The 288,358-nt window shown below is 40.8% G+C and overlaps 1 protein-coding gene and 1 long non-coding RNA gene across 5 annotated transcripts; one reads left to right on the top strand and one right to left on the bottom strand.

Moving 5' to 3' along the window:
* Positions 1 to 45,768: 45,768 nt before the first annotated feature.
* Positions 45,769 to 276,122, bottom strand: KCTD16 (potassium channel tetramerization domain containing 16). Of its 4 annotated transcripts, none has more exons than XM_045183998.2 (4): positions 276,037 to 276,122; positions 274,652 to 274,729; positions 273,140 to 274,273; positions 45,769 to 57,642 (listed from the first exon to the last, which is right to left on the bottom strand). In XM_045183998.2, the coding sequence occupies exons 3-4, from the start codon at positions 273,969 to 273,971 to the stop codon at positions 57,188 to 57,190; spliced, it is 1,287 nt and encodes a 428-aa protein (XP_045039933.1). In that variant the 5' UTR covers positions 273,972 to 274,273; positions 274,652 to 274,729; positions 276,037 to 276,122; the 3' UTR covers positions 45,769 to 57,187. The 4 variants fall into 4 exon arrangements, with proteins under 4 accessions (XP_045039933.1, XP_045039934.1, XP_045039932.1 ...); XM_045183999.3 differs by lacking the exon at positions 276,037 to 276,122 and adding an exon at positions 275,070 to 275,563; XM_045183997.3 differs by lacking the exon at positions 276,037 to 276,122 and having other exon boundaries at positions 274,652 to 275,563.
* Positions 209,616 to 211,027, top strand: LOC123478157 (uncharacterized). Its single transcript, XR_006653291.2, has 2 exons — positions 209,616 to 209,721; positions 210,746 to 211,027. It is a non-coding gene; the product is annotated as an uncharacterized lncRNA (long non-coding RNA).
* Positions 276,123 to 288,358: the final 12,236 nt, after the last annotated feature.

Here is a 288,358-nt window from a genome sequence, read left to right as displayed (position 1 = left end):
GTGTCACAGCTGCCAAGCTAACAGATGGTGTGGGCTGGGTCACTAGTACTTTCCAAATGTAAAAATGTAGTTATTTAGATGTTTTCTGTGTACACCCATTACCTCATTAATCTCCTAAGTGCAGCTGCAAATGGATAATTTCCATGTGAAATATAGTGGCCTTCTGACCACCTTCATTCACACACTTCGGATGACCTGCTGTGTCCCCAGTACAATGCTGCAGCTGGGGGTGTGCAAAGAACATAGGACAAAGTCCCTCTTGTATTTTTCTCTTATTAGTGAATCTATGTTTTATCTCACCAGCTATATTTAAAGATCTTTGAAGAGAACTTTATTTTTTTTAATCCAAGGGAACACAGTGCAACACTTATTCTATGAAGAAGAGTTCATGGGTATTTCTAAGGGGGTGGGGAAAACAAGACAGGTTAGGAAAAGGGTACAAGCTTTCAATTTTAAGATGAGTGATATCTGAGGATCTAAGGCAGGACTTGGTGACTGTGGTTGACTACACTGTATTTTAAAATGGAAATTTGTTAAGAGAGTAGGAAAATGTTCTCATAAAAAATTACATATGTAGATATACATATATATAGTGATTAATGTATTAATTAACTAGCTGGGAGGAATCCTTTCACAATGTATGTGTATATCAAATCATCACAATGTACACTTTAAATATCTTACAATTGCCCTGGCTAGTGTAGCTCAGTGGATTGAGCACCAGCCTGTGAAATTAACACTCACCATTTCTATTCCTGGTCAGGGCACATGCATTGGTTGCAGATGGGGTCCCCAGGTGGGGGTGTGCAAGAGGCAACCAACATCGCACATGGATGTTTCTCTCCCTCCTTTCCCCTCCCTCTAAAAGTAAATAAAATCTTAAAAATATATATCTTAAAGTTTTTATTTGTCAATTATACCTCAGTAAAGCTGAAAAAGAGTTGATAATTCTGAAATTGATTTTAAATCAAAATAATTTGTAAGAACTGCCCATATCCCCTCCACAAGAAGGGCACACATACAAACAAAACAAGGACAAAAATGAAAGCTGAAAGAATGACTCTACAGATGGTAAAGCCAAATATGAATGGTTATTGAATTGTTCACTACATTTTCTTCGTGATCACTATGAAGAACAAGTCAACGTTATAAATCTGTCCATTATTTCCTCCCTTGAGGCTGCAAGAGTCTCAAATCAGAATGTATGTCACTGATGCCTCCTTTCCCCAAGTTATCTTAAAAGTTCTGACCAAATTAATCTGTCAAGTACATAACCAGTTTCTCCTAAAACTATAAAAGATTTCTATCACCTACACCAACAAGCAAGCAAACATTTCAAAAATCATTGATCTCACAGTTTTTCATTATTTAGTCCAGTATTGCCATTCCAACATGGGAGAGAGAAACCCCTCTCATAACTCGGCTGGTTGATCCCTGAGCACTGTCCTGTAGGCAGATGCCATTTCTTTCTGTGCACATACCCTCTGAACACACTATTCCTTCTGCCTAAGCCAGATCCCACCATCTCCACCTGGAGGTCCACCTGACTCCATCAGCCCCATGAGTAACAAATGACCCAGGCCTGGCCAATCATGGAGCTTCCTCCTTCCATAAACATTGGTTCAGTGACCCAGAAAGGACCATCCCCAGAGACTTTTGTTGGAACTATTGAGAAAAAGACATGCATCACCGGAATTATATCTGTGAGGTACATGACACCCTGAGGCTATCAGTGGCCATATTTATCCCACAAACACACCCCAAAGTTAAGGATTTTTTTTTCTTAAATATTCTTTAGCAGCCTGAGAATGAAGTATGTGAAAGTGGGGATAAATGAGGAAGCAAAGTTGGAAGAATGATAAACCAACTTTGAAAAACAAAGGTACCAATTTTTTGAATCCTAAAGTGGTTTTTGGTGTATATTCCAAGTGCTCCACAAAAATGCTTCCCCACTGAGAAAAGACATCCCTATATACAAACACACACACTGCCTGGCACCAATCATCCACCTCGACTTCTGAGTTACCTTATTTTAGGACCTTGGGTCTATTTCTTATTACAAATCAAAACTTTAAGTTCAGGTTTTACATTTTGTCAAATATTATGGTCTATATAACCCTCAGAGCTAATTTACCTGTCAATGAGTTGCTTAGTAAAGAATTCTATACAAAAATGAGGACTATATGCCCTGGCAAAATGTTTTTTCTTAATTTTTTATTGTATTTTTCCTATTACCCTATACTCCCCTCCTGCAATCATCACACTGTTATCCATGTCCATGAGTCCTTTTTCCTTTTTGCTTAATCCCTCCACCTCCCAACCTCCCCTCCCCCGACCACTGGCTGTTATACAGGCACAACGTTTATGCCTCTTTTCAACCTTCTCTCCTTTCACTTACTTCTGGCACCCCAGGCTTCCACTGTGGCGTCCACCCAAACTCCTTGTTTTCCTCTTGCTACATTCATAGATCTAAATCCCTAAGATTTCCAGATCACCAAACTCAAACTTCAGCTTCATCTGGAACAGTTTACTGGATTCATCTGGATTCAGTGTAGGTTAAATCTCCCCCTTCCTCCCACTCCTGCCTCTCTGATCCACCAAGAATCTACATGACATGGACCCATCTGCCAATTCACCAAGAAAAATCAGCCCAATTCTTTTTTTTTTCTTGGCTTAATCCAGATAATAAACCAACCATTGACTGACTCTTTCCTTACACTCAGCCATTTTCTCCCTGAGTAGGTAGACCCAGCCTTTGATAGTTCACTTGCTATGCAGTGATTTTGAAAAGAGTCTTGCTAAATAATTCTGTCCTGCCATGTTCCTCTCAGGCGTGCCGAGAAAAGGGCCGTGCTGGGACTGGGACAGAGATGTTTTGGCAGGAGAAGGAAAATGTGGACAGGTGGTTGGCAGACAGGGATGCTATCCACCTGGCCATGTTGGAATCGACAGGTGGGTAGGTCTCGCTGTCATTACCAGAGCTTGTTGGCTGTTAGTCAAAAAACTGGGTGGAATTTTAATACCAGAATATGCCAATCAAGGAGGTGAGCTAATGGCATAGATACTTGGATTGGAGCCAAAGTCGGTGAGATGAGAAGGAACAGCACTAGGAAGTCTGAGGGGTAATGAAGGTGGACAGAGCTCTGCCCATGAAGAGCAGTTACAGAGGCATAATCCTAATGCATGGGGAATGGGGAAATGAGAAAACTGCACAATGGAAAACATAAAGGATTTCAAACTAACACACCTGTGTTAAACCATCAGCTTCACCAGCTTCAAAGTGGTCAGGGTACTGTATCTCTTTTAATAGCATTTTCTTCAGCTATTAAATGACAGGGTAAAGAACAGTACTTCTTAAGGTTGTCAGGAAAGTTCAACGACAAACTGTGTACAATGCTTCATGAATGATGTGTTTCCAAACAAATATTAGCTGTATATTTGTCATAGGCAAAATCAAGTGCATTTTATAATAGAGGTTGTAGAACAAGTAGACAATTGAACACTAATAGCTGAAGATGTCAATACCCTATTTTCAACAATGAACTACTAGACAGAAGATCAGCAAGGAAATAGAAGACTTAGAATCACTACTAACTGGACACCTATGGAGCATTCCACCTAACAAGAACAAAACAGAACATTCTTCTCAAGAACACATGGAACAGTCTACATGAAAGACCAAAGGTTAAGGTACAAAACCAGGAAACAGTCTCAATAAGTTTGAAATTATACAAAATTTGTTCTCTAACCACAATGAAATGAAATTACTATTGGTAACTGAAGGAAGTTTGGAAAATTCACAGCTATGGAAAACAACACATTCCTAAACTAACAGTGGGCCAAAGAAGAAACCAAAAGAAATTAGAAAATACTGTGAGTGGCAATGAAAATGCAATGTATGAAAACTTAAATGATTCACTGAACGCAATGATCAAAGAGAAATTTATAGCTGTAAAAATTCATATGACAAAGAAAGTGATATCTTGCCTATCGCATATAATGTTGCAACATATATGGTAGTGCAGATATCTCTTCAAGATAGTTGAGACATGGAAGCAAACTAAAAGTGTATTGACTGGTGAATGGATAAAGAAAATGTGGCGTATACATCCGGTGGAATATTATTCAGCCTTAAAAAGGAAATCCTGCAATATACAACAATATGAATGAACTTTGAGAACATTATGCTAAGTGAAATAAGCCAGTCACAGAAGGCTAAATCTTGCAAAATTCCACTTATGAGTTATCTAACATAGTCAAATGCATAAAGTCAGAAGGTAGGATGGTGTCTTATTCTTTAAATGAGATAATTATTCTTTAAATAATGTCACATTTATGAAATAAGAAAGGATATTATTCTACTTGTAAATCAAGTGTAAGATACTCCTATTTAATATCTATGACATGTTGATCTTTAGACATTATCCTAAGGGAGCAGGTTCTGTGTGATTAAAACCCTGGCTCAAAATTTCAGTGAATTAAGTTTAATACTATAAAACTGAATTGTCCAAGGAGTCTCAACAACAGCTAAGTAAATGTTCCCCTGTTTTATTTAAGCAAACCATTACAAATATTATAAAATTTTTACATACTTCTAAATTACCCATTGGGCAAAGAAGAAATCACAATAAAAATTAAAAATACTTTGAACTAAACAAAAATGAAATCACATCTTAAAATTTGTGGATGCAGGTAAAATAATGCTTAAAGGGAAATTCATAGCATTAAATACCTATATTAAAAAGTAAGGGTCTCAAATCAATAATCTAGGCTTCTACTTTCAGAAACTAGAGAAAAAGAAAACAAAGACAAATGAAACCTGAAGTTAGCAGAAGGAAAGAAATAATAAAGAGCAGAAACCAATGAAGTAGAAGAGACCAAAACCATGGAGAAAATCAGTAATACCAAAAATATCAATAAGACTGATAAAGCTTTTGTTATACAGATCAGGATAAAGCAAGAGGGCTCAGATTGCCAATATCAAAAGTGAGAAAGGAGAACTACAGATATTAAAAAGATAACATGGAACTATTATGAACTATCAAGTTAACAATACCATGTATTGGAAAGGATGTGTAGTAACTGGAACTCTCACACACTGCTCTCAGAAATACAGAACAATAGAGCCTCTTTGGGAAAGTTTTGTAGCTTCTTATAAAAAACAAAATACAATTACCACATGACCCAGCAATCCCAGTCCTAGGAATTTACCTAAAGGGAATAAAAATAGATGTCCTCACAAAGACTTGTAGGCAGATGTTCAGAGAAGCTTGATTAACAATGGCTCGAAATGAGAAACCACCACAATGTTCATCAGCTGGTAGAAGAATAAACAAATGTGCACATAGATACTACAGAATGCCACTCAACAATAAAAAGAATACAACTGACACATACAGTGATGCAGGTGATTCTCAAATCGTTACGCTGAGTGAAATAAGCCAGACACAGAAGACCACGTGCTGCATGGTTCTATTGATAGGAAAATCTAGAAAATGCTGAACTACAGTGACAGAAAGATGAGCTGTTGAGAGAGGCCCTGGTAGGGATAAGGAATAGACTTTCAAAAGGCCCACGAGAACTTACCGAGAATACAGGCTGTTCTACATTTCTGTAGTGGTAATGACTTAACTCTTAAAATTTCAAAATTCATTTAATTGTGTACTGATCATTTTAGTGTTTGCACCTTATACATCCATAAAGCTGATTTTTAGAAACACTATGGAAAATATATTTCTTAAAATGGATTATACATTTAAAAGGAATAAAGCATTCTGAATAAAATGAGGTACAGATTATTTAAGATGTGTAAATAGTGAAAAACTGCTCACTGAGCATCCCAAATTACCAAAGATTTACCAGAGACTAAGAATAGTCATTGTCATATTAAAGAACCTGTTTTCGGCCAAATTAGAATGGGTCCAAATCACCTGCTATTAAAAGAAATATATTAATCTTTTCAAAAATATTGACATGGATTATAAAGGATTTCTTATTTCAAAATTACAAAGGATAAAATGTCTTTGCAACATTAAAGCATTTAGCCAATTCATTAAAATATTTTGTCACTGAGGTTGTTGGATATTACACATAGTTAATAGACAGGTCAGCAAGGGTAACTGTGAACAAAATTCAGGCATGATAGGAATGTTGATTGTACAATATTTTGCTAAAATTTCAGAGTACAGAACTACATCTGGGGGCTTATGCCACCGCTGTTAGTAAAACCAAGTGCTAGTTAATCAGTATTTATGCTGCAATGACTGAGGGCAGTGGTGATTGGAAGCAGAGAGCGAACACATGCATCATTCCCAGGACACAGTCAACACTCATCAAATGTTTATAGAATAAAATTAAATATAGTCAATGTTTTAAAAATGCAGAAATTTGATTTAGGCCAGAAAAGCTTATCCAATCCAAGTAAGATACATGTAGGTCTTTGAAAAACTCACGCCCTTTAAACAGGTAAACAGAAACTCCAGCAAACACCCAAGGGGTAACTGGCACTGTATGATCGTGATACACCCGCATCTTGAAGACTTCGCTGAGACGATGAGAGAAGCCATACTTAGAGGCACATATGAGTCCTCAGGACTCTTTGTTCTTCCTGTTTAAGGTGCAACTACAGAGAGGCTGGGAGGCCACTCTTTGCCCTTTCCCCTTAGCCATCCCCATTTTTCTAGAACCTGGGTCTTATAGTCACCCTCAGAATACTCACTTGGAGAGGAGGAGGTACCCATAATACTGAGCCTTAAAAAATCCAAAGACCCTAGAGCCCTATTAACTGTCCTAAATCCTTTCAGGGGATTACCTAAAATAACCAGATAAAGCATATTTGCAGTAACTTGAGAAATTTCAGTCTCTTAATGAAGTTCAAAGGCTGCTGGAAAAATGCTACATCATTTCAAGTTCCTTATACTAAAGTATGTATTACCCCGAACCACCAACTACTCCATACTCCTACCCACATCCAGAAGTGTGGCTTTTGATGTTAATCTTTTCCAGAGTTCTATATTCTTTATGATAGTCATGAAAACATCTCTAGTCATTTTCTGACACACAGATTTTTTGTGAGAGGATGGTAAACCTCCTGCCTTTGAAGACTTCAAAATGTCTAATTTGTATAGAACATAATGAAGTTTAGAATCCCTTCAGGGCCAGGGAAAGCTTGAGGAAGCAAAGATAAGCCAGAATGTTCTAAAACAATTAGCAGTGCTAATGAAATGAACAAAAGGAAAATTTATATGCATATGTCTGGGTATTCACTTATTAGGTCTTAAGGGAATTTTCAAACCCCTCAAGATAAATGAAAATGGGGGTATAGAATTCTAAAAGGCTTTATCTTACCTGTGTGGCTCACTTTGTCCGTTATCATTAAAGCCTCTATCACCTCTACACAGGTCAATTCATGTACCTTCTAAGAAGCAACTCCTAAGTCCTTCCTAACCAGTAAGAGCCCTCTGGGATTCCAGATACAAAGATTCAAAAGACCAGCATCTGTCCTCAAACAGCCCTCCCAAAGCACCACACACAAATACGTAGGTGCTGGGCTGTGATGTAGAGGTGTGAGTGCCTTTATTTCACCAGGTGACATGACAGTACACATAAGCCAGAAAAGGAGTAAAGGGTAAAACAATGAAGTCTTTGGAAGGAAGTGCCATCTGAGGTCTGTCTTACAGACTGCAGATAAGGTATCTGAAGGAAGACAGGTGGTTAGAAGAGCGGGGAGGAGCTAAATCAGGCAGAAGAAACAGCATGTGAAAATAAGAGTGGCAATCACGAACCTGTTGAGTTTAGGAAGATGAGGGAATTCTGTAAGGCTAGATAGGTCAGAGACAAAATGCCTAGGTGGATAATAAAGCCATTTATGGAGCCCTGGCTGGTGTGGCTCAGTGGACTGAGTGCCAGTCTGCAAACCAAAGGGTTGCCAATTCGATTCCCAGTGAGGGCACATGCCTGGGTTGTGGGCCAGGCGCCCAGTATGGGGTGCAAGAGGCAACCACTCATTGATGTTTCTCTCCCTCTCTTTCTCTCTCCCTTTCCCTTTCTCTAAAAGTAAAATTTTTTTTAAAAACTACAAAGCCATTTATGGAAACAGGGAATATGTGAGGAGGAGCAAGTTAGGAGGAATCTGGGAAACATAGTAAATAAGAAGAGTTCAATATTGATAAATATCATGGTGCTCAATGATTTGAATATAGCTTGACATTCCATTTGTTCTATAGAGAAAGTGTATTTTCTTTGGAGCTATTGCTTTGGACACCTTAAAAATATTAAATTCACTACAGCAGCAACCTGTAATTGTAAATTCCCTGTTCTGCTTATATTGGCAAGGTGTTTTACAATGATATTGACTTTTAAGAAATAATTATGAATTGTTCCCAATGGGGTTTGTTAATTGAATTATTGTCTGGCACTGCAGACAAAGGTCAAGAGCAGGATATCCTACACACAACACACACTACTTCCCTTTGGTTGGGCAAGAGACAATTTTTAGGTGCCTATTTCTGCAACAAAAAACTATCAAGGAACTACAACTTTTAAATAAAAAATAAATTATAATAATTCAGATTGACAGATCTGTAAGGGAATTTGATAATCTTATCTACGTTGCCCAAACAGAGTCAGAAAAGTACAGAGAGGAGAGGAGAGGTAATTCTATTAAACATATGGAACAAGTTGAGGATGTGGGACCAAACCTACATTCTTAGAGTCTGTCATGGAACACTGAATTCGATGAGAAATAAGAAGGCAACACAATCCATGATAAAGCTCTGTTTGGAGTTCAATGAACGTACAACTGCTTCCTAGCTACAGAGACCACATGCCTCTGTGTCAAGAGCAACTACGTGTCATGTATAAAACTGAGGTCAAATGTGCAGCAGACTTCACGCTAATCATTGTCCTGTAAGAGATCATTTTGTATAGTTTTTGAAGGGAATTTATCTCTATTTGTGGGGATTTTAACAAAAATGTTAAGCCACACATGTTTTGAGTTCATCTTAAATTTTTCTGAATAAAGGAATCCCTCCAACATATTTGCAGCATTTTGCCATGTCAGATGTTGCTTCCAGCTGCAAGAAAATATATCCTTTATTCTCCTTTATGCACTAAACTACTTAGAATGTTTACATCTGTAGCTCCATGTGGAGTCCGGCACCCAAGAGGTGGTTGTTTCTATACACCATTGGACTATATCAACGACAGCATTTTCAAGTACATAATGATTGGCTTTTCATGTGGGGCCCAACATTTCAACAGAGCCGTTATTATTCATACCAATCTGGCTTTAGTTCATCTTCCACAGACACTCCAGATTAAATTGTCTTCATTATCATTACAGAACTAGATGAATAAGTGCCACATCTGCTCATGAAGTGGTTTATTATCTGTTCGAATGAGATTTGGGATGAATAGAAGAATAACTACGGAGGAGACAAAAGCACACAGGTTTATGCCCACTGTGAAATGCAGGACCAGCTATGAACTCGCTCAAAATCCATTGGTCTCCCCCTTCCACTGAATGGGGAATTATTATCTAATAAGTTGATACAGGTTTACATGGGAAAGAATACAAAGGCAGGAATCAAACCAAAACAAATGAACAGAAACCTGGCATGTGATGAGGGCTTAATGAAGACCTTATATTGTTCAATTCAATTTCCAGTGCATCCTTACAAAAGAAAATTTGAAGATCTGTAAATATTTTACCAACAATCCCGTATCAGATATTTCTCATGCAAAACAAGACTGTTTAAATAAATCTGTTGATTAGAAAGATATCAACACATTACAGCTGTGCCATTCACATGGGGTTTACAATCGATCTTTTCTATCACTAATAGGCCTGTAGCATCCATTTCAGGACTAGTACCAGACCTACACAGTATGAGAGTCTGTGCCATTCCTGGACTGGCTCCCACCAGCTCTTCGTTCAAGCATTTGCCTACAGTATAACTTGACCGTGTCTCCAATTTTCCACAGGCCAGCCATATAGCTCAGTGTGACTGAGGTAATAGGTATGAATGGTTTGTTTCTGCCAAAGCCAAAATAACAACACAATAAAATATAATAACTACTCAAATTTTAATGTACAAACAAATCACATGGGAATCTTGTTAAATGAAGATTTCGACTCAGTAGGTCTGGAGTGGGGCCTAAGAATTCATTTCAAATAAGCTCCCAAATTAGCTGGTGCTGCTGGCACTTGGAAGGTACCCACGTGGAGGTAGCCCTGTGATGTTTAATAATGCTGGCCACCTGTGGCTACTGAGCTCTCAAACCTAGCTCCCAAGTGGAGATGTGCTACAGGTGTAAAATTCACATCAGACTTCAAAGATTTAGTACAAAAATATTTTGTGAAATAAGTTATTAATTCCATGTGGGGTAAATGTTTAAAACATACTTTAGATACATTGAGTTAAATAAAATATATTATCAAAATTAATTTCCCCTGTTTATTTTCACTTTTTTAAATTGGCAACTATAAATTTTGAAACTAGATATGTGAGATGTATATTTCTACAGCACTAAGATAAACAGTTTATGAGATGGGTTATGTTGTTTTTAACAAAGGTTAAAATGGTATTTAAAATGGTATATGTGTATGCATGTATGTATATATCTTGTAGATAGATTTGATATATTACATGATATGTCATATCACATTGCCTGATAACCTCCAACAGGCCTGCATGGAGGTGAAATAACTCTATTCTTGATTCTCACCATTAAATGCTTTCAAATACAAGAAAATCAACCTTATTTAGCTACAGGTAAAGTACTTGCTTGGGAAAATGAGTAAAATAAGATGCAACACTGTTTAATTTGGGATCTGTTACTCCATTTATTTTCAATTCTCTTAGCTCTGATTCCATGCTCAGGCCCATCGACACTGACAACTGAAAAAAAAAAAAAATCCAGAGAAAAAAGAGACAATCCCCTCTCCCTAAAGTCTCTATTGTAAGAGCAAGGAAACTTTTCCAGAAACCACTAGTGAACTTTATTCCCATCTCCATGTGGCAAACAGACAGATTCCCAATCCTGGGCCAATCCCTGTGGCCTGAAAATTGACAGGTTCTTATTATCTCAGACACCATATCCTGACTCAGTCACTGGTTAAAACACTGGAATTAACAAAAGAGATTTGGACTAACCATGGTCCACTCCCAGGGAAGTGAAGTGGATCCTCTGAAGTTCAAGGCTGTCGTCCAATGGGACAAGAAGTAGGATGGAGGGAAATAAGCCTAATGCCCACAACAGTAAGTAGGACCTCACTCCTGTTTTAATATATACAGGCTTATTATCTTGAGCAAATTATACTTAGCAATAATGAACATTTGTAACCCCCCCAAAATATATAGAAACATGAATATTGAAATAATAGCACCCAGAATTGTATTATCAGTTTAGTAATAAAATATTGGTAATTCTCCCTCCCAGTATTTCTTCAGGTTGTAAGTTGTATGAACTGTAAATATTCAACGTTAACTTTTTTTCTACAATTCAGCCTGCTGTTGATTTATATCATCATCTTTTTCTACCTAGAAATATTCCCTTGTATGTATAGAGTATAATTCAAGACTTTCAGTGTTCTATGAAGGAGCTTCAGGGATGCCTCCAGATGGGGAACCACTGGCTCCTCGGGGCACCCAGGGAGCACTGGGGTGCTTGAATAGGGCTGTGTTAAATGTGGGAAGTATAGCCGTTAACCCCCACTATTTGGAGATATTTATGCTATTGCCAAACTTCCGTTACCAGAAACAAATTCATTATAAACATTGTTAGACATACATATTTCCCTGCTTGAGAGATCTGCTGAGAGAATTTTAGACATCTGTATTGTCAGCAGGTTTTCAGAGGCTTTAAGAAAAACAGAGATGTAAGGAAGTAGTGGTTGTAACCCCACCAGCTACATTGTCATTCTTCCTAGGCCTACAAACCCACCATGCAGCAAGAATCACAAAGAACAATCCTGTTCATCTGATGCCACTTAGTGTAGCAATTAGAACTGAAGTGACCTGTTTCACTAGACTTACAGGTAGTAGAATAGAGCTACTCTCAAAGCAAGACAGAGGAGGCTGGCTTCCCCAATGTTCGGCTCACATATGGTGGCTTTGAGCCAGATATAGAATGCACAGGTGGTTTCACTCAAATGTCCCTGTGTGGAGGTGTGTGTTTATGTTTGCAGTATTTATAAGAGAGGAAGGGAAAAACAGGCAGGTAGGCAGACAAAACACAGACATACAAGCAACATTTTAAAATGAATTTGGCTGAAGTTAAAAAAAATTCAGTGAAAAACCTAAAGCAGCTTTCTTCCAAAAGTAAGCATCATTAGCCCAATCGTACAAAGTAGGTAAAGGCTCAGACAGCAATAAAACTAAGAATTCTTTAGAGTAATCGTTGGCTCAAAAACTCTTCCTCCAGTTTCAAAGCCAGCACTATCTTCCAGAAAGGAATTACTAGCATGGTCTGCTTACATGCCATTTGGGAAATGCATGGTTAAAAAAAAATCATGTTGACTTGAATGAAAGGTGTTGTTGATAAAGCAGAACAATTTGGTAAGTTCTCCCTATTCAATGAGCTGGGTAATGAGGGTACCACATCCACATTAGCATGGCCCAAGCACACTGTAGGACAGCCCTCTGTGAAAATGGCTACATCAGTGATTGCCCACAGACCAATTTAAGTCCCGTAAAGAGATTTGCCAATGATGTCTCCAAGATGCTTGACTAGCTCAGCACTAGGTACTGCACAGCCAGGTTCTTTTGCGGCTCTCCTCAGTGCCTTATACATTTAGACTACAGAAAGGTTGCCAGTAAGCAGACAGAATCAAGTGGACCCATGACATCTTGCTGTTAAATTCTGTAGAAATTGATAAATAAAGTATGAAGTTGTAATGAGTTATTGGGGTGATTAAAAGCAATTTTAATCATTGGTTTGATGATGCTTGTGAAACAAGCCCATCAGATCAGGAACTGGAGTCCCAATGACCAAGGGGAGATAGAGCCCCAATGTAGAAGGTTCAGAAAAATCTTCTACACACACACACACACACACACACACACCCCTACATCTCTGAATCCTATCTCTGGTAGGACTCCAAGCCTAGTGCCTCTCTTTTAGCATTGAATTCCTTCTCTTTTCACTCCCTTTATCTCGCCTCTTTTTTCTTCGTCTTTTGCTCCTCTGTAGTGTTTTCTGCTTCTGAGCCTCAGATGAAAACAAAAGTATTAACACAAAGTAAATTCCATTAGCAGACTCACTACAAAGACAGGAAAATATCACAATTGCCAAAAATCAAAATATTTGCTCATGTAGCACCTGAAATCACCCTGCCCAACACACTTCAGAAACCCCTGCCTCAAAGAATTCTGTCCTAATGTATAAGCAAAAAGACTCCAAGACAAACAAGAAGGGAACAGCTGAAACACCTGTCATCTGACACCGAGAAAGCAACACCTCTCCAAGCAGCCACTGCTGATGACGAAGGACAAAGCTTTCATTTTTCTGTGGCAAGTCTTTTCACATGGAGTGATGATTGATGAGCTTGCAGAATGAACGATGCTCTAATACCTTGCGTACTCATGCCTAGCACCATTTGGCTTTCTGCATTTATTTGCAAGATTTTACAAGTTAAGGCAGCCCTCACAATGATCCTGTTAAAGAAATGTGATTCACACCTGAACTACTGCAGAGAACGTTTAAAATACAAAATCCATTTAGTACCAATTAGTTTCAGAACATTATTTATGTAATCCATCACAATGGCAGATATTAGCAAGAACATGTTTCTCTTTCCTTTGGAACAGTTTATCAATCACCCTTGCTGCTGACAAGTCCTGAGGAGGAGAGCATTTGTCAGGATGTATTCGAAGACCCTAAAAATAAAAGGTGAGACTGATGTTTATAAGAAGAATATGGGCTGATTGCAAAGACTTGAGAAAAGACTCTTTTATTCTCCCAGTCGCTGCAGGCAACCCGGGCAGTGGAGCTTGCTGAAGCGCTTTGGCAGTGCTCTGAAGCAGAGCGAAGGAATCTTCCAGAGCATTCTTAGAACTTGTAATGTGCAGAAATGAGGGAGTGACACAAGAACGTGATTAATACCTGGCTTCCAACAAGCCGTGTGAAACGTGCTGGTAATGTGTGCTTTTCAAATTAGCAAATGTCACAGAATACAGGCTACCCAGTGGAGTCTAAAAAGTAATGAAATCATTGTTTGAGAAATGACAATATTCAGTACTTATACAAGATTGCACTATTTTCATCTTGAACACAGGAAGCCAGCCGCATTTCGTCCGGAGAGCAGCAGTGTAGGAGTCCTTGTTCCACTTTGGGAAAAGAGTTTCCAGGTGTGGCCTCCGGGAGACTAAACGCAGTTTCTCAGTGCTAGCAGTGAGGCCATTTGGGAGGCTTTAAAACAGAGTTTCTGAACACCACCCCAAACCAAAGTAAAGAATACTCTCAGATGGTGGTTCAGAAATAGCCCGTACACCAAGGGCAAGGAGAACGGAAGATGGGCGCAGGCCACTCCAGATGGTAGGTGGCAGGTTGAATCAGCCAGGGAACTTCATTGCCAAGCTTGTCTTGGGCGTCTGCAAGCTGAGTAGATATCCGCAGCCGCCCCACAAATCTTAAAAGTTTGCGTGGAGGCCTAGACAGAGTTCAGTCACCTGCGCCACCCAGATGGTCCCAACAACACATTACCATCTCACAGCGGCTCCTGGGAGATCTCTAGGGCTGGGGCAATGGCGGGCGGACTACTGACTGTGCGCTCCAAGGTCTGGACAGGGAGTGAGGAGCCTCCTACTGCCTGGGTCCAGCTCACGGGTCCACTCTCTCAGTCACGTCCTCTCTGTTAGGTCGGAGTTGCTCAAGAAACCAGTTAGACGCATGGAGCTAAGGAGCAGGGTTTATTATCAGGAAATAAGAGGGAAAAGTGGAGCCAACTTAGGGAGGTTGGGGAGCCAACCAAGGGAGGTTAAGACTCTGGGTTGTTCTTAGGGCAGGGTTTTTAAGTGCAAAAACCCACAAAGGGTAACTGGTTGGGGTGTCAGAGTCTGATTGGCTAGAGCTGGTTGCTGGGTGCCATTTCTGCTGACCATTGTTGATACATTTTGTCAGGCTCAAGTTAAAGCTGCATCCTGTTATGCTGGATAAGCCGACCCCAGACCCTCATGCCAGGCATCTGTTTTTCCTGGGTAGGGTCGACAGGCAGCTTCCCAGGCAGGCATTTTCCCAGGCTACAGTTTCCCACAGTACAGTTTTCCCACCTGGTGATTTTCCATTCCTCCTAGGCCTACCTAGGTCTGTCACTCTCCATGACCACCTCCATCAGTTTTTCCCTGGTGACCCTCTTCCTCTTCTGCAGTAAGACCCCCTGCACACAGCCAGGGCTTCCATTAGCCTGAAGGCAGCTCATTGGGTGGCTGTTTGGCTGCACTGGAGGCAGGGGCAATGGCAACAATGGAGGCTCGTGCAAGAGCAAACACAGATGAAGATAATGATGATCGAGAGCCCCTGATTTGAACCATTCATTTATATAGTCCCTCAGGCTGGGAGCCAGATCACTTAGGGTGTTCCCCTGTGTCCTCATGTGATTTAACAAAGATGATACAACAGCAGACACCTCAGGTATGAACACACAATATTTGGTGTGCATGATGGCACAGGTTCCTCCTGGCAAGGCAGTAATAATGTCCACGGCCATCTGTGATATTGCAATTTATAATTATATGTATATATAATATTTGGTCTTCATGCAGTTTCTGGCAAAGAGCTCCTTAGTTATTTCCTAAGTGATGGGCTTGGAGGGAAGGTGTCTTTTATTATGTTAATGCCTGACTGTTGGACCCCACTTAAGGATCGGGTTTTATTGCCAGAGGAACCAAAGTTCCAATCCCCTGACCTCCAGGGAGGGGAGAGAGGCTGAAGGTTAAATCAATATCCAATGGCCAATATTTAATCAATCATGCTTACATAATGAAGCCTCCATAAGAGAACAAAGGGACAAGGTTTGGGGAGCTTCCGGGTTGGTGACCACGAGGAAATGCTGGCAGAGTGGCACCGTTGGAGAGGCATGGAGGCTCCGCCCCTTTCCCCTTGCCTCACCCCGAGCATCTCTTCCATCTGGCTGTATTTTTTAAAATAATAACCTAGTGATATAGTAACATGTTATTCTGCATTCTGGGAGCCACTCTAGCAAATTAATTGAACCTTGGGGGAGAGTGGTGGGGCAGGTCTTAGAAACCTCTGATTTATAGCCAGTTGGTCAGTTGGTCAAAGTATAGGTAACCTGTACTTGCGACTGGCCTCTGAAATGGGGGAAGGGAAGCCTTATAAGACTTACCCCTTAACCTATAGAATCTGATTCTATCCCTGGTTAGATAGTGTTAGAACTGAGTTGAATTATAGGATACCCACCTGGTGTTGCAAAAATTGCTTGTTGATGTGGAGACCCACCCCCCACCTTGGGCCATCTTATTTTGGAGGACAGCTTTCTCATTAGAGGCATTTAAGCGTTCAGTAAAGACGGGCTTTGTCATCTATCCTTTCAGGTTTGTTGGATGAATTTCGTAAGGGATTCTGTATGTGCTGTACTATCCTCCAAGCCAATGGAGGGAACAAAACCAGTGGCCAAATGATTAAACCAGTATATCACTGATGTTGAGGAGAGGGAGGTTGGCAAGACTTGTTACTATGGGGTACATCATCCTTTGTGCCCAGGGAAAATCCAGGGCTCAGGGCTCCAACCACCCAGGTGGAAGCCTCAGCCAAAGCTTTCTGCCACATACCTATTGGGTCACATTCAGGCTGCTCAAATTAAAACCTGGGTGACACAACTAGTCAGTGCCAAACTAGTTGCTATCTTTCAATGTGACAGAATAACTACCCAATTCCAGTGATATTCATCCTGTATCCCTGGATACAGCTACTGCCTAGAGGGAAATAGCAAGATATCTGCCCTGTGTCACTAAAATGAAGAAGCTGTGAGAAACCCAGTGTTAAGACTTGGGCCTCAAGAGCTACTCTCTTTAGAGTGACTTTTCTGTTCCCACTCTAGGTGTATTCAGGTACTCAAATGTCCATAGCGTGGGGTGAGCCACATGAACCCATCCCAGATCTGAGTGTAACAACCCATGCCTCTGAAGGTGGTATTTTTAGGACCCTTCCAATCAGCGGTTTGATAGGCTGCCTGTGTAGTTTGACTGACTGAAAAAGAATGTCCATGCAAAGTGTTACTGATTGTGTATGCCATCCGCCCTCTTTCTGGGTCAGTATTGGTGATATCAGATGAATTAAGGGTACTAGGCCTAGCTTTTTCTTCCTTTGTGTACTGCTTTATGGCCTTCTAATCCCCTGCTTAGAGTAGAGATACTCACCAAGGCAAACCTGATGAGCTGGAGCAGGGCAGCCGCCCACATACCCAACAGTTGAATTGATTCCTTTGATGAGCTGATGAGGAGGCCCATTGTAGAAAGGTATTTCTGTCGGGTGACCATCCCATGACTGAATACCACAGGAACAGCAGCAGCCCAAGGCTGAATAAATGGATGTTTCCTAGGAATATCCATAGAATATGGGAAAGTAGGTAATCCTCTTCTATAAGAAATACACCGTGGCATGATTCTTAGACGTTAAAGTGGCTGCATCATCAGTTATCTGACCTGATGGTGTGTATTATTCATGTTGGCCAGGAGAGGCATAACTAACTGTCAGGCATGAGGGGATGGGTGGGGAGGGTGTGAGGAACCTTTGATAACCCAGGTCCAGCTTGCAGGTCAACTGGCAGTCACATCCTCTGAATGACCTTCTCCAACAGATGGTAGACCCAAACATTTTTTTAAATATTTAAACACCTCAAGTGATTCCAATGTCCAACCATAATTGAAAACCATTGGTATAGCACTGTAGTTCTGAAATATTTTCTGCCTAGTGAGAGTTTTAAAAGTTCAAATACTCAGGTCACATTCAATAGCAATGACGTCAGAATCTGCAGGCACAAACCCAAGCATCAGTATTTTGTAAAGCTCTGCCAGAGGATTCTCATGTACAGCCAAGTTAGTGGATCAGTGGTCTAGACCATTGTATCTCAAACTTTAACATGCATATGATTGACTTGGGAATCTTATTAAAATACCAATTCTTATTCAGTAGACAGCACCTGATACTCTCTGCACTTCCAGCAAGGTCCCAGGCAATGCTGATGTTCCTGCTCTGTGGACTGCATTTTAGGTAAGAAGAGAGGTCCTGGAGGAGTGAATGCAAACTCCTTACATAGCCATTCAAAGCCCTTCATATCCATCAGAAAAAATATTTTGCACACACTGGACCTAGAGAGCTACAGACTTGTCTCTCATGAAGAGCTACCTAAGTCCTCTAGCTCTTACATGGCTCATTCTCACCCTCACAAAATTATAAATGTTTTATTCTAGTACCTTTCTATACCCTCCCTCTTAGAAGATACCAGAAATAAGCAAATTGAGGATGAATATTACAGGAAAATTTTAAACCATCATTTCGTATCTAGTCATATTTCCTTCCTGGATACAGCCACTGCCTAGAGGGAATGAAAAGATGTCTGCCCTATGTCACTAACATGAAGAAGCTGTGAGCAACCCACTGTTGAGACTTGGGCCTCAAGAGCTATTGGCTACAGTAACCACTCTGAATTTTCCATTCTAAATGTCCTGAGAGTCTGACTGAACTTAGACAGTGTCTTGACTTACATATTGCAGTAATGGCAGAACTAGGTGTCAGAAAATCAAAGTATAGAACCATGGCAAGAAGTAACTGAGAACGCCCAGATCTTCAAGACTTTTAACAGTTTTTTTTTATTTTAATTTTTTATTGTTATTCAATTACAGTTGTGTACCTTTTCTCCCCATCCCTCCACCCCACCCCAGCTGAACCACCCTCCACCTCCACCCTCCCCCTTGATTTTGTCCATGTGTCCTTTATAGTAGTTCCTGTAATCCCCTCTCCTCACTGTCCCCTCCCCATTCCCCCCTGCCCTAAACAGTATGGAATTTCCTCAGAAAACTAAAAATGGAACTGCCCTTTGACCCAGCAATTCCACTGCTAGGATTATACCCTAAGAACCCTGAAACACCAATCCAAAAGAACCTGTGCACCCCAATGTTCATAGCAGCACAATTTACAATAGCCAAGTACTGGAAGCAACCTAAGTGCCCATCAGCAAACGAGTGGATCCAAAAACTAAGGTATATTAACAGTTATTTTTTATGTTAGTCTCCCTTTTTTTGATTTTCACAGTCATCATCCTTGCCCAGACTTCATTTTTTCATAACCCTAAGACTAGTACATTAATATCCTAACCAGCTTCCCTATTGCATTCCCTTGCTACTCCATGTCATCCCTCAAATTGATATGCAGGTAATGTTACTAGAAGATAGCTTTCACTATCCTGTCATATTTAAAATTCAGCAGTGGTCCTCATTGCCAATAAAGTAACCATTGGTGATGACTCCAGCGGAGAGACCTCAGAGGAAACCATACCCCAGAAGAAGAGAGAAGACCCAGTTAACGTTCCAATGCACAGAGGACTCAATGTTAGAATAAACCTACACCAGCCACTGAGAGGCCTAAAGTCAGTGACATCCCATTTGCAATAAGCACACTAAGTGTCCAGGTTCTGGTTTCTAATATTATCCTCCAGTAACAGAAATCAGGGCTACTTGGAGAAATGTTTAATTCTCAGGCCAGGACAGGGAAAATACAAGATGAGCCTAGAGGATCTCTTAGTGTGTAAAAGTGAAAAATGCTAAAAAATCAAAAGGGTAGGGGCTTATCAAAGGGACATAAGAGCCAATCTGAAAAATCTGCCAATGGCCAAAGGTGGAACAATTGAGGAACAAAGTAAATAATGAATGCAATATTATATTACAACATAAAATAAATATATACTTGTTTATGAGTCCATACTGATAGAAATGGATGGAGACATAGTTGGGAAGAGAGACAGAGAGAAGAAACAAGTATTTAGAAAAGAATTCCAAATTATTTATGTATATATCCCAGGAAGTGAAACTTAGCACCTCCCCACCTCTTCAAGTGTGAACTGGATTTGATGACTTACTTAAAAAGAATGGTATGGAATGGGGGGAAAAGCAACTTTACAATGTAGAAACTGGTGTATGCTGTCTTTGCCAGATAATCAAGATCAGCATCACCTAGTAGTAAGCTGTGCTCACAGCACTGACCCTGAGATGATGTAATGAGAAGGGCACTTCATCTCCATGGTCTTCTCAAGAACTCATAACTCCAGGCTAATTACGACAAAAATATCTGACAAAACCAAATTAAGGGAGATTGTACAAAATACCTGGCCAGTACTCCTTCAAACTGTTAAGGTCATGAATAACCTTAGGATATAACCTTAGGATAGACTAAGGTTATTTCACAGAGCAGAGGAGATTAAGGATCTATGATAATTAAATATAAGTATTATCTTGGATGGGAACCTAGAACAGAAAATGAACATTAGTATGAAAACATGCGAAATCTGAATAGAGTATGGAGTTTGGTTAATAACAATGTAACCACAATGATTTCTTAGTTGTGACAAATATACTGTATGGAAATGTAAGGTGTTAACATTAGGGAAAACATTGGGGTGAGGGGTATATGAGAACTCTCTGTGTCATCTTTACAACTTTTCTTTAAATATACAGCTATTTTAAAATTAAAAGTTTATTTCAAAAAATATACCATCCATGGAAGAGACTGCGCTCTTTCCCTTATTAGCCTTCTCCTCACCTTGTGTCCAACCCTGAAGCAGATAATAAATGTGAAAGGAGCTGGAACCAAACAGAGCAAGTTTTCTACCTACACAGGACCTGTGTAGAAGTTACTAAATTTTTATTACAGAAATTAAAAAATAGAATTAAAGGTCATACAAGGGGTTGTACAAAAAAAGGTGTACAGATGGAATAGACACATATTCTTAAACTGCTGTCTCTGTGGTCTGACTGAGGAGATAGGACAGAGGGTTAAAGAGAGCTACACAGTGCCTGGTGCCCTCAGTTCAAGGTGAAAACGTAGAGACACTTATTCAAGCTGGAGGCTTCATTTTCATTATTTTAATACAGCCTCGTAAGACTTCCTGGGCAGATGCAAATATTTCCATTTCATAGTTGAGGAGACTCAGACACCGGAAGGTTAAATGCTTCACTGGAGGTCTCCTTGTGTACTTGAACAAAGATGATGATCATAGACTGCAATGAAGGTGAATTTGTCCTAGGTTTATAACTCTAACAGAATGTAAATGACGGGAATCTCCCATCTCTAACACCTAAGGATGTATTAATTAACAAGTGGAGAAGCCGCCAGATTGTGTTTCTCTCAATGACAATTGGCAGGATCTATGAGTTAGGCCAGCAAGAGCATTAAGCCAATCCAGGCTTTGGAAGTTGGGGAATTCATAAACAACTTGTGTAAATGTGAACAGGATTACCGAGCAAGACAATCTGAACACCCAGACTTATATCCATCCATTGAGCCAAAATTCCTAAGCCTTCCCTAGATCACAGCTCACATGGAAGCATTCATTCCACTGCTGTCTTTCCCATCTAGCATCTCACTACTAGGCTCTCAGGTTCTCCCACAGGTAGGAGTCCATCACCTCCCTGGGGGGAAGAAGAAGGGCAGTGAATGGGTGGGAAACAAGCTCCCTCCTCTAAAGCCAATGTCAATTCCTGATCCCTTCTGCTCCACAAACCAGAGCTGGACCTATACATTATCCCTGTGCCTCTCCAGAAGGTACATCTCTGGCCCAGCTCCAACTGAGAAGATGCCAAGAGGATGCCGTAAAAAGGGACTCATGCAATAGTGGTCACCAGCCTGGAAACTGCTTCAGGTTCACTGGCGATCTATTTTAACCTAGTTTTAAAAACCACTTTTGAGACCAGCTACATTTCCCTTATGAACGAGCCCTGGGTTCTAAAATTAAGTATTGTGTGTTCTGCCTCAAGTCTTCTCCTCTTTCAGTTACAAGGTTGCCCTCTTTATTGTTGAAATCAATGTCTAGACTCTCTCGTTATCATCATCACCACAAGTAATCTTTGATTGAGTTTTTGCTCTGTGTGAGGTGATATATTAAGTAGTCTAGGTGCATTATCTCCTTCAGTCTTAAAAAAAAAGTATCTCTATGGGGCAAGTACTAGTATTATGAATCTCGTTTTACAAAAGGAAAAGCACCACCAGGAAAAATCAGGGCCCAGTTCAAAGCCAGACTCAGAGCCTATGATTGGTAAAGGTGCCTTCAAAGTTTAGCAGAAAATTTGTATGCTCAGTTCCCCACCTGGGTTAGACTAGATTACATTAGACTGCTTCTTAGGGCTTTTCTTACTCGAGGAGAGAATGTAAGCTCCATGAAAACAGAGTTTTCTTTTTCTTTCTTTTTCACTGCTGTGTCCCGGTGCTGGGCATATGGCTGGCACAGAATGGGCGTGCAGTCTCTCTTAACTGAATGAACAATTATAACACTCTGTGGAGACAGTAGAATATATTGGAAAATCTTGAAACTTGGAATCACGGAAACTTTTATACTTAACAAGTGAATTAATTTTAGCCAGATTACACTGTATTTCTGAGCCAGGAATCTAAGCATAGTAATTATCTCCTTATAGGCATTTCTTGAGGACACCTGAGAAAACCTGCATGGAACACCACAGAGCTGGCACATTGTGAGAGTTTACTACTGTTCTATGTCATTGGATGTTTCATTTTATCACCTGCTCTCTGTCTCCTGACTAGTGTTCTTATTGGAAATTATGAGTGCAAATTCAAATTAGCCCCTCGACAAAGTCTGGCTTCCTCATTCATTGGTCAAACCTTATCTGTGACTATTTTAGGATACTGCATCCACAAACAAAAATAGCATTGCCAGAATCATCAGTGGAAGCTGTCTGAATGCAGATGATAAGCCAGTGGGATGACTGATCAGCAGAGGAAAGATGGGCCAGCTTTCATTTTAGGTAAGAGGAGACAGTGCATTCGTGGAAAACAGAAGTTACTGGTTTGGAGAAGAGAGATATTGCAACAAAAGGGGCTACTATGGTTGATGACATGTTTCTACAGTAAAGTGCCTCAGAGAGTAGGCTCCTGTTTTTTATTCCTTGAAAATGAAGCCGCATGTGCTAACTGGAGCTCTCCGTGGAAGTGTGTGTGTATGTTCCAATCCAAGCTTTTGGCAAATGAAAGGAAAAAAGAAGAAAAAAAAAAAAAAAAACAGTCTCAGCACCAATGTTCTCCAAGGAGGGAAAAGAAAGCTAAGTTTTCCATCAATATCTTTTTTTTATGGCCAAGCACATCCAAAACCACTTGCCTTTTTCTGCTCCAAGAATTTTCCATGTTCTTCCAGCTCCAGCCCAGTAGACCTGGAAACCAGCCTCCTGTGGTCTGGAGCTGGCACTGGAGCTGATCAACGAAATCCAGGAGGCACAGCACCAGGCAGCTTGTCCACTTTCAACAGATGTTGCAAAAGGCACTCGGATCTGCCACCCTTCCCTGGCAGCCTTCCTGTTTTCTCTTGTGAGGTCTAATGTTTCCTTGCAGCACACAGAGTCTGTCTGTAAAGCACATGTGTTAGAGAGGGCTGTTTTTCTAAGCTAATTCTTCGCTACTATTTGCTGATTAAATCCCAGATCATTCAATGGCAGAGGTGGGGGGGGGGGAGTTTCTCACAAAGAGGAGAGAACAGGGCTTATTCAAAACTGTCATCTCACAGTTTGAAATTATGCATTTGCTTTCCATGGGAAAAGATATTAATAAAAGCATTTGATTTCACAGTGGAAGTTGTTCTGCTGATAATGCAGTAAGGGGCACAAAATATGATTTATCTATGGCTGAAAATACTTAAATTGGTCTGAACTACCTTTACAAGTAACCTTAGACATTAGATATGCTATGGACAAAAGAAAAAAGAAAACTGGCAGGTGACATTTTTTTGTCCAAACACTAAATTGTCTGTTCTCTTTTTGTTTTGCCTTTTGGTCTCCTTGCTAACATAGTAGCTCTAGAAATGACACTCTGTAATTTCTCAGGAAGACATAGAGTGGAGAATATTTTCCATAAATGTTCTTCCACTTACCACCCAGAAGTGGATGGTAAGTATTTACATGGATACAAGACAAACCTGAGAAGAAATCAAGAAGCAGTGTCTTTACCAATGCACCAACTAATCTGGATAATTTCAGTTGTAGTGAACAGAGACCCCATCAGGTTGTCTCAGGAAAAGGAGGTTACTATAAGGATAGACAAGGAGAAGGAGAGTGGACTCTTCCAAATCCAAGCCCCCTTGAGGGGCTGCCTGCTCTCTCGTCTGCCTCAAGGGCTTCACAGCTTCTATCTCATGATGGAGCTTCTCTCTGCATGATTCCACTTTCTCTCTCTGCTGGATTCCCCCCTGTTCTCTATCCGGGAGCCAAATTATGCATGGGTTTATCTTATGCATATTCATCTCTTAGTGCTTCATATATCGGTACAGAAGTGAGCACTAGATGGGTATCTTGAAACAGCTGTTCTCTCAGTCAGTTTCAGTTTCCAGGTGCCTCCCATACTGTGATCAACTCTCTGCACCAAGTACAATTTTAGTATTTAAAGATGCATATTTTCAGTAAAACACGACTCCTAAACTCAAGCCAACTGCTTCATCTGATGCTCTACTGAAGAAGCAGTAATCTGTTTCAAAGTTCCAAAGCTATAGAAAAATCATGCTGTGTTGAGCTTACCAACAGTATGCTAATTCCCCAAGTGGTACCTTCATAGGGGATTGATTTCCTAGGGTAAATTTCACTGCCTGTGACACCAACTGGCTTTAGGGAGCCTCCAATACTCGACTCCACGGCACGCCTTTTAGGCATTCTTATAACTCTGGGCTCTGACTCACTCCCATGATATTTTTTGCTTTCCAAATACCATCTCAGCCTCACCATTCTCAGTTCCAAATTTGAAGGAGAATCTGTTTGGCTTACCTTATATTTTTATTCTAGATGATAGGCTATAGTTAAATGACCAGCATCAAGATTGCATGTCCAGAGATCAAGGGTTCATCTCCAGGCCAATGTCCTGAGACAGAGGAAGAGAGGGATGGATATGGTTGCCTGAGATGAATTGCAGACAGAGCCATTTTCTATAAAACCTGTGTGAAAGGCACATGTGATATCATCAGTCAAAATATATCATTTTTAGAAGTTTTTAGTAAACCACCAATAAGACCACCTTTAAATGTGGACGGATGTTTATTTCACAGAAAGGCAGCAGCTCAAATGATCATGTTCAGTGGTTCCATCCATGTATAGAAAGAAGCTCAGGGAAACAGGAAAATGCTCTTCATATTTAAATGCAAATTAGTTTATGAAATAGCTACTTAAATTGCAAGCCACCCCTTGATGCCATGAAGAATATAAGAAGTATTAGACATGGAACATGCCTGTGAGGATTTTCTTTTCCCCTCTTTTCTTTCCATTTCTTTTTCAGATTTTCCAGGGAATGTTGAAGCATGTATTAGAGATCGGTGCTAGTACAACATAGGACCTGATAGTGGTGCAAACTGAGATGGGGATCAGATGCTTTGGGGAATCAGAACCACGAGGCTATAATTTCTGGCAGAAGAGAGTTTGGAAGCAAGTGGGAATCATTTTTGAAAAGGTGGAGGGGACAGAGGGGATTCCAGGCTAAGGCAGTACTGGAGGGTCGATACTAGAGCAGTGAGTGGGTAAAGTAGAACTGAGCAAAATGAACTTGGGTTGAAAGTATCTGAAATTTTAAAAGCCAGATGAGGCAAGGTGTTTATACTTTATTCAAAACTCCAGAGGAGCCCAGAGCAAGAAAATGGAAGGATCAAAACCATGCTATGTGGTGATAATTCTGGAAGGCACGAGAAAGATGGACTGAAGGGGGCAGAAAGTAGCAGTGGGCAAATAAGTTAAGAAGTCATTTTGATTTTCCTTCAAAGGAACTTATCCAACAGAAACATATACCCAAGTGTACACAAATACTTATTGCATTTTCTAATTAAAAAAAATTAACTACTGTTGACATACAATATTATATTAGTTCCAGGTGCACAACCCCATTGTCAGACATTCATATAACTTACAGCATGAGCACCCTCATAAACCTAATACCATCTGATCCCAGACATAGTCATTACAGTATTATTGACTGTATTCCCTGTGCTGTTCTTCACATCCCCACGACTATTCTGTGATTTCCGATTTGTGTTTCTTGAGCCCTCTACCTTTTTCATCCATTTCCCCAGCATTTTTTATAATAGACAAAAAAGAGTAAATCACTTAAATGTCTATAAATAATTTAACTGAATAAATATTCTTCCATGCAATAGAATACTACATGGCTATTCAAAAGAATGAAATATTTTGATATATGGGCAGCCATCTCTAATCTGCTCTTAAATTAAAAGGATGTTGCAAAACATGTATAATATCACAAGTTTATTTTAAAACAACAACAACAAAGAATACATTTTATGTAGAGTAAGAGTAAAATTTGAGGCTCTGGACTTACCCAGGCAAATGCAATCACTGATCAGATAGTGCAACAGAGATTACATGAGAAAATTTATATAAAGTATGAAACACTGCTGGCTCATAGTCATTTCTCAACAAATATTACCTAATTTGTGATTATGATGCATATGTTGACATGAATATGTCCTATGGTTTGATAAAGGTATATATAAGTATATGGGCATGATGAAATCAGGAAATCACCTCCAATTTGACTCAAGAGAAAGCACATACTCAGTGATTGGACACCAAAGACAAAGAAGAAGAAGAAATGAGAGAGATCATAGATGCTCAGGGCCTTGATGCCTCAAAGAACAGCACAGCTTCCTAACAGCCAGGGAAGAGGCAGAGTTTGGAAGCAAAGGCATGTCAGTATTGTACTTTGTTAATTGATGGTGATGTAATGACTACACAGCCATTTATTCTCTTTGTGAGAAGTTTCTCTAGCAGCATTTTCATCCCTTAACTGGTGAGGATCCTGGAGTTGAGGAGAAAAAAATTTCTAAGGCTAGTTTTTCTTTTCTTTTTTAGTTTTCCTTTTCTCACCAGTATGTAATATTGTCTGTGTACTAGATTTGGGCCATTCTAAGAGGTACATAGTGGCACCTTGTTTTAATTTGTAATGCTCTTATGACACATAATATCGAAATACGTTTTATAAGTCCATTTGCCATCTGTGTATGGTGAGGTGTCTGCTCAATACTTTTGCCTGTTTTTTCAGCAGGTTCTTTTTCTTCTTATTGATGGATTATAAGAGTTCATCATACATTTTGGACAATAGTCCTTTATCAGATATGCCTTTTGCAAATATTTTCTTCCAGTCCGTGGCTTTTATTCTCATTGTCTTGAGCTTGACTTTCCCAGAGCTGCAGTTGTACATTTAATGAAGTCAACCTATTAATTACTTCTTTCAGCTTATCAATTACTTCCTTCAACTCCCTTGGTGTTGTATCTGAAGTCATTGCCATACCCAAGGTCACCTAGGCTGTCTCCTGTATTGCCTTAGGTTATGCTTTTATAAGATGAATCTTTTTTTTTCCCGGAAATATTTTAAAGAATGTAAAATCTGATTTTGCCTAAAGAACAAATCCTTTCCTAATGCCAAAACTTTTAAGTTTCTATATAGATGATATTGATTCACAGACTTGTTTCTAGATGATCTTCCAAGCCCCAAATCTTGAGAACAGCTTCTGTGTTCATCAAGTCAATGGGATATCAAACATCTAAATGTTCAAAAGAAGATTCTCCAATTAGCCAGATGTTTCCAAATGTTCAGCTACTTGGCATTGTCTGTACAGCTTGTTCCAGAACAATCTAATTGATTGATAGAGGCTTTTTACTTCTCATCCACATGCTGGGTGTCAGGTAAACAAATCTAGCTTTACTTTAACATCTTTACTATTTCTATGCATCTAATCAAACCAATGAAAGCTACAGTTTCAGATTAAACGATGCAGGGCTGGTTGTAAGTAACCACAGATGTTGCTTTAAACCCATTAATGCAAAGATCTAGTGAAAGAACAGATTCTTCTATATACAGGAAAATAAGAAATGTAATCAGTAGCCGCATTGGCTTTCTTTTGTATTGCTGTCCTTATAGTGTTACCTTCTGCAAGTCTGCGCTCAGATTTTGAATATGTCATTTATGACGCTGTCCTTTGGCCAAGGGATAGTAACAATTTCATTGACAATGTTAGGTTCCAGCCTAAATTGTCCTTATAATAGATGTGTAATTATTGTATTAGACTCAACTACAGGACACAGAAGAGGATTTAGGCCTTCCACTACAGTAGATTATGATACAGTTGACCCGTGTAGCTTTAGTCCCTGCACTGAAGTCAATTACAATACAGTTGACCTCTGACGCTGTAGACCTTACAATGAGACAGGTTAGAACATAATTCGCAAGTGGAGCTGTTAATCCGTATAGTAGAGCAGATTACAATACAGTTGACCAATGGAGCTATGGTCTTCACATTCGAGTAGATTTCAGTAAAGGTAAAACAAGTAGACATTATATGAAAAAAAACATAAGCCATACTATAAATATATAGTGTGATTCGTATGTAAGAACTGAGTAATTACAAAGTATTATCAGTCAGGGGTCTCCAGAGGAACAGAACCCACAGGATATACACAGATGTATATGAGAAGATGTCTGATAAGGACTGGCTCATGCCAGCTGGCCTGCGCTGTAATCTGGTCTGCATCCAAAGGCCTGAAACTGCATCCTGTGGGGGCTAAAAATTGAACACTGTCCCTCTCACCTTCTAAATGTTTCTATCTGGGCTAATGATCAAATTAACAGAGACAGAGTAAGAGGAGAAAGTCAAATTGTAATACTGATACATGCACGTGGGGAATTCACATAAGCCTGAAAATTCTAAAGACAATTGAAAACTAAGAATGGAATTAATGTAAAAAAAAAAAAAAGGCCATTTCTAGGCTGCTGTGCCTCATGGTACAACTACACACTGCATCTTTCCTGGTAAATCAAAGACTCTGGGTCTGAGAACTAGCCCCTGATTCCCTCATACCTTTGCTCCACCAGTGCTCTTGGGCCCTTAGATCCCAGTTTCTCAATTTCTACAACTTGAAACTCATTTTGACCAATAACATTTTGTTGCCCCTTTAGATGTTTACTGCGACAGCCTGGCCTGGGTAGGACAACTGAAAGAACTATTGCATTAGGGGGTCCAAAAAATTGAGAGTCACTGCCTGCCCCAGTGTTCTGACCTATGGGCAGGTGAGTGGCAGCATTAGATTTTTCTTTATGGAAGCATTATCTGCAGTGATAGTAAAGCCCACCTACTGAAGCAGGAACATCAGAAATAAACTTAAGTTTAGTCCATCCCTGGTGAGCTGGGCCTCCTGGTCTCACCAAGTCCACAAATTAGGAGCAGCTGCAAAGAGGGTGAGTGGGCCAACACCCTCCTCAGACTGGGCAGTTAGGAAGAGAAGTCATTAGCAGCATGAACGTACTCCAGAAGAGCAAAAGAGCAGTCTTCTTCTGGCGTGGAGTTACCATGACATTGTGACGCACTGAGCAGATTGCACCCTTCCAACAATCACGCTTTTGTGCAAGGCACATATATAGTTCAAAGATATGAGTATGGCTCTTCCCAGGTAACTACAGCTGCTGGTGAGTGAACAAGTCTCACCCTCTAGGAACCACTAGAGTGGAGAGTAGAGTTATCCTTTCAATGTGGGTAATCATCTACTGAACTCAGGGTCAACCCTCTCTGGAGCAGGCATAGAGAACAGAACACCCTATCCCTGAATGATTTTAGTAAAAGCTGACACAACTTGAAAACAACAACAATAACAACAACAACAACAATGCAAGAGCAAAGGTAAACATAGATTGATGGAACAGTCATGGGAGGAATGGGAGGGCCTGACAAAAGAATCTGTATGTGACAATAAAAATAACTAATTGTTTTTTAGTTCTTAGCATGTGCCAGGTACTGTGCAAAATGGTTTACACAAAGCATATTATTTAATTTCAAAATAATGCTGCAAAGTACAATTATATTTGCTGTACAGATAAAAAAACAATGCTCAGACAGTTTAAGGGATTAATCTAAAGTCACACAAAATGTTGGTTTTGTACTGTGTCAACTTAGCTATGCCGAAACTACATTTCCCACAATTTCCTTCCTTGCATGAGTCCAGGTTAGGGTTGTCCACAAGAAACATTAGCTATAATTTCAGCAACAAAGTGACAGCAGCCTTTTTACTACAGAGGTCCCTGTTGGTTAGAGAGAGGTGCAGAAGGTTCCTATTTGTCCTTACTTTTATCCAATCTGAGTCAAAATCTTCCTTCTGACTGGGCTCCAACGGCAACTCTGGGATGACCAGTTGATGCTTCATTGAAATTTGATGGAAGCAACACCCCCAAACAGCCAAAAATCTTTCCTGGACTCCTACCCCAGCCCGTTCTGGGTCCTTCCCAGCAGCTGGGCATGTGGGCTCCAACTCACCCACGTGCCCCACACTGGTTCGCCTGTGCCAGCAACTTTGATTGTTGTTTGTGAATTTTTGTTCGCTGCACCCTCCCACCATTGGGTAAGGTGTAAATCCTATTCTCTAATGATTATGGTGGTGCTATGTCCCTAGTTAAGCAGTAACTGATTTAGCAAGTGGTGGAGCCAGGCTTCTGCTGTGGAGCCATATGGTTGGGCTCCAGAAGCACCACTGTTAGGTACCACACAGCTGTCTAAGGCAGTATTAGGACTTGTTAGAATTCCTCTTTATTTTACTAAGAGAAAAAATAGAAATCAGTTGTAGCAGTTTTCTCCCATGAATATCTAGCTATTATACACAAAGCTCCCTAATGTTTTTTTAATAAACCAAAGGGTAAAAGCAATATACTGATAAATAAAGATATAAAATGTACAAGTGAGATGCCCTGGGTGAGCTGCATCTGAAGATTAAAGCTTCCTGAAGTGATATAAATGGAAATGCTGGGTCCATAGAAGAACAAGCATATATGATTCTATTGGTATAAGTCAAGTTTCTCTTACCTCAAAGCATTCACGAAGGTCTCATGCCTGCAGTTATAATGCCAAATGCTCTTATGCACAGAGAATTCTACTGTGCATTGCTGACGTCCCTGAGAGGACTTGAGCTTGATGGGGCTGGTGGGCAAAAGCAACGCAAGAGTGTGTGCTTGTCATTTGCAGAAGGCCTGCAATCTCTTCCATTCACAACCATTTCTATGACTGTCAAAGTCTACTTTTCTGATGACACTGCATTTCTCATCTCCATTGCCTTCTGCTCTTTCCTGGGTCTGAATCATAAATAGTGATCCTTGAATCAAGTCTTCCTGTGTTCCAGGGACACAGCCTGCCTGGCAATTATGTTTTAAGCACATATTTTGGATGATTTTCTTTATCCCTAAAAATATCATAGCACAAACATTATTTTTTTAAAGACAGAGATAGTAAATTATTAATATATTACTTCCTCAGTCAATCATAGGTCTTATTAGAGGAAATATAAAAAATAAGAGAAAGCATTGGGAATATGGCACAAGATAGAATTCAGTCGTTTATACCTGGAAATATTTTGATTTGAGAAGTGTTGGAACTCATTCGTCTTCCTAGGGACTGACTTCTTTGCTGAGTATGTCTGGCCAGGTATACAAGTATATAGCCAGAACTACCCCGAAAGACAGCTGCTAGAGATAGAATTCCTGCTTCTATAACACAAAGCCTATCTGGGGGACCTGGACAATAGGACTTAATATAAAGCTTGGTGTTCTAGGCTTTAAGAGAGACCTTCACGGTCCATCAGTGAAACTTTTATGTTTTGAATCATAACACCAGCTATCATTTATGAGTTTCCAGTCATTTGCTACGCACTAAGCTAGGTACTAGAAACTGTAGTTGTATACAGTTTGAGTGGCTGATAAGTTTGAAAACTGGAGATGTGTTCAACTTGACAAAATAGCTGTAAGAATATGTATTCACAGCATCCTTCCAACAAGGATATAACCATCTGAGAAAACAGACTTTACTATTGTTCTTCTTTTTACTTTATAGGTGAGGAAACTGAACTGAGTGAAGCTCAGAGACATACACCTAGTATCTGCCGGAGTGTCACCACTCGGCAACAGACATTTGCCTTGGAGCCAACTGTTTAGACTACAAATTACGTACTCTTTCCATACTTCTCCATGTGTATCTAGAAACGCTTTTATTAGTTTGGGTTCTCAACGTCTAGAGCATCAGATAAAACACAGTATTTGAAAACTAAAATTCGTAAGCTGTTGTCAGCTTTAATTAATACTGTGCGTGCCTTGTTGGTGATTCTAACATTCAAAGCTACAGAGGAAAAGATAGCTCTTTCACTTAAGAAATCCCTACAAGAGAATATTTACACACAAGGTTGAACACATGATCGCTATAATAGTGAGCATATTAATGAATTATCTCTGCAAACAATGTCCTGTTTTCTCTGCTTTTCAATGCCCCCTCCCTTAATTGTCTGGTGCAGTCCACTTTCGCTGACTGCTCCGTTTAGGTTAGCTGCTCCAGGGAAAACCGTGACAACCGTTACACTAGATATTAGGTTAATAACTGTGTGAATAATTCCTTAGACAGATAATAAAATTCTCATGAAGATTTAGGATAAAATTTCCATAAAATAAAATGTGGAGAGAATAACTTCAATGTGGTAAAGCAATATATTCTATCATTTAAATATATAATCCTGGGACTAGTAAAGGTATAACATAGAAGTGGCCATTAGTCATATGTCAACAATGACATAAAAAGCACAGAATAAACATTGCAGCATTCTTTTAAAATATAATGGTGAAAAGCTCTGGCATAGAGAATTTGTAACAAGAGACATCAGTGAACTATAGCATTCTTGCCTTGTCTTATTGCTGTATCTTCAGACATACGGTAAATATTTTATAAATATTTGATGAATAAAATGAATGGCATTTTAAATAAAAAGTTTGTAACATGTGGGAGACAAGGAGACAGTTAAGGTTCAAAAACTACATTTCAACCTGGCTGGTGTGGCTAAGTGGATTGAGCACCAGACTGAGAAGCGAAGGGTCACCTGTTTAATTCCCAGTCAGGGCACGTGCCTGGGTTGCCGGCCAGGTCCCCAAGTGGGGGCACATGAGAGGCAACCACACATTGATCTTTCTCTCCCTCTCTTTCTCCCTCCCTAACCCTCTCTCTTAAAAAAACAAAACAAAACTACGTTTCACCATATAAATTAAATACAACATTAGAAATACCTATTTGGGTCACAGGAATTCAGAAAACCATTATGGGGGAGAAAAAGATTTATACTTTGGAGTCTGAAAGACCTGGATTCAAATCCTAGGACCACCACTTACTGCATGTAAGATTTTAGACAAGTTACTATGTCTTTACTTCATCTGAAAAAAGCATTGATTCACAAGACATAGAGCCACACCACCACTAGCATCATACACAAAATAGGCATAAAAACAATAGGCAACTGAACTTCACACTTTTAGACAAGCTTGGGTAAAAAAAAGGATTCCTATAAACTCAGCAAAATGTCTTCCTGCTTCTATTAGATCTGTTGGAGAGAAAGAGTATTCCCTGCAGTATCCCAGAAAATAGTGGCTATAAACAAAGGATAGAGCAGATTGAAATTGGACTCTGTGGAAATTCATTTAATGACACTTCAAGTTATTTTCAGTAAATTGGCAGACGTGTGAGCTCAATCAATCCTTAACAGGGGACCTGATCAAATAAGGAAATACCAGTTTCTTGACTTTTATTAGCAATCCATGAGATAGCGCTTTAACAGAGCGTATTACTTCCAAGTCTTTGCCCTACTGGCAGATCTTCATTCCACCATTTCCTTATTGTAACACTAACAATGAGCACTTGTTGAGCTCAAGATTCTCCCTAGACCTAAGCTACTCCCAGAAGGAGAAAGAGCAGCCTGAGATGCTGCCAGAAAGGCAGCCAGGGGGTCCATCTGATTCCAGGCTAGTGATGATCACAGTAAGCAGCCTGCCCATGGCTCCTGTGGCTTCCTTAAAAATGCATTAAGAACTACAGAATGCCTTAGAAAAGCTCAGCTGGGTTATGCATTGTGTACACAGCTTATGAAGGCAATCTCTAGAGTTAGCTGTCTGGGCTCGGACCCAATTCTACACCTTCATACTTGCTTGAAGCTGAATTAATGTCTTCGTTTAGAACATGCCTCCATCTTATCATCTATAAAATGATCCAGCATATTATCACCTGGGTTGGTTGTAAGAATCAAATGAGACGATATGCTCCGTGGCTTTGCACAGTACCTGGCACATCGTAAGGGTTCAACAAAGGTAAGATGCTTATAGAAGCAGTCGGGGGTGGGGTGGTGGAGGTAATTACAGTGGATGCCAGGCAGAGGAGGTCGGGATGGTGGTAGGATCTGTTCCTGAAGTGTATAGCATAGCATTAAATATAATGAAAAGAGTAAAAATCTGATCAGTTAGATGAGGATCCAAAGCCCCATTCATTCAACCTTTTGAAAACACTCAGCCTTTTAAGTAAGTTGCACTACCCTTGATAGCCTCAGACTTAGCATAGTGGTACTTGGTGCCCATTTCAGATGATTATGAAGATTACTTATGCCACCTATTTTAAGTGTATTATTCCATTTAATCCTTACTTTGAACCAGCAAGCTATTGTCTCCATTTTATGGATGAGAAAACTGAGGCCGAGAGAATTGAAGTGATTTTCCCAGAGCCACAGTAGGAGGATATGGTAGGTTTTAAACTCAATATAATCCAACTTCAAATCCTGACCTCTTCCCATGAAGTTGCTACTCAAAGGCTTAATGGACCTAAGAGTGCCTAGTACAGTGCCTGCTCACAGGAGTTACTGAATAAATAAGCATAAGCTTTCTTCCCTAACCCCACCTTACCTCAGGTGTGTGTGCCCATGAAGAATTTGGGGGAACACCCAGATATGCCCAACACAGCTCACTGTTACCAGTCAGGACTGGTAGCAGAAATCTATTTCAAACTACCTTTGTCTCTGTCTTGTTGCTTCTTACAACTTGAAGTTATTTTCATATTTACTTACTTTATTTTATATTTATAATTTTTTTCTTCCCCCAAAGTAAAATATATGTTTTATGAAGTCAAGGACTTGTCTCTTGCTCTCATCTATACTCCTACCACAGTGCATGGCACGCAGTAGGTGCTCAATAATTCCTGAGTGAATACATATTTTGAAATAGCATTTAGGGACCAATGGGAATCTTTTTTCCAGGTAACTACATGGAACACTCTAGCTTGACACTAGTAGGTGCACCACAATCTAAACATCTTTGTGGATTTCCACCCCCAATAAGAGATGGCAAGGAAAGCCTGTAATGTGCTTGCAAACTACTGGTTTCAGTAAAATCCCTCCACCTTGAGCACAGCTCTTGAAAAACTAAGGGCGCACTCTCACCTCCCTAATGTGTTAGAATATTTCACCATCTAGCGTCGTACACCAGGCAGCTAGCTCCTCACACTCATTTTTTAAGGTCAATAAGCAGCAGAGATTTAACTAAACAAACCTCACTCCCAATTCACTCATTGCTCTTTCCTATTATTAACATAACTGATCTTCAGTCTCTGGCTTTACATAGAGAAAACTATTCCTTTATCATCAATCAGCCTGAGCTGTGTATCTATAGCGAATAGCTAATGTCTCGCGGATACTATCTTCCTGTGGGTCCATTTTGACTCCCAGCAGTCAGTTGACTATATACTTCACTCAGCTTGATAGAGTGCAAGTAGGTGAGTATTTTCAGATGATTTGTCAATATCAACTGATGTTTTCTTGTCACAGATAAGCAGCCCAGGCCATGAATCAATAGTGTGTCAGCAATGCTGTCACGACCTCCCCCAATGTGTGTGCGGTGTACTGACAGCAGATGTATTACCACGAACGTCTGCAAATGTTAAACAGCCGAGCTGTTTGTGAGCCACCAACCCATGCCTCTGAAAAGTAGGGCTTTTGTTTCAGTGGTGGCCAGGGAATGTGACTGAAGCTGGTCTGCATGCACCACAGCAGACGGCTCCACTCCATCCCGTTCCAGCTGCAAGTTTCTGCTGAACAGATTAGCTGAAATCCATCTAGGCCGTGTGGTTTTGATTACACAGCTGTGCCCAAGACAACATGCTGATGTTTTCATTCACATCAAAGTTATACAGTGTCCTGAACCACAGCCCTCGGAACCAGCACTCACTCTATACCCAAACCCAGCTGGCAACATGCAAGTCAGGCCAGGACGTTCCCCACACAAACTTCTGGGTTAGACAGGGTCCCTAAAGCACTCCAGACCCCAGAGCTATGGAGACAATATCATTAATCCCACAGAGAAGTCAGCAGCAGGGGAATCCAACCTGGAAGCTCAGTGACTGACATCTCCAGCAATCTCTGGAGCAGACACCCACTGCGATGGTTTACAACTCGAGCTTTGAAATTAGGCTCACCTTGTTTCCAGGCCTTTCACGCCAATCCTGAGCAAACCGTTTGCTCTGTTTTCTTACTTTAGGATGAGGCAGCATAATAATAGAACCTGGTTATTATGAGGACTTAATGAGATACTATATGTAAAAGTCTAGCCTAGGGCCTGGCACTGAATACATTCTCAAAACCTAGAAAGTATTATTAGAAAAAAGTGAGCAAGAGAAAGAAATGACAAGGCAGGATTCCAGGGAAGGGCCTGTCCCACTGAAAGACGGAGCTGATGGTGTCGCCGCCGTGTGCAGAGGAACAGCCAAACAGTTGCAGGACTTGATGATGTATGGGATCCAGGCCATCTCCATTTTACTTTTTACAGATATAAGGATTCTTGATTGGCTTAGCATATCAGTAAGGCAAAGAATAAAGCCCTCCTAGAATCCTATGAATAAAATCCTGTCTTAATAGAAATTGTTAGCTGATAATCATATGTCTACTTATTTTACTTCGATTCTTTTGTTGATACATATATACCAAAAAAAAAATCTAGGTAAACAATACTCTTTTTTTGTTCCTTCAATGCTAAGCTTTTACCCAAATTATAAAGATATTCTAAAAAAGAGCATGTAGACAGTCTTACTACTCTCAAGAACACTATGAGGCAAGTAGGTCAGGAGGCAATATGCCCATTTCTCAAGGGAGAGGAGCAATGCTCAGAAAAATAACTTGCCCCAAGTCTTGTACATAATGACACACACAAAATAAATTTAAGAATGCATAGGAACGTTGGCACTCAGAATCCAGCTCCCACGCCTGGTACAGTGTGACCCTAAATCCTAAACATCCATTCTCCTAGTTACTACAGTTCAAGCCAAAGAAACATTTCTCCACCCCTCTCACCCTATTTGCTCTAAAAAGGCACCATGTCCCAAAGCTGTGAGCGTTTGTGGTCGTCTGCTGCTGGTGTGGGAGACAGACGCTGCTTCAGAGAGAGTATCGGGTTTGAGCAGCAGAGGAGCTCAGGTAAAAGGAAAAGTAAATTAATTGACTTGTCACATCCTTTCTCTCAGGTAGTAAGAAAGCCATAGACCCTGCACAATGAAGTATTCTTTCCCCAGAGTACGTCCATGTTGTCACTTCTATTTGTTTTCCAACCCATAGTTCCAGAGGTCCTTAGGAATTTCGTAGTTCAGTATGTGCACCTTGGTGGCTGAGAAATATTCTGCAACATTAAACAGCTCACATCACTCTTAAATTCCCACTGCATGCTGCTGATTCTTCTCATGTCGACTAGCTGATTCAATGCTAAAATTGTAAACAGTTTAATTAACACCTACAACCGTTTGATAAGAGGTCATGAAATTTCTAATCAAAATTAAATTACAAGTGTTTAAATTTAAATAACTATATTTTAAGTGCTAATATTTATTAGTAATAATTTGAGATTTTCCTTTTAATTTTTACAATTTTACATAATGTAGAAAAAATGTCTTTGAAAACATATGCAAAATATTTTGCATTCCATGACTTACTGCTTATTGTAATTTACTCTTTTGAGGAAAATGTAGTCAAATTGTTGACATTTTGGATGCATTTTATTTTTAACCTTGAAAGAGTTACTATTATAAAACCAGATTATTTGGGAGTGAACTAAATCAAGGACAAAACTGAGGGCATGAGTATTATTAATTTATTAGTTATGTGTGTCTTTGTCTTATGACTCATTCAAGTATCACTGGCCTATTAAGAAGCACTCCGTTGTATGTGATAACAATTAAATTCAGTCATCTTTGTTATTTTGCAGACTTCAAGTCACATAAAAACCAAAGCGGTACACAGTTTCATTTTGTCATTACGAAGGTGAAGTTAGGGTGATAGAGCACGTTTTACATAGTATTTTTAACCGTGATTTATTGCCTTTAAATGTTTTGACCTGTGATGTGCTGCCCTCCACGTGCACTCCTGCCCCAGGCCTCACAGCTGTTAGGGGCAGGCCTGAGTGAAGTCTCAAAACCACCGTGTTTGCATTGGAGTCCAGGTCACTTCTCCAGCATTCAGCACCAACCACGTATGCCTGCTCTGTGCCAGGCCCCTCCTGATAGGTGTTACCTATTTATTTGTCAACTACAGTTCATAATCAATATTATTTTGTACTGGTTTCAGGTGTAGAGCATGGTGGTTGGACATTTACTTTATGAAGTGTTCTTTCCAATATTTCCACTACCCACCTGGTACCATATATATAGTTATTATAATATTATTGACTATGTATTCCTAGTCAACTATGTAATTATTTTGTAACTACTGATTTGTAGTTCTTAATCCCTTCACCTTTCTTACCCAGTGCCCAAACCCCGCCCCCTCCGCTCTGGCAACCATCAGTCTGTTCTCTGCAGCTTTGAGTCTGTTTCAATTTCATTTGTTAATTTTTTTCTTTCGATTCCCTGTGTAAGTGAAATCATATGGTATTTGTCTTTCTCTGGCTTCCTTAAATTCACCCAATAATTCCACTTCTGGGACTACACCCGAAGAAACCCAAAACAGTAATTTGAAAGAATATATGCACCCCTGTGTCCATTGCAGTGATGTTTACAATAGCCAAGATATGGAAGCAGCCCAACTGCCCATTAATAGGCTAAAAACATTGTGCTACATATGTACAATGGAATATTACCTAGAGGGTATTGTGCTAGTTAGGTGCTTTTTAGATTGTTACACCAAAGAAAGTCACAGTCATTCAGGGTCTAGGCAAGGTTTCAAGAGGTGGCAAATTTCCCCTAAGGCCGGTCTCACCTACTCTTTGCCTGTGAGAGAGAGGATGAGGCCAAGGGCAAGGGGTCCCCCCTTTGTAAAGGACCAAGAGCCCACACCCAAAGCATATTGCTTCTTTTCAAGTGGCAGTAAAGTCACAGCAGGCTCTGGATAAAGGACCACCGCTTGAGTAACCTCACCCCTCCCCACTCACCCTCAAAACTATGTATACATTCCCACCTTATCCCTATCTCCTTTAAAAGAAGACAAAGTAACTTTTTCTCTTAACTCAAACCTCATGAAGCCCAAATCACTGAAGCACCCAAGGCCATGCTTTTCTTGACCATGGCTAGTGCATGCCCTGCCTTCCTCCTAACTAGCCTCTGAGCAGCTGGCATGCAATTGAGATCCAGGACTCCCAGCTTTCAGTGGAGGCCCTGCTCCTTCCCAGTCCTGGGACCTGGGACCAGTTCCCAACCTCTCTGGGTCTGGCTTCTTGCCAAGCCAGGGGCAGGTTTGTAAAAACTGAAGCATGTCCTAGTGCATCTCTTGTAAGCTCCACATGGAAACCCAACCTTGCTGTGTGGTCCTTCTCTACACCAATGTAAATGCAAAGTAGCTCCCAACCCCGGAGAGATCTGGTCTCTGAGGGACAGTTAATGTGATAAAATAACAGAGTATTAATATATGCTAACATATGCATGCATTAATTGCTCCCCAATTCATATTTGCATTCTAACAAGAGCCAAAGAGGCCTTGACAGGTATGATTCTAATGATGGGGCTTGCAGGCAGCCTGACAGGTGCTCGTGGACATGGGTGCTAATGGGAGGGGGTGCTGGTGGGTTGAAGGAGTCTAAAACACATTGCAACAAGGGACTTGCCTCTATGTACCACTTGTGTCCCAGAGTGTCTCCCACACTTACGTTTCACCCACAATTACCACTAACACTGAATTACTCATCCTCCCCAATGGGGATCACTTTCTCTAATAGTTGAGAGTCTCTGAAGAGTCTTCTGAGAGTGAAAATCTCTCTCCTAATAACCAAGGAGAGAGGCAACTCCTGAGTTTTTGGAGGAGGTGCTTAGCTCAATGGAGTTATTAGTGGCTTCATTTACCCCCACCTGCTTGCCAGAGGGCAAGAGAGCCCCTTGCTTGGGAACTGGGGCGCTCAAGTGGGGCAAGCCTTATTTCTGTCTCCAGGTCAGGGTTTCAGGCCCCAAGACTCTCTTGATTCAACCAGAAAAGAGAAACCAGGGGAGTTTTTATTCCAAAGGAACCGTGTACATTCACTTCATAATTGCTATCTAATGAGTGAATTTCTTTCCTAAGCAGCTGTTTCTAATGAATGAAAGGATGTTTTTTGAACATGAGTGTCCAAATAATAATAATGATAGAAAACACTCAGCATTTATTAAAGGTCTTCTCTTCTTCTGAGAGAGTGCACATCAAATCAAGACATCTTCACACAAAAACTCATGAATCATCTCTCTCACAGGCTGAGGAAACAGGAGCTATGGAAAGATGGAAAACAACAGCCACCGGGACACTTAAGTCGAAGCCCTGGCCCTGCTACTTTCTAACTGTGTGACATTGGGCAGGCAAGTTGACCTCTCTGAGCCTCACAGGTAATGTGGAGATGCCAATATCTATGTCATCAAGTTATGGAGAGGGCTAAATGGAAGAAAATGATTGTATAAAGGTATCTGGTAAGTACTAAGTTTGTTTTACAAATAAGGGAGAAAGTTGTAGAGCTATTAACTGACTTGCCCAGAGTTCCCCGGTGAGTCCTGTGTTAACTGAGAGAATCGGGATTCCCTGAACCCTCCCCTTTCCCTCACTTCCCACTGTCTGCTCCTTCTTCAGTGTGATTTCAGCTCAGTGGCTCTTTCTCCTGGGTTCTACCATCTGACCTCACACAGAGCTTAGAGAGTGTCTGCTAACCTGCCTCCTTGGGATAATCAATTTATTTGTTTCCCACAAGACTGCCTTGGTTGACATTTTTTGACTAATTTTGGCCAACTCTAAATACGTGTGTGTTCCCACTCCGCAGCACAGCACCAATCGATTTGAATGATGTGAGGTTTTTTGCCCCAAATTACTGTAGAATGAACCAAACCATTACCTGCCCTCTATCCAGGAAATTTCCTTAGGAGTCAATGAAGAAAACTTGTCAATGGCTGTTTATCTATATGCCCCTTTGCAGGCTTGAGCTGAACCTAATGCCTGCCAAGCACACACACACACACTCTCCTGTCCGCTCCTATCAGCATCTCAGCCTGGGCACTCTTGACATTTCACACTGGGCGGTTCTTTGTTCATGCACTGTAGGGTGTCAAACAACATCCCTGACCCCCACCCACTAGATTCAGGCAGCAAGACCTTCCCCACCCCACCTGTGGCAACAATGACATTCCAAATGTCCCCTGGGGGGCAACATTGGATCCAGCTGAGAATCCCTGGCTTACATGATTTCAAAGGGCCTTACAAGCACTAGTTTTTCTGAGAGGGTCTGCCCCACCCCCACTAGAATCCAGAGCAGAGTGGAACACAGAGTGGGAGAACGATGATACCCCTTGGATGTTTTGTTTGGGTTGGCAATTATTTAATGGTAAGAGGATACTACAGACAATGACAAACTACTACACTGAACACAATTCTTTGCTGTCTTGCTAACTTTTATGCTGTTATATTTCCAGCATTTCCTCAAAATCTCATCAATATCAATGGTAGGTATTCAATCACCATACAGACCCAAGCAAAGGTATGTTCAGGGATGATTCTGTGAGGAAAATAGGTGATCCTTTCCAAATCCTGACCTTCTGCTTCTGGAAACTTCAGGTGAACAAGTACACTCACTGTGAACCTCGAGGAGCCAGCTGACAATGTGGACTTCGTCCCAGCAAGAACATGGGAACTGGGCTTTGCAAAGGGAGCTGCAGATCAAGATAATTACCATGCGATTCATTTACTCCAACAGGAGTAAAGCTCTCTCGCACCTCAGGCACACAGGCCTGGTGTTATTAACATTTCTGTGTCCATCTTCCTGCCCTCTTGCATGTATTAACGTCACGCGGCAGAGAGAGGGGAGCACCCACCTCTCTATGAAAGCAACCTAGCAGTGCCTTATTTCCAGGGACTGAGAGACACTCTTTCCCAGGGGCCAGGGGGAGGAAGAATGTCTTCAACTCCTATTGCTTCACTATTTGTTCACCCTTGCCCATCCCTTCCCATCCACCCACGTGGAAGACAACGTGGACATTCACACCAGGTTCTCTGAAACACAAGCTGTGTCTCTGGTCAGGCAGGAAACAAGTCCCTAAACTTGGGACTCAGGAAATTCACAGGGAAAGAGCTTGGGCATCCACTCCACCCCTGGGGGGAGCCATTGTCAGAAGGAAGAGTGAGGACAGCTGATCCATCCACAGTAACTTTGGAACAACACAATTCGAAAGGATCCGCCAGTGTCCCTCTTACCTTCTGCTTGTCCTTTGTTCTCTCTTAAGTAGACCAGCTATCTTTCTCCAAGACAATCTAAAATGGTCAACCTATGGGAGCTGCCAAAGCCTCCTCTGCCTGCTCCCATCCATGCCCCCAAGTGGGAGACCAGGCAGAGCCAAGGGAAACATTAGCAGAGAAGAAAGATGGCAAAAATGATGCATAGAAGCATCGCCTCCAAATCCTGTTTACAGATCAGGAGAGGAAATGAAGACTTAGAGAGAAGTGTAGGGTGGGGTGGGGTGTCAGATAAGGGGCGCTGTGGTTTATGGAAAATGTTGACTTTGTATATCAGGCACACAAAGGACAAACAGGATAAAAAGAGAGAAACAGAAACACAGAGGCAAACAAAAGTGGAGAGAATGGAGAAAAGAATCGCTTTGTTTGTGTCAGAGGCTGGTGTGGTGGTGTGATTCTATGTCTTGGAGGCAGCAGATTTCATTGTTTCACAAACACCAGGGAGTCCATGGCGTCAGATAGCACATTGGAGCCCAGGTCTACTCACAGAGGAGGAGCAGTCCCACTGAATGCATCATCTACCTTTAAGCTGCATAGTGTTTTCCTTCTTGTAATCCTGACGACAGGACATATCGCGAGCCAGCAGGGGGAAACAAGCCAAAGACTTTCTTTCTAATGCTTTCACGACAAGGTTACTGAGACTAAGCTACAGCTCCCTGGATGTACCTGAAGCTCTCAGGGATTCGGAGCTTTTGGAAAACCTGGGCCTTTGCTGTGGACCCATTGTGATTCTTAAACTTTGTAAGGTGAGTCTGGTCTATTTGAAGCCGAGGGTGTTCTGCCTGGCTAGAGGTTATTACCCACCCCTACCAGGGTAAACACCAATAGTGACGTGTCATGGCAGCAGCCACAGGGTCCAAGACTGACAGGGCTCTGGGTGTTTTGCAGGCATGGGAGGGAAGGCTGCCTTTGGCCTGAAATTAGAGGGGGAAGTATTATCTGAGAAGGTGGTTTTTCCCTGTTTCACTGCCCTCCTTCCAAAAGCTATGATCCTTCTGATCAAGCCCTGTTCAACTTAATTCATCAGACAGGTGAGTTTTTGGATGACGGCTGTGTATAGGTCTTTGGAACTACAGGGCTGAGATGGATGAAGACATATACTACCCAAGTCTATCCAAAGAGCTTGAGGGGAAGTCTTCCTCCTGGTCTTTCAACAGCATATTCCTGGGTAGGCTCCCCCCACAGCGTCCTTTCCATCCAGGCTCCCAGGTCAGTAGAGAGAGCAGCCTTGGGTCCTCACTACACACATGGCAGAAGTTCCAGGAGTGTTCTTGGGACCTTTGATTTGTGGAGCACTTAGCTGCAGAACAATGGGGACAAATCAATTCCTTGCTGTTGCTCACCCTTCAAAGCTGCGGCCTATAAGCCTGTAGCCAACCTTCCCCTTGGTGTGTACCCTTCATGGCCTATATTGTTCTGGAACAGTGGGGACAGAGCCTTTCCCAGTGACCTGCATTTAATGATGTTTTAGCTCTACTTGAGCGATTTCTCAGCACGTGGGTTTTCTGCCTATGTTTTTGGGAGGAAAACCCACAGCTTCCCATGGAAGAATTCATAATAAAATTCTCCTCCAAACCCCTCCCCCACATTGGTCTATCTAAGCTCAGATTTCTCTGGTGGCTGAGGGATAGCATGGTCCAGCATCTGTGTCACTATGGCAACCATCTCTAATAATAGCTAAGGGCAGCCCAAGCAGGCCCTGACCCTGAGCAATCTCAGGGGTGACTGAGTCTAAGGAAGGATTCCTTATACTGGGTCCTCACCTTGGGCCTGCCAGGCTTTCAGTGCCACATGGGACTCTCACCTTGGGTCTGTACAGGACAGATGTGAATTTAGAAGCGCTTTCCAGAACAACATCATTGTCATTGTCAGTCATCGACATGAGAGAGGTTTGGGAGGAAGTGCTGTAGCCTGAGTGGAGGGAGGGGCTTGTGGACCCAGGACCTCCACACCTTCAATGCTTCCCTTCCCCGCTCTGGGCCTCAGCTCCTATGAGGAGGAGATTGGGCTAAATTTCCCAACATGTATACCTCAAAACCAGAAGGATCCTTGGTGAGGGAAGTCTGGGAGATTCTGGGTTAAATAAAGTTTGAAATCGCCTTTACTGCCTAACTCCCAGGGCTTTAAATAAAAGGCACATTTCAACATTTTAAAATGCAGGGTGCAAAAGGTTGTATTTCCCAGCTTGTACATCGTCTGATTCCCTTCCTGTTTTCCGTGCATACTTTAAACAAGTGTTCTGCTGATTATACCTCACAGCAGTGAAAGGCTAAATTACTTCTGAAGCTCCTCCAAGCTGTAGAATTCTCTTTTTTCTCCATATAATTTTCCCTTTTGATTAGAAAATATACTAAATGCTTGACTCTGCAGGCAATGCCCTAAAAGGCTAAAGATAAAAATTATAGAGAGAGATACAGATATATAGTATGTAGATATAGATATATAAATAGATAGAGGTATAAATATAGACAATAGATAGATGTTCTGAGTGTTGAAGCCAACTCCTTTTCTAAAGGTGCATTTTGGATAATAGTAAAAAGGACAGATAGGGATTATCACACATTTATTTAATGTAATAGATGCTGTACTAAATGCTTTATTTGGATTATCTAATATAATTCTCACAGGAACCTTATGAGATATCTATTATTTGTATTTCCTATTTACAGATGAGGAAACCGAGGTTTAATGAGGCTTGACAATGTAAAGCCACCCCTCTGAGAAGAGACAGAGGCAAAGCCTCACCTCCTTGCAGTCTCATTCCTGAACTCTAAATAACCAACTTATTAAGTCTCCTTTTTTATACCCCTATCCAGTAAGCTGCCACTACAAACCAGAAATAAACTAATTGCCATGGTAATTACCTTTCATCTAAAATTCTTGAGTTAGCATGAAATAATGTTGAATCATCAGTGTCTTATGTATATTGAAAACAGATATAGATATATAACAACTAAATGTTACCAAATGATTTATTATGATCAGTGCTAAATTACAATGTATATGAAATGGAGTCATTTATGGAAACACATAAAAATAGTTACCTACATCTGTAATTATATTCACACAAGAAATCTGAAATATATCTTCTTGTATGCCTTTTAAAATATATCCACAGAATAACTTTTGTAGTTTTCACCACATAGTTTTACGATACTGATACTGCACCTGTGTCATTTACCATATTGTAACAACTGAACAGAACAGGAAAGCAGTTAATAGCAAATTAAGGTTTTTATATCCATCAGTGATTCCAGAGAAAATAGTAATTTGTTCCATTGGCAGTGAGAATAGACGGTAGTAATTGGCATTGTAGACGTTGCAAACATAGATATGTATGTATGTATTTATCTGTTGCTCAGGGCCATTGTTCCAGCAATAGGCAGCTGCCTTTTGGGTGGACCAATAGTCGCCAAAACGGTACGCAATTGCATTGGGACAATTAGTAGCACTATCTTTTACCATGTTTCTCTTGCAAAAACAAATAGGTAAGAAAGAAATACAGCAGGCTAAAATCTACAGTGTTACATACCAAGGTAATAACAGTCACTGAGTTCTCAGAGTCACAGTAGTTTATGTATATTTGCTATTCACAGACTGCTGAATAACCAAACTGCTGGGAGTTGGCGACGTGTAGACATGCATTTGTGTGAGTCCAGAATTAATGATGTTTATATCTCAATAAGCACATTCGTTTGAACACCGTTCGGTAAACAGATTCCTTTAGAGTTTGAGCTAAATCTGCTATCACAATTACACACGAAGAGAACCTGTAAACAGTTGACATTACACTTATGTACAAGCGAACTGCATCGAAAAGGAAAAGAGGTAATTCAGTGGGTGTCACTTGGGATACGTCAATGTGCAGCTAACTGACCCAAGTCATCAAGCACTTGAATGAGGTCAGGGAAAAGGAACACGAGCAAAGCCCCAAAAGATCAGCACTCAGAATTGGCCCCAGCAGAACTCAGGCTCCTCTCTCCGTGGTGACATCACCTTCGCAGTGTCAGGAATGGACACAGGAGTCAGATACTCCCTGGAAGATTGTACTGGAGATCTCTACATAACCTAAGCAACAGGGTCTTTTCGAGTGTCCAGGATGGTGCTGATAATATTTAAACATGTCGATTTAATTTGGACCCGTTATTGTGTTTGTTAGGCTTGACCCAGTGCTCAGCTGGTTCTGAATGATGAGGGGAACAGGAATCCAACTAAGATCATTAGTTCAATTCCTTTAGGCAACACGAAGAGTTTTATTTCACAGACTCAGTGCCCCTACGAGAAACAAGCTGAGTGCCATTACTAATCTAAGTGGTGACTCATTCGTAGGCGATCCTAGGAACAGCCTCTGGTGGGACGCTCAGCAGTGCAGCGCCCACGCGCGATGTACTGTGTGTGTTAGGTACGACACCACGCCAGTCGTTCACGCATCCTTCCCTTAGGTCAGAAACAGGGTAATGAGGGGTGGACACCACCACCTCTCAATCCCCCGTGAGTTACAAAAATATATGAATCTGTCCGTTTCCAAACTAAGCAGAATATTTTAAGGAAAATTCTCCTGATTTAACGTTCTCCTTTGGAATTAAAAATAAATAAATGAAAGAAAATGCTAGAGGAACCTAAAGCCAGAGATACGTAAAACCTTCCTCTTTGCCCCAAAATTTTCAGAAAAACAGCCAGTCCTTCTTCACTTGTTCTTAAACCTAATTAGAACATTTGATTGCTAAGAAATTAATTTTCTTTCATGTGCTTTTAAGATCACATCTACAGGGAGCTTATGGGGAAAAAATGAATGACCGTACTGGGTTAAATTGCAAAGACTTCTGATTGTGTGAGTCGACCTGACAGGTCCCTGGAGGAGGGACTCTGTGCTCGGGGTCTGAGCTGAGCCCTGGGCGGAGAGCCAGGCTGAGTGTCTGATGGTCTGGGCTCATGTGCCGACGTGCTGGTTTGTATGGGTTGACCAAAACACTTTGCACATTCTTCAAAATATGCAAAGCACTTTGTTATGAATGAAAACTTAAGTTACTGTCTCCTTAAGAGTACCCAAATTTTAGTCATTTGGTCATTATGTCCACAGGATGCCAAAACAGATCATTAATATTTTCTTTCATTTCACTATTTTGTTCCTTCTTTGAGCAATTATTATGGTATCTGTATAAAAGAGGCTTAAAGTGTTATTTGCAGGAGTCCAGAAAGTGTTTGGTTATTATTACAATGTGCCCTTGAGCTTTCATATATATTTACAATGTACATATTATAAATTATTTACTACAGGTTTAAAATAATTAAACAGATCATTAGCTCCAACTACAAAGTGTGTAGGGCCACAGGGATCCCCATGAATGATGAAGTAAAAACCAGTGAGGAGACAGTAAAGGAACCAACGCGTTGGTGAAGTGCCATCAGCTGGATGGCCATTGGATTTGTGCTGTCACAGACCTAGGTGTTCTTATTTTCTCCCGAAACATCATCACGTTCATTTGGTGAGGATGGATCTTCTTTTGAATGAACACATTTGAAAACACAGTTTGAAATTCCAACAAATGATTCAAATAAGAAAGCCAGTTTTTACAAGCTTGGCTTTTCCTCAAATGCACTTTTGTTTGGTTTCATATCAATAGATGTTAAACCAAAGTATTTTAATCATATTTTCTATACCATAAATAAATGCATACACTCCTAGTTAAAGAGAATTTTGGAAAATATAACTATATTAAACTATCTAGAAAACCAAATATAAATCATCATCATCTGTCAAACTCAAAATTCCAAAGTTTTAAACTATGAGATTCATTTATGTATGTATACATAAGTATAGATATAGATATATACATTTGGATGTACAAATATATATACACAAAATTTTCTACATGAACACATGTAGGCAACACACATGCACACACACGCCTCTGCACACACTCACACATCTCCGTGCCATCTCTTTTCTGTGGCTGTCTCTCATTCTCCCAATCTAGCACAGTAGTGCCGAGATACTGGGAGCAGCCAGCCACACTTGGGTTCCCGACCTGTCTTGAACAAAGCCCATGATTGTTTAAAAAGCCAAGAGATGACAATGGCAGATACATTCTTGTACACACACACACAGGCACATCCACGTATTTTACTTCTCAGGAAATTTGCCCTGGTAACGTGGAAACGGCACAGCAAGCAGTGGCAGGTGCAGTCCTCCTGGAGCGGAAGCTATCTGCCTGCTTTGGGCTTCATAGGGGATCAGTACTCACCAGCTGCTTGGTCTACAATATTGCTGCCTGTCGATCAGGCTTGTGCCATGAAGTGCAGTTGGTGCTAGGCAAAAGTACCCCTCCAAATCTGCCTTTCCTTTATCTCCTGGGGAGACGCCTGTCTATTGGGGTTTGCATCTGAAAACAGCCAATAACTTTCAAGAGGGTGTAGTCTGGATTCTTCCTCACTACCTTTTGCTTGGAGAAGAAGAAATGAGAAACGCAGAGGGAAAAGGTTATGTTGCAATGTGGTTAAGCCATCGGCCTTTGGGTGGCTTAGCCCAGAGGATAAACTGGGCCTGCCACTGTGGAATTATGTGCCGCTCTACCTAACCGAGCCTCCCTGAACTCATCTGCAAAAGAGGACGGGAACAGGGCCTATTTCACTGGGTTACAATAGCATTAAATGTGCTAGGACGTATCAAGCATTTAGTGGAGTTTCCAGTACATAATAGTAATTCCTTAATATACATTATTTATAACCGTATTTAAACTACAAATCTAGAATGCTGATCAGAACTACATAAGGAAATAATGTCAGTCTCGGATTTAGGCAATCTGAATTCAAGTTCTATATCCCAAGTTTGATTCTCTAGCAGAGTCTCACCATGGTGACCTGCAGGATCAAATGCACGCAACAAATACCTGCTGAATCAATGAATGAACAGATGAATAAGTTTATGCTAACCAGCTCCCTGGGTCCTCGGTTTCCCCTGTATGCAATAGCGATAGAATGATCGGGCCTTTATTCTATCACTGGGAGGTTGGTATGATAAATTAAAAGAAAAATGTTAAATTATTTAAGACACAAATATGTTGTGTATCCTAATAAAATCAGTACATACACATGACATAAGGCTAAGTAGCCAGGATCTGTGCTTAGACTGTTCATACCTTTGAAGACGAGGGCATGGGGCCACCTGTGTGAGTCTGAGGATCATGTTTTCCAAGATCTAAGGGTTTTCATTAGTGAGGGGATAAGCTTAAACACAGTCCACAACGAGCAGTTAAAGGCAATGAAACCATTGGCTTTAACTAACCATAGTTGCTCCCTTTTATCCGTTTCATTTCTGAGAGCACCTTCTTATTTGCCATTAATCAGTTGAAAAACATCTCTGATAGGGTCAGGTGAACTGAAAGTGCTCCCGTTATGCTTTGTAACAAACACATTTAGCTGTTACAATGTTTATGTCTTCACTGAAGTTATCATTTTTCAGAAGCAGAAAGAGACTGAAGCAGAACACAGAGACCTAGACCACAAGCCTGCCCATCACCATGGCAGCCTGGGAAGAAAGGGTGCATTTCTCCCTCTAAATCTCAGGGTTCACACCTGTACAAACAGATAGTTGTATTTAGTGTCAGGTAAACCCTGTACAAGCTTAAGGTGGTACCAATTATTAATTATTCTTCTTCTATTTCATCCTATCTCTTGACCCAAAGGTCTTTGTCCACATGGTAAGAATGCCTTGAAAAATTTGAGTCAACTCTTAACTCAGGCTTCCCAACCTCAGTCCTATGGACATTTGGGGCTGAATAATTCTTCCTTTGGGGGTTCTCCTGTGCACTGTAGGGTGTTTAACAGCGTCCCCAGTCTTCCTTCATTCGGTGCCTGTAACACCTCTCAAGTCACAACAATCAAAACTGTCCCCAGGCATTGCCAAATGTCCCATGGGATGCAAAATCACCCCCTGTGACAGTCACCACCTTAAAGGCACATAACCCACTCAAATCAGAGACAGCATCTCCTGAAATTGTCCCTGTCTCTCACGTACAGGCACAAACCACTGACCACTGGTTGCAGCTGAGAGAAACTGCAGATGATCCATGTGAATCTCAATTTGTTTTAGATTTCAAAACATTCTTTTTCTCTTTCTTGTTCCTTTCTTTTCTTTTCTTTTTTGAGGAGGGCACCACTAGTTCACTATACAAATGAAAATAAGTTTGACTTTTACCCAGAAATCTGTTTGAATTTCACATCATAAGGTCAGCTTTACTCAACACTCTCAAGGACCAACACCCTCACTATGAACTACTGTGTTGAATTAAAAACTGTGAAACTTTGTAACTAAAGACTCTCTCCACCGGCCTTAGCCAATGACTCACCACCGACCAAAAAACTGCACATGTGTGTACACACACACTCACATGCTCACACGGTCACACATAAGTGCAATTACAAAGCAACCCTTCTCCACTACTAGTGCATCAGTCCTGCTTCTACATGTGGTGGATGGAGTTCACATCAGCAGGGAGACAGTGGGAGTAACGTTGGTTTTTATTGTCCAAATGCAAGTGAATTACCTTAAAGGTCAATGCTAAGAATAAACTGACTAGATGGAAAAGGCTGAAGGAGAAAGGAGACTTACTAAATCCTCTAATGGGCCTTAAGTGCTGATTAGCAGGAAAATCACCACTGCTGTCCCCAAACCAACCCCTCGATAGTTGCTGGGCCAGGGCACATTTTTCTTCACCTTTTCAAAGGAAATCAAGAAGGACAGTTAAGGAACCAAAAATTCTTTAGCCAATAAACAACATAGTTTGTTCACAAACAAGAGGAACATTTTTAAAAAAGGTTACAAAGCTGGAGCAGAAAAGGGATCCCATTTGGGAAGTAGAAGAGGGAAGGAAGCAGAATCAAATCCAACAGTTTTAGAAATTGTGGCCCAGTAATCTGAACTAGCGGCTCTAGTTTGTTAGTTTCATTAACCATTGTCCACTTTCCTTTGGCAGCAGCCGTACCTAAATATTCACTGACGATCCTGACGAACATGAATTTAAGCTATTCATTCTCTATTTCTTACAGTGGGAGGGAAAATTGTGCCTCTCTGATTATGGTTATTGGGACAGAACCAACCAGACCACTGAAACCCTCCGAAAAGTTTCTATGCAAACAGTCAGGGTATGGCCATCTCCCCCGGCCAGAGCGACTGGAAACTTACAGAATTTCCTGCCATTACACACGGAATATGACCACTAGTTTGAATTCACACTTTATTTCTTTTTTATATTTAGTCTCCCTTTAGGGTTTGCTTGAAGTTTTTAGTTAATGTTGGGGATCAGGGTCTTCAACTCCCTGAGAGCTTCATAGTCCTATGTGAGTCAAATTGGACAAACATAGCAATTTAATGCATTTTATTGGTGAAACACAGCCAAATCCACTGATCACTGTATAGTATTTTTGGTGACATGTGTATATGAAGTTAATGGACCCCCTTGTGGGTCCTTACACATGACAGGATTAGAGATCACTCTCAAGCTCCTGACTCCAACTGCCTAAGGGCCTGGAGATGAACTCTCCTTCTCTCCTCAGGTGAGGTCACTATTTTTATTGCCTGTTGGGCATCATTAGGATACATCTCACTCAGAGATGTACTCCCTTCTACCCAGGGACAAAACTATTTATACAGGCTTTTAGTTTGGTAAAAATAAATAAATAAGCAAAAGGTACAAGCACACACAAAATGGAGAAAAGGTCATGGATGACAGAAAAGGGCAAAAGGATCACGGAAACTCTCTCTGCCCTAGCCCTGGGATGGGCTTCTTTGGGCCTTTTCTCTTAATAGGTAATACATGCTTTGACTTATTTGTAGTGGAAAGGAAGTGCCACTATGAAGTGAGAGAAAAGCTGACCCCTGTGTAGTCTAAAATAGCAGTTTCTCAAAGTAAGGGCCACAGACCATCCCATCCAAATTATTTTGAATACTAGCCCCAAATGCAGATTCCTCAGCCCTACTTGAAGTTCCTGAAGACTCTCGGGTGTTAGGGTGGAGGAATCTTTAATGAGCACTACATGTGACTTTTGGGCACACCGAGGGTTGAAAAACACTGCCAAAAAGTTTGCGGTGGAGGTCACTGAAAAAAGAACCTCCATTCCAATGTGTATGGCAAGATGAGAAAAATAGACATTTAAGACACATAGTCTCTGTGGTCACATCGCAATGCTGTGAGCGTTAAAGTTATTATTATTAAAGTTTAAGACTCTATTCTTTCAGCAGAGGTGGAGAGCAATAACCACTTCATTGAGAACTAGAAAGATGAAAGCAATATAAATCAAACTCATTCCAGCAGGTTTCATCCGGTCTAATTTCTCTGCAGACATTAATCACTGTGCCATCCTACACAAACGACACCTAACTCGATGTTAACTTGGAACATAGGATGCTCAGGCTGATTCTCCCTCTAGTGCGGTATTTTGAGAACATAGAAGAAAATAAATAAATTGAAACATTGGGCCATCGAGATTGCAAGATACCACTAATATCAAGACATTAGAGAGAGAAATGGTCCATGCTACACCTGTAACCCAGCATGCAGATTGGGAAAAAAAAAAAAATTATCTGCCAGAGTGTCACTGGGGGGAAAAATAACTGCCTTCATTTTTCCTTTGAAAATTGCTATGTCAGGTGGAGGTGACAAAGAATTCTACCTGAGAGTTCACAAAGAGTCTTATTAATTCTAGTAAAGATCACCTAGCAGGCCAAGGGTAGTCAGATTTCATGGCTTGACATCTTCCAGGGCATGGCAGAAATACCAGCACTCAAGTGCTCTGGGTTAACTCACTGTGGAAACCACAGAGTGGGAAGGTTGAAACTACAGTGAAGGAAAATGTATGAGAATCAAAGTTTGGCTCCTGTTCATGGGAGCTGGAATCAAGTCATTTTGCAAAACACCATATATGGCTTTGATTTTCTCACTGGAGCATGTTTTGCTTGGCATAGACAAAGGATAATCAGAGAGGAATTGAAAACCCAGAGAAGCAAGAGTATTCCAGAAGCTCAAGCAGTGGCAACTAAGAGGACCTGGAATAAACGACACACATCTGTGCCTACAGGGAATGCCTCGGAATCAAACAAGGCCAACGGAAAAGTGAAAACTCCATGTTGACTCCCCTTTAATAAATATGTGCCCCCCAAATGAATCGGTTTGGGGTAAACATAGCTAGGGAGGAAGAAAGAGCAAAGGGAACACTAAGGGTTTGTGCATTGTTCCCCTTTTATTTTACTTCACCGTGCACCATTTCCAGTAAGATAACGGTGCCTGCAATTACAAAGGGTAACATCACTGTGCACTTTGGAAGCCACTTCATTTTGCCATTTTATGCCCACATCTCAGTGCAGTTTTTTCCTATTGGGGGAGGGGGAGGGAGAGCACACTACCGTATGATCTCACGGTTTGTTCCCTGTCTTCCCCTTTTTCTGATGAACACAGATCACTCCCTTCTTGATGGGGCATAGGAGGACTTTATACATATGTGTCACCTTCAGGAGAGCCACACACATGTAGGGGATGACCTCCTCAAGTTCACTGAATTTTAGACGGCAGGGTTTCCCAGGAGGCAACCCGGGCTGGGGCTCTGTGCAGGTGACTCCTCATTCACTTGACCTACTAGATGCTATTAGTTTCTTCATATCAGCAACTTATGTCCCTTGTCAGAACCAATATTCATGAAGCAAGCCACCTATATTGTCCTGTCCACAACTGAACTAAAAGTTCTCAAAAGAATTTTAAGTTCAAGGAAACAGGCCTGAATCACAGTGACTACCAGGGCCGCTAGAGAATTTAATCTGTAACTCCCTCGCCCAGAACTCATTTTCCACATTTCAGGCTGCATACATATCACTTAATAGCAACTCCACTTAAACTTGGTCTGAAGGTGGCCACTTACTCAGCACCTCCTCAGAGTTTTCTTCCTGACCAGACCTATGTCCGTCTCTAGACCACCAGCCAAGCAAATGAAGATCATGTTGTCGTCTTAGTTATTTGGACTATGTGGGGTGGGTGACTGAGCCAGATGACAATGTTTTGTTTTAAACAGATTTCCTACCCTAGTTGGGTTCACTGTGAGTACAGAGTGCCTATGCAGAAAACAATCATGACAGGTCAAGGAACAGAAATAATGCCATGACAATTTCTTTGAAGCATTTAATTTCCTATTTAAAGTATGTAGTCAAAGCAGTGGGCCAACTATTGTCACATCAGTTCTCCACTTCCTACGAGGGTGTCTTTATCTCGATGCCATTAAAGTTGGGTCCGAAACTGGAGGAGGCTGGGACCTTGGTCATTCTGTGTAAGCCCGACTCTGATAGTAATTCAGAGGGTCACAAGAGTCATTTGACCAAAGTAAATTTGAGGGTATTTTCATCAAATTCAACTTTTTCTTGACCTATTAAGTTCTTTGATTCTTTGCAGGATCCTTTATTATGAGTAGGAGGGTATTTTGATGTGTTGTTAAGAAGCATTGAAAATAATGAAGACATATTGGTAAGCTTTGCAAAGCTATGTTGCAGTTAAGAGCAAATGTCTACTAATATATTAATGCATAAAAGAAAAACCACTTAAATTCATAAGTCATAATTCTCTTGACAACTCAACTCCCCAATACACTTTCTTTTTCACTTAAGTAAAACTTTACGCTCTGTTCAAACAATCACAACAAGGAAACACTGGCTGAGTCTGCTGCACAGGTGTAAAGGCAAGAGTTACAAAAATTCAGAAAGAGAGCCCTATGCTAATGGACACTAATAATAGGAATCAAGACAGAGCCTCTCACATAATAAAAAGGCATCAATAAAAGATTTCCAAAAGGAGCAATTGGTCATTATTTCCCCCCCTACAGACATCATCCAGGTGCCTTTATTACCTGCGATACATACACAGACACACAAACACACCATTTAAAACATTAGGAGTACTTGGCACAAAAATAATGTCAATCAATTATTTTTCAGTTCCCCCGGAAATGCATGAGGAATGCTAAAAATAAAACCTGGTCTCTTAATCTTCATTTACCACAAGTCTACGAAAAAGCTATTGGTGCATTAATAAACTCAGAGTCACATGGCTGGATGGCTATTAATAGTTTATTTTTGGCTGTGTCTATAAAGGTCAAGAATGCAATCATGAAAGATAGTTTAGAAAGTCAAAACCTCAATTGTGGAGCTCCGGTTATCTAGTTGGGTTGTTTAGACATGAGAGCAAGACAGCCAGTCCTAGTATGGACACAGCCAAGCCCCAGAATGCCAACGCAAACACAGCTGTCTACAGGAAAGCAGCAATGTCACACTGCAGGTGTGAGAACTGATGAGTGATTATTTGGAGGAGTGCAGAATACAATTCCCTCTTAAACAAGCAAAAGGCTGGACCCTGATTCAAGTGTGAACTGTGTGGTGTTCTTGTTCCCACAATTACATGGGAGTGCAGAGAATTTAATGTGGACTATGTGGGAAGGCCACACCGGGAAAAACACTGGGTAGGGAAGGCTGAGTGTGTGGCCATTGAGTAGGGGCTTTTGTAGATATGAATGTTTGTTTAATACAAAAAATGTTTGACTAGCTCTTCTCACCCTCTCTGATTGCAGAGAAAGAGCAACTTAGTAAAATGGAGCCTGAGGGTGTTAATTTTGAAATAAAACGATTTCTGGATGATGAGGGTTATTTGATGCTAGAAAGTGTTGCCAAGAGAGGCTGGGAAGTCTTCCCAGAAGGTTTTTAAGAAAAGAGCAGAGGCTCCTCTGTGTGAGGGGCTCTGAGACAGTGCTGCTGGGAGCAGGGGCACCCCGTCAGCTGTCCGGGCCCTGGGGTCATGTGCGCTGTGTGTGTGTGTACACACTTCTTTGTGCTTGTGTTGCACAAACCCTCACGCATACAGAGTCCACAGAAACTGGCACACCATAGATTGGACTGAAAAGCCACAAAAATCTGCCTTCCCCCCTCCCCCCATTAAGAAACGGAGAGGGAAAATGAAACCAATCCAACATATGCTATTAGGCCAGACGTCTTTCTACCATGTTCTCACTCAAAGGAGGGAGGTAGAAGATGAGAGAAAAACCAGTCTGGGATAAATGACTCCCAAGGCCCCTCAGCTACTCTCCTGGAGCTAATTCTCCCTATGTGTAAGATACTCAGCACATGGGACCAAGTTAACAAACAAATAAACAAACAAGCCAGAAAAGGTTTTCTTACATTTCCACGTCTGGAAAGAAATCTACCCTGTGGATTTACGTCTTAAGGTGAATCAGGTAAATAGGCAGTAGTATATCAGTGGGCATTGTGTTCTAACAAATGTGTATTGTCAGTTGTTGTTTTTCTTTGCAAATATGAATTTCATTTAGGACATTGACTTCAAAATGCTTACATGGTTTGTTTCTCCTCCCACCCACCCCCCAGCCCTGCCCTATAGATGGTACTTCCGTAACAGTTCAGATTGCCAAGGATGTTTTCTCTCGGGGAACCGGTCTGGAATTTTGATCTTGAGGAAATCCTGGATGCATCTCTCCAGCTCTTCCTCAATTGAGAGCTTCTCCTTGACAGCTTTTTTTTTGCTGCTCATGTTTGACTCCCTGGAGCCCGAAGTCAGAGTCCGGAGCAGATCACTTTTCCGTCGCATCTCTGACTGTTGGATCAGCTGCACAGGGCCCTTCTTGATGGGGCGGTCCAGAGTCTGGATGTTGGTCTGGCGGGTCACAGGCCCACAGATGACCGTCTCCTGGGGAGAGCTGGCCTCAGACTGGCTGTCACAGCTGGAGGTGGAGAGGTCATTGCAAGACGTGCCACTCTCCCCTTCTTTGTCACCCTTGCCATTCTTGCAGCAGCAGTCACAATGCGAGGATGACCACCTAGAAGGCTCACCTGCAAGGAAGCACAGGGTCCAAGAGATTAATGCCTGGAGTAGTAGTATAGCACCTGAACATACACAAACACTGGAGCACCTCAAACCATGTCTTTAGAAGTGGTGTGGCACTCACAATGGGGGGGCAACAGGGGTACCAAGAAGCAAAGTCCATGGAAGGGAGGGGGTTAATAATGACATGCTAAGTAAGAGGAGATAGAGTTTAAATGCTTTAACCCACAGCACTGGCATAAGATAGCCTGGGGAGAGGATGCTCAGCCACCATTTACTAACCTGGTTACCCTGGCAGACCCCTTCAATTCTCAAAGCTTCAGTTTCCTCATCTATGAGATGAGGATAATGATTTTCCTACTACCTGGGGTTGTAGGGAGGATTTGATAAGTCAAATGAAGCTCTGAATGAAGTATGTGGTACATAGTAAGCACTCAATAAATGCCAGCTGGTTTTACTGTGGCTGATGCTAACCCCTAATTCAAAGTTCCACATGTCAGTAGTCAGGTCCAACAGGGTAGTCTACATGAGTGAGTGACAGCTGTCAGGCAGGGAGGGCTCACGTTGGGCCAGGCCCCGGGTAAGTTCTGTGCACGCACCACTCATCAGGCCCTCATGACAATTCTGTGAACACAGTAGCTCCACACAAGGAAACTAAGACCCTCAGAGCTGGGACCTGAATACAGATCTCTCAAATGCCATATCCAAGGCAATTAACCATTTCTCGTCAATTTGTCTGTCTGAAAAATTCCTGCTTCTCCTTCAAAACAATATTCAAGGTCTAACTTCATAATGAAGTTCTTGTTTACCTCTCCTGAGAAATATTTGCCATCTTTTCCTCTGAATTACGGTTTTTATTTTGTAAGTGTCTCTATTATTACACATATCACATTCCTTAAAATTCTTTTTTACGTTCTGCATCTCAGCTCCTATAGCATGAGCTCTCTGAGGTGGGCACAGAGACGTGTCAATTGTTGTAATCCCAAGGAACACTGTAGAAATTCAATAAAAGACTATCTGCATGACTTTTAAATACCTGGAGCTAGCCATACCTGAAGCTGGTCCTACCAGCTTCACTGGCTTAAATGAAAACATTTAAGCCAATGTAAGACCTTGTTTCCCTATTCCCCCAAGTTTTGACTCCAGCACTGAATTCCATGATTTGGAGGCAGTCATTTTTTCGGATACATAGTTGGTGGCTCCCTGAACTAGAAAATCCATGATTATGGTGCAAAGCAATTTCCTAAATATATCAGTCACTACTCCCAGCCATGCACTCTAAACAGCTGCAGTCTTCTTGGAGTCATGCACATGAAACTATCTGCTAATCATACATTAGGCACTGGGTGTGTCATATATTTCAGTGCACTTGAGCCATAAACATAAAGGGAAACAAAGGCCCTTTACCATGGTAATACTGGGGACAAGGATAATGTAGTAACTTTATGTGTTTTACAGGAGACCCAATTTTAATGTGCACTATATCTTATTCTGATACATAATGAGTTACTTTATAATAAGATTCCACTTCACTGCCATTTTCAAATATGGCCAAAGTAGAGGAAGCCTAGAATGGAAGTTATAAGGAAAGTCACGTCCTGGCTTCTGGTACAACGTCTATCCTCTGCATATCCAAGTGATTTAACTACTTATAGCAACTTATCTTGATCAGCTTTCCAGAGGGAGCAAAACACAAAAGTCTCTGTAAGTCGCAACTCTAAGAGTATCTCTAACGTGAACTCTCTCTTTCAAACCACTTTTTAAAATGTGGTAATCAGTCACGCTCTGGCTTCTCTTCAGATTGTATAAATCTTTCGCCTTTTAAAGTGTGGCAATCATTGTACTATGTGACCATTCAATGAAATGCGGCAATCCAGTTAGGCAAAAGGAATCGCCGTGGCACTAATGTCCTAGTTACCCTGGGTGATTACAAACAAATGTCTACGCCACAGAGACTCTCCCACTGGCACCAGTTGGCGACCATAGTAACACGGTGGAAAATGGCTGCTGTCTGCCAGCCCTGATTTTTTTAAATCTTCACTCGAGGATATTTTTTTTATTGGTTTTACAGAGAAGGGGTGCAGAGAGAGAGACAGACAGAGAGAGAGAGAGAGAGAGAGAGAGAGAGAGAGAGAGAAATGTGAGAAACGTTGTTCAGTTGCCTTTTGTACATACCCCAACCGGGGATCAAACCCACAACCTTGGCATGTGCCCTGACCAGGAATTGAACATGACCTCTTGGTGTATAGGACAGCACTCAAACCAACTGAATCACCTGGCCAGAGAAGCCCAGATGCTGAGGAGGTCATTTTCCTCCTTTGGGAGAATCTGTCTCTCCAAACCGGGCCATCCCTATACTATTACTCAATGGAGAAATGGCTTTAAGGATTTGGGACAAGAAAAAGTAATCACGTTAACCCAGGGTTGCTCTCATTTGATCTTTTATGAGAAAAGTTCAGAAACTGAACTTAACTGTAAAAAAAGAAAGAAAGAAAGGCAAGACAGTAAGGAGGAGAAAAAATATATGCTGTGACATGCGTGCTTACAAGAAGGCAAAACTATGTAGACGTAAACCTGCTGAACCAATAGCAACACAAGCCCTGGGTTTTTCTGCCCAAGAGATACCTTCCTCATGGTACAATCATTCCAGCCATGGACTCTGGAGGGAGACCAGGAGCTTTTCTAAAAGCCATTTGACAATGCAAACACCATCGTGGGAGGGAGCCCCGAGTGTTCATGTGGAAGACTGCACGCAGCCCTCCAGGGTGTGTCCAAGCCGAGAACCTGGCTCAGGTGCAGCTACTCCCTCCCTCAACTGCTGAGATGACCCTGGGTTACATGCCAGCTGGGATCCTCCAGCTTCCAGACAAAAGCAAGTGTTACTTTCCACTTCTTCTAGGTGCTCTCACTATTAAAGGGAAATTGAACAACTTAATTTTAGTGAAGTCTTTTATATTACCACATGCTTCAATATTTTATGAGAACATTTGAATGTTTTACCACTTTGGCAAGATAATTCATAAAATGTCTCCTGAAGTCTATATATTATATTGAAGTCCAGGCAGAGGATGGGGATTAATACAGTCCAGCCGGAGATGCTGTGTGACAAATCAGAGTGAAATTTGGAAACACCCAAGGCGAGAAGCTAACCACTCACTTCTGTTCTGGAAGGACTGCCTGTCTGACCACCGCCTTTCCAGCAGAGTTGTGTGACCAGAGCGCAGAAGGGACGCGCAGGCGGGGCTGGGAGCTTTTGCCCTGACAGTCCCACTGACAGGTGCGCACCAGTCCAGGAAAGGGTGGAAATTGCAACGGACTTTTGCTCCCAGTTTGCTGAGGCTTCAATACTGACTATAATAACTCTCTCCACTTGAGGAGAAAATAGGATACAATTGATTAGCCAGATATGGGGAGAACACCATTTCATTCCAAGACAAGTGTGATTTGTTGATATATGAAAAGCAAATAATTTACTGCCTTTGGGGGTTTATTAATCAGTTGCTCATCAAAGGGACCAATTGCTCAACCTTATTTTAAAATAAACTACTGATGAATTTGTTGGCTATTATATCACTTTTGGTATCTGGTATATAATAGAGATTTGCTGAATGTTTGATGCATGCATGCATGCATGCATGAATGAGCCAAACGCATATGTCGACCTGCATCGAGTGGATAACACAACAGGGCAGATTTCAAGCTCCAGAGTTAGGACTCACAATTTGTCAGCTTGGGTAAATTACTTTATCACTCTGTGCCTCAGTTTCCACATCTGAAAAATAATATTAGTAGTAGCTTCCCCATAGGGGTTTTAGGAATACTAAATGAGACGGTTAATGCAAAGGTGTTTCCTGGTTTGTGGTACCCAGTAAGCATTCCATTCATTCATACCTATTTGTTCTACCATAAGCCAGACACTGATCTACATAAACCAAACAAATCAGGAGCTTGTTAGAGGTGGTTGGTGTATTTCCATAACCAGTTCTTAGGTCTGGTTGGAGCATTACGTGTCAGGAAAATGTGTGCTTGGCATTGAGTGACGTCTGACTTTGGTGTGGCAGTGGGAATAACCACAGCAAGGACAGTGTCCAGCACCCTATGTGAGACCAGCAGACAGTTTCAGAAGGAAGATTCCTTTGCAGGACAGTGCTCACAACTTCAGAAATGGATGAGTCTTCCAAGGTAAAAATTTATTTGAAGACACATCCGTTGAATTTAAACCCAGAGCCAAGAGGAATTTGTAGTTTGGACTAAATGGGGAGGGGCAGGAGACCCAATTGTGCCAAGTCCTTAAAACCCAAATCTTCCAACATTTTACATCTTGGAAAAACTGAGGACCTATCAAGCAAACTGTGTGACTGGACTTGGCCTCTCTCCCCTGTACCCCCAACTGTGGAGGTCCTTGCTGATAAAGAAAAAATAGAAGAAGAACAGCTACAGAATATTTCTCCCCTATGAAAAGCTCAAACCGAGCTGAGCGAAACATGACTTCGCAAATTCACAAAGTGCTTATGCATTTTTAAAAGAGGCAGCTCTGCACTCTACCCACACTTCAAATTCTCCACCTGCTAATGCTGGGGAACACAGTGCACACCACTTACAGTGAAGCTGGGCAATTGCCTTCCCTTGTCCTCGCCTTCTGTGATGTAGGAGTCGGCCCGTCTGGGAGTGTAGTGGCCGGCTTTAATTTATTGGGGCTGCTAAAGGACTTTCTTAGTATCCGGTAAAAAAGTCAATAATGGCCAAATCGATGTTTTTATAATTCTTCTAACCGTGGAAAAGATGTGGCAGAGTGTAGATTGGGAGTAGGCAGGTTGTGCAAGCTTCTGAGAAAAATGCATCTTCAAGCTTGACAATTATCATTTCTTGCTTCTGGTTGACCATTTCTCTTCGTGGACATCTGGCCTTGGATGGGCTCAGTGGGGGGCTCCTCATTAAGAGGGGCAACTGTGGGTGAGTCTGAGACAGGGAAACTACCCAGGCATCAGCCTAGGCCATCCAGGAAACAGATCATCTGACTGGTATCTTAACAGGGAGAAATTACTCTAAGGAATCGGTTACATAGATATTGGAGGAGTGAAAATGTGAAAAGGTGACCCTGAAGAGACAAAAATAGTGACAGCAGGAGACAGCTACCACCCTTAGGGCTGGGGAGACAGAAGCTTGCAAGAGGTATCCTTTGGAGGCTGGACCCAGGCAAGCAAAGTGGGCACGCTGAGTGCTGGAGTCGCTACCTCTGAATGGTCCTGGCTCTCAGGATGACAGAATAAAACAAAATTGGAAACTGGGGCCCACTGCTTCTGGGGCAGATAAACGCTGGTTTGAAGCTGATGAGCAGAGAGCAGACAAGGAGTCCTTCTTGGCCTCATGTTTCACGGTCTTCCTCTAGCACCTCCACAGACAGAAGCTAACAGGAAGCCACCGGGACAGATGACAAGTGTGGTGAGCTGAATCCCACCCCAGCCGCACAGCAGATAGTGCTTGGTTTGGAGCTCAGTGGCAACAGCTTATTCACAGCACACTCATCCTGTCCAAGATGCAAAGAATAAGAAAGATGCAGCTCCCAACCTGCTGGAACTTGTGCTCGAGTGGAGGAGTTAGGAAATAGGAACAGAAGAAAACTGTCGCCTCATTCCTGCCCTGCTGCCCTTTTTTATACCCAAGGGTTTTGCGTTTGTTCTTCCTTCTGCCAACAACACTTCTTATTTTCACCTGATTAGCAACATTTTTTTGTTCTCCAAAGCTCAGCTTCACATCACTTTCTTAGAGGGGCCTTACCTATCTCCAACCCAGTCCCAACCTCTAGCCCATGTCCTTCCCAGCACCCCCATGTGCACTCGTGGTTTATCTGTTTAGTGTCTGTTTCCCATGCTAGGCTGTAAGGCCTGTGCCTGTGCCCTTCTGCATTCTAGTGCACACTCTGGGGCACACACAGGTCGGGGTTCCAGGCACACAGTAGATGCTCAGGAAATATCCGCAGGATAAATGAATGAGAGAGCAAACAGATTATGAGAATAGACAGTGATTTTTTTGTTTAGAGTGTATGTGAAAGATAGTGACCCATCCACTGGGGGAGAAAAGAATTAGAAAATCTGACATGCAGAGGTCATGGGAATGGAAAATATTTCTGCGCAGCACTAGACATTTAACATGCATGCGACAAAAACATGCTGACTGGCAGAGATACTGACAAAAGCCATGGGCCTACCCAATATTGAGAAATGGCACATGTGTGTACGTGTGTGCACATATTCACACACATACAGGGTGGGACAAAAGCAGGTTAACAGTTGTGAGTTGTTAACAGTTGTGAGTTGTTAACAGTTGTAAGTATGCAACAGTTTATTCTTGTATTATTACTTATGAATTACTGTATTATTTTCCATATAAACTGTGAGCCTGCTTTTGCCCCACCATATATATATATATATATATATATATATATATATATATATATATATATATATATGTACATGTATTTTTTCATCAATCCTCATTCATGATTATTTACTAATGTGTGTGAAACAACTTAAGTAAAAATTAACCTCCCTAACCATTCAACCCCTGGTCTCTGTTCCCACAGTTTTCCCAGTGTGGTCGTCCCCAGACACGCTCTTCTAACTCAGGCTTCTCACTCGGAGCTGCTCTCGACATACGGCAATGCAGAAGTTTGCATATAAGGCCAGAAATTGTGAACTCTGACTTCCTGGCTGACTATGTTGTTCTTTTAAGTGTTTCTTGATGACATGTTTATGTCATTTTCCAGGTCCTTTTTGCCCTTTTCTTGCTTTCTTCTACTTTATTGTATTTCCTCCTCTTAGTCTCAACTAAGTTCTTCAGCTAAGATCACACGTGATTGCTCCTGCTCAAAAGCTCTCATTTGCCTATTTTACAGGAAGGTTCTGCGGCCCATCTCTTCTCCTGCCCCGGCCTTTTCATCTTGGCCACACCCTTTTTCACTGTTCTTCACCCATCTCTCACAAATGTGAATGGGTCCCCCAAACAACAACTCCCCCTACAACTTCTCTCCATATGTATCTAAGGGTCTTTTGTCTCTTAGAACAAAAAGCATATGAAATTACTAACACACCCTCCTCTCTCCTTGAGAAAATGGCCCTCTCAATTCCATGTCGTCCTGAAGGGTCGTCTAGCATAGTGCCAGGCTGAGCCACAAGGAGAGAGCATGGGGCCACGTGGGAATGTCTCACCTCCCAACCAAAGTGAATGACTTAAGCATGGGCATGAGACCCAAGCAAGAGGAATCAGAGTCCTCATTGCAACCACAAATTCTGGAACTTATGGGCAACATACGCTCTGTGATGTGAGAGGCTGCCAGGCTAGGACAGCATGCGTCCAGTGGCCCTCTCCCTGCTCACTGGAGAGCAGTGATGCCAAAGGAGGCCGAGGAAAAGAGATGAAGCTGAGAAACAGATCAGCCCCATTCCTAGGCTTACAATTTTATAAGCCAAGACATTCTCTTCTTGCTTACTTTTGTGTTACTTACAGTAAGAGTCTTGAACACCACCTCAAATGTATATGAACACACTTCATATTTGTCCATCTATCTCTGTCATCCTCTGAGTACTTCTTCAATTCTCTCACTAATGTTGGCCAGGGCTTTAGGGGGCTAAGCTAATTTATAGATGACTTTTTCCTTCTCTGAAATGGTGGCGCCTCTGCTACACTGGTCCCAGCAAATTTGACTAACGTTCTCAAGAGACATAATAAAGTTCTCTTGTCACCTGTTGTACACAGTGATTCCAGTGGTAAATAAGGTAACAGCTGTTGGTATTAATGATAGAGATAAATTTTCAGGATGTCCTATGTGTCTGTTGTTTGTGCTCACCACTTTAACTAATATAATCTTCAAAATAATCCTATTAGCTGTCTGTTATTCTTCTTTCCTTTTTCTGGGGAAGGAAACTATAGTTCAAAGTGGTTAATTATCTAATCCAAAGTTGTAAAGTTGACAAGTGGCAAATTATGAATTTAAACCCAGGTCTCTCTCTTTTTAAAGATTTTATTTATTTATTTTTAGAGAGAGGGGAAGGGAAGGAGACAGAGAGGGAGAGAAACACCAGTGTGTGGTTGCCTCTTGCGCACTCCCTACTGGGGACCTGGCCCTCAACCGAGGCATGTGCCATGATTGGGAATCGAACTGGTGACCCTTTGGTTCGCAGACCAACACTCAATCCACTGAGCCACACCACCCAGGGCCCCAGGTATCTTTTGATACAAAGCCTCTGTTCTGTTTGATGGAAACATTATTCAATATCATGAGAATGTTCTACTAGAGATATTTCAAAATATTAATAGGCCTGAAGGGTTCAAGTATTGACTCAGTCCCCCTCCCCCAGTCTACTGGAAATAACTAAAAGGACTAAAATGAAGGATGAGGTGTCACAGGCCGTCTTCCTGATGTCACCCCTCACCCCATCACTCTTCAGTTCTGCCAGGGCTGCCCTGGTAGCATCCACTGTGTCCTATGTGCACACTTGGAGCAGGAGAAAAAGCTCTTTGCCAGCTAAGTTTAATAGTTGCAATACTGCTGAATGAATTTCCAACAACCAACCAATATGTGATGCTACTTCAAAGGAGGGAAAAATCACAACATAATAGTCTATGATTTATTGGTAAATGCAAACCTAAGCTTCTATTGATTGTCCTAATTAAAAAAAAAAAGCCAAATTAACCCTGAGCAATTGTTCAAGAGCTAGGGAACCCTGTGAATCTTATGGTAACTATGGATAAAATAAAAAATCTGTCTTCACTTGGGGTGGTGAACACCAACATACAGATGATGTATTATAGAACTGTGCCCTTGAAACCTATATAATTTTATTAGCCAGTGCTACCCCAATAAATAAAAAAAAATCTTAAAAAAAAAACTTTCTCAAAACACATATAAATCAGAAACCACTTTGAAGGGAGACGAGGTAAACCAGAGAACTTCGGCCAATGAGAAGCTTGGCCACGAGGAGCCCAGCCAGGCTGACTGTGCAGAGCCTCCTGGTTCTGGGGCCTGACAGTATCAGAAATCAACTCTGGGTCTGGAACTCTGTCGGCCAGTATGGGACCATGCCAGGGACACAGATGGGAAGGTGCAGAGCCCTGTGGGCAAAAGGTGGATAAATCAAACTGAACCAGAGAGGATTTCACACATGAACAGTCCAGCAACTGGGACAAAGAAAAGCTGTCAGAAAGAGCCCATTACTGAGAACAGTGAAGAGAAACACAGGACAGAGCAGTCTGGGAAAAGCAGATTCCTCTGATAGGACCACATGGCTAGTGAGGAGAGGGAGGGGTAGAAGGAGAGAGTGAGCGAGCCCCAGTGGCTACAGTGGTGATCACACTGACCTGCATTTGCACTCACCTGATGCCAACACAGGACTAGGCATTTTACCCCCATCATCTCATTGAACTTTCACAACCAGCAAGAATTTACACCTCCTAATTTCTACCTCCTAAGGTGACTAGGAGCTTAGGGAGGACCAAACTTCCCCAGGTGCCAAGGAGACTGACATTCCATCACAGAGATTACTCAGAATCAACATCAGAGAGCCCTTCCTTTAAAGAGCATATACCCAGAATGGAAGACTAAGTCTCAAATCTCATTGCGAACTGGCTGATCAAAATGCTTGGGCCTGACAGAGAAAGCCCTGGAACTCCCATGAGTGGGCAAAGCCTAGCAAATGACATTAATGAACTATGAGCACCTACTGCATGTCACCTGTGACGCTAAGTGCTTCACAAACATTTTTACTTTATTCTAACAGTAACTCTCTAAGGCAGGGCTTCTCAACGCTGGTGTGATTGTCGTGGGGCTGTCCTGCGCATGGTAGGGTGTGTACAAGCAGCCTTGGCCTCTGCCCAAATAGCTGCCAGTAGCACCGCCTCTCCTCAGGAAAGACAACTAAAAATGTCTCTGGATATTGCCAAATGTCCCCTTGGGTGTGGGGACAAAATCGCCTCTGGCTGAGAGCCACTGCTCCAAGGTTAATATTATTCCGATTTTACTGGTGAGGAAACTGAATGCCCTAATTTTTGACTAATTTGCCCACGAGCTACAAAGCTAGTAAAAGGTGGAACTAGGATTTGATTTTTGGTAGCTCTGACCCCAAGATCCACGCCTGTTCCCTCTGGGTGCCGCTCGTTCCAGTGCGGTGATGACTATTTGAAAGGAGCGTACCCAGTGCAGGCCCAGCCACTCCATTCATGATAAGTCCACAAAATGCCAGTGAGAAGAGATGAAGGAAATGAGTTGCCTTTTCACTTTTCATGAAATGCAAAGAATGCCTCACTTTGACCAGGCTCTCTTCAGATGAGAACAGAATAGAAAGATTTACAGAATTTATTTAGCAGCTCTGCCTGAGTATGTATCTCTGCTAATTGGTCACTGGCTAATTACTATTCCAATTAATTAGGATTTCAAAATGAGACAAAGGTGACTCTCACCAAGATTTTTCCCCACATAGCTACAGCCTCTGTGAATATCACATAATCATAGGCAATACTAAATAGGGGGGTTACTCTATGCCAGGTGTAGTTCTGCCCATGCCTTGTGGAATCTCATTTGAGGTTTACAACGTCCCCATGAAGTGACTCCATTGTCACTCACATTTTATCAAAGAGCCAACTGAGGAACAGAGAGGTTAAAGCAACTAACCCGAAGTCTTAAGAGACCAGCCGTGAGAGACCATGCAAACTGGGGCCTCTGACCCCAGAATTTTCACAACGAGTCAGGCAGTCTGCCTGCTGGTTCAGATATGGGGTTTGGAGTCAAAGAAACCGGAACAGCACTCAGATCTACTGGTGATTTTCAGTTTCTCCACCTGAAAATGTTAGAAATAGCAATGCTTCTCTGGCAGGAGGGTGAGAAATAATACTTATCCACAGCATGATCGCAGTGCCTAGAATACATCCAATGCCCATTGAATAATGGTTTTTTAAAACAGAATTGATTACTTCTGTTACCCAAAATGACAACATTAATATTAATCGCAGTATGTGAACTATTTAAAAGGTACTCTCAATACAGGTAACTCCTTGTTTTGTCTGCTTTTCTTTCAATAGACAGTGGACCCAAAGCTCACCTTCATATTACTTAAACAGTATCTCTACTTTCTACTCTCTTCCTGGGCTGTGTACCAAACAATTGATCCATTTTCATAGATTAATAACATTTTGGGTAACATCACTCATGCACAAATCCATTTATATATAAGTCTCCCTCCTCCTGGCTCTGGATTGCCATGCTTGACCTATAGTGACTTTCAGGGCAACCAAAACTGCTCAGAGAGGGATCAGTTACACACTGTGTCAATAGTTCATAGTTATTCCATTATATATGATTTGCCTTTTTCTGTTAAATCCCATTAATTACACACAAATGCACAACTTCATAAGATTTCCCAACTCTCCCTTCTCTTATAGAAAGAAATATCCTTCAACTGTGGAGCCAACTGTTACACCTCCATGGTAATTCACTTAAAATGGCCATTCAGATTGTTGGACTGATGTATCCAGTAAGGAATAAAAGCAAAGGGACACCACCAACAAAAATTGGCACTCATGAGTTCCAGACCAGAGGTGATGGAAAACAGTATGATCCCTGTGGAAGTTAAATTGAGAGATATTTGAGTTCTATATTGCTTGGTCTCTGATGATTAAATATATCCTTCTCCCTGTATTGATGATTAGACCACTAGTAGCACACTCTTAAATTGTTAATATTTGAAATATAGTTGGGAAAGAGCTTTTATAAAAGAAAACCAAAGGAGTGCTGTGAGATAAGGGTCCAATTTCATTCTTTTGCATGTGGTTATCCAGTTTTCCCAGCACCACTTATTGAAGAGACTATCCCCACTGAGCACTCTTGGCTCCCTTGTTAAATATTAACTAACCATGTATGAGAAGGTGTATTTCTGTGCTCTTAATTCTGTTCCATTGGTTTGTGTGTCAATTTTCATGCCAGCACCATACTGTTTTAATTATCACTTTGTAACATAGTTTGAAATCAAAAAGCATGATGCCTTGAGCTTTGTTCTCTCTCAGGACTGCTTTGGCTGTTCAGGGTCTTTTTGTGCTTTCAAACAAATTTTAGGACTTTTTTACATTTCTGTGAAAAATAACAATGGAATTTTGATAGAGATTGTAATCATTCAAAATGTATGAAAGTCCTGGAACTGTAAGACCTGAAACTGTAAAACTCCTAGAAGAAAACACAGGAGAAAACTCCTTGACAATTGGTGTTGGCAACAATTTTTAGATATGATACCAAAAACAAAAATCGATTAAGTGGGACTACAGGAAACTAAAAAACTTTTGTAAAGCAGAAGGCATAAGAAAATGAAAAAAACAACCTACAGAATGAGAGAAAAATATTTTAAAATCATGCATCTGATAAGGGGTTAATATCCAAAACATATAAAGAACTCATATGACTCAATAGCAAAAAAATAGCAATAAACAATCTGACTTTAAAAGGAGCACAGGAGTTGAATATTCATTTTTCCAGAAAAGACATACAAAATGGCTAATAAGTATAAGAAAATTGCCAGGAAGAGGAAGAGGTCGGGGGTGGGGCGAGGAGGAAGGAAAAGCGTTAGCTTTGGGAATGCTTATGGGCCTATAGAATATCCAAGCTGATAAATCCCTGTCTCTCTCCTCATAAACACTATTTCAAATTCCTTGTTTTTCCCATGCTTCTCCTTGGAGTCTACAAAAATCTCTTTGTTTCAATCACTCTATATGACATATATGTACCCAGACAGTTATATAGAGTTGCAAGGTGCAAAACAGAAAACTGACCTTAGCAAATGAATACAGGTGTCTTAAAACTTTTCATAAGAAATTTTGTTCTATTCTTTTTGATAATTTTGTATTTTACTAAATTCTAAGTCCTAGAAAGTAAGTTGTCGTTTGAAAGAGTTCTTAGGTGAAAGTGCTGCTCAACTCCATTTTGACAAAGATTAGAGAAGAGCCAGGACTCAGCCGGGGAGCAGAAATGGCAAAACCCAGGATCTGCACAACACTCAGTAGATTACAGAACCATCTCCACTCCTTATACCTCATTCGGTCCTCGCACTCACTCACTCAGCACTCATATAATACTCGTTTGTCCTCTGCTGGCCCCAGGGATCCTACATTCCAGTAAAAATGATAAATACTAAATGAGTGAAAGGTAATAAAGGTTTAGGTAGTGATGGTGGCTGCAAAGAAAACACCACAGGATGATAGGGTGCAGTAAGCTGGGGTGAGGAGGCTGCAGTCAGCGGAGTGGTCAGCAGGCATCCCCAGAGAAGTGGGTATCTGAATGGGGACCTGATTTCCACAAGGAGCCAGCCTGTGAAGATGGCGCAGAAGTCATTACAAGCAAAAGGAACATCGCATGCAAAGGTCCTAAGGTAGGAATAAGACGGCCTGTGCCAGGAACAGAAAAAAGACCTTCATGGCTTGAAGGTGCTGAGGGAGGAGAAATGGTGGGAGACAGCACTGGGGAGAGAGGCAGGGGCCAAATCTCCTAGAGCCTCAAAAGCTACACTTGAGCTATTTTTAGGGCATTAAAAAGGATGATTTCAACAGGAAAATTACAAGATTTAATTAGTCTTTATTGCAAGCTCACTTTGGCTGTTCTCTGGAGAACAGGTCATAGATAAGAGGGAATGGAGGCAGGGAGGCCAGTTGGGAGGTTCTTCCAGTGCCCAGGCAAGAGATGATGGTGACTTCTAGGAGTGGAGATGGAGAGCCAGGACTCTGAGGTAGAGTTCCTTACTCCCGGTTCACAGGTAAGAAAAGTGAGGCTCGGGAAAGCAAAAGATTTGTCTGAGCTTGGTATTAGAGTAGAGAATTTTTCCATTTATAAGTCAGTTCTTCCCCACATCCCAGAGTCATGTCAATGATTAAGGCATCAGAAAATAATTGATTTTTCAAATTTTCAACAATCACTTGGTTTTTGGCAGAAGATGGTCTCACTTTCTCTGGCTCTACCCTGTGTATCGGAACACTTGCTTGGTTAGTCCTTCTGCTGATCTGCACCTGCTGGGGTTGTCTAACTGACTTCACAAACTAGGAGCCTGGAACTGAATTCTACAATCAGGAGTCATTACATTGTTTGTAAACAATGACAGAGGATGATAAATATGCATTCCAGTTCATTACTGCCTTCCCAGGTGCTGTCTCCACTCTCTCATTTCCATCATCCTGTCACATCTTAATACCTGATTGTGTGTTCTCTACAACAGGGTGTCAGGAGCATAGGTTCGTGACATAGTCTTTCCTATAAATCAGCTGGGCAACTAACTAGTAGGCCAGCTGCCTGCTAAGCAGCCTGGCACCAAGGCATACACAAGAGTCATACTCAGTAACTATCCTATTCACTCAGCTTTTATTGAATGCAGGTTCACTCAAAGTGAAGTTCTCATCAACACACATCAATATCCCACTCACACTCTAGCAGTCTAAGAGAATTATAACACACACACACACACACACACACACAGCAATCAACAGGAGATAACAGACACGAGTCCCAGAGTCTCAGTCTGCAGGTCCAGGAGACAGCAGGGTGGGCAAGGGAGTTGTCAGCGTCCTGCAAGGAAGGATCTCCAGAGCCAGGTGGGCAGCAGGGCAGACGGAGTCCTCAGTCCAGCAGGGCAGAGCCTCCAGCGGCTGATGTCATGGGAGATCAGCGTGGCGTGGAGCAGTACGCTGGTGTGTGGAGCTCGGCTGTCTCAGCAGTGGTCTGGAGCCTGCCTCAGTTATACCTTGAAAGGGGTGCACTCCACCCTTCTGGGTCTTTTTGATAAATGTCTTGGCACCCTTGGTGCCAAGTGGGGAGTGTGCCCAGGAGCCTGTGGGTGGTACATGGCTGTTCTGCTTGACACTCCTGCTGGCAAGTGTGGAGTTTCTCCAGGACCCTGTCTGTAGGTGGTCTCACTCTGCAGACACGGCTGTTCCAATCATATGTGCAGATATCTTAGGTGTGTCTCCTTGTCAGATGTGTCTTCTCTGATGTAGTTTCCTCATGAACAAAAGTGCCATGGCTGACTGACAGACATTTCGGTTGCCATGAGTGATTCTAATTTGTTTTATATACTTTATGCTATCTTGATGGAACCAATGCCATTTTATTGGCCCTGCTCTCCACATGGGGATAGACAGCATAGCTGCAAACACATTGAAATGCAAGAAGACAGCCCTGCATTCTGTTGGGTTCTTGGGAATAGGACCCCAACCTGAAGTTCAAACATGATTGAAAATTAACAGGTTTGCAGTATGCTCAGCTGTATAACATCCCTTTGTTTTGTACCTTAGGTTTGGGTTTTGGTTTTTTTCTATTCAAGGGACAGAGTGACTCTTAGCTTTCCATTACAGCCCAGCCCTTGAAGCTAAATTAGGAAAAACAAAGCACATCAAGTTCCATTAGGATGTAAGACACTTGGTGTCTCTCTCTCCACCCCCCAGACAGCCAAGGAGTAGTTGGTAAACATCATAGGATGGGGCAGGCTCCTCCATCTACAGGACAACAGCCTCTGCAGCAGAATTCTTGGAACAGAGAAGGAAGCCCCCATGTGTTTTTACTGAATACCAATAACTAGCGTACAGCACAATGCAGGTGCTGTGTAAGTCAAGCGGCAGTTCCACACTGTGGTGAAGTACTGGGGCTGTGACATCAGACAAATCTCAGAATGAACTGGACTTGTACTTATTACTTGTGTGACTTGAGTGAGTTGCTGAATTTCAGTTTGCTCACCTGCAAGACAGGGGCCATAGCAGTACCTGCCCCAGGGGGTTGTTTGAGAAGGAAATGCAAAGCGCTCTGCTTGGCACTGGGCCCCTGAGATAAATGTATTCTTCACTGTTGTTACCGGTTATTGTTATAACTAGTAATATATTAGCAATATGTTATTACTAATTATAAGTGGTCATTTTAATGTACTCTTACTAATTATTATGAATGGTGCTTTATTCTGTTTCTCTTGCATGAAGAGAATGAATTACACATACATTACAGGTGTTTTTCCCCATCAGTGGCTTTGGCCCTATTCTACTCCACCAAACACCAGCCCACCTGACCAGCCCTGCAGGGGAGAGGATGGCGGGCCTGGATGTCAGGATGTGATGAGTGAGCAAACGTGCCTCGGTCACACTAGTGAGTGGTGTTCAGTGCCAGTCACAGTTCCATACCTGTGTCCCAGGCCCTGCTCCGGTATCAGCAAGTTATATGGCTTGGGCCAGACTCCTAAAAGTCCTATATTTTTCTCATTCCTAATTCAGACAGTATTATTACTTTGTTACTCCTTGTTAGGTTCTCTCTGTCAAATGAAAATATTCATGAAGACATTTTTCAAAATATAATAATAATAATAATATACACAGCATATAAATTTGCAGCAGAATTTATATTTTGGCATTATCATCATCATCATCAATCTTCAGTTTGATCTCATTGGCACTAGATTATTCTCTTAAGCAGGACAGAAGAGACTCTTAATCCAATATTCAATTCTCTCCTTGCTCTGTTCCCCTTCCACCCCCTATATCTATTCATTGGTGTTTGTACATTAGGTTTTTGCATCAGATCGTCCCTTCTGCCTAAAATACTTTCTCTGTCCCCTCTTTCCTATGCCTGGGGAATGTGTCAGTGGAGAGTCAGCCTCGTTGCCCTTTTCCAGGAAGGTTCCTGATTTCTGCCACACCCAAGCCCAGATGCCTCTGGAGGTCAAGTTACTGATGTCCCTGTGCCTGTCCTTCTGCTTCACTGGGGCACTTCTCTCACAGCATCGTGTTGTCACTGTGAGTGGCTCCTACAATGGACTCTAGGTCCCTTACCAGGAGGGAGCATGCTTACTCATCTTCTGTCCCCACAAAAAAGCAAAGTATTCAGCATATAGGGGCTACCCCATCACGGTATAAAACATCTTTTAATCAACTAGGCTATCTGACCACAGATTCATTGAGAACTCATTTGTTTAAATACACACACAACTATGTTGCTTAAGGGCGTGGATATGTTCTCAGAAATGCATCATTAGGTGATTCTGTCCCTGTGTTAACATCACAGAGCACACTCACACAAACCTAGATGGTCTAGTGTGTGGTGCACCAAGGCTGCATGGCATATAGCCTATTGCTCCTCAACTGTGTGCCTGAGCAGCATGCTCCTGTGCAGAATACTATAGGTAACTGTTAACAAAAGTTACTGTGTATTAAAACATAGTTAAGCATAAAAAGGTACACTAAAAATACAGTGTAAAAGATACAAAATGGGTACACCTGTATAGGGTGCTTACAGTGCGTGGAGCTTGCTGGACTAGATGCTGAGCCAGTGTCTGGTGAGTGAGTGCAAGGCTTAGGACATTACAGCGCACAGCAGACTTTGTGCACACTGCACTCCAGCACCACTATGACACATGAGTGGCATGTTGTGGTGTGACATTATGAGAGCTACAATGTCACTAGATGACAGGAATCTTTCAGCTCCTTCATAATCATACGAGATGATCAATGAAACGCTATTATGTGGCACATGACTGTGGCCCATTGATTAGAGCCTTTCCTTTCCACGTTTGTACTTCATCTGTGCAAAGCTTAATTTGTTCCCTTCACTCCCTCACCTGAAGCTTACACTACACTTTTCATCTATGGCTACATGCATATTTTATTTAGAAAACTTCTCCCTGCCCTCCTCTTGGATCCCTAAATACCACCTTTATATAAAAACAGCCTGCAGAGCAGAAGGTTTGTAAGAGACTACTGAGGAAAAGGCAATTTTAAAGTGTGTGTCTTTTTAAATACTCATCTTGACAGTCATTACAAGAGGCTGTTGTGTTTGTTTTTGCATCCACCAGGTGGAAAAAGAGATCTGGTGGTGTCTCAACAACAGTGTTGCCAAAACGAATTCAAAAGACAAGATCTACCCAGCTGTCAGTTCACCCGTCAACAAATGCATTCACCTAAATGGAGTCACTGACTCACATATTAAGGGAAATGAATAGTAAACCTGGGACCAAGGCAACTCACCTTCCTCAACTGAATGAAAAATAGGCAAGAAAGTCTGACAGTCAAATTGAATTGTAGTATGCCCCCCCAAGGAGTCCAGCCTGGGATAAAGTATGTGTGGGGGGGAGTAAGTGGAGAGGGAATGAATGGAAATGAACAAAGTGATAGACCACTGTCAGCGAGAACAATGAAGTGCATAGTAAGTTTAGAGACAGGCTGTGCTTTCAGTCACAAGTTAATTTTAGTTAAAAGAAAGGAAAGCATGCATGTATTTTCTTCTAAGTTAGAATGTTAGTGTTAAAGGTCAAAAAGAAGGATACTATTCTCATGCAATCTTATTGTTCAAAGCAAAGTTACACTTTTCTGTTTGTGTATGGGAGTGGACATATAGAAAGAATTAAAGAGTGAAACTACATAATTTAAAGTAGTGACTATATATAAAGAATTACATGTGCCTTTTTAGATACACCCAGAGAAAAGAGTTAAGTTCTAAAATCATACTCCTGTTCCTACCATTTGAGGATGAGGTGTGCACCGTGTATTTATTGCCATGGGTAGAAAACCATGCCAGTTTGGTATAATTACAACATGGCATAGGGTGAGACATGGCAATGGCTTCAGCTTTATCTTCGACTCAAGTTTGCATTTTTCGCCTTCCAATGCGGGCCACGAGGCTCCCTTCTGGGATGATGTCTCAGCAGAGTCAGGCATGGGCCCAGGACACCGGGACTAGTGTGCCCGAGAAAGCGCAGCTCCGTTCAGGCATCCTCAGAACAGTGTACTCCCGATCCATGGATGTCCTTTCTCAAAAAAGCACTGGCTGTCAAAGCCTCTGCTCCAGCGCCTCGCTGGTTTGTTACACGTTGCCAGTCCTGCCTCGATGCTTTCCTTCACCTTCCTGTATCCTCCTGCTGACCTTCTAGGCTGCTCTAGCCCCTGACTGCCCTGCTCAACCACCAGGGCCAACCCATCCCCCCAACCCAGCTCTCGCCATCCCACTACAGGTGTAATTAATCTTCCTCCCTCCTCTGCCTGGATAAAATGCCACCATTAAGTTGTACTCTCTTTAGATTCCGTTCTCTTCCTTCATCCACCGACCCTGCAACTTGAGATGGATTAAAGTTTATATATATAGTATGTTCAAGCTCAGATTATCTGAGAATTTGCCACATGTTCAATTTCAGAATTATGCTAGATCCAGTACTCCTCAGTACATCTTCGAGTGTGAAAGGAATCACGTGTCTAGGTGTAGAAATGGAACATCTTTCCACTCATTCCGCCAAGTGGGGAAATATTTAGAACCAGTTAACAGCTTAGATGAGAGATAAGAGGGAAATGTCCATTTGTAGAACCAAAGAGAACAGACCAAGAGAAATTAATAAGCTGCAACTCTTACCGTTTCACTAGGTATAACATATTTCCCTCGCTCCCTCCCTTCTGAATATTCACACTGCTAAGGATGCTGTCTGAGGTCCTTCCCACAGTTAATGAGTAAAGATGTTCAAGAGAAGTTCCTCAGAATGCCTGCTTCTGAGCCAGGGCATCGAAGTGATGAAACCCCGGTTCCCAGTGGCCTCAGGAAACACAACGCCTCCATGTTCCAAGTACAAAGGCCCTCAAACTCACTTGGAAAGTTTGCTTAGTCTAAATAAATCAAACTGAAAGACTTAATTATGAAATCCCAGAGCTGGTCATGAAGATCATAAAGTGCCTGAGTTTCTGTTCCAATAGATGTGTTAATATTTTAGCAGCTTCCAACTCCCTGTGTTCTATTTCACAATTCCTGATTAAAGTTTGATTTTAATAGAGCTTCCAAAAAATACCCAGTGAGATGTGTGTTTCAGTTCCTTGTTATTGCACTGGTGTGTCCCCTTGGACATGTAACTGATATCTCCCTCGTAGCCTTTCTCTCTCAGTAGGGCAGAGCCGCACTGTTGCAGCTGAGCCCTCGCGTGACCCGACCTACACCACACCAAACCAGACCCAGCATTGCAGACTGGCCTTGCCCGTGTCCTCCGGGGCCATCTGCCCCAGGGGTAGTTTGGAGAGTAAAAACAATTTTAATAAATTGACTATACTACTCAAAAAAACCTTTCTCCTTTAATTGGGAATTGTAACTTGAGACCTCCACAGAATTGAGTGAAAGGAAGCAGGCTAAGTTTCTTTACGAGACTCTTTAGTTTCTGCTATGCAGATGAAAAATATAGAAAGAATAATAGATTCTACAGACTCTTCAAATGGTCTTGAAAAAAGTGACCTCTCTTAGAGGAAGGTCCTCTAACTACATTTAACTTCTTTAAATGCATATACACATACAGATATTATAAGAAAATTTAAAAAATGAAAGAAACAAAACCACCTGTAATTCCATCACAAAGAGGTAACTATTTTTACTATTTTGGTGTGAAAGCATCCAGACTCTATATTGTCTTTCCAAATTGTAAAGATGGATCCATGGCATTATTTTTAACAGCCTCATGGTGGTCCACTGCTTGTACCACAAGTTTATCTCATTTCAAACCAAGATGAGTTGTTTTGTGTCTACTGGGACCTAATGTGAGACAATAAAACCCTTTAGGAAGAAGTGGCTTCTCATTTTTCCCAAGGGTAGAAGCATTAAGAAAAGGAGATTTGATTAAGAGAATATGGAGACAAATCAAAATCTTCAATCCAGGGCTTAGCCTTTGAAATCATGATTTAATCTAAAATAGGAAGACTTCTTAGAGCTGTCATTTAAAAAATACTCTTGCTCTTGTCCCTGATGCTGTTTTAATGCAACTGCTGATAAGAATCAACTCCTCACAATGCCAGGGCCAGACCAAGCATATTTTAAAATGGCAGGTCTAATTTCCAACTTCAGCTTCAATGTTATGAATATAAATCATCACCCATAGAAGCAAATACCCTACAGAGGTCCCTGTCAGCAACTCATCCTTCTCAATAAACTTTCCAAAGACCAAAACTTAGTCCCCAGAAATTCACAGAGATAACCAGAGAGCACTGAAGGCTCACTTTCAAGAACTGGCCCATATTCTCACACAGTTAGGATTCAACTGGGAACAGTATGGAGAACAAAACCCCTAATTGACAATAAATTGGCCATTTCACTTGCTATGTTAAAGCCAGACACGTGTAATAATCTTCAGATCTGCTACCTACAAGCTACATGGTAATTACCAGGTGAGGAGTCATGGTAGGGGAGGAGGAATTCTAGGCAGAGAGAACAGTACATGCAGCGAGACTGAGAAGCAACAAGGTAATTGATTTCAGTACTACAAGTAGTGTGAGATGCCTGAAGGATGGTTTATTTGTTGGCTTGTCAGGAGACATCAACAGGGAAAGATGACAAAATAGACAACACCCAGATAAGACTGTGAAGAGTCTTCTAACCAATGGTACTCAAACTCTGGAATTACCTGGGAAGCTTTAACAATTGTGAATGCCTGGTCCCACCCTCAGGATTCCTGGTTTAATTGCTTTAGAGTACAATCTGGGCGTCTGTGTTGTGAAAAGTACCCTAAGTGCGTTCATACTTATAAAAATAGGAAACCAAAAGCGTTCTAGGGAAAGTGACAAATACTGAAAATGGGCAAATTCAGCAAATAGATAACAAGCATCCTTATAAAAGAAAACTATAGCAATGGAACAGAGAAAATACTAAAAAATATAAACCAGGAAAATTTAATTATTTAATATATGTATATATGACTTTCAGGAAAAGAAAAAGCATGTAGCTTATTAAAGAAAGAATGTTAAATCATCATTAACCTTTTGATAGCAATATTTTTTGTCAAAAGAGAATGAAGTATCATATTTAGGAGACTCAAGGAAAAAAGGTATAAGTGAAGGATTTTATAACTAGCCAAACTGACTTACAGGTACTAAATGTCACAATCTATTAACAACTTTTACCACTAAGGTAATATGCTTCTCTTAGCTTCCTAGGAAGTGTACAATAAAACAAAACTTAGTTAAAGTGACTAGAGAGGTATCGAGGTAAGGACTTGTGGTTGATATTAAATGTATATATTTAACATATATTTTTAAACCTGTGTTTCCGAGAATTCCTTCCCCCATATTTCTAGATCAGAACTGTCCATAGGAGATGTTTGCATGGGTCTGGGAAGCAGCAGTGGGGCAGAGCCAGTGTTCTGAGAACGTCAGTGACGGGAACCCACGCAGCACTGCAGCTTGCCCACATGCACGAGCTGCTGTCTTCCCTCTAGCTCACCTTGTTGAATTCTGGCATCAGCCAGGTCTTAAACACCTTCAATTCCTATCAGATATACTTCTTCTTATCCTCTAGCTCCTGAACCAATAATGTTTACAACTTGATGGCAAAGAGTACTCATTTCTTCTGCAGATCATTAACTTTGAGCTACAAATGATACCACTGAGAATGTAAAAAAAAAAAAAAAATCATCGAATTGGATAACACATTTGCAAATTATATATCTGATTAGGTTCTTATAGACAAACATTCTCACAATTCAACAAAAAAATAAATATCTCATTTATATAATGGACGAAGGATCTGAATAGACATTCCTCCAAAGAAGATCTACACATAATCAATAACATATCAAAAAAAGCTCAGCATTATTAGTCTTTAAAGAAATACAAATAAAAACTATGCTGAGATATTACTTAATGCCCAGTTAAGTGGCTGTAACAAAAAATTCAGATAATAACAAGTGTTGACAAGGATGTAGAGCGATTAGAACCCTCATACATTCAAGATGGAAATGTGAAGCCGTGCTGCAAGTTTGGAAAAGCAGTTTGGCAATTCCTCAAAAGGTTAAATTGAGTTACTATATAATATAACAAACCCACTCCTATGACTATACCCATGAGAAATTAAAATGTATGTCCACACAAAAATGGGTACATGAATGTTCATAGCAGCATTATTCATTACACCCAAAAGGTAAAAACAACCCAAGTATCCATTAGCTAACGAGCAAATGTACAAATATAGTGTACCCATGCAATGGTCCAATATCAGTGAACCTTAAAAACATATGCTAAGTGAAAGAAACTAAGTCCAAGACAACACATAGAGTATGATTTCATTTATATGAAATGTTCAGAATAGGCAAATCTATAGAGACAGAAAGTAGATTAGTGGTTGCCTAAGACTTGAGGGTGGACGGGGGTGGGATATTAAGTAACTCCTAATGGATACAGGGTTTCATTTAGGGGTTAGATTGTGGTGACAATTTCACAACCTTGTAGGTGTATTTTTAAACTTTGTATTGTACATTTTATAATGCATGACTTGTATGATATGTGAATTGTACCTCAATAAAGGTTAATAATAAATATAATAATTAAAAATAAAATGGAAGAATTCGCATGCCATTATTTTACAAGTTACAATGACTTAATAGATATAGGCATTGGATATCAATAGATACTAATCACCAAATAAGGAACGACCAGATCTGTGTTGGCCATAATCTAGCCAAGGACTCTACTTTGGTGGGATCCAGTCTCTGGACCCAGCTGCTATTTTGCAGAAAATACAGAGGACACAGGAACACATGGAATTACACAATGTGTTCACATTCAGCCACATCCAAACTCTGAGACACTCCACAGTTCAAACAGCCTGAGTTTTCAACTGACTAACTGTAAGGCAAAGAAAGTAAGGGAGGGATAACTACAAAAATGTCAAGGAAATTTAGAGTAAAAGTTAGGTTGGTGGTTACGTTGGGAACAAAGGGCTTGTATCTGGATTGGGACACATGGAAGGGGCTTCTAGAGTGTCTGGCAGTGTTCTACTTCTTAACCTGGTCGTGGCTACAAAAATGTTTGCTTCAGAATAATTCATTGCCATGCATTTTGTTTTGCATAGTTTTCTACATCCACAGGGATTTAAGCCATTTTTTATTATTAAATAAATAATTACTCTCGAAATAGTGTGGAGGGTAGATTTTGGATTTCACCCAAATGAGTATAGAACCAGGCAGAACAGATAGGAAGTTAGTGTAAGAGGCAGGAGAAGCTGCGGTATACTTCTAAAGCTGTCGGAAAGGCAAAGTAATAGGATCTGGTGGCCAACTGGATGACATGTGTGTGCAAGAAGACAACTGCCAGGTTTATGACTCAGGTGAGCATGAGATAAAAAACAGAGGAAAAGGAGCATTCTTCCTCCCCGCAACAGACTTTGATTACGATCCTCCCTGCCTGGCAGTCATTCTGACTTGGTCTGGTAACAAATATTTTCTTGGTGACTCTTATTCTCAGTCCACAGGGTTCTAGTCTGTCTCCTTGGTGCTCCAGGGAGCACCAGATGGCCCAGGCCTAGATAATCAGACCCCTAAAATGCCATGTCCCAGTGGTTGGAGCAGGTATGAGCATAAGACCCAAGCTAGGTGTGCTGGAACTGAGGGGACGAGGCCATCTCCTGTTCTTCTAGAACAGAAGGTATAAGGCTATTGACTTTTACCACTGTGGCTGCCATGGAGTGAGAACGTGCCTAGAAGTGAGACCAACACAGCTGAAAAGAGAGCAAAGAGAGAGATGTTACAGAGTCCACATATATATTCACACAGAGTGTAAACGGCATTAATTTAATTCTTGGATCCAGTCAAGTCTTAAAATAGGCAGTTCCTGTACTTTTCAGTTATGTGTGAGCCATTATATTTCAATTTTTTTTGAAGAGTAGGTTGAGTTGGATTTCTATCAATTGAAAATGAAAGTATCTAGATTAATACAGGGATCAAAGAACATTAAGCTCTTTCCAGTACTCAACTGTGCAGCTGCACTAGCTGACCACTGGCCGAGAGAAATATTATGTGAGCTACATATGTAATTTAAGATATTCTAGTACGCACATTTTAAAAAGTTACAAGAAATGTGTATAATATCAGTAATATGTTTTATTTAACCATATACATAATATACATATAAAAGGTCATTTCAACGTGTAATCAGAATTTAAAAATTCTTATTAGAATATATTCTTTCTTTTTGTATGAAGTCTTTGAAATCCACTGTGCAGAGTGCACCTCAGTTCAGACTGGCCTCATGTCAAGTGCTAAGCAGCCACACGTGGCGGGTGCCGATTGCACTGTGCAGCAGAGATCTCAGCCAAGCCCTTCCTATTCCCACCAGAGAGTCTCTGGCTTCTCCCAAATCCCATTCAGAGTATTTAGGATTCACAGATACTTTAAAGGCCATGTGGCCCACTCTCTCAGTTTATAGATGAAGAAAATGATGCTAGCCCAGACGGATGAAAGCAAGTTAGTTTCAGAGCTGAAATTCAAAATATCAGTAAGAAAAACAACTATCAGTATTGAATGCTTATTGTGTGTGTGTTGATATTGGTTGGATAGATTTGTTAGTTTCTGTATTTGTGTTTGTGTCTGGCTACCCAGTATTAACTCCTTTCTATGTGGGGAATTAGTAATATTCAGAGAAAACATCTAGTGAGCCTATTATGGGTCCACTCACTCGGTTCTCAGAATAATCCTAGTGAGGTATCGTAACCATCCCATTTTACCCATGAAGCACAAACGGGGTAAGTAATGGGGTCAGGACTTGAGCCCAGGGCACCTGGTACCCAAATCCACACTGTGTATCACTCTGCTAATCTCCCTTTGTGGTCTTGTTGGAGAAAGCATCATGTTTCCCACTGGAGGCCTAATGAGATTGCTCCTCCTTCTTGTCCCTGGCACCCTGGGTATGACACCTCACACAGGCCTGACTAGGTTACTACTCCCACTCTGACAGTCAAACCTGGGGAAGTGGTGTAAATACAAATGATGTGTAAGAATCTGTTTGCAGCGGAGGCCAGGGGCAGCAGCAGGGAAACACGAGTCAGATTGTGCCGGTGGACTAGCCGGCCGAGGACCCAAACCCCGGTTTTCCAGAACTAAATCTATAGCCTCTTGTTTATTGGGGGAAGTCCTGCTGTCTTTACAATAAATACCCTTTCACTTACACTATCCAGAGTCCACTTTTATTATCTACAATCAAGAACCTTGATCCATATCTGTAGGAAATATTATTATAGCCATTTTACACAGGAAGAAATTAAATCTTTAAAAAGTTCAATGTTTCCCAGTATCACCTAGGAAGTAGTTGGCAGAATGGGATTTGGACCCAAACCTCTGGTCTCTTAACTACCTGCTATCCTGAGAGGAAAATCTAGGTCTCCTGACCCCAAGATCACTTTTCTTTCCATGATTCCATTTCCCTATGCCACAAACAATAGCCTTCTTATGTATGTATGTATTTATTTATTTATTTATTTTTATTCAGTTACAATTGTCTGCATTTTCTCCCCTTCCCTCCACCCCACCCCAGCCAGTCCCACCTCCCTCCCCCACCTTTACCCTCCCCCTTGATTTTGTCCTTGTGTCCTTTATAGTAAGTAGCTCCTATAGACCCCTCTCCTCACTGTCCCCTCCCCACTCCCCTCTGGAAACAATAGCCTTTTTAAATGAGGACAAAGTGTTAAAATAAAGTGCACAGTTTTCTGTGGTTCCTAAAAATTAAATCCTAAGAGGAGAATGTTCAACACCACAGCAGAGCAGTGCGAGGGGTGTTTAGGGAGCCACACAATCAAAATAGATGGCAGCTAGTCAACTCCACCTGCCGCCAGCCCATGCCTACCTGTCCCAGGGGGTAAACTTTCACTGAAGTCCCACAGGACTTGCGCTTTAGCCCAACAGAGAGGAAGAAAAGAGTCAAGACTTGGACAGTTTCCACTTTGGAGTCACAAGGGCACAACAGGCTGTCTAGTTAAAACCAGAGCAGTTTCCATGGGGAGCTGGACAGAGCAGCTCTGTAAATAAGCTGCTACACCCAGAGCTTTGGACGTGTGGGTGTGTGAGTGGCCAATGGCTGAAAGCAATGTGCCAGAGGTGGAGTCACAATAAAACTATTGACACAACACACACCCCACGGAAGACTCATGAGCACACAATTACACAAAACAACAGTCACCACTCAACAAAATCACCTCCATTGATGCTGGAAAATGTGTGGGACAAAGGGAACTGTCAGATAACAGCCAACATAGTGTAAATCAACTCTGCTGTTTTGAAAGGCAACTGCAATATCTGTCAGACTTAAATACATAGGTCCTTTGATCTAGCAATGTCATTTCTGGTAATATGGAGGGGTACATGTGCAAGATCATTTGTAATAGCCTAATAATAGTGATAATGTAAATACTCATTAAAAGGGGACTGATAATTACAGCATATTCATTTTTTGAAAGATAAAGTAGACTTTAAAAGAATAAGACAGTTCTATATGTGAGCACATGAAATGATATTCCTGATAAATTGGTGCGGGGAAGAGCAAGTAAGGAATAATATCATAGTATTTACATAGATCAATAGACACATCAATACATTAATCTGTAATGACATTGCTATAAGCTCTTTTCATACATTAATTTATTTAAACCTTGCAACAAACCTAGGAGGATGGCACTATTGTTATTTTTCACTTACAGCTAAAGAAATTAAGCAGGTTACAGAGAGTTAAAATGTATTAACCAAAGTTGGATCTGTTCAACAGAATGGAGAGGTCAATGAGCAGTTTTTCCTTTATTACAGTTCCATATGGTTTTGTTTTTCTTCATTGAACTATCATTTTTATGAAACCAAAAAATAGTAAGGAACAAAGAAAATAATACTATAAAAATATTTTTAAGAAGCCAAAAACACTAGGAACCCACAGGTTCTTTTATGCTAACCTCTTGCCGCCTCCCACCAAACCCCTACAGCATACTTCTCAGTCTGTCTTTGCCTGCCTCCCTGTTCCACTTTGAAATGACAGGAAGCACTCTGCTCCCTCATTACCCAGACAGACAGACCATCCCACCAGCCAACAGCCTTCATCACAAGGAAGTACGTACGTATTGATATTCAGACTAAAGCCTCCTTCGAGCATTTCATTTTGCATTGTGTGCTACATTAAAAATGCAAAGTGTTTTAGGTAGCTTATTTTAATAGTAACTACCACTAGGATCCAACTGAGTTATGACATGCATTTTAGGTACTGATTAGGCTAAGATTCTAATCACTTCTACTAGAATGAAGATGTTGACTTTGGGTGATTCTTTCAAAACATCTGGTTTATCCAGTTGCAATCAACAGCCTGTACCATATCCAAAATGGTGTAACGTACAGCATTACATCACAACTCGAAAAGCACGACTTAAGTAAATGAGATGAAGCATGACACCAAGGGGAGCTTAATCTTTCCTTCCTCTGGGCTTTTAGGAGGATTTCCATAATTCATTTCAGCCACAGTATTCCACGGCTACACATCCTTCCCTCATTTAACATCCACGTGCTGAATACTATGTTTATTAATATTGTCATGTCCTCTGTGAAATGTAATTCATTTAACTGTTAATTGCGGTATCAACCATATATACATGGCTACTAATATCGAGTAACGGGAAATCACTTATTAGCTAGGGAGTGGACTTTAGGTTTTAAAATTAAGAGACAAAGATCACCTATAAAGGTAGAGATGCCCACATGGCGAATTCACTCTTTAAGGTTAATTTTGCCCGAACAGTAAACATTTCTTTAACAACCTCACAGAAAAGCTGACTGTCAGAGGTGATTAACCTCCCAGCTCAACAAACAGCCTCAGTGGATGGTTTTGTTTCATTGAAGGAAGCAATCACGTTTTACTGTGCTGGGAAGTGGGAAACAATTTCGCAGGTTAGTAGAGCTGAGGGCTCTGTGTGCCGGTGATGTGGCAACGATGGTGTGTGGCAAGAACCCAGTCGTCATGGACCAGCGTACCAGCAGGGGGTGCCACGACACCCAGAGGCGGCACTTCCACCCCCAGGCTCTTTGTAACAATGACAGCAACTATGAGGACTACAAAATAACTGTTACTTCCACGTTGTTTTTTCATGAGCAAAGGGTGTGGTGCAGTATTGAGAGCAGAAAAGATCACATTTTAAGGACTTCAGACACCACTGTTGCAGACAGGCTAACTCTGCCAGGCACACAAAGCAGAACAGGGTAGGAGGAGCGCATCACAGCCCACGAGGGAAACCAGAAGAGCTGGATGCTACTTCATATGCTAGTTTTCTACTTATTTTTAAATGTCAAGTAAGTAATAATGACACAGGTAGAAACAAATGGTCTAGGACATTTGGCCTACAAGCATATTCTTTAGCTGACACTTTAAAATAAAATTTTTAAAAGACCATAGCCACCTTATAAAAATTAGAAGATATTACATAAAAATCTAGGGTCACAGCTTGTCTTGAAAACTGAGAAAATCTGGTCCCTTGGGATCACCACATTCTCACGCAGCAGCCGATGTCAGGGGAGCCGCAGCTGCTCCTCTCAGAGGCCCATTCACCAGAGTCCACTACTGCTTTTTTACTCCAAGGAGGAACGTCGGTTGAACTGCATTGTTGCACTTGACCTATCATTTTCTAACAGCAGAGAAGTGTTTCTCTGCACCCAGGTCCCTGTACAAAGTGGGAAACAGAAGGGTGGCCAAGACATTTCCTTTTTTTATTCTTGACCTGTTGCCATCATTTTCATGGCGCAGCTGGCTTGCCTGTGCACCTGAGTTTGGACGCTGGCCGCAGATGGTGAGAAGCTATGAGAATGGGCTTTCAAAGTCAGGCAGACATGGGAACAAACCCTGATTCTTCCACTTCACACTGTTTGGCCTTGAATAAATCATTTCATCTCTCTACAAATCTGTGTTTCCATAAGTAAAATGGGAATGCTTATGGCTATAAGGTCTATCTCCTATGTCAAACTATGAAGCTTAAATGTAGCAGAGGAGAGCAATTTGTTTGGATAAACTGAAGAGTCTTATCTGTAATCTACTTCTTTTCTCCAAAATATCCAGGAACTTCATATATATTTACATAATCAGACTTATAGTCTTTGCCACTGGGGTATAAACCTGATCCAAAATAAACCATTCTCTCTGGCCCACATGGCCACTGCCAAATTAGAGTCATCAATATGTGAAAATTTTTTTCAAAGGAATCATTTCAGTAAGTCCTGATAACATGTGTGCTGGAAAAGGGTCATTAAAATGTTAGGTAAAAACAGTCTCTAGCCCTACTGACTACCACCTGGGTGACTTTACACAGTCACCTTTCCCGCCCTGGCTGTGTGTCTTCACCTGTAAGAAGGGCACAGCAAGTGCTCCTTCAAGGGGTCGTGGGGCAGCGAGGTCAGCACAGTGTCTGCGGTGCTCATCAGCGTTCCCAGCTCATGAAAGACTCGGAACACATGGTGATTCCATTCACCTTTTTTTCTAGGCATCATTTGAAAACCTTCCTACTACTCAGATTTTAAACAGAAAAAAAAAAGGTGATACTGGTTTTATTTTTAAAAGAAAACCAGAGTAATTTTAAACACTGATGAAATGGCACTAAGATAATTTAAATGTATATATTATCAAAAACATCTATTCCTAAGGTGCATTAGAATAATAGAAAAAGAAAGACGTTACCACATTACATACTTCATTTTTATAGAATGTACTGGCTTCTTTCACAGGATAAGAAAATGAGCAGCTTAAAATGATCAACGTATTGAAAAAACATCATATAGAAAACTCTGTTGTGATTCCTAAGACATATGGCTTAGTGTGAACATTTTCCATTCCTTTGTATATTATGGTGTGCAAAGCTCTGCAAAATGCTTCCAAGCCCAGGCAATTTTCCCAATGATTCACTAAAGCAGGAATAATTCAAGTTGATGAGCACATATTCGGTACCTACTTTGTGCATGGAATTGCGTCAGATAAAGACAAGAGCGGATCTTTGCCTCACGCTGCATGTCTGTAGGCAATGTTTCCTGAAGTGTGATCCGAGGACCCTGTGCATCAGAATCATCAGGGGCACATTTTAAAACCTCATACTTCTTGCCTCCTTTCATAGACTCAGGGATTCCAAATTTTGCAGTCTGGACCAGGCAATAACCATTTTAACACAGCGGATGATGTGTGTGCCCCTAAGGTTGAAGAGCCACTCGTCTCTAACATAAACTGAGTGAAAGAGCTGGACTCAATCCCAGAACATGCAGAGCATTAGAACTGACACCAGCCTTAGAAGTCATTCATTCAACCACTTCACTGTACTTGTGCAGAAACTAAAGTAAGTCCCTTCAGCTCTCTAAAGTGACTGACTACCACCCCAACTGGTGTGGCTCAGTTGGCTGGGCATCATTCCACAAGGGGAAAGATCACCAGTTCAATTCCTAGTCAGGGCACACACCTGCATTGTGGGTTTGGTTCCCAGTCAGGGCATATGCAAGAGGCAACCTACTGATGTTTCTCTCCTTCTCTTTCTCCTTCCCTTTCCCTCCCTCCAGAAATAACTAAAATCTTTCAAGTGACTGACTACTTAACTCAATTGCTATCACACTTAACTAAAACAAAGTCATCTAAAAAAGCAAACATTTTTCTGATTTTTTTTCTAGTGAATGCACTAATCATGTTATATGTATATGCGGGTAGGCTGCTACTTAGTTTTGACATAGGCAACTTCATTTAAATACATAATGAGATTTTTTCCTAATTTCACAACTTATAATTAGAAGTGTTTTGACATGATGATAAAGTAACACTGCATTTCATATTATTGGTTCTGAAGAGCCTCCTTGGGGCTACACATTTAGTCTTCAGGAGAACTATGAAATGCTTAAAATTTTATGCAAAATATGGGATATGTATGGGTTTTGTAGACTGCCCATGGTCATTACCAGATCCTCAAGGAGGTTTATGCATCAAAAAACAGCTGCAAACCACCATAAAATGAAGCCTGGGAAAGCAGTGTACAGAAAAATCATTCCAGAGATGTTGCCAGTAAAGACAGAGAGACTCTGGTTGGAGGAATAGGAGTATGGGGTAGTTTTCTCATACTCTTCCTGGGGGGGGAGGGGAGGCATTGCTGGGGGCGGGGAGGAATGCCACATCTGTCACATGGAAAAATCCTAGCAAACCAATCCCACTAAAGCACTGATGACAGATGATGGCTTAACACGTTACCTGTCTCATTGCTTGCAGTCTTCCTCACTGATACAAACACAACCCTTCTCACTGCTAATTGATAAGAATTGGCACATATGAGGAAACAATTTGCCATCCCTGGCTTAACTCAATCTGTCTTATTTCAGAGGCCAGGAGTCTGAGGTCAAGAGAAGTGGAATGACTTGTCTGAGGCCACATAGCAACTTGGTATCAGAGCGTGGCCTGGAAGCCAACCCTTTTGTCTCCTAGTGAAATGCAGATGCCACAGCCAAGCTGACAAATACAGAGACCTCACTCTCTCCTACCCACCCCTCCCTTATAATTCCATCCTGGGTGTTCTCTGCCATCTTGGTTTGTCCATAATTTCCGTTCCAAAGTTTTCATCTTTTAATTTTCAGCAAGCAGCGGGTTATGTCTATGGAATATGAAATAAAATGGATCAGTAACTGGAAGATAAGCATAACTGCGTAACTTCTAACTTGAAAGGAAAATGAGGTGTCTGGTGTTGCTGCTTTGCTTGTTTTAAAAAAATAACCAACCAAGAGACTTCCACAGGGACCATGGCTCCTGAGATACCATGCAGACCAGCTGAGCTTGTACATTTCATATTGCATTTCCTGCTTTTTCCCTATTGCTGTCATTTTAGTCATTTTACTACCTAATGCATCTGTTATCCTATAAAAGCTAGGCCTATCTGCTCTCTCCTCAGCCCATTTCCTTCTTTTCTCTTTTCCATTTATCATTGCTTCTCTCTCAAAATTGTTATCACTTTTGGTTTTGATCCCTGGATGTTAAAGGTATGTGTAAACATGACTTAGTTCCCCACCAGGACGTACAGTTCCTGAGGGCCATGTATATCCCTGCCTGTCTTATTCATCTTCATACTCCTCATTTTCATTCACTTTGGTTGTTATTGCTCAGGGAAAGTTTGACTGCCTGCTATTACCCCTACCCCATTCCCACCTTTTCTCATAATCGTTCTCCCTTCCTTGGGGAGCAGCTTTTATCCAACTCAAAACATTTGGTTGTCATGGTTACTATCCATCATGATACCCTGCCACCAGCTAAAGGTAGGTGTCTGAATCTGATCTAGCCAATCACAGCCTACTCCCTGCCCCCCCATGCCATGTGACTAGTGATGTGACCCAAGCTGGGTTGGAGTCCTTCTGAATATTAAGTTGAACTGCCAGAGAAAATTCCACTCTTGGTCATTCAAATAAAATGGTGTTAAATCACTGCCTGAGAGCATGTTCCCTTTGGCTCAGGAGGGAATCTCCTGTGGCTGATGAGAATGAAAGCAACTTGCAGAGGAAAAAGCTACAAGGAACCCACCCAGCCTTCTTCCCCTGTCTTTAATATTCTGTAAGCTACATCAGTATCCTCCCAGTAAATTCTATCTTTTACATTAGCCTGCTCAAGTTGGCTTGTTGACACTTTTAACCAAAAGATCTTGACAAATACACTCCTAATGCCTTGCTCCAAATAAGTACCCAACATTGATTCACAAAAGGGCTTTACCTTCCAAGGCGGCCTACTCCATTTTTCTCATCCTCTCTTTCTTATATTTTAGTGTCCTTCCTGCCCAACCCCTGTTCTCTTTTCTGTTTTCCCCTTCAGCAGGAACTCTTTCACTGCCACCTGATGCAGACTACCATAGCCAGGTATCTGAGGCAGGTAGCTGGTGGCAGAATACCCAACCCCGAAAAGACATTTCAGGAAAAAAAAGAAATATTATTTTTGCCAACTGATGTTGGCAGAAATCAAAAGTTGGAAGAGAGGAGGGAAAAGACATTGTGTTCAGCTTAAGAACAACCAAAACAACCACTCAGGAAACAGCATCTGCTCCTCCAGCTGGCCCCACCTCTTCTTCCAGAATGTAACTGTTGCTAATTCAACTTGCCCAGTGCTCACGTCACTGGTGCACTACTTCCAACTCCACTGGCACCTTGGGAGATGGTATCCCTTCGGGAAATAATCACCCTTTTGGTTTCAGCCTCCTTGACTTGCTATTTCCTTGCTGTATCCCAACAATACAGCAGTAAGGCTTGAAAACAGTATTGCTTATTATTCATAGAGCACACAAAGAATGGCTTGCCATGAAATTCTGAGACAAGGAAAACCTTGTAAAATGCCACTTTGATTTAAGTCATTCACCCAGGCAAATGTGGTCCTTAGAACACCCTGCTGAAACCACACAAGAATTAAAGGTCTTGTGATGGATGAGGGAGCAGGATCTAATTGGTGTTTTAATAAATGGATTCTGACTTGGTAATCTCCCTAGATTTATCATCAGAAAATGCCCCTGTCTAAATAAAATTACTAAGTTATGGTGTAAAAACAATGACAAATGCCTTGTAATTGGCCATTATACAAGTGCTGGCACCAGGAAGACAAGCAGGATATTGGTGTCCAGAACTGTTTTCAAAATGCTGAGTAACAGACAAACAACAGAAAAGGATGGTGGCCATTGTGTTTTCTATTTCAAATGGTCTTGAGTCAGAACAGGTAGCAATGCAAGTTCTCACTGAGGAAGCTGTACCTGGGGTACAGAGCTTTGGGGGGTACTGCCAACTAAGTTGGCATATTTCCATATGGTTTAAGGAAGAGAAAAAGATCTACACAGGATGCATGGATAGCATTAATGCTGCCACATATCATGGACTGGGAACATCGTATATAGAGTTATATATTCATTTTGTAACCAGCTTTTCACTTAGCATGGCACTAGCATGTGAGCATCTTCCCATGTCATTAGATATTCTTCTTTACCATGTCTTCATTTTCAATGCTATTTTTCTATAGACTACCATAGCCTACTTAACACATTCCCTGTTGGGTATTAACTTGTTTTCTTTTCTCTTCCATTAAATACGCTCATTTATCATTTATTTAGTAGACAAAGATGATGGGTGAGTTTTACTTTTGATGTTCAATAGTATCACTCATTTCCCCAACCAGACATTCAAATCAAATGCATAATAGGGCTGTACTATTTGGAGACAGAGCTGAGAGAGACCTGTGCCAAGCAATAAGAATAAATAGCACTTGCTAAAAATTTCCAGTACAGCCTGTTGTATTTTTCACAGAAATAGGGAAGCATAAATACTTCCATTTGTGGATCTCTTTGAGAGCTTTAAAATGAGGATGTTCTAACTTTCAAGCTGCCCAAGAAAAGTGGGAAGATGAGTACATGGCACACCACACAGATCCCCAAATCAACGCACAAACAGAAACACTCAGATGGAAATCAGCAGCTCAGAGAGCCAGGCCCCGGCTTGTCTTTCACCAACACTAGCCCCCAGCCTTGATGATTATCAGCTTAGCAAAGTTAATGGTACTTTTGGATTTTACATACAAAGCAGCCCAGAGTTTGGACAATTTTTCTAGTCTCACATTCTCTGCTTTATTCCTCAGAGAGAAGTGATCTTAGATGACATTTAGAGAATGTGATAAGTAGACAAGGGGCATTGATTGAAATTCTACCTGGGGACTCACTCCAGGTTTTTGATTAAAGTTTCACCACACATGTCAACAAATATTTTCATATCCACGGCTTTTAGGGCTAACCCAGCATCCCAGGCCCCACATGCTGTTTTCACTACAAATGAGGTAAGATTGCCCAAACCCCATTCAAGTTTTGTCCACTTATTGTGGAAGACTTGGGGTCCTGCTCTCAGAATCTCAGTTGCTTCCAGGGGATCCTCAGAGTGGACTCAGGGGTGCTCAACAACAAGTCGATTCCTGTTTCTCATCTTTATCCTTCCTATAGTCAATGTCCATGGTTTGTCTGGACATCTGTTTGCTCCCAATGTCCCCAAAGTTGCCAGTTGTAAGAGTAATGTCTGTGCAGTGGTAGACGTCGTGGTCATCTCTCTGTTATCCTGTCTCACTTATTCCTTTGAAAACAAATCCCTTCAGCTCTGGCTCATCCTCTTACTCCACCAGCATTCAAATCTTAGACTTAAGATGACACGGGGAGTTCTCATGCCATGCCACCCTGTCTTACTCCAGGCCCTGGGCACATAAAATAGTCTTTTACTCCTTTAGCCAACACAGAGCAACTCACAAATAAAGCAACCCAAGAACAAAGATGTCTGATTGACTCTCCAGGCCAACAGCTTCCCACCCAGTTCAACTGTAAATACAAGTTTGAGCTCAGAGGAACAAAACCTTCTCAGTCCATCATAAATCATCTCCTTGCAGGGAGAAGCAAGGTCTGGGAGAATCATTTGATTTCAGTTTGAGATCAAATGGTTTGTCTGATTTTGAGAACCTAAGTCAGGAAACAGCCATGTTAAATCATTTGGTGTTAATGACAAATGCCTCATGCATATGTTGAACAAGATTTTCCAATTAAAAATAAGTGGCCAATACATGCCCAGGCTTGCACTTCTGGCCTGCCACACAGCAACTAGAAAAAGGTCTGAGAAACCAGCATAACAAAGTGGAGGTTAAAGCCAAGAAGGTGGAGAAGGAGCAAAGAGACACCTGAGATGATAGGATAGAATGGAAGCCAGAGCAGATTACACAAATCTTTCCTCTGCCCACATTCCTTCCATTGGTTTTGAGACGAATTACACCAAGCATGAAATTCACATTCAGAGGACAATCCAAATCAGTGTCCCACGTGAAGTCACTTTGAGGGTTATCAGTGAGCACAAGATGGCTATTTTGCCCAAGTCTCTCTCTTTTGATACAGTTCCCAAGGATATCACCTTCCAGGATATATTAGGCTGCTATAAGTAAGGTGTTTTCTCTTTGGGTTTTTATCAGTCTTCAAGCATCAGCCATATATACACCCACAGATGATGCATTAGGCTCTTAAAGTGCAGCCCCGCCCCAAGAAGGAAATTAAAGGCATTTCCCTTTCCTCGGGACACTCACATATGAATTCAGTTCTCACTCCCTACAAGAAAACTACAGCTGCCCTGGTATCTGGAAAAGGAAACACATACACACTTACTTAAAAAATTTTAGTCACTTTGGGGCCATCTTTGATTCCTTCTTCTTCCTCAACCCCCAGATCCAGTCAGTCACTACGTTTCATCATGCCACTTCCTAAATATCACCATAAGAGGCTCCTTTCCTTTCTATCCCCATTCCTACTGTCTTGGCCTCAGCTATAGAACCTTTGATTAAGTTTCTGCAGCAGCATCTTAACCAATGGTGCCCTCTCCAGCCCATCTGCCACTTTGTAGTCAGGTATTAAGTAACAAATCTGATCAACATAGAGTTCCGCTTAAAACCCTTCAGAGGCACCACATGCCTACAAAATTGCATATTTACTTCTTAGGATAAAATACCAGATCACAACCTGGCCTCTGCCCTACACCCAAGCTACAGCTCTGACCACTTCTCACCTCTTGCTGCCCGCTCTGGCCAGATCTGGCCTTATAATTCCCAGAGACACTCTGTTCTCTGTCACCAGCGAGTCTGGGCATGTATAGTAGGTACCCTCTGAATAGAATGCCCTTGTCACCTCACTTAGTTCTATTCATAACTGTCAAAATTTTAATAGCTAACAGCAATAGAGTAGTTTTATATTTTATAACAAACTTCAAAAATGTATCTTCAAGTTCAATTTTCTTAATAAGCATGAGAAATAGACAGTCTAGGATAACTGGCCCATTTTCAGAGAGGTGTTTCCTTACTTAAACAGTCAAGGATTTGTCTATGGACCAGGATTCTTCCCACTGTCCCTCAAAGCTTGCTGTGGGCCTGTTTCTATGGACATGCTGTCTGTTACAAGAGACAGAAATGCAACTCCAAGGATCTTAAACAACAAGGAAATCTATTGATTCATCACAATGATACATCAGAGAAAGGTCTAACTTTAGGAGTGTCTCAAACAATGCCACCAGGTCCACATCCCTGCACATCTGATTCACAATTACTTCATCCTCAAGCCCCATTGATGGTTATGGCTGCCGACAGCTTGTAACCAATCAACACTCAGATTTGAGACCAGACGTAAAGGAATGTGTGCTTCTCTCTCAGCAGTGCCTCAACATAACTGTCTCACATGTCTGTCCTTGAAACAGGGACTGTGGCCGCAAGGACATGATGCTCTAATTGGCCAGGTCTAAGTCACTCTCCCATTCTTGTGGTTGGTGGAAAAGTAGCTTCAATCCACAATCCAGTGACAGGGAGTTGAAGAGGGAGTAAGGCCCCAGAAGAAAATTGGGGTGTAAGTAAATGCTAGTCAGCAAACCCTACATATGTCTACTGCACAACTATACATAAAGCTTTCCAAAGATAAATTGGCTAAGTCTTTTATGCTGGAGGTCATGTACCACCAAGATTCTGATATTTATCTATTCATTTATGTAAAAATCATGTATTAAATGCCTACTTTAATATGGGGATTAGAGATTCAGTGATTAAGAAGGCATTGTCCCTGCCCAAGTTAGGCCTATTAAGTGGAAATACCAGTTGGATAACTTCCTACCTTCACACCATTACTGGTTCCAGCTTCCCCCATAAAAATAACACGAAACAGTTTGCAGGGACACACAGGCCATGTACTCCGAGTACACTCAGCAGGAGAGAAATGTCATCAGTTGCCGTGACAACCTCTTTGGATTCTGAGGGTATGTGGCTTTTTTTATACTATTAATCAGGAGATAGATTTACTTTACAGTCCTATACAACATGGGCCACATGGAGAGGAAAATATGGATGAAATAACTAGTGGTGACAGTAAAGAAATCACTGCTTATAATGCCACTGCTAACACCTTAAAAGTTTGGAAGCAGAGATAATTTTTTTTTTACAAATTGACTTCTATACTTGTAACTAGACAGATTGATATTAAACCCACTGGAAAGTTGAATAGGTGTGAAATGGTTTTGAGCCACATTTACCCCCTGGGGACACAGAGTTGCACTGCATGTTGAGGACACAATGGGCCCATGAGGTCATCCAGGACCACCCCACACGCTCACAGATGAAGCCTGTGAGAGCCACAGAGAACAAGTGGAGTGTTCAAGGGTCCATAGACCTCGTGACAGGCCTTGGCCCAGAACCTGGCTCTTCAGGTTTCGACATCAGTGCTCACTTAACAACACCAACTAGTTAAACCACTAGTTTGATTCCTGGCCATTTAAATGAGAATTTGTAAATTTTGTATACTATAAACTATATTTTTATTCCAAAGCCTATGGTATAGTTTCAGCTCACAGTTCTCCATGTTGACCATGCCCCAAAGATGGGATGACTGACTAGTATTAATATAATAAACACCACAATATAATAAACACCTGATAATAATTCACTTGTTTTCATCCTTCATATATTGCCTTATTTCCTACCCCAAAAGGTCTTGTAGACTTATCAGAGGAAGCTGATAATATTCTTGACAGCAAACACTAATACTACCACATCCCAGAAAAATACATGTAAACATTTCCCCCACAAATCAATAAAAGATATACTTGGCCTAGTTCATAAATAAGTGAATTACATGCAATCTTCGATTTATTTATTTACAAAATGGGATAGCACTTATATAAGTTTGGGAAGGCTGTTGTAACAAAGTACCACAGACTGGGTTCCTTAAACAACAGAAATTTATTTCCTCATGGTTCTAGAGGCTAAAGTGCAAGATCAAGGGGTCAGCAGGATTCTGTGTGTTGAGGCCTCTCTCCTGGGCTTGCAGGTGGCTGTCTCCTCCCTTGGCCTTCTCATGAGCTTTCCTCTGTGCCTGTCTGAACCCCAATCTCCTCTTTTTTTAAAGGCACTTGTTACCTTGGATCAATGACCTCATTTAACCTTAATTACTTCTTTAAAGATGATCTCCAAATACAGTCTTATCATATGAGGTGCCACAACATATGGGGAGGAGGGCATAGTCCTCAAATACTCTGTCTGTAGCAAAGCTGTATTTACGTCTTAAGAACAAAATTTCAAGTTATCAGAATTTTACAAATTAGAGCAAAATAACTTCTTTTGTGTTAATAAACACAATCTAGGTTCTTTGGAGGAAAAAAAGAAAGAAAAGTACCTCTAAAGTGCTCTTTTCCCACAGTATATTGCCCAGCACCCAATCCCTGGTACCATGACGACGTGGGCTAAGCACCCGGGGAACCCGACACTACAGACCAAGCAGGATAAATACTAAATGTCACAAAATAATGAATAAACACGTAAGACTGTGACTGGAAAGTGGCAAAGTTTGAAAATCCATTGTATTATCCAGTGTTATTTTCTGTAGTCCACAAGGGGAAATAAAAAGGGACTTCTCTGCAAACAGTCCTCTGGACCTACCCCAATTAAACATGAAGCTATGTGGAGGGTGTTTTCACAAGAGACCAGTAAAATGGCAAGGCAATACTAGTCTTCTCTTTATCTTCCAGAGAAATAGATTTAACATGCTAATGTCATGGGAAATAAATAATTTAATGGCTGCATCAACTGAACAATTGGTCCTATTCTGGATCTTATGTCTGACATTAATCAAGACACTAAAAAGATACTTTGGTTCCTTCTTTAGGACCAGAGAGCCCAACAACCTAAGACCACCCTCCCTTTGCTTTGCCCAAGCTTTGTGCACAGGGACGCTCAGCTGCTTCTCAGTCATCTCCTTGCAGCCTCTGCTCCAGCCAGCCTCACTGCAAAGCTTTCTGGAAACACGTCTGCTCTCATTCCCCTGGAGTAGCCATCATACATGTTAATACCTCTCCATGGAACACCCTCCTCATCCTCACCTGGGCCACACTACCCTTCTGGTCTTATCTGAACTGTCACAGGATTATGGAATCTCCCCAGTGTCTCTAATGGGCCATCAAAGAACACTCCCCCATCGCTGAATTGAAATCGCCTACTGCAATTGCTGGCTTCCTAAGAATGTAAGAACCTTGGGAGCAGAGACGGTCTTGCTCATTGCTGTATTCCCAAAGCCTAGCACTGTGCTTGAATCTCAAAGGAGGCTTGCTGAGTGAATAACGGGCAACACAGTTGCTCCAAAAACTATGTCAAAGACATAGTCAATGGGAGCTGTTTATAGGTGTAAGTATGATATACTTTTATGGAAATAGTCTTTTATCCCCATAAAGTGAAACAGGATTCATTCAGTGAACCACAAACAATGTAAAAACTTAAAATCAGATGTGAAACTAACCTTAGGAGTCTGTTTCAATTTTTTTCATTTTAGAAATATGAAGCTGAGGCCTAGAAAGTTCTAGGAATTAACTCAGTTTAATAGTGGTAGACATGGAACAGAACATAGATCTTTGACTCCCAGTTCATTCAACTATTCAATAGTATTGATTCAACATGTATATGGGCCCATCACTAGGAATATTAGGGTGAATAAGAAGAGTAAGAACCCCACCCTCATAAAGCATATATCCTGGTAAAGGAAGATAGGCAATAAACAGATAAAAAAGGAATTACCAAAATTAAAATTATACAATTGAGAGCTTGATTCTATATAAAATGATAAGGAAAGGCTTCTCAGAGGAGGTGGCATTCGACCTGAAGTTGAAGAAAGCATCAGCCATGAGAAGACCTGCGTGCAGTAAAATGGGCAGACGTTTGGAGCACTGGGATGAAAGAAAGGAGGTGGGAGTGGTGGGAGTGCAGGGAATAACGAGAACAGAGAACAATCGTGTAAGATGAGGCTGGTGCCACAGCAGGTGCCACATCAGGTGGGGCCAGGGAGGCCAGGGTAAGCAGTGTGGACTTATTCTAAGTGCAGTGGGGAGCTCTGAGACAAAGTGATATCACTGATATATGTTTAGTTCCAAGACCTTTCCTACCAAAGCACAATGTCTTTGATTTACTCAGGCATTGTTATTAAACTGAGAAGTGAATGGGGTGAAATGTTTAAGGATTAATATAGAAATAAGCCAAGGACTCATTTCTAATTTATTTTCCAGAAACAGGAGGACGTTTTGTGACCATGTGTGTATACACTGACGTGCAAGTGCATTCTGAGAGCCATCTGACTGGAGCACAGGTGCTGAAACCCCTCAGCGAGCTAGGCCTTGCAGATTCCTCCAAGTTATAGGACCTCGAATGGGGTTCCAGTGAGGATTCCCTCTGCCAGCAGCACAGAGAGACGGCAATTGTTTACAAAGATGATTCAAATAGCCATTCGTCTCCTGGCCTTGTGCTTTACCCCTAGCTAGTCAATGGGCCCAAGAGCAAAGGTGAGGAAATGTAGCTGAGATCGTAATACCTTCCCACAAACATATCTAGTTACTCAAGTCCTCAAACTTCCAGTTTACAATAAACATGAAATTAATGAGTTTGGGTGATGAGTGAGTATCTAAAGAAGTCCTAAGTGAAAATATTTTCTGATTTATCTATTCTAATATTTTTGACCCAAAATTTGGTTGGTGGAATAGAAATAAAATTAGGAAAAAGAGGATGAAAAGTTAGAAACTCAGGTAACCCTACACATGCCATTTTTCCAAAGTCCTCCCTCCCCCACCCCCCTATCAAAGGCAGACTTAGCAGTGAACTTGCCCACTCAAGGGCCCTTCTTCAGCTTTGCTGAAAGCCTTCTCCTAACCCCAGGGACAAGGGAACCAAGCTCTCCCTTTAAAGATCAGCTAAAAGTCCTGTCCTTGTATGAGACAGTCAAATAGTGTTTACTGATAAAGAGTCACTTGGAAGTGGAACAGGAATAAGATCATTTCAGTCTCTGAATCCTGAGGAGCTTCACATTTGAGAATGACCAATCAGTCTCCTTGCCATATAGTTTCATAGAGAGGCAGGTGGCAGGTAAAGGAAAGGTCCAAGGGAAAGCTTGTATTGGTTGGAACATTACTGGCTTAGTTGGACTTGCTCCTGTCTAAACCCTCTGCCTTTTTCTGTCACTAATATCTTTCACCCTCCATCACCATCAAACTGTACTTGCCCCTCCATTGGTTGCTGCTGAATAAGTGTTGTTGGCCAGGTTTTGTGAAACAGGTGCCTACTTGATTATTTGCACCAATGTGGTGTGTGTGTTATTATGAAATGAGATGAACCATAACTAGTGCATCTGGACCCAGGATAACAAGAGGGGGGCGGGCAGGAAATCTTGCCTTTTGACAACTAGGGTGAAAAACCTGTCACTTATAAATAGACATTTTTAGAACAGATCATTGGTAAGAATGTCATAAGACATTCAAAAGATGCCTTATCATGGAGTTGATTTTTAAATCTTTTCTTCAGTTCAAAGCATAAATAACTATCTGACCTTTATGGACTTATATTTTTCTTTCTTGGCGTACTGCAAGAAACTAACATCCTTCAGTGACAATAAATTTGAGACAAAGTAAGAAACAAACCAACTGTGCCTCATGATGGGAAAACATTAATCACCACCCCTCAACCACTGCTTAGGGCTAGGACCACATTTGTCCAAACTGAAACGCTGTGTGCTTGGTGTGGGTTTCCCTTTTTCAGGCTGAAGCAGCATTGGGGATTCTCAGGGGGCCTTCTCCTTCTCTAAATAATTCCATTGTGGACAGGCGGCAGGGCAGGAGAGTCACATCATTCGCTAATGCAAGCAGCCTCGTTTGCCGGCTACTCACAACATCGTTAGGAACAACCAGCTTCCCTATTGCACCAGAATGAAAAAGAGTATCAATAATTTTCTGACTTTTCAGCAAATCTGCCCAATAAATAGCACCCAGATCAGCTTTGTTTTTCATCCACTCCCTCAGAAACTCAGACTTAAGTAGGATTTCCCATAGAGCTCAGCACCACCAATAGCATCCAAATGGCTATTGGGGAGACATCAGACCCACAGCCTGAGCAAAGAGCCCTATTGTTTGGGGTCCTTCCAGTGCTTCTGCTAGAGATCCCCCAGGTCCCTTCTGCCATCCCAGTCAATTGCATAAAAAACAGCACCGTTTGCCAACAGAAGGCCAACAAAACCAGCATCATCAGGGAAGCGACTCCCTGCAGATGTGATGCTGGCTAGAATGTTTGGTCCTGGAGCTTGGAGTTCAGTGCTACCTGGTGAACGGAGAATCTAAGTCCCCACCTTAGCAGGATGAGGTTTCTCATGTGTTACATACAAAGGAAACTACAACAGGGGTCCAGAGAAGTGTCTTCAGGCACAATGAAGGCTTATTTTGTGGAAAATAGTTCCTGGCAGGTCTCCATCTCTACTGAGGACAGGACAGAGGAATGAGATTCACGTTGTGACAGCAGGCATTGAGGCATCCTGGAAAGTAATTTTCTAAACATCACAGGGTTCGAGGAAAGTCTTTTCAGCTCACAATATTCTTATTGGCCCCAATTCACCCCAATAGCCAGCAAAATATGGTCTGTAGGAGACCATGATTAAATCTTCTGATGATTTTACCATAATTTCCAAGCTACATTTCATAGAGGAAGTACCCAAACCAAATGGGTTTTATTTAACACAAACTACTAATTCCCAGAAGCAATTATAGTAAGATAGTAAAGCTTGGCATGTGGAGTTAGAAAGTCTTAGGTTCAAATCCTGGCTTTGGAATTTTATATCTGGCGATCTTGGGCAAATTACTTAACCTCATTCCCCCATGAGAAAAATAATGTGTAAATTGCTTAAGAGAGTACTGGTACCCTAAAGTACTTACTAAATATCACCTAAGTATTATTATTACTATCGCTATTAATTTCTAAATTCTACTCACGATACAGGAAAGATCTGGCTTAATTTGTTCCTGACATGAAATAGCCAAATGGCTGGGTTTGCTGACAGCTCTATATTCTTGCCAGCTCCGCATCTGCTGAAGGGAAGAGTAGTTCAGCTGTGAACCCCGTCTGCATCTAGCTGTATCTATCATATCCAGGGACCGGGCAAACATCCCTACCTTTGTCTCTAGTATACGTTTTTCCAATGACATAATGAATATCAAGGAAACCTGCCAGCTCTTCGCCACAGTGAGATCTGTAATAGACCACTTCCATCATGCCGTGGTACCAAATTCCCTGTTCTGGCTTCTCACCAAAGATGAAGGCCCACTGGTTTTGCCTTCTCAATTTTCCCCTGTAATAGTACATTTCTGCTTTTTCCTCTCCAAAGCATGCCCATATCTGCCATCTCAGGTGTATCGCCGTCTAGTACCCCTGTGACCCCTGTGACACAGGAAAAGGAGCTGCCACGCCCAGATGATGGCTGAGGGATGTTCCCCATTACCGGAGTGTTTACTAACCAGATTGTATACATCTCCAAATAGATGCGGGGAAGAATTCTTCAAAATTGGAAGATGGCCAGATAGTCAACTAACTAGAGTGTGGGGAAAGGCAAAATATAGCTGTTAATATGATGATAATCATGTTAATATTAGTTGATATCTATTTATTAGATGCTCATTACTATTGGTAGGATGAGGAGCTTCTCCACATTTCACTCTGTGCTTCCATATCAGCCCTTAGGGAATAGCATTTCTCATCTCCTTCCAATGGGTGAGAGGGTTGCTATGTAGAAAGTTTCCAAACTCCTTTTCCCATCCTCCTATTCTCTTTGCCCCTAAAGAAGTGTTGTTATCACATGGATCCCATAGAGCTGAGACATTTTTCAGGCTCTGTGTTCAAGTGGTGGGTGAGAATGCTGTGTATTAAAGATTGGGTTCTACTCTCTGTGCTTCCAGGGCACAACCCATGCAGTAAGGTCCCAGAGGATGCCCAAGTCCTGCCTCCCAGCCCAGCCCCCTGCCTCTCGTGCAGTGTGAGCTCATTACACATGCACACAGTGGAGTAAGTGAACCCTGACTTTACCCTACTACTCAGAATCAGACTTGGATTTAGAAATCCTCATATTCCCTTATTTCCGGAACTACAACTCATGCTTTGGTACATTTTACCAGAGAGCCCCGCACTGGACGGGAGGGGAAGGAAGACGAATCACCATACAGTGAGTGATTTGTAGAACCTGAACCCACAAATCATGACACAAACCTATACCAGCTACACTATTTAGGGAAGCCTTCTTGAGGGATGAGCTCATAAACTCCTCAAATAGACCCCTTGCAGTAGATACTCTTAATCATTCCTAATAAAAATCTGAGGTAATTGAGGACAAGAAACATTAAATAATTTGTAGCCTGTAAATAGTGGAATCAGAATTTGATCAATTTGACTCTAAGATGTAACTTTCTTTATCACTAAGCCACAATCTTCTCCCACCCATCTGTAGTCAGATCAATGACTCCCCTGAACACCAGACAAAAAGCCTGGCCTGCAAAGGTTGCAAAAATGCCACACTTGTCATTTGCTTCCTTCAAAAGAAACAGCCTTTGTTTGTCTGGCCACTTATGGGGAGGTGGTGAAACAAAGGCCAAGTAAATGTCTTCCTGCCACAAATACTATTGAGAAATAATCAATCAGCCCATCAAAGCCTCTTCTTAAGCCAATGAACAGTTAATGGTGCCAGTTTCCAACTGGCAGAAGAGTAAGAGCCTTGGGCACTTCATGTGCCAGGGAACCCTGGCTTGTGTATCAAGCTGAACTGTTCCTCTAAAAACTGAGTAAGAGAAAATCATCCTCTCTTCCCATTTCTTTGGGCTGTTCCTGAGACACTGGAAGGCTACCCATCAAAGATTCCAGCTCCGTGAGGGCACGACGTCTGATGCCTCACTTCTGCTTTCAGGACCTAACATGGTCTCTGGGAGGTAAATGTTCCAGAAATGCTTGATACATGAACAAAACAGGGGTCAGGTATGCTTAGATCCAGACCCCATTTCCATCACATATCAGCTGTGTTAAGCCCATTTGCACATCTGTGAGATACAGATTTAACATCTGGGCAGCAATGACTTTGACTTGTAGAGCATTATAGCACACTCAACCAGATGTTCTGCACAGAAGTTATTTCTTAGTAAGTGTTCATCATTGAGTAAATGGATGGATGGACAGATGATAAAGGAAAGTTGAAAACACTTTTGTTGCCCCTGAGTGATGCTAATGTTGTAAACATTTACCTGTCTGAAGAGGGTCCAGGAAGTCCTGCCTGCTCCCACTTCTCAGTTCTGTTGATAGACTAATGGCCAGAGGTTCCCCAGGGATCACCAGCTAGGCCAGAGTTAGGTGGAAACAAATTAAAAACATGATTGGAATGATTTTGTCTCCTTTCACACACAGTCATGTGTTTGTGTTTGCATCCGTGTGTTCTTTGTGTGTTTTGGTCTAACATAGGAATAAATATAATCCCACACCATGTATAAGTAAGAAGATGATGCAAATCTGTAATATTTCCCCATCATCTGGGAGTGCTCTCACTTCTTTCATTTCTTAGCGATATTTCTATTAAAAATTTCATACGATTGGTGCTCCAACCCCTGAGTGTGACAGAAGAATCAATGTACTACGTAACAGTTTAAGTGAACCCCACCCACGACAGGGGTGTGAGTGTGACACAGAGGTCAGAGTCCAATCTGTCACAAACTGCCTTGGTCAAGGCATTTTGCCTCTTTGAACTTGAACTCCTTAATCTTTAAATAGGAGTCACTCACATTTGATCTTTACCTTGGCCTACAAACTTTGGCCAAGCACTCTTACCTTCACTTACTCTGCCCCAACCAACTAGCCTTTTCTTTGTTCCCAAACACGTAAAGCTTTTTCATAGCTCATGCATGCCCTCTTCCTTGGAAATACTCTTCCCTCAAATTTTCATATCATTGGCTCTTTCTCCCCCACCAGGCATCAGCTCAAATGCCTCCAGGTGTCAGGTCAAAAAAAAAAAAAAAAGAGAGGTCTTTTCTGATTACCCAATCTAATGTTGCCCTCCAATTACTATCACAGGACCTTGTTTTGTTTTCTTTATAATATGTATGCACATCTAATGCTTTCTGGATATTTTTTTATTGTTTGCCTCTTTTTTTTAGTCTATAAGATCTATGTATGTAGGGACCTTATCTGCCTCATCCATTAATGAATCCCCAGCACCAAAAACAGTACCTGGCACATAGATGGTATTGAATGATTTCTAAGGTTCCTTCCAGGTGCAATGTTCTATATCATGTCAAAAATCTACTGCCCCTCATTCCACATCTCTCTTCACCCAAAGCACTGTGACCAACAGTGAAATTAGACAAACACACTGATGTGTTGCCTGAGGGTTCATGTAGTGGGAGATTCCCTGCAGCTCTGCCCTAGACTGGAGGTTCTGGTGCAAGTATTGTGCTTTGGAACTCTTCCTAATTGGCTGCTAGAGCATTCTAGCTGGCTACCTCCTCCCTCCCTCTCAGGCTCTGAACCCTGTCCTTGTTCCAAACCACTGAGTAGGGACATGGCACCTATGTGAGGCCACTGTGTGAGCTTCTCTACAGAAGGCTGCCCCAATGTTCTCCCCATTGTTCTGAACCTGCAAGGCCCTTGCCCTGTCCAGTGCACACCAACTCCCACGAGGACCCTAGTCAAATCAACCTTGCCGGCTTGAAAGCAGAACTGAGAGAAGCTCCTCTTCTTAGAAACCAAGCATGAGTTGGTGTCATGCACAGGAAATTATGAATATATTTAGAAAGTAAAAATTTTGAAAGGGAAGAGACACCAAGGTCACAGCTGTGTCTCTTTTATGGCTATGGCTTTATAAGTGGGGAAAATAAGGGCATATGTTCAAGGAAAAACTGAAACAATAAAGGATTTGAACTCAAGTTTATAGATTCCCAAAGCAGAGGTCCTGGCCCCCCAAATTCCTCAGCTCTCTGCTACTAGAGGTAGAATCATCTTAGACCTTGTCTTACATTCAGTTTACAACACATAGAAATACACCTTTGATGCCAGACGAAGGACAGAGGATGAGAAAATAAGACGAGCCTGAGTGCCATAATGACTGCTGCCGTGGTCATGAGAAACTCATTTCTATGTATGACACGCTGTTTGCTCATCTGATTTATCAGTCAAGCTAGTGAAGATTACAGTGAATGTACTTCATGGACTGGAATGGCTATCGATGAAATATGCCTCCACATTTCAATAAGATTTCTAGAATGAGGAAAATGTTTGTATATTTTTACTATCTATTCAAATGACTGCACTTCAGCAAATGTACTAGCAATTGATTTGGCAGCCCCCACACGACCACTTTGCTCCCTGAAAACTAATTCTACTTTGAAATAATTAGAAAGAACAAAGTACCAATGCCATAAAATCCTAATTATTGTCTTTAAAAAAGTGATTTTCTGATTTTGCACGAATGCTTGATTCTATAGTACAAAATTAAAAAAAAAAAAAAAAAGGCAGAAAAAATTCCCAGTTAAGAGCAAGCTGCTTGTACTCAAGGAATGGAGACAACAGCGATGACGGGGGTAACTCGGGGGCACAACATCGTTTATGTGGATCCTCTATATACATTAGACAACTCTGGCAGAACAGTTTATCTGCGTTGCGAGCATTCCTCAGGCTCACTGTGCGGAGCAACAGTATCGCTTTAATCTTCACAAACCCCCGGCACCAGGCATCATGCTTCATGCATAGTAGGAGTTCAGCCAACATTTGCTTCAAAAGAGTTCAAGTCAGCACCCTGCCCTTCTGTATTAGCAAATGTGCTGCCGTTTTCCTCTGGTACCCACAGATGCACGTGGAGACTTTAGATCACAGGAACCAATTGAAAATCTCATATTTTTCTCTTCCAGCAAAGGTTTTAAAGAGTTATGGTACATAGGGTATAAATGCGAAGACTTACTGAAATGAAACAGGAGAAAACATGGTTGCAGACCTTTTCTAAATCCTGAAGAAATAAAAATATTCTGAAGAAGTACAACAGATACAGAGTTAAAACAGGTAAATCTATACCAGAGTCGCTCTCTGTGGTGAATTTATACAAATGTGTGTGTGTAAGTAATATAATCAAAAGTATTTATACCAGGAGCTCATTTGTATTAACTACTCTAAACCTTTTTATAGAAGGAGGCATTTTCACATCTAGTCAAGCTTCAAAACTTGTGGATGAATTTTAAAAACAACTTGGGGTTGTAAGATAACTAATATTTTTAGAGCTGGGGCTGAAAGGACTTAATGGGAACTAAACCATGAAGTAAAGAAAATTCTCACTTTTTCTTAACAACTGGCCTTGTACTCTGGTTATTTAAATTAGCATGAGCTCATATCATCTCAGGCTAAAGTAAATCAGACTGGACAAAAACATAAGGCTGAGGAAAATCAGGATTTAATAAAAATGTTAAAATACATATAATAACAGGCACAGGCAATTCTATTTACTGCCTGATGTACTACCACCATTCCACTGTAAATATGAAAATGCTAGTAAACACATTACTGAGTATTTTTAAAACTATAAATTAGCAACAATTGAATCTAAAGAACAAAATAAACAAACAGAACAGAAACAGACTCATAGATACAGAGAACATTTTAATGGCTACCAGATGGTAGGGGGGCCGGTTAGGGAGGTGAGTTAACAAGGTGACAGGATTGAGAGCTACAAATTGGATGTCACAGAACAGTCACTGAGATGTAAAGCACAGCACAGGGAACAAGGCCAATAACACTGTTATAGCAAGGTACGGTGCCAGATGGGTACTGGATTTATCGGGATGATCACTTAGTAAGTTATATATGTCTAACCACTGGTTTGTACACCTAACACTAATATAATATTGAATGTCAACTGTTATTTAAAAACAAAGTATTTAAAGTTAAAAAATTAGCAAAATACCTAGTCAATACTGTAAAATAAGGCTATGTTTTAGTATTTAGTAAAACAGCTGACAGTTTTTTCTGCGGGATATCCATTTCTGGCAAAGCACCAAGGCGATAAGTTCATCTGAGAGTTCATTGTGTTTGGGAGTTAAGAATACAAAATAATCAGACCCATGGTTTAACAGTTCAGCTATTTTCATTACTTGCTCTTCAAACCAGCTCACCTACACGGCATGTAACCAGTTGCTACAGTGAGGGCTGTGATTTAAGGTCTCATGTGACACGTTCCATCCAACATGGTTGTTTTACTTTTTCAATCATTTCAAGGAGTATCTAGGACATGTTCTCCCTATTGCATGGGGAATCAATTCCTTTTCATGGACCATTTGTCCATGGTTCCCTCATTTCCAAAATAATACTGGACAAATACTTCTATCGAGTGCATTGAAAAATCCTAAAAATTACATAAATAATAAACAAAGTATTTGACTGGAAAAGATTACCAGTCAGTTTGGATCTCAGAGGTTGGAAAGCAGGCTGATTTTTCTCTGACACATAGGAACACTGATCAGCATGAAACCTACCCAGAGCCTGTTTGGAAGAGGTGATACTTAGATTCTTTAATTTGTAATATTAGGTTTGATCCAAAAGCCTGATGTGGATTTGAGAAGTGACTAAAACATATAATTTCAGAAAGTCACCTGTAACTAATCTCAGACAGTTTCCATGCTTACCTCTTTAAGTCTCTGACCCTCAATCATCAGCTACCCAAGAAAATATCAGCTAAGTTTTACTATAATTTAATCTAGGAATAGCTTCCCACATCTCTCCAAATCAAGATCCAGTCATCTGAGTTTTTTTTAACTACCTAAACAATTTAATTCATGAGTTTTGGTCAAGCACCTCAGGTGGTAAGTATCAGACACCAAAGTGAGGCACCGAAACAAAATTGCGTGTTTTCAAAGTGGGTGGCCCAGCCTGGCTAAGGATTCTGGAGTGCTCACATCAAGGTGACAAAGGTTTTCAGAGCTGGGAAGTAAAGAGAGGATTTCTGTAGGGATTTCTGGGGAGAAGGGGCTGCCTCCATTCCTTAAAGGAAAGGGAGAGTGCAGGGGTGCTTTATGGAGACCACAGAGAGAACTTGACAAATCCCTGGAGTTTGAGAGGAAAAGTGCACTGGGCTCTGACTTCCTGTTTCCTCCTCATACTCCCTTCCTCCCTCCTCCCCTTCCCCCACGACCAGAAATCTAAAACAAAGGTTGGCAACTTCTCCTGCAGATTCAGATCGAAAATATTTTAGGTTCTGTGATCCATATAGTCTCTTTCATGTCATAGTGCAAAGGCAACCAGAGACAAACATAAACAAATGGGTGTGCTGTGTTCCAATAAAACTTTATTTGAAAAAACAGGCAGCAGACCAGAGTTGGCCCATGGGCCATAGTTTCCCAGCATCAGATCTAGAAGCTGACAGAGCCTGATCTAGGGGTTGACAGACATCACATCATGGGCAAACACAGCCCACTCAAGAGTGGCTGCTGCATCGTGGTCAGTCTGCTTGACCACTGCTCTTAGGCAAAGACACTGGAGGGTTTCCCCTGGTCCAGGTTAGGAACATGTTGGGGAAAGAAAGCCAGGCTGCAACTGCTTGAGTTCTTCCCAAAAGGACTGTGGGCACTAGAACACCAAAAGGGAGATTATTGTAGAAGGAATTTCCAGAATGTAAGGATGTAAACAGAGAGGCTGCCAGTGAGGAGGAAGAAGTTTACGCACTAGAGGTCCCACCGCAGCCAGCCCAGCTGGGTGAACAGAGGGCCTCACAACTGCATTGAAGCTGGTTTGCCCTTAAAGCATCCAAAGGACATTTATTGCCCCCTGAAGGCCTCAAGAAGGCCTCCAGGAGCTTTTGGCTCAAGGCAGGGAAGACCCTCTCTCAGTGGATAAGTTTTAAAGGAAGCTTGGAAAACAAAAATAAACTTGCATTTTGATTGCATTCCAGAAGTTATTTGGTTTACTATATCAGACACCAAAACACCCCCCACCCATGTCTGGATGGGGGCAAAGAAATAGGGCACTGGATCACTGGAGGGCTTTTTAAAATACAGAATGCTGGGCCCCCCACAGAGGTGCTGCTGGGGTAGGGCTGGGGTGGAGCCTGAGAACCTGCATGTCTCACAAGTTCCCCTGTGATACTGATGCTTCTGGCCCAAGACCCCTGGCACTTTGAGAACCCTGGTTTAAGCCAAGCCTGATTTCCAGCTAAGACCTGTCATCTCATCAGAAATAGGACCTTCTAGTGTTAGCTGGGCATGTACCAACACTTGAGCTGTTCACATGGGTCATTAGTCACTCAGATCAGTTTTCAGGGAGCATTTGTGGCTGCAGAGTAACTCATCGGTGCTGCCAATACCACCAGCTCATCTGGTTTCGGGAGCAACTTTTCTCAAGGAACCTGGATTTTCTGGACTTGCCTTTCTCCTTTGCTCACATACAACCTGAAGGTAGTTGCCTGCCAGCAGCAAGTATTTTACATAATGTCACCAATCTATCCAGTGCAAAAAAAGAAAGACAGAAAAAGGATATTGAAGGAGTTTACTGACATATTGTCTGACATTGTCATGATCCATGAGTGGCAGAAAATAGACACCCAGTGAGTAGGCAGATTTCCATCTGGCAAGAAGATGGCTGTAATGAGCACCAATGTGAAATGACAAATAGTAATAGAAACTAGAAAGTCGATGGGAAAATTAGCTTTCCTCATGTCACATCTGCACGACAGGGGGAGCTGCCAATCACAGTCTGCAGTGAGAGGGCCTTATCTGGGTTCCCAACCACGTGCAAAGACATGTTCTCCTAAGTTAAAAAAATAAATAAATAAAATCATGGGGAAAAAATAGAATCAGTCTGTTAGGAAGCTTTAAACAAATGTGGGGCTGAGAAACAAGCTGTCGCAAATTGGCAGGGAGAAGGCAGAAAATCAACGTGAAATGAAAGCTGCCTCTTCCAACAAAATAAAGCCAGCAATTAACTCTTACTGTTCTTGTTGCAGCCTACAAGAATGCAGGTTGAACCCCAGAATGCAGGTTGCTAAGGAATGTTTTCAGTACCCAGTCAACCCGCTCTCTAACCATGGGTGGGGAAGTGGTATAGTTAAGAAACGGGCATGCAGGTGGCAAGGAAGAACCAACTTGGCTGTTATATATATGTAAAAAGTATACACACAAACATATATATGCATAAATATGTGTGTGTATACACGTATTACAGCTATATGCTTACCCACACGTACACAAACATTGAATGGGCACAGGAAACTAAAAATAGATATATGAATTTCCAAGATTATCATCTTGGTGTAGTCAAACTGCACAGGATTAGAAAAGCATCTCACAAGTTTCTCAATAATATTGACATAGAAAAACATACAAATTCACCACCAATTTAAAAATCAAATTAGACAATATAACAATTAAAATTCCCATGTATTTGGCTGTTCAACTCTACCTCTGCTCTGGATGATATACAAATGATAATAAATAAAAGGAGGTAACTAAAATTATTACCAAAGTCCTGAAAAGGTTCTCCTTCGAAGAGCGGGCTATTGATATATTACACACACTGATTAATATTACAAGAATATTTCTCTGAATTAGAATACGGTATAAAACAAGTGCAACAGAGATGAGCTGTAGCTCCACCAACAAAATGCAAAAGAGTCATTCATTATGGTATCAACACACTTGTAAAAGTGGAAAGTTTATTTGAAGTTAATTAGTATGCTTATGTGTAAGCACGGCTCCTGTCAAGACACTTTCCGTTGAGTACCAGACAACCCCCAAACCTCAATGGTTCAGTACACAACAAAGATGCATGCCTTGCTCCCACTGTATCCAATGTGGGTCGACAGGCAGATTCTGGTAGTCCCTCACACAGGGACCAAAACCGATGCAAGCTCCATGTGGATACGCATTTCCATGCACATCAAGGAGGAAGACATGGAACAAAGAAAATCACACATTTGTTCTTAAACTTTCTGACCAGAAATGACACAAGTTACTTCTGTTTCACTGACCAAAGTGAGTTTTTAAAACTTTATGCCCAACCTTAAAAGGAACTGAGGCAGGAAATCTTATAGTGCTCCCAGAAGGAGAGCTAGAAGCAGGTGGTGCTTCTAGCACCACTGACAGCCTCAATCACCCCCATTTCTTGCCTGGACTTCCACAATAAACTCTTAGCCAATCCACCTGTTTCCACACAGGCCCACCTCTAACCTACTCACATAGCAGCCAGCGAGAGTGAAGGGTTCTTTCTTTTTCCTTTTTTAACACAAATCTAGAAGACCTATTAGTTTCATACTTCAACACCCTCAGTAGCTTTGCAGTGAACTTGCAGTGAGATCGAGCATCTCAACCATGGGGTGGGTTCCAGGGCTTTGCATGATCTAACCCCTGCCTACATCTATGATCTCACCCTTCCACCCAGTATTTGATCCAGTCAAAGCCCATACCCACCTCACTCATGACCATGCTGGCCTTTAAGTTTCTTGGATTTAAGAAGCTTTGCCCACGTACTCGCTATTCCTCTGCATCCTTCCCACCTTTGTGACCTGGCTTATTCCTGCTCACCCCTTCACCACCAGATCCTTTCTTTTACTTATGGCAACTAACATAATTTAATTATAAATGTATAATTATATAGTTATTTGTGTGTTTATTTAATATCCTTCTCTCTTTATAAATTCTCCAAGGGAAAGTATAAGGTTGTTTTTTGCTTTTGCTTTTTTTAACCATCTAGAACATAGCCCTTAACACACTACCTGCCATATGGTAGGTGCTCAACAACCACATGAATAAGTAAACTTGGCACAACTCTATAGCTAATGTCTAATAAAGATCAACAACTCAGCTGAAACATGTGTAGCAGAAAGCCACTAATTGGAGATTTAAAGTGAAAATGCAAACGTTAGAATTAAACATGCCTTCATGTCTTTGTCAACAATTCAGAATTTGGAAAGAAGATTTACATCCAGTATGAAAAACAATTCTTCAAATCCACAGTAGGTATGCTTACAATGAGAAAGCTGAAGCTGAGGGAAAGGGAGAGACTCGCCCAGGATCACACAGCTGGGAAGGGGCAGAGCCACAGGGTGAGCAGGAGACTTCTGACTGTACATCTGCTTCACCCTCCACACACCCTCCTGTCTGGTGATTCAAGACGGTCAGCCTTAGAAGTATGCATGTGGGGACAGTGCTAATGAAAGAAGAATTATTAATATAACACCTGGGCCAGGTTCTGAATAGATATGCAAAGGATGACCTTCAATTGCACTATGCATTTCAGAATCTCTGTCCTAAGGAACTGATTGGGTGTAAGAACTTCATCAAGGGTGCGGCTTTATATAAATATGTCTCTCCTTGGCATCCCTGAGGACCTTGAATGCTCCAATTAGAAGGCATGTTTCTGAGAAACCTTATTAAATACCTGTGGTATTTAGTAGGGGTTACTATTAAGTTATGACCACATTTATTTAAGAAATATATTTTGAGCACTTACAGGATGCCAGAGGCTGTACATGAGGTAATATACCAAGTTAGCTGGGAATGGAGTCCGGAAGCTTGAGTTTCAATGAAAGTAAAAATTACAGAAGTACAGGACAGGTCTGCATAGAACCCCATCGAAGAAGAGAGAGGGAAGAAATGAGCAGTTATGGTTGGGAGTGGGGTGGGAGGAGGCTTCCAAATGCTCCAACCATCTTGGAACAAAAGAAGAAACAAAAAGAGGGAAAGGAATGGGGAAAAGAGAAAAGAGGATCCTGTCTTAGATGTGACTGAGCAACTTGCTCCTGGTTTGAGAACACTTCTTACAGCCTGTTTGAGTTTTTCTCATGAATTTACTGAATGATTTAATGGCTGGTTTTTCAGCCTCTGTAAAACTGAGCTCTGTGCCCAATCCCCCCGCCCAGGTCCTTCCAACACCAATTGGAGCTACACCCTCTTCCTGTCTTACCCTCTCCTCATGGGCTCCAGACCCAACCTCCCCTTTTCCTTTGAACACATCACCACCCAAGGGCTTGCCACACTGTGCCCCCAGTGCACGCTTCTCCAAGTTCTCAAAAAGGAGATTTAAAATCACTCTTAGGGAGAGCTGAACTACAAACAAGGAAATCCACCTGACTGGGCAGACAGCCATGATTGCTCACCACACACAGAAAAAGACACTAAATAGTTAGATTGGCTATACTTCCATTCATATCCATACAGAAGAGCTGCATAAAATATTAACTGTGTGTAGCCACTTGCTTCAGAGATAAATGATAAGAGTCATTAGTCTTGACAAGAATTTTTAATGCTGAGATTAGGTAATGAATATCCTTAAGAGGCTCCAGAGAAGATAATGCACATTCAGAGATAGTCCACATGCTGGAACCCAATTTTAATTAGGTCACTGCGCCAGCTACAGCCAAGACCTTTAGAAGAAAGAGAAACTACTTTTTCTTTCTCCCTAACAAGGAAAGGATCAAATCCCTTTGGAACCTGAATCTTTCATAACCAACAGAAAGGGCAGCTGGATTCAATCAAGAGAATTGTGACCTGTGTGCCTTTACATCACACCCTAGGCATTCTTCCTACAATTTTCGGGGCTGCTCCTTACGTGTCGATTTCTGCCTTCGGTGACCATTTATTTCTAATGACTTGCTCACAGAGAAGAGACTTCCATCTACCCCCAGACCAGCTTAGTCTGCTGCAACAGGCAACTTTCCCCACTTGCCTGTTGGGAAGGAGGCAAGGAAGCCACCCTCAGAGGGTAACTTCCAGTAGCTCTTAGAGAGGGCTACCTGTATAGAATACCAACATACACCTTTTGTACAGTACCCACATGCATCCATTATTCGTCATTACTCTCACCTAGCTTCATTTTTCTCTAAAGCATTTACTATCCTTCATAAGCACACTCTCTCTCTCTTTCTCTCTCTCTCTCTCCACATATACATAGGCATATATATGTACTTAAATCTATTTATTTATTGAACCTACCAGAATGAAATATCATGAGAACGAGTTTTTTTTTTTCATCCAGATATATTCTCTGTGTCTTGAACAATGCATCTCAAACATTACAGGTGTTCAATAATTATTTGTGAGTGGTCAAATATTTTTCCCCATGTTGCTATCTCTCAGAAGGGCTGGAAAGAAGAGACAAAGTAATAGGGCAAATAAATAGCCTTGAAAAAAATAATCCCATTCAATTCTAAATCATGGAGGCTGACGTGTAAGTGAAGACCTTCCTGCGGTTTGCATGGACACCTGAGACTGCATGAATTACAGTTCTAGGGTTAAAGTGAAAGTTTGCTTCTGCACAAAATGGTGGATATTCTATGGAATCCAACTCTCAAAAGCACAAAGTTGAAGATAAAAGTGTCAAGAAAATGTATTAAATTCAAAACAATATTCAGAGTAAATGAATAAAAGAAGAGGTAAAGATTGGTAATAAAAGAAAAGCAATGATTAAAAAAGACATTCATTTATTTTAAAAGCTTGCTCTAAAGTTGAAATCTGGCTTGTTTTACTGATTAATAATGAATAATGTATTCTCTATGCTATTTGACCTAAGAAAGTGAGGAGATTAATGGAGAGAAATGGTAGCTTTGCTGCTTACTAGCATTGTGTCCATAGTAAACCTCTAAGCTCCCTGACAACGGAACTGATTGATGATATAAAATGGGAGAGGTCACGCATAAATGTCTAATGCACAGAGTTATTGCTAAAGTGCTACCCCTCACAGGCTGGACTTAGAAGTCACGCTCACCTGGTGGCAAAGCTCTTGCTGGGTCAGTTTGAGCAGTAAAGAAATCCACTTGGAAAGCCACCCCTACAAAGTCATTCATGAGAGTGACAAATTCTGCTGAGTGCTTTAACCCCTCAGCTCTCACCCGAGACCTCCATGCCTGGCCCATGGTGCATGCATGACTCCAAAACCTGTGGCTTGATGAATTTCCTTGCTCATGAAGCAAAGTAGCACCCAATTCTTTATACTTTGAATAAGTGACAATCACAATTACTCATTAAAATAGAACATTATTACCCTGGGGTAGTGTAGTGTTGAGAAAGAAGTTCAGACTTGGGTTCAGAAAAACAGAGCCTGAACTTTGACTTCGCTATTAAGTATGTGACCTCAAACCAATTACGTCCTTTCAATGAACCTTCTTCATCTATAAAATGAGATAAAACAGCACTCTCACAAGGTTGCTGAGAAAAGTGAGAGGGAGACCACATGTGAAAGTGCTTTGTAATTGGTAAAGGGTCCTACAGATGTCAACTATTTCGGGCCAGTGGACCCATAGCCGCCTTTTGTGGTAACAGAAACGTCCTTTTACAGCTCACGAAGTGTTCTCATGTTCACTGATTCATTCAAACGGATACAGCCTGAGTTCCCATGATCAGTTCTGATTTTTTGAGGAATGGCAAGTTTTAATTTCCAAATAAAGCTTCCAAAGCATTTTAGAATGTGTCTATTTTTATTCCTTCCTTCCTTCACCCACTATGTATTAACTGATCATCTTTTTAAAGCACTGTATTAAGCTAATAAACTTAGGATATATAAAAAAGGAAGGTATGTCCCCTTGTCCTTTGTAAACACACATATTCATTCATTAGGAAATGAGTATTGAGCATTTATAGTGACTACACAGTCATATGAGCAAATACAGAGTTCAAAGTAAGAAGTTGAATAAAAAACAAATGTGACCACAGTGCCAGAGTATGACCACAAAGTCATCAATCCCTACCTAAGAATAATGCGGAATACATCAATCTCAAATCACCAATCACTAGTCTTTTTACAATGCTGGAAATCTCCAGAAATAGGTATATACTTAAAAACTCCTCTTGCCACTAACTCCATGAGGGTATCTGGGGTTTGCTGAGGTTGGTTACTGTGCAACCAGGATGTTCCAGAGGTGGAACTTCCACTTACAATATGAGAGGTGCCCACCCCAGACTCACCCTCAGTTAGTTCACTGCAGAGGGTCTTCCACAACCAACCGAGAGGGAAAGTCAGCAGGTGTTCAGCTCTGCAGAGAAGAGATGAACAACTCTTTGCCCTGCTCTTGAGTCTTTCTGCCAAGCCAGTAGATGTATCCACTTCATCAATTTCTGTCTATATACAGTTCTAGACGTATTACCTCTGAGTGGTAGCCAGATGATGTGAAAACCTTCTAAGACAATCTTTAAAACCTAGACAATGATTACTAACAGTTCACCCTCACTCTGCACCACCAATATTTTTAATGAAGAGTAGATGGCATATGAAACATTTTAAAGGCAGCCTTGATGACTTTTTAAAATAAATGATAATATTAGGCTCTCTTAGGCACATATAGGGAATGACAGATGTTTTCGAGAAACCCCTTCTCCTTGGCGGGGGTGGAGGAGGCCCTGTCCCCACACTGCACACACACGCGCCCTTCTATATTTCAGAGGGTGCAACATTTCTGTGCAATCTGAGTGCTGCTCATGGGAGAGCTGTCTGGTTCAGAGCTTTCCATTCTTGCAAATTTGGTCTGGAGATTTATACTCTTAAACATTTGGGGTTGGGGTCAGGACTTAACTGAGTCTCTTCTGGGTGTCTGGATGAGTGATGTGTGAATGTGGGAGCCCACGGTGGCTGTATTGTCCACTGTGAGAATGGGAAGCAGAGAAAATCATTCCTGATCAGGGAGTGGCATGTAGCAGATGTCTTGGGGGAAAACAGAGATTTAATATGGAAAAAGATGATTTTATCTGGTCCACTCCACCATTTGTCAGTGAAGGTGGAGTCACATTCCAAACAATAGAATGCTGCACCCAGAAAAAGTAGAAGTACTTGTGAAGGAGACAAAAGACAAATCACTATGGCTGGACTCCACACATATTACTAAAGACTATTTAAAACTAAGTATGAAAAAATAAGTACCAAATAAATGCCATGTTCCTGATGACACTTCTGCTATCAGTGATTTGCTGATATTAGGCAATATGTCTTCACCAAAGTCATCAGCACCTATGAGTACCCAAAAATATTTTTCTGAATTCATGTGCCCTCTATTATATTGAACAGTTATAACCTCAATCAACATTTCCCTTTAGGTGACAGCTATAATCAAGGCAGATAGTTTTAAGCTCATATATTATTATTTCACAATGAACTGTGAAGGGAATCATGATTCATGAGTTTGCTGTTTATTCCCAGCTGCAGGCATGGCCCCTTCAGCTAAAACCCACACTATAGCACCCCACTTATCTGAACGTCGCACTTCCAGCAGTGAGTCCAAAAGGGAATGGGCTTCTAAACGGCCCAAACAGACATCACCAAATGTCTACACTTTGTTCCACAAAAAGGTTCATCCTACAATTATACTCTTACTTTGCATGTCATCTTATTTTCCACACCTGATTATCCATTTATCCTTCCTAAAACTTCCAAGAGTATTCAAATGGCCATCACTAAAATACAAAAGATGGAAGCCAGAAATACAACCACAAGCATTAAAAATGCCTACAGAATTACTACATGTTTGTAAAACTCAGCCTAAGCCATCAGAAAAAGGTTAAATTATGTTCAATACATTTTGTCTTAAGTTGCTAGCAAAGTGGTTAATATACATTGAAAGATTTACATTCCGAGTGGAATTTAGTTTTAAAGTTACATGGAAAACGTATTTATGTTGAACATGTCACTGTGAAGTATGAGTATCTTCAGCACCAATGCAGCTTGTAGTTGTTTCTGTCAGGTGTTTGGTGGAAACAGTGAAGGACTGTGAGCATGGGACTGACCAAGCTTTTGTCCCACCCTCTTCCTCAGCCTCCAGTTCAGAAATCTAACATTTACCTCCACAGCAGTTTTTCAAACCTTCAAAAAGTGCCAAAATGTGCCTAAAATTTGTATGTCCACTACAAGAAAATGATGGGCACCTGTTTTTGCAGGGGTTGGAATGCATTTGGAAATGAGCCATCATGGGCTCCCTGCCTCACATGAAAGAAAGCAGAGGTGTAAAGTACAGACATGCTTAGTTTCAGCCCTCTCTAGCTACACTGGCTTCTACTTAGCTGGAAAAGCAAACCCAGTTTTTCCTGGAAAAAAAATGCTATTTATTCCACCACACAAGGACTAATATTTCTTTAGGGGAAATCATCTTTTCATTTGCTATGTTGTTTCTTTTTATCAAAGAGATATCTACAACTCACCATTTTTAATGAATAGATTTTTACATATATTTATCATAGGATTGATTTTTAACCAAGTATTTCAATCCCATCAGAACTGCTGCTAAGCCTCTGGTTCAAATGGTCTCAAGGGCAGATGCCATAAATGAAACCAAATATGTGATGAACGAGATAACCCTGGGGTCATGATAAGACATTTGAAAGTTTCTAATGGATGCCGCTCATTCAGCTCTATCATAAAAAATTATCAGCTACCATTTGCTTTGCAAACACTGGTCCTGGAGCCTCATGGGCTATTGTAAAGAAAAATATATTTTTAATACATATTTATATTTATATATATAAACCTCCTGAGAAAATAATGCAGTTTTAGGAAAGCTGTAATGTTTTCAGCTGCTATAAGCATTCTAATTACTTTAGAATGTTTCTTTTTCTTCCCCCTTCACCCTCTAGGGCCTTTTTTTGCCTTCAAATCAGCTAGAGAAACAAAACAATTTAGCACAGTAAAAAGCTTATTAACACATGATGCAGTTCAGTGACATGAGAAAATGCTGGGGAGAAAACAAAGAATCCATCCCACAAAAAAAGGTAGACCTGAATATTTCAAAGAAAAGAGGCCAAGAAGAAAGGTCAAGATGGCAGCTCTGGCTTCAGAGAGATCTCAGCTCCCAGGGAGGAGAGATGGCACTTTAATTCCTCAACTAGCTCAGCAAGTGCAGTTTACAGCTAAGGTAAGAAATTTTCTAAACCCTCATTTATCATTTAAGAGAGTCCCCAGGTTCTCTTCAAGTGTGGTTTCTTCTGTCTTTTTTCAAACTTATCTGTGAGACACCAGCGAAGGTGAAATTGCCCCATTTATCTATGGAAAGTGAATGCGAAGGTTTCTGCTTCTCCGCAGAGGTGATAGTAAGGAGGGGTAAGGGTGGAGTAAAGTGCCAAAGCTATTTTATCAGAGATCCGTGAAAAAACCACCTGCTGGGAACAGAAAGGAAATAATGTAGGAAATCGTGTGTAAGGCATGCACAAGCTGGACAAAGCACTGTGGGATTTAGTGGTGACTTCATTGCCAAAGTCTCATTTTCTTGATCCAAATAGACAGCACCTTGAACAACTCAATGCACCTCCAAAGAACAGTATAAGAAAAATCAGAAGTGAAAGGCATGAACATGGAATATTTTGCAGTGGATACATGATGCTGTGAATAGAGACTTTGTTTCCTCGAGAATAAACATTTATTCATCCATCATTTGGCTGCTATGTATCTACTATATGTTGGGAATGGTGCTGGACATGTGGATATGAATGGAATTTCCAGTTTTCTTAGTGTTTATAGTCTAATATGGGAGAAAGGCTAAATATCTATTCAACATTCATTCATTCATTCAGTCAGTCAGTCAGTACAAGTTTATGGAGCAACTAAATACAGTAAGCTCAGGAAGAGGGCCTATGATGTCAGGGGCGAGGGGCATGGGATCCAGGAAGGCTTCCTGGAGTTGCTGGTTCTGAGCTGGTTCTAAAAGCAAATTCTGCATCATGCTGCAGGGCACTCCAGGCAGAGGAAACCACACTCCAAGTGCATGTGTGCCCAAAACTGGCACATCCTGGGGCATAGACTCTGTCCATGAGGAAAGTGAAGAAAATTAAGCATAGACTACTTTTATAATATAGCATATGTAAGTGTTAGAAACACTCGGATGATTGGTTTATTTTTTGAGGATTTACCCTTACCGGGTGTCTCAGCTGGTTGGAGTGTTATCCCATACAACATAAAATCGTGGGTTCAGTCCCCAGTCAGTGCACATACCTAGGCTGCAGGCTCAATCCCCAGTTGGAGGCACCTACAGGAGGCAACTGATCAGTGTCTCTCTCACATTGATGTTTCTTTCTTTCTCCCTCTTTCTCTCTCTCTGTAAAATCAATATACATATGCTTGGTGTGGATTAATAAAAAAATGTGATGAGGATTTGAAGTTACAACCAATGATTCATTCTAGCTAAAATTATCAATATCAGACAATAACCATGGGGAAGAAAACTTGGATAATTGGATATGGTGTATTTTACAGGGGCTATCTTTGTGGAACATTAAAAGAAAGAGTAAATAGTCCCATACTGGTACTTTCCATCATACCTGCACAAATAAATCTACCTGAAAAATTGCCAGCAGCATTATCTCTGTAAGCAAAATCACTATATTTAGGACTGTGGCATGTGGCAAATCCCCCTAATGACCTTGTCTCTATCTGTCATGATGATATATTAAAGATATTTTCCAAAACCATCTCCCAAAGCCTCCCTTAGAAATGCATGTTGTCCTCTCATGGCCCTTAGGGTCACACAGCTTCCTCATAGAACACGTCAATTCATCTCACTACAGACCTGAGCCCATCTTTAGGACATGAGAGCTCTGTCTACTTACTAATCCCCCAATTCTCATCCCAAGTCCAAATCAATGTGGAAACACAGCTAAAAAACAAAAGAGCCTCCTTCCCATGATGTTCTTGTCACCTGAGAAGTGTGGTCACAGGACAGCCATAAAAATAGGAAACCCTAACCAGCAAGTGAGGAAGAAGTGGGGGTAGTGGTGAAAGACAGGTACCTGCTTTGAACATTTCATGATAATCTGAATCTCCTTTTGAGCACAGGCATGCTAAGGACAGAACGTTCTTCTGCAATACCCAAAGTATGAATCCCTCTCTCTATGGGAGGGGGTGGGGGGTTGGTAAATAAACATTTGCTCTGATGCCAGGCACCTAAGAGAAAGCCTATAATTAATACCATAAAATCCCATTTCATGGACACTTGCATTTTCTCCTATGATGAGTGTTAGATTAAGATCGATGCATTATAAAAAGTCATCTAAGATAAAGCAATCATGGGTCTACATGCAGTGAAGCTGAGAGAATGGGCCAAATAACACATTGGTCCAGCTCAGTCTATACCTGGTACATTAGCAGTTTACTTGAATAATACAAAAACACCAATCTATTCTGCTGCCTTGACCAGAGCTGAACCCAATGACGTTAATCTGCCATCAGTGACATATGTGAAATGATTTTAATGCACTTAAAACATCTTACTTAAATTACACATAAGAGTAACAAAGACAGAGAAATATCACAGTCAATACAGCTGAATTCCAAAGCTGTTTAAAAAAAAAGAAAAAACACTGTAGATTGGTTTTAGAGTATCTGCACACAGCTGAAGCTAAGTAATTATTTCTCTAACTTTATTACAGAAATGAAAACTACTCTGAGATAAGCTAGATACAAGCTTTTGGTAAAATAAGAGCTTATAATGGTTCAAATGTAGTATCTAAGAAATAAAATAATAAGATTGATTTAAGTCCTATAAAGCACTTTTCAATGATCTGAAAAAGCACGACATTCAATTTGGTATTTTTTTTACTTATTAATATATATTGATTTATCCACATGCACATCAGTCTTATTCCACTCCTATGTTTAAAATTCCTCAGCTGCACGTTCTTCTGTTATTTTTCACTACAGATTTTTCCTACAGCTCTAAGCACAATTTCCCGCCCCAGTCTCCGGGCTAGGCGTGTTCCTTCGGAAACCCCCAGGAAGAAGAGGCAGAGCAACATGGCAGGGAAGGCCATTCCCTTTGAAATTCATGAAAATATCCTTAAGCCCCAAACAAAGAATGGAGATTTGGCTCGATGAGTGTTTAAGTGCTTTTCTCCCCATGATTATTGCCAACCCTGCACCACCCCCCAGCAGATTCCATGTAATGGTTCCACTAGAGAACGCATGCGCTCACTCACAGACTCACAATGTCACCCAGTTTTAACGGGAAGAAGAAAAACAAAGTCAGTATTAAAAAATGGGAAAGACAATTGCCTGGTTAACTGCACACAACCCTGGCACTGTGCCGAGATCTGCCAGGTATAGTGGGGTGGAGGGTTCTGTCATCACTATCCCTCTTTCCGTGTCCCTACTCAGCTCCGGGTCTGGGGACTTGCGACCCCGCGGGGCACCTGTAGCACCACAGCCTGTGGGAAACTTATGAGCAGGAAGTCTTCTTCCCACATGGAAGGGCTGGTTGATTTTTAGATAATCTTCCTAGAGGCCTAAACTTAGGGAGGGCTTCTCCTCTCCCTTCTTCAACCTGAAGAATCTTAAGTGCACAAGGCAGGTGAGGGGAGTTTAGAGAACACAGACTGGTCACACACTGATGAACTGTGGACTGGTTCTTGCCCCCAGAGATGCTTTTTTTAATTGTGCAATGTAAAAAACTTAGTAAATATCACATACTGTTCCTAACTTCCACATTCTGTTGAAAATCAGATCTGGCTACGCCCACCCACTTGCCTACCCGGCGGCAATCAGCTGGGCTGAGTGCCAGCTGCCCCTTTAGCCAGTTTGCCCCATTGTCACCAGTCCTTACCGTCTGACATCTGGTCACTTCACTCATGTGTGGGATTTCCAGGACTTCCATAAACCCTCAATCTGAGGATGTTATGGTGAAGATAATTAAGGAACCCAGGAGAGAGTAAAAATTCAGTAAGGAATATTCCTCCTTAAATAAAGGGTCTGGCACAAATAATGCCCCTTTTTATTACAAAGTCTTTTATTACAAAATCATGAGCATGTAATTCTGTAACCTAACAATATCACACTCGAGCACACCATCTGACATTTTAGGTGAAATGTTCAAATTAAAACTAGAAATTATTACACCCATACTATTACCCAACCAACCACACTCAAGCAGGCCTTACTTCTGCTGGATCCTGCAGAGCAATGCTCCCTGAAAGGGGCCCAGCATGGGAGAGCTAAGACTGAAGGCCTCTTGGAGGAGGTGAGGCAGGAAATAAGGTGAAGAAAGTAGAGAAACCACTCCTTAAATGCCCCCACCTCATCCAAAGTTATCCCCAATCTGAAAGGGCAGGTGTATGCGCCTGTCTCCAATAACAGGTATTCTGCTGGAGGTATTCGGCGAGCTTGAGTGGCTAACAGACTGCTCAATCTTGGATGCCACAGGAGCACAGCACTGTGATCACACCAGGACACAAATCCCCCTCACCTCTCCTTGGCTAGGGACAACCACCAAGGAGATAATAACCCCCAATTTATAACTTTCAACATCTCACCATCCTTAACATACAGCTTGGCTTTTTAACTGGCTTACCTGAGAAAGACAAACAGATGGAGAACACTGCAAGACTTCAGTGAAAAGTGGGACTCATGGGAAGGAGGCACATCCTCCCGTGTACTGCGTTTCACTTGGAAAAACAGCTGTGATACATGGTTCTTCTCTCAATAGTCTCTGGATTCTCTGTGAATCAGGGTCCAAAACCCATCTCACCCAGCTCTGTGAACCGGAACCGTCTCTTTCTTCCTCTCATTCCATTATTACACAGAGTAACTTCCTTCTTCGGCAAGAATCCTGGGTGCCAGACTCACCTGGAACCCTGAGCCTCATTTCTCCCTTGTGGAGGTCTTATCATAGCATTGTCCCAGCAAAGCCTATCTCTCACTATAAAATCATCACCAGCCCCAGTTGGGTTGCTCAGTTGGTTGGAGCATCATCCTGTACACCAAAGGGTTGCAGGTTTGATTCCCGGTCAAGACACTTACTTAGGTTGCAGGTTCAATCCCCATTCTGGGTGCATACTGGAGGCAACCAATTGATGTTTCTCTCTCTCTCTCTCCCTCCCTCCCTCCCTCTCTAAAGTCAATAAAAACATATCCTTGGGTAAGAATAAAAAAAAAGAATTGCTAGAATAACCACCAAGATTATAACCTTTTATCCTTATCATTACACATATACTCAGTATATTTCTTTTTTATAAAGACTGTATGTACCTTCTACACATACGGAGTAAAATGGAAATGTATCTATAATCAGTAAGCTATCAGCCTTCAGGAAGCCAAATCATAAATGAAGAGTATTGGGATCCAGATGTCCCAAGGAAGGAAAAATAATTTATAAAAAGACAAAGAAAAAAATAGAAATGAGTCAGAATGAAGGTGCTGCCAATCAAAGTGCCCGACATGGTGGTCCTTGAACACTGGCCCTAGGAAGTACCTCCAGGGTCTGCTTCCCCATCTTCAGAGGGGAACACTCAGGCAATGTTCTCTGTAACAAAAAGCCACATAAATACGTTTGCTGAAATAAAGATTTTCCTCCTGTCACACATAAGCCTTTCCAGTACCCAGGTTCCACCTGTCTGGTAGTTCCCCCATCACCTGGGAGGTTGTCCTCTCCTGCAGGGTCACATGAGATTGCCATCCATGTCCCTGATCATGCAAGGGAGAGGGACAGGAAATCCAAGCCAGCATTTTCCTTTTAAGCAAGTAACTTTTTATCACATGTGCTTACATAGGTGATAATTTGGCCCCATTTCCCCACTTCTACAGAGAGATGTGAGATTGTAGGCTCCAGTCATTCAGCTGAAGTTCCATTTTAATGGAAAAAGAAGGAATCATACTTTGCAAGGGACTATGAACAGACTGCTGTGGGTATCAAGAAGGTAAGATGCTTCCTAGAGGTCATGTGCTAGGCCAATCATGTTAGAGTCCCAGCCTCGGAGTGTGGTGATCTTCTCTATGATATCCCTCTTCTCAAAGAGCTGGCAAAGAAGATGAGGGACTGGGAGGAAATTAAGACTTCAGAACATGGATGAAAGGATTCTAAATGAAGGCTTTCTCTAGGAAGACCATGACTGGTCCATGTGGATGCAGTCAATGCTCTTGTCTGGAACAAAGGCAGCATTGAAGTGAGGTAGTGTATTGCAATACAGGCATTATTGCTGGGGAGCAACAGAGAAAGTGTTATGGACCAGGAGACAAGAGCTGTCCCAAAGTGAAAATCCCTGAGAAGGAGACTTCACATTTTTTTTAATTTTATTTATTTATTTTTAGAGAGGGGAAGGGAGGGAGAAAGAGAGAGAGAGAGAAACATCACTCTGCAGCTGCCTCTGGCACGCCCCCTACCAGGGACCTGGCTGTCAACCCAGGCATGTGCCCTGACCAGGAGTTGAACTGGCAACCCTTTCGTTTGCAGGCTGGCACTCAATCCACTGACCCACACCAGCCAGGGCTATTTTTTTATTGGGTAGAAACTAAGAAAATAGAGTCAAAATAAACCTGTCTCCAGTGTAAAGCCTAGCACAGAAAATAGATGGTAATGAGAACTACAGGCATATCACTCATGTTAGCTGAGTAGAACATTGTTAAAAATGAATAAAGCTATTTTTGTTTCTTGGGAGAGCATAAACACCACAAGCCATTGAAAGAAAGGAGTCAAAAGGGTCATCGTTCAATACTCCTCTGCTTTCCTTTCTACCACACCCAGGCACATTCTACTTCTGTTAGAAAGAAATGAAAATAAAGGTTCTAGTGTGAAATCTCATTCTAGCAAGAAAACTTAGACCTAGAAAGATATCTGAATTCTTTTCACCTTCTCCCTCCATTTAGCCTGCATCACATTTAACAGAAGATACTATTTTATTGTGTGAATCTTGCTACCATTTCCAATATTAACCTTGCTATCCAATCTTACTTTCACCTCCCTCCTGAAAATACTAGACTTTAATGTCTTCAGGGCCAAAGTTATCTCAGAATCTCCACTATGTCCCCAAGTACCTAGGGGTGCATCAGACATTATTCATTGTCATCCAAAGGCACAGGTCCTAGTTTAGATGATGCTTCCAATCTCAACCATTTCTTACTGAAATTCTAGCAACTTGTTTTTGAAATATTTGTAATGTGGTAGGCTGGATAATGGCACCCCAATAAAATCCATATACAGAGTCCCACACAAATAAATCCTCTTTTTATTATAAAATATTTTATTACAAAATCATAAGCATGTAATTCTGTAATATAACAATATAAGACTCAAGCACACCATATGACATTTTAGTGAAATGTTCAAATTAATTAAAACTATAAATTATTATACCCATATTATTATCCTACCAACCACACTCAAGCAGGTCTTACTTCTGCCGGACCCAATACTAATCTCTAAAATAGGTGAATATGTTACCTTGTGAGACAAAAGGGACTCCTTTGCAGATGTGATTAAGTTAAGGATCTTGAGATGGGACTATTCTCCTGGATTGCCCATGTGGGCCCTCAGTGTAATCCTAAAGATCCACGTAAGAAAAAAGCAAGACGGAGAATGTGATCTGATGACTGAAATGCAGACCGGAGTGAGGCAACAAGGAACCAAAGACCACTGGAAGCATCTAGAAGCTAGAAGAGGCAAGAAACAGATTCTCCCCGGGAGCCGCCAGAAGGAACCAACTAAGCTGACGCCCTAATTTTAGCTCCTTAAGACTCACTTTGGATTTTTGACCTCCAGAACTGTAAGATAAGTTTGTGCTGTTTTAAGCAACTAAGTTTGTGGTAATTTGTTACAGCAGCAATAAGAAACTCAGACATGCATTCTCTCAATTAGCAATGTAATCAGTGGGGTAATTAATCTTATCTTTGACCAATTATCAGATATAAATCAAACAGGAAGATTTGATTTGCCATCTGTAAATGCCTCAGCCAGCAACGTCTAGGAATATTTCCTAAGAATATTTACGCAATAGGATTTCAAGTACCCACTAAAAAGAGTGAAAAAGATCTACAGATATTGACCTAGAGGCTTAGATGTATATAGATAATATATTATGTAAAAAATAATAACAGCAGCATACACAGAGGAATTGAGTATGCCTTTTCTCAAGCAGCTTGGAAGAATATACACCAAATTGATTGGTGTGTTTATTTTTATATGACAAGGTTTCATTTCAGGATGACCTTCCCCTCCTGCAATTCTGTTGGTCTATTTTTCTTTTTTACAATGAACATTTATTACTTTATCCATTTGAAAATCCAGGAAGATTATTCTTTCTTGGACAAAAGTAAGGTTTTCTTTGCTCCCAAAGATTTTACTTAGCCCATGACCATCTAGGATTGTTGTACCTGCCACCTGTCTTGGTCTCTTCCACCACCCTTCACGTTAGAGTCCTTCTGCTTCTATCACATCACTACCAACAGCACCATCCATCTATTTCATGCGAGAAGTGAAGGCAAACTCATGAGTCAGGAGTACCACAGAATTTCATAGAGGAGCCTCCAGTTTTCTTCCTAATCCAGTTCTGTCTCCAGTTTCCCCCTACTTCTCTTCATGACACAACCACCTACCTAGCTGCCTAAGCCAGAAGATCAGGGTTATTTTTAATTCCTCTCCACCTCCCACATCCCATCAGTCACCAAGTTCTCCCATTCTAGACCCTTAATTTCTCTTGAATCTATTCCTTGTTCTCCGTTCCCATTTAATAAATTTAGATCAGGCTGCTTGATCATTTCTGCCCCAGAGTAATATAATACCTTTCGAGCTGGATTCATTGATTCTAAAATGTGTTCACCCAACTTCCCTCTTCAGAGGCAAAAATAAATAAGTAAATACAAATAAAACAAAGCTGTGGTCCTCCTTCTTTCAAATCTTCACAGGCTGCTCATTCTGAGACAAACATCCTCCACAGGGCCTGGCACAGAATTTAATGACCTGTATATTTCTGGACATCTTTCTTTTTTCTTCTTACTCCAACCCAGGCCTTCTGCGTCCAACTGTTACAAGAACACAGAACTTCTCTTTAAGGTGCCAAGCCTTTAAACATGCAATTTCTCTACCGAGCGTGCCCACCTGGTCTATGCAATAGTACCTCTTCACCCTGCCCACTTTGGCATATCTGTCACCTCCTTTGTAAAGGCTCACCCAATTTAGGCTTCTCAGTCCCTGACCTCTAGTAAGGTCTAGTCAGTCCTAGTAAGATATGTATGTAGCTGTAGACTGGAGCACTTGCCATTATATTGTAATTAACCACTTATGGAGTCCACAGCCTCACCTTGGTGCAAACAATGAGCTCCTCTGGAAAACACTGCATTCTGCTTATTTCTGTATCCCCCAGCACATGGCACAGCGCCTGGCACAAACAGGCATTTAGAGAATGGTGGCCAAATGGATTAATGAATGAATGAATAGCTAACTTTTATTGGAGCCGTACTCTGTAATAGTCATTATGGAAACATTTCCCAACTGAATCCTTACAAAAATCCTATAAGACAGGTGCTACTATTATTTGCAATTCATAGATAAGAAAACAAAAACACCAAGGGGTTAAATAGATTTCCCTAATTTACCCATTTAGAAATTGCAGAGAAACTGAGACAGTCTGACTCTGTGACATTAGCTTCTACCTGGAATGAATGAACGAATGAATGATTGAATGGGCAACCTCCTGACCTTTCTTGTTTGTGTCCAACATGTGAGGCTCTGGCGTAATCCTTAACCTGTTAGTGAGACACATGTGTCCAGGCCACTGTCCTTTATTCCTTCGTTCTCTGACAACAGAATGAGAAAGTGAGGAGGGATGTTATTAAACACAGCATAGGTGAGAACCCACTGACAGCTAGTGGGAGAAGAGAAAAGGTGGCTTTGTATTATTAAGTAGAGTGTTAATTATTCATTAATAGTAAGTTGTGGCTCTTGCCTAGCAGCTATCCTGCAAAAGGCATGACAAGAGAAAAGAAATGGTTTTGATAAAGTATTTCACAGATTTAAATCGCGAAGACAGCCTCCAAGGTGAAATTTCAATTCCTCATCACATTGTTAGCTTCCTTGGAGTTTTTCCATGGACATCAAAGCCATGAAACTTAAAGAGAATGTTTTTAATTCCACCAGTGTTCACTAACCAAGTCTGTGTGGTGACATATATGGAATCAGCAGCTTCTGGTTGCTGAGCCTAGTAGTGCCAAGGAAAAGGGGACATTCCAAAAACCTTGCCTGGGAGACATGTGGGAGAAGCAGAAAGTACATCCTCATCCGGAGAGAGTAACAGAAGGCCTGAGAGGCCATCGTCTGAGCAAAGTTGCACGGCAATTCCATGTTTGACTCTCGAATCCCAGAAGAGTCTTGAACAACATGCCTCTCAGTCACAGTAGAAATGGCTAACTGGGAACAGTTTCCATTATGCTGCACCACTGAAGTCACTGTTTCAATCAAGGTCTGGGGAAAAAATGCATTTCCAGAAATACCTCAAAAGCCTAAAACCATTGTTCAGTACAGAGAATTTGGGTCAAGAGTAGTTATAAGGTTAGTATGCCCATTTTGTCAAACCAGAGCAAGGCAGGAATTTTTGGTTGCTGGTGGCTAAAACCACTCCCAATTGTCTTAGGCCCAAAAGCGAGAACTTAGAAATTCACAACACCAAATGGGAGGGAGAGAGACGGCAGGGTAGTTATAACCAGAGACTCAATTCTGGCAGAAATCTCTCCACCTTTGTTTCTAAAATGAAGTCACCCATGAAGAAATGGAAGTCCCCATTTTCATTATTAAGACTCTGACAGATGGCTGATGGGATAATAAAATCCCCTGTAGCTTTTCAGCACCATTTACATTTTCTTGAAAAGATATTTATCTCTGAAGTACAATGGAGGTAATGTCAGTAAGCAAGGGAGCTGTTATAGGTCATTAGCCAATTCACCACCTATCTTTATTGCCTTATAAATGCAATTTATATTCCCATAAATAAGAATTTGTGTAGCACCTATTCTCCAAATAGATGCCTAAGGATCAGCAGCAGATTCCTCCCTTTATAAACCACTGCTCCTACAAGCTGAAGAACTCCAAGCCTCTTGTATATGGGAAAGGCAACTATAGGAAAGTGTAGTAGAAAGAGTGTTATTTCTAACAGGACTCAGTCACACACTAATTCAGCCTCTCTGGCTTATGGAGCTTTTTAAAAGCCTGCTCCCAAATATCATATCAGTCATCCTCTAAACAAAGTTTTACCAGGGCAGATATGCAGAAATGTAATGGGGGGAGGGGGTTGTGGGAAGAAACTGCCTACTCTGAGCACGTTGTGTGCAAGTGGTTTTTCAACTATTTAAACATTTAAAATACGAAACATTTTGTAATGGTTTTTGAGACTAGAATGATGGAGCATAAGAGGGAGTAGCATAAAAGCAAAGGCAGGAGACTGACAGAGGAAAAGTCAGGGATTGGAGCCCTTCTCTGTTCCCATCCCTACCAGACAACGCAGGGCCTGAGGTTAAATTCCTTTTCTGCCTCTGACAACATCAGCATCAGGCCAAGTGCATTTGGAGAAGAGTCACAAGACAGGGACAGTGGTCTGAGCTTTGACATCAGCTATCTGTGAGACCTTGGAGGAATCAGTTAACTCCTCCATGTTCCAGATTTTCTGTCTGTAAAATAAAATGATGAGGTTAATCAGGTCTCCCTGGCACCAATAGTTACTTGATCTTCCTGAGCTTTAATTTCCTCGTATGTCACTGAGAGATGCAAGAGTCTCCACTTCCTAGGGCCCCTTGATGATTCTGTTGGAATGACTAGAAAGCAGGTGGCACCATGCTTGGTGCACAGAGTGTTAGTTTGCTATCGCTGCCATAACTAATTATTGAAGACACAGTGACTTAAAACACCTACCTATGATCTCACAGTTTGCATGAGCCAGAAGTCCAAGCACAGTGTGGCTCAAGGAGGTTTTCCAGTCAGGGTCTGACAAGGGCAAAATCAAAGTATTGATTGCACTGAGTTTTTATTTGGAGGCTCTGGGAGAGAATCTGCTCCCAAGTTCATTTGGGTGGTTGGCAGAATTCAGTTCCTTGCGACTGTGCATTCTGAGGTCCCCATTTTCTTGCCGGCTGTCAGCTGCGGCCACTTTCTGCTCCTACAAGGCACACACATCCCTTCTCCCCAGTCCCTCTCCATTGAGAAACCAGCAATGCCACAGAGAGTCTCTCAGCGCTGCCCCTCCTCTCTGCCTCTCTCTTCTACTTTTAAGGATGCACATAACTGGGCTTATTTTACTAATCCAGAATAATCTTCTACTTTAAGATCAACTGATTAATAACTTTAATGACAACTTCAAATTCCCTTTGCTGTGAAACAGGATATGTATCAGTGCAACACCAGGGGGAAAGGTCACAGGATTCAAATTCTGTCCTAGCCTCTGTCATGGGTCAGCTTTCAGATGACTGATTACAACGGCAGTAACAGCTAATCTTCACTGAACACTTGTTAGTATGCAGTGCTCTTCTAATCTAAGTAAATGTATGTGTGGATATACGTACAGATTCTGAGTAGGTAAAATGAATGTATATAAAAATGCATACATTAACTAACAAGTATGTTTCCTCTCAGCCCAGTCCCATGATTCCCTCCCAAAGGTCAACTCCATTGTCAGCTTCTCGGGTTTCCTTCCAGCGATAGTGTCTGTATCAACAATCACAGGTCAAGAGCCCATTATCTTTATACCAATGGCAGAATAATATTAATACATTTATTTACCAGTCTGTTTTACTCAACAGTAAACAGAGAATATCCTTTGGTCTTTATAACAAGTAGAAAATAAGAATCTAATCCTTTCCTGGGTTGTCCACTCACTGAAACTTGGTGCAAACAAACACATTCGTTCACATCCTCGAGAGACTCCACCATTCTGTCTAATTTCTCTTCTTATCCCACTGTCCTTCACATTATCTGCAACACCAATATTTTTTCAGGAAAGTAAAAGGCTAGAGTAACCTCAAGCAACTAATAAAAAGCATTGATCCTTATTGGTTTAGTTCCTGAAAACACATGCAATGATGAGACCTGATTCCCAATGGGAACAGGAAACGAAGGAAAAGGAAGGCTCGGCTGATGTGGGTTAATTTGTTGATAGCTGTCTTTTTTTAAAACCAGCTTGAGAACAACATCAAGAAAATTCTCTATTTATATAATTAGAAGTGTGATAAAATAAATGCATAAATATTAAATAAAGAAATCGCACATTTGTCGAGCACACACCGTTTAGAAGGCCTACTTGAGTAAATGACTTGTCTGTCTTTCCACTCCCTCCACTAGCAAATGTTAGCAGCTATGGCAAGTCGGACTGTCTCCATGGGAGATCTTTAAAACCCTCTTCTAGAAAGAATATCTCACAAAAAAAGGAAGTTTGGGCATAAAAAGAGTTGTTCTTAGAATTATTAAAAATTGCAAATGGAAACGCTCTTGGGTCTGATAAGCTCACTGATGTATTTGTGGTCATGACAGCTTGTCATCAAGACAACAACTAAGGGAGATGCAAAAAAAAAAAAAGTTTTCTTCTCTGTTCTGAATTAGTCTGAATCCAGTTTTGACATTGAATGCTAATGACAACCACTAAAAGAGCCATAAGTAGGGTTTATTGTATGAAAATTATTCTGCTACCCAGATTGCTTAATAAGTAAAAAATAAATAAATAAAAATAGCATAAAATTTGTCTTGATATGACTGCAGGGCTTCTGATAGCTAGCTGGAATCACCTCTCAAATGAAAGAGGGATCTGTTTATCTCCCGTTGTTTTACTTGGAACAATTCCTTTCTCAAAATAGTTATGAAACAATTACTTTCCAGTTTTCACTTTACTGATTACTACTTTTACTCAAAGAATAGCAATTCCTACATAATTACAGTACATGGTTACCTAAACAGTCTTAAGCACACTGACCAACAATAAATGATGCAGTGTAGCTCTGATTATGTACTCTGTAGAGCATAACCATGTAATGACTGTGTCATTACATATCAATAAGTCCTTCTTTATCTTTCAGAGCCCTGGGCAAAAAATGCCATCTGATTGACCTCCATGTGGTAACCTCTGGAGTTGAGCACATCATTTTGCTTGTCTTTCTGGAAACCAATGGACTACAATGTGTATTCAGCACTTCCCACCAGTTCTCAATCTCATCCAGGTGCACTTACTAGGGCAGAGAGAAAATAAAAACTGAGAAGTAAAACGTGTTTCTAACCCTCCTTTTCAGCACGTATCCTTTTTGATGGCACCTCTGCAGCTGTGGCTTAGACTCAAGAATTGCAGGTGCAGGGGCTGGAAAGGGCAGCCGCAGCCTCACCCTCACAGAATCACTGCACACTAAATACCCTGATTTCCAGGCAGGAAAGAGGCTTGCACTTGATTTTGGACCACAAATGTGTTGTTTATTATCTCAGGATATCATTTTGGTTCTAAAAGTGGCCATAAGGAATCAGGTATCTGAGAACAAAGAGTTTAGAGATGCAATCCTCTAAGGGGCTTTAAAAGTTTCCCTTTATGGAAATAAAAGCCTGAATTGCATAAAATAAGTTGTCATCATCAAACTAAATAAAGTCCATCAAACTGCTTTATACTGCGGCTACTACACACAATTCAGTTGTACAAACACCTGAAAGGAACGAATAGGGTCAGAAAGAGCTTGAAGGAGACAGATGACACAGAGTGAGAAAATGGCTCTCCCAGCAGTTGCTGGTGCTCTCTGAGAGGTGTCACACCAAGGGACATTTCCTGACGTGCACAGGCCAGGTGCAGGTGAAAGGAGGGCGGACAACTTAGCAACACAGCCTCCTACCCTCGGCCACATATCTTCGCCAGAAGCCACAGTTCTCTGAAAACTCACTCCTTTACAGTTTGCCCCTGATGTCCTTGGAGCACAGAACATGCCAGCTTGTCAAGTATTTGTCTCATGGAAAAGAGCCTGTCACAAAGGAGCAGGGAGAGGCAAGGGCAGAGAACACCTGAGCCAAGACAGACAGAAAGCCAAGACCAGTACCACAGGGCTGCCACAGCAGAAAGATGGTGATGCAAGAAATCAGATCCAATATTGGTGCTAGTCTCCTTGAAGACTGCCCTGGAGGTCTGGATTCAGTTTAATACACAATAAACATTTTTAAAATGAGTAGGTAAGTAAATGAGTGAATGAGGGGCTCTATAGAAGTCTTCAGTCAAGGAGCAATGTAAATCAAAGGATGAAAGGAATTGAGAGAGAAGAGACTCTGAAAGAAACTATTACTAATTGCCAATCTCTCCACATACACCATCTTCTTTAATCTTTGTAAGAATTCTGTGTGGTGGGTATTACCATTGTCATTTAACTAATAAGGATTCTGAGGCTGGGACTGATGAAGTCCCTTTCCCAATATCACGCACTTAGTAAGTGGGAGGGCTGGGATTTATACTCAAGTTTGCCAGACAGACATTGGTACCCCATGCGCATTCAACTATGCCACCCATATCCACCACCACCTGATAGTACTAACTTTTATAAATACTCACTAGTGCCAGGTGCTTTATACATGTCATTTTGTTCAATCCTTATTAAATAATCCTATTGAATAATTAGTGATAACTCTATTATCATTTGTGATCCACAAATTAGGAAACTGCCTTAACAAAGTAAACTCTCTTGCCTGGCATGATACAGTAACTCCTAGAGCTGGGATCAAACCCTGATTGAATAGCAAAGCCTGTGCCCTAAATCACCACCCTCTGCCACTCTTCTACCAGAAATCCAAAGGGAAGAGGTCACTGCCTGCCCAACAGAGGTTTCTAATCCAGTGGAGGGGCTCCGGCCTCCCCACAGGAATCCGTGACTGAGTCCCACTCACGTGGTAATGAACACTCACCTCACCTCTCTTGGTTGGTATCACCTTTCCTTTTCCTCCCGGCTGTACTTGTGCCTTCACACCCCCACAGCAGCCTGGTCATGGACCTGTCCTCTTTCCCTAACAGGTCCTGACACTGATGATGTCTTTACCCACTGAGCCATGTACAAGACAAGGCTGAGAACAGATGCTCAACCAGTTTGGAAAGACAAATGACGAAATGAATGAGTGAACAAACATGGAATTCTAGAAGGGACTTGAGAGAAGATTTATTCCAATGACCTCGTTTTACAGAATTCACTTCTTGGATTCAGAAAAATGTTAATTGACTTGCCCAGAAGCAATTTCTAGATAAATATGTAACATGCACACTCACACACACTAATAGCAGCCTCATAATTAAAGTAAATAGATATAAAATGTGCTTCTTTGAGACCAAGCTTTATGCATATTTTAAATTTAATACAGGATTTTTTTTTTAGCTATAGAGACCACAGATTGTGATGAGAGCATACCCTAATTTGGCAAGTGTTTTGTATCTATAATGATATTTCTAAATGTTATTTGTTCTTAGTATAGAAATATGAGTTAAATATTTAATGAAATTGTGGCACTTGTCATATCGTCTTTCCTCCTCCTATCCCCCAAGAGGATTACATAGCCGGAGGGGGTAGTCTACAATGAAGGGGTTCTATATATTGGTGTATTTTTCATGCATGGATTTAAAAAAAGGAAAAAAAAACTTAGAGTTTGTGCCTCAGCAGTAAGATATTCCTGAAATCATAAGGAGACTTGAAATGGACACAATACATTTGACTAGTGACCTTATAACTTACTATCCAAACCAGAACCAGACACATTTGAAAGTAAAAGGGAATGTTATTAATAATTAGAGCTGGCATCTCCCAAGCATCTCAGGACAAATAGCTGCCCTACTCTTCTGGACACATTTGCAAAGCAATGCTAAATAAGTTCTCAATAAAGGTAAGAGGCATGGTTGAAAAACAGCAGTGGGGAAACATTCTTGGCATGGGAAATTACAGGGACAGAAGTTTTGACTGTAACCTCTGAGGGACTTGAAAATCTGATAGAAATCTTAAACCTTCTTCAGACAAGGTATATACATACAAAATTTTGCAGTTTATTGTGGGGTGGTCTGCAATTCCTTCAACTCCATCCATAGACTCCAGGACATTGAATAAGACCCCCAGATTAAGAGACCTGGTTCTGGAGTGGAATTTCTCAACCTCGGCACTATGGATGTTCTGTGCTGAATAACACTTTATCATTGGGGGCTGTCCTTTGCAATGCAGGGCATTTGACAACATCCCTAGCCTCTACAAACTAGATGCTAGAGCACCCCAACACCAGTTATGGCAGCCCAATATGTCTCCAGGCATTGCCAAATGTCCTCTGGGGGCAATACTGCCCCCAGTTGAGATCAATCTTCTAGAAGGAGGAACATGAAAATCTCACATAAGGAATAAAAAGTAGATAGCACAAAGCAAACTAGAGTTTAGTAAAAGTGAAGCTGTGCCATATAAAAATTGCAAAACTCCTCCCTTTGAATCTGTCTATGCTCTTATTTCACCACAGATGCGACCATTCTCTTCACACACAAAGGCTAATGACACTGACTTAGGAGAATCTGTCTCCATTGAAGAGTTCCTGGGTCCTACCACCCCCTGCCACCAACTGACAGGTGTTGAGTGGAAATGATTGTGCAGAAAACATTCTGAAGTGTTGGTAATGAGGAGAACCTGTAACCTAAACAGGGAGAAACATTCTGGGAGGCTGTTCCATTTATAATCAATCCCACAGACACAGGAAACATCATGCACCTGGAGAAATGTAGTTTCCAGTTGAGCAAAGTATTTCTTAGACTCGCACTGCATCCTCAGCATGTTCTTCTCATTTGGAAAATGAGGAAATGGACATATGATCTCAATGATTCTTTTAGCCCTAAAACTTTGTGACTCTACTAAGATGTGTGTGATATAGATACAGGTACAAATATAGGTACAGGTATCGGTACAGGTGTAGGTACATACATATAGATATGGACATGGGCAGATAAAATTATAGATATAGATATAGATTAGATATAGATATAGATTAGATATATAGATATAGATATATGCATCTCTCTTTCTGAACCTTCTAGCCTCTGTTTCCTCTGCATACTGAGGGCAGACAACTACACAGCAAGTCCCAAAAGCAGGTCTTCAGATTAGCACTTGGCAATGTGCCTAAAATACCCCTGAGGAATTTGTAAATAGGGCTAATGGGGGAGGGGGCAGGAGTTTGGAGTGTCATTTGCCCCAGGGTCCCACATTTACAAAAGGTCTCAAATGTTAACTGTTTGTGCTATCACCAATTGAGATTACCTACAAATGCATCTATATCACACACATACACTTTAATAGAATCACATAATTTTGCACGTTAAAATAATTAATGCACTAAATGTAAGCATATTAAAAACCACAGGTTTTGTACCCATCCTGTGGTATTTCTTCAATTTCAACGTGCCAGGATCTAAGCAGCTTAAACTCCTCGCCACCTCTCAGTCTCCACTTTTATGAAATTAAATGCCTGTGCCCAACCCCTACAGGTTCTACCTTGCTAGGTCTGGGGGGAGCCTGAGACACTGCATTTTAACAAGCACTGTGGGGAAGATTGGGAGCATATGTCCAGGGAGCACACTTTAACAAGCAGGACTTTGGCTAAAGAGAGGAGAAGGAAAAGGCTATCTCCCAGGATATTAGACAAAGGGGGAGAGAGAGAATTGTGGGTGACTTGGAAAGTTAAAGCTAAAACATTTTGCTTTGCTTCCTTCTCACCTAACACACTCATGTTTAGTGTTCAAGGCCCAGCTTCAGTACCACCTCCTTGTGAAATCCTTTAGGCAATCCCCTGTCCATTGGTTATTGCAGCATCTGCTGAGCTGGGAGCTTCTGGAAAGAGAGAGTAAACCTTAGGTATAACTTACTTATTCAGTGCCTGATAGCAGACATATTCAATAAATTTGATGGGTATAGTGTTTTCTTTTATCATTTTCTTCCCTGTTACAATTATTCCCAGAAGATTCCAAATTTCAAGAAAGGCCATCGACTCTGACCTGTAGGTGAATGTCATCACCTAAGATGACATTCTGGAACAAAATAACACCTGAGATGTGAGGGAATTGACAGCATGGTCAGGTGAGGACCTTCTTCCAGGTTGCAGATTTCTTGTTGTATCTTCATGTGGCAGAAGGGACTAAGGAATGTCTCTTGAGACCCTTTTATAAGTGCACTATTCCCATCATGTGGGTTCCACCCTCATAACCTAATCACCATCCAAAGGCCCGCTTTCTAAAGCCTTGGGAAGTTAGGATTTCCACCTATGAATACTGTGGGGTCACATTCAGACCATAGCAACACATATTTCATTGAGTAAGACTGTGATAGATTCTAAGAGTGTTCAATTATGTGGGAGTCATACAAATATAAGACATTTTCCCTAGCTTTGAATTGCTGCAGTCTTCTTGGGAAGACACTCACATAAGAAACAATGGTGCCATAAACACAGAAGAACTGAGCATTTGTGTTCTACAGGTTTCCGAGATGGAGATCAACAATGGCTAAAATATCTCCTTTCAATGTCTCAGAAGCTACAGAGATATTTATCCTAAATGGGCTGACCTTACTCAACCTAAGCTGATTTAGAAAAATTAACAGAATTTTCCTGGTGTGTTTGTGTGATAATTGGAATGATCCAGAATTACTGGATCCAGTAGAGAGGGGAAGATTAATGATGAAGAAGAGAGAAGGACGAATTACTGAAGGCATGACCTTGAGTACCATAGTCCCCGCTTATCCATGGTTTTGCTTTGCATTGTTTCAGTTACTCATGGACACCAGAAGTCCAAAAGTATTAAATGGAAAATTCCAGAAATAAACAATTCATAAGTTAAAAAAAGATAGGATTCTAATAAAAATAACAGAATAGGGAGGGCATTCTGGACAAGGGGATAGGTAGAGTAAAAAGGGGAAAAATTAAGACAGAAATCAGTATGGTATATTCCTAATACATACCTGAAACAGACCTGAACAAATCTGGTGTCAAAGAAAGGAAGAGGCAGAGTGGAGAATGGTTATAAAGAACCAACTGTCAGAAACTACAGGAAAATAATAGGTTTAAAAAAAAGGTGGGTAGGAGGACACATTAATTTGAGAACTGTAGGTGGACACTGGATTGTATCATTGATGACTATTTTATGGAAAGAAACCAAGGCCCACAGAAGGTGAGGTAAGAGAGACACCACCTTAAGCAGGTCTTTTTACCAACCTATCTTGTCCACTACCTGTGTCTTCCCAATGGGTAGGGGACACAGGTAGAAGACTCCTCCAGAATCTTCACAGTTCCTAATATAAAAAGTAAGTTTCAGTGTCAGGAGATTTGATATTCCTCAAATGCAAATGGCCTTCTTCTGAATATTCCTTCTATAAGCCTCTTAAATGAATAGTGAGAACATACATTTTAAAACACATAAACATATTTTTCTTTTTTGATGTAGATAATACTTTAGTTTTGCTTTGCAAATTTAAGGCCTTATGAACAGCAGCTGACTGGAGAACCAGATCTTAGAAAACACGCCAACACCATCGTCATCTAAAGGTGGGCATCCAATCTAAAGAATGGACAGAAGGCAGGCCGCAGAGATGGTTTGTTTTCTCATCAGGAAGGTTTGTTTTCTGGCTCCAGGACTTTCTAGATGTGTGGCATTGGGTGACTTACTTAATCTCTATAAATTATGTTTCCTCATCCATAAAATCCAGCTGATAAAGTCACCTACGTCCTGACAGTTTTGTAGAGACCAAATAGGACAAGGCATGTGAAGTATTGAATACTTAATAAAGAGCCTAGAATATGTTGAGTCCTAGGTAAATATTAGCTATTATTAGCTATAATGCCTTCAAATACATAGTGTTTTAAAAGAAAATTTGAAAATTAGGCTTATACCCTAGAGTGGCAGAATATGTACTCATCTGTAAATCTTATATGAAATTCAATTACTAACTCACTTTGCTTCCTGGTTCACATGTGAAGTTTATTTTTATATTAACCAATGGATAGACTGAACATATGCTTCAAACCCAGCAAAGCAGAAATTCCCATAAATGACATCATTCTATTTCAATGAGTGTATTATGAATTTTGCAATCATAATACCTAGAACTAAGATCATTTAATTTCAATATACATTAAAGCTTAGTGTTTTATAGTTTGTTCTTGTTTTTATGTGTGATTACATATGGCAGATCATTTCTGCTGAGTGTAGAGGCTCCAAGAGTCTTATCTGGGCATATGGGGGTGGACTGGAAAGGAGCTAAGGGTAAACTCCAGGAGTACTATAAAGTCCCTGAGAGTGTATGTAAATCTTGGATGGTTGAAAGGATTCATAGCTATGAATCTCAGTAGAGTCCAAGATAATAAAAACTTAAGATCTGTTGAACAGTATCAATGAAGGAATGAAAAAAAGTAATAACTGTACACATACATAATAAACTAATCAGTAGCAGTTCACATAACTGGGTATATCTATATGTAATGACATTGATAAAAAGTCTATGATATATTGTGATAAAAGCGAGCTATGGAATTATACTTTTAAAGCTCATATTTTTTTAATCCTCAACCAAGGATATATTTACTGATTTTAGAGAGAGGAAGGGAGAGAGAAAGAGAAACATCGATGTGAGTGAGAAATATCAACTGGTTGCCTACTGTTTGCACCCTGACTGGGGATCGAACCCACAACCTAGGTATGTGCCCTGACCAAGGGTCAAACCCACAGCCTTTGGTGTGTGGGAAAACACCCCAATCAACTGAGCCACCTGGCCAGGACCGGAGGTATTTTTTTTAAGTTCCAGAATGATGTTTATGGTACATATTTTTATACATACTAAATGTAGTATTTCTAAGCAGATATTATATACAGCACATGTAGAACACGTTTTTATAAAATAAAACTCTATGTACATATGTACAGTGTATACTATGTACATGTTTTAAAGAGCTTAGAAAATATATTCCAAGTAATAATGGTTAATAATGGTTATCTGTAGGTCTTAAAACTAATACATGAGGTATTCATTTTAATGATCCTATTTTCTCAGTTATAAGTTGCTTTTTCTCTATATTTTAATATTTATGAAATAAGAAGTCACCACATAATCAAAATATGTATCTCATTAAGTATTTCTTTGCCCCCTCACTCCCTAAAACCCATATAATATGTGACAAGTCTTGCAATTGAGGGTGAGTTCAAGTCTAGAAGAAGATACAGTGTAAATTGGAAATATCACAGAAAACACTTTGTAAAGTAATGATTGCCTAACCACTGTGAGGTACACCTGCAACTAATACAAAATAATACTGAATATAAACTGTAATTGAAAAATAAAATTTAAAAAGAAGACACAGCATGTATATACCTCTGAATTGGTCAAATTTTTTTCAAGAAGCAAATTTTTGTTATGATTTTTTTCCCCTCTAAAACAACCACCAGAGTAGATAGGTTTAAGCCTCTTAAAGACTAGGTCACAGGAATGTGTATCTACCTACAGAAATCCAGCATTTTCATGTATTTGCATATTATTCAGTATCGTTACATGCTGTTTCCTTAAACAGAGGAAAGCTCTCCAGTGGTAAAATAGAACAACCAAGAAACACTGGAGCTAGAGGACTTTCTCTCACCTCTTAAATAACTTCACATCAATACAAACACATGACAATAATATGTACCTCACTGGGGAGTTCTTACAATATGTGAGGCACTGGTCCGAGCACTTTACACGTATTTTATTATTTAATTGTCACAATAATGACATAAAATAAGTTCAGTAGGTCAAGCCCGATTTATGAATAAAGAAACCAAGGTTTACAGATTGAAAATTATGCTCAGTCCTGTAACTAGTGTGAAGCAGTGGCAGGAATTTTGTAGATCTCCACCTGCCTCTAAAGCTTCATATTTTTAAATTCTCACCTGAGGATATGTTTATTGATTTTAGTGAAAGGAAGGGGCAGGGAGAAAGAGGTGGGGGAAAGAGAGAGAGAGAGAGAGAAAGAGAGAGAGACATCAATGTGAAAGAGAAACATCAATCAGTTGCCTCCTATAAGTGTTCTGACCTGGGAATTCAATGTTCAACCTGGGTATGTGCCCCGAGTGGGGATCAAACCTGCAACTTTTTGGTGTATTGAACAATGCTCCAATCAATGGTGGCCATGGCTAAAGCTTCATTTTTAACAATTGTGTTGCTCCCTCTCCTTGATCAAAGAAATAGTATAACCGATCCTGGAAATTACTGTTTGTAATTTCGCCTGTGATGAAGCTGAAGTGCTCCCCCATACAGAGGAAGAATGAACAATAACACAGGGCAGACCAGTGTAAGGACTTCACTCGAAGATCCTGCAAAATCAAATGTGCTCACTAGCTCTGCTTCCTCCCCAGAATGTACCAGGATCTGAATATGGCCCTTTTGGGCCAGCAACTGTTTTCAAGGGTTTCCACAGGTTTGGCAGGAACAGGTGGCAAACATTATCCCTGGTATACATGTAATTAAGATTTTGTCAGGTCTGTTTCTATTTTGATTGCCAAGGTTTGTGCAGCTTAAAAGGCATGTTACCTTCTTAAAAGTTAAGTGGAATGAACAAAGCCTAATTAAACGTGACTTGCTGGTTAATTCAGTATTTATAAGCAGACAGCTCACTGGCTTCAAAGGGAATGTTGGTAGCAGCAGAGCAGAGGATATTCAGAGGTTAAACATAAGTGGCTGGAAGACAGGGCTCAAAAACCTGTTAGTGCCAAGTCAGATGATTTATTTCCATAAATCACTCCAGTGTTCAGATTTCACGTGTTGAAATGATTCAAAAATAATTTTGCACCACCTTTTGATCTGAAATCATAGCGAGGGCTGACACGGAGACAGATGAAAAATTGTGTCTCCATCTCTTTGGAAACAAGGCACAACCAAATTGCTATATAGTAAATTTTAATGTCCACAACTCAGGGCTCAATTTGCTAGATTTTGCTAACACAGAAACCAAAGAGCAATTGGCTATAGACAGAAAACCTGGAATGAAAGACTTGGAGACCAAAATAACAATCCAAAGAATTTTCTAGGCAGCCCCAATTTCAAGGGTGAGGAGGAGAGAGAGTATGTGTGTCACAGGGGTTTCGGGTGGTAGGGCATATCAGCGGACACCATTCATTCCCTTATATTTGCTCAGATATCATCTTCTGCCTATTTTCTATCATCTGCAGTCCCTTTCCACTTTCACCTTGACTACCTTCTTCCTACCCTTAATAGCAGTCTTTAAGCTATAAATGGAATCAAGAGCCACAGGTTATTTATTTGTCATTGACATTATTATATTTTTAGGAAGTAGACATGACCATATCATGCTCTTGCTCTCAAACGTTTGCTGGCTCTTTATTACCTACTAAAACGATGTGCGAATGCACTAGCATGGCACAGACAAGCCTTCCCATCGGGTCTTATTCTCCATTTCCAGAGCCACTGCTCCTCGCCCTTTATTAAGATACTTCCTCCTCTCTTGCCACAGCGAACAATGCCCTGTTCTCCAAAAGTGATAGGCACTTTCATGTCTTTAGATAATTGGTCATGTTACTCTCTTGGCTTACAATGCTCTTCCCAACCTTTCCTTCCATATCTGCTAAAGACCCATTGTCCAAGGCCCACGTTCAATATCAACTCCTTGGAACAGCTTCCTGGAAAAGCATGAAATCATCCCTTTCTGTGTCCAAATGACACATTAATCATATCACAGCTCTTGTGTTTGTTAAGTCATGTTACACTGTTTGCCAGCTAGTCTGTGCAGTGCCGCTGTTCAGTAGAGAGCGGATGCCCCAAGTCAGGGAGCCATGTGACCTAGCCCTCTGTAGCCCTGCACCTTGCACAGGGGGACCAAGACACACTTACAAATGAGTGAAAGTGTGGGAGATGCAGACAGAGAGAGAACAAAAATCTTCTCCATGAAACATTTTGAATGGAAGTACCATGGGTTGTTGATCATATTTCCCATCAGTTACACATACTCTATTCCACTTTATAACCTATTTTTAAAGCATACTTTACTTCAGTGGTGTTCAGACCTTATTTTTAAATTTAAATACAATTGCCTTGCTTCTTAGCAATTAATTTTTCTTTCATAACTGGATTTAAGGGGGTTGTATTTAGCATGGAAAATTTATGCAAGCTGCATGCCACTCAGAATTCTCTAATAAGCAAAGAAAATGTCTTAGGGTTTCAGCACAAACTGCCACATGTAATAGAGAGGACCAATAGTAATTGCTGTCTGTGAAAATATCAGGAAATTTTTTAAAAAGAAAAAAACCTGTGCCCCCATGCAGGTTTACCTTAAAAGAGAAATACCATAATGTCAAGGTATCAGTTGCTCAATAATGTGAGTGATGTTTTCTTTCCTAGACATGCACCCGCAGTGCTCTGAGTACCAAGATTCAACAGCTCCACATGAAGTGGCTATAACAAAGAAGTCCTCATTTTCAAGGGATTCACTATGACACAGAGGGTAGCATGGGATTAAAAACTCCACTACTTACCAAGAAATTTGGGGCAAGTCACTAACTCTGTATAACTCAGACTTCTCTTCTGTAAAAACAATTAATGTCAGCATATGAACAATTAAATACTAAAACTACCTTATAGCATGTATCTCTGTCCTATGCCTCACCACATCAGAACAGACATCCCAAGAACACGATAATATTTAGCCTTCCTCCTTCCAGAATAACAACCAGTCCTTGTGCTTGTAGTCCTGGATTCCTTGCCCTGGGGATCAATCCATTTTTTTGTGGTTTGAAAACTAAAAGGAGACCTTGTCATGGTGGGGGTGGGGAGGATTGCACACTAAAAAAAAACCCCAAAAAATCCTTCACCAGGCCTTTCTTTGTTGAGAAGGATTTGTTTTTTTTTTTAATTTTTTAGTGTTATTCAATTACAGTTGTGTGCCTTTTCTCCCCATCCCTCCACCCTACCCCAGCTGAACCCACCTCCCTCCCCCACCTCCACCCTCCCCCTTGATTTTGTCCATGTGTCCTTTATAGTCGTTCCTGTAATCCCCTCTTCCCACTGTCCCCATCCCACTCCCCCCCTGGCTATTGTTAGATTGTTCTTAACTTCGATGTCTCTGGTTATATTTTGTTTCCTTTTTTCTTCTATTTATTATGTTCCAGTTAAAGGTGAGATCATATGGTATTTGTCCCTCACCGTCTGGCTTATTTCACTTAACATAATGCTCTCCAGTTCCATCAAGAAGGATTTAGACCAGTGTTAAAAACTAAAACATCTATAGGGGCCATGACATAAACGTGTAGGTTATTCTGGGTGTAAAACACATAGTCTTGGTAGGGCCTGTGGCCCAACCTGGAGATGTCAAGCTTTGTCTTAAGGCTTTGAAGTTTGAATTTTTTGAGATAACCTTCCTGACCAATTGGGTTGAGTTTAGCATTTTGCTGCCTGTCTGGAGTATCTGCTGGATTCCATCAAGGGGGGAAAGCTGGACTTCCCTGGAGGATGTGTGGCTTCGAGGTTCAAGATGAATTCATAGTGTAGGGAAGAGTTTGCAAGTGCAGGGCAGGGTCTCAGGATTCCTGGTCAGAGAGACCTGGACCTCCACTGAATGTAGTAAAATGTGATGAAGAGGAGGTCATTGCTCAGGTGGGGATGGCCACGGTAGCCTTGGGTCAGATGATAGGACCCCAAGGCAAGGCAGTGCCTAATGTATGGGAAAGGACCAGCATTCAGCATGGCAGACGTGACAGTGGGAATTATGGGGACCGCATAGACCAGAGACTCTCTCCATCTTCTGAAATAAGTCCCAGGGCCACTTAAAATACAGAAGGTTGAGAAGATCCATTAAAGTGTCTAATGTTGGATATTCTTGGCAATCTTGGTGAATTGAGGCTTTCAGTTCAATTTAATTCAATTCAGGAAAAAGAAACAGTCATGCTATTCTTACACTATATAGTGGGAACCCTGAGAAACAAGACACCTACCAAGCAGACCACTGAGAAACAGAGCAGAGCTGTCTAGCTGGAGAGGGGCCACCAGGCCCCAGGGCTGCCTCCCAGCCGGGCTGCATCACAGTTGAGCTGTTCTGCTTGGAACAAAGTTCTCTTCTTCACAGCACCCCAAACATGGGGGATTCCTCCTGGCATAGAATGGGCACCAACTATCATCAGCTGACAATAGCAACCCATCACCTTTTCAGAGATAATAGCTAGCATTCGTCAACTATTTATGAGCTTCATTTAATACTGAATAATCCTGTGATAAGAACCATTACAGATGAGGAAACTGAGGCACAGAGAGGTAGGCTTGCCCAAGGTCACACAGCTAGCTAAGAGATAAAGCCACAGTTTAGACCTAGGCAGTCCAAATGCAGAGGCCACATGTGTAAATAACACATGGCACCGCCTCTCCCAGCATAAACACACAAACACAGATCAGTATTTCTCAAGCTCAAGGAATCCAGCCAAAAATGAACTTGGAGATCCAAGTGTCCTCTATGGGATTTTTTTTAATTTTAGTATTTTAATATCAGTTAATTTTTTAAATAATTGTTCTAAATTGTTGAAATCATGTTCTAAATTTCCAGAATACCACCTGTTTGTAACAGACTAAGGCCACTAGCGCTGTGTGGCTATTTAATAATACATTAAATACATTAAAATTAAATAGTTCCCGTAGTTCAGTTCCTTAATTGCACTATCCATGTTTTAAGTGCTCAAGAGCCACATGTGGCTAGTGGCTACTATATTAGATGGCAAATCATTTCCTAATCTCATCTAATCTAGTCACACTACAACATTATCATTATCAGAAATTTCTGTTGGTTAGTACTGATCTAGACTATAAGTTTCTAAAGAGCAGTGCCCTTACCTATGTTGCTCACTGCTGTATTCTCATTGACCAAGACAGTGACTGGCATAGACAGGCACTCAAGGAATATCTTCTGTACAAATAAATGAATAAATGAGGGCAAGGATAACCCTGGGGAGCGTCCAGCCATCCTGGGTAAGAATAAAACAAAAATAATGTGGCTGAGAAAAATGAGCTTGCAAACTGAAATCATCCCGAAATTCTCAATATTTAATCTGCATGCAGCCTTTAAAAATTAATGTGTGACATGTGTGTTATATTGCATTTTCTGCTAATTAAACTTCTTACCATAAGAGAACTCTGTAGCCAGTTCCATAGCTCAGATATTCCCAGGAGATCTCTGAAAGGAAGGTAAAAGCAATGCTCTACTGGAAAAGTTCTGTGAAATAACTTACATAATAAAGTACATAAAACCAATTTATGGATCCCATTGTTACACAAATGTGCACCATTAATGGGTGGCAAAGAATGACAGAATAGCACTTACATTTCCTAAGGGGCTAGGCATGCTCAGATTCTTCATTTAATAAATATATGAGCCTATGCTTCAGGAAAGTGGGAATATCCTGGCCCCAAAAATCTATACTCCGTGTCCTACTGTGGCTGAGAATTATTAGCTCAGGGTTGCAGAGGTTTCCTTTCATAATGCACTGAATAACCAGTTAGAAGTGAGTGAACTTATGCAAGTTAATCTGCTTTATTTTTTAATTAACAATCAACAATGTGCATACTCTTTTGACAGTGCTTTTAGTTTGTAATGAAACTAATCCACACTCTAACAGGCCTGCTCATTGCAGATGTTCAGATCTCTGTAAAGAAAATAGAAGGTCTTCTGCTATGCCCTCAGTTCACAATAGAGAGGGGCCCATGCTGTCCTAATGGTGGGCCTGAGGAGGAACTCACTGCCTGGTCTCAATCTGAATGTCCTCTGATGTGTGTGTTTGGTTTGGAAAATACTGTTTCTCCCAAGTTGCTCAGGATGATGTCCTGTTATCCCTCTATACCCACAACCTATGTACTCAGAGGCAAAAAGGAGGGCTGCCTGTTCAGAAAAGAGGGTTAGTCCTTCCCTAAAGCCATCTGGTCACAGTGCTGGAGAAATCTGGACACACTCAGGCTGCCCACTTCCTGCCCCAGAGCAGCCTCTTCCAGCTCCTGGGGTCCTTGCCAGACTCCTCTCTCTAATTCTTACTCTCAGATCCAGATTCATAATCATGAACATAGGATCCCACCTGCCCTGCTTCCCAGTGTCTGGTCAATGGATGGGACAGAATTTTTATTCAAGCACTACCCCCCACCACCCACACCATCTTCATTTAATCTTTGGTGCTGCCCTTTCCTGTCCTATAGTTTGGTTCTGTTTGGGATATTTATAAAAAGCAGCAGTAAAAGCATTACCTTACTAATTGTTGAGTGAGCAGTAATGTTAAGCAGAGGCCCAGGAAACACTCATGGCAGCCTGACACTGGATCAGAAGCAGGTTTTAGTCATATTCATCTCACTGTGCATTTTATCTGTATCTCCAGGCCTAGCACAGTGTTTGGTATAGACTAATATTTGTGGAAGGAAGGTAAGGGGACAGACGAGGAGCAAGAGGAAGGAAAGCAGGCAAAGTGCTTCCCATCTTTGGGAGTGTCCACTAAAATATCTTGCATTTCTTCAAGTCCTTGAGGGCATGTAACCCATGTAACAGCACCATGCATTTATTGAGTACTTTCTTCAGCACTGCATCAGGCATTATGGAGAAATAAAAACACAGAGAAACAATCACTCAGCAGAATGCTTGGCATGTTGTATGTGTTCCATAACTCTTGAGAGATTGAGTGCACGAGCCAGAGCTTGGACAAGGGCAAGAGGGGAGAGGTCAGGCAGAAGGAAATGGCATGCACTAGAGAAAGGAAATGGCATGTGCTGGGAGAAAGGAGAGAAGGCAGCAATTGAACAATAGTTGTGCAAAGAGATAGTGTGAAGCTGATATTAGAGACTGCAAAGAGCAGTGGTTTGGAAGACGGGCACTCCTGGGTTCAAATTTGGCCTCAGCACCTTACTAGCTTTGTAAACTCTCCAGGACTCAGTTTCCTCATTTGTAAAGTGAGAATATAATGAGCACATGCTTTTAGGGCAACTCAGAAGGTTAAATGAGGAGATGCACATACTGTACTAGGAGGAGTAGAAGGAATAGCTATTACAGAGCACATGCTCTGTAATCAGGTGCATGATGAGACTGATCAAATGTGGAGCTAATCCAGGAGGCTCACAGTCATTCTGTGGATTTATCAAAGAATTCCTCTGGAACAACAGTTGTCTCAAGCCCCAGGGAACGGATAAGTGGAGATGCTCTCTCTATGTATGGTAGAGCGGCAATGCTAGTCTCTTTCATGTTAACCACAAACAGATTGTTCTGTGCTTTCCAAGTGCCTCTTTGCCCAGGTTGTAAAGGCCCTAATATGAGTGATGGGGCTCAGAATCATGTCGGTTCATCTTAGAAGCCCACCCTTTAGGCTTCTAGCATAACAATCCAAGCCTGACCTTCAGCTCCTTTTTCATCACTCCTAAATCTCAGCCATGGACTTCACCTGAAGTGGATGGATTTCACCCTATGTTTTCCCATCAGCTTGCATATTTCTACAAAGAAGTCTTGGTTCATGTCATGCTACCCCAAATGAGGGTCTCTCTCTCTAAGCACTAAGTCTGTCATTTAAGGACCCGTCCAAACTCACTTGTTCTCTGAAGCATAAAACGTTTCTTTCCTCTGGACAGAACAGAAATTTCACTCACCCCCAAAAGAATTGCTCATACCCTCTTTTCAATACTAATTACTATAATTTATTGAATGTTTTTCCACATGTCATCTACTATATATATCTCCTCTTATTTAATTCTTATGACAACTTACAGGTCTGGCAACCTGATCCAAAAGGTCAAGCAACTTGCTCAAGGCTACACAGCTAGTCTATAATACAGACTAGGTTGAGCTCAGGTTAACCCATCTCCTAAGTCCATGCTCTGTCCACTCTGCAATGCTATCATTTAACACGTATGTGTACTTTTTAACTCTTGACCAAAATCCATTAGAGGACACATTATTGAAAGTATTTTTCCCCTGGATACAGCAATTTATCACAGTGATTTTGTATAGAAGATTCTTGATCAGTGTTCATTAAAGCATAAAGTAGGACCATAACCAGCCAGGGTAGAACTGGGGAAAAAATGGAAAGAGGGTCAAAGTGTACTTCCTTATCTTTTCTCCACCCATTAGAGACTCAGGTCTTATTTCCCTCTGATACTCATACTCCTAAAATAATAATAATCACTATATTTATATAGTTCTTGCTTTATGTCAGGCATGGTTGTAAGCACTTTTCTTATACCAATCCTTCTAATCCTCACAGCAGCCCTACAGAGTAGATAGACATTATCATCATCATCATCATCATCCCCATTTCACATTGGGCAGAGCCAAGATCTAGACTCAGCTAGTCTAGCTCTGGAGCTCTGGTCTCACCCAGTCTTACCCTTATGCAAGAAGGTCAAAAGTGCTCTCTCTAAAAGGCTGGCATTTGAGAGAAAGAGCTGATTGATGATAAGGAGCCAGTCTTGCAAAAATTGGGAGAAGAACATTTCAAGGAAGTAAATTATTACTGGGTATAAATATCTTACATGACATACAAGTGGTTAATAGCTACACCATTTACAAACCCATTAAACTTCATGAGAAAAAATCTATAGACACCAAATATATAAAAGATGTAAAGAAACCATGTACATCAGAGAAAATATAAATATAAGCTTAGGAGAATACTCATGCTTCCTACTAATCATGAAATTTCAAATTAAGGTCAATTTGCTCTACTATTTTACACCTAATAGATTTGTAGAACAAAACAAAAATCTTAAAGTCATAGCATATTACTGGGAACATTCTGGAGAAGTAGGTATGGCCACACTCCTAGTGACATAAAGTTTGCACTACCTGTTTTGGAAAGCAACATGAAAATAACTACTATAAAGTTTTAAATAGATTGAATTTCATAGATAATAACTCCACTCCAGGACAATTATCCTGGAGAAATCGTTTTACAATGAAAAATGCAAAGGTGTCCATTGTAGCCTTGTTTATAATCACAAGTATTTGAAATTGAAATGTCCAAAATTAGACTACAAGTAGAGTGAATTATGATACATCATCCAGTGAAGTATTGCACAGTAGTCACTAAGATATTAATCACGAAGACAATGAAGAAATTTGTGAAATGTCTAGAACATTATCTGAATAAAGTAAACTATATGGTTATATATACAATAACTATTATCATGTGTATTAATATTAACATTGACACCCACCCACGCCGACTTCTCTCTGGAGTTTGCTCTAACTGCATCCCCCAGACCTCAGTAACCTTCCATGTCATTCTGAGAATAAATGGGACATGCATGAGGGTGTGGGTTTGTGTGTGAGTATAATGTGTGTGCAAGGGTGTGGGGGCAGTCTTCACAGGGAAGGAGGGAGCACATGAGTGCAGTGAACCCATAACATGTAAACAAATACCTTCTTTCTTGGGACTCTGGTAGAACAGTTTGTCTTTCGGGGGTGTCCAACATCCAAGCTTTTGGCATCTCTGGGCCACACCGGAAGAAGAGTTGTCCTGGGCCACACATTAAATACATCGTGACACATAATCACACAAAAAAAAATCTCATAAAGTTTTAAGTAAATTTACAATTTTGTGTTGGGCCACATTCATAGCCATCCTGGGCCACATGTGGCCTGTGGGCTGCAGGTTGGACACCCCTGAATTCTAGAGGAAATCATAGAAATAGGTTTACCAAGTGCCTACTGTTGAAACCTAGCAACTTCCTTAATTAAAAGAAAAAGGTGGAAATTTCTCAGAGCTTTAAAGTAATGCCCTGGTTGCTTCCAGTAATTGGCTATAGTAAATTGTGCTGCTATGAACATTGGGGTGCATAGGTTCTTTTGGATTGGTGTTTCAGGGTTCTTAGGGTATAATCCCAGTAGCGGAATTGCTGGGTCAAAGGGAAGCAACCTAAGAGCCCATCAGCAAATGAGTGGATTAAAAAATTATGGTACATTTACACAATGGAATTCTATGCAGCAGAGAGAAAGAAGGAGCTTATACCCTTTGCAATGGCATGGATGGAACTGAAGAGCATCATGCTAAGTGAAATAAGCCAGGCAGTGAGGGACAAATACCATATGATCTCACCTTTAACTGGAACATAATCAACAAAAGAAAAAAGCAAACAAAATATAACCAGACACATTGAAATTAAGAACATTGTAACAATAGCCAGAAGGAAGTGGGAGGGGAGAGTGGGGAGAGGGGTCTATAGGAGCTACAATAAAGGACACAAGGACAAAATCAAAGGGGAGGGTAGAGGTTGGGGAGGGAGGTGGGACTGGCTGGGGTGGGGTGGAGGGATGGGGAGAAAATGCAGACAATTGTAACTGAATAAAAATAAATTAATTAATTAAAAAAAATAATGCCCTGGATGTAACCAGAGCATATCAGGGATACCCTCCAGGTCCTCAGCCCAGGACCAGGAGCAGAGAGGTTCCTGAACTATGTTCATGCTAACAGCTACAACAGATGACATTAGAGGGAATCACAGCTGTGGCTTGCTTGATGATTCACAGTATGAGAATGAAGATGCTCTTCTTGGCTTCTGAACTGCTTCATTCTTTCACAACCTGTTTCAGTCTTGGAGGAGCAGACTTTGTGTGCAACTGTGGCCTGGGGTCCCAGCTCACACATACCTTTTCGCTTGCTCATTGCCCATGTTGCCATCACTGGTGCCCAAGAATGGGGTCACAGCTGTGCCAGGAGCTCACTTCTTCAGCCCCGGCAAAGGGGAAGAAGAATTAGAAGTTGTCAGAAACAGATCTGTAGCAGCTCTGTGTGTCAAGTTGGGAATGCCATGTGGTCTCCCAGGAAGACCTTTCCAGCTGGACAGATGGCATGGGACCAGTGGCAGCCTCACCCTGTGCTGCCACTAGTCCTAATGGAAAACTGAGACAAATCCTGCCTTACATGGGTACTGAAGCATTTTACCATTTTAACTTTTACTTAATGATGGATTTTTTTTAGGTTCCTAAAATTGATGCTTCCCATTCTCTAAGCAATGGCTCCATTGTCTCCACAAGGCCCTTCATGATCTGGGCCCTGCCTACCTTGGACATTCTTTCTCCAAGTGTGTGTGCCGCCCCCCTCCAACTTTTCCTTGCACCTGCTATGTCCTGCTTAGGTTTTAGCACTTTGCATGCAGTAGAATAGCCCTTCCTACCTCATGGTTTTCTTTCTGAGGAGTTCCTCCCCATTCACTATGATTCCATTCATTGCCACCTCTTCCACGGAGCCTTCCCTAGACTCAGACCGCTTCCTTACCCCTATATCCAAATCAAGGTCAATCGCATGATGAAGGTCTCCATTAGAGCCCTTGGCCATGCTACATCATCTGTGTGTATGTTTGTGTGTCTGTCCTTCATTATACCTGAGTTTCTTTAGGGCAAGGGCTGCCTCACTCATTTATCCATCCCCTGAATCTTCCTCATAGACTTCCAATACGCGATTGTGGGACAAACAAATAAAAGTCATTTTTACATGTACAGCACTCCAGTCTGCTCTCAACAGCATCATTCCCCTCCCTTCCACCCATGCTGGCTGGAGGTATTCACTTTGTTAGGGATGGACCGCATTTTTTAAGTCTTCTTCCTCATTCATATTCTTATCCCCTTACTTTAAGCAGTATGCCAGAGAATGAGGTCAGCATTCTTAATGCACAGTGAATGTTTAATAATGATTAATAATAGTACCATCCCTTCTACTTAATGCAAGCTGCTACAACGTGGAAATGAGGTCGGGGTTGAACACTTTGGAGAGTGCATAAAGCTCACAATTGTACAAGACTGCCACCATGTCACAGCCTGAGAAGAGCAATTAAGGAGACAGGCTCCAGAATCCACCTGCCAGATTCCTTTCATTGCACACCCCGCCATACCAGGTGACATGGGGGAAGTTACTTAGTTTCTAAAACTCAGCTTTCTGTACAACAGGGATAATCGCATTCCCATTAGGATTAAATAAAATTATGGAGGTAAAGTGCTGATCGTAGTGCCAGCATATACTACACACAAAGCAAGTGAAAGCCATGATTTTTGTTGTAATGCTGTCACAGGGTAAGTTCAAGTTTTTGCCAGCATGATAACATAATCGTTTTTAATTGACCTAGAATTTTATATGTTTCCATAAGTGTTATCACCCATTTGTGTCATTTAATCGTTAAGTCTATGAGATAGGTTTTCTTGAAAAAGGGGTAATCACCACGCTTTCTCAGGAAAGGAAGCAGAGTCAAGTAATTTTTCAAGGTCACCAGCTTGAGCCCTGGAACCAAGCGCTGAGATACCTACTCCACAAGGACACCACCCTACATGTGATCTAAGAGTTTGGGCTTTGAAAATGGATCAGAGGAAGCTCCAAAGTGATTCTCTGACTTTGAATGGAATTTGTAAATTCAATCCCATGTTGATTAAATCCTTCAAAACCACACTTCAAAGAACAGGAATTGTACTGTTTAAACTGGTTCCCTTCAACCTCTAAAAGATTCCTTTTTAGGTCTGTAGCTTTCTGAGGCACATATGTTCTGTTTTCATGCTGCATTGTAGATTTAAGTAAACTTGTAAAAAATATATAGCTTGAGCTCCTTTAAGTCAAGAAGAGTAAAATGTTGGATAAGGGCAACTCCCCAAATTTCTACTCTGTACATTGCAGAGTGAAGTCCATACACAAAGGAGAGATAAGAGGATAAGGTAGAGTCAGATGTGGCAGACCGATGGCATTGGTAGACCCAATTCTTCACTTGCCCTTGACTCTGGACGCAGCCATGTGGCATGCTTTGGCCATTGGGACATTAGCAAACATCATGTGATCAGAGGTATGAAATCACACACTGAGGCTCGTTTTCACGCTTGCTCCTCTGCCTTTGCCATGAACACACCCAAATTAGACTGCAAGAGGATGACACACATGAAGCAGAACAGAGTTGTCTGAAACCATCCCAATCTGAACAATTCTAGACAGGCCAACAGCCAGATGATGCCCAGACATACAAAGAGACTTGCAGGGACAAATAGACAAATAAACAAAAAAACAAGCAGAGCAGCCAGACCCTCCTGCAGCTAACCACACACAAATGAGTTGAGTGAGACCAGCCAACACGACAATAACCATCTACACAGCCTGCATTCTTTTTTCTTTTTAAAAAATTTTTTATTGTTATTCAATTACAGTTGTCTGCATTTTCTCCCCATCCCTCTACCCCACCCCAGCCAAACCCACCTCCCTTCCCCACCTCCACCCTCCCCCTTGATTTTGTCCACATGTCCTTTATAGGAGTTCCTGTAATCCCCTCTCCCCACTGTCCCCTCCCCACTCCCCTCTGGCTATTGTTAGATTGTACTTAACTTCAAAGTCTCTGGTTATATTTTGTTTGCTTTTTTCTTCTGTTGACTATGTTCCAGTTAAAGGTGAGATCACATGGTATTTGTCGCTCACTGCCTGGCTTATTTCAGTTAGCATAATGCTCTCCAATTCCATCCATGCCATTGCAAAGGGTATAAGCTCCTTCTTTCTCTCTGCTGCGTAGAATTCCATTGCATAAATGTACCATAGTTTTTGGATCCACTCATTTGCTGATGGGCACTTAGGTTGCTTCCAGTACATGGCTATGGTAAATTGTGCTGCTATGAACATTGGGGTGCATAGGTTCTTTAGGATTGGTGCTTCAGGGTTCTTAGGGTATAATCCCAGCAGCAGAATTGCTGGGTCAAAGGACAGTTCCATTTTTAGTTTTCTGAGGAAATTCCATACTGTTTTCCACAGTGGCCTCACTAGTCTGCATTCCCACCAACAGTGCACTAGGGTTCCCTTTTCTCCGCATCCTCTCCAACATTTGTTTGTGGATTTGTTTATGTTGGCCACTCTGACTGGTGTGAGGTGGTACCTCATTGTGGTTTTAATTTGCTTCTCTCTGATGGCTAGTGATGCTGAGCATCTTTTCATATGTCTCTGGGCCCTCTGTCTGTCTTCCTTGGAGAAGTGTCTGTTCAAGTCCTTTGCCCATTTTTTAATGTCTTCCTGGAGTGGAGTTGTGTGAGTTCTTTATATATTTTGGAGATCAGGCCCTTGTCTGAGGTATCATTGGCAAATATGTTTTCCTATACTTTTGGTTCTCTTTTTATTTTAATGCTGTTTTCTTTAGCCATGCATAAGCTTTTTACTTTGATGAGGTCCCATTTGTTTATTCTTTCCTTTATGTCCCTTGATTTAGGAGATATGTCTGTGAGGATGTTGCTGCATGGAATGTCTGAGATCTTCCTGCCAATGTTTTCCTCGAGGACTTTTATGGTGTTACAACTTATATTTAAGTCTTTTACCCACCTTTAATTTATTTTTGTGTATGGTGTAAGTTGGTGATCGAGTTTCATTTTTTTTGCATGTAACTGTCCAGATCTCCCAACACCATTTGTTGAAGAGGCTATTTTTGCTCCATTTTATGCTCCTTCCTCCTTTGTCAAATATTAAGTGACTGTAAAGACTTGGGTTTATTTCTGGGCTCTCTGTTCTGTTCCATTGGTCTAGGTGCCTGTTTTTATGCCTGTACCAGGCTGTTTTGATTACAGTGGCCTTGTAATACAGTTTGATATCAGGTATTGTGATCTCTCCTGCTTTGTTCTTCTTTCTCAAAATTGCTGCAGCTATTCGGGGTCATTTATGGTTCCATATGAACTTCTGAAATGTTTGTTCTATATCTGTGAAATATGTCATGGGTACGTTAATAGGGATTGCATTGAATCTATAAATCAACAGCCTGTATTCTTAATTAAGCTACATAAAGGCTTATTGTTTTAAACCATGAGATTTGTGGTGGTTTCTTATGCAGCATTATTGTGGCAATACAAAACTGATCACCAGGTGCCAACTGGTAAGAACAAAAGACAAGTCACATTAAAATAGTAAATACATATTATTCTTCAAGAGCTTTTGATGGGGGAAGTCCAGTGATTCCAATTCTATGGAGTAAATTACTGAAATGTTCTAATATTAACTATCTCATCCCGGCAGTCCTAAAGTACATAACAAAATTACCTTTAAAAATCTTCTTGGTTAGAGAATAGGGCACAGAACATTATAACATAGTTATTCACAGGTCTTACAATCTCATAATCAAATGGAGACCTGGCTATTTCTTTGGGGAATGTCAAGCACTAGTATTTTTAGTGCTCCGCCTACCACTCCTTCTTGTGCATATTGATTTCTCTAGAGAGGAATCCTACAATTTCTTACCAAGCTATTTAGAGTTCTGGGAGATAGGCAGAGGACAGAAGTTGAGGGTCTTCTGAGTCAATGTGTCGATTTTAACTTAATTCTCTATTTTCAGTATAGCATTTCAGCATTGCCATCCACCGGGTTTGTTGTCTGAGTCCAAAGTCTCGCTGGTTCACTTATCTGAAGACAACTCTCCCTTTAGCTGCCGGGGCAGGGAGAGTGGGTTATTTGGCTGCACTGTGTGTGATTTACCAGGTAACCTAGGTGGTCCTATGCCTCTCTTTTCAGAAGCCCTGTCCCTTCTGATGTCTTCATCAGCCTGGAATCTTCAGTCTGTCTGGCCTTGCCAGGGTCGCAGACTCAGCTTCTTCCTCTTGTTTTCTTCCCCTCTGCAGATTCACCTTTCTCTTCTCTACTAAGCCAGTTACCACATGTTCCTCTAAGTTCCAAGATGTTATCAGCATTTCCCATCTCGTGCCATCTTCTGGACTACCCCCTTTGTCCTTGTAGTTTTACGACATTTTACTCCCTTTTGTCATCAGGGGTGTTTAATAAGAAACAGAAGGGGGAAATCCTGTGTATTAAATTTGCTGTCTTTTTTTTTTTTTTACCAAAAAGCCCTCTCCTTTATTTTTTTAATATATGCAAGCTTTCTCTAAAAATCCCTTGAATTTTCCTGTAGTCTTAGCAGTCAGGTCACAATTACATATGCTCTGAAAATAGGAATTGTTCTTTAACTGTGAAAGATATAGACAAACTGTCTTACTTTCTTCCTGAATAGAACAAAAGGGACAGAGAAACTTCAGTTTGAAACAAGAGTTGAGTTGAACTACACCAAAGCATTTTTACAGATAATCACACTGAACACATTCACGTAAGCTCTGGGACTTTCCTACTGCTCCTTAAGAATAGAGCATACTCCTAGAACATTGCTAGGATTTTCTCTGACTCTTAGTGATATGATACCAATACTGATGAATGACAGTAGCATCATACTTTCAATTAAGAGACCTCAAATTCTTCAAGTCTTTAGAGAAATGGACAAGCCCCCCCATCCCCCCACCTTTAAGGAGACATCACATCTAAGGTAACACATTGTTTGACAGCTGACAACTCTCACTCACCCTTCTCCTGGGTAATTACATACTCCCTGCTTTTCAGCTTATGCTACTGTCTCTCCTGTGTGAATGAGATGAAGACCTGAAGTCTTTTTTGCATATTTAAGTAGCAATCATCATGCTGCAGAGGGCTGATAGAGAGCAAGGCAGTGAAATTCATCAGCTCAGGATACTGCTGTGTGTTGTTGAAACAACTACTCCAGTGATTGTGCTGTTCTCTGTGGCCTCATTACTGTAAAGTTTGAGGACTCATTTCTGGCTTAAAGCAAGAGTACTAACAACACAATGCATAGTCAACACCTTAAGCAACTGAAACAGTGCAGTGAATTCTATGAGGACTCAATAAACTTTTGGTAAGTAGTTTTCTATGGCTATTTTAATACCCAAATTAAGTTTCATATATTAAGTCCTCTCTGATTTCCCCCACTTTGTGTTCCTACAACTTCTCATTCATTCCTCCAGGTTTATTATTAAGTTTTCTGTTCCTATGTCTGACCATGACTCAGGGAGCAAAGGATGGGAAGGAAGAGTTACAAACAGGTTATAAAGTATGGGATTCTGCCCCATCCATTATCCTCTCTCATCTTCCCTCTGGTTACTGTCGGGTTTTTTCTTAATTTCACTGTCTCTGCTTATGTTTTGCTTGCTTGTTTGTTTTGTTGATTATATTCCACTTATAGGTAAAAAGGGGGGAGGGTTTTCAGGAATGTGTATAAAGGACACATGGACAAAACCAAAGGGGGGTAGGATCAAAGGTGGAAAGTGGGGATGGCTGGTGTCAGGGGAGTGTGTGTGTGTGTGGGGGGGGGAATAGAGACAACTGTACTTGAACAACAATAAAAAAATAAAATAATAAAAATAAATAAATAAAATGAACCATGGAAAAGAAAATAAAGTATGGGATTCTGGATCACACCAGCTCCTGAATGGCTGTCAAGCCTGCCACCTATTGCTTATGTTGGATGTGAGCCTCTATGCCTTAAATGGAAAATAGGGATAATAAGAAAACCTACATGATAAGGAAGCTGATAGGAATAAGTGTTATAATGTGTCCTAAGTGATTAGCATATTGCCTGACATATCATAACCAAACATCCATAAATATTATCTAATATTATTATTATCCCTAAAAACAGGGCTTATGCATTACTCATTTCCGTAGCTACCATAGAGCAATGCTTCATACATAGAATACACTCAGTAAATTTTAAGTGGATAAATACAGGGATAAAAGAGTAATCCTGCAAGAATCAATATGAATTGACCTTATTGTTCCTATAAGCTAAGTATCTTACAAATGGTGACTTTATTTCTCACTCCAGATACTCAGCCTACTTCTGTGGGCTTGGTGGATTCAGAGTTGAAACAGCTATAGCTTTGCTGGTAATTTTGGAAGCCGTGGAGTGTAACACACAAGAGACACCAAAGCCCCTCATAAAAATTTCAACCTCACATCACTCAACTTCCCTGAACTTCAGATGCCCTCATCTCTAAAATGGAGTTACTATGAATCACGCCTGCTCGTTCCTAGGGCTGGTGCATTGAACATATGATATATGCCAAAGTATTCTGTGGGCTTGTGAGACCTATGCAAATATTGATGTCTGTGTATTTGTTTATTTGATTGATTGTTTATTTGTAGAAGCTTATTTCTTGGCACCACCTGCAAATTCCTATCCAACTTCAGTAATATCCATATTCCTTCAAATATATCTAACAGATTGATTTAAGGCCACCAACAAAATCTGTTGCTGTGTTGGTGCATAATAGAGATTTGCAATTTTCTGTAGTAAAACCCAAGAGGGCCAATAAAATGTTTTCATTGATTGCAATGTCAGTTTTAGATGTTGCAATGGCTCTGAACAACGGCCATCTTTTAGCACTCTGCTGTGGATGTACTTTTTATGGTCCTGGGTAAATATGACTAGTGGGTAAATACTGGCTTCTGCATTAGCACTAACCTGAAGAGATAAACCTCTCAGGAGGACCATCTCATCTTTATGCTTTTCCAACCCTGGAGCCGTAAATCCTATCAGCCTGCAGAGAGCAGGCATCCTAAAGATGACAGAGGCACAGAGGTGCAAGTCAAGCTAATAAAAATTAAAGTTCAAACTCACTGGGTAATCTAAGACATTCATTACACCTGTGCTGAGCCAGTCAGTGCTGATCAGTCAAAGAGACATCAGCCCGGTGAACAGTCAGAAGAAAGTAGTAAATGCCTCTAACATTTCACCTTATCTCCCGGGGGTTTCAGAATTATGGGGTGCATACAGTATTTCAAACACGTGTGTCTTGGAGGGCATTGGAGGTCTTAAAAAACTGTTTTGAGCCTCCAGGCCACAATACAGTTGGGTGGCATATTTATAGTTCACTCACTAAAAAAGTGGGTGTAGATTAAAAATCACTATGGCAGCCAATCTGAACTAAGAATGATTGGCATCAAAGAATCAAGCAGCAGGCTGGCTAAGCCCACAAAGGTCTCCAGCTGGCAGGGAGTAACTGGCAATAGCTGGGAGGAGCAGGTCCAAGGACAGAGGGCCTTGATGGTCAGCCTGGAGAGTTTCGAGTCTACCTGTTGGGACCTTAGGATTCACAACCAGTTTGCACATGTATGATGGAACACATGTAAGAAAGGACAGGAGGAAAGTGATGTTTCAGCCCATAGTCTGCCAGGAGAACACACTCCCTCTTGGGGCCGAGAACAGAAGTTGCCCCTCCCTTCTTGTTCCCATCCACATGCTACGATCGCCCACCGCACATCCATTGGTACCAGGGGACAGTCTACTCTGGAAAAAAAAATGAGATATAGATTGATTCTGGAATAATCGTTTCTCCCTCTTCTTGAGCTGCTAAAGAAGATTAATGAGGTGACTGTGTGATTGCCTGGTGAATTCACAACCACACACACCTCTCCCTGAATTATCAAGTGTGCCTTAGTGTCACATTAGCGTGTGACTTTAATATTACCTCTGATGTAACTCTGACAGTGTTCACACAGGCTAAAATATGAGCAAAACTTTTCCTTTGTCATTTCTTCCTTCTGCAAATATTTACTGAGCATTGTGCTATGTGTTTCAGGGATCAAGTGACAGAAAGCAAGTCCCTACACTCAATTTTCTCACCTTCTAGGTGGGGGAAAAGAGATGTGAACCCATTTTACACATAGTGGGATGTTGCTGATGGGAAGCTAATTGATGTGAAATATTTATGTAGAGATAATCCACCCATATAAAATAGTCACATGCCTTCTGACCCAGAACTCTCCCTGGGACATATTCCGAAGAAATACTTGCAGAAATTCACCAGTTCACAATCCCAGGGATTCCTCGCTGGGGTGTTTGTAAAACCAAAAGCTGCAATAAATCAACGTGCTCATAATTGGGAGCCTGTGTGATTTTAAGTATAGACATCTATAAAATGGAATTGTTAGGTAGCTATTTAAAACAATGAGTTTAAAACAATGAGGCAGGCCTATATGTATTAATAAAAATATATCTAAATAAATCAATAAAAACAGACTGAAAAAGATTGCCAAAAATATCTTTTTATATGATTTTTTAAAAGCCACATTTATATTTAGTTACATGTGCATATTGCAAAATTTCTGTTTTATGGAAAGAAACACCAGAAACTGTCAACACAGTGATTATCTGTAGAAAGAGGGATTGAGGTATGTATAAAAAACACCAAATGGAATTAATTATTTAAAAATGCAGTGGGGCCAGGTCATATAACTCTACTGTGCATGCTGTGGGAATAGAAGAAAGGGTTCTTGAATTCTAATGGAAAGAGACAAGAAAACTCAACAAAGCTTCCAAAAAAGGTAACGGCTGAAAAAGGTATCAGCCTTATACTTGAAGAAGTGAAGGTCCCAAAGGCATTCTAGAAGATGGATCTCTGGGGAACTACTAAGCTTTCAAAGCAAGTAGGCCCACCTCTCAGAGCAAGGAGGAGGGCTCGATTGAAAATGGATAACTTCCAAAATCTGCAAAGCACTAGAGCACGTGCTCTCGGCTGCAGGACACCAGTGTTAGGAAGCTTTGAAACCACCACTACACACTTCTGTCTGAGGAGACACTGTCATGCAGGGCCCCAGAGCAAAATCTCTGCCGTGGCCCACACCATCACTTCCTGTTCTGAATACCTCTGCTTCCGTCAATAAATCCACAGTGGATGGTTTCATTCCCTTACTCTCTTATGCTCAGTTCTCCTCAAAACTCCTAAACTTCCTCAAACCTTCCTCAGAACTTCTAAACAATATTGACCTAGCCGTACTCTAAGCAGTTTAAAAATGTCGAAGGCTGACCATAACATTATACTATAAGAACAGGAAAGTTTTTGATTATAAGCAGGATTTATCTGTTTTGTAGACTCTATTATTACCCAAGTTAAAGGTGTTAAATCCCTGGCCGAGTAGCTCAGTTGGTCAGAGTGTTGTCCTGATATACCAAGGTTGCAGGTTTGATCCCCAGTCAGGGCACATACAAGAATCAACGAATGAGTGATAAATAAGTGGAACAACAAATCAATGCGCTTGTGCTCGCGTGCTCTCTCTCTCTCTCTCTCTCTCCTCCCCAATTAAAAAAAAAGTTTTTTTTAAACATTTGTGAACTGCCTGTCTTCTAAAATTCTTTCTTAGGATAATTTATTCTCCAAATGAGTTAGGGCCTGGAGGCAGATGAAGGGAACTGTATTTTTTTCTCACTTTTTCTGTGAATCCAAACTGACTTTCAAACCAGGTGAAGGTCTGGGTTAGAAGCAGCCATGAAAATCTCCATGGAGTCATCTACAGTCAGGAAGAGAATGGCAGGCAGCACTGAAATTAGGACGCATAATAAGTTACAAGGTCCGATCTGATCTGTGACACAAGTGTTTCCATTTTAATTTAAATGCTTTGAGTCACACATATTGAGTGGAGTTTGATAAGCTACATGGCAGAATATTTCAACTCATCACAAACTAGCATTCTTGGTAGAAAAGGCTATAAACATTTTTAAAAATCTTACAGTATAGATAGATGTGCTTGTTCCTCTATCAGATAATTATTTTCTCTTTTCCTCCTGCTGTTTCTGACATCTTTCACCTCTGATCACATTGATATTCTATATTTACTGTTACGCTCTCAAAGCCAATTTACTTTCCAGACTTTATTGTCACAGATGTAGGCATCCATCTTAAGACAGGGTATTTCTGAAGGAAGATACCCCATGGTAACTGATGGGGAAAAAAGTTAAATTTGTGTACCATTTGGTGTCTGTCTTTTAACAACTGCAGAACATTTTATAAAATATAGTGGACTTTATATATTTTGGAGATCAGGCCCTTGTCTGAGGTATCATTGGCAAATATGTTTTCCCATACCATTGGTTTTCTTTTTATTTTAATGGTTTTCTTTAGCCATGCAGAAGCTTTTTATTTTGATGAGGTCCCATTTGTTTATTCTTTCCTGTATGTCCCTTGCTTTAGGGGACATGTCTGTGAGGATGTTGCTGCATGGAATCTCTGAGATTTTCCTGCCAATGTTTTCCTCTAGGACTTCATGGATGGCCTTTGACAGAACAAGACATTTCACCATTTAATTAATAGAACCATATCAAAAACAATTTTTATTGAGCCTTTTATTATTGTCATCAACTCTTTAAAATTCTTGTATTTATTGATTTTTAAAGAGAGAGAGGGAGGGAGAGAGAGATAGAAAGAGAAAGCGAGAGAGAGAGAAACATAGATTTGTTGTTCCACTTATCTGTACATTCACTGGTTGATTCTTGTATGTGCCCTGACCAGGGATAGAACCCACAACCTTGGCATATCAGGACAATACTCTAACCAACTGAGCAACCTGGTTAGGGCTGTCATCAACTATTAGTACCCTTCTCATATGTGTCTTTATGAAAATGAAATGAAATACACATAAAATTGTTCATATATTGCAGGGCCTCTATAGAAATTGTTCAAAAATTATTGAACAAGCATTTATTGAATGCTAACTGTGTGAAGCCTTGTTCTAGACACTGGCAATTTGGCAATGAACAAGTCATAGTTCCTAAATTCACGGTCTTCACAGCTGAGAGGACATGAGGAGGACTGAGGGGAAGGCACTTGGTGTTCTGGAAGCCGCAGGGTGAGGTGCTTCTTCTGGGTGCATTATCAGTGAATGGTTCCTAAAGGTTGTCTCATCCAAGCTGAGACTTAAGGAGAACAATCTCTAACAAGTCTGAAAGGGAAGAGGGAATGAGAAAAGAAGGAAGAGTGTTCCAGTCAAAGAGAAGAGTATTCAAAGGCCTGGATGTGAGAAAGCACATGACCTATAATTCAGCGTGGCCGTGCATGGAATCTATGATGGGAGAAAGAGGGACATGGAGAGTGAGCACAAGGAGATGGAACCAAAGAGCATGAAAGAACTTTGAATGTTTCTGGGGGGCTCACACAATATTTAGAGAACAATGAGAAGCCACTGCAGGACTGAGATCTTACACTACAGAGATCTCCTGGGTCCAAAAAGGCTGAAGAAGAGTCTGTCACAGAAATCTTGACAAGTGACATCAGTGGTCTGTACTGTTACACAGGCAGACCTCAGAGATACTGCAGGCTCGGGTCCAGACCCCCACAATACAGCAAGTATTGCAGTAAAACAATCTTTTTGCTGGTGGAGTGTCTTGCCTTCAATTTGTAAAAAGCACAACACCGGTGAAGCTCAATAAAGAGATATGTGATAAAATGAGATATGAGGGGGTGAAAAGAAGAATGTGGGTGTGTGTCTGTGTGTGTGTTTAGTACAATCATCATAACTTTTCATCCCAGTTATCAAAGGGAAGAGATCTGGTCTATAAACATCTGCAAGTGCACCCACGGACAGAACACTAAAGTAGTCTTTTTGGTGAGTGCTTGAAAAGCCCAACTGGCTGGTTGCTGATGGTAAACACAATCATAAGACTGTTTCATAGGTGGAAATTAAATATGAACATTAACTCTCAGGCTGCTCGAAGCTGGCCAGAGCTTGTGGTCCTACTTAGTTACACTGCAGCAGATGTAGGAGACAGGAGGGGCGCTTGAGAGAGAAGATAGCATTGCCTCGTGCGACCATTTCTCTAGAAAGCATTCCCAAATCTCAACCCATGGGAAGAAACTGACTTTGGAAGCAGGTGAGAAACAAAAGTCACTCAGAACTTGTTTGTCACTAATGTGGAGAAGCAAATTAGAGCATTAACCTAGTACTGAGAAACCCCCAAACACAGCCACTTTCACTGCAATAGTAGTGAGGTCTTACACACGGTACTACAGGAGCACCTGACTGTAACCATTAGTGAGGCAGCCCTACACCGTGAAGTCACTGCACTCCCATATTCACTGCAGCATTATTCACATTAGCCAAGATATGGAAACATCCCAAATGTTCATCAGCAAAAGAAAATGTGTATAGGTACAGTGGAATTATTGTTCAGCCTTAAAAGAAGGAAATCCTGCCCTGCGGTGGCTCAGTTGGTCAGAGCATTGTCCCATAAACTAAAAGGTCACAGGTTTGATTCCCAGCCAGGATACAAACCTAGGTTGCAGGTTCAATCCCTGGTCAGGGCGCATATGAGAGACAACCTATCAATGTTTCTCTGCCTCTCTCCTTCCCTCCTTCCCCCTCTCCCTAAAATCAATAAGTGTGTCCTCAGGTGAGGGTAAAAAAAAAAAAGACGAAGAAGAAGGAAATTTTGCCACATGAGACATCATGGATGAACCTGGAGGACATTATGCTAAGTGAAATAAACCAGTTACAGAAAGAAAAATACTGCACAATTCTACTACTATGAGGTATCTAAAGTAGTCAGACTCTTAGAAAGAAAGAGTAAAATGGTGGATGCCAGAAGCTGGGGCCTGGGGGAAATGAGGAGCTGTTTAATGGGTAGAAAGTATCAGTTACACAAGATGAGTAAGTCCTAGAGCTCTGCTGTACAACAAACATTGTGCCTGTACTTAATAACACTGCACTGTACAGTGTTATTTAAAATCCATTAAGAGGGTAGCTCTCATGGCAAGTGTTCTTATCAAAACAAATCAAAATAAACAACTTGGAATAACAAAAATAAAAATAAAAGTAGGACATGGTGTTCTTTGCCCAGAGAACTAGTCATATACCTCCTCCTTTTTACAGTAATTTGTTGCCAAGCTAGTTTCATGGCTCGGTCTCCTCTGAGTCACATAGAAACAATTAACTGACAAGGGCCTGATTATTTCTGAGGAGTAGATACACATTATTCATTTAGCTAACAAATGTATTGTGTTCCAAGCTAGTGCTGTGCTAGGCATTGGATTTAAATTGAAAGCAAAATCAGATGTGATCCTTGCTCTCACATGGGAAAGATAACCATTGATCAAATATGAATAAATGTCTAATTACTAACAGAAGTCCTAGCTAGAAAAGGAATGCAATTTTAGGAGCAGGATTCTTTGAGGCTATATTAAAAAAAGAACCTTTATTAGACTGTGGGGTCAGAGATGTCTTGCCTAATTAATTTATTCTTAAAGTGAAACCAGAAAGATGAGTAGGAAGAAGGTAGATAAAGGAGAGGACTGGGGAAAGTCATTCAGAAGCGGAAATGATGAGTGCAAAGGCTCAGGAATGACACCTTTCCTGAAGATGCCTTTGATATACCAGAAGAAAATAAGGCCAACTCCGAAGACTAGGTCAAACTCCTGAGTGATATAAATTAGTCACTTTAGATCCATTGTTCAGATATAGTCTCTAAAAATATGAACCTATGACTAAAGGTCTTAAATAAGTCTATTCACAAACTCTTCCTGTTTGTTACCATCATCATCACCACTAACAATTAGTCGAGCACTTGCTAAATAGGCTATACACTCTGCCGAGCCCCATGTATAGTTTATCTCACTCAGTCTGTGAAACAACCCACGAGGTAAGGGCTATCATTATCTCCACTTCCTGTATTAGATACACTGAACTCAAGTGATCTGCCCATGGCCACATAGCCACTAAGCACTAGAGCCAAGATTTTAATAGGGCTGCTGTAACTCCTAAGTCCATGCTTTACCCACTACGTTACATTACATAGACAATATTTAGAAAAAAGTTGGTATGTGTAGTGGTCATAAAAATATGCCTCACAGACTTAAACTACAGGGAGCAGAATCAACCAAGGGCCTCAGCTGCTCTGAGACCCTTCACTGTACACTACAGAGTGAGCATCGTGTACCCCCAAACTTCCTGTGCTGAAACTTCTTGATCCCCGTTATGATGGTATTGGAGGTGTGGCCACTGGGAGGTAATTATGCAGTGAAGGGAGAGAGCCCTCATGAATGGGATTAGTGACCTTATGAAGGAGCCCCCAGAGCTCTAGCTGGGTGGCTCAGTTGGTTGAAGCACTGTCCCATAAACTGAAAGGTTGTGGGTTCAATCCCCCCAACCCCGGTCAGGGTGTGTATGGGAGGCAATCCACTGATATTTCCCTCCCTCCCTTCCATTCTCTTTAAAACTAATAAACATATCCTCAGGTGAGGATAACAAAAATCTTTTAAAGATACCCCAGAGTGCTCCCATATCCCTTCTTTCATGTCAGAACACAGCAAGAAGAAGGCCATCTGTGGACCAGGCAGTGAGACCTCACTGGATGCCAAATCTGCCAGAGTTCTCAGCTTCCTGACCTGTGAGAAATAAATGTCTGCTGTCTATAAGCCACCCATCTATGGCACTTTTTCACAGCAGCTGAGACAGAAAAAGATGCTGCTTCCATGGGCTGCTTCCAACCTAGGACTGAGAGCAGTGGGGGGCTTATTAGGGGACTTCAATCACACTTGACTTTGACTTGAGGACTCCCTCCCAGCCTTGAAACATCTGAGACACTTACGCCCACTCTTTCCTCCTCTTTTCTTCCCTTGGGGTCAGACTTGCATCATAGTTTAATTGTTCTCCCAGTCTTTTCTGGGCTTTCTCCCCATTTTTTCTCATGGGGATGTTCCCCTAATCAAATTCATGCACATTTTATCCTGTTCTGGCATCAGTTTCTTGGAAGACCCAGACTTAGATGGTACCTAATAAAATATTTATATAACCAAAAAATGCTGCTAGAAAGGAAAAAGGTCTCAAGGCTCTTTAGCACTCCAGTTGATCCACTGTCTCAGGTGGTTGGAGTACAGAACTATGGTTACAGATTCCAACCCATTTATTTTCATTATAGTCTGTCCCTCTGAGATTGTCTTTCCTCTCCTGTCATAAGAGTCCCTCATTTTCCCTCTCAACATTTCATCCAGTGAGATGATAAATGTCTGGGATTCACTTCAACATAATACTGGAGGTGAGGGGAGCTGATGGGGCGTGACTGACGCAGGGCTGGCCAATGCCTCAATGGTGTTGAACCTGGGTTACAGGTGGGTTCATGGGCTGATTATACTATTCTGCTTACTTTTAGGTAGGTTTGAAATTTTCCATAATACAAAGATAAGGGGGAAAGTATTCTGATTTGAATAATATCTTATTTGGTCCCCCTGCGTCTGATACAGGCCAGCTACCAGTCTGTCCCACTGGGCACAGTGAAGACCTAGGGGGACACATGCAAGGCTCAGTGTAGGCACTCCCATGCCTGGAAACTCATGAGCTCAGAACGTTTAAAAACAATTTAGTAGTTTTTATTGTTGCTGAAAGTGGTAGAAACTGAACTCACAAGGGTTTAAGCTAAAAACAGAGTATTTTGATTGCATAGTGAAAAAAAAAAACCAATAGTAACTTTAAGCTTGGCTGGATTCAGGGACATAAATTCTGTCATCAGGAATTGGTCTCATGCACACCCTCTCTTTTTTTTCTAAGATGGTATATTTTTTCTTAAAAAAAATGTTTTATCCTCACCTGAGGACATTTTTCTCATTGCTCTTTAGAGAGAGAGGGAGGGAGAGGGAAGGAGGAAGGGAAGGGAAGAACCAGGGAGAGAGAGAGAGGGAGGAGGAGTGAGAGAGAGAGAGAGAGAAATATTGATGTGAGCCCTGGCTAGTGTGGCTCAGTGGACTGAATGCTGGCTTGTGAACCAAAGCACCACCGGTTCAATTCCCAGTCAGGGCACATGCCTGGGTTGCAGGCCAGGTTCTCGGTAGGGGGCACATGAAAGGCAACCACACATTGATATTTCTCTCCCTCTCTTTCTCCTTCCCTTCCCCTCCCTCTAAAAATAAATAAAATCTTAAAAAAAAAAAAAAAGAAATATCAACACCAGAGAGAAAAATCCACCTAGTCCCTTCTCCTATATGCCCCAACTGGGGAGGGAAAGATCGAACCTGCAGCCTGGGTTGTGTCCTGACCAGGAATCAAACTGCAACCTTTTGGTCCACAGAACGATGCTCCAACTTAGCCATACCAGCCCGGGGATAGACTTTCTTTTTACGGTGGCAAGATGGGTGTCAGTTTCCCCAAGTCTATGCCCCAGATTCACAGTACATACCTCTCCCAATTATTCTGGAAAGTCCTGGGATGAGCTTTGATTCCACCAACTTATATCATCCAGGGGTATCCAACCTGTGGCCTGCAAGCTGCATGTGGCTTAGGATGGCTATGAATGCAGATCGTAGATTTACTTAAAACATTACAAGATTTTTCTTGTGATTATGTGTCGCAATGTATTTAATGTGTGGCCCAGGACAACTCTTCTACTTCCAATGTGGCCCAGAGATGCCAAAAGGTCAGCCACCCCATGCCATCTTTAAGCCAATCACAACTCACAAGAGAGTGGACTATGCTGATTGGTCAGTCCTGGGATGACTGTCCAACTATGCCACTGAGGGTTGTTCCCACATATACTAAGGAAATGGCTATTCTCCACCAGGTTGCTAGTACCAGAAGAAAGAAATGGATACTCAGCTGGCAGACAGAACAGGAGGTCACTGCCTTCTCTTCTGCCTAGGTATCGACTGCTTTATCATTATGTAAAGAAGTATTTTTTTTTTTAGGTGAGGAAAGGTGACTTTAAGGACTTTTAAGTCCACTCAAAAACTCAGGCTACTTAAAAATTCTACCTATAGAATTATTCTTACCCTTGAGATTCATTATAACTGATTCATTTTCACAAGATTTATATTGCTCCTACTTTTTCCTCCTTTATCAGCAGAGACTTTGCTTTGATTTACCTGAATTTTTAAAAATAAAATGAAATTGGATTTTTACCTCACTAATTAGGTACACTATACAGCTAATTGTGTAGCAAGGACAGAGTTAAGAGTGGAATCAAGGGAAGGTTTTCAATACATGTATTATTCTTTTTTTCTCTGAGAAGACATGCTTGAAACTGAATTTTAAACACTTCAGCACTGGTGAAACAAATTAATAATGGCTCAGACACAGAGGTGTTGCATATTATTCATGATCTTGAAATTATTAATGTAACACTGAGCCATTATTACCACATATTGCCATCAGAGTAATTAACACATCTTATCTAATAGAATAAGGCCGTCAAATCAAGCTAAGAAGTAATTAAGTTACATAACTACACAGCTGAGGCAGAAAAATGCATGTCAAATGAATTTTAAAATTGCAGCTCACCTAGGTGGTTCTGAATAGCGAAGAAGGGTGATTTGTTATTTACTGTCTAGTTTACCATTGATAAGTTACTTCCCTGTATCAGGCCTCAACTTCCATGTGCTGAGGCAGTTGGAATGAAGTGATTACCAAACTCTAGTGTTCATAAGAATCACCTATGGAACTTCTGAGGAATCTGTGTTCCCTAGAATTCCTTGGAGACACTAATTCAGATGGTCTAGAGTGGAGACCTGGGTGGCTTTTAACACACCCACGTGATTTTGAAGTTGGTGGTCCATGGGCCACATTTTGAGGAATTTAAGGAAAAAAAAAATGCCACAGGTCCCTTCCTGTCTTAACGACTGATGGTGAGATCACTGGCTTTCCCCAATACAGCAGAGAGGTTTTTGTCGGGAAGTGGCATGTGTTTTCTGTATGAAATGCCCTGAATCCCATTATCTACTTATGGTCTGACTCTCCTCTTCCACAAAACTAGCATGGTAAAAGTGAAAAGCAAATGAAGAGAAAAATAACCATTTTCAGCTTTTATAAAATGTCACTCAGCTCTGAAATTATTCCAAACCGTAGCACTCCATGAGTCACACCAAATAAATCATAAAGTGAGGAAGAATTTATAATTCTAAGAAAACTCTCCGAGTATTCTTCCAAGTGCCTTTTCTCTTTTAGCTCTCTGACTTCACAGGTGGGGACTACTCAAAGAAAATGCACATAGTCTTAAACTTAAAAAGTTTACAATTGCAGTAAATTAGAAGCTAGTGGTATCCTGAGATTTCCCAAATATCTGAGAATGACTTTCAAGAATGAAACAGGTTGTATTTACAAGGTTGTGAGACTTAATCAATATTTAGCCCATTGCTACTGCCCCGTTTCATAGGTGGCTGTGCTGGACACAGCAGAGATGCACTATAAATACAAAGTAAAGTGTGCAGAGGAGGGTCTTGGTCAGCTTAAATGTAATTGTTTAGCATTATGAGTGAATAGACAAATATCAACTTTTAGTATTTACGTATGTTCACATATGTAACTATGCATGGTGCCAAGTGGGTACTAGACTCTTGGGGGGATCACTGTATAAATCATATGTCTAACCATGATGCTGTACACCTGAAACTAATATAATATTGAATGTCACCTGCATTGGAAAAATGAGTAAAAATATAAGTAAATAAATGTGCATTCATACATGAAATCACCCATAGAAAATAGCAATTTTGAAAAACTCATTTCACTCTCACAGTCTTCACATGCACCTTTGTCATTCCAGATGAGGTGGCCCTCACAGCCACTTTCTGAGTCGAACAACACAGCTGTCCAAGTCAGCATGTCGTCACTGCCATGGAAGTCGTCTGAGACACAGCGGTGCTCAGGTCAGGAGGATGGAATCCCTGGAAACCTCAGCTTACACCATGGCATGACATTCTTCACACGGACAGGGAAGCAGGAGTTCCAGAGAAGGGGTAGAAGCGGCTAAAAGTCAGGCTTGCTTGGGGACTTACAAGGCTTCACAAAACATACGCTGTTCAACCAGGTAAGTACCAACATTCTTCATCAAGTGCATGACCTTGGCAGCACACTCATCACAGCAGAGTTCATTGAGCTGACCTTTAATGTGCTGGAATATTTTTACCACCTTAGGAAACCAAGGTGGAACTGGAAATAAAAACTCTGGTTTATCTTTTAGAATATATTCTCTAGGGATGCAGAGATGTCCTCTTGGGGTTTAAAGACAAAGAGTAAGCCTACCATCACTAGCTGTGTGAGTTTGTGTAAGTTATTTTCTATGCACTAACGAGTTCCTTCCTCTATAAAATAAAGATAAAATGACAAATTATAAGTCACAATCCGATAGCTTATTATATATAACACTTCTGGCCCAGTGACTGGCACAAAACAAGCATATAATAAATTTTAGATACTATTACTAATTTTATTTTTCATTCATTCTATCCATTAATATCTATTAAGCACCTACTATGTATCAGGAACTGTATTATATCACAGCATTTTCACACTTTAGTTTTTGGACTATCACATTATCCTAATTTTTAGTACTACTTTCTTAGCTTTTTTTATTTAAGTATAGTGAGATAACATTATACTAGTTTCAGGTATACAACATGATGGTACGATATTTACACATACTGCAAAATGAGGGCCACGATACACCCAGCTAACATCCATCACCACACACAGCAGTCCCCTCATCCACAGGGCACACGTTCAGACCCCAGTGGATGCCTGAAACCAAGGGCAGTACTGAGCCCTATATATACTGTTTTCCCTCTACGCACATACCTGTGATAAAGTTTAATCTATAAATAGGCACGGTAAGAGATTAACAAAAATAACTAACAATAAATAAAATTATAATAATATAATAAAAGTGTGTGAATATAGTCTCTCTCTATATATACCCCATCACCCTGCAGTCACCCTTCCTTTTGTGATGACGTGAGATGACACAGTGCCTATGTGACAAGACAAAGTGAATGATGCCGGCATTGTGCTGCAGCATTAGGCTGCTACTGACCTTCTGACCACATCAGGAGGAGGATCATCAAGCCATAACATTGTCATATCGTCAGCCCACAGATTTAATGCTTTTTCCATCCTAACTAAAAACTTACCATGCACTGTGGTCATAACTTTTGAAGTCTGAGATAAGTCAGCAAAACTGGCACAAATTTTTTTTCTCCTTCACAATTTCAAAGAAGATTCATTCTTACATAGATCATAGTGACCTCAGAATAATTTTTTTCTTTCCTTATTAAGTAGAAAACTGTTACCTGCTTACCTAAAGTAAGCACTTTACAGCTTCACTTTGGCATATCAGTATTGCCAGTACCACTCCTCTGGCGCTTCAGAGCCATTATTAAATGAAATAAGGGTGACTTGGATACTGGCACTGTGCTGCCACAACAGTTGACCTGGTAACCAGGACAGCTTCTGGTAACGAGCAGGTGGGCGTGCCTAGAGTTGGACACACTGGGCAAAGGGACGGTTCTGGTCCTGGGCGGACAGGGCAGGCAGCGTGAGATTTCATCTCACCACTAGAGTGCTGCACAACTTACAATTGTTTATTTCTGGGATTTTCCATTTAATATTTTGGACCATAAAACTGTGGAAACCTAAACAGCAGATAAGGGGAACTACTGTTGTTACAATTTTTTTTCTTGTGATGAAAATTTCCAAGATTCACTCTCCTAGCTACCTTCAAATTTAACTTTTTCTTTAAATTGACTTACTTCAATATCTATGTTGGCGTCTCTCTAAACTTTCACTCTCTAATCTGTGAAATCACAGGTTTTATGTGCTAGTTTAATTTTTTTCTAATACATATTAACATAAACATATAACAATTAAAATGTGTGTGTCTACCTGTGAACCACCTAAAATCATCAGTAGTGTGTCTCACTTGGGAGACTATGAAGACAGTCTCTCTGGCCTCAAAGAGCTTTTCTTTCTTTGCCAATCAAACTCTGCAACCACAGAGGGCACACCTAGGCTCTTGCTAAGAAGCATTTATGGTTCAGCTGTCTGGCTGATGGAAAGGTGTCCACAGGAAAATAGTGCTGAACGTGAGCAGGATTCACACTGAGCTGATGGGAGAGCTCGGGCTTCCCCATAATGAAACTTGAAGTGGCCAGGTAATGTAGTTACCTTACTCTAACAGAGAGTATTTGCAGTGGCAGCCTGAGAATCACATTATGCACACAGACCAGTATCTTTATGAAATAAACCCATGCATTGCAGCATCACCTGCTTGTCACACAGATGGGCCCCTTACTGCATTATATCACAGTCTCACTGGCAACGTACTGTGAACAAGGTGCCATCCACATCAAACCAAGGTAGATCAAAGTCTGGGGTAACACATACAGAAAGTCCTCCTCTCAGCCCCTAGCTGTAAAGGGAAAGTACTAACAAAGAATTCAGTGGGCAACTCAGGACTGTTCCTCTGAATGCTCTTTCAATGTAGAACGAGATGTTGAAGTGGATGCCACGGCAAGAAGCTTCCTCCTTCAATCTCCTCAGGGTTGAAGCCTTACAGAAAGGAGAGTATATCCCTTTCAGAAACCTTCATCCCCCCAATCTCAGCACGGTGGGAGACCAAGCACCCTCCCCAGATTATCTGTTCACTATTTCATCGAGTCTTTGTTGGCCATCATTATTTGTCAAGCATGGGGATAGGCTCTGGGGAAAGAAAATGAATAAAAGCCTATCTCTGGCCTCCGGGATTTCACACTGTGGTAGGACTGACATACATGCAAGTGGGGGAGTGGGGTAAGTGCTAAAATAGGAATACAAAGTTCAGTGCAGGGCAGGACAGCGAAGTTGGAGTGAAGACACCCCTCAGTGTCAGGAGCTAAGAAGTCCAGGAAGAGACCAGGAAGAGCGTAGTGGGCAGGGATTTGAAGGGCTTTTCTTAGTGGGGTAGTGGAGGAAAAGGTGAGGCGCACATGCCAAGGGGAACCAGGACAGAGAAACGGACGTCAGGAACAGCACTGCCAGGTTGGGCATAGTAAGTCGTCTGGCTAAATGGAAAGGCAGGGGCCAGATCACAAGTGGCTACAGGCCCTGCTAATAAGTTTCAGGCTTTCTCTGGAAAAAAAGAAAAAGGCAGTTCTTAATGCTGGATTTATGCTATTAATTTCTTCGGTTCTGTTTCATTTTTCGAGTGTCAGCCCAGTCTCAGGGGAGTGATATTAGAAATTCTTGGGGAATTTGCTGTACTCTTTAATCTTCATGTTTTGAAGGCATGGTTGCCAAGACTAATTGAAATTAGAGAAGTGTATGAAGTTACATACAAAAGATGAAAAAGAAGCGGGTAACAGGCTTTGATAAGTACATATCCTTAGATGTATGGGGCATGGGAAAAAGAAATAGATTCTCCTCAGGGAGTGACTTCTGCAAGGGTGACTCTCAGCATGCTTGATAACCCCATTGTAAAGAAGTTCTCTTAACTTAGTTGACTTTCCCAAGGTACCTACAGGCTCCATGTAAAAATTCAGGCTGATGCCCAGGGCAGGCACTTTTGGTCTCACCTGTTATGTTGTTTATGTTGTCAGAGGGGAGGGGGTTGGAGGGACTGGGAGAAAAGATGTAGGGAGTAAGCAGTCCAAATTGGAGGTTATAGAACAGCCGCGGAGATGGAGATTACAGCACAGGGAATAGTCAATAATATCGAGATGACTATGTACAGGGCCACGTGGGTACTTGGAGCACCAGGGGACCCCCTGTAAAGTACGTGACTGTCTAACCACTGTGCTGTACATCTGAAACTCATACAGAATAATACTGAATGTAAACTATATTTGAAAAATTTTAATAAAATAAATCAATGGCTTTTGTCCCCAGATTTGTTAAAGGCAGTTTTATACTTGTTATAATGACCCAGTTTCTTTCAAAGTTATGCAAACTAGTAAAATACAAGAACAACAAAAAAAAGAGTTGCTTCTTCTATGACAAGTAAATTAATTGTTTTGGGAAGACTCCGTAAAGAAGACTGCCTTAAAAAATAAAAAGAAAAAACACTCTGAAGAACTCACCACCCACTATAAAATTACAACAGTTGAAAATTATATAATGGCTGTGGTTTATTTAAGAAAAGCAAAAGCCAACTGGTGCAGCCATACTTACGAATGGCCTTGGTGTCCTATCAGTGTATAAATGATACACATTTGAGGTAAAATAAAATATTGAAATGTGCATACTTTATCCTTTATGATTTTTTGTCTAATGTTTCAAATCAGTGATCATCCCTGATTCATTTAATAGAGTAGTTAGGGCACAAACTTCACTAATGACATATAGTAATTGGGGTCTGGCTTCACTGTTGACTACCTGTTTGGTGTTGTCCAGGTTACTTCAACCTTTTATCTTTCAGTTCCCTCGTGTAACAGTACCTACCTAACAGAACTATTGTGAGGGATATATCTGCTGGAGCTACAAAGTTTAAAAGCATAGCTTGGCACACAGCACTTAACAAGGTTATTTTGATTTTTTTAAGATAATTTTTTAAAAGACTTTATTTATTTTTGAGAGGAGAAGGGAGGGAGAAAAAGAGGAATAGAAACATCAATGTGTGGTTGCCTATCACGCACCCCTTACTGAGGACCTGGCCCACAATCCAGGCATGTGCCCTAACTGGGAATCGAACCAGTGACCCTTTGGTTCACAGGTGGGCACTCAATTCACTGAGCCACACCAGCCAGGGTAGATTTTTAATTATAATCATCACTGTATTTGGGATGAGGTGGCAAGGCACTTCCATTTCTACTTTATATACTTCTTCATAGTCAACCACAGGTCTCTACTGAAGCTTTAATAACCCCAAAGTCTGGTTTGGTTCTTTTCATTAGCCCATCATTTTCACATCAGCTTTTCAGCATGAGGCTTCAAGGTTTAAATGTTCCAATTATCTGTGTGTGTGCATGCACACATGCACACACACACACACACACATTCATACATGTGTTAAGGACAGTTCAGCAAATAAATATAACAAAAAGCTTTGTGTATTCAAATAAAACAATAGCTTCTCTATTTTTAAAAGAAGTGCAACTAGGCAAAGAACACAGCCAGATTTTTCTTCATACATAATGCTGGCATCCTTCCTGCATCTCCCCTACCTTGCCCCCACAAAACAAGCCCCAACATGATACTAGCTGGGTGATAAACCCAGATCTGGGCACAGGGTGCTCTCTGAGCTTGCAGTCCAGCCTTTAGCAAGTATTGTTTTGGGGGCTTCCTGATCAACCTCTCCTAATCCAGAAGACAGTGCACACTTTGGGGGGTTGTCAAGCATTTAGACTCCAAGAGCAGTGGACGATGCAGCCTAAAACTTGTACGAGAAATTCCCTCAGCCCGAGCTTTTATTACTCCCAAGACAGTTATCTTCTATCTCAGAGTGCCCTGGCTGAGCATTCCCAATGTTCCCAAGAGTTCATGTCTCCCAGGCAAACACACAAAAGAGGACAAAGGACTTCTATTACCACCCGCATACTTTGGGGTCAGACAATAATATTTGTAGTAATCATCACCATTGGTTTTTAAACCTGCCCGTTACCAAATCTCTTTTGTTCCCAGTGAAATAAAAGAGAGAAAAATTATTCAGACAATTCCAGCCTCTTAGGTGATTCCAGTAAATATGTTGACACAGTGCCTGATATTAGACTTTCTAAGTCAAAATCCGCTTTTCACCTCTGTATGGTCTTAAATAAATTAACTGATCTCTTTTGACCTTACTGTGTTACTGTGAGGACAAAATAACACAACACATACCCAACACGACTTCCAGAGGATTTTCAACATGAAAATCGTTGACAGGGCCTGACATACTGTGGGCTCAATAAATGTTTATTTCTCCTACTACAACAACTACTACCGAGAGATAAAAATACTTCTGGAGGCTCTGCATATTCTGGATTGACTATCCACATAGATCAATATTACCACATAAATCTTCAGCTTGCCATGATGAGTGGGTAATAATTGTAAAGAACACGGGCATCCCTCCCTGGTTTCCAAATAGGGGAGGGTAGTAGCATTGATAAAATGTAACTACATCTTGAGTGCCATAAAATTAAAGTAAAAGCATTCATTAACTCCAAAGCAGTTGCTTCTGTTACAATTTTAAGAAGAAACTATGGCAACTACATAAGGTGCTAGGTGGGTACTAGACTTATGGGAGGACCACTTCTTATGTTATATAAATATCTAACCACTATTACACCAGAAACTAATATAATATTGAATGTTAACTGTCACTGAAAAATGAAAGAATAAAAGAAACTGTAGCTGCACTTTCTAAATTCTGATCTACTCTGGTAACAAAATTTTATGGTGGGTTTAGCATTTTCGTGTCTCCTCATAGGCGACAGTCTAAGGCTCATTCATGCAGCAGGGGCGCCGAGACCACCACAGTGACACTGCACACATCTAACTGACAACACGGCCAACAGGCCGAGTTTGGCAGAAATTTTCTGTTGGCAAAAGTTGAGATTTTATGAATGGTCACATCCAGCAGCACATGGATGGATGTGAATCTGATCCATTAACACTAATGTGCTCTTTCACTTTAGTATTTTGGACATTTCTGCTTTTAATTTTCTACTGATCTCTCCTCTCATCATAGCCATATAAAATGGAACTCCAAACATTCCCGCTCACGCCAACCACCGACTGAGAATCATGTTTGGTCAACTCTGGTCAGTACCCTACAAGTGCACTGAGGACAGGCTGGAGCGCTGCCGCCGTGCTTTCTACGCCCTTTTTCTTCACTCCTTTCAAGTGTCCCCCTGACTCCCACACCACTCTTACCTCTCCTACCTACACTTTCAACTTCAGGCAATTGGTGAAAGAAAGGATAGTTATTAAAAACTCCCTTCAAAGACTATGTAGGAGAGACACATGTGACAGCTTTTCTCAAGAATCAAATCAAGGTCCCTCTGCCTGTCACTTCCCATCATAGTGTGTTGCCACGTGTTTTTACAGTGAGTTCCAGCACCACCTCTTCCCAATGGAGGTTCCTCACAGGGGGGTCCACCCTGCAGCCTGCAGGCCACACACAGCCCAGAATGGCTGTGAATGTGGCCCAAAACAAAATCATAAATTTACTTAAAACATTATGAGATTTTTTTGTGATTATGTTACAATGCATTTAATATGTGACCCAAGACAACTCTTCTTCCAGTGTGGTGCAGAGATGCCAAAAGGTTGGACACCCCTAGCACTTGCCCGCAATGCATTATCTAAGAACAAAATCAAGACAGAGAACCTTCTCCTCTTCTCTTCTTCTATGTGCTCATTCTAAAAAGTTAGACTGCAAATATCACTCCGTTTGAGGACACATCAACGCAGTGAACAAACTGAAGGAAGCCCTGCCCTGGCTCCCTCCCAGGGAGAGGCAGTTCCTGAATTTCTGACTGGGAGGGGCTGAGGGACAGCAATCTGATTGGATGGGGAGGTTAGTGGGCCTACCTTGAAGTTACATTGGAAGTCACTTTATTTTTACTTTGATCGTATATGTTTAATCAGGGTGACCGGTGCCAACAACGAAGGCTGATGGGCACTACTGATGGGCTAAGTATTCATCCAGCAGCCTCTGGCTCAGCCACTGGGCACAGGGCAGGGGGACCTGTGGAGGCAGAAGTCCTGGTTCCCAACTCTGTTAACAGAAACAACCGAGTCAAAGGTACTTCCCTTTTCTTTGCTCTGGGTGGATCTGATACAGTCTAAACTCTAAGAGAGCAGAGTACACATGTTTTTGTGAACTACAGAGCAATGTGCCTGGCTTCTAGAAGGCTCTTTATAAATATCTGCCAAATGAAACTGCACCAGGGTCTCAGCAGAAATCTGTGGCAAATAGTTTTAACAACATACATGTTTGGTAGCTTTAAAGGTTATATAAGCTATGTCTGCTCATAGCAGAAAGATTTGAAAATACTTAGAAAAGAGAAAGTAGAAATCATCTTTTAAGATTTAAAAGTTATTTTTCTCAGATTTTTGTTAACACTTGGTAAGATTAGAAGTGATTTTATTTTTCTCTCTAGTATCTGTATTTTTACCTTCAAAATACAGCTAAATATGTATCATTGCTTGCACAGTTTTTAAAGCCTAAAATTGTTTGTTTGTTTGTTTGTTTTAACTACGAGGATACATTTATTAAAGCTGAGAGCAGTGAAACAGGGAAGGGCTTGGCATAAAAGAAGCATCAAGAGAGCCTAGGCTGGGCTGTCTTAGCTCACTGGGAAGTCAGAGAAAAGGGGGTTTTGGGGACAGGTTCAGGGAATTAGTCTGGGACAAGATGCTAGCTGCCCATGGCCTTAAGAGTTTAGGAGACATGTGAAAAACATACACACACACACACACACAAACATATTTTTAATCATCACCTGAGGATATGTTTATTGATTGTACAAAAGAAGTGGGAGAGAGAAAGAAACATCAATATGAAAGAGAAACATCAATTGGCTGCCCCATTATGTGCCCTGACCAGGAAATAGAACCCACGACCTTTTGGTTTATGGGTCAATGCTCTAGCCAACTGAGCCACCCAGCCAGGGCAAAAACCTGTACTTTTTAATACCTTCTTTCTGCTACTTTGGGTGGCTATCCTGCCTGTCTCCTTATACCTGTATTTATATGTGTATTTGTAATTGTTTCTACCTCTATCTGTTTGTTTCTATATCTATCTTTGTAAAGCAACCTGGTCATTATGAAATAATATAAACTGCTTTTCATTTCACTAATAATATTCTACTACATAATATTTAATGGCTTCAAAGTATTTTTTGGAGTGGAAACTTCATTACTAACTATTGTTGGACAATTCTTGGAATAATTAGGGTTTGGATTATAATACCATGATGAATATCTTATGTATATCTCTTTATCTTCCCATGCATTTCTAAATACACTTTCAACATATTTCATAGAAGTAGAATGTCTTGATATCTGGATCAAAAGTTGGAAAAATTTTAAGGGATGATAATAATTCTTATTCTGAGTGCTTACCATATACCAGTTATTTACTAAGCAATAACCCAGCCTTTACAACAATCAATGAGTTAGATATGACTACTGTCTTCGTTTTGCAGATGGGAGAGTAAGTCTCAGAGAGACTGGCACCTCAAGAGCCTCAGGCAAATCTCAGAAGACCCAATTGACTTGGCTGACCCACATCTAAACCAATCAATGGCAAAGGAGATACAACTGCTGTGACTGACTTGGTGAAGGTCAACCAACCCTCCAACGGACGATGGAAAATCAATCACAATGCACCCTACACTATTATTTTAAAAGACCAAGGTGCCTCCACTGCAGTCTTGTGAGTGTGAATGTGCCTTGGCTTGTGGGGAATGAACTCTCCCACTCCCCAAAGCTGCCCAATGGGGAGGGAGAAAGGACATCTGAGGTCTTTCAGTGCATTTAAGTTTTGACAATTTTCGAACCAATTCAGCATTAACTCCTCACAGCCACATAAAATGAGAAACAGAAAAAAAATAAGCCAAGTCAATGAGCTTGACTCTAAGTTTATGGGAACTGCTCTGTATGTTGGAGAGGTCAGGCATGGGAGTCAGACTTTGACATCCAGTTTTAAATCATAAGATGACACATATTGTTTAAAAACAAAACTTGTGTTTCTGCTGGCTTAAGACAAATGACATTTGGGAAGGAAGAAAAATTTTATAAAAGACCAAAAAAGATTTCACAAATTATTTCATAAATATACACAATGACACTATGCAAAACTAAAAATAAGTTAAGCTGCAGTGTATACAAATCGTCCTGTCCTCCTCTCTCCTCCCACCTACCTTTCTGCTGCTTCCCTGTTCTTTGGTGAGTTCCCAAGGAGATAAACTCTTCCAGAGAACTGTGTCTTTGTGTCTTCCACTCACTGCACCCGAAAATAACCCATTTCTCTGAGGATTTCCTTGGGAGGCTCTCAAACTTAGGGCCAGCATGTGAGTTGTTTAAAAAGCCACAGCTTTGTGGATTGGCTAAATGATGTGTAGCCTCCAGGATGTGCCTGGGAGGTCTATTCTGCCATCTGTATCCAGACCTCTAGAGGATTAAGTAGTAATATTTTGGCCCAAAAACAGCGACAGAAGTTTGTCTGGTCTCAGGACTCTGTCAACGGGATTACAAATTGACCTGGCCCATTTCCCAATCTAAAAAGGGTTGGAAAATTCAAATACTAACAACCATTCAAAACGTTAATTCAAAATAAATTAAAGACTTCATTCAGAATGTGCCAAGAATGTGTCAACCCACATTGAACATCCTGGGTTTTACGAGCAATTGGCTCGATTGAACCACTGATATCTTTTCTGTCTGAAAAAAATTCAAAGGAGACACAGACGCCCTAGGTGTCCAGTCAAGAGGATGTTTTTATAAGTGGGTATTGTCAGTCCTGGTGTTATAGGAAGAGCTGATCAAAAGCTTCAAATGTGGGTATACGCTGAGAGTATATAAAGTGCTTTGGGCAGTTGGCATAGAACTGCCCACAAAGGAGAATGTATTGATTCCCTCTGTCCCCTCACCTCCTGTCATAACGAACTGGTTTGTTTCAGAGGACAGACAGTCTGAAATATGCTGAGAAACGTGACTGTTCACCATGGCAGACAGGTGAGCTCAGGAGAAGATCAGCCCATGTTAGATCCCAACCCAGCATTTACAGCCTCTAGGACTTTGGCCATGTTACTCACTCTGGTTCTCAGTCTTCCCTCCTGGGAAAAAGGGACAATGAAAGCTATGTCAAAGGCCCACTGTCAGGACTCAGTGAGAACCCCTGTGAGCACTGCTCAACGCTGAGTAGTGTTGAATACTCGTTGACTCTCTTTCCTATTAAGAAAACAAAAGGGAGGAAGGAAAAGCTGTCACACTTTGTCCTCTTTTGCTTTCACTGTATTTTTTCTTTATCAAGTTTCCCCCCCCCCCTCACCGTAGTCTACCCAAAAAACTGAGGATGGAGGCAGGCTTATCTACCTTTGTGTCTGACTAGGTTTGCCCATTGAGTTGAGTGGATCAATGACTGATAGATAGATATGTATACAGATATCAATACCATTATATAGTTATATTTCTCCACAAATGATAAGTCAGGACATTGTCAGTCAAACCAGTGCAAGATGGGATTCGCCGAGACCCCAGACTCCCAGCAATTGGAATTTGGAGTTTCCTGTCGAGGTACCATCAGCCTGGAATATCTGGATGCCCTAGTGATTCAAGAAGCCCAGTCACAAAAATCAACACCTGCCCACTAGCCTCAGGCAGGCTAAATTTTTCCAGGTTCAAATTAGACTCTGCCCACTGAGTCAACAGAAATAACACCAGGAATGCCAGATTTCTTCAGCAGCTACGCTTACCTGACTGGTTGGCAGTAGCCATTTTCAGTGCTACGTGTGAGGCTGTAAAAGGGAACCATCTTGGGTGTGGAACCAGAATGGGAGTGCATATTTTTAAGTGGCAGTGACATGGGGGTGGGCTTCTGTGCTAGAAAGAAAAGGTCGTGTCCTGGGCAAGCAGCATAAAGGCAATTAAAATGTCAGAGAACCTAACCTATTCCTCTAGCCATTACTAATGCTGCCCTGGTTCCCCATGTAAACCTCTATCTTCTATTATTCTCTCCAGACTAAAAGGTACATAGCAGTGAGCCTGTGAGATAGGAAGAGTCTGCTCAAGAGCCCCAGCCAGGCAGACCATCTGTCAGCATGATTAATGTGCTGGTTAACATTCAGCTGTTCTTTCCTTAGCATGGCAAATGCACCGAATGCATCACCTTTGTTTGGCTACAGCATGGCTGAGCCAAGATCAGCAATGCACCTTGATCTTTAACGACACTCTGGGGCTCTTCATCTCCCCGAGCCTCTGTTAGGCAACCTTCCTGGCTGGGAGTTACAGAAAGAAGTTGGTAACAGCAGCAGTAGCTGCAGCAATGGCAATCATGCCTGGGAGATGTTCCACAAACTCACCTTAACATGAATAAGCTCTTGAAATGGAAAGGCTATTTCATTCAAATCAATTCAGCATGCATATATTGAGTGCTGAAAGGCAGCATTATATACTAGTGTTGAGAAGTGGGAGAAATGGGTTCCAATTCTGCCCCCACCGTTGGCACACAGTGTGATCGGGGGAAGTTACTCAACTTCTCTGTCTTAGGGGCTTCATTTAAAAAACTATGTTGCCTATTAAATAAAAAATGTAGACTGAACACTTTAGCACACAGCTTGGCACATAAGAAACTCTCAATAAATGATAATTGTTATTCTAAAAGCACTGGATGGGTCCTGGCATAGGGGCAGCAACAAGATGCTGTCCCAGGCCTCAACAAGTTTAGTGGAGGGTTCCAAAGATGGGTAGAATTTAAAAAGATGGTGATGAGACAAAAAGGCACTTTGCATAGAGAAAAAAAGCATGAGCAAAGACATGGGCAGCGTTATTCACGGTGGCAAAGACATGGAAACAACCGAAGTATTCCTTGCGAGATGATTGGATAAAGAAGACATGGTACCTATATACAAGGGAATACTACTCAGCCATGAGAAGAGATGAAATACTGCCATTTCTGGTAACATGGACAGACCCTGACAGTATCATGCTAAGCGACATAAGTCAGAGAGAAAAAGTTAAGAACAATATGATTTCACCTGTATGTGGCACATAAAACTGAAACTCACAGACACAGAAAACAGTATGGTAGTTACCAGAGGGAAGGGAGGTGAAAAGGTAGTAAAGAGTAAAGAGAGTCAAAAATATGGTGACAAAAGAAGATACGACTTTAGGTGATGGGCACACAATGCAATATACAGATGATGCATTATGAATTGTACAGTTGAAACCCATATAATCTGATTAACCATTGTCACCCCAATAAATTTAATTTTAAAAAGACATGGGAAGTAATGATTTAGTAACACAGGTAAACTGGGAGGCTGGTGTGTGAGTGTGGATATGGCCAGAAAGGGGAGCTGAGGTCTAATTAAAAATGTTTGGGTTCCACACTAAGGAACGGGGCTTTATTCTGTACATAGTGGAAAGCCAAAAACCATTTCAGGATAGAAGGGATTACCTGCCTAGATGAGATTGGAGTGGACAGAATTTTTCTTTGGCTCTGGTATGTGTGAAGAGTAACTATGTAATTGAATAGGTTTGCCTGCAACACAGCAAGGAAGTTCCCAGGGGGGAGACACTCTGACCTCCATAAACAACAGCTGGAGTAGCCAATCCTATTTTGGGGCACTTTGAAAGGTTTGTTTGCAAACAGGGGAAATCCTGAGGGGAAGTGCAGTTTAAGGTACGATTCATGAATGCTAACAATTGCCCTAAACTACCAGGCAAACCCAAGGCAGGTCCCCACAGCCCAAGTCAAGCAGCAAATTAAGGAAGTAATGTGAGCAATTCAGGCTGAGGGTAAGTCACATAGTCCTTACAGTTCACATCTGCTGACAAATGTGTAAACCCACTGCATGGTAAAGCCAGTCCCAGTAGCAATCACTGGCATAAACTGTGAACTTCACTCCGAGCACAGTAATAGTCAGAGGCGAGGAAGCAGACAGGGTAGGTAAGACTTGCAGTGCCTGGGATTCTACATGGTGGGTAACGGGGATAGTTCTAGTGGGAAATCCTATCAGAGCAGCCAGGATTGCAAAAGCACATACTGCTATGACTTCCCCTTCCCAGAAGTCTCGGCCCCAAGCAAGTACACACTGGAGAATATTCTCAATGATCTAGGAGCAAGGATGAGTTGCTGCATTCTCTGTCCCAGTCTTAGGAGAGTGCAATACTTGGATCCAGTCATGCACTCCTAGCAAGTGGAGAACTATAGCTACACATGTCTGTGTAATCATTAGTTGTTGATATAGGTGCTTATAGTGATACAGGAGATTTCTTGGGATAGCTGCTCAGCTTACAATAAATTTTATTTCTCCCAGTTTGCTAGGGCTGCCATAAGAAAACACCACAAACTAGGTGTCTTAAAGAACAGAAATTTATTGTCTCACAGTTCTACAGGCTAAAAGTCCAAGATTAAGGTGTCAGCATGTTTGGTTTCTGCTGAGGCCTCTCTTCTTGGCTTGTGGATGGCCACCTTCTTGCTATATGTGCCCGCAGATGTTTTTCCTTGGTGCACATGTGTTGCTGGCTTCAAATCACCTCTCCTTGTAAGGACACCAGTCAAATCAGACTAGAGCCATCACCCTACCCATCTCATTTTACCTTAATTATCTCTTTAAAGGCCCTATCTCCAAAGAGAATCCTATTTGGAGGCATTGGGGCTTAGGACTTCAACATAAGAATTTGCAAGGGGGACACCATGCATCCTATCACACCACCTATGCTGGCAGGTCTTTCTACCAAGTAACTCTCACCTTACCTTGAGGTATAGTGTATGCAGTGAAGGGGGAGCTTGTCTTGGGGGAGCTTACCCCAAGACAAACAACAGAATCTTCCTCCTGGGAATTGGGGGTTGGGATTAAGAGATGGTCAGTCACTTTGATTTCCTGCTTTAAGGAGCTCTAAATGCCAACTTTCACATATGCCAGGTGAACCAGACAGAGCAGGTGAGTGGGAATGAAAAATGAAGTCTACTAGCCCAGGAAAGCAGAGGTCAGAAAAAAGAGATTCTTCTATTTAAAGAGGCTTGGAGGTTTCTGTCCTAGGACCTCAAGAGAAATTAGGTCTCATGTTCTGGGAGAGCTGTCTGCTAAAGCTAAGGGAGGCAGCCAGCCACAGGGTGGTAGCAGCAGCCATACTTTGGGAGGGATGGTGATGTCAATCCAGACAGTGTCAGACCAGAAGGCTGAAAAGTTGCTCCTCCCCTCAGGATAACCAGATCAATCACTTGCCTTTTCTCCAGTTCATGATCCCCCTGGGACAGTGACATTGTAACAGGTCCTTGTAGCATTTTGCCACCTTCCTCTGTGAGCTCTTATTCTTCCCAATACCCAATCACATCTCTGACACTTTCATTTAAGCTCCCCTCTTCTGGCTAACGTCTTCATGCACAGAGAGAAAACTGCTTTGCCTTCTCTACATGAAAACACATCCTGCCCTTGAAAAGTAATTAACCCAAATTCTTTCCTTCTCTTCTCCAAGCTGATTAACCCAAATTCCTGTAGCCTTTCCTGAAAAGAAACAATTTTTGTTCTTTTAAGCTCTGGGTGCTTCTGAGCTTTTTCATATCCCTTTCAAGGGTCACCGACCACATCTGGACTCTTTACAATGGAGGTCCGACCGAAGCTGAGCAAAGCAGAAAAATTACTCACCGACACTGCATGACGCGTTCTTCAGGTTGCGCTTCAGGGTTCTGCCACCCTTCCCCTTCCCCACCGCACACTCACACTAGCTATGCACATCAAAGTTACATTTGTTCCATCGAAACTATGTTTGCATCCTCACTAATTTGCTTTGTTCCTTTTTTATTGTAATACATTATCATTTAGGTCTTTCATTTCCTCTTATATTTCTTTTGAAGATCAGAAAATTTAGACCAAAAATAAAAAGAGGGGGATAGAATACATAGTCAGGAGTGGGAAACTGACATCTATCGGTCAATTATTGTCCATAGATGTATTTCTGTGACAGGATATTCTTAATAGTGTCTGAGGCTGTAACACCTTCAAGGCCAGGGTGACATGAACTCTCCAATTGCCACAGACTTCATCTCCACCTTTTGTCTTATGTTGGTTGTCCAGGCCTCTAATGGCATTTGAGGTTAAACTCCCAAATCCATCCAACTCATGTGAAGCAGAAGGTGGGAGCTGGAGAGTCTAATGTGACCCTTCCTAGGGTCACAGGGCTTCTGAATGGGGAGCCTGAACCCCAACCCAGAGTTCCTCATTCCTCACTCCAGCCTCGCCCCCCATCAGCGTGTTTATCAGCCCTAACAATGGCCAGGGAAAGAGGGAGTAAAGTAAGGAAGAGTCTGGAGTATTTTCAACTGATTTTTGTGACGACCAAACAGGTGCAGATCACTCTGACATAAAGAGCAGAAAAATCTCAATCACTTTTGAAACTTTTATTTTTGACAAGAAGCCCAACCATAGACCACTCCTATTACCCTCACCACACAAATGTCCAGAGTTCTATTTCTATCTCTGAATAACCTCTCCTTAGCTGGAGGTCCTAGAGAATCTTAAAAGTGCTGAGTTTTTGTTTCAGGTCTTATATTTAGGTCTTTGATCCATTTTGAGTTCATTTTTATGTATGGTTACAAATAGCAAGTTTCATTATTTTGCATGTGGCTTTCCAAATTTCCCAGCACATTTTATCAAAAAAAAAAAAAAAAAGATTTCATACTCCCCCCACCAAAAAAAAAAAAAGTGCTGAGTTTTTAACAAATCATAATGGATTTAACATCCATCTTGTGAGCCTGTAAAATGCTGCTTTACTGTCACTGTAAAGGAAGAATCGCTTCCAAGGCTTAGGTAACTAAGTCAGTTGAAGCTTCGAGCGCTTGCATCTGAAACATAACTCTGATGACATTTGCAGGGGGAAAAAAAATGGGTTAATTAGAGAAAGCCAGCTACCCTGCTGTGGAGGGAAAGTTTGCTTGCATTCCTAGGTTGGTCTCCCTGACATGTCTATCAAGATTGCTAATGACCAGCAACCACATGCCTTGTGAAAGGAGGCACTAATGCTCTAATGATGCCAATTATATAACCGAATACTAAACAAAATAGGAGGGAAGACCAGAAGAATGATCAATGGAGGTAATTAGATTTCCCCTCTACAATATAGAAATGATTTCCACATTCTACAATACCCTGCTGCTCATTCTACAGACTGAATTTCTCTTCCACTGGTTATAGCTAACCCAAAGGGATCCAAATTAAAAAAGACAGAACAATGCAGAAGGAAGAGGAGAGTGGATTTTATAATCATTCTGTCTGTATTAAATATAAAAACAGTCTACCCTTCACATACAACCGTGGCATAATTTCTCATGTTATTTTAGAACAGATTTTATACACCAGAGCAATTGATTTTACTGGATATAAGAATCTCAGACCCAGAATCAGAAAAACAGGCTGTTTTACAGTAAAGTTATTCTTTCCTTGATACTGTATTTGAAATATAATTATAAGTATGCAGGAAGCTAGAGTCATTTGAACTGATTCTAACCAGAAAGAAAAACCAATGGGTCGAGATTTATGAATCTGTATGCAGTACGGATTTGAAAGGTGACAGGGAAGCAGAGATGTCATGTGATGCCAGACATAAACTATCTAGATCTATTTTGCCTAAGGAGTACCCAGCTTTATCAGGAACCTAACAGGTTTACTTCCCTACACTTTCAATTGGATCCATATCTGCTTTGATTCAATGTTCATCCATTTAAGTAGTTGAAAACTGTCCTGGTAGTAACCCAAGAATGCTCTGGGTTACATCCAAGTGTGGCTGGGTGGTTCCGCTCAAGTCGACCACAGCCACTAGGCTTGACTGGTTTAGAAGCACTGCTGTTATATTGATCATGAAACAATCTGGATCGATTTGTAAGACAGCCTTCCTTGAACGATTACTGACCAGGTTGCAATCCCTTCATGTCTACATGTACAATAAAACTTAATTTTGTGCTGATAATACCAGATTTATAGGTTCTCATTTTCCTTGTGAGACAGATAAATACATGTCATTGCATTTTTTGTTGTTTTAAAAATTTAAATTATGCTTAGTTGCAAATACTTTTCCTCCCATTTAAATTCTCCCCAAACCTGCTATCTCTTTCTTTCTACTATTCTAATTCCAGAATAGGCACATTATCCAAAATAGTAGGCCAAGGGATATGGTCATAAGAAACAAAAATTTACCACTTAATGTTTGTACAGTTGAAAAAAATGGGACAGTTTTTATTTTTCATTAGAGGATTCTAATGAATCAGACAACCCATTGACATATGAATGCTTTGGTCCTAGGAAATGAATTTCTTCAAAGGAGGATATCTGTATTTGGTCACACATTTTCCAGTGACTCTCTGCATAAAGATGTTGATATATCTTAACAGCATGTTAGGGCGGGGGCATCTAATGTAGTAGTTAGGATCAGTTATGTTACATAACCTCTCTAAACCTCTTATCTAACAATAAGATGAGAATAGTATAATTGTGATGTCAACATCAGACACATATAAAAATTACATAGTTTATGTGAAATGCTTGGCATATCAATTTTTTGATACTATTTTTATCAACATTGCCTGAACTCAAACTAAAAAAAAAAAACCTTTTTCATTCTAATACATAGAAATGCCCCAATTCCTCCTGTGAAAGCACTTTCAAGCAGGCACAGTCTTAGATAAATAAAAAGCTGATGTCACCTTTAACTGGAACATAATCAATAGAAGAAAAAAAGCAAACAAAATATAACCAGAGACATTGAAGTTAAGAACAATCTAACAATAGCCAGGGGGGAGTGGGGTGGGGACAGTGGGAAGAGGGGATTACAGGAACTCCTATAAAGGACATGTGGACAAAATCAAGGGGGAGGGTGGAGGTGGGGAAGGGAGGTGGGTTTGGCTGGGGTGGGGTGGAGGGATGGGGAGAAAAGGCATACAACTGTAATTGAATAACAATAAAAATTAAAAAAAAATAAAAATAAAAAGCTGAAAACTCTCCTGGTTTCCTGGCACTCCTCCTCCCCACACACCCTGTGTGTTCTGCCTCCTGCACTCTGGTGTGTGACCTTCGTCTCATGACCATTGTCAAGGGAAATGGGCCCAGGTTTCTTCTTTCAGTATTCTCCCTGCTAATCCATAGCCAGAAATGGTATCCTCCTCCTACCTTGTTACACAGAATGCAAATAAAAGCCCTTTACCTTCCCCTCACATGCCCACTACTTTCCAATGAACCAACATCTAACTCCAAAGGACAGAGCCATGGCCTTCAAAGGAAGTCAGTGGAGGTCCCAAAGGAGACTCAGACACACATCTCTCCGTTTAAGATCTAGTTGTTCTAAAGCAGTAGAAGATATGAGTAGTTTTCACATTTAAAAAAAAAAAAACAGGTAATATAATGTATCTGACATAAAGGGACCTGGATTCTTTAAAGGGTCCCAGCCTCTAGTTTTGTTGATTGGAATACCCCTCAAAGGCATAATCAGCAATATTGTCCCCAAAATACAGGGTACAGTTTGACTTGTTATTGCATTAAGTGTCTGCCTGAGCACTTTGTTTCAGAAAATACATACAAGATAAAGTGATACAATTAATGGTAGATGTAACTAATTCTCCTTTCAAACCTAGAGGGAAGCTGGTACAGTTAGGCAGGAGGCAAAAGAAAAACAAAACTACTGTTGAGACAATTCTATGTCTGGGAATTTATCTGAAGAAAACAGAAACACCAATTCAAAAAGATACGCGCACACCTATGTTCACTGTAGCGTTATTTACAATAGCCAAGCTATGGAAGCAACCTAGGTGTCCATGTGAATAGATGAATGGATAAAGAAGATGTGACATATGTATGCAATGGAATATTTTCAGCAATAAAGAAGAATACAGTCTTGCCATTTGAAACAACATGGATGAACCTTAAGGGTATTATGCTAAGTGAAATAAGTCAGACAGAGAAAGACAAATAACAGATGATTTCACTTACATGTGGAAGCTAAAGATGTGAAAAGACCAAATAAATCAAAACAAGGGAGAGATTCATAGATACAGAAAACACACTAATGGTTGCCAGGAGGTGGAGGTGGGTGTAAGGAGATGGGTGGAAAAGGTGAAGGGAAATAAGAGGAACAAACCTCCAGTTATTAAAAAAATAACAGTGTCACAGGATGTAGTGTATGAAACTAAAAATCAATGTTAAAGGGAAGAAGAAGAAGGAAGAAGAACAGAGAAACATAGTTAAAAAATAAAATAACAATAAATACATACGTATCAATAATCACTTCTGATGTAAATGTCTTAAATGCTCCAGTCAAGAGACACAGAGTACTAGGGTTCCCTTTTCTCCACATCCTCACCAACACTTACTATTTGTTGACTTATTGATGATAGCTACTCTGACCGGTGTGAAGTGGTACCTCATTGTGGTTTTAATTTGCATCTCTCTGATGGTTAGCGATACTGAGCATCTTTTCATATGTCTCTGGACCCTCTGTATGTCCTCCTTGGAGAAGTGTCTGTTCAAGTCCTTTGCCCATTTTCTACCTGGGTTGCTTGTCTTCTTAGAGTGGAGTCATGTGAGTTCCTTGTATATTTTGGAGACCAAACCCTTGTCTGAGGTATCATTGGCAAATGTGTTTTCCCATACAGTTGGTTCTCTTTTCATTTTAATGCTGTTTTCTTTAGCCATGCAGAAGCTTTTTATTTTGATGAGATCCCATTTGTTTATTCTTTCCTTTATGCCCCTTGTTCTAGGGGACATATCAGTGAACATATTACTGTGTGGAATATATGAGATCTTCCTGCCTATGTTCTGTTGGTGGGATTGCAGACTGGTGTAACCACTATAGAAAACAGCATGGAATTTCCTCAGAAAATTAAAAATGGAACTGCCTTTTGACCCCAGCAATTCCACTGCTAAGATTATATCCTAAGAACCCTGAAACACCAATCCAAAAGAACCTATGCACCCCAACGTTGATTGCAGCACAATTTACAATAACCAAATGCTGGAAGCAACCTAAGTGCCCATCAGCAAATGAGTGGATCAAAAAACTATGGTACATTTACACAACGGAATTCTATGTAGCAGAAGGAAAGAAGGAGCTCCTACCCTTTGCAACAACATGGATGGAACTGGAGAGCATTATGCTAAGTGAAATAAGCCAGGCAGTGAAAGACAAATACCATATGATCTCACCTTTAACAGGAACCTAATCAACAAAACGAACAAGCAAGCAAAGTATAGCTGAGGACATTGAAATTGAGAACAAGCTGACAGTGACCAGAGGGGAGAAGGGAGGGGATAATGGGGGAAACGGGTGATGGGTTTATAGGAACAATTGTAAAGGACATATGGACAATAACAGGGGGGCGTGAAAACAGGGGAGGGAGGTGGGGAGGGCAGGAGTGGTGGGGAGGGGTAGGGGAAAAAGGCAGAAAACTGTACTTGAACAACAATAAAAAAAATGTTTAAAAAATTAAATATTTTTCCTCTATAGAAATAACATAATTCTAAAACTGTAACAGAACATGATATCATTTTTTTCATTCCTATATTATTTGTTCTATATGTATGATGGTATATATCTCTATATATTTTCAAAACTATCATTGGAATGCTTTCTACTTTGAAAGCAGTTTTATTAAATACAATTTTAAAATTTAAAATATCATTAAAAAAGAGAGACACAGAGTAGCTTAATGGATAAGAAAACAAGACCCATATATATGTTGTCTACAAGAAACCCACCTTAGAACGAAAGATACACACAGACTAAAAGTAAAGGGATGGAAAAGGATATTTCATGAAAATAGAAAGGGAAACAAAGCTGGAATAGCAGTACTTTTATCTGACAAAATAGACTTTAAAACAAAGGTTAGAGTAAGAGATAAAGAGGGACACTACATAATGATAAAGGGAGCAATCCAGAAGAGGATATAACCCTTGTAAACATTTACACACTCAACAGAGGAGCACCTAAACAAATAAAGTAAATCTTGATGGACATAAGGGGAGAGATGGACAGGAATACAGTCATAACAGGGGATTTTAACACCCCATTGACATCAATGGCTAGATCTTCCAGATAGAAAGTCAAACCCTTTGGTCTTTCTATCTGGAAGGAAACAATGGCCTTAAAAGACACACTAGATCAGATGGATTTAATTGATATCTTCAAAGCATTTCATCCCTAAGCAGGAGAATATAAATAATTTTCAAGCACACATGGAAAATTTTCTAGGATAGACCACATGTTAGGACACAAAACAAATGTTGATAAATTTAAGACTGACATCATAGCAAGCATCTTCTCTGATCACTACAGCTAAAGAATGTGAACCTCACCTAAGGCAAAGTGGCCAAGTGAAGCATGCTCTTTCACTTTCTTCAGTTGTGTAAGAACAAGTGCAAGGAGCTGCTCCTGTCTGGGATATGCCTTTGCTACAGAGGAAAGTAGAGCAGGCAGAAACACACCATGCTTCCTAAAGCCTCTTGAAACTGGCACACTATCACACTGTTCATATGTCACTGGCCGAACAATCACACAGCCAACCTTCACGTCAGTGGGACAGGAAAGTGTATGCCTCTTGCAATGAGATACTGAAGTTGCCCGGCAATGTTGACTGGGATGCAGAATCCTCCTACGGGAAACAGGGGAGGAGCTCTGCTTGGAACCAGTATTACAATCTACCACAACATAGACTAAATACAATGATACAGAAAGACTTTAACTCAGTGCTTGGTATCTAGTTCACCACAGTTAATGGTTATGACTTCCTTTTCCCTTCCCGTAATGCTGTCAAGTAAACCTGAGAGCTTTGAGACAAAGTGCTGATTATAAACCAGGCCACTGATATTCATTCTTTCCTCTTTCCCCAGAAGATGTTTAGTCATCACTTTGCATTATTAAACATATATTTAAAAATACTTGGACTTATATAAGGAAGACTGAGAAAAAAATTCAAATTTGGATCATTTTCCCAATTATTTTCATTGACCTGATGTTATATAGTTAAGATGTTTATCTCATGGAAAATTATATTCTAAATAGATGGTGACCAATAGTTAAGTTGATCAAAATCTATGCAAAAGGGGAGACATCACCTAGTTACCTAGAAAAACAATTAAGACCATTTTCCTTTCCTTTTTCTTACCAAAATAGGAAGGACAGAAGAGGGAGGGAGGGAAGGAGGAAGTGAGGGAAGGAGAGAGAAAAAGAGCTTTCAGATCAGTTAGATACCATTTCTAAGGATTTAACATGTATTTGTGTGGGGGGTTAAAAATTATGAAATAAATAAGAAAACTGAGTAGCAAGAAAATATGTTCCATGTACTGTAAAAGGGTTTGTTTAAAAATGCTCTCTATTATGGTTGCTTTAAATTAGGTTTTGTCTGTGGGACTTCAAAAAATGGTTTCATATACAGGGACTCTAATTTTTATTTTGCTTATTTTATAATGTGGTTCGTATCAATATCAACATTAGGTGGTTCTCAAAGTCAATACTTAATTTCTTCATATTGATTTGTAATATCAGAAAAAATATATCAGAGTTAAAGTATACACAAGGCCTAAAACATATGCATAATGCATTATATACAAAGGCTATTTCCCCCCAATATCAGTAAGGGAAGAGTTCAATGAAAAAAAATAGAACTGTTTGAAAAATGGGCAAAGTATTCACCATCAATAATATGAGTTTTGTTAGATAAATTCAAATATTTATGTTTGATAATCTTGACTATACGGATTCTACAGGAGAGACTATATTCGGATGGTCAAGGTAGTAATTTCTCAGCCCCTAGGCAGGGGTGTCAAACTCATTTTCACCACGTGTCACATCAGACTCGTGGTTGCCTTCAAAGGGCCGAATGTAATTTTAGGACTGTATAAATTTAACTACTCCTTAAGAGTTAAGCTGAGCAGATAAAACAAGGTGGAGGGCTGGATTCAGCCCCTGGGACTTGTGTTTGCCATCTGTGCTCTAGGTAATTACTTCTTTATACATTAACATGTTTATCTTATTTCAGGACAATTTTGTGTTTCTGAAATTATTGATGACTGTTATTATTACTGTCATTAAATGGGCTGCAGGTATTTTTTTGGTTAAACAGTGCAGTGGCAGGTTTTTATAGTGTAGCCTGTTCTTTAAGAAATAAAGAAGTCTTTATGTTACTTTCTGCCAACATAGCATTTTCTATATTGAGTTGTGTTATATCCCTTTACAGGTTTATTCAAAAGCAAGAGAAGCTCAGCAAATCTGTCTATCAGGGTACCTGTTAGCTTTAGGAATTTTTTTGCACCAGGAAAAAATCAAAGCTTTCATTTTCTCTTTCAATGAAGGCTACTTTGATGACAAGAAAAATAAGTAGTTCAGAATAGGAGAAAGGAAACATTTATATACAAAACACATACTTTTTCTTAAAATAATTGAAATAATTATAAGAACTGCTTTATTGCCAACAAGAAGAAAATGGTCATAAGCAGGAAGCAAAGACATTTTTTGAAGTCTGATAGTCTTCTAGAAAAAACTGGACATGACTTGAAGATGCCATCTCATCAATTTGTTTAAGTGTTATAATAGGAGACACTTGACAATATTACAGATTTTATGATCATTGTTTCAGAAACGATTCTCCATTGCAATGAAAAATTATAATTTAAAAGATAATTTGTAATGATTACAAGTATAGGACAAATACCTTCCCTTGGGATGCTATTGCTAAATTGAATATTCTATATTTTAGTTAAATAATTAAATAAACATAGGCCAAAAATAAAGTACATATATAAAGTGAAAACCTTTTCACAAAAATGCTAACACAACAGAAAACTACCTCCCATGGAATCAATGTCCCAGACGGCATCTTGAAACCAGGCGCACTTGAAGGCATCGTACTTACCACTTACCAAGGTTACCTCATTTCATGTCCACAACAGTCAGGTAGCTAATAGTATCCAGGGTTGCATGTCCAATAGCATCACCACCATCCTTTCACCCTCTTCCTTGCTGGCAGGCTGGCCTCCCACTTTAAAGGCTGAAAATAACTGCTACATTCAAGTCTCAAGCCTTCTTTGCTTCTTGGACATGGTAGGTGTTTTCACCCTGGCCCATGTGGTCCAGTTCTCTCTCACACAGGCAGTGGAAATATGGAAAACACCTGGGTCCTCATACATCACTCAACCAATCCAGGACCTGCTCCATCTCCCAACTTCCTCTTGGACGTAACAAATCCTTTATTGTTTAAGCCTATTTTGGTTGCATTTTTTTCTTATTTGCAGCCAAAAGCCTTTTTACTGTTGGAGCATTTAAATTTAAAAGGGCATACCCATCGTGGTATAGTTCTACTCTTCAACCACCAATAAAAGCATTACCAAAAATGGGGGAGATAAAAAAAGGAAAAGCCATTCAAAAATGAGAAAACGGAGAGCCAGAGTGAGAGAAGAATTGATCAGATACTTCTAGAAAGATCTCTCAGGCTGACTCCCATAATCTCATATCCAGTCTTACTAGATTTAAAGCATCCCTTGAGATTAGGTGATTTGAAATTATATAAAATTATGAAAAATCATGTCCCAAAGTTGAAGACATTAGCAAAATCATTTCTATTGTTTGATATTTCAATTAGCTGTCTTTCTCTGACTCTTGAATACACAGATATGGAATTATTCATATATATATATACACACACACATATATATGTGCATGCATGCACACACACACATGTAATTTAGCCATAAGAAAGAAAATTCATTTAGAATTCTTGCCTAGGAAAAAAAGGTGGGAAAGAGAAAGTAAGAAGGGAGGATAACCATAGAAAAATGGAAAATATTCCTTTAGGCTATTTTTCTTGAACTTGACTTTCCAAAACATTTGCTTCTAAAGGCTGCTTCTTTTCCATTTCTTGGTAAATTTGTTTTGTTTTTCTGCCAAGCAGGCCAAATGCTCCAGAGGATGATGAATTCTCCAGCTGGTTAGTTACAGCAGTTTACAAGTCAGGTACTTAGAATGCAATGAAATTCTCCAAAGAATTGTTGAATTTTCTGGAGGATTTCTGCAGCATAGACCTAGCTTTCAAGTTTGCTTGTTTTTATCATGTCTATAGAACATTTTTGTTTTCCTAGTCCACTGGCCCCTTGAAGAACCTGAAAACAAGGGAAGGCATCAATGTAGAAGAATGTTTTAATTGCCAAATACTCTGTTTAAATGGGAACTGTCAATGTGTCTACCTGTAAGAAGCCACCATTTCTTGTACAACCTCTCTGCTCTAGCAGTTAACATAAATGTGTTCATTTAGTCGTCCATCCATGCATCCCTCCCTCCATTCAGTTAACAAATACTTTCTGAGCACTGTAGCAAATACTGTTGGTTTCCCAGATCTCCTAGGGTCCTTATTACAATTTCTGAGTTCATTCTACTGTGATGTACTTTTGCCTCCAATTCCTATACCTGCAAGTAATCTTTGAAAAACTTCCCACAGGTGACTGGAGTTGCTTTGTACATAAGAGCAGAGAGTAGAGAGCTTGAAACACCTAGGAGTTTATGTCTCCATATTAGTTTCCTACTGTGACCATGACAAATTACCACAAACTTGGTGGCTTAAAACAACACAAATGTGTTACCTTACAGTTCTGTAGGTTACAAGTCAGACACAGTTCTCATGGGAAGTTGGCCTGCTGTATTCACATCTAGAGGCATGGAGGAGAATCCATTTTCGTGCCTTTTTCAGCTTCTCAAGGCTTCCTACATTCCTTGGCTTATGGCCCCTCTTCTCCATTTTCAAAGTCAACAACATCACTTCTGTCTGACCCTTCTTCTGTCATCACATCCCTCTCTGAACTTAGCTGGAAAGATTCTTCACTTTCAAGGGCTCATGTGACTCCACTGAGTCAATCTGGATAGTCCAGGATGATTTCCTTAACTGAAAGTTCACACCTCTAATTATATCTGCATAGTACCCTGGAAGGTAATATACTGGAAATTTTGGGGGGCCATTACTCTGCCCACTATGGACCCCCATGAAGCTAGTCCATGATTAACAGGTATAGTGATTATCACATCCCCTGTCTTGGGTTGAACTTGCTCTGATTTCCCCTCCAGAGTCTCCTGAGCCATCAGGGTACCCCCTCCCCTGGAGTGTGCCTGAATCCCACCCTTCCTTGGCTTCTTCTACTTTCTTGTTCTGCTTTCCCCAATTACTTACCACCTTCTCCTGGGTGAACTTCCTTGATTAATTATTTGCCCAGTATTTCTTCTCTTGGAGTTTGTCTCTGATGAACCCTACCTATGACAAAAGTCTGATATGTGCTAAGAGGCATGTTAGACACTGGGATGAGACAACAGTGGCTGATCAGGAGACATATGAACTGACAGTAGCAATAACATTTTTAAAAAGACCAACCATTTATTAAACACTTATTATATGTCTGGCATTTTGCTTTGTATGCTTTAGCTAATCATTTAGTTTGCAGAAATTTATGTGACAGGTAATAAATTACCCTCCATTTACACATAAGCTCCATCAAGTTGAAAACCATGTCTATCCCTAGCGGCTTACATAGTGCTGTCTATATAGCAAATGCCCAACAATTGGTAGTTGAATGAGGGACTGAACACTACAAATAAAAGAAACTGAGGTATGTGGAGAGGTTAAGTTAGCATGTGTATATCATAAAGAGTGAAGCAATGATTACAACCTAGTTTTGCCAACTGCAAAGCCCACACTCTTCTTATACTATCTTGCCACCTAACTCTACTTGTTCAATTCAAAAAGAACATAGGGCTAAAGACTCTACATAGAAAGAATAAGGAAGGGTTTTCTTCCTGAAGGATTCTTCATATTTATGAGAAATTCTATCAATTGTGGATGAATTTGCAAAATTTGGGTCAGAGAATATGATAATGTAAAAAACAAAATCTCCCCCATAACAAAAAATAATGTTGATATGCAAACATGCCAAAACATAGCCAGAGTCAGGTATCTGGGAATGTGTCAATAAGGATCTCTATGTATCTTAGAAATATATACATCTTACACTTCTAGTTAGAAAGCAAGCTGTAGCCATGAAATAATTAAGCTGGACTTCATTAAAATGAAAACCTTCTGCTCAGCAAAAGACATCAAGAGAATGAGAAGACTAGCAACAGACTTGGAAAAAATATTTGTAAAACATACATCTGATAAAGGACTGCTATCCAGAATATACAAAGAACTCTTAAAACTCAATAATAAAAAATATAAACAAACAGGTTAACAAATGGACCAAATACTTTAACACATGCTTTACAAAAGAAGACATACAGATGACAAGCAAATGTATGAAAAGATGCTCCACATCATATGTCATCAGGGATATGCAAATTAAAACAATGAGATACCACCACACACTCATTAGAATGGCCAAAATCCAGACCACTGCCAACAGCACATGCTGGTGAGGACATGGAGCAACAGGATGCTCATTCATTGCTAGTGAAAATGCCAAACAGTACAGCCACTGAAATATGGTTTGGTGGTTTCTTACAAAACTAAACATATTCTTACCAGCAGCTGTGCTCCTTGGTATTTACCCAGAGGAGCTGAAAACTTATGTCCACATAAACACTTTCACACAGATGTTTACAGAAGCTTTATTCATAACGGCCAAAACTTGGAAGCAATCAAGATGTCCAGTGGATGAGTGAATAAATAAATGGTGGTAAACCCAGACAATGGAATATCATTCAGTGCTAAAAATTAAAAAAAAAAAGAGCTATCAAGCCATGAAAAGACATGGAGGAATCTTAAATGCATATTTACTAAGTGAAAAAAGCCAGTCTGCAAAAGCTACAGATATGATTCCAACTTTACAATGTTCTGGAAAAGACAAATGATGAAGACAGCAAAAAGATCGCTGGCTGCCAGGGGCTGGGCAGGGAGGGAAGAACAGGTGAAACACAGAGGAGTGCAGGGCGGTAAAAACACGCTGTGACACCGTAATCGTGGATACCTGACAGTACACAACTGCCCAGTGCACAAAATGTACAACACTGAGAGTGGACCCCAGTGTGCACTATGGACTTCAGGTGATTATGATGCAGATTCAACAACTGTGACAAATGTATGACTCTGGTGGGGCACGCGGACAACAGGGAGGTTATGCATGGGTGGCCACGGGGGACACATGGGAAATCCCTGTACTTTCTGCTCAATTTTGCTGTGAACCTTAAACTGCTCTAAAAAAAATTAAGTGTTAAAAAAGCAAGTTACACTGAATTATAGAGTTGTTTATCTTTGATAGGTATCAACTAAAAGTAAGTCAACAGCTATTTTAAATTCATAATAATCTGTTTCAGGTTCCTCTGTCATTATTTTCATTTCAGTGTCAGCAAAAGCAAAATAAGATATGACACTGGTATTCATTTAAAAAACAGCACAGGTTTAATTTAAGAGGATGCAGGGTTTATATTCTAAATTACTAGATAATCTTCTAAAAATCATTCAACATTATATGCAAAATATAATTGCTGTCTTGTTTAATTCCATAAAACTGACTAATGAAATGGATATTTCATTTTATTAAACAATGCTTTTGTGGTTAGTTCATCAGTGAACTTGGCAATTCCCCTTGGAAGGGCAATTGGTATTCTGGATGCAGTCTACTAAGTAGGTTACCATCTTTCCTGCTTAACATGCATGTTTTTCAATGTCTCCATAGATAGATCAGGTTTCAGTCAAAATTATAAGGTACTTCAAATTCAATTTCAGTAATGGATAGGTCCAGAAACCATATGACATACGCATCTTTGTAAGAGCAAACCTTTATAAACAAAGATATAAATTTCTAAAACAGCCATAACAGAAGCAATAAGCAGGAACCATTAAATGATAGGAAAGACATTGAAAAGCAGACATTTGTATGGTTCCTAAATGTCCACAAAAGGAACAAATTAGGGAACAGTTACACGTGGAAGTTTGAGGGCGTCTGTATCATGGTAAACATTTTTTAAGCTGAAAGAATTAGTACAAGATTGTAAAAGTCAGACATGCTGGAAAAGAGCCAAACCTATCTACTAGAGAGAGGAGAGAGGAAATTCTTGGAGAGAAGGAATGCAATAGAAGAGCAAAAGGAACTGAAGAGGTCAGCTGGAGAGCAGCCTCAAACAAGAGTACGATTTGGATGCTGTGAGAGCCAGGGCGGGGGGGGGGGGGGGGGGGCAGCGGGGGAGCAGTGGGGGGTGGCTGGTAAAGAGAAACAGCCAAGCTCTTAGTCAAGTAACCATGTGCACTGGAGTTGGCCTCTGATGTCACCAAGCTTCTGTTCAAAAAGGCACAGGAATTTTAGGCTTCACAGTTTCTGGCTAACCTCGGCCCTTGGTCCCTGCTGAATACTGGCTCTTTCTGGGCCACACAGCTCTCTCCTAAAGTCTGTGCAACCCAGGAGCCAGGGTGGCCCTCGGGATCCTGACTTCCACCTGGGCAGGACAGCCCTGGGGGCTACCAAGAGGTAGGAAATTGATAACTTTCTATGATTCTGATTCCTCCTGCCTACCCCTCAGCCACTCCCCTCATTCTACTTTTCCCATTAATAAACTACTTTCATACTTATTTCACCTCTTCTCTTTGTACTGATATCTTTCAAATTCCTAGCTACACATAGAAACACCAGAATCAAAACCTACAAGATTTTTGTTAGCTCAAAGACAGTATAATCAAAATTGAACTCTTTCCCTTTCCCACCCCAAACTGCACTTCTAAGTTTTATCTCTCTAGTTTTCTTCTATTTCACTTCTTGTGTAGGCCAGATGATATCTTCATCTCAAATCCTAACAGCCACCACCTTAGGCTGGGCCTCCTCGGCACACACCTGGACTACAATAGAGTTCTGAATGAGTTCGACTCTCCAACCATTCCTAAATAGAACACCCATACCCATTTTCCTAAAAGAACAATTTCATCAAACCAAAATCTACTCAACAGTATCCTAAATTACCCAGGCCTCCAATCTGAAATTCATTACCACAGCAACGACATATCATGTCCCAAAAGAATACTGCCCTGACCTGGGCTTGCGCAGACACCGCCAGCATCCCTCACAGGCCCTGCCCCCATGGGGCTTAGAGTTCCAGTGCTCCTAACGATTCTGGTGCCAAGCATCTCGTCAGCAATCTGATGAAGAGCCCATGAACCCTTTCTCATAATCAGGTTTTTAAATGCATAAAATAAAATTCAAGCATTACAAAGAAAACCAAGTATATAGAAAAATACCTAAGAAAATCTTTTAAATCAATATGGAAATATATGACCATCTTCAATGATGCATTGAATAGCAAGATCTAACAGCAGTCTAATAATAACTCTAATTTTGAAGAAGGACCTTAAGCAACATTCCTAGAATCTATAATAACAGATATGATACAAAATATTTGTTATTTCTACATATACAAAAGTCAGAGATACTGCTAATATTACAGTGCTTGGTATAATTCATAACTAAAATAACCATTAAATTTAAGATGGTGATTAATGAAAATTTTTTCCAATCAAGTTTCCATATTCTCTGAGTTTTATTTCATTATTATAGTCGCAGGTCTACTGATTTTAAGGTATACCCACTGGAGTCTCTGTACTAATATACTTGCCTCTCTAAAAAATAATATCTTATTTTTATCATGTTGTGCTCAGTGCAATTCAATTAAAATATTTAGCAAGCAACTACTTACCATACATATAAGGCATGAAATTGAAGACAAAACCTGGGTTTAAAGGTCACAGTCTACTGGGAGTATTCAATCTTTAAATAAATCAGAACAATATGCTGGGTGCCATATTATTAGTACTTCCTAAGCTCTAAGGAAGTACGGGAAAAGAACCATAAACCATGAACCGTGTCTGGGAGAGCCAAGGAAGATACCACAGGGGACCCATGATCTGAGCAAAAGGTCAGGGTGAGCTCAGGCGTGGGGCTGAGAGGCACTGGCATGGCAGGAGCTCAGGTGCTTGAAAGGGACGACAGTTTACTAGTAATGGGTTAATGAATCCTGGAGCACTAATGCACTACATAAGGATTATGGTCAACAAGACTATATTATAAAGTTCAAAGTTACTAAGAGACTAGATTGTAATTGTTCTCAACCCAAGAAATGATAATTAGGTGATGTGATAAAGGTGTTAGCTAATGTTACAATGCTACTATAGTAATCACATTGTACTATATAAATGCATCAAACCAACATGGTATATACCTCAAATGTACATGATGTTATACATCTATTATGTCTCAATAAAAAATAAAACTTTTACAAAGACTCTTAATAGTTTAGGTCATAAAATGTGCAGTAATTGAAAAAGAAAATTTTATTCCTTTAACCTACAAAAAAATAAAAAGAAAAGAAAAGAAAGGAAAGACCAGGGGATGAAGATGAGATCCGGGTTTCAGCCAGACATTATAAATTATAAAATGCCAACCCAGAAGCCATAAGAGGCTGTGGACAGCCCATGCTTAATTCCATTCCTTTGCTCACTCTGTTCCCTCAGCTCTGAGCACTCTTTGTGGTCTCCAAGCCCAGTATCCTTTCTCAAGCACAGTGTTTATGAAAGTCTGATTCAAGGGTCATTTGGAAAGGATCACTAGGGATGGCCCTTAAAAATGTAAACCCTGAAGTCCCACCCCGACTTACTAAACCAGAACCTGCAGGGTGAAGGGCAATTCATCTGCATCTTCAGTAAGTCCCAGGGTGGTTTCATGCAGGCTCAAGTTTAAGGTAATCACTGCCGTAGATCCCCAAATGATGCTTCACAGTTCATTAATCGTTGTTTAACAGTATCAAAGACTATTAAAGTATATCTTAAGAAGTGATCTAGTGATTAAAAGCATAGAATCTGACACTAGACTGCATGAGTTGGAAAACTGGCTCTGTCATTTATGAGTGGTTAACCTCGGGCAAATTTCTGAATCCATTGGGTGCCTTAGTTTTCCCACCTGTAAAATGGAGCTGGAAGGTGTGGTGGTTGTATGAGTGCATCTGCAGACTTCTGACCACAGGGAATGTAATGATCAATTGACTGAGGGCCCTGGCAGCTGTGCTCTGAAAGCCGCAGAAGCATTTGCACCAATGCCCCACCTGCCAGTGACAGAACACAGGAAGGATACTAAGGCAGGCCCATCTCTAGAAGACACAAAATTGCTGTACTGACTAACTCTGAATCAAGGCTCCCTGCCCATCTTGCATAACCATCCTCAGATCGATGGCAGTCTAGAAGCCTTCTATCGAACCTTCCTTCCTTCTCTGTTTTGGTTGAGGTGAAACTTGCATCATCACCTGCCAGACCTTCCCACCTCTTCTGGCTCCTCCCCACATTCATTTTCTCTCTCAGGTGTTGCCACTAACAAAATGTTTGTGTGTTTCATTCTGTCTTGACATCTGCTTCTGGGAGGACTTAGATAAATACATAAGGATAAAGCAAGGTAAAGCATTTAAAATCATACCTGATACACAGTGAGTGCTCAGTAAGTATGCAATATAATATTATCCTTACTATTGCTACTGCTACTGTCCTTACCACAGTTATCACAGGAGGGAGGTTTTTCAGCCTTGCTCAGTAAACACCATGATGTCATTAATTCAGTTCTAGGTAACTCAATCTACATAAAGGGACAATGTACAGTCTTAAAATTAAGATTAGAAATCAAGGCACAATCCCTCCTCAGAAAACTGTATTTTAGAGTAAAACTAAATGAAACAACAACTCTAAAGCACAATGCAGATGTGCATTGGTAACAGCATCTGTCCCCCACCCCTAACTCCTATCCCTGGGGACAATGTCTTCTTCATCATCTCAGCACCAGCATCTCTCACAATGGCTGTTTGTAACTATTTATTGAGTTGAACTGTTATATTGCGCAGCTCCATCTAAGGCTTGCAGGAGAAGAGGTAGAAGAGTATATTATTTATTTAGTGATCTGCTTTCCACCAACAATCTTAGAGCCCTTTGAAATTGGACATGCACTTCTGTGGGTTGATTACGAGTCAGTCAATCCACCATAACAACAGCAACAATCGCAATGATGTCTCTGTTGGGAAATCCACAGGCTCATCCAGACTCACACCTGCACCTCCAACTCACTAAACTGGGAAAAAATCTAAAGATTTTTAATTTTTTAGAGGCAAAATACATCTTCACTCATATGCTTGTGATGTATATGATGTTTGACTATGCTCTCAAGTAAAGCATTGGAGACAAAGAAATAAAGACATCTATCTAAAAACAACAAACAAACAAAAAACCCTTAAACCTCCAGGTTTTATATTAAATTAGGTCTGAAAATTGGCAATGATTCAAAACAAAATCAAAACATTCCTGCCAGAAACATCAAGTGATGATGCCAATGATTTAAATCCTTTATTACAAAAAAAAAAAAAAGAAAAGAAAGAAAAAGAAAGTAGTCATCACCACTACCAGAAGGCTTGAAGGAAGGAAAAAGATTAGTATGACAGCTACCATTATAAGCACCTGTATTCCACTCAGGCCTGTGACTAAAACAAGAATTCTGTGCATCTAAAAACCATTCTATCTGGATTCTGAGTTTTGAAAAAAATGGGAAAACTCTTACAAAGGCATTGGTCCTTTAATAAAGCTTTGCTGTCATGTCAGAACATCAGAATAGCAACTCCAAAATACTATCATTTGAAACCACGGCCTTATGCTTGCAAAATAGACAACCATGTAGAATGCATTTCTGAATTAAAATAGAAATGCTTCTTTCATGATCCAGTAGTTTTTATCTTTGGGGGTGAAATAGCACAGGGGATTATGTGCATCATGTAAGTGTTTTATGTAGAAACCAGTGGGGAGAAATCGATGGTATGTTTGTTCTGTGCTCAGAAAAACAAAGAACTTCAAGTCACTGAGTTCCAAAGTAGATGCTTGGAGCACACAAATTATACTGAGGGCTCTTGGCTCTACCAAAGCCAGAGGTGGACACAGAGAAGTGGCAACAGGGGGGAAAGCCAAAGGGAAAATGGGAAGGGTAGGAGAACTGACAGAAGAAGAGAACATTAAGAAAGTTGTGCATAAAGGTTTCATCTATGCCAACTAGTCAACATGTCAGACTTTAAATAAAATCTGAAAAGCATTTGTTTCATTCTCTCTCTTCTTCTTCTTAGCCCAAAGAAGAGGGCTAATTTTAGGCTCTTAGATTTTTCTCTCAAGTGATAAACGGGTCACCCTGGTATTTGTAGTGGGCTGAGAAACTTGCCTACATCTCTGCTCTCCTTCTTGGCTCCCAGGAAAGTTTTCCTTTGTGGGGCAGTTGCTTCAGGAGCAACCACATATGACTTCTTGTGGAGTCCTTTGGCACACCTCCCCCCAAACAAACTCCCCTGTGATGGGTGGAGGCTCAGCCTTCTGTGAAGCAATGTTGTCTCTGAGCTTCTCAGCCCCATGGCTCTGTTGGCCACTAGAGAGTGGTGGTCCTCCTGTGACTGTGTATTACATATGACTACCTAGGGGCTCTGGCTGTGACACTCCAGCCTGAGACCCAAGAAAAGAGGACAGAGGAACACCCGTAACTTTAGAAATGCCTACCCTCTTCATTTTCCAAAATCTTTTCTTCAACCAGTGTTCTGCTTTTCATTCTTAGTGACATTTTTTCCCCTTAGCTATAAAGATTTTGACATTATAAAGTGTATCTGCTGTGTTTTTTAACTTGAAAAGCAATCCTTTAAACATGAAATCTGTTCCTTCCATATACACACACACACACACACACACACACTGCCAGACCTTCCCTATGTATATGCGTGTATATAAGGTTTATGTGTATGTGTGCATATATGTGTGTGTGTTTATATAACAAAATACAGCAGGTAGCAATTAGTTTAAAAAAGCCAGAACCTGTCTTTCATATGAAGGTATATGTCATTTGACATCACTGGAGAATGGCATTGACTATACATGTCAGTGCTAAAGTCAGTGACTACAAGAACTCAGCATATTCACTCCCTCCCTTTATGAGAATTTTTACTGTTACAGTCATAGAAAACCGGCATTTGAGCTTTCCTTCTCACAAACAGGCTTCTAAGTCAGGCTGAGAAGTGGGAAAGGTTTCTTTTCCTAGCTTCTTTAACATTGCCTACGTGGGTAGCTCTCATTTTTGCCCTTCTAGAATCAAGGCTTTCTTCTCATGTCCACAGGATCTCAAATTTCCTGTGGGGTTTGCTCATTCCTTACTTGTGAACTGTGCTGTACCAAAGGCTGGCCTACTTCCTGCTTCCAGACCCAGGCCTGGACAATCAGGACAACAGTCATTGGTTCAGAGATGGGAATATAGCCCAATCCAGGCCAATCAATGTGAATCTTCAACTTTCAATTACAATTTTTGGAAGGAGGCTCAACTTGCTAGCGTTGCTTCAAAAAAGGATTATAAACCTTGAATTGCTAGTGACCCTGCCACATTATGGGAAGAATCTACCCAAGAACAAAACCAACACAAAGCTATATAAGCCATGAAAAGGAAGAAGACAGATACCTGGCTTCAAAACTTGAGTAACTGGATCTAGCCACTTCTAATGCCAAAATACCCCTGGATTTTCAAATACATTTCTTTTAGCTTAAGCCAGATAGTGTTGGATTGCTTGGAACATAATCAGAAGAGTACTTCCTGATTCGGCCTTCCTGATTTATATCCCCTGGGTAATCAGAGTTCTGACTTGTTCTTCATTTGTTCAGGAACAAAGTTTCACGACCCACCGAGACACAGCCTTCAGAAAACAAGCCTCTAGGACTCCTTTCTACTTTCATCAAGGAATGTGAGTTCTCTATTTTTGTTTCTGGTATGCCTGGGTTATGATCTACACTGATGATTATCTATTAAATTGATTAGAACTAGGTAAATGCAAAATTAAAACCACAATGAGATACCACTGCAAACTTATTAAAATGGCAAAATTCTAAACACCAACAATAACAAATGCTGGCAAAGGTGCAGATCACTGGATCTCTTATTCAGGTGGGACTGCACAATAGGTCAAAAACAATGGCAAACAGTTTGGCCATTTCTTATAACATTAAATATATGCTTCCTATATGACTCAACAATCCTACTTCTAGTTATTTATCCTAGAGAAATGCAACCTATGTTCACACAAAAACTTGCATACAAATATATAGAACAGCATTATTTATCATCACCAAAAGTTAGAAACAACCCTATTGCCTTTCAGTGGGTGAGTGAGCAACTCAATGACACTACATCTGACTGTATTATGGCATTCAGAAATAAAAAGAAATTAACTTCTAACATGCTCAAAAACATGAATGAATCTTTCTGTAAATAAAAGTAGCCAGGCTTAAAAGAATAAATGCTGCATGCTCCCATTTATATGAAATTCTGGAAATAGCACTAGTTCAGAGATCTGTAGTTGCTAGAGGTTAGGGATGGAGGTTGGATTTGACTACAAAAACACAACACATAATTTTTTGGAGTGATGGAACTGTGTTGCATCTTGATTGTGTTGGTGAATTTGTCAAAATTCATAGAACTGTATACCAAAAAAGAAAAAGAAAAGTGAATTGTTACTATATGTAAAATCTAAAAAGTTAATTTTTAAAAATCTGGTTTATAATGTTGACCCTATCTTTCTAAGTGATCTTGGACAGGATATATCACCTCTGAGATCCAATTTTCTTGGATGAAATATGAGGGTATTTGTCTAAGTTTTTTCCAAGCTTAGCTGTCTGTGATTGATATTTCCCTATGCAAATACCTGTCTATTTTCTAAGTTCAGCATGCATTCTACAAAAGGAAGTCATTGGTGGTGCTCTTTTCCTCAGCAAGGATTCCAATGAGCCCAATGGAGCATCACCGTCATCATCAACTTGGAGCTATCAACACTGCCTGAATTTACCAGATGATTCAGTATTTCCAGACTGAGACTCACCAAAGAACACAAAGAATTATACAATTGCAAATTATTGTTTCTGCCCTCTAGCGGAGTTTCACAGAGAAATACAACACTCAGGGGAAGAATATATGGTGAGGTTTTCACCCTCAGGGAAGAATGTAGACTCTATGGATGTGCAGCAACACTGAATAAATATTAACTCTATCACTCAGAGCTCTTGCCATTTGCACTATGGATAGAACACAGGATATGTCTGTCATTGTGATGTAATTTCTTGCAATACTGTTATTTTTTAATTATGCAGATTTATGGAATAGAGTTGCAATAGGGAATAAGATCTCTTCTTCCAGAAAACCACAACCTATTAGTCAAAAAGGAATGTTTCTTGGTTTCTGACAGATATAGAGGGCTAAGGGAAAGGGACAAATTCTTTGACACATTAGGATCACAGTAATTCCAGTTTTAAGTATCTACCCTAATATGAACCACATGCAAAAGTATTCCCTGTAGCATTACTTGTAAAAGTAAAAAATTATAAGTAATCTAAATGTCTGCCATTAAGGGATTGACTAAATAAAGTATGATATAATCATGTAAAATAATACTAAAAGAAAATATTAAACCTTCAAACATCAAACTTGATAATCCCCTAAAAATATTAAGAGATAAAAATCATATTATGGAATGCAATTTCTTTTTTAAAAATATACACAATAGTTCTATATATCATCAATAGATTTATACAGTTGTGAGTACACAAAAGTTTATTCTATTATTATTATTCATGTATTATTTTCCATACAAACAACTATAAACCTACTTTTGCTCCACCCTGTATATATATACATAGACAAGGTATATATTAGAATTGTTTTCACGGGTACATACTCAATTCACAACAAAGGTTGACTTTAAAGAGAAGAGGAGGAGACTAGGTTTAAGACAAAAGAGCTCTTGCAGGAAAATGTGTCCATGTATTACTTGTGTAACAAAACATTACCTTTAAACAGAGAATTCAGTGAAGAGTACCACAGAGACCTAGCTCATAAGGAAATTTTCCCACAGCCACATGGAAAAGCCCTAAAGACACATAACCTGGAAAACCAAGGCCAGAGGCTGGAATGGTCAGCATTGCCAAGAAAGGCTCTCCTCATGGCCCAGGCTATTTTAGATATTGACCTGTGAGCCATTCTCCTGTGAGCTGCATTTTAGGGATTAACAGCAGATTCCACATTGTTCTTAAGCAACCAGAGTCCTGAAAATGATAGCTAACATTAAATGTTTGAGTCTTCTGAGCAAATCACTATTTAATTTCATTTCCATCACCCTCTTACTGCCGGCCCACATCCTCCACCACCCAGAGGCCCCAAACCATGGAATGTCACATATGTACTTACAAATTTAGAGAGAATTAAAACTAATTTTGTTTGAGAATCCTGTGACACCCTTTGGAATAATGAGAAGGACCCTGCAGTGTCACAAAAGCAGAATTAGGAAAGCATCGGCTTGTATCATTGCCATGGGGATCTGTTTCCTGCAAAAATCCAGTTCTAGAGAGATCAGGAAAGAGGGGAGAAACCTGGGCAAGGCTGTGAGTAGGGCAGGGCAGAGTCACAAACTACATCATACCAGTGGGTCAGGAGCTTTGCCTGCCCCTGTCTGTCCAGGCACCATGGCATGCTGGTTACCAGGATGCAATGAGTCCACTCTGCCCAGATCCCTTTTGCAGAATTAGTGTGGATGGGAGAAGGATGACTGCGAGGTAGGGATGTTTCCCCCTACTGCTGTCCAGACCTGGTCACTGACCGACTGTGTGATGACAATACAATGGGTCTGGAGCACTGCTTTCTCTCTGCTGTTAGAGCATTGGCCCCTCCATGGAGGTATATTATGTTTCCAATTTTAATTTTAGCATCTACACTTTGGCAATTCGCATTTGAATGTGTTGTCAAAGAACTTCCAGAAATCTTTAATAGGAAGACCAATTTGTATTTTAATATGCCTTGAATTTCAAAATATCTCTTTTTAGCATGAATACATATTATCAGAGGAATGGCCACTATTAAATAAATTCTAATTACCGGGGTAAAATTTGAACAGAGCTGGCTTTGAGAAGCACCTTGGCTTTGTTGGACTTTATTTAAAGATCCTAGTAAAACAGAAAGTCTGAAAGAAAAAGGAAACCTGCAGATCCAGGAGGCCTTAAAGGTTGAATTTATTCTACCACCAGCAAAGATATCCAAGGGGAGAAGTGAGTACACAAGGGTTGGTTAGTTATAAGAAATTAAGATCCTCTGAAGGAGAAAATAGGAAGGTAGAACTTTCCTTGTTGTTCCTTGTTCTTCTCTGCTGAAGTTTGAAGGCTAAATTCAGAGACAGGTCAAATCCCCATAAAGTGTAGAGTAGATGTTTCTGCCTACCCCATCCATTTAATATTTTCACAAGAGTAATCAGGACTTTAAATGGATATATCAGTTTTTGTGGATTCTGGAGAAATACTGATGAGGTCATGACCTCACATTCAGAATGACAAAAAAGATGAGTGGATAAAACAACTATGGGATATTTATTTATACAATGGAATACTACTCGGCTGCAAAAATGAAAAAAATTTACACTTTGTGAAAGCATGGATAGACCTGGAGAACATTATGCTAAATGAAATAAGCCAGTCACTCATATGTGGAATCTAATGAACAAACTGAACTAAAAAGTAAAATAGAGACAGACTCATAGAGAGCAGGCTGACAGCTGGCAGGGAGAGGAGGGAGGTTAGGGGGTTGGAGGGATCAGACAAAAAGGAAACCAGACTCTCAGACATGGACAACAGGGTGGTGACTGTGGGGGGAGGTGGGGATAAGGGAGATAAATGAAAATGGAAAAAGTACAATAAGAAAGACAAAAGAATGATAAAAGATACACATCTCAGTGACTCCAGGTTACCACGCCGTGGCCTGGCATTTCAAGCCTTCTTGAACCTATCTGTGGCACGCAGTTAGACAGATAAGGGCACAGCAAGGACAATGGGCCCAGCACAGAAGGTCACCAGGACGGACAACCTCAGGTGCCTACCAATGGGCAGAACCAGGAAAACAAGGACTTTGCCCCCAGTGTAACCTTCCTACTTCAGCGTATTGCTGGCCATGCAGTTTGGACCCTGACCTTTGTGTGCTTTGGGTTCTCTCCTGACTTTCTGTGTCACTGATCATGCAGTTCACAGCCTCCCTAACCTTTCCTCTCAAGCTTATTGCTAGGAACAAGGGGTCAAAGAGTGGCTCCATGCATCTCCCATGTGGGCCGGCCCTTGCATCACCACTCCCTTAAGCATTAAGCCCTAGGAATAACATCTAGGCCTCAGCTGGGTTCAGCTCCAAGCCCAGAAGAGCAGCAAAACCAGACAAGTGAAGCTAAGGCTGACATCAGGACCAGATGCATTGACTAATGACCCCCCACCCTAGCAATGACCAGTCAGTGGAGACCATGCCCTGAGAGGACACATCTGGAAAGCTGATGAATATTCCACTGAGATCCTCCCCTGTCCCTCCCTTGAAAGAGACCAATGTGGCTCTCTCTATGGAGCATGCTTGTGCCTTTCCCCACCCTCTTCCCCCAAGTGTCTTTTCCTTGCCTCGCTCTTTCTCCTAAGCTCCAAGGGCTCTTCTTCTCCCTCTGTAACTTGTTTCCTGAGCCCATTTCCTCCACAGCTCACTTCTTCTACCTCTGTGACTTCCTAAATAAACTTTTTCTTATAGTTTGAGTCTTAGCTCTGAATTCTTTCTTAACCAGAACTCGAGTACAGAGATTGCTGAACCAAGGTCTGGTCTGACTCTACCAGTCCAACACCTGGTGCCATTTCGCCAACAGCACCACCATTAATGGCACATACGTTGAGGCCTATTAGAGGAATAGAAGGGGAAAGAAGTAGAGAAAGATAGGAAAGGAAAGGAAGGAGGGAAGGGAAGGGAAGGGAAGGGAAGGGAAGCGAAGGGAAGGGGGTAAAAAAAAAGAAAAAGAATTTGAAAGAGAATGAGGAGAAGGACCAGAAGAAAGGAAAAAGGAGGAGACAAAATTCAGAAATTCTATCTATTGAGATATCTTTTAACCTTTCTCCTTAAAATGTCCATATAGTTTTAAATAACTAATGCATTTTTTTAAGGAAATTCCCTTTAGAAGCCTCCAGATGAGTTTATTTTGCAAATAGTGCTTCTACATTGTTAACAAGACAACTGACCCGAAATGCAGTTGCTTATGTGAAGCCCCACACCATCAAATGGAGACTTAATTATAGTTTCAGCCCATCAGAAGTGAAATCTTACACCAGTCAATCAGGAATCACCTGATCAGCATTAGTAACCTGCCTGAGAGACCTCTTCCATCCCCTAAAGGACAGGAACCTTGCAATAACCAGCCTGCTTTCTGTCTAGTATAACTCCTGGTCCTCGCTCCCTTCTGCCTATCAAGGACTTTTTGCTCAGCTCCTCGGACGTCCTTTCTGTCTGCCAGATTGAATGCTGCCCAATTCAAATTGATTTTAGCTCAAATAAACTAAAAAGTTTTAATAGGCCTCAGTTTATCTTTTAACAATTCAGAGGAACATCTGTTAGCAAGCAGGAAAGTAAAAACTCAGTCATATCAGCTCAAATTGGTCACTATAGATTTGTCACTTCAGGGAAAAGCACCTAATTTGACAAACTGCCTTTTGTTTTGCCTCCTCTGCTGGTCATGGGCATCCTCAGTGGGAATCCTGCATGGAGAATCAAGGATACAGGAGGAGGACAGCACCAACCCCTTAAATATAACCTACAGCAATGGAAAGCAGAATAAAAAACAGAGAATGAGATACAGCCACCACTTCGGGTGGAAACACCAGGAAGCACACGTTCATTTCTCCAATTGACATTTGCTGTGCGCCAGGTAGAAGATCCTCACCTAGCAAGTGTATTAAGACAAGATAACTGAGAAAAGCTAAGATTTTAAAGTGCTTCCCATTGGCCAGGCCTGCCCCGAGGGCCTTCTATTTATTAACCTAATCCTCACAGTCACCTTCAGGTAGAAACAATTGTACCTACAGTTAACAAGCATGGCAGCTGAAACACAGAAACATCGGCGACGATGCTCAGTGTCACACAGCTCACATGTGGTGGAGCTTAGGTTCAAAGCAGGCCATCTGCCCCGGAGCCCACGCTCTGACCATTCAGGTAGTCCTCTCCATCTCCTCTGAAAACCCGCCACCTCTCCTGGGGAGTGATGACGGAGGTTCATAAATCATCCACATTCTCTGGCCTGTTACACTGGTGACTAGAGAACTAGATTTTACAATTAGGATATGTGAGAAATGTGTCTCAAGAAACACAAACCAGTGGCTTAAAACACAATTGGGGAAATTCATGCTTAATAATGAGCAGATGGACGAAAATATCTTTGTCATGGGACAGGGAATATAAGTCAGCAAAGAGGTCAAGTAAAGAATTGATTTCAATGACTTCTTCCCGGAAACACAGTGTCCGATTGGTGGCTGTGAAATAGAAAGAAAAAACAGAAACCTCGAGTGCTTACTAGGTTCATATACTTTGTGCCCATTGACACTGGAGCTGAAGCTTTACACACTAGGTGGGCAACAGCAACACACTCATTTGTGTGTTACTGAGTTTCTTCCAAGAAGGAAAAAACATACTGAGGTTGGAGAAGGGTGTCTGGTCAAAGCCTTGATGTTTTTCATTAAGATTTTTTTTTAAGTGCCCATTAGTTTCTCAGGCTTTTGAGGCAATTGTGCATTTCTCAGTAAAATATTACCCAAGTGAATTATTTATCAGGCTCCAGGAACTGCAGACCCTGGAGAACAAATCTTTCTGATGTCTCATCTCCGGGAAGGCTATTTGGTGTCACCCTCCGCTTCCCTTCTGCAGGTATCTGGGCTCTGTTTGACAGCTGCCTATTCACTGCAAAAGGCAAACAAGCTGCTGAATACAGTCCATGCATGGGACAGGGGATCTGGTCAAGATGTCTCTCTGAGCCCTTAGTGCCTGACCCCAGATGCCAGATGGGTGAAGAGAGGTAAGACAGTGACAAAAGAAGATTTAAGACAACAGACACATATATATACACATACACACACATGCATATATACACATACATATATACTCATATATATATACATGTTGTCATTTACTAAACAGACTCTGAAAGTATTAATGTCTGTCACTCACCAAAGGCTTTTCACCGCAACACTTTAGAGGCAACTCATTCAGAAAAATCTTTTTCACAATCCCAAGTATACACATGCATTCTTTTTTTTATTTTTTGTTCTTTGGGGTATTTTGGGGGGAAGGGGTTGGTTTGTTTTTAAAGTATTGTTTCTATAATCAGATCACACAAAAGAATCTGAATTTGCACTATTGGAGCTTTCCTTTTTCATACACAAAGCCCGTTCTGAAGTCATATAATCCTTTCCTATTCTTAGAAGAACTAAACTGAAGCACTGGCCTCAGATATATCTAGCTTTGAATCCTAGTCCCATCACTGTGTGAGCTCAACACGTTACTTAACATTTCTGAGCCTTTTTCCTAGTGAGACAGTGCAGATAACACTAACTCCTGGGACTGGCACCATAAACCAGAGCACCAAATACACCGTGGGTATTTAGAAATAGCAGCTATTGAAGATGGCCCGTCCATTCAACCATAGTAACCAGGCACTTTAAGGCACAGAGAACACAGCCAACCTCATGGAATCCTGGTCTTCGTGGAGACAGTAGTCTTTTAAATTGTTGGTATGCAGCTCGAGTGGGGCAGGTGGGAGTGGACAGGAGTTTGTTTCAAGATTATGAGTCGTCCCCTTGGCTTCGTTGTGTTTCCTGACAAAGTGAGCTAATAAGATCATGTAATCCCCACCTCTGTCACCTCGTGACATCAAAACTGAGTGAGGGTGTGGTGCCTCTCCGGAACAAAGAAGTCCTCAGGGTGGGAGAGGGACACCAGCTGTCAGTGGAGCAGCAGGCTCTTATCAGCGTGGAGGGGCTGTTGCTGCTGCTGCTATTGTTGCAGTTGTTGTTTTCCAACCATCTTGTGTGTTTGTGACGAAGGTAATGACGCTACAACATGCTGACCTTCTGCTTTGGAAAAACATGAAAATACGTATTGGCAACACCTGTACCATTTTTATAAGTGGATAATTATCTCCTTACACCTGTGGGCTTGGTGGGGCAATAGAGCCAAAGTCATTTCTTCTCACTGAAAATTAGAACACAGCTCATTCTGCTATGTTTTTGTTCTTCCACGGTGGAAAGGTACGTGTGCAAAGAGCTAGAAAGTGTGTGTTTCTGGCAAGAACAGCAGGGGTTTAAATGCACAATTTTCAAAAGGAAGTTTCACTGTTTTCATTATAACTGATTGAAATTGTATGAAATTTTACTCAGTAAAGATGTGTCTTAAATTACTGGATAAGTAGGGGGCTAAATATTATTGTATATAAATTCCAAGTCAATTAAACTTTTAAGTACATAAGGGAAGGTTTGATACTTAAAGTCATTCTATTGTCCATTTTTAATAAACAAAACCATATCCCTTTTATTTATTTTATGTTAATTCAGATTTAAACATGCATTAATAGATTAAAAATTATCATATTTCTGAAAGAAGTAAATTGAAAACTCACATTAAATTTTCCCTGAATTGAGTAATTCTATGTTGTTTTGTTTTTACTTTTTAACTATATTTTTGCTGCTATGAATTTTCCAGGGTCATATTCCAACAACATGTATGCAAGCATGCATAGCCTTTCTCATGAGAAAAAGATTATACAAATAAATACAATATGTACACATGACATACTTAATTTCCCAGATAAGTATGTGAATATCTGATTGAGTTCCCCAAACTTCAGTCACTTGTACATCAACTTTACACATTTTTGTCAAAATCTGCGTAAGATCTGTATCATATACATTTCAAATCTTGTCTTTTTTACTTCAAAAGATTAATTGAAAATGAAATTCTGTAGCCCAATCCTACCTGGAAAATGATCATAATTTGCCATGAAGGAAAGCATAAAATAAATATAATTAACACAGTAATGTCAAATACCATTTCTCATTCAAAGGTCCTGATCCTGAGGTTTACTTTTCATTTAAAAATGAAGATTAATGGGAGCTTGAGGGGATAAAGACAATCTAGCACCAAACAGAGAGTATCTCTTTGTAATAAGTAAAAATACTAAAGTAGAATTGAAAAGGGAATTACATTGTGAGAGTGTGGATCTATATTATTTAGTCTTGATGCCCTTGCTACTTACAAACACTGTTTATATTATGATGTCTCCGTGCTTTGGGGACCATTGGTCTAAAGCAGCTTGAGCGAATACAGTGAGTACAAGTGCCTTCTAACAGATCCCCAGAACTGGGGACTTCACAATTTTGTTCATAATGTTTTTCAATGTTCACTGAGGTGCATACATCCCAGTTCAAACCCACTCCAGCTTTATACTGTTGTTACAGCGTAATCATTAATCACATCCCTTTTGCACTCCAGTGCGTCCTGATTTGGGACATTCAACTGTAGAGTCACCGGATCGCCTGTCCATCACTTTCCGAGCACCTACTCTGACCTGGCTTCCTGATAATGACTGGAAATACAAAGATGGACAAGATAGTTCCCAGCCCCCAAAGAACTCAGGAATGGGAGATCAGGGCAAGGAGGGGGAGGGAATCACTTAATGACAACACCAAGTGATGAGAGTCACACTTAGGGTCTATGCCATATGCTGTGGGGATCTCAGGGCAGGACGACAGATAAAGGAACATGGCAGGCCTCAGTGCAAGGGCAAGAAGATAAGCTAATCAGTGGTTAAGAACAATGAATCAGCTCTATAGAGGCAAGTAGGGCTTTCCCTTTTAAAACAGTGTATTAATTTGCACTCCTACGAGTTCAGGGAACTGGGGTGGTAAGGGGTTAAAGTGAGAAAAACATGGTTTCTGACTCATTTTCTTCAGTGGTTATACAAAAACCTGCCGGCCTGGTGAATCTTATCTGTAGAAATAGATAAAATATTTGCAGAGGAAGAATATTCACCACAATTTACTAGTTTTAAAACATCCTTCTTGGGTTGATCATTGTTCTCAGAGTTAAATCCACTCCCCTTCCCGTGGCCCAGGAGCTCTGCCCTTCATCTGCAGCCCCATCTCCTGCTGCTCTCACTCCAGCTCACTGAGCTTGGTCTGCAGGGGGCTTGGCTGTTCCCTCTGCCTTGCCGCTCTTCCTCCAGGGCTTTACAAGTCTGACTTGTATAGAGGGACAGTCCCCTGACACCAGCAACTAGGGAAGTAAGCAAAGCCAAGAGGTCAGGAGAGGTGATTCCTGCTGATGTCATAGAGCACCCAGGTTATGGGCTACCTGAAAATAGAGACTCCATCTGCTCTACTGTTGGGGGACTCCCCCACAGCTGCCGCAGATGAGAATAAGTCTACCAAGACATGATCTGCTTGGGGAGGAAAGGCAGCCTCTCAGAGGAGAAAGGTGTCAGGCCCCTCTCTCAATGGCCTTTTATTGAGTTTAGCTTGCATAGGGATGCATATCAAAGAAAGGGGGTAGTTTATAGATAACATTTCTGGGGTCACGGGGGTCCTTTTGAGTCAGGGTCTGATAGATGGTGATGCCAATCGGCTGTAAAACCTTGGGAAACAATTATTTTGTGCTTGGACACAACATTTAAACTGAGGACATTCTTAGCAAAGCAGGTTTCATAGGACCTTATGCATTCTTTCTTAAGCCTGATCGCCCCCTGCTGGGAACTTCCTGTTCCTGCACAGGGCCTGCAGCCCCCTTCAGCATTGTTTCAGGTCTGAATCAGGTAGGGGAAGCAAGGCAGCCAAGAGGTTAGGAGACTTTTTACAGATAGAATGAGGACTCATGCTATGATAAGCCAAGGGGTGAGGGTTTTTTGTCCCTTCTCCACAATCCCCTAAGTCCTTCCGTGCTGGCCCCTTCACAACTGTGCCTGTCTTAGGTTGTTCCTTTCTTGAGGAATCTTACCCATCATTGACTATCCAGCCTTCCTCCAGGGGCCAAGCAGGGTGAAGTAAAGGGGGCAGAAGCAAAAGGGCGGATAAGTTTTCTCTCCTTAGCAGCTTATTGTCCCAAGGTCCCCTAGCTGTGGGGCCTTTTCACCTGTCAGTGGGGTTACAGCTCCTGAAACCAGGCAGGATGGTTCCCCACACTCCGCCCCTTTCTGTGGCCTGGTGCCTGGAACCTGCCCAGCACCCATTTCCCTGGCAACACCACATTCATCACTGTTGGGAGCTCCCATATTAAAACCCAAGTATATACTACAGCACTACATGCTTCTCAAACTACAAGCATGACCCGCCCCAATTCTGTGCAGAGAGGATAAAACACAAAGTATCCAATACAGCTTTGTAAATCATCAAGTTTATTACAAAATTTGCAAAAACAAACACTTGAATAAGACCCCCCCCAAAATGGGAGCAAAGGAGAGGAGGGGAGGGGAGAAGGGCCCCAGGAAAAACAGTCTATTCAGGTGGGGGCCAAGGGGTGGACCCGCAGGAAGAGTGGCCTCTCCCCTTGTTCCTCAGCAGGAAGGCCATGGAGAAGCCAGACACCCCTGGTGTAAATCCCGTGCAGACAACGCTGTGGCAGTTTGCACACCTCCATCGTCCACTGGACCAAGTCTTCTCACCTACACACAGCTTGTGCTTCTAGCACCGTCTCTCCTGCAGCTGCTTGTGCCCAGCCTCTGGCTCACCTCCTGCACCATGTGGCTGGGCTCTGTGGAGTTCAGTGCCTTCAGATTCAGCAGGTAAAATGCAGGGAGTGTGGCTTGACTTCCCCAGAGTTTGACTGTGGCTATGCCTGGGCCGTCCACAATTTTAAAAGCTATTCGGGCTTGACTCTTGTCCTTTTGTGATGCTGCTTGGTGGTGGACAGCCCACAGCACAGGCATTTTAAGAAAAGCTTGAAGGCTCTCCGAGCCACCCCCTTCCAGCCCTGGCTGTGGCCAGGGAGAGAGCTTGGGGTCCCACCAATGGGCTGTGCTCCTTGGAGGCAGACTTCAGTGGTGGTTCCATCTGTGGCCCTTCTACTGCTGCTGGGGCTGCCTCTGCTGTGGGTGGTGGTGGGGCCCCCAGGGCCACACTGGAGGACCTGGCTCGGGGTGGCCATCTTAGACTCTGGGCTGGACAGGGAAGTGCTGCTCCTGGATGCCAGGCTGGGTGGGGGAACGGTCATCCTCTCCTCCTGGCTGCTGGAGGATGAGGAGCTGGATGCCAGGCCAGGTGGGGGAGTGGTCGTCCTCAACCCCAGGCAGCTTGAGGGAACAGCAGACTCTTCTGTCCTCTTCCTGCTGTTGGGGTCAGGGGAGGACCTGGGCCTTACCCGGATGGTGAGGCCCTTCATCTGAGCTTTTGTTGTTTTAAGGATCAGGTATGTTCCCATCACCCTGTTATATTTTTTCTGTGTTAGGGACTCCTGAATCTCGTGCTCCTTAAATCCCATGTCCTTCATTATTTCTGTCACCTGGGGGTCAATGTCACCCCCGGGTGGCTCACTATATGGCCTCAGTTCCTCCTTTTGGCCCATGTTGACCCATGGATCACTCATTATGTCTTCAAGTGTTGGTCTTCTCCTGGGGTTGAGGGTCAATAATTTTTTTAAAAGTTTTTGACCTTCTTTGGATAGTTGGCGTGGTATATGGACCTTCCCACTCAGTATCTTCCTCTTCATTTTCCCAAAGGTGTCCCCCAAAAATGGCAAATCCCCCACCAGCATCCTATACAAAACTACACCCAGGCTCCAGGCATCAACCTTCGGGCCATTATAGATTTGATGCTGCAATATCTCTGGGGCCATATAAGGTACGGTGCCACAGTAGGTGGTCAATTTATAATCGGTAAACTCCCGACCAAAGCCAAAGTCTGCGAGTTTGATATTCCGCTCACCATCAATCAGTATGTTGTCTGGCTTCAGGTCCCGGTGGATGATCCCCTTCTGGTGGCAATACTGAACCGCTGATATCAACTGCCGGAACATGGCTCGGGCTTCCCTCTCGCTCCTGGGGCCGTGATTTTCCAGGTAGTCAAGTAAGTCCCCTCCACTCACATGCTCCATAATGAGATAAAGTTTCTCCTCAGTGGCAATCACCTCAAATAATTGTGTTATATTTGGGTGATTTAAGCTCTTAAGACAATGGGCTTCTTCAAAATACCTAGTTATGCCACACTGGCTAATGGCTTTGACAGCCACCTCTGTCCCTGTTAACATGTGGCGGGCCAACCACACCTTGGCAAAGGATCCCTTGCCGATGGTGTTCAGGAGGGTGTAATCACCAATAAAGCTGTCCTTAAGGCCAAAGATGGCTGCAAGGTCATTAGTCATGGTGGCATCAAAATAAGAACAAAAAAAGAAAAAGAAAAAAATTAAAACAAAAAAATGAAAACTAACACAAACAGAAAACAAAAAAATTTAAAAAGAAAAATAATAAAGAAAAATGAAAAAAACTGTAAAAACTGACAAAAAATAAGAAAAAGAAAACAAAGTGGAAAAGCAATGCCAGCAACAACGCTAACGAGTCCAAGTCCAACAGGTCACCACAATCAGCTTCCTGGCATCAACGGACAAAAATCTCAGCCCAGCCAGGGCCCTATATATAGGAATAGTGTGTGATTCCATCACAATGGCGCTTTATGAGGTCAGAGCAAGTCATGGACCAAGCATGGCTTGGGGTAAACTACAGTGGTTTTCTCACTTTTTGGTCTCAGGGCCCTTTTGCTCTGGAATTAAAAAAAAAAAAAGAAAAGGACCCCCCCCCCAAGAGCTTTTTGTTTATGTGGGATATTAAAGACTAATATTTACTTTATTAGAAATAAAATATCCAAAATATAAAAATAAAATAAAATAAAATATCTTACATATTCCCATGCTCCAGGTCATAGTTCAAGTATCACCTGCTTAGAGAACACCTTCCCTGACCCATCCATTCCTACCTGCCTCACCCAGCCCACCCAGTTGTCATCTTCATAGCACTGACCACAGGGCACCCGGTTCTTGTTTACTGTCTGCCCTTCCCTCGAAGGCAGGAGCATGATTGTCATCTTCCCTGCATCTGGCACAGTGAGTGGAACAAGTGTTTCATCAATAGAAGAGTGTGGGGTAACAAAAGAATATATGGCCAACTACTTATTTAATCAATGTGATTCATTAAAAATCTTTTTAAAATGCATGTTCTGTCCTCACTCGGCTTTTGGAACAGGTAGGATGGGAAAGAGGAGAGCTGCAATCTGGGTCTCCAGGAATGTGGGTGCGTGGTGAGGCTGAGGAAAGGCCAAAGGTAGGGGCCTTGCCGTAAAGATTAAAGAAGATGATCCGTCCCTCCCTCCAGCGGTATTTGCCAAAGGACTCAATGAGTTTGGATCTAGAGTGAGGCTGTAAGGTATTTTTACACTCTGAAAGATTCCACAAAGGACCTCTTGGGACCTTGAGTAGCCATTTAGGTAAATTTCTGCGTTACTGAAATGAGCTATCTCTGTGGGGAGAAGTGATGATGAGGCGGGTTAACTTCCATGTGTAAAAACACTTGGAAACCTCTGGATGAAACACTTCTGCAGAGGTACAGAAGGTGAGGTGACATGTTGGGGCCTATTCTACCCTTTTATGGTGGCACAGAGGGATCAGGCAGGCTTGAGGACGCTTAGGGGGAGCCTCTGGCATGTTATATTCAGACTAATCCTCAAAGACAGCTCTCTACTTTCAGTATATGGAGTGTTTTAATCACATGTATAAATTATTATTCTAGTAATTATTTTCCTTTAACACTTCCCACTGAAAGTCTCAGCTTTGTGGTAAAGGCACACTTCAGAGGGATTTCCCTGTGAGTTCTCCCCTCCACAGCACTTTGGTTTGCTCCTTTCTACCGTACACCAGCGACACTCGGCTCCTCAGCATGACTGTGTCTACTGCGGAGCTGACTGGGACACGAACGTGGTCATCAAATACAGACAGATGTTCACAAGGTACAGTCAGAGATTAGATAAGCTCAGAAAGGAGAAAAGAGAAAATTTCAAAGAAATCTGCCAGTCTATGAGTTCATTATATTCACTTATAAAAACGGTGTTAATAGTTACTTGTCAACAAAATAGAACATTTTCTGATCTCTTTCAGCAAGGTAAATACAGACCCAAAGATAAGACATTTAATGTAAAACTGTCAAAGCAAAAGCCAAGCTCTGGGCAATTAACTTGAGGTCTCCTATAGGCTGGGGTGTTCAATTAGGTGAATGAGTTACCAGGTAGGGGGCCTTTTAAAATAAAAAAACAAATTCTGGATAGGTACCTTTTACCCTTGCAACTCAGGGATTAGTTAATATCTGGTAGTCCACTCCAGGGAGGCTGGGGGGAGCCTTTGGAGATGTTTCACTGATGGACCATGTTCAGGTTGTAGGCCATGATGCTCAGTGGCATCTCCCAGAAGTGTGCTGTGGGAAGATTGCCCTATGAGCTTGCACTCATTTCAAGAGCCTCTATAACTTCTCAGCAGCAAGTGAGAAGGTCTCCTTAGTAAAGCAAGTTCCCACATTCCCAGATCTAACCTCACAGGATAGGCCTTCCTTCCAGTAACAATTTTAGAAGGACACAATCGATATATACCAAAAGGAATTGATCTTAAATTAAGCAATACCATGGGAAAGATTTTAGGCCAAGGCAGATTAAAAGATTCAACATATTTCACCAACTGAATTTTACCTATCTTGTCAGTTTGTTCTATAAGACGAGAGGACTGGGGATGATAAGCACAATGAAAATGCTGCAGTATCAGCAAGGTTTGCCTACCTGGTGTAGAATGTGTCTAGTCAAATGGGCTCCCCAATCCCCATGGGACTCTGTGGGTATTTTCCAAGTAGCAAAAATCAGACTTTCTAGAAGTATTTTAGTAACTGCCATGGTTGTAGCCTTAACCAGTGAAAATACATATGGATAATCATTAATATATTTTTATCCTTTGGGGCAGCAATGGGATTGAAATCCACTTTCCAAACATCAAATAGGCCTAATTAGATTTATTTCCCCCTTTTCTAAAGAGAGATTCCCTTATTTTAGTTATGCATTTGATTGTTCACTTAAACAACTTCACAGGCAATTATAGAAAATTAAATGGTTAGAAGTAAAATTTAGCTCCTTAAATATTAAGGCTTCGTTTACCTAAGCAATCAATTGAACTGATGGTGCAGAGTACATCTTACTCTTTCTTTACAATTTTTTATTAAGAGCATACCGATAGTATAGGAAAAAAAATTTCTGTCCATCTAACACAGAGAAACCACATCCAATTCTGTATCCGTGTACGTTAACTTAAATAAATTCATTTCAACTTTAGTTTGACCAAACATACAATTATTTTTTTCAAGAATCCTTTTCCATGAAGCTTCTGCAACACACACACACTTTCTGCAACTTTCACAAACCTTTTATCTTTGTCCTTTTTCCACTTTTAATTTTAGAAAAATCATTCACTTTAGGGCAAGGATACTTTCTTTTCCTTCAATAAAAATGTCTTTCCATACCTTCTTTTACCAAACACACACCTTATTCTCTACCTGCACTCATTTTCCATCACCCTAACATCCTAATCGGCCTTCATCACAAATGTCTGGATCTTAATCTGAGGGATCTTGTGCCCTCTTAGCCTTGTCAAATGACACATTAAGGTTTCCAAACTCATTACCCTGGTTTCCTATCTGGTCTGTCAGCTCCAAAGCCAGAGAGTAGTGGGCAACTGCATGTCCTTAATTAAACCAACATCCTCAAGCTAGGTTTTATTTACTAAAGATTAATCCTAGATTATGTGCACTTCAAAAGCAATTGCCTTAGTATCTGTTATTTCTTCAGTTTGCATAGGTGCTCATTTGTTTTAAGCCAATTGACTAGAGCCCTTTACAATCTAAATTTGACTTTACAAATCAATTTTTGGCAGTACCATTTAGTGATGGAAATATACCAAATCTATAAACAGATATGCATAGGCACACATAAACAGCACAATACAAAAGAAAAATATGGATCCAAATATGTTTTCTGGAAACTACACTAGGTTGAGGTTCTGTTCAGATGGTCGAAGTTTGCATGCTACAAAAATTCCTTTAAAGCTTGTTTTATTTTTAATAAAAGAATGTATTCCATTGTCTCTCAGAGGTTTGAGATTCTTATTTCTAAAGTTTCTCTGTAAGGTGTATTTATTAACAATCACCAAAGGAATAGAAAGCAAATGTTCACAATAAATTTGGAAGCTCCAAAAGTTAAGAGAATGGCCCCCAATACCTGAGTCTTAAGATGGGCTGATTTTCCTGGAGGAAGATTGAAAAATGGTTCCACAGGGGAAGCCCGAGCATCAAATGGCTGCTGCCCATTGGAGACAAAGATAGGGGAGGGGAAATAGGTAGAGGGTAGGCAGGGTGGCAGGCAAGGGGTGAGGGTGGCTAGAAAGTGAGGGATCTTCCAAGGTGAGGTAACACTGCCTCAGGGTCCCATCCTTATCACCATGGAATGTCAACAGAAGGTCACTGGCATCAATTGAACACCAACAGAAACCCCCAATTTGGAGTGTGGTAAAGAAGGACACTTTATTCTTTGCAAATAGCTCAATTGTGACATAGAACGGCTATAACCCATCTCAATTGTGACAGCATGGTTGTGGAAACAGCACCAGGGCTGAGACACCCTGAGACGAGGTGCCCTGGGGCCAGACCACTTCTCCAGCTAGACAGTTCTGCTCCTTGCCAGCCTGCTCTGCTCTGGGTGCCCTGCACTGGTCTGCTCCACTCTGCTCCGCTCCAGTAAGACATCCTCAGTTTGTTAGCTCCAGCCAGGCAAGTGCAATCTCCAGCCTTTGGTGGAAAGGGAAAGTGTGCTCCCAGAGCCAGAGGAGAGCTGACATATACACAGAAGTTCCCATCCCTGGCTCCTGACTGATCCATCCTCATGCAAATGAGGCATCCAAATCCTTGCAGTTTGATTGGTTCAAAAGGCACTGTCCTGGTTGGTCAGGATGGAGCCACTCTGATCAGGTAAGAAGCTGATGGGGAAATAGTTGTGTGATTCTAAATAGAGGGGGAAAGCCTCAGTCCTACTGGTTGAGATAGGATTCTGGGCACTCCTTTATATCGGCTGGTTCAGATGGCAGAAACACAGTGGAGGCAAACAGTTCAGGGTTAGCCTCTCCCAGAAGTGCAGTTTGGGTGAAAGGACCCTGTGTGGAAATGGCTGCTAGGCTCCTTTGCTTACTTGTTTGTTTTTGTTGTTGTCTCTTTAACTTGAGCCCAGTTAAGCCACCAGGAACCCTTCTCCGTAGGTATCTTCTTTCTCAGGGTCCAAAGGTCAGATCAGACTGTCACTTAAAAGCAGAGTAAGCACAAGGAATTTATCTGTTCCCGATGAGCCTTATTTTCATATGTTAAATGAGAATGATCTGACCTATTGATTTTTTACTATTAATACAAAAAAATCCCACAGAAAATACTTTGAAATTTGTAAGGTCTACAGCGTAAAATGAATTCATCAGTGGAGGCAAAATGTAGCCAACATAGCAACCTATTTTGATTAGAAGAGAGAATAGGGTTTTCCCTCTCCACCTAATCCTCTTCCTACCTCTACCCAACTATATGACAGATATTCATGAAGTGCCTAATGTGTGCCAGACACTGTGTTAGGTGCTGAGAATCTAGGGGAAACTAGTCAAGTAAGATACCTTGTGGGGCAGGGAGGGGGGGAGACAATCAATGAATGAGCAATTTCAGAGGATGAGAAGGGCTAAGAAGATGATGATGATTCAAAAGAGCTTTCTGAGGAGACAGCATGTGGGCTGCAATCTGAATGCTCACACACAGTCTCCGGTACAGAAGAAACACAGTGGAAAGGGTAGTCCAGGAAGAGACAACAGCAAGTTCCTAAGACCAGAATGATCTTGGCATGGCCCAGACACAGAAATGAGGCCCCTACACAAGTAGTACAATGAACGAAGATGAGGGTTTAACAAGGTAAATTGGGCAGACAGGATAGTTAGGGAGGGTCTTGGAGACTGTGGTGAGGAATTTAGATTTTATTCTAAACTCAGGGGAAAGCCATTGGGTAGATTTTAGTAGGAAAGTGACTTAATCTGACCTGTGTGGTCAGAACCTTTGATAAGACCAAGTAAAGAGGTAGAGTCTTTGTTAACATTATAATACTGTTTCTTTTTTTATTATTATTAAGAGAGACAGGCAATATTTAGCTTTAAAAAGTTTTCCACAGTGGAAGCTAACAGACATCTTGCACTCAGCATGTTTAAAATTGAGATTTCTCTCCATCAGTCTTCCCTCTTTTAAAAATGGCATTATATGCTTCTAGTTTTCAGAACAAAAACCCTGGAGCCATCCATGATTCATCCGACTTGTCAGCAAAGTCTGAGCCTATTTCACACCTTCTTCATTTCATTTACTGCTATGACTATGGCCCCAGTCCTCCTCATCCCCTGCCCAGACCAGTGCAGTGGCCTCCTAACCATCTCCCTTCTGTCCACCCTGTTCCTCTTCAGATTGTTTTCAACACAGCTGCCAGAGGGAGCCTGTTGACATAAAAGGTGATATTATTTCTCTGCCCAAACCCTCCATTGTCCTCTCACTTCACAAAGACAAAGTCCTCACAATACCCTAGGAGGCCTGAAACCATCTTTCCCACTTGCCTCTCTTCCCACATTTCCTGCCAGTTTTCTGCCCACTTCCTCTGCAACTTGAGTACTCATGCTACTCCCACCTGAGGCCTTTGCTCTTCCTGGCCCTACTGCACACAATATATTCTCTAGCTACACCTAAGACTTTCCCTTTCACCTCTTTTAAGATTTTACTGAAGTGCATATAATTGAGGTAGGAATTTGTATATAACAATATTTTGGTTTTAAAATGAATACTTAATAGATGTAGCTCAAAATCAAAGTTGGCTTATTTTTATTCTAATGACTTCTGCAAAATAGCTGCTATTCATTCATTCATTAAATGGACATAGTCTGATGATTTCTTAATGCTATCTGGAATTATATTCACTGCCTTTCTGATAATGCACTCCTAGGCATAAACTTATAAATCCCTCCTTGTAGTGAAGAGTTCACCTTAAATTGTTCTCCTCTATGAACACAGTAATAGGAAATGGAGGGTTCAACTAGCTGATACAAAGTCTGATGACGACCAACACTGCCCAAATATCACCTGATCCCTGGGATACAGTATCCTCATCATTACATCACCCCCTTCAATGGCTTCCCCACTGCCCTAGGGATGAAGGCCAGGATGTTTATCATGGCCCCACAGTCTGGAGCCTGCAAGAGTCTCAACCCCATCTGAGGCCCCACTTCCTCTTTGCTCCCCGCCTTCCAGACATTCTAGTCTTCTTTAAGGTCTTTGAACGTGTCTTCCTTCCTCTTGTCCTCTTGTCCAAAGACTTGCAGTTTAGTCCTTTGGCCTGAAATACTCTTACTTCCTCCTCCACACACTGTGATAATTCCTACACCTCAGATCCCACAGCAACCATTACTTCCTTGAGGATGTTTCCTTGAGCTTGTAACAGAATATCACCATATGTTCCCATATCCAGGCTTTCTAATCCTATTATCTCAATGGCCCACAATCTCATGACATGCCCCCCAAAATACTAGTAATGCATAGTTAACATCTGATTTTAAGCTTTTATGAGCTTTCACTTTCATTTCAACATTTCACTCAATTTACTGATAAAGAATCTGAAGCTTAAAATGGCACAAAGTTAAGGCTGGAACTCTGACCACACCAAGGCTCCTAGGAAAATCTGAGAAGGGAAGATGAAGAAACGGATATTGGGTCCACTTCTGAAGGCCCAAGGAGAAAGATATCTAGAAATAGAGGTATCTCTCCAACCCCATAAAAAAACACAGATCTAATTTATTTAAAGGGTTATTTAACCAAAATCGAGTTAAATTGGATCACATATCTATTTAACCAGGGAGCACATCTGATATGGAAGTACACAAATGGAAAGAAAAGTCAATCATTCCAATTCTATGGCTTAGACAGCAACCCTCACTGAGTCTCCTTATGTATCTGTTTTGTGCTTCCTCTGTACACTCCATACGCACCAACTTACCATAGACTCCTATTCTCTATTTGTCTATACAGTGCAATTTAGCACTCCACTGACCACATGGCTCTCAATGTTTCACATGTATACTTTTAGTCTGAAGAGTAAAATAGAAATACATAGAAACTATCCAAGCACAACTCAGTGCCCTGTACTCAAGGGTCTTATGGATCACTTGAGCCAAACACCTCTTTTTACAGAGGTCACTGGGTACCAGTTGGTCTCAGAAGAGATGACTGAGAAGCTGAGCAGAGATTTTGAGAGTGTTGAGTTAGAAGGACAAAAATAAACTTCTAAGTACACCACAGAAAGGTAACCCTGGAAACTCCCCATGTGTTGGTTTGGGTACCCCCAAAAGAGCTATACACAATAAATAGTAAGTCTTCACAATAGTATAAGTCCTGTTTCAAATCAAGTCAACCCTCAAGTTTAGGTTAAGGTTATTCAGGATTTCTAGTGGCCCTATTTTCCTGCTAGAAGCAAAAATACATCCGCTGTGGATGAAGACCATCTTAGACATCACTTTACCTGGCACTTTTTCAAATACAATTTCTGGAATTCAATACAAATTCAACCAAGCGGAAGGGGAAATAAAACAAAGGATCATAAATGAACAGGAAAAAATACAAAGTAAGCAAGCAGACTCAATGGAATGTAGATAACAAAGTCATGAGACACAGAGTCATGTTGAATATGTTCAAAGAGTTAATAGGTGTAGCTAAAAGTTTTGACAGGGAGCTAGAAACTATTAAAAAACAAGTTGAAAAATATATAACTATTGGGAACTGCCCTGCCTGGTTTCAGAAACTGTAACCCTCTGTGGCTAAGGCTGAGTAAGAGACCTTGGGACCATAAGCCACTAAGGAGACAAAGCTTATCTCCCTGGCAGGGGCACTGCCTCTGCCCTCTTTTACTTCACCCTGCTTGGCCCTGGGTAGATAACTGGTTAGCCAATGCCGGGTAAGATTTCTCAAGGGAAGGACGACCTAAGATAGGCATGGTCATGAAGGGGCCTTCAGGGAAGGATTTGGGGGGGGGGCTATAGAGAAAGGGGATGATGGATCCTCACCTCTCAACTTTGACATAGCCTGAGTCCTCATTCTGTCTGCAAGAAGTCTCCTAATCTCTTGGCTACCTTACTTCCCTTGTCTGACTTAAGCCTAAAACAGTGCCAGAGGTAGATGCAGCCCTGTGCTGGAAAGGGCGGTTCCTCCTGCGCTCAGGCCTAAGAAAGAATGCATAAAATCCTGTGAAACCTGCTTTGCTAATACCTTCAATTTAAATGATAAGGGTCCAACCATGAAATGAGTTTGTTCTGACCCTGACTTGGAATAAGCCCTCATAGTTCTTGAATGTTATCTATTGCTTGATCATCACTGCCTGACTTGACTGATGAGCTTTACCTGCATTCCTATGCAAATTAAGCCCAATAAAGGCCCATTGAGGAACAGGCTCAAGGCCCTTCTCCTTTGAGAGATCAGCCACCTTTCCTCCCCAAGCAGATCATGTCTTGGTAGACTTATTCTCATCTGTGGCAGAGGGGGGTGCTCTGCAGGTGGAGCACCACCCCCCACATAACTGAAAAATATAATCAAAATTAAGATCTCTATGTACAATTAACCTAGATGAAGACAGAGTTAATGAACTGGAACATAGGTCTGAGAAAAATATCCAGAATAAAACATGACAAAACAAAAGGAATTAAAAAAATAGAGAAGATCCAAAACAACCCAATCATGTTGCAAATGTGTAAAAAATCCTCACTGAAGAGGATAGAGGGAAAAGTACTGAACTAAGTAACTATGGAAATGAACGGAGTCGGCAAGACTGAAAGCAAAAGAATCCGTATGTAAGCACTGTTCTTCAGTTGGTAAAGTTGTGGCCACAGGACACAAGTTAACTATTCTGAATTTGTACACATGTACATGGGAACTGAGCAATTAGGTAAATGAAAGGCAGGCAGTTGGAACAGGTTTCTCACTGCTGGTGAGGAAGTTAACAGATAAGCAAGGGAGAAAGCTAGAACAATCCATGTGTTAACAGTAGAAACACTAGTATGAACTCATATTTAGCTTCATATAGAAACAGATGGTTACACTATCTGTATAAGATTTGTATATACACTGTAGACTCTTTATAGATATGTATATATACATAGGTTAGTAAACATAAATATATATATATATATATATATATATATATATATATATATATTCTTGCTCTGTTAGATGACACCAAAATCAATGTCTCTATGGTAGCAGTGAGCATTACTTGCACCCAGATCTTGACTTCTAATACCATTATCCAATAAAAGAAAACAGGACTCTGAAGAAATGATTGATCCTAGGACTGGGGCAGAAAATATTCAAAATAAGCCTGAAGAAGAGTCTTCTAGTACTAGAAAATAATGAGGTGGTTAAAAAAGAAAAGAACAAAAACAACAAACCTGCAAGAACTAAGTTATATGAAAGGAACAGAAGGGTCATCTGAAAGAGCTCCTAATGGCCAAAGGTAGAACAACCTCAGCATCAAGATAAAGTTGTAATGCAAAGTTGTATTATAACTCAAAGTGTAAAATAAATGTCCACAAACATAAAAGGCTGAATAACAACATAAATGAGAAAGAAGAGAAAAAACTCCAATGCAGAAGGATTCCAAATAATTTATGGAGATATTTGCCCTTAAAGAGGAGCATAACCCTGACTCCTTACCGTGGGCCGTGCATAGTGACGTCTTTCCAAAGATCACAGGGTGGAAAAGGGAAGAAAGAGTAACTTTAGAGTGGAGGAACCTGGCAACTACTGCCTCAGTCAAATGATCAAGGTTAACATCAAAAGTGGTAAGTCCTGCTGATACGACATGATGAACATGGCACTTAACCCCTGTGGTTTTCCTCCCCAAAGCCCACAAACCTTAGCCTAGTCATGAGAAAAACACCAGCCAAGAGGCGCCTATAGACATAAGACAACTAAATGTAATGTGGTATTCTGGATGGCATCACTGGACTGGATTAGTATACTAGGCAAAAACTAAGGGAATCTGAATGGACTTTAGGTAATAAAATGTATCAATATTGCTTAATTAATAAAAATTGACTCTAAAATTATTATAATATCTGGTGAGCTTCAAAATACATGTAGAATTAAAATATGTGACAGCAGCAGCATATTGATTGGGATGTTGGCAAATGCATTATCCAGGAAGAAAAAAAGTATATAATTATCTATAGTTTGTATTATTTATCCAATAATAATAATTTTATGAGGATAAATGCTTATCACTTTCTATTTTTTAAAAAAAACACCTGATAAGACCTATACTTTTTACAGATAAGATTAATATGACCTAGAAGGTCAGTACATGGTCCCTAGATAAGTAAGGAATTCCTGATATTAGAAGTCTAAGTAACAAATCTTGCTTTAATAGCTCTTAATACTTACAATAAAAAGCTTACAGAACATAAAACACGTTACAAAAACAACCTTCACTTTAAAGAAATAAAACAAAAAACAAACTCTTCAGGTTTCCATCTCTGCTTCTAAATTTATAAATTTCAATTTACAAACAACTTGTAGAGAAAGTAGGGAAAGTGAGGTACACTTGTGTACTATTCCTCCCAAGAACAGAATGAAAATCTTAAATTCCCAACTGCAACGAGGTTGCCTTGTCATACCACAGACTTGGCACCAGTTAAATGAGGCCAAGACATTGAAATGAGATATTTTTTAACATTTTACAGAACACCAGGATTTAGGAGGGAGTTTTCCTGGGGGGTAAAGGTTGAATGTAATATTTCAATCATACTCAGAAGAACATGAATAATATTTCACAGCTACTTAATCTACTCATTCAGAAACAGCAATGCAAATGTTTGAATATTTATGCTTTCTAGGCAAACATGGTGCCTTGAATTATTGTATTGTGCTCCCTTATGCCCCTGGCTTACGATTCATTTCAGATCAGGTAACCAGAAAATCACTGTATTCAAAGGGGTGCACTAGCGATAAAGTCTTTATACTCAAATCCCTTCACTTTTATTCACACACAAGCCTTATTTGCCTTCCAAATAAAATATGCGCCAAAATCGGTGATTAAGGAATTAATACGGTGCCTTTAATTGATTGATCGGATTGCAATTTCTGCCTACATTCTGTGCAGAATTCAAAGGGTCTTGTGAGAAGAGTGGTTCTACCATAGCATGCTGTTACGTCCAGACAGGATGAGTGCCAACAGTATAGACTTCCCCCCGACTGTAATGAAACTTCTATGTCGGGCTTTCAACCCCATCTTTTAATGCTTCTGAACAGTGTTTTCAGAGCATGAATAAGGTCAGAGAGGAATCACATTACTTGGGAAGCTTTTAACTCATTGATTGCCCATCTTCCCACTCTCATTCTCCCCAGGCTACTGAAGCAGAAAACCAGGTTCAGACATGAGCTGAGACCTTCAGAGTGAAGTTCAGAGTTAGGAGGGGAGCTCAGGGACCATGAGTGACTTCACAGAGGCCTCTGTCCTGGTCTGCACTGCAGCAGCCTCGAGGTGTGGAGGGTAAGGCCTGGGGATGGGGAGGGGGGAGAGCTCAGCACCTCCCACTTCCAACCCCTGTGGCCCAACCCAACCTTTATTCTCCTCAGAGATACATTTCCTCTTTTATCTCCTCACTAGCCTAAACCACCTAGTAGCCCTGAGGGACATCTTCAAACCATATATTGCCGTCAAGTACCCCTTCATGTGAAGCACTGATGAGGACACATCATTTCTCTGGTATCCTTCCCAATAATGTATCACCTCAATCTAATCATTTAAAAATGTCAGATATCCAATATCAAACTGAGAGGCACTAGTCAAAATAACTGACCAGTACTCCTCAAAAGTGTCAAGTTCCTGAGAGACAAGGAAAATTTAGGTACTGTCACAGACTGGAGGATAATTTGAAAATGTGCCTACTCAGTGCCATATAAGGCACTGCAATGGACCTTTTAACAGGGAAAGGATATTAGTGAAAAAACTGGTGAAATACAAGTGGGTCCTGTACTTCAGCTGATGGTATTGTACTAAGGTTAACATCTTAGTTTCAGTAAATGTTCTGTGGTTATGTAAAATGCTAACATATGGAGAGGGTATGCTGCATGAGGGTATATGGTGACTTTGTACTAATTTTTCAACTCTTAGAATTATCTTAAAATTTTAAAAACCAACATCAAATAGAGAACAACATATTATGAGGAAGGAAGGAAGGAAGATTATAATTAAAAAGGGATACCTGCGAAGTTTGAAAAATGCTAATTCCTCAGTAGATGAGAATAACTTATTTGAAACCCTTCTGATTCATGTATTCTGAAGGTGACCTAGTACAGTAGCTGACAACTAGGACTTTAGGATCAGATATATCTTAGTTTAAAACCTGATTTTACCAGTTATTAGCTATGTGTCTAATGACATTACTTCATCTCTCTTTAATCAATTTTTCATATGTAAAATAGGAATGTGAATAGTACCAACTTCCTAGGATTGCTCTGAGGATTAAATGGAGTAATGCATGTAAAGCTCTTAGCACATGTTAGAGTCTAAAAAGCACTTAATAGAGGTGTGGAAAAGATGGTAGCGAGATAGGTGGGAGCAGAGTCCACTTCCCCCTGCACACGGGTGAAACACCTAGCCAATCTACTTCCACAGCCAACAGCACCCCTGCGTTTATGAAGATAGGAAACCAAAAAGTATAGAGAACACTGAAAAAACAGATGGTAAGGGGACTGCTTCAGGACAAAAAGGTCCCTGGGACCAGTGCAGGGACCAGGGTGACAGCAGCCCAGGGCCCCGCACCCGCCCACAGGGCCTGCAGCAGGACTCCTGGGAGAGAGCCAGGTTAACAGCTCCCTCCCCTGCCAAACAAGGCTTGAGCAACACGGAAAGAGACCTGGTTGCTTGAGGTTGCAGGGAGGGGAATAAGGATGAAGCGGTAAACACACTGGAGACCGTGGGCACAGGCTGGGGAGAGTTGAGAGTTGGGCTGTGTTGGGCCCTGATGCGGACAGTCCCCAGTCTAGCCAGAGAGGTGGGCTGTTTCAGAGGACAGGCCCTTCCTTGTATGGAGCAGCAGGATTGAGCAGGAGGATTTTCCCAAAAAGAAAAAGACCTTCAGGGGGCACTTTGGGGAACTCTCCTGTAGCAGCAGCTCCAGTCTCCTCTCCCCCCCACCCCCCGCCGCACTACCCAGTACTCCCGCAGGGCTGTGGGGGATATCGAGCCCAAATCCTAAGCCGGGGGGTGGGGGGTGGGGGGGGCGGGGGGGCAGGGAGTGCACACCACACTGAGACCACAGGCACCAAGTGGGGAGCATGCAACTCAGAGAGACATGAGACCAAAGGCACCAGGGAGAGTGTGAATCAAGGAAGGCCCCATGTGCTCACAGCCATAGCCCTGAGGAGGGTGAGTACCTGAACCTGTGGGTCCAGGGACACTGGAGAACAGGGCCTGAGGCTGCCCAAGTGCTAGTCAGGACTGAGAAGACCTGGGCTAGGCTGCCTGAGTTGGCTACAGCCAAAAAAGATCAGCAAAACTAGCTTGGCCAGCAGGCTTGGTTTTTTTGTTGTTGTTGTTGTTTTAAGTAATTCTTTATTATTTTATTATTATTTTTTCTTTCCTTTAAGACTTTCTTCCTCTCTTTCCTTCTTTCTTGTTCTACTCCTTCCTTCTCTCCCTTTATATTTCTATCTTCTGTCTTTTTTTTTTTTTAATCCCCACAAGTGAGACAATAAAACCTGGACCTATGAAAAGACCAAAGGTGGACCCAAACAGGGGGCATCCCTACAGCTGAGACAGTGAAACAAATTTCACTTTGCTACTCCAGAGAACTTGCAAGATACTATATATTTGTACTATTTTTTTTCATTATCCTTACATCACTCATTTTATTAGATTTTTGTATTTCTCTTCTTTCTGTTTAGTCTTCTTCCCTTGACTGGTTAATTTGCATTGTTTGACTGGTTTCCCCTTGTTCTCTCTTTCACAGTGTATTGTTAGTTAGCTGTCTTTCACTTCACTTGTGTTCCATTAGCACACTACTCTAGGACCTATACTCCCTATTCTAGTTATCCAGATCACATAGATTCTATCATATGATTGTTGCTCCATTACTATTGTAAATAATAGCTGTTCCATACATCTGTAAATACTACACAGAACTTCTCCCAGATCTCAGCCCACTTCACTGTTTCCTGGACTTTATTACCGGTGTGGTTAAATCTATTCTCTCACACATTACACCTATTTTCTACCCTTTACTCTCACTTTACCTCATAATCTGACCTCCCACAAGCTCACAGCTTTCTAGATCCAACTCACAATCTTTCCCCGCCAAAACAAGAATCTTATTTTCTTTCCACCCTTTCTAAAAAGTGGCTAGGTGGATGAAATATCATGGTTAACTATATATATATATATAGGAGGATTTCCTATATATATATATAGGAGGATCCTGTATATATATTTGGAGATCCTCCAAAGGATCTCCTATCTCTTCTCTAAGGGCTGGTACTTTAAATATGATATAATACACTCCTGCTCTCTTAAACCATTTCACCTTCCCCCTACAACCTACCATAAACAAGAGTAGGTAGAAGCCATAAACACCAGGGTACCTCCTGGAAGAGGAAACCCACCAACAAAGGTAACATCAACAGCGAAGAACCAGAGAAGGTGAAGGAGGGAGTGGAAGTCACACTAACTCAACTCAGGACCTATCTGCAAATACAGCTAAATAGTGGAGAAATTACTAAGAACAAACAACTGAACAAGAGCAAGAGAAAAGACTCAAAACCGTGTACATGCAGAAGAACCAGCTCCAACACAATCTGCCCACACATACACAACAGAAAACAAGGGGTGGGGGACAGACTGACCCTCAGCTAACTAGCTGGTGGGAAAGACCCACCAAAGAAAGTCTCAACAAGAACCAAAAAACAAAGACATACAGAGAGCTAATAAACCACAGCACAAGATCAGTAAGATCAGGAGATCAAGGAGACTGTACCACTGAATCTCACAGGTATTCTACCACAGAAGTTTACACAATAAACCCAGGGGGACAGAACAGAGAAACTTAAGAAGCAGAGGCTAACAGGAAGAGTCTCACAAATAATGGGAAGACAAAGAAACAATCCCCAAATGAAAGGAAAGGAAGAAGCCTCAGAAAAAAATGCTAAATGAAATAGAGGCAAGTCAACTATCACATATTGAGTTCAAAGCAATGGTTATCAGGAAGCTCACTGAGCTCACAGAGAACTACCAGAAACTACAGGGAAACTACAATGAAATCACTGCAAACAATATCAACATGAAAAAGGAAACAGAAACTATCAACAAGGGCCAAGAGGAAATAAAGAATACAATTTCAGAAGTGAAGAACACAGTAGAAGGAATCAAAAGCAGACTCGATGAAGCAGAGGAATGGATCAGCGAACTGGAGAACAAGGTAGAAAAAAACACCCAGAATGAGTAAGAAAAGGAAAAGAGGCTCAGAAACAATGAACAGGGGTTAATGGAAATAAAGGACAACATGAAATGAAATAATATCCGTATAATAGGGATACTAGAAGGAGAAGAAGAAGAGCAAGGGATAGAAAACCTGTTTGAAAAAGTAATGAGGGAAAACTTCCCTAATCTGAGGAGAGAAAAAGTCACCCAAATCCAGGAATCACAAAGAGTCCCAATCAAGAGGAACCCAAAGAGGCCCACTGAAAGACACATAATAATTAAAATGACAAAACTCCAAGACAAAGAAAGAATCTTAAAGGTGGCAAGGGAGAAACAGGAAGTAACATACAAGGGAGCCCCAATAAGGTTAGCAACTGACTTCTCAATGGAAACGCTCCAAGCCAGAAGAGAACAGCAAAAGATATTCCAAGTAATGAGAACCAGAGGCCTGCAACCAAGACTACTTTACCCAGCAAGGCTCTCAATCAAGATAGAAGGCCAAATAAGGAGTTTCCCAGACAAAAGAACTCAAAAAGAATACACTTCCACCAAACCAGGTCTGCAAGAGATGCTAAAGGGACTGCTTTAAGGAAAGGAAGGAAAAGAGAACGAGAGAAGAACACAGGCAGGAAAAAAAGGCAATGAATAACTACCTATCCATAATAAACTTAAGTGTAAATGGATTAAATGCTCCAATCAAAAGACATAGAATAGCTGAATGGATAAGAAAGCATGACCCACACATATGCTGCCTACAAGAGACCCATCTCAAGACAAAAGACCTACACAGACTGAAAGTGAAGGGCTAGAAACAAATTTTCCAAGCAAATGAACAGGAAAAAAAGCAGGGGTAGCAATACTCATATCAGACAAAATAGACTTCAAAAACAAGGGCCATGAAGAGAGACCCAGAAGGTCACTTCATAATACACAAAGGAAGAATCCACCAAGAAGACATACATATTGTAAATATATATGCTACCAACATAGGAGCACCCAAATACATAAAGAAAATCTTGGAGGACTTCAAGAAAGATATTGACAGTGATACATTTACAATAGGGGATTTTAATACACCACTGTCAAAGATGGACAGATCTTCAAAACAAAATATGAACAATGATATTGTGGCATTGAACAATGCCCTAGAAAAAATGGACTTAACTGATATATAGAGAGCTTTTCATCCCAAAGAAGCAAAATACACATTCTTTTCAAGTGTACATGGAACTTTTTCAAAGATAGACAACATGATAGGACACAAAGCAAGCCTCAACAAATTCAAGAAAATTGAAATCATATCAAGCATTTTCTCTGACCACAAGGGACTGAAACTAGAAACCAACCCCAAAGGAAAAAACCCAAAACACTCAAAATCATGGAGACTGAATAGCATGCCTTTAAACAATGAATGGATGAAGAATGAGATTAGGGAAGAAATCTAAAAGTTTCTGGAAACAAATGAAAATGAACTCACAACAATCCAAAATGTATGGGCCACAGCAAAAGCAGTCCTGAGAGGAAGTTCATAGCAATACAGGCCTACCTAAAAATAATAGAAACATTTCAAATAAACCCCTAGCCCTACACCTACAAGAACTCGAGGAACAACAACAAAGACAACCCAGAGCAAGTAGAAGGAAGGAAATAACCAAGATCAGAGCAGGATTAAATGACATAGAGACTAAAAGCACAATTCTAAGGGTCAATGAATCCAGGAGCTGGTTCTTTGAAAAGATAAACAAAATCGACAAGCCCTTAAGCAGGCTCATCAAGAAAAAAAGAGAGAGGATCCAAATAAACACAACTAGAAATGAAAGAGGAGACATTACAACTGATACCACAGAAATACTAAGGATTGTAAGAAATTACTATGAAGAACTACATGCCAAGAAATGTGAAAATCCAGATGAAATGTACAAATTTCTAGAAAAATATAATCTTCCAAAACTGAATGAAGAAGAACCAGAAAGCCTGAACAGACCAATAACACCTGATGAAATTGAAACAGTAATCAAAAAGCTTCCGACACACAAAAGTCCTGGACCAGACGGTTTCAGGAGAGAATTCTACAGAGCATTTAAGGGAGAGCTAACCCCCATACTCCACAGATTATTTCAAAAAATTCATGAAGATGGAAGATTCCCAAACTCATTTTATGAAGCCAACATCATCCTAATCCCAAAACCAGAAAAAGACATAACAAAGAAAGAAAATTTCAGGCCAATATCACTGATGAACATAGATGCTGAAATCCTCAGTAAAATATTGTCAAACCGCATCCAGCAATATGTTAAAAGGATCATACACCATGATCAAGTGGGATTCATCCCACGGATGCAAGGATGGTACAATATTCGCAAATCAATAAACATAATACACCACATAAACAAAAGCAAAGACAAAAACCACATGACCATATCAATAGATGCAGAAAAAGCATTTGATAAGGTACAGCATCCATTTCTGATAAAAACACTCAGCAAAGTGGGAATAAAGGGAGCATTGCTCAACATCATAAAGGCCATATATGAGAGACCTACAGCCAACATCATACTCAATGCACAAAAACTTAGAGCTTTCCCACTAAGATCAGGAACAAGACAAGGATGCCCTCTCTCACCACTCCTATTCAGCATAGTATTGGAAGTCCTAGCCACAGCAATCAGACAAGAAAAAGAAATAAAAGGCATCCAAATTGGAATGGAGGAAATGAAACTGTCACTGTTTGCAGATGACATGATAGTGTACATGGAAAATCCTATAGACTCCACCAAAAAACTACTTGGTCTAATAAATGAATTTGGCAAAACACCTGGGTACAAAGTTAATACTCAGAAATCAAAGGCATTCTTGCACACCAACAATAAAATATCAGAAACAGAAATCAGGAAAAATTCCTATTTGATATAGCAACAAGAAAAATAAACTACCTAGGAATAAACCTAACTAAGGAGGTAAAGGACCTGTTCTCAGAAAACTACACAACACTGAAGAAAGTGTTGTGTCTTAAGGAAGACACAAATAAATGGAAAAATGTGCCATGCTCATGGATTGGAAGAATTAACATCATCAAAATGGCCATACTACCCAAAGCGATTTATAGATTCAATGCAATCCCTATTAAAGTACCCATGACATATTTCACAGATATAAAACAAACATTTCAGAAATTTATATGGAACCATAAATGACCCCGAATAGCTGATGCAATGTTGAGGAAAAAGAACAAAGCAGGAGGGATCACAATACTTGATATCAAACTGCATTACAAGGCCACTGTAATCAAAACAGCCTGGTACAGGCATAAAAACAGGCACCTAGACCAATGGAACAGAACAGAGAGCCCAGAAATAAACTCAAGTCTTTACGGTCAATTAATATTTGACAAAGGAGGCAGGAGCATACAATGGAGCAAAAACAGCCTCTTCAACAAATGGTGTTGGGAGATCTGGACAGCTACGTGCAAAAAAATGAAACTCAATCACCAACTTACGCCATACACAAAAATAAACTCAAGATGGATAAAAGACTTAAACATAAGTCGTAACACCATAAAAGTCCTGGAGGAAAACATTGGCAAGAAAATCTCAGACATTCCATGCAGCAACATCCTCACAGACACATCCCCTAAAGCAAGGGACATAAAGGAAAGAATAAACAAATGGGACCTCATCAAAATAAAAAGCTTCTGCATGACTAACAAAAACAGCATTAAAATGAAAAGAGAACCAACAGTATGGGGAAATATATTTGCCAATGATACCTCAGACAAGGGCCTGATCTCCAAAATATATAAAGAACTCATACAACTCCACTGCAGGAAGACAAACAACCCAATTAAAAAATGGGCAAAGGACTTGAACAGACACTTCTCCAAGGAAGACATACAGAGTGCCCAGAGACATATGAAAAGATGCTCAGCATCACTAGCCATCAGAGAGATGCAAATTAAAACCACAATGAGGTACCATCTCACACCAGTCACAGTGGCCAACATAAACAAATCAACAAACAAATGTTGGAGAGGATGGGGAGAAAAGGGAACCCTAGTGCATTGTTGGTGGGAATGCAGACTAGTGAGGCCACTGTGGAGAACAGTGTGGAATTTCCTCAGAAAACTAAAAATGGAACTGCCTTTTGACCCAGCAATTCCACTGCTGGGATTATACCCTAAGAGCCCTGAACATCAATCCAAAAGAACCTATGCACTCCAATGTTCATAGCAGCACAATTTACAATAGCCAAGTACTGGAAGCAACCTAAGTGCCCATCAGCAAATGAGTGGATCCCAAAACTATGGTATATCTACACAATGGAATTCTACACAGCAGAGAGAAAGAAGGAGCTTATACCCTTTGCAACAGCATGGATGGAACTGGAGAGCATTATGTTAAGTGAAATAAGCCAGACGGTGAGGGACAAATACCATATGATCTCACCTTTAACTGGAACATAATCAATAGAAGAAAAAAGGAAACAAAATATAACCAGAGACATTGAAGTTAAGAACAATCTAACAATGGGCAGGGGGGAGTGGGGAGGGGACAGTGGAGAGGGGATTACAGGAACTGCTATAAAGGACACATGGACAAAATCAAGGGGGAGGGTGGAGGCAGGGGAGGGAGGTGGGTTTGGCTGGGGTGCAGTGGAGGGGTGGGGAGAAAATGCAGACAAGTGTAATTGAACAACAATAAAAAAATTTTAATTAAAAAACATAAAATAAATAAATAAAAAGCACTTTACAAATGAAAGCCATTATTTTTATCACAGAAACTGGCATCATGCACTCTAAAAATTTCCAGAGTTTATGCCTCCCTTTCACTAGGAAATATTAATAATCCCTCCATTCCAGGCAGCCTTACTCAAATCTTATCCATCCTCCAAGTGCTCATGGAGTCTCAGTGCCTTTATAAACCTTTAAGTTCCCGACCCCCAAATTTTCATGTAATTTATATATTATATAGTTATCATTCACTATCATTTTATGTGTGGTAGTCATACCCCATCAATCAACTATAAGATACTTGATGGTAAAGACCACCTTGTTTTTTCTTATATTTTCCTTGGCACCAATGTTGAGCACATAGTAGGCATTTGAGAAAGCAAGGTAGTCTACGATTATGTTTTAAGTTTTCTAAGGGTATCTGGTGACCCCATGGATTTAATCACTGGAACATTAGAGGCCTGTCAAAACAGGACCTGAAGAGTTATACATGTCCTTAAAATCTCTTTTAAAAAAGATTTATTCTCTTTTAAAAAGAAATAAAAGCCTTTCAGAATCCTGTTTACCCCAAATGCAGACTGGATTCTTCACTACTCTCTCTGGGGTCTATATCATGTGTTTTTGTCTTGTAAAGAAGAACAATTTTTTAAAAAATTGAGGCATGGGAGAGTCATAGGGGGGGAAATGGGGACAACTATAATTGAACAACTTTAAAAAAGCAACAAAAAAAGAATACACTTTACAATATAGTTCTCTCTGGGACTTCCATATACATATTTCTTTGGCTGAAATACATTTGTTCAGGAAATCAAACCAAAATTCTTAACAGCTTCCACATTAAGATACTATGACCACACACAACACCAGGAAGAGCACATCATTTCTTTTAACAATTCCTTTATATAGCATTATGTTTTCTTAAGTGCTCCTAAGTGTATTGTTTTAACTGATTCTCATAAAAACTCCAAGAGGCCATCTTGAAAGTATTATTATTCCCAGCTTGCAGATAAGACAACTGAGGCCCAGGCTAGCAAAAAATCACATAATTAGTAAGCTGCACTTTAGAACTCTTATCTCTTTCCACAAACATTTATTGAGTGTCTCTCACAGGCCTCCCTGTCCTGTGTGCTCCCTCAGCCCCACATGCTTGCTTGTATCCTAGTGCTGGGCTTTATCAGGAAGGATTTTAATCATCTACCCACTTGTTTGCAACATCCCCTCAACTATAAGCTCCATGCAGACAAGTACCTGTCTTGCCCTAGGTGAATCCCTAGTACCTAGCACCAAGAGGGCACTCAATAAGCTCTTGGGGGAACAGATGAATGTGGACAACTCAAAAAATGATGCTGAGGGATATTCCAAAAAGACCTCAAGTTAATTATTTTGGATGAAGGTAAATTACATCATCCCTTTTCCAGGTCTTAGCATTTTATAATCCAATTCTTCCCAAAGAGAGCATGGCTGTTGGGAAATTAACACACTGAACTCCTGGAGAAGAAATAAAGCCCATGACTGAGATGAGTCAACAAGGCCAGGTGACTATAGAGAAGCGTGAGGTGAAGCCGGGTTACTACCACATGCTCCAGATAAAGCCCTTTATCCCGACTAGTGTCAATCCTGACTCTGTCACACTCCCTAGGCCACCCTCACCTCCTCTGAAGAAGAGAAGTGATAACCTTTGACTTAAAGTTGCCAAACTAAAGGGATCTAGCATTCCTAAATGAAAGCAAGAGGAGCTCACTAACTCTCAGGGCAATGGAATACTGAAATAGATTCCTAAGTGTCATTCAGAAGTCGTTTGTCATTGAAGAAAATCTTCAAAAAAACCATAGAAATCTATGTGAACTATCTGTCCTCCTCAGTTTTGTTTTCCTTTTTTTTTTTTTTAGTCATTTCATCCTTACTTCTCTTGTTATCTTACATTTTAAATCAACACTATTGCTCCCACTCCCTTCATCTCAACATCCACTTTTTTCAGTCCATAGGCATCTGGTTGTACCAGCCCCACCTGCAGAGTCAGAACCATGAAACATTTGCAAACTTGTGGTTTTTCAGAAAGTTGGATGATTGTTGGTTCTCCATAGTGATGGCATCAATTTCCCCATATGGAGAAAATGCCAGTCACTAGTAACAGTATCTGATGCTAAGCAACCAGAGTGGTTCCAGGATGCTGTGCGTTGTCTGAAAAGAACACCAAACAGGAATTTGAAGACACAGTTCTGGCCTTGACTCTTCTACACACTTCAACATGACCTCAGATAAATCCCTCAGTTTCTCTGATACTGTTTTGTTTTCTCATCTCCAAAGTGATTGTGGGCCCTTTCAGATGCTGGGTGCTAAGTTCTGTGGTGCTACTGACCACCTACACTGCAGGGGAATAGGGCATGTGATCAGGAACTCTGAACAACCATAGAGCTTTTTCTTCCAGACTAAGTGTGCACTGTTTTTTCCTGTATTCCAGAAAAACTGAAAAACAGCAAAAACAGGTTTGTAGGGGAAGTCAATCTGGGTCAACATTGAAGGAAAATATGTATTAATTAAAATACCTTGGCCACAAAAAAAGATAAAGGGTAAGATAAACCATTTGTAATCATTAAAAAGACAAAAGTCATGAAAGAAAAATGATGCAAAGTCATTTATGTTTAACCTGCTATAAATATAAATAACCAAGAGAAAAGTTCACTGTTTCGACCATCTGTGTGTGATAAGCATAAGTTTAAATCCTGGGACCATCTGCTCAACTGGAATGTAATACTGTATCAATATGCCAAATCACAATTACGATCGCAAGGACAGCAGTCTTGTGGCATATGATCTAAATACCGACTATTCTTTAATAGGATGAGAAACTAGAGCCAAACCAACTTGGTTGGTCATTATTTTAGTGCTTTATGTTCACCCTGATTAAGGCCAAATAGAGACATTGAATTGGCAAAGCCACAAGCAACCAGACTTTCAGAGTAGGAGAAACATTCCAGGTAGGAACCCAGCACATCCCAGAACCCAGGATTGATGAGGAGGAGCAGTGAAGGCAGATAATCAAAGCAGACATTTAATAGTGCTTTCGTCATCTAGCACTAGTCACTGGTTCCCAACCACCTGACCTACTGTCATATATCAGCCACAGGGTATTTTTCACTGGGGAGCAGGCAAGCCATCAGAACTCAGTCCTGCACAGATACACATTGCCAATGATAAATTCTTAAATTTTGAGACTTTGAAGATCACCGAGTACAAAGCCTTTACTTTACAAAGGAGGAAACTGAGGCCCACAAGGTTAAGCCACTTTCTCTGCTTACTACCAGTTAGCAGAACAAATCTCCTCTCTCCCAGACCAATGCACGTACCCTCCAGGATGCCCCCCCTAGAGTCCCAGCAGCTCCAGGCTTTTGCGCAGATCTTCCCTTTCCCACTAAATAGCCATGTGCTTTTCAAGCTATGTACCCTGACGCCTTTCCTAAATTCTCCTCACTATCCTAGAAGCAGGTTGGGTTTCGGGGTTGGTTTTTTTGTTTTGTTTTTTGGGGGTTTTTTTTGGCTAAAATGGTATCTTTCTTAATCTTCAGCTTTATTTCACAAAATAGGTGTGATTTGTACTATCTCCACATCATTATGGGAGAGCTATATCCACAATTTTTAGGTAAAAGTAATTAACAACACGGTCTCTATCATCCTTTGTTCTGGGCATACCAGACTAACCACCAATTCCATAAAATTCCATGCAACCATCTTTCAAAGTCCTGTGCCTTTGTACATGTTGTTCCTTCCACCTGGATGGTCTTCCCCCTTTCCAGACCCCAGTCCAGCAGCCCAACTCCTGCTCGTCTTTGAAGACCCAGCTCAGATTTGCCTCATCTTCAGAGCTTTTACTGACTTCAGCCAAAAGTCAGAATTGGTTTCTCCCTCTGCTGTAGCATTAATAAATGATCTGATAATTAATTATATTTGTGTTTGCATCTCCACTAGAAATTAACACCTCACAAGCAAAGACAGGGTTTTACATATCTTCAGCATATGATAGGTAAATGTTTTGTTGTCTAATGATGTCAATACTATAACAGAGTAATTGCCAAGATCTACACCACTTTTTAAAAGATTTTATTTATTTATTTTTAGAGAGAGGGGAAGGGAGGGAGGGAGAGAGGAAGAGAAACATCAATGTGTGGTTGTCTCTTATGTGCCCCCTACTGGGGATCTGGCCTGCAACCCAGGCATGTGCCCTGACTGGGAATCAAACCAGTAACCCTTTGGTTCACAGGTCAGCACTCAATCCACTGAGCCATACCAGCCAGGGCTACACCATTTTTCTTGATCAAGTTTCCAAACATTGACAATGACCTTTTGGGATACGAATTATTATGATCAGCAAGTACTGGGTCAGTACCCCTGAAGTATTACAAGATTTGTGGGTACAGAGAAAAAATGAGGATGTTTATTAAGTAAAATAAGGAGTTACTTAAGCTCCTACAGTGGATTTTGTGTCTTTTCAAATAAGAATCTGATATTAAAATACTTCCAAAGGGCAGGAGGCTCATTTCCACAGAGATGAATTTTCAAAAGTGAATTTCAGAAGACCTGTCTGAACTTTAATAAGAAATAGAAAATATTATCTTATAATTTTCCATTTTAAAAAACTAAGAAAATAATCTCATTTCTATAATATTAACAAAATAAATGCTAATATTTATTGGGGGCTTACCATGAGCCAGGTCTTTCAGTAAGCTCTTTATATTCCTAATTTAACCTTCTCAGCAATACCATAAAGTAGATACTGTCATCATTCTCACTTTGTAAATGAGGAAACTGAGGCATCAAGAGTTTAAGTAAGTTGTATGCACAAGGTCAAACAAAGAGTAAGTGACAGAGTGAGGTTTTGACTCCATTAGATTGATTCCACAGCTCCTGCTATAGTTAAAAATACAAAACAAAACAACAAAAACCATGAAGTCAAGAGCTCAACAAATTCACAAAAGCTCCCTAGGCTAATCAAGAATTAGAAGACTTTCACTTCTCTTAGCTAAGGACAGAGAAGCCACACCCCTGGGAGAGGCACTAGAACCTCCAAAGAAAGGGGAAGCATGAGACTTTTATAAACCCAGAGGGATGAATTATTAAAAGGTTGAAATCATTGAATCAGTAGACTAAGCTTTGTGCATAAAAACAAGATTATCACCTATGCGAAATGATTCCACCTAAAAGCATAAACTGAGAACATTTTATTCCATCAACTCAGTATTGGAATAAACATCCAGTTGATGGAATAAACTTCCTATGTGCTTTCATAGGGTGGAAACTGAACTTGGCTTTAGCGAGGCTAGTGTATATATTTCCTGGCAATTATTTTTTTATAGCTTATTGGATAGCTTTTAGCTTTTATCCAAAGAGACAGTTGGTGATGTATTTCTGTTTTCATTAGGGGAGAGAGGAAAAGGCTGAGGTTCCTTTAGGGAGAGATCAGTTTTGGGCCCATCTTAGTAACTTTTTTTTTATCATTGTAACTTTTTCTGCAGAAAAGGTAGGGATTGTGATGTGTATGGTTTACATATAAATTAACAACTTCTTTGCACGGTTTTAGTTTGCCAGGTGTTTTCCTATAGACATCTTACTTGAGCCATGCAACAACCTGGGCAGGTGGGTGGATTTGATGTCACTGTTTGCGAGAAAACCTGAATCAGTTGGACCAGCACTTGGCCGTTGCTCACAAAGCTGGTAAAGAGCACAACTGGGGTATAAAGCCCTAGCCTGCTGATTCCAAGTCCAGGACCTTATACTAAACAGCCACTGTGTTCACGTGTCTTTGTGCTTTGAGTGAACTTGCTTACAAATTACTTCATTGGCTCAGCACCTCTTTAAATAACTGTGATCCTGGATGGAGAAGGAATATGCAGTAAATATGAGCTATTTGACCAAGACAGACTGAATTTCTTAAAAATGTGTGAAACTTTTATAGTTTACACTTTTCAAAAGAGGGTTACATTCTGCACTTCTTCTTGGAAGTGCATGGAATGAGGCTGGGGAACTACCTTTAGAGATAGACGGCCAGAGTCTTGAAGGTTGGAACAATTCATCTTGACTTTTGAATCTGGAACATTCAAAGGCAACATCTAAAGCAAAAGCACCTAATTTCCTCCCCATTACTGAAACTTGGCTGCTAATACAGCACCTGTTTGGCATCAGATGACTAGGAGGGAAAAGGCTTCTGTGCAAAAGCAAAATGCAATAATTGAAGATTATATTCTTCACAATACATCATCTCTTCCTGCTGTTATTTATTTTTGCCTAAGCAGAAAATATTACAATTGCATTTTAATCCTTAGAGACTTTTGTCTAATAAATACTATGGTTTCCAAGGTGCAAAGCAGATACTGCAGAAATTAAATGAAGGGTACTAATTAGTGTTTTTTAATTCTTCCTCTTCTCCCTCTCCTTCCTACCAGGACAGGAGAAGATTTATTACAACTAGATAAAACTGGCCAGCACAATCCAAACACCTGGGTAGTTTTGCCTTATCTTTCTAGGTAAACTGGGTTATTTTATGTTTATCTGTCCTGCTCATGGAAGATCTAAAGGGTGTAAAACCCAACTGTAACAATGGATTCTAGTTAAAGTGCAAATAATGTAACAGCACAGTCCTTTGGCGAAAGGACTATGGACAGAACTCGAAGCCATTATCACTAAACTCTGTGTCTTTTACAATAAAATAATGAGGGACTAAGCTCGAGGAAAGAAAATAGAGGAGGGCTGAATGCAAACTTCAGACATCTCTTTTCTTTCTTCTCGTTCTCTTTCCCAGGCTCAGGAGGAAAGCGCTGAGAGGTTAGACTCCATGTTGGTTGTAAAATTTAGATGGAAACAGGTGACCTCAATGGTATAAAGCCCTCACAATGAAGATTTTAACATAATAAAGTAATTAATTTAAAATGACAGAATCAGAATTCTTCTTGGGATTGGAGGAAAATGACAAAGATCATAGCCCTCAACTCCACCTGTGTCTATAAGAACAAATTTAAAAAGCCATTAACTTTCAAAATTTACATCACTTTCTTTTATTTAACAGTTGATATGTCTTCCTTTATGAAACTGGAGGCCTATTGAAGCTGGAAATATGGCAAAGAACTTATCAAAATCTAGAAGAGATAATTCTACAATGATTGAAAAACAACTTCTCTGCTTGAAACAAAGGTTCCATGTTTTCAATCTCATATTAAAAATTAACTACAAAACCTCAGGGTCTACCCATGAATCCATATATGATGTCAGTGGGCAATCTGAGGCTCCTTATAATGGGGCCCTCTGCGGCTGCACTTTCCTAGACAGTAGCCATTAGCCACACGTGGCTACTGAGCACCTGAAATCTAGCAAGTGTGGCTGAAAGACTCGATTTTAAAATTTCATTTAGTTTTAATTTTAAATTTAAAAAGTGAAGCAATGAAAAATATTTAGTAGTATATTAAAATGATAACATTTGTGATGTATTGACAAGACAAAATATTTTCTTCAAATTAATTTTACTATTTCTTTTCTCATGTGACTACTGGAAAATATGAAACTGTATGCACGGCTTGCTTAGTATTTCTATTGATGAGTGCTGCCCTAAAGACTGCCATATCTGCCCCAGGGAGTAACACACTTTGGAGTCCATCAGAAGGTATTAATTTGCCAGAAAGAAAAGACTGTTGGTAGCCTGGCCTTCTGGCATCATAGTCACACATCACATAGTGGTTGAGAGCCCAGGTTCCGGAAACCCAGAGCTCTGGTCTGCCCCCAGCTTGGGCTTTTACTACCTGTGTGGCCTGGGATGAGGGGCTGAACCACTTTGAGCCCATTGTTTTGAGCATTCAGATAGTGAATCTAACATAGCAAGTAAGTTCTTAGAACCCAGGGTGAGGCAAAAGTAGATTTACAGTTGTGAGTCTGTGAAAGACAGAGTTTATTTTTGTATTATTATTTATTAATTATTGTATTATTTTCCATATGAACAACCCTAAACCTACTTTTGCCCCATCCTGTATATTAGCTATGACTATTGTTATTGTCATTAGCAGAAGCTTTGTTATTTGAACATTAGGAGATTATCTGAAACATGAACTTAAAAAACATGAACTTAAAAAATTCATATATGAATATAAGAAAATGGACCATATACGAATTTGCAAGGAAATAACGGTCTGTCTTCTGGCAAACCATCAAAGTAGCAAGAACATTCACAACTTGAGACTAACTCTCTCTCTTAATGAAGAGTTAAATAAAACCTTTGTCTTTTCTTCCTGTGGTGCTTCTATTTCTGGAATACTCTTGACAGCAGTAGGGAGCAAAGGTATATCAGAGGATGGGGAGCGACTTTGTCAACTTCTGTCTAGTTCAGCCTATGCAAATCCTATAAGCAGTATTTATTTATGGATAGTGATTTAAGTTTATGCTGTTTGGGCTCTTCTAACCCACAGAGGAGAAGTAAATACTATGGACCCTGTTACTAGGTTAAAACCTAGTTAGAAAGGAATTACAATATTAGTATGAAATAGCAATTTAAAATAACATATATATTTGTATGTAAATTTGACAATCTATGTCCACCTCTAAAATGTAGGCTTCATGAGAGCAGAAACTTTGTCCTGCCTGAATCCCTCATACTTAGAACACATCTGGTAGAAAGTAGGTACTCCATACACATTTATCAAATAAATGAATGAAGAGAGACTCATTAAACCATATTTCTGAAAAGAAGAAATTTATGAGAATGGGCCCAGAAAAGTATACCACTAATGAGATATCACAGGACGTTATATAAGCATTAAGCAACAGTGCTGTAAATTTAGCTAACACTAAATTAGCAATGAAAACAGAAGGAAGACACTGATAAGAATGTTAATGTGGATACTAGGTGCCTACAGACCTCCCACCATCTAGGATAATATCCAGTAGCTTAGCATGTCATTTACAGTCCTTCACCATCTGCTCTCTACTTACAGACTTAGACAAAGTTTTTATCTGCTCCTTGCCCTGAAGTTCTAGCCCTGACTTTCAGAAAACAAGCCACTCTCGATCTCTTTCCCATGCTACGGCACCTGCTTGTCCTACTGCCTTTAATGCTATTCTTTGTATTGTCTGCCTGATAAATTCCTCATTCTTCATACTTCACTCAAGAACTGCCTCCTCAGGAAAGACATCCTTAATCATCCACTGAACTAAGTATTTCCTTTTCTATTTTTTCCAATACCCATGTCATTTCTCTATTATACAAGTGTTCCACATAGTCATACATAATACATCCCTTAAATCACATGTAAATGTCTAGTTGCATCTATCAAACTGGAGATTTGCACTTTACATGATGGACACTGCCAAAAAAGAAAAAAATAATTGTAATTTCCTAATTACACTGCTCATTTTTGACAGTATCTTTATAACAGAGTTCTTACATTTCATACCTTTTTTTAACTATGCCTGTTTTTCCCTTTCAAATTGAAAACTCACTCAACGGGTTTACATCCAGTGATATTCATCTGAGGCTAAAAATTTGCCTCTTTCAGCATGCTTAAAGATTTCCGTCTTTGTCTCAATTATATTACGCTTATAAGATATATGATCCTTACCATCAATATCAGCATTTTCACTTTCTATTCTCATTTTTTATAAAATAATAAGGGTAAGATGCAATAAAATATTCAAATACTTATTCAAACATGTTCATACTGACAGACAATAATGCAGCTGAAGCTGAATTCTCAACTACAGTTCCATAAGATACTTTCTATCCTGCAGCCCTGGAATGCGGGACAGCGCAGCACACTGGGGGTTAGTAGGCGCTTAATAAACCTATGTCGCTGAATGACAGGTTTGGTGTACAGATGACACAAACATGTGAAAATCCCCCAACTCCATTTATTTATTTATATCCTCACCGAGGCTATGTTTTTATTGATTTTAGAGAGAGAAGAAAGGGGGGAGAAGTGGAGGCGGGAAGAGAGAGATCGATCGCTTGCCTCCCATATATTCCCCAACCAGGGATCAAACCCACAACCTAGGGCTGTGCCCCAACTGGGAATCGAACCTGCAATCTTATTCTTTTTTGGTGTACAGGACAACACTCCAAGTGCCCCCCGGCTTTTTTTTAATTAGGCACCACTTAGAGGCAGTGAAAAATACACCATACATAGAAGCCATTGCCCATTGTGGGTAAGAGAGATGAATCTTACAAACCAGGTTCAAATCCCAAGTGCTGATGCCTCCTATCTGTGGGATCTTGGACTTACTTACCAACTCTTAGCCTCAAATTTCATTCTAAAAAGAGAATAACAAGACTTGTCATGAAGCTGAAATAACATAATTCTTGACACTTCCAACATCTGCACAGATTTTTGAATACTCCCAACCCCTCTCTTCCCACAGTCACATCCTCCTCACTCCCTCAGCCATTCACTTTCAAGGTCATACCCTGAACTGTTATTAATTGCTTAACCCTCTGTGAGCTCAGCTGCAAACATCCCACCATTTCCTCCTATCTTTATAGTTTATTTTCTTGAATACTAGATTCCAACTACGTTTTGACTCCGTAGTGATCTTCACCTCCCTCATGTCCTCACTGAATTTCTTTCTGAAATGAAATTTAATGGTAAATATTTTAATAACTCTGTTGAATACATCTTCAGGTCTTCTGCCTGCTAGGTAGGATTTATCTGGGCCTGCCCCCTGCCCCTCCATCCATGCAGCTGGGCTTGGCTGGAGAAAAATGTACAGCCATGCTCACTTCAAATTAACGGCCACTTGCTTCAGGTAAGTCCTTAATGCTTCCGGTCAATTCACTTCTCTAGTTCATTCACTCTTCCACAGTCCTAGATTACTATTTTATACCATCTTTTCTCTCTTCAAACCTCAAATGCTTCCTTCCCCATCCTCAGTCTTTCAGCTTATCTTCCTGAGCAAATAGAAGCAAACTAAAGGAACCATCAAGAAGCTCCCATCAAACCATGTCAACTAACTGTGTCTGTACCCAAACGTTACTACAAATGTTCTGCACTCAAACATTCTATGACACATCTACTCTGTATTCGCACAGCCTATTACTATAGATGAACTGACAAGGCTCATAACAAAGAATAAACTCTTCCTGCATTTGAGCCCATTCATTCTTACTTATTCAAGGATATCACTCCAGCTCTCTCTCCTCCCCTGTATTGTTGATTTTTCCCTACCCACTGGATCCCTCCTATCAGCATACAAATATGCTATTCTACCATCTTTTTAAAAATCCTCTTCTGATCTCATTTTCTATATTTCTAATTTCTATATTTCACTTTGTAGAAAAATACTTGTGTTCTCTAGACAATCTGATGTAACTTGGCAATTAAAACACATTTAGTCTTCAGAGTCAGATATTTGACTAGAGTCTGAATCTTGACTTTATTATTCACTAGTTGTGAACCTGAGTAAAGATTTCCCTAGGTCTCAACTTTATCACCTGTGATAAGGAAAAACTAATCCTCACCTGAGATTGTTCTAAAGAGAGAACACTGTAGTATCTACAAAGCCTGTTTCTACCATGTGATATGCACTCAATCAGTAGTGTTTAAATTGATTTTGAGAAAAGTAAACAATTACGTAGAGAAAAACACAAACTATAAAAAATGATGCCAAGCAAGACTTCCTCACCTCTAGGGTTCTAGAATTTTCACTGAGATTTCACATGGAAAGGGGTTGAGAAAGTCAATTGATTTTAAAAATGAGAATCATGTTTCTTAGTTTTGGTTGTAGCCTTGCTGTTGTATAATGGAAAGATAATTCTGAAGTAACATAAAATACTTACACCAAAATTATATTCTTAATTTAACTTTCCCCAAATTTAAAACTAGGCAAGCTGTTAAAAGAGCAGCTCATTGTAGTATATTTATTATTGAAACAGAGTTTCAGGTTAGTCACAGGTTCATACTTGAATATGCCTTTTCTCTGGGGACCAACAGTGCCCATCAGGGCATCTGGATTAACCTTGTTTACGACTACCTCACTCATCTCAGTTTTGCTGCTTCTAACTCTAGAACTAGAAACTACTAATGCATCTTTGTAATTTTTATTATTTTTTGTTACTTTTTTTCTTTTCTTGGGTATTTGGTGGAGTAGAGGAAACAAGGATAAGTCTTTCCTATTCCATTTCAAATGCTTTTGACATCTTTGTGTACTATGAAATCTTGTGCCTTTTCATATCTGTGGGTACCTAGGCAATCGAATTCTTAAAAATAATGCTGTGTAGGAGTCTCTGGAAAAAAGAGTTTGTATCCCAGAAGTTCTGTGTGGGTAACTGAGGACAGATTTGCAGATTTCAGCCCAATCTGGTTTAATTTTTTAAGGCTATATCATGGGAAAATAGTGAAATTTGAAGGGGAGAGAGAATGGGAAACCAGGCCTGTCCAGCGCCTTCTGCCATCCCACCCCTGCTGGAGGCTGTGTGTGGGCTCCTCACTTAATCATGGGAGGTGGTTCTCTTGAAGAGTTGCTTTTGGCAGTTTGAAAAAGATAGCAATGCCACCTGGCATTTCTGTGTTATGGCACGACAGTCAAGAGTGCCAGAAGTGGGTCAGGGCCACCAGGGTTTGACTTCTGCTTTATCAATTAGGAGATCACGTGGAAGTAACATGGGTCTATGGGGTTGGGAGGGTTATTTCAAAATTCATCCCCATCTATCACACACCCTTGATTGTCATCGGTCCACTGGCACCTCCATCCTTGATATAAATGAATGAACTTTTCTCAAACTTAACACTACTAGGTTTTTCCCATACAGAAATTCTGTAGCAGCCACTCACCATGACCTTGAGCAAGTGAAATCTCTCTGAGCCTCAGATTCTTGTTGTCAAGGTTTCATGAAGATAAAATGAGAAACACTTGACTTGATACCTGACATAGAGTTCAATACAGGATAGCTATGATTGTTGTTAACATCTTTGATAATATCAGAGTTTAAATATATGCCACTGCTTACCTACATTTTATGTCTGCTCAGGAGGACCTCTGCTGCAAATTAAGATAGCAATTATTTGATTACATTGCATCTGCTTATTTAGAGGAAAATTTGTTTTCCCATAAAAGGAAGCAAGTTACCAAGGCAATTCACAGGCTATAAACAACATAAAAATATAGCTACAATAAAAAGAAAGTAGTCCTGGTGTTTTTATACAGAAGAGTATGGCTGGTATGAGGGATTATTTCCAAACATCCCCAAAATAGATTCTTTTGTTTACAATTACTTCTACATGTCAAGATAGAAAGCACAGTTTCAATCAGAGATTTTACCACTGTCCCCTAAGCTCTGTGGAGGAAATATACATTATATTGATCTAATAGAGTAATATATTAACCTTAGGCTTTATTAGGAAACAATTCCAAACTACTAAGTATAAAGCACATAAAGTTGGATGTGAAGACCATTGTCCATGCTTTCTTTCCATAGCAATAACTGTCATTGCTAGTGTTGTTCAAAAAAAAAAACAAAAAAACAAAAAAAACATGTAAAGTGGATAATTAAGGTGGCTTCTCTGTAACATACCTAAGATGGAAGCAAAATTAATTTAGTTTTGCTTTTCACTTTTTCTAATAATTGCCTTTCTCCAGTTCACCCTTCACTGAAACTTAGGTCCTGAGTACTAGTGTAAGTCTAATGAAAATAAAGGCAGTAGAAAGGAATACACAGCTAAGAACCTGATCAAAAAAAGTAGAAAGGCAATTCTTCATAAGATGTAAATTCAACATTTCATTAAAATGTCAGGGTTAAGATTTTTCAAACAGTGCCACTGAGCCCTAGGTTTCCGGTAACCGTCCCAAGGGCCACCAGAAAAAAAAAGAAAGAGGGAATAGGGAAGAATGTCTTACTCACACCCAATCCCCACTACAATCTAAATACCACCACTCTCAAAGATTCTGTATGCTGGCTTCCATCAAGGCCTTCGTTTAAACCTGGAGACTCAAAGAGAGGAAGCAATCATGAAATCACGAGATTCCCTCACCGTCCAGGATGCTCTGATTTTGTACATCCAGTTGGTACTCCTAGCATCAAAGATACGCTTTCAGCTCCCACTCAGCACTACCACTGATGGGGCTCCCATAGGGGTTTGCTTATATCCATTTGGCCAGTACCTTCAGACATAAGCGGATGATCGTTACACAAGCGGAGAAGACCCAAGCAGTGCAGGCACTGCAGTCCCACTAAAACCTGTCTGCTTATTGTGACCATCAGTGTCTGAATGCTTTAACAACTTTCTAAGTAAGCATCTAATCCCCTTCTTCTTTGGTGTGGTTACCTTTCCTTAAGAAGTTCTCTGGATGTTCACTCAGGCTCATATAAAATCTGCCTTAATAGCAGACATCTAATCAAGCACCAGTCACTTCATATGTCATGTCATTTGCTACTCAGTGTCCTATGGGGTAATTAAATAGGTCCGCTATTCTTATTATACAATTGAGGTACCAGAGGGTTGCAGGGGTTAAGTGACTCATCAAAGCCAGTTTTCTGCTATTGTCTATACCTTCTATCCTCTCTCTCAGTGTTTAAGTTATTCTTTTCTTCTTTCCCTTCATGCATGTCTACTATAGTAGCCAGAAATTAATCTCCCCTTAAATATACAGGGTCTGACAGAAGTAACACCTGTTTGAGTGTGGTTGGTAGGGTAATAATGTGAGTATTATAATTTATAGTTTTAATTTGAACATTTCACCTAATATGTCATATGGTATGCTTGAGTTTGATACTGTTATGTTACAGAATTACATGCTTATGATTTTGTAATAAAAAGGGGCGTTATTTGTGCCAGACCCTGTATATCTACACCTGTGTGTGGGGGGGGGGGTGTATGTAAGTGACAAAACTAAGATTTTTTATCCAGATAGGTCTGATGTTATCAGTGTATACAACCATATTTTCACTGTCTCTCATAGACTGCGTCCATGCTTAAAACTTAATATCAAGTAAAACTGGGGGCAAATTTTGTTCATTTTACATTTCACATTTTCTTGCTTTAAAATGTAGTGTTACAAATTTATGCATTCAATAAATGCTTATTAAGCACCCCCTGTGTTCAGCACTGTGGCAGTTACAGAATATGACTTCTTGTGCGTGAGACTGATGAATCCATAAAGTTAAAATAATAATAATGATACATACCATTTTGAGAATCATCATAAAAGGAGACTGCAGACATAATTATAAAGTGTCTTTAAAATGAGTTACCAGTCATCTAAGGCTATAGTGTGGCTCCTGGTGTTGCACATTGAACTTTCACAGGACAAAGGTTTGAATGGAAGAGAGAACTGAAGAGTTGAAAAGAAAGATATTGGTTCCCAGAGTAACTAAATCATTCACACAGCTATCACTGGGGAAAATCCCATTCAATGAGACATGAAATGATTGCTAACAATCTTAATATTCTTCTAAGTCATCCTGGGCTATAACTGTTGATGACTTCATCAGCCATCTAGTATTTTAGATATTTTGTATTTAGATACTTTAGTAATTTAAAGTCAGCAATGCATTAAAGACTTAAGCATTTTATCCTCTCTTAGCATTAACATAAAATCTAGTTTAATTTGCTGATACTCCAAGTTCAGATTAGAAGCCCCCTCTCCATTCTCATACCAGTTTACATTTGCCCATTACTCTAGACTGAAATTGCCCACTTATTAGTCTAATCTTTTCCTAACTATATGCTCCATGAGTAGATTGACCACATGCCACTTGTTCACAGGTGACCCTGGAACTGCATGCAATCCAGGTGCAGAGTGAGTATTCAATAAATATTTCTAGGAGGAGTGTGTGAGCCAATCACTGCAGAGCTGTAGGAAGCCAACACACGGAAGCAAAGGGCATAGCAAGGTCAAAGCAGTGCCTCACACTTACTCATGTGGACAGAAGGTAGCAAACATTTTTGGACAAGTAACTGAAGCTAGACCTCAGTTACTTGAATTTGCCTATGAAAGGAGGCAATTTTTTTGCCTATGAAAGGAGGTCCTTCTGATGAAGGAATGTCAAGATCTGTTAGAAAATAAGATGGGTAGCCCTGGCTGGTGTGCCTCAGTGGATTGAGTGCCAGCCTGCAAACCAAAGGGTCACTGGTTTGATTCTCACTCAGGGCACATGCCTGGATTGTGGGTCAGGTGCCCAGTAGGGGGGCATGTGAGAGGCAACCATGCATTGATGTTTCTCTTTCTTTCTCCTTCCCTTTCCCCCTCTCTAAAAATAAATGGATAAAATCTTTTTAAAAAATGAAAATAAGATACATACACACACGCATTTGTCTTACAGAAAGGTGCAGATGAAGGAAAGTGAGAAGGGCCTGCAGTTGGATCTGGGCACAATGTGAATCTCTTCCCTGGCTGACTGTGGAGAAGTACAGTACTAGGAGACAAAAAATTAAAAATAGAACTAAATGACCCAGCAATCCCACTTCTTGGTATTTACCTGAAGAAATTCAAAATACTAACTTGAAAAGATATATGCATCCCTATATTCACTGCAGCATTATTTACAGTAGCCAAGACATGGATGCAACCTGAGTGCCCATTGATAAGCGAGTGGGTAAAGAAGATGCAGTACTTACATACAATAAAATATTACTTGGCCATAAAAAAGAAGAACGAAGTCATACCATTTGTGACAACACAGATGGATGTAGAGGGTATTATGCTAAGTGAAATAAGTCAGAGAAAGACAAATGCCATATGATGGCATGTATATGTGGGACCTAAGAAACAAATAAACAAAACAGAAAGAGACTCACAGATAAAGGGAACACACTCATGGTCACCAGGTGGGAGGGTGTTGGGGGTGAAAAACGTGAAGGGATTAAGAAGTCCAAATTGGTAGTTACAGAACAGTCATGGAGATGTAAAGCAGAGCACAGGGAATATAGTCATTAATATTGTAATAGCTATGTATGGCGTCAGGTGGGTACTAGACTTATGGGGGGGCACTTTGTTAAATTATGTATGTTATACCTGAAACTAATATAATATTGAATGTGAACTCTAACTGGAAATTTTTTGTTCTTTTTTTAAATATATTTATTGATTATGCTATTACAATTGTCCCATTTCCCCCCCATCACTCCACTCCATCCTGACCACCTCCTCCCTCCCACATTCCCCCCCTATAGTTCATGTCCATGGATCATACATATAAGTTCTTTGGCTTCTACATTTCCTATGCTATTCTTACCCTCCCCCTGTCTATTTTCTAATTACCATTTATGCTACTTATTCTCTGTACCTTTCCCCCCTCTCTCCCCCTCCCACTCCCCTGTTGATAACCCTCCATGTGATCTCCATTTCTGTGGTTCTGTTCCTGTTCTAGTTGTTTGCTTAGTCTGCTTTTGTTTTTGTTTTAGGTGTGGTCATTAATAACTGAGTTTGCTGTCACTTTTACTGTTCATATTTTTTATCTTCCTTTTCTTAGATAAGTCCCTTTAACATTTCATATAATAAGGACTTGGTGATGATGAACTCCTTGAACTTGACCTTATCTGAGAAGCACTTTATCTGCCCTTCCATTCTAAATGATAGCTTTGCTGGATACAGTAATCTTGGATGTAGGTCCTTGCCTTTCATGACTTGGAATACTTCTTTCCAGCCCCTTCTTGCCTGTAAGGTCTCTTTTGAGAAATCAGCTGACAGTCTTATGGGAACTCCTTTGTAGGGAACTGTGTCCTTTTCTCTTGCTTCTAAGATTCTCTCCTTCTGTGTAATCTTGGGAAATGTAATTATGATGTGCCTTGGTGTGTTCCTCCTTGGGTCCAGCTTCTTTGGGACTCTTTCTGGACTTCCTGGAAGTCTATTTCCTTTGCCAGATTAGGGAAGTTCTCCTTCATTATTTGTTCAAATAAGTTTTCAATTTGTTGCTCTTCCTTTTCTCCTTCTGGTACCCCTATAATTCGGATGTTGGAACGTTTAAAGATGTCCTGGAAGTTCCTAAGCCTCTCCTCATTTTTTTTTGTAATTCTTGTTTCTTCATTCTTTTCTGGTTGGATGTTTCTTTCTTCCTTCTGGTCCACACAGTTGATTTGAGTTCCAGTTTCCTTCCCTCACTATTGGTTCCCTGTACATTTTCCTTTGTTTCTCTTAGCATAGCCTTCATTTTTTCATCTAATTTGCGACCAAATTCAACCAATTCTGTGAGCTTCCTGATTACCAGTGTTTGGAACTGTGTATCTGATAGGTTAGCTATTTCTTCATTGCTTGGTTGTATTTTTTCTGGAGCTTTGATCTGTTCTTTCATTTGGGCTTTTTTTTTTTTTTTTTTTTTTTTTTTTTTTTTTTGTCTTGATGCATTTGTTATGTAAAGGGGTGGAGCCTTAGGTGTTTACCAGGGAGGGGTAAGGGTGGTCGCTTTGCTGTGATGCTGCATGTGGGGGAGGGGCAGAGAGGGAGCAATGGCTCTTTCTCCACTCTCTGCTGGCTCTCAGTCACTCCCTCTGCTACCCACAATCAAATTGGGCCCCTCTGGTGCTGATTTTCAAGTGGGTAGATGGGCTTGTGCACACTCTAGGCCCCTGTGGGTCTCTCCAACAAACTCTACTGTGATGCTGGGAGTTTCTCCTGCTGCTGCCTCAACCCCCATGGGTGTTTTCAATCAGAGGATTGAGGCTTTATTTCCCCCACGCTGGACCCCTGGGTTGCGTGGTCTGCTTCACTCCCCCGCTGTTCCTCCCAGTTTATCTATGCGTGAATGTGGGGCCACAGGGTCTGCCAGCCGCAGCCTCGCCTGCCCCATTCCACAATCCGCCACCTCGCTGGGTCCGCCAGCCGCCTTGCTGCGAGTCCTCCCCACCCTGGCTGCCTGTCTCCGCCCCTCCTACTGGTCTGGATGAATGTTTCTTCTTTATATTCTTGGTTGTCAGACTTCCATGCAGTTCAATTTTCTGTCAGTTCTGGTTGTTTTTTGTTTTTAAATTGTTGTCGTCCTTCTTTTGGTTGTGCAAGGAGGCACAGTGTGTCTCCCTATGCCTCCATCTTGGCCGGAAGCTGAAAATTTTTTAAAATTAAAGCACTTGGTAAGTGAGGAAAAAATATCTTTATTCTTTGCATAAAGATATATTTTTATCCACCTCAACTGAAAAACCCTAAATAAAGTACTTTATATAATAAAGCAGGTCCTCAGTAAATGTGAAACAATCAGATCTTTTCAAACAAATATTTTACATTACTGAACCCCCATGGGCCTAAAAATGGACTTTAAAATATTGCAAGTTTCACACATTATAGCATCAATCATTACTGCTTCATGACACAGGAGTATCTATCCAGAACAACCAGGCAGAGCTGCTCGTTTTCTAAGGCATACTTTTCTTACACAAACAGGATTAATACCTTCCTATTTCATTGCAGCTTGACAAATTTTATAATTCTACACAGGTATCCCTCTGTTTAAAGGAAAAAAAAGATATTTCACCTAGTTAGCTAGAAAGTAACTTAATGAAAAATGAAATCTATTTTCCATTTGCACTACAGTGCAGATTTGCAGGCACAGGCCCATAAGAAAATTTCTGTACCTGATGTACCTGAATGCTTAACTGGAAGAAAATTAGCTATGATGCTTGACCAGTGATTGATGTGTTTTGCATTGCAGGCCAGCTCCTTTTCTGTTTGGAGTATTTTCAGAACTCTGCAATGGTTCTCCAAGCCTAGAGTGTTCCCTTAGTTTTAACTTTATTCCTCTGCCACCTTCTAACATCCATGTGCCCATTTCCCCTCTCCCAGCTACTGGAATTTCTCTATGGCTCCAGGTCCTCCTTTAAAGAAAAGTCACCATTACAAGAACCTAGTTATCCTTTTCTCTATTTAGTTGTTTAGTAGTGTTAATCTGGAGAGTCTACAGCGTTTTCTTAAACAGTATACAATCATCTGAAAGTCTCTTAAATGTGCTACTGAGTTAGGTATAATGGGTCGCCTCCTATTTTCACCAGTGTAACTAGTTCATTATCGCATTATAGCAGATATACTCAGAATAAAAGGTCTCTATAAATTAGGGTGGGGAAATTACTAGAACTTTCTGCTTTGGAATGGGACAGAGGACTAAAAGTAGAAAAGTAAAAATTTCATCATGTGGGGCAGTTTCTGTTTGTTTGTTTGTTTCAACATGCATAGAATCAGCAAACTGGACAAAGTATCCAAGAGGACATATTAGAAAGAATCAGATAAGTAATTAGGAGGACCCACGGGTGTCTCACCCACGCCAGTATTTGTTACTACGTACTAACACTTCCGTGGCACTGACTGGGTGCCAGGCACTATCATGAGCACTCGATACCTATTAAGCCATTTGATTTTCACAACAACCCTATGAGGCATCCCCATTTTAGAGTGAGCGTACTGAGGCACAGATGTAATATGCCAATGATCAAATAGTTAGCGACTCAACCTCAGGCAGTGTAGGCTCCAAAACCATGTTATGCAGCCTCTGACATAAATAAATGACCATTACTGTTTATGGAAGGGAGCGAAGGAAGAAGTGGAATCCTTCAGCAGTAAGAAAATTAAGAAGGTGATTTGGTCACTCTCACTGCACACTTTGCATTCTAGCAGGGTTCTTTTCCCACTGGGGCTCTTATCTCCACCTTGTAGTACTTTTCTGAATCCTGCATCCCTACTGGGTTAGTCCTTAAAGGAGGCCGCACAGTTTCTATGTGCTCCTGCTTGGGTGAACCAACTAGAAGGAGACTGCTGCTCATGTTTTTCTCAGTTCCCTTGAGCTAGAATCTCTGCACATGTGCTAAAAGCAGAGCATCTTTTGGTGAGAACTCCAGTTTGTATTCACGTGCCCACCCAGCCCAGTACCAGAAGCATGGAGTGGTATTAGGAGATACCACTGTGCCACTACTATTATTTAATGGACCGTCACACTGCCACTGCTCTTCCATTCTTCTGTTAAGAGCTAACGTGATGGCATAGTCAAGGCAGGGGCATCACGACCACAACAGAACTCTGCAGTGGGCATTCATTTGTTGTCCTTTTGAGAACTATTTTTGGAGGATGTACATTTTTGCCAGGTACTATGCCAGGCATTATGATGAACATGACAGACACAGTTCCTTTCTTCCCAGAGCTTGCAGTCTTCATGTTGGAGAGATAGTTAAATAAGCAAACATGATATAGTATTATCTGTGTCATGGTAAAGAAAAATAGGGATGTATGGGGCAAAGATAAGGGGTGCCTAATCCAACTACAGTGACTAAGAAAGGCATCCCCCCCCAAAAGTACCCTCCATAGCGGGTCCTGCAGTATTTAGCTAATCAAGGCAGGTGAATGAAGAATAGGAAACATCACATACAAAACAGAAGAAGCAAATGTGAAACAGCATCCAGGAACTGAAAGAAGTCATGGATACCTGAGGTTAAAAATGCAAGGGGCAGGATGACAACAGAAGACTCAGGAAGGAAAGCAGAGGTCATTTCACAAGGGGCTGTGGTGCAGAGCAGAGTCTGTATTTAGATTTAAGGTCAGTGTAAGGCAGGGAAGAACTGTAGACGGCGGAGTGACATGGTCGGGCTCACATTACAGAGATCTCATCATGTTTGTAGTAGACAGAAGAGATCCAAAGGGAGCACCACCAGATATGAGGTGGAGAGGAATATTTAAGGGTCTTTACAGTCATGTAGAAATGCTGGTGGTCTGGGCCAGAGTAGCATCAGTGGAAATTAAAAGAAATGAATGGACTTGAGAGAGAAGAAGAAGAACCAATAGGACTTGTCACAGATTGGAGAATAGTGGCTGGGGAGAAGGAAGAGTTAGGGATGACATCCAGGTTTCATTCTTCCCTGGGCAACTGAATGACTGAATTGTCATTTATGGAGATAAAGAACACAGGGAGAGAAGCAGTTTGGAAAAAAAAAAACAGATGATGAGCTCAGTGGAGCATCAACATAGTTGAAAGAATCCAAAAATACAAAATTAGAATAGCCAGGCTGCAACCTTCTCCAACCAAAATGATTCCTCCCCCAAGTGCAGACCCAGTGCACACATCTGGGCAGGCTCACTGCATCCTGATGGTAGCCCAGTCTAATGATGACCCTGGCAGTGGAACACTAGCCAGTGCATGAATGACTGGGAAGACAAATAGGGGTCTATTTTATTGCTTGCCAAATCATCAGAATCAACTTGGACAATGCAGACAATAAATAGGTCCCAGCTGCTACTTATCTATATGATAAATATTTAAAACTAACCATAAAAAGAAATCCTTCCCTTGCCTTCATAGCACAGAGCATTTCAATCTGCCAAAGCAAATTACATGTGAACTTCTCATCACTCATGAAGATTTCTTACCAGAAATGATGAACTTGAATCTGATCAAGTCCCTGGAATCTAGAGTTTAGATATAACAAATTCACAGAAAATACAGGGGTCAGAAAAATATGTTTATGGTATTACAGAGATCATAGAGGTGAATCAATGAGACCCAGAATGTGGGACATTCAACATCATAAACAATTTGGTTTCTTCAAACAAATTGGAAAAGCGAGGTAAGAAAAGGGGAAAAAAAGGGAGAGATTAAAAGATATTTAAGATATACATATTATCACTTTGTTGCATGTAAGTTACATGCAATTTTTTTTATTTTTAAAGAGAAAAAAATAGCAACCAAAGGTAACAAATGGAATTTATTTGGGTCTTGACTCAAACAAGCCAACTTTAAAAAAAATATTATGAGAAAAGCAAAAATTTGAACTAGATATTAAATTAAAGAATTACAGCAAGTCCTCAAATAACATTTTTTCAACATCATTTTGTCATGATGGTGATGAGATCCCACAGGAACTTAACTCTTGTTTATATCAATTAGTCTATGGTCAAGTTGGTTTTGCTACACATTTCAACTAAAGTTGTAGAACTTATCTATGATATTAAGTGAGGACTCATTGTATTAATTTTGCATGTGATAATTGCATTATATTGTGTTATTTTTTTAATTCATTTTATTTTGGAACATATAATATTTGTAGATGAATGAAATAATAGGTGTATGAAATTTGCTTCAAAATAATCTAGTGCAGACAGGAAGGAAAGTAGGTAGGAATAGATATGATGCAAGATTGGTCTTGTAATGATAATTGTAATTATTAGAGCTGGGTGTCTTGACATTTGGATGCATATAAATATTTCTGCACTAAGTTTTTTAACTGACTTGCCAAGAAATCCAGTACTTGCAGAAAGCTACAGCAAAGATCAAAGAAAAAGAGCAACAGTCAGTTATGATGCAGAAATGAGCATTCATCTATCAATTTCTCAAGGAACTTTTTTATGCATCAGACTGACTCTCTCTCCCATGCAAGTCACTCCTCTCCACACTTTGTGCCTGGAGGTCTTCCAAATGGAGCTTTGTGGCAAATTATCAGCTATTTCCACTTCTAATCCCTTTGTTAAAATTCAAACTTCATTTGACTATCAGGAGTATTTGGTCTTCTCTTTCCAGTTCTGTTCTTTTTTCTTTTTAAACATATCGAGGCCCTTGAGGCAATCTCAGAGACCTCCCTCTTCTAGCCACATGTAGACACTTCTCTTGCTGATAAATTCATTCAGTGATGCTACAAGTGTAGGGAGAAAATACTTCAATCACCTGCCACAAGATGGGCTTAGTTGATACATCTTGTTCAGCATGACAAAAAATATATATATAATAAAATATTTAACTAACATTCTTACATCACTGTTAAATTGAGCCCAATGCTCAGAGCACAGCATCTTAAAAACAAATGAAGAAATTGCACCCACCACCCTTGTCCTTTATCATCACCATTACCATTCAATATCTGCCCAAGCACAGGTCTAAACTGACTTTGTGATGAAGATTCACACATACATTGTGCTATATATTTTTTGCTTTTATTTTTTTATTTTTTTTTTAGTTTTTATTGTTATTCAATTACAGTTGTCTGCATTTTCACCCCATCCCAGCCAATTCCACCTCCCTTCCCCACCTCTACCCTCCCCCTTGATTTTGTCCCTGTGTCCTTTATAGTAGTTCCTGTAAACCCCTCTCCCCACTATGCCCTCCCCATTCCCCTCTGGCTATTGTTACATTGTTCTTAATTTCAATGTCTCTGGTTATATTTTGTTTGCTTTTTTCTTTTGTTGATTATGTTACAGTTAAAGGTGATTGTGCTATATTTTTAAATTATAAATTAAAACACGTCAAGCCTTAAGAACACTACCTTCTGGAAACAAGGTCACCTGATCCACAACTGTTAAAAGGTTTCTTATGTTAAAAAAAAACAACACCTGAGAAAGTAACATCATGCCTGAAAAGTATTCTAAATATAAAGACAGAACAGAATTTTACTGGCAACAAGTGTTGGTTGGAGCATACACAGAATGAACTTGAAAGCAGGAATGACTAAAATGTAGGAAAAGATAAGACAAAATGTAGGTAAGACAAAAGTCATCGCAGAAAGAGATGTCCGTGATGGTAAAGACCAAACCTTCACAGTTTTGACTACACTGGTTGTCTCATTCTGAATGTGCCAATATCATATCCCTATGGGAAATAAATTGAAGTTATCATTGGTATCTTTCAAGTAACCAGGAGCAAAAGAGCTAGAATCATTTCAGGACAGATGCATTTCCACTTGTTTTCCTATAAAAACACACCCTCTTATTGAAGCTTTTAAAAGAATTTTTCAATTAACAGTTGACATTCATTACCCAGAATTCCACTTCTGGGTATTTATCTGAAGAAATCCAAAACAGTGATTCAAAAAGATATATGCACCCCTATACATTGCAGTGTTATTTACAATATTCAAAGTATGGAGGCAACCTAAGTGCCATGATGAGTGGATAAAAAAGATGTGATATATTGAATACATACACACACACATACACAGTGGAATATTACTTGGCCATAGAAAAGAATGAAATACTACTACTTATGACAACATGGATGAACCTAGAGGGTATTAAGCTAAGTGAAAACTTGGAGAAAGACAAATAAATACCATACGGTTTTACTTACTGAAGATTTAAAGTCTGTGTTGGATTATTCAGTGGCCGGAACCATATATTCCTTCCCAATACAAGGCCATGCCCTTGAATTCTATGAGAAATCATTTCCTGATCTACTTTTCTACAACCCTCCATCTCATTCAACAGCCATGGTCACATATATTGTGTAGGTAATGCAAGTTAGAGACTTTTGTGGCAACAACCCTTTAAATTTAAGGAATGAAGTAAAGAGAAGAAAGGTTAAAATGCTCCTACAAGAAGCAATTGTGTTGAAAAGATGATCAGTGTCTATAATTCACAGAGTAAGCATCCTATGAATTAAACTCCTTGCTTGCGGTTGTGTTATCAGGGTTCTCTGAAAGGTAAATACCTTTCAATCTGAGTGCTTTCAGGCATTTGTCTGAAGTAACTCACTCATGAGTAGGATTAAGGAAAAGTGCATAATTCTCTCCAAACAAGAACAATCTTCCTACTCTCTCTGGGACTGGAAGATGGCTCTAAATAAGAGGTTCATTTATTTCCATGCACCTGTGATTTTGTTCCTAAGTGGTATGAATGGCTATTGAGTATCTGGTTCAAAAGCAGGACTTCTCTTTTGCAAATTACTTGCTCCCATTTCATTTACAGGTGATTCAAGAAGGCATTCTCTGATGTTTACGATATTGCCTTCTATAAAACACTTGAATAGAAAAGAAGTAATTATTTAGCTAGTTGGGTGGGAAAGGAGGAAAGGTACGTTTCTCATTGTTTGAAATTAAAACAAAGGAATTATGTAAAACACTGCATGAGGCAGTCCTAGGATGAGCATTTTATGTTCCCATATCACATTTTCTTGGTTGCTAATATGTGAATCAAAATCCATAGCATCTCACATATCATATTTTGGTGTGTAAGCAATGTAGACAAAAACATTTCTTACCACCCCTTTAAGCACACAGTACAGACATCTGTTGACTTGACTTGTTCATAATCCTACATTAGCACTCAGTCAAAACTATATGATGATGATCATTAATTCTGTGACTTCAACTGGAAAAACAAAAGTTGCCTTAGGTAAGACTTGAGAGTTGAATAACCACCTCTAATACTCTAGCTATACCTCAAGTTTTTATCTACATGAAGATAAAATGAGATAAGAATCTAGCCTGTTAATAATACAGGGAGATTTTGGTCTCCCAATTGTCCCTTGAAAAACTTGGGGGAAATTAGGTAAACAGGGAAAGAAGCAGTCTCTCCCCATAACTGTCAGCCACTAGGTGCAATGTATTAATTTTTTTTTTTTACTGTGATATGGATTCAGGCAAAGCAACTCTTCATTATCCCTGGGATTTTAGAAGAGTCTCATTGCATGGAGTTTATTCCTCAGGTCTTAGATCTAAGGAGTTTCTCTCTCTCTCTATCTCTCTCTCTATATATATATAGATAGATAGATAGAGATATATAAACATATATAGAGAGATATATACATATATATGTATATATGTGTATATATAAAGTTTTATGTATAAAATGTATATATTTATTACTATATAATTTATATATTATATATAAAATTTAACAAGTTTATATATATTTCATATATTTGTTATGTATTTATATATAAAAATTTATATATTACATATATACATGTATACGTACATATATTATTTAACCTAAGAAGAAGTCGAGTTGCTCTGCAAAGAGCATCTTTGTGTGTGTGTGCCAGTTAGTTTTTAAAGGATGCAGGGGAACTACCTGGGATGCACACTGCCTTTTCGAGTCTAGAAGGCTAGGGCTCCTGCCTTCAGCCCTCTGAGCTCTCTGTTCTGCTTGTGTACACTGCCCTGGGGCTCTGGAGCCCTTGGTGGGACTCCATGGGACCAGCACTGGCTTGCCAAAGATTGCATATAGTCAGCTTTAGAGCACCTCCCAATAGTTTCAGCCCATTAACCAGAATACAACAGCTTGATGAATTAATGCTTATATAGGCACAGTTGGCAGCTTCTAATTAAATAATTATGGCTAAGCAGCTGCAAGGAAGCTGTTACACACCCTAGAAAGCCAGCTGTCAGTTTTGTTGGTCCTAAGACAGAGGAAGAGTTAACCCCGAGCTCTGGATGTTAGGCACAAAGAGGAAGTATATCATATGCAACATACATCCTGTGCAATATAAAGTTTCTGTGTATTTGTGCTAGCCTGTCCTTGGAGGGATGGAGAGCAAAATGCTCCTCAGCAACCTCTCAACAGTCCAACAAAGCGAGAACAATTATATGATCAGGAGAACAGAGCCCATCCAGAGGAACCTAACAAGGGCACAGTGTTAGATGCATGAGTCTTTGATGGACACAGAAATGACACTGAGCTAGCAGGCAAATACATTTCAGGTTCCAGGCCTCATTTAGATGAACAAGGGATTAGAAATCTATCATGGTCTTTTGGGGGGGTAGAGCTAGTATGTTTATTTGGCTGAAGCATTTTAAGATGCTGTTTTCAAATATAAATTGGAGAACAAGGTAAATATCACAAACCTAGATTTGAACTCCAAGGTACATTTTTTCCAAAAAGCGAGGGGAAGATATTTGTCCTACAGGATCACAGATAATGTCAGATTGCTCCACAGAAGGCTAAAAAGCTAGAGTCTTATCTCTATACTAGTGGGAAATTTACCAGAAGGAAGAACAGTATCTGCAACTGCGCTCCAGCACAGGGGAAGACATAGATTATAGATAAAGGCCATAGATAGGGTTATTGGACCAAATCATGCTTGTTACTACACATCAATACACTTCAGAACTAAGAGCTGATTGCATGTTTCTCCACAGGCTGTCCTTTCTATACAACCCACATGACTTCACTTCTAAAAAGCCCAGTGTGTGACAACTCAGTACAGAACAACTTGACTTCCCACTGACCAATTCACCAAGGTTCCCAGCACCATCTACAAAGGAATAAGTACAACTGTAGGCGAAAATGAGTCTAAGAAATTCATTTGTACCTTTATGTTTAAATAAATTCTGGCATTTCAACCCCTTAAATGTATGGGTTTGCCTTAAAATAAGAGAGAAAATAGAATGTTAACAATGGGAACATATTTTTTACGGAATTCACTTCCCTATGCCCAGGTCCTAACTTCAGCAGTTAAATCAAGCACTAAACTTTATGACTGATTTACTGCCCTCCTTTCAAAGGTCAATGACTTATAATTCATCTAAAATATGCCATTTCCTAAAAGAAGGCAATCTGTGCTGAAAGTTGTCATTTAAGCAAATGGACTGACCTCTAAGAAACCGAGTTAAAAAGCTTCTGCACAATAGTTTCCTCCCCTTTTTTCCCTTTTATGTCAGTAATTCTATCACCTCCACCTCAGCTAACTAGATGTTTGCGCATGATTGACAAGTCTCAAGGATCTAGCTCCTTTTAGATGGATCTTAGATGAAGTCAGCTTAATTAAGTCTGCAGTGCAACTCAAGAGTACAAACTACTAAAGAATCCTGGGAGGGAGAAAGGGGGTCTTTCGTCAGTCTATACTGCCATCTAGCCAAAACCACGTCATTCAGTACAACATCCACTTGTGTTTTCAAAGGCCCTGATGAAAGCAAGTCTTCAGCAACCAGCTTAATAGACCCCCAAAGTTCAGATAAAAAAATAGACAGCAGTACTTTATGCACTCTGAGTCTACCAACCTCCATGGAACAAGGGCCAAGTTCTAATCATCACCTTACTTCGCAATTCAATATCTGGCAAACAGATACACATGTCTGTTTTCATCTCACATAATACCTATACCAATATCATTTGCATCTTGTGATTTTTGAAGCCTTTTAATATTCTGTGACTTCAACTGGAAAAACAAAAGTTGCCTTAGGTAAGACTTGAGAGTTGAATAACCACCTCTAATACTCTAACTATACCTCAAGTTTTTTAAAAAGTTCCTAAATAATATTCCTTAGACACTGAACATGCAGACCATACACATCTGTGAAGAGAGTCAGTGCACATAAAAAACAAAACCGGCCCTTTGCACTTACGGTAGAAGACGTATTCAGTGTAGCTTGACCAGATCTTGTCGTCTGTATATTGGTTGACAAAAGATGCTGTCACTGAGGAGTTACAGGCCACCATGTGGAATCCACACTCTGACAACATATCAAAAGCCTTTTCCAGATGCTTGAATTTGAGATAAAATCTGGAGGTGTACCTTTCTGGGGCCCGGTCAGGGTCTCTGCTCTCATTCAAACTTTCTCCAAAGACCTCCTTTGCCAAGGAAATCCTTCCACAAACCAAAATCCGGGGAACTCTCCGAAACTTAGCATCTGCCTGCCCCTCTCTGCCCATGGTGCAGGACCCCCTGTAACCCACAGTAATGAAACCCCACTTGCGGTCACCAGGGAGCAGTGAAGAAGGGGGGCAGATTCTTGTTTCGCTTCCTTGGGAGGCATCTTCAAAGTCACTATGGCAGAATTCCTCCGGGCTTTGCTTGATTTCATCAGGGGTCAGGAGTTTGACCAAGTCTGGGAGCTGGAAGTACTCAGCTTCCCTTTTCAGTCTTCCTCTTTCTGGAAAGTGATCAGGCAGGACCACCTGCCTGTCCCTGAGATAGTCCAGTATGTAACGAAACAAGAATCCATCTCTGTCAATGAAAAACCTTCCCTTGGAGTCCTTGGCTAGATCGTTGGCCGTGTCTCTCTTTGGGGAAAACATTTTCCACAGAAGGGAGTGCGGGATGCTTATTAATGTGGAATGGCGAGTGAAATAAACTTGTCCCCCAACATTCAGCTCCATGACCTCAGGGAAGGAGTTGGGAACTGTGGCCCCTTGTTCTCGAGGATAATAACGACTACAGTTTCCACTCAGAGCCATTGTCCCTTTCTTTTCCTCCTCCTATTTTGATTTGAAGGTACAATCCAAACTCACAGCCTTATCCTTTACATCAACTTGTTAGGGAGGGAGAAGGATGCTAATGTATTAAAAACGACCGCTGCTTAACGCCCGTATTTTTCCCCAAGAAAACAAAATTTAGAAGAGTCCACAGGTGAAGTAGCTTAAACCCTGGCTGGTAGTAGGCTATTACTTCATGGAATATAATCAACTCATTTCCATTCGATCTTCCCCCAGGCTCAGTAGAGAAGGCAGGCCAAGTCCCCAGTTACTCAGAGATCTGTCTAAAGGAAAAAAGAGAAAATTATTTCCTCAAATCCAGTATGAGTCAGAAAAAGAGAGAGCTGCTGGAGAGGGGAGAGGAGAGGGAGGGAGAGGGAGGGAGGGGGAGGGAAGGATACAGGGAGGGCTTGAGGGAGGGAGATATTATTTTATATAAGCAGTCCTGAAACTACTGATTTCAGCCTTTCTCCAACGCAGTAGCTTATCTCAAGCTATTTTGTGTCTACGTTTATCCATACGTCTCTAACTCCAGCAATTAGTATTAAAAACATTTCTATTTGTATTTCTGCATTTAAAAGGAATATGCAGTTTTCAGCTTCTAAAAGGGTTGTTTTTTTTTTTTCAGCTGCACAGGAAAATCAATAAACCTCAGAACTTACCTTATTGAGTGCTGGAAACTCAGTCCTGGGAAGAAATACCCATCTGCAAAGCAGTCAGAATGCACAGCCACCTTGAGCCTATTAATGAAAAGTGCCGGAGAGGTGTGCTCTTAGAAAAGATTATATATTTATATAAATGTATATTTGTATGTATGAACGTATATATTCACTTTTAATCTCGTTAAAGCAAGTCACAAAAAAGTTAAACGGTGGTTAGTGGTGATTGGGTTGAACGGCAGAGAAAAATATTCAACCAAAGCGTCTCCAGGAAGGTAAAAAAAAAAACCAAAACCTCAGCAAGAATCCTTAAAACAGAACAGAGTTGCAAGAGATATCAGGTCTCAGTAGCTTTTCAGAAAGCCCAGACGCAGGAAGAAAGACAGAGGTGCCTTGCTGGGGTCCCAGGTAGCCATCCCACCTGCCGGCAACGGCGAAGAGGCTCCCATGTTCCCAGCCAGGTGGGAGCTGGTGGGAGCCGTTGGGAGCCGTTGGGGGCCGTTGGGAGCCCTTGGGAGCCGTTGGCAGCCGTTGGGAGACGGTGGGAGCCCTTGGGAGCCGGCGCCGCCGAAGCACGGAGATGCGGGCAAGTCCTGGGTTCTGGCTGCTCGGGCGGGCGACGGAGCTGGGCGGTTCCACAGTTCCCAGTGCAGTTGGACTGCTGTTGTTTCAGCAGTGCAGGCAAGAAACCATCCAGGGAAATGACTATTACATCATCTTAAAGGAATATGGCTTGGAGAAAGCGGAGGCAGCTCCGAGTCACGTCCTCCTCGGTGACACGTTGCCGAGACTGCACGGGGCCGCCGCGCGGGCCGTGGGCACGCGACTCCCAGGCGCGCGGGGCTTGGGGCAGGGACGCCGCGCTGCGCCGCCGCTTCCCTCCGTGCCCGGCCGGGAAGTTTGTAGTTTCCCAGGGCCTTTGCTTAGTCTTTTCTTCTCTTTATGCCTCCACTGCCTACCCCCGACCCCGAAACAAGCTCCAAACCAGTGAAGAGATAAACGCAAGTGATTCTTCACTTGAAAAATCTACAAACCAACCCTTTGCACAGGCACTGAATATCTGCTGAAGGGCACATTTCCCCTCTAAAGCTTGCTCTTTTTTTTTTTTTTCCTTAAACCACACCGACTGATCCCAACGTTCAAACTATAAATTAGCTGGTGTTTTGGTGTTTTGATTTTTTTTAACCAAAGGGGATTAAACCATGTTCTCTCAAACACCCTCCTCTTTTTTTCCCTCCTGCTCCATCCCTGTGACACCGCCCCCAACAAATAAGTAAATAAATATTTGCAGTCTCTCCGGAATTCATGCTTTTTCAAAAGAATACATGAAGCACTGATACCCTCAGAAAGCTCACAGTTTACACCACTAAGTCATTATCTTAACTTACCTGTTCGAAATTGTAACCTGCAATCTTTCTCTGGGGCCGTTTCCTCACTGAGCATCTCCTTGGGTGTGCAGCCGCGCCCGCCCTCCCCACTCAGCTTCAGAGGTCTCTGGTGGAAGACACGCCTGCTACAGTTTACTCTGGTCCCAGAGGACTCCCTTAAGTGCATCATTAGAGTTTCAGGAAGGCATTTCCAGGGCAACCTAATCCACTAACAAAGTGCTTCCAGTTGATCCTGCCAGTCAACAATGGCCCAGCCAACAGCTTACAGTAAGTCAGCCATTTCCCCTTTAAAACCCTAGCGTCCTCGGACTCCCATTCTCAGTGAGAACACAGTACTTCATCTCTGAATAATATATGTGAGCCACACTCCATCTCCCAAAATTGCTACTTAAAAAAAACATAAACACCAAAAATGGACAGAAAAGTATGAGTTAGATTTTATGGGATACATGTGTTTATTGCCAACTCTGATCTCAAGACTTAGCTTGCATATGGACGCATCAGCGGGATGAATTAATTTCTAGTTTAACAACATTTTCTTTCAGTGACTATCAGGTTACCAAACACATTCAGAGTATTAGCTAGCACTCTTAACACCTGATTATATTTGACTTTATTCCTTTAACCCTATTACCTGTTCTGGCCTCAATCACTGGGATTTTAATGCTGGACCAATCAAGGAAATGGTTATTTGATGCACTTATATCGCCATCTACTGTCCCTAAACTGGCAGTATGGATCTGTATCTGGCAGCTTAGCTGGGCCAAAAGTTAGATCTTTTTCTTTTGACTTTAAAGTTTTTGTAGTGGCTTGAGTATTACCGGAAACACTCTGTTCACCTTGATAACAAAATAAACATTTCATTTCCACCAGGTCAAGGAAAAAATAAGTCTGAATCCATGCCATTGAGTATTGGGTTTGGTTGTAGTTAAAAATAAGCAAATGTTTTATTTCTGACAGAGTAGGCCAGCCAGTGTACCACGACATGAGCTTTGGAGACTGGATATTAAAATATTCTAGGGACAGTTTAAGAGGAAGTGAAAGTTGGGAGTAAGAAAAACCACAGCCTTTTAAATCAAAAGGAACTTGAGGAATGGAAATCACCATCTTAGAGAAACTGAAGACCAGAGAGAGAAAGCATTTCCACGGAATCACACAGCCATGGCATAGCGGGGTGAATTTAGACCACTGCCTGTTCAGTGTGACCAATGTCCTCTTTTTAACCTTATATATCCTAGAATAGGGATAAAGAAGAGACAACATTAAAAAAGGAAAGAAATTAAGATTACTACACATTTGAGAACCAAAAGAGTAAGTCATTTAAAAAGACTTTCGTATTAAGTTAGATTGCAAGGCTAAAAAAATTTACAGTAAAAAAAGAGTATTCTGAAATTCAAAAATGAGGAGCTCTGATCATTGATCTGGGTTTCATAAGTTATGCTAATTTTGTAGACTGGTTCTTAACCATTTTTGAAGAATGGACTGCTCAGAGAATCTTTTGAAATCTAGAAAATTAACATAAGCATAAAAGTTTGTGTTCCATGTCTGGGCCAGAGGCTCAGGAAGAGCTGTAGAGAGAAGAACCAGGGACTCACCTTTTCAGCAATCTGCAAATTTTGACCATGAGCTTTCTCTTTGAAATGTAGTTACATATATGCTCTCTGAGACACACTCTAAGGATTGGGAAAAGAAAACATTCACTAGATAACCTTCACCTTGTGACCCCTGGTTGGACCACACAACCAGAATTTGTATTTTTTAATAACCACTGTAAATATCATTTTCTTTGCACAGTATTGCTTTACATTATTCTGTGCTAAAATGTTCATTTATTTCAGTAAAGTGTGTAAAAATAAGCAACTGTTTTCACTAGCCCCCTTTAGGTATACTTAATTTTTAATCTACCTGAAGCCTCAAAAAATGGAAAATGTCTGGAGAATGCCTCTCTCCCACCTTTTTGAGAGATCGGGGGCTTGGTTCAAGATTGGTTAACATCCTCTGCTCTGTACTGTTTCTTGTTCCTTTAGTGTTGAGGAGGTAAACAAATGAGAAGTGAGATTAAAAAGATACAGCCTTGAAGGAAACAAAAGCAATATAACACATAGATTTGAATAGTGCTGGAGTAAGCAAGCGTGTCTCAGGCAGGTTGTCAGTAAGCCTGGCTGCTGGGCGCCTTAACAAGAGGCAAGAAGCCAAGTCTAGGCTGTAAGCGTATTCCTGTCCTTCGTGTCAGCAGATAACACTGCTAGTGTCATGATTCTCTTCCACCATCTCTCCACCGAAACACTGTGGGATGCCACACTGGCCCAAAGGCTAAACATACAGCAACAGATTTCTCTTAAGGGCAGACCAAGGAAGAATGTTCCGTCCTGTGATTAGTAACAGTCAAGCCTACATAGCACATCAAGACACACCACAGGTAAATTGTGGAAATCCTAAAATGTGTCCTAACTTGTTTCCTAAACAGGCTAAGGACCTCCTGTTCCCCATTGTCACACACCCCCATAGCTGAATGTTGAAGAGTACATTCTCAAAAGGACAATTTTAATTTTGGAACAATGAGATCACTTCCCACATTCTCACCCCCAACCCATCTTTAAGACTCCTCTTCCCTGGAGCAGAGACAGCTTTTATGCTGTCTTTGTTATCAGGGAGGGAGGAAATTGATCTCCTAAACTAACTCATACTAAGATGCTGTACACTCACTGTATTAGGCGCCCCAAGGATTCCCATATTATCATTATAGCTACTGGAGGTGGAAGGTGTGGCCTCAAGCTCTCTCAGCAGTCATTACTCCTTCCAGCTGCCTGGCTGGCTGTGTAACGTTGACAGGAGACTCAATGTCTCTGAGCCAGGGTAAAATGGAGGCCATAAGACCCGACTCCCGGGTGTGTTGTGCGGATTAAATACTTTGATGCATGTAAGACCCCCTGGCACATTCCCTGGCTCTAGGTGACTGCTTCGGAAAGACCAGTAGTATTCATGACAACAGTAGAAGTAGCGAGTGGTACAAATAGACTCAAGTGAAGGCACGAAGAAGTTACAGAAGATGTCCAAAGACTGAAATTCAGTTCTACTTCTGAAATCATTACTCTTCCCCGCATGCAACTTCAGTTAAAGATGGTTGCTTATTGTAGATGTATTTGTTAATAATGTGGGGAGGGATTTCAGACTTTGGCAAGGAGATAAGGTAGCAAAATGAGAAACTGAGAACAATCAGTTCCATAACACTAAAAATGAAAATGCCACTGCCTTCTGCCAGACAAGGTTACATTTCTGGTGTCTTTTCATTCTTTCCACATGGATTTATGAAGTGCCTGGGTTATGTCCAGCACAGTGTTAGGTACTTAAAATACCGAGTTCTATACAACCTCTGAACTCAAACACCCACATAGGAATACATATCAACTCATACTCAAAATCCTATCAATGGAAGGCAAAGATTAAAAATTCCTAGATTTTTGAGCACTGCCTCTTATTTGCAGAAAGATACCTGCTGCTGTGTTCAGCTATTGGCCTTATACAGTTCTCATACTATTTGGACAAACCACTTGGCCTCAAGTGGCCTCTGCTTCCATGTCTATACAATGAAGTTGTCTCCTCTTACAAAGATACTGTAACTGATGGCAAAATGAAGATAAAATATAGCTGTCAAATCTCCAGGGACATACTAGAAAGTAATTTGTTAGGTAAGAAGCAGAAAAGAAGGCAGAAAACAGCAATCTCTCTCATTACATAAAGCCTTCCAAGGAAGAATTTGAATTAGACTTGTGTAATCTTAAAGTTGGAAGAGGAGAGAGACCCTTTGGGATCATCCACTGCAGCCTCAGATCCACCTAAAAGTCTGAGGTAATAGCAAACATACAGTGCAGTCATTTCTCTTATGGTCTCTCCCTGAAAATAGTCCTGAAAGCTCATGAAGCATGAATAGTACCTGAAGCTGTTTGCATCATTGCAGTGCTTCTGAATGGAAGCTGCAGAGTTAAGTTCTGCCAAGTGAACTGTCATTTTGGGAGCTGAGCTCCTGTATGTTTTTTGTGCTGATCTAAAAAGAAAGTTTGGCTATTCAGGTATGAAGGTGACATCATTGACTATTTCATAGGGTCTAAGATTGTGTGTGTGTGTGTGTGTGTGTGTGTGTAGGAGATGCACATATTTCTGTAGCAGGCATACACGTGTGTCCACCTTTTAGGCTTCTCTTCAAAACAAGGAAACTTCTAGAATAACTAGTCCAAGTCAGGAGTACACAATTTGGCCATGAAGGTAAATAAAACCAACTGGCACACACAGGGTGAGGCAAAAGTAGGTTTAGAATTGTTCGTATGGAAAATGATACAATAATTCATAAATAATAACACAAGAATGAACTTTGTTTCATGAACTCACAACTGTAAACCTACTTTTGCCCCACCCTGTGTGTGTTGAAATTGGACAACAGCGTATGGATGGACTGTGCGAGCAGGGGGTGGGCTGCACGGAGGAGGGCAAAGGGGGAAAAATTAGGACAACTGTAATAGAATAAACAAGAATAAAAAAAATGTGATCCTCATTGGTATGAAACCTAAGCAACAGGAATACAGACTCTTTTTCTCAGAAAGGATTGGCCAATTAGAAAAAAATGGAATCAGTTGCCCAGTTATCGAACAATCGGTTCCAGTAAATGTACATGCTGCACCGTGTGGTGTTCTTCACCACTTGATGCTGGTTACGGACAGTGTGTTACACATGTTGGCATAGTTCTTATCATGTTTGCTATGTAGTATGTAATATACCTCTTGGTAAAGGAGGAGTGTAACTTGTAGACCAGTAACTTTTACACTTTTATCTACTACCTAGGAAACAAATGGCATCTTTGTTGTCATTCCAAAATATGAAAGTGTCAAATCAGAGTAAGCTTAGGTATTAATTTCAAAAAACACTTATGTAAAAAACCATCAGTCAAAAATTACAATAATATATCAGTGGTGTCGAGAGTGCATTTTGATTTTTTCCCAATAGTTTTATGCATGTATAAGTGGAATTTATTAAACCTTCAGAAGCAACTTGCAGGAAATAGAGCTTAAAAATCCAGGTTATAATGAAAAGGAGCAGATTTTAGAATCAGGCAGAGCAGGGTTTGAAAGAGGTACCTACCAGCTATGTGATGACAAACTGATTCCTTTCTCTCTGTGAGGATTATCTCTCTGTGTACATATTATTAGAAATAGAAAGACGCACTGTGCAGGACTGAGGTAAGGGTCAGAGATAATGCTCTGAAAGTGCCTGGCCCATAGCAATGTTCAATAAGTAATGGGCAATGTGATTATATTTATGCTTGGCTTGATCACCTCTTCTGTCCCTCTTCCCCTGCTTTCTGCCCATACCCCATGGGCATTTGTGAATGAGTGGATGGGAGGGTACTGTACTACTCATTCATGCTGGTGATAAGACTGGTCCTTTTTCTGAAAGTCTGCTTCTTCTTGCTGGGAGGGGAATAGGAGAAAGGAAAGGGATGCGGAGAACTCTGAGCACATTTGTCCTTGGAGATAATTAGTTCATTTTCCTGTGTTAGACATTAGCTATACCTTTCAAAGATAAATGGAGGAAAATGAATGAACGAGCTGACTCATTAAAAATATTTCCTATCATTTTACAGTGATTCAGCACAGTCACTGTGCTGTAGCGATTGTAGAAGGCATTTTTCACAGCTAAATCCAAACACACACTTGTAGGTTAAAATGACTTACCAGTGGCATCTGCACATGGGGAAGAGCAGGAAGAGAGAAGAACAAAGACCATATGACAAATGGAAACATTTAGCTCAAATAACAAAACTGAACTATTTTACCAGAAGACTTGAGAAATCAAAGTTGGGAATTTCAGATATGCTCCAAATACCATTTGGCATTCAGATGCCTTTTCCCTTGTCTGTTGAGTTATTTACAAAAGATCCATGGGGCAGGAATTGTTTTTCACTCATTTTGGTATCCCAGGTATCATGCATTCCGGCATCCGGGAAGTGCTCAATGAATGTTTTGCTGAATTGAATTGCAGGAACAAGAGAGTATCCTCAGAATGGTCCAGGACAATGATATGTAAGAAGATGACATGGTCACGTCAGAGCGTGCTGTTGGTTGAGAATATGTAGTAGTTAATTTCAGTTTATTTCTCAAAACAAGGGGTTCTCCTTGTGAGCAGGGACATTTTCACTTGGTCACGTCCCAGAGAAAGGAGCTGACTGCAAAACCCAGCCTTTTGTAACACCACAGCCGAGGTCATTTGAGTGCCCAGTGTGAAGTCTAACCAGAATGGAAAAAGGAAAGGTCCTTAAAAGAAGCATCCTTAGAAGAGTAAGGAATCAAAATATCACCAGTTTCAAAATTTCACTGACACTAGAATTTTAAAATGCCCATGACTGCATCTGTGGCCAAATAAATTAATGAAATTAACAAATAATTCTGCCAGACATTTTCAAACACATTATCTCTTTTAATTCCCACAACAATCCTCAACTATTGGCATTGTAGGGAGAATAAAAGTCCTCCAAAAGGTTAAGTAATTAACAACTGGTCACACCCAGCCTGCCTAATCTCAAAGCCCCCTTGTAACTACAAGAAACTTATCTAGCAATAAAGTTCCTTTTATTGACTATCCTAAATAGGTCCCCAATATTTGAATTTGACATCACACAGAACCAGGAGCAACAACATATTCCTATCATAGATCATCCTATATCCCCAGTCCTAGTTCAGTGCCTAGAACAGAGAAAGTACTGCATAAGAATTTGTCAAAGGGTTGTTAGAACAAACAAGCGAATGAGTGGATGGGTGGATGGAAGGATGGATGGATGAATGGATGAATGAATGAACTATCAGTTGGGATAATGGTATCCAGAAATTTTAACTGGATATAGCAAGAGTCTGATCTCATGTGGCACGTCTAATTTTCTTTACTCCTGAAATGTTGGTCTAAATAGAAACATGATTCCAAAGATGAAAAAAGACATTTGTAATCACAGCATTACAGAATTGGCCCTTCATGAATCCAAAAGGATAAGTAATATAATTTATATGTTTTATGTTCCAGAATTTAGAAGCTTTTAGAAATTAACTGCTTTTGAGGTAAGGCTCCCTTAGAACAATAAAATCCTATGTTTTTAAAAAGTGTTTAGATGCTAAAAAATATGATTTACTTAAAAATTATCTTGCCAGGCAATCCTAATCTGGCTATTTTAGGCATAAGTCACTGTGTCCTTTCTGCAAGTGTGTGTGGAGTGGGGTGGGGGTTGGAAAGCCAGGTAATGACTGGTCTACACAGACACACATACTGGGCACAATATTTAAGGGGCCAAAGCACATAATTCAAACATGACTTGGGAAACATCACTCTGTTGCTGTGTAATGCACATTCGCGCAGCTTCTGCCAAGGAAATTGCATGTTACCTGTATAGACAAATGATCGGAGCCTCAAGCACATCTCACAGTTACCCTAGGGTCTCTCGAAATGACAGACTCTCTTGCAATGTGTGGTTCCAGTGGCTGCCAAAGGATTTCAGGCACTTGTCTGAAATGCAGCCAATGTTGTATATCTTCCTGATATACAATCTGATAAATCTCATTGCTATTCATCAGGAAAAACCATGCCTATGAACAAATGGGTGGGCCCCCAAATGATTTATGTATCTGATAGAAACTGGATTCAATCTGGTGTCTCTTGACCAGCCCCTTGAATTTTTCATATACTTAAATGAGATTTTGAGAGTAGTTACATACATCTATGTTGTTAAAGTGCCATTATACTGGACACAGAAGCTAAGATTACCCTTCAATAGGATATTAAATAAAATCATAAATTAAGATACAAAATTAGATATATGGGCTAGGGATGGAGAAGTGATGGATTTCTTATCTGCACAGAGAGTAAGCAAATGCACTCTAAATTTTTATTGCCACTTTGCCCAGAGATATTTGTGCCTATAAGCATAAGGAAAAAAAGAGAAAGGTGCTTCCCAGTGAATGTGACTGATGAGGTCCACGTGGAGAACATCAGTGCTTCACCAGAATAACTCCCACCTCCCAGAAGTTTACCTGCAGAGCCTCTGGCTCATCAGGCCAGCATAGAGTCCTTCCCCTATCATTAACAACTCAAGTTGCAAGAGCCCAACAAAAGAAGCTTTGAGCTCCTTTAAAACACCTCTTCTGCTCTTGTCTATTATCTTCATTCATTTATTCAGATATTTACATACCTGTTTAAACAAAGAACTATGTTAGCCTCTGTAGAGAATGCAATGAGTAGTCTGACACAAGGCTTGCCCCCAACAAGCTGATAATCCAGCAGAGCGAAGCAAAGGAAAGCACTCACTCTGTGTCTGAGCTGGAGATAGGTGAGTGGTGCACAGAGGTGGGGACTGCTGTCAAGTTGAAAAGTTTTATGGGAGAGGCATGGAGCTAACCAAAATAAAGTCATGTTGGAAACCCTAAGGAACATCATGCCTAGCACAAAGTGCCCATTAATAAATTATTGAAGGATTAAAGAAAGGGCCAACCTGCATCAGCACACACTTACCGGACATGAAGTCAGGCACTCATTTAGAGTCCATTTAGAACTGCCCCACACTGAGCTGACTCATTAGCGTTCTCTTGATCTCAGAACTATTTTATGGGTGTACATAAATGTAAGCCCATTGCAGTACTAGTTGTGCAGCTAATCCATATTTGGTTCTCAGCCAAAGAGGACCCAGAGCCCTTTGAGTGGCCCATCCCAATCATTTAGTTACTCTACCAGGTCCCTCTTTCTGCCATTATTTGTGTGCCAGTGAAACTGGTTCAAGAGGGCTGATAAGTTATAATGCTGAAGTTCTACAAAAGGTCAAGGAAGAATCTGGATGGCAGTGAACAATGTTCACTGCAATAGCGGCCAATGCCTCCGATGAGAGGGTCTAAGGAACCCATACCAGTAGACTATTGTCACCTGGAAGAAATCCTTTGACATTGGAAGGAAAGCATAAGCTTCCCTGCAGTACAGAAAGATTGAGCAACAATAGAATGGAGAATAAACAGAAGAAAGCTCTAACAGAGGGCATATCACAACTTCAGAGGATGTGAAGAGAAATAAGGATAATTGCCAGAGTATGACATCAGTAGCATATCTTGAAGGTATCATGGTCCTTACAGCACTGATTTAGTTAATGTGATCATTTCCAGAAACAAGTTCCCACAATAAACGGGGTATGCCTATAATTTAATGCTGGGGGTGGACATGGAGGAGGATCCAAAACCCTATTTCTATTTCAGATGCCCTAAGAGTCCTGTCATTAAGGATATCCTGAGGGTTTAGGGAAGCTGACTTTCTGAACATAATAGCAGTTCTTTACAGCAATTGTGTAACACAGAGAAGCTCTAATAAAAGAACAAGAGTTGAGCAAGAAATGCAGAGGCTGCAGCGGCGGCGGCAGTAGCGGCAGCGCTCCAACTAGCTCCTCGCTCCGGGCTCCGCCATCGAGCTGGAGAAAGAGTCTCCACCAGCGGCCAGACACCCGGCTGAACTACGCCAGCGACTCAGGCCCCTCGGCGGCACCGCATTCACCCAGGGGCAGCACAGGCACCCAGAGCAGCAGGATGAGGCTGGTGGCTGCTGTTAATAAAGACTGTGGATGAATCTGGTGCGTTTGGTTGGCTCCCTTCACTTTCTTCTTACCCTTCATAGTTTTTCAGGTTGAGAAAAAGAATATATTCTTTAAATTAGCTCAAATTAAAACCTCTTTTATGACTACCTAAGATGGCGGCAAGATAGGTGGGAATGGAGTCCACTTCCCCTCAACACCAGTGAAACACCTAGCTGATCTGAGGAGCAGAGTGAACAGCCAACGGTATTCCAGCATATATGAAGATCGGAGACCAAAGATAGAGGACATTGAAAGATCTGACGGTAAGAAGAGTGCTTAAGGACAATAAGGTCCTGGGACCAGAGCGGGGACCAGGGCGGCTGAAGCCCCGGCCCGGGCACAGGGTCTGCTGCAGGATTCTTGAAAGAGAGCCAGGCTGAGCTGTGTGAGCAGCCAGGTGCTTGTTTGGACCAGGGGGGCTTGAATAGGAAGAATTTCTCAAAAAGAAAAAGAAAATAGAGGCACTCAGTGGCTAGTTAGAGAACTCTCCACAGGATCCATGGCCTCTGGCGCCCCTCCCCCCTCAGCCCCTGGACTGTGAACGCTGGAAAAGCAGCCCCTGAGCTCACCTGAAGCCCAGTTGCGCGCACCCAGATTAGCGGACTGGGGGCCCACACCTGAAACCCCGGCTGGCCACCCACACCTGAAACCTCAGGTGGGTGCACACCGGGAGCGGAGGCTAGCTGCCCCACGCACAGGCCCAAGGCAGCAGACCGGCAGACCCCGCAACTCAGGCCCAGAGCTGCGGACAGGCCAGCGGCACAACTGAGGCCCAGAGCGGCGGACCAGCCAGCCGACTCAGGCCCAAAACAGCAGATCGCTGATCTCCAGCCTGGCTGCCTGCGAGTGACCACACCTAAAAACACCAGTTCTGAACAACTCCTACCTAGCCCCTGTGCACAGAGCCCTGCAGGGCCTACTGGCTCTCTAGGACTAAGGCAGAACACCCGGCAGAGGGGAGCTGCAGGGCTAGGGGAGACTGCATTCCCCAGAAAGACTCGACTCAGTAGGGGGCTGAACTACCCCATAGCAGCACTGAGAGCCCCTAGCATCTAAGACAGCAAAGAGCAAGAAGAAGGAGTGTGAGTTACCCCTAACTGGTGCAACTCAAGGACAGCACAACCAGTGAACTAAAGGCCTAGTGGGGAGCAGAAGGACCCTGAGGAACTGGACTGGAGGCTGAACAACAGCCAAGAGTGTGGCTCAGGAAGGGAGAAAAGTGAAACCAGTCCTTCCAACCACCACCTCCCGTTCCACAGACAGGAAGACCAGCAGAACTAACCTGACCGGTTTAAAGCCAGCAGAAGACTTTTTTTTTTCCTTTCCTCCTTTCCCCCTGAATTCCTTCTTCCTTTCTGTCCTTCTTTCTTTTCTTATCCCTTCTACCTTCCATCCTTTACCTTTTTTATTCCTTCTTCCTGCCTTCTTTTATTTATTCTTTTGTTTTAATTTTTGTTAAAATTCCTTCTTATCTTGCCTCCGATCTTTCTTTATTCCTTCTTCCTTCCTTCCTTTCCTTTTCTATTCCCTTTTTACCTCCTTCCCTTCTTTTTTTTTCTTCTTCCCCCCCCCCCTTTCTCTTTTTCCTACAGGTGAGACAACAAAACCTGGAGTGCTGAAAAAAACAGAGTTAGACTGTGTTAGACCCATAAACGTCAGCTCAAGACCAGTGAGCACAGGAGATTAAGGAGACAGCACCACTGAATCCCATTGGCATTCTACCATAGAAGTTCATACCATAAACCCAGGGAGTCAGAATAGAGCAATTTAAGAACCAGAGGCTAACAAGAAGAGTCTCACAAACAATGGGAAGACAAAGAAACAATCCCCAAATGAAAGGAAAGGAGGAAGCCTCAGAAAGAATGCTAACTGAAAATGAGGCAACTCAACTATCAGATACTGAGTTCAAAGCAGTGGTTATCAGGAATCTCACTGAGCTCACTGAGCTCACAGAGAACTACCAGAAACTACAGGAAAACTACAATGAACTCACTGCAAACTATATTAACATGAAAAAGGAAATAGAAACTATCAACAAGGGCCAAGAGTAAATGAAGAATACAATTTCTGAATTGAAGAACACAGTAGAAGGAATGAAAAGCAGACTTGATGAAGCAGAGGATTGGATCAGCGAGCTGGAACACAAAGTAGAAAAAAACACCCAGAAAGAGCAGGAAAAGGAAAAGAGGCTCAGAAAGAATGAAGAGGCAATAAGGGAAATGCAGGACAACATGAAACGTAACAATATCCGTATAATAGGAATAGCAGAAGGAGAAGAAGAAGAGCAAGGGATAGAAAACCTGTTTGAAAAAGTAATGATGGGAAATTTCCCTAATCTGAGGAGAGAAAAAGTCACCCAAATCCAGGAAACACAGAGAGTCCCAACCAAGAGGAACCCAAAGAGGCCCACTGCAAGACACATCATAATTACAATGGCAAAATTCCAAGACAAAGAGAGGATCTTAAAGGCAGCAAGGGAGAAACAGGAAGTAACATACAAGGGAGACCCAATAAGGTTAGCAACTGACTTCTCAATGGAAACGCTCCAAGCCAGAAGAGAATGGCAAAAAATATTCCAAGTAATGAGAACCAGAGGTCTGCAACCAAGACTACTTTATGCAGCAAGGCTCTCAATCAAGATAGAAGGCCAAAGAAAGAGCTTCCCAGACAAAAGAAGTC

This window comes from Desmodus rotundus, chromosome 10, assembly GCF_022682495.2.
Source record: "Desmodus rotundus isolate HL8 chromosome 10, HLdesRot8A.1, whole genome shotgun sequence".
Classification (NCBI taxonomy): Eukaryota; Metazoa; Chordata; class Mammalia; order Chiroptera; family Phyllostomidae; genus Desmodus; species Desmodus rotundus.
This window is presented reverse-complemented; position numbering and strand designations above follow the sequence as displayed.

Coding starts and splice junctions, on each gene's coding strand:
- KCTD16 (XM_045183998.2), bottom strand. CDS start 273,971: ATGGCTCTGAGTGGAAACTGTAGTCGTTATTATCCTCGAGAACAAGGG. Junction 57,643..273,139: donor CACTGAATACGTCTTCTACC/GTAAGTGCAAAG, acceptor GCTTCCTTGCAG/GTGAGCCTTCTAGGTGGTCA.